A 276,615-nucleotide genomic window follows, 5' to 3' on the forward strand; every position below is an offset into this window, starting at 1 on the left:
CAGACAGTCTGGGTGTCCCAAGCATCTCGTTCCAGGAATGGTGTTAGGGATCCAGGGCAAGATGCCAAGGGCATGTCCCCAGCTGTCTACTCCCCCAGCACAACTCCACAGGAGCTGCTCTGTTTGGGACAGGAGCAAGGACATCGCCATGGATCAGGGGGGTCGTCCCACCCATGAGTCTTCTCCTGGCCCCACACCCCAGAGTCCAATGCAAGCCAAGGTCCTCCGTGGGCGCAGAGCTGCGCACCCAGCTGGGCGCTCCCTGCCCTGTTCCTCCCTGCGCTGCTGGCAGACGGAGCTGCGAGGCTGCATTGCCATCTGGTGACCACCCGAAACGGTGCAGTGGGCTTGGAGCTGCTGCGGGGCTGCGAGGAAAGCAGCTCCCCGCAATGAGCTCCTCACCAGCAGCTCACCGAAGCCATCCCTTACAGTGCTCTGCAGGAGTGCTCACGCAGGGGTGGGCAGATGAGAGCCTTCATGTCTGTACCCATACATAAACGTGTCTCTTCCCCAGGCTGATCAACCCCAACCCTTCCAGCCTGGCCTCACAGCAGAGGGCTTCCAGCCCTCCCAGCATTGCTGTAGCCTCCTCTGGCGCTCCTCCAACAGGTCCCTGTCTGTGCTGAGGACTCCAGAGCTGTGATTCCTGTCCTTGGGCAGCTCATGCCAGTTGCTTTGGCTTGGTGATAGCTTGGGTGAGCAGAGACCCTGCTCAGTGCGACCCTCCTCTTGGGGAATTCTGGACACAACTTCTATGTGTCTGGAAGAAGCAGTGAACCATCCTGTAGGGTTTGTTTTTGGTGCCCAGGGCCTGCTGCACTAATGCTGGCTGGCTGCTCACACCTTCCTGTGTGAAGCTGGCTGCTCAGGCAGCTGTTGCTGATCAAGCTCAGTGAAAGAACCTTCTGTTCTCTCCTAGAAAGGGAAAAGGGCTGGCAGTGGAGGCTGGGGTAGAAGGTTCCTGCAAGGAAACAGAGGACTGGGGATGTCCATGTGTGAGGAAGAAGTTTGGCTGTATGTGAAGAGCAAGACAAGTCTAGATGAGTTTTAAATCTTAAATGAGGTAAGAAGACCTCTTTGACCAAGCAAGGGAGCTTTGACCACTCCAACCCTTGTGCCCCAGACTTACCATTTCCTCCTCATCTTCCAAGTCTGTTTTATGTGCTGTTTAAAGGCTGCTTCTAATCAGCAGAGTGGAGCTCTGCTCCAGAGTACCAGAAGAAATCCAGTACACAGACCAAGCCTCCAGAGGTCAGGGGGACTTAGTTCAGACAGAAGAGAATGGCCCAGTTCCACCCCCACCCTGAATTCACAGAATCACCAAGGCTGGAAGAGACCTCAAAGATCACCAAGTCCAACCTGTCACCACAGTATCACAGTATCACAGTATCACTTAGGTTGGAAAGGACCTCGAGGATCATCGAGTCCAACCTGACACCACAGACCCCATGACTAGACCATGGCACCAAGTGCCACGTCCAATCTCCCCTTGAACGCCTCCAGGGTCGATGACTCAACCACCTCCCTGGGCAACCCATTCCAATGCCGAATGACTCGCTCGGTGAAGAACTTCCTCCTCACCTCGAGTCTGAACCTCCCCTGGCGCAGCTTGAGACTGTGTCCCCTTGTTCTGGTGCTGGTTGCCTGGGAGAAGAGGCCAACTCCCTCCTGGCTACAACCACCCTTCAGGTAGTTGTAGAGGGCAATAAGGTCACCCCTGAGCCTCCTCTTCTCCAGGCTAAACAATCCCAGCTCCCTCAGCCTCTCCTCATAGGGCTTGTGTTCAAGGCCTCTCACCAGCCTTGTTGCCCTTCTCTGGACATGCTCAAGTGTCTCAATGTCCTTCTTAAACTGAGGGGCCCAGAACTGGACACAGTACTCAAGGTGTGGCCTAACCAGTGCAGAGTACAGGGGCACTATGACCTCCCTGCTCCTGCTGGCCACACTATTCCTAATGCAGGCCAGAATGCTATTGGCCCTCCTGGCCACCTGAGCACACTGCTGGCTCATATTCAGGTGGCTGTTGATCAGCACCCCCAGGTCCCTCTCTGTCTGGGAGCTCTCCAGCCACTCCGACCCCAGCCTATACCTCTGCATGGGATTGCCGTAGCCAAAGTGCAGCACTCGGCACTTGGACTTGTTGAAAGCCATCCCATTGGACTCTGCCCATCTTTCCAGTCGGTCGAGGTCCCTCTGCAGAGCCTTTCTACCCTCTAATTGACTAACATCTGCCCCTAACTTTGTGTCATCTGCAAACTTGCTGATGACTGACTCAACCCCTTCATCTAGATCATCAACAAATATGTTGAAGAGTACAGGGCCCAGCACTGATCCCTGGGGGACACCACTGGTGACTGGCCTCCAGCTGGATGCGGCACCGTTCACCACCACTCTCTGGGCCCGGCCCTCCAGCCAGTTCCTAACCCAGCACAGAGTGTAATGGTCCAAGCCACGGGCTGACAGCTTAGTCAGCAGTTTGCTGTGGGGGACGGTGTCAAAGGCCTTGCTGAAGTCTAGGTAGACCACATCCACAGGCCTCCCCACATCCACCAGGCGGGTCACCTGATCATAGAAAGAGATCAGGTTGGAGAGGCAGGATCTGCCCTTCCTGAATCCATGTTGGCACAGACCCCATGACTAAACCATGGCACCAAGTGCCACATCCAATCCCCTCTTGAACACCTCCAGGGATGGTGACTCCACCTCCTCCCTGGGCAGCACATTCCAATTCAACCTCCCAAAGCACTTGCAGTCAGAGGATGAGGAAAGCTTTGTCTCCTTCAGCTTGTGCCTGCTCCTCTGGAGCAGGTGAGTGCTACAGCCCTGCAGAGCAGTGCTGGGCATGCTGCTGTCCCTGCAGCTGCACCTCTTTGACCCAGCTGCTCCCTCCCCAGCTCAGCAGCTTTCTGTCAGGTCAGTATTGAGTAGGGGTGTTAGAGGAATGCCTCTTCAGACATGGAAAGTACCCAGGCATGACTTTGCTGTCGAGAGCTTGGACAAAATGTGACTTACAACAAGGAAAGCTTTAGGCAGTGTGAAGCCTTCAGAGCATGCAGTGTCAGTAAAATCAAACCTGCTCTGAAGCAGTGGATGGCTGTGGAAAAGAATCATATTGAATAAGAACCAAATACTTCACATGAGGTAGTTTCCCAGCTCCCCTATAGCCTAAGCCCTGGCTGGCCTGGCACAGCCACGTTAGCCTGTCCTGGCCACCTGACACCCTTTGTGCAGTGTGGGAAATGTCATGGTGATGTTGGTGACAGAGGAGGCTGTGAGGCAAGAGGCCTTCAGTGCTGTCTGCACTGAAGATGGCAACTAAAGCTCTGCTAATGAGCTGGCCAGTGCACAAGGGCATGGCTACCACCTTTGGAAGGAACTGGAGTTGCTTGGCTCTGTGCAGCAGCCTTAATTGCTGCTCATTAATGGGAGACCCATTTCAGTTTGATGGCTGAGAATTTGTGCCTGTGAAATCAGAGGTCTGATCTCCCATGTTGCCTGTGCTACAAAACTCAAGTCCTTACAGCCCAGGCAGGAATTTCAGTCTCCCACCTGCTTACAGAAGGCTTTGGAATGCGATTGAAGTGTTCCAATGCTGTGATTGAGAGACAGGACTCAGCCTGATGCAGGCCAGGTGTCCACTTTCTTATGCAAACTCCTTCTATAGAAAGCTAATACAGAGCAAAAGCAGTTTACAACAGGAACCAGGGACTCTGTTACATCAATCTGCTGTATGCCTGAAGTCTTACACTCTCAGGTCATAATAACCATTCCTAACCAAATATCTGCCCTCCTCCAACAGCACTGCTGCAGCGTGTTCCATAGTCCACAAGCCATCAAGGCCAACACTGTCTCCTTATCAGTCCAGCAGTGCTTGGAGCTCGGCTCTCCAAGATTTAACCCTTCATTTCAGTGCTGGGCTTGGATTCCCAAAGCTCTGGGTGCTGACAGCAAATCCTTTCAGTCTTTTGCCTCTTAACCTCTTTTCCCCCTGAAAAAAGCATGAGCCAGGCTTGTCTGTACCATGAGCTTGAGGTGGGGAAGCACTGGGGAACTGGGGGCTGTAGTATGACCAAAAGGTTAATAAATAATGCAGAAAGCCCAGGAGAAGGCTCTGGGGATGGCTAGGGGGGTTTAAGTTTGCAGCTGACTCTGTACGGGCAGGGCAGCCTTTTCTGGGTGAGAGTGCACAAAATGCTCATGGCTGGGAAGAAAATATGTGCAAAACAGGCTCTAGGATGTGAAATAATGGAACTGTCATTCAGGGATGGACAAAGGAGCAAGGTGAACCTTGGCTGCTGCTCTGCTGAGCTCCACAGGGCTGGGCTTGCAGTGGCTGTGAGTCACTGCAGTGCCAAGAGCATCTTGTGAAGAAGGTGAGGATGGATGAAACCACCACAAACTCCTCTGCCTGCTGGATCTCTCCTCAGAGATGTCTAAGTGGACAGCCAGAGGTGTTTCTTCTGCTGCCTCTGTGTGTGTCACTCACTCTGCTTGGGAATAGAATAGAATAGAATAGAATAGAATAGAATAGAATAGAATAGAATAGAATAGAATAGACCTCAAAGATCACCAAGTCCAACCTATCACCCAGCACCACCTAATCAACTAAACCATGGCACCAAGCACCCCATCCAGGCTCTTCCTAAACACCTCCAGGGATTTTGACTCCACCACCTCCCTGGGCAGCACATCCCAATGGCCAATCTCTCTCTCTATGAAGAATTTCTGCCTAACCTCCAGTCTAAACCTCCTCTGGCACAGCTTGAGACTGTGTCCTCTTGTTCTGGGGCTGGTTGCCTGGCAGAAGAGACCAACCCCCACCTGGCTACAACCTCCCTTCAGGGAGTTGGAGAGAGCAACAAGGTCTCCCCTGAGCCTCCTCTTCTCCAGGCTAAGCAGTCCCAGCTCCCTCAGCCTCTCCTCACAGGGCTGTGCTCCAGACCCCTCCCCAGCCTTGTTGCCCTTCTCTGGACACCTTCCAGCATCTCAACATCTTTCCTAACCTGAGGGGCCCAGAACTGGACACAGGACTCAAGGTGTGGCCTAACCAGTGCAGTGTACAGGGGCACAATGACTTCCCTGCTCCTGCTGGCCACACTGTTCCTGATGCAGGCCAGGATGACCTTGGCCTTCTTGGCTGCCTGGGCACACTGCAGGCTCATGTTCAGCCTACAATCAAGCAGCACCCCCAGGTCCCTCTCTGCCTGGCTGCTCTCCAGCCACTCTGACCCCAGCCTGTAGCACTGCATGGGGCTGCTGTGGCCAAACCACACACTAAAATCAATCTGCTTGGATGTTAGCTCAGCAGGACACCTGGAAGCTTCATGGGTGCCTGACACATCCCGTTTGCAGGGTGCTGGTTTGACTGGAGCACATTAATAACCCTTTGGGGGCTGGTGTCTAGAGGAACTGGAAATGCTGTGCTCCTACAGCTGCAAGGCAGAGGTTTCCTTCTGGTTTTGAGTACATGTGTAGGAGCTGTGGCCACACATCTGGGGCTCATGCTTGGTGTGCAGAATGCTGCTTTCCAAATGGGCTTCCCAGCAAGTGGCCAAGGGTGATGTGCTGCTGGGTTGTGTAGGTATGAAGCACAAACTAGTGAGCTGGAGAGCTAATCTGGTAGGCTTCAAGTCAGATGTTTGCAGCAGACAGCAGCTGTTTGCTACCCCTCTGGGTTTCCCACTGTGGTGCTGCCTCAGGAGGATGATTTTCTGTATTTAAAAGGTAACAGAAGATGTTTCTGTAGGGAGGAGAGTTGATGTGAGGGAGGGAAGCTGGTGTGAGTGTCCAGCAGGATCAGCAGTGTCGCTGAAGTGGCCTCAGGTGGTGATTTCCTGGAAGGTGGAAAGCATTGGGTGTCTCCATGCCCCACGGTGGGACCCAGCTGGTGACCTGCAGCAGCCAGGCTTGGCAGGAGTTTCCCCTGTATCCCAGCAGCTGCAGGCAGGCTCCTGAGGCAGGAGGGTTCACACTTTTCCCATCAACCCAGACAGAAAACAAGGAGATGGCTTGTGCAGTGCAGTGCAGGATGCTTTGCTTCCTCCTGGGAAAATAAGCTTGTGATGAGGCTGTGCCATGACAGGTGGGTCCCTGCCTCTCCTTGCTGGGTTAGTTGCCCTCAGGAGCTGCAGCTCTGGTTCTGCTGTGCCACAGCAGCCTCTTGCAGGGAGCTGAGGCTGTGGGGAGAGCGATGGCACTCTTGGAAGTGGACTGAATCCACGCTGGTGGTTTTGCTGATGGCGTTTTCACATTGCAGCCTCCCACGAGATGGTGCTGTGGGATAGGAGACGCTGCCAGCAAGGCATGGCTGCAGGCCTTTGTGTCCCGGGCTGGGACAGAGGGTGAACTTGTGGCTTCAGCAGAGGGATGGAAGGGTTGCTCCCAGTGTCTTTGCAAAGGTCTCTTCAGGGAGAACAGATGTGGAGTGAGCAGCCTCGGCTGCAGCTGGGAGAGCTTTTCACCAGCCCTGGATGTGTTTCAAGGTGGTTTGGCTGTGGTGCTTGGGGATATGGTTTAGGGATGAACCTTGTAGAGCAGGGTCAATGGTTGGACTTGGTGCTCCTGAGGGTCTTTTCCAAGCTGAATGTTTCTGTGATTCTGTGAGTCCCCTGAAGAGGAGAGCCCAACAGAAATGGCAGCTTGTGCTGAGCCCCTTTTCACCCAGCAACTAATGCTCCTAATGTTCTGCTCAGAATCTTTCTGGGCAAGGAGGAAGCAGATGTTATGTGTAAGTAAAGCCAAGAACATTGTCACCAGTGTGTACAGGATCTTAACAGGTTAATTAGTACACTCCACTCTGGGGAGACCTCACCTGGATCATTGCATCCAGTTCTGGAGCCTCTAGTGCAGGAAGGATCCAAGCACCCCATCCAGGCTCTTCCTGAACACCTCCAGTGATGGGGACTCCACCACCTCCCTGGGCAGCACATCCCAGTGGCCAATCTCTCTATGAAGAACTACTTCCTAACATCCAGCCTAAACCTCCCCTGATGCAGCTTGAGACTGTGTCTTCTTGTTCTGGTGCTGGTTGCCTGGGAGAAGAGACCAACCCCCACCTGGCTACAACCTCCCTTCAGGGAGTTGTAGAGAGCAATAAGGTCTCCCCTGAGCCTCCACCCAGGTTCTGTCCATGTTCCCACCACATGTTTGTGGGTTTTGTCTGTTTTTCTGCAGGCAAAAGTCTCTCAGATCAGCATGCAGAGAGAAATTGGGTGTGCTGGACAGGGGAGACGGTGGCCCAGATCTCTCTGGCGTGCTTTGTCTGCACATCTAACAGCCTTTGTTTGTTAGTGCTAAGTCGTGATGCCCTTCAGACCCCACAGTTGCAGAGTGGAACAGTTTGGGCTGGAAACTGGGTCAGATGACTAAGGAGGAACAGCAAAGCCTGGTGTGTGAGCCTGGGAGGGGAGAACCAGGAGGCCAAGGCACAGAATGATGAGGGAGCTAGGAAGGATATCGAGGAGAAGCAGCTACTGCACAAGTGGATTAGAAGCAGGAGGAATACAGAATCATTAAGGTTGGAAAAAAGCCTCTAAGATCATCAAGTCCAACCTCCTACCCAGCACCTCTATGGCCACTAGACCACGTCCTGAAGTGCCACATCTACTTGTTTTTTGAACACCTCCAGGGATGCTGACTCCACCACCTCCCTCTCCCAGTGCCTGACCACTCTCGCAGGAAAGACCTTTTCCTAATCTCCAACCTGACCCATCCCTGGTGCAGCTGGAGGCCAGAGCCTCTTGTCCTGTTGTTAGTTACTTGAAGAGGCCCACACTGGCCTCACTCCTACCTCCTTTCAGGTAGCTGTAAAGAGCAATGAGGTCTCATTTCAGCCTCCATTCCTTCAGGTTAAACAACCCCAGCTGCCTCAGTCTCTCCTGGGATAGGTCAGTGCCTGATCAGCAGCTAGTCTGGGTGACAGATCAGCAGCATCACTGGAGGTGTTTAGGAAGAGATTGGATGGGGTGCTTGGTGCCATGGCTTAGTTGATTAGATAGTGTTGGATGATAGGTTGGATTCTTTTCCAACCTGGTTAATTTAATTCTCCCTCCCCTCCCCTCCCCTCCCCCTCCCTCCCCTCCCCTCCCCCCTCCCCTCCCCTCCCCTCCCCCCTCCCCTCCCCTCCCCTCCCCTCCCCCTCCCCTCCCCTCCCCTCCCCCCCTCCCCTCCCCTCCTCCCCTCCCCTCCCCTCCCTCCCCTCCCCTCCCCTCTCCCTCCTCCCCTCCCCTCCCCTCCACCCACTCCACCTCCCCTCCCCTCCCCTCCCCTCCCTCCCTCTCCTCTCCTCCTCCTTCTCCCTCTCCTCTCCTCTCCTCTCCTCTCCTCTCCTCTCTCCTCTCCTCTCCTCTCCTCTCCTCTCCTCTCTCTCCTCTCGCTCTCCTCTCCTCTCCCTCTCCTCTCCTCTCCTCTCCTCTCCTCTCCTCTCCTCTCCTCTCCTCTCCTCTCCTCTCCTCTCCTCTCCTCTCCTCCATTCATATCCTATTCTATTCCTTATTCTATTCCTTATTCTATTCCCTATTCTATTCTATTCTATTCTATTCTATTCTATTCTATTCCCTTTGGCCCAGCACCTCTGTAGCAGTCAGTCAGGAGCCAAGTGACACTATCTACAGAGCACAGCTCTGTATGGTCCTCATTGAAGGAGAGGCTCCAAGAGCAGGAGGGGACACTTGCTTTGCCCCCAAACAACCTCCTCAGTGTTTTTGGGCTGCCTGGTATCTCTCTTCCCAGAGAGAGTTGTTAGCCCACAGAATGTGCTGCCCAGGGTGGTGGTGGAGTCCCCATCCCTGGAGGTGTTCAAGAGAGGATTGGATGTGGCACTTGGTGCCATGGTTTAGTAGTCATGAGGTGTTGGGTGACAGGTTGGACTTGATGATCTTTGAGGTCTCTTCCAACCTCATTGATTCTATGATTCTAACTACCCACCCTGGCTAGTGCTACCTTCCTCCTCGAGCACTCTGATCTCCTCAGAACACCTCCAGCTCACACCTGCCCCTGCCTTTGCACTCCCAGCAGCACTCCTGCTCACACACAGGTTACAGAGCACTTGTAGCTGCAGCTGAGTGTGCCAAAGGATGGCTGAGAGGGGGTCAGATAAAGAACTCTCCAAACCCTGTGCCCAGAGGTTTGCATTTCCAGGATTCCCTTGGGAAAAGACCTTTGATGTAAGCCAGAGGCTTTCCTCATGCCTGGGTCATTCAAGCACACGAGCTGTGGTGACTCATGGCAAAGTATTCATAGCTGCACATCTGCTCAGCCCTGCAAGAATGTGAGCATGGCACAACAGAAGGGAAGAGCAGCAGTGGTGTCTACTACAAACCTGGGAGGCTGTGTGGGGAAGTCTCCCTCCAAAGGAATGAGTAATTAGGTGTTTCCACCATCTGGACACCATGGAGGTGATTCTTCCCCTCTACACTGCTCTTGTGAGAACGCACCTGGACTACCATGTCCAGTTCTGGAACCCCTGTTACAAGATAGGGAAGTGCTGGAACATGTCCAGAGAAGGGCCACAAGGATGAGCAGAGGGCTGGAGCTCATCTTCTATGAGGACAGGCTGAGAGAGTTGGGGTGGTTCAATTTGGAGAAGGCTCCAAGGAGACCTTACTGTGGCATTCCATATCTGAAGGGGGCTACAAGAAAGCTGGGAAGGGACTTTTGAGGGTGTCAGGTAGTGATAGGACTGGGAGAATGGATCCAAGCTGGAGGAGGGGAGATTTACATTAGGAATTAGGAAGAAGCCCTTCACCATGTGTAGAAAGACACTGGCACAGGCTGCCCAGGGAGGTGGTGGAAGCCTCATCCCTGGAGGTTTTTATGCCCAGGCTGGATGCAGCTCTGAGCAACCTAATTTAGTGGAAGGTATCCCTGGCCATGGCAGGGGGGTTGGAACTGGCTGAGCCTTGAGGTCCCTTCCACCCCTGACAATTCTGATTCTGTGCATCAACTCCCACAACCCAAGAGCTGAAGCATTTAATAGAAGTGATGAGAATAGAATAATAGAATAGAATAGAATAGAATAGAATAGAATAGAATAGAATAGAATGGAATAGAATAGAATGGAATAGGTTGGAAGAGACCTTCAAGATCATCAAGTCCAACCTAATCAACTAACCCATGGCACCAAGCACCCCATCAAGTCTCCTGCTGAACACCTCCAATGATGGTGACTCCACCACCTCCCCAGGCAGCCCATTCCAATGGGCAATCACTCTCTGTGTAAAACTTCCTCCTAACCTCCAACCTAAACCTCCCCTGGTGCAGCCTGAGCCTGTGTCCTTTTGTTCTGGTGCTGGCTGCCTGGGAGAAGAGACCAACCTCTGCCTGTCTACAGTCTCCCTTCAGGTAGTTGTAGAGAGCAAGAAGGTCAGCCCTGAGTCTCCTCTTCTCCAGGCTAAACAACCCCAGCTCCCTCAGCCTCTCCTCACAGGGCTCTGTTCCAAGCCCCTCACCAACTTCGTTGCCCTTCTCTGGACCCACTCCAGCAAGTCAACCTCCTTCCTAAACTGAGGGGCCCAGAACTGGACACAGGACTCAAGGTGTGGCCTAGCCAGTGCAGTGTACAGGGGCAGAATGACCTCCCTGCTCCTGCTGGCCACACTGTTCCTAATGCAGGCCAGGATGCCATTGGCCCTCTTGGCTGCCTGGGCACACTGCAGGCTCATGTTCAGCCTACCATCGACCAGCACCCCCAGGTCCCTCTCTGCCTGGCTGCTCTCAGCTACTCTGACCCCAGCCTGTAGCACTGCATGGGGTTGCTGTGGCCAATGTGCAGAACCTGGCACTTGGATGTGTTCAATCTCCTGCCCTTGGACTCTGCCCATCTGTCCAGCCTGTCCAGGTCCCTCTGCAGAGCCTCTCTACCCTCCAGCAGATCAACTCCTGCCCCCAGCTTGGAGTCACCTGCAAATGTACTGATGATGGACTCAATGCCCTCATCCAGATCATCAATAAAGATGTTAAAGAGCAAGAGGCCACAGTCTGGAGCTGCACCAGGGAAAGTTTAGGCTGGAAATGAGGATAAAGTTCTTCCCTGAGAGAGTTGTCAGCCATTGGGATGTGCTGCCCAGGGAGGTGGTGGAGTCCCCATCCCTGGAGGTGTTCAAGAGGGGACTGGACGTGGCACTTGGTGCCATGGTTTATTCATGAGGTCTGTGGTGATGGGTTGGACTTGGTGATCCTTGGGGGGGGTCTCTTCCACCCTTGGTGATTGTGTGTGTGTGTGAGTGTGACTTTACTCCCCTGGGTTTGGTTTGTTGAGGGTTTTTTGGGGGGGGGAAGGGGGAAGAAGGGGAAGGCTGGGTTGGTTGTTTTTGCCCCAAACACCTCACAGACGAGACACAAGCGACCCCGCTACGCCGGTTGGGTTTTTTTGTTTTTCACTTGTTTTATTCTTCACTTTTGGAATCCTTTTACACTTTTCCTGATTATTCAGTGGAAGGTGAAACTAGAACCGTCGAAAAAGACATACACAACTCTAGAACATCAAGAACCAGGTAATTTTTTTTTTGCTTTTTATACTTTTTTGTTTGTTTTCGCTATACTATTCTCACAACCACTTTGTGTGTGTGTGTGTGTGTGTGTGTGTCTGTGTGTGTGTGCTAGGCAAAGAGAACCGTCACAGAAGCAAACTTTAGGCAGAATACTGGTCAGTTAAAAACAAAGCAAGAGAGAAAGAGAAAGAGAAGAAGAAGAGAGAGCTACCAGATATACAGACAGGCTCGGTTCCACATTCACTACTGCGTTGATCAAGCGCCAAGTTATTGAACTGCACGATTTGTTCAGCTGGGAAGAGGGGGAAGGGAAGGGAGGGGAGGGGGGAGAGTTGTAAAATTCAGTGCATGGAATTCTCTTCAGCAGACAGATGGGGACAGACAAACGGAGGGATCCTATCTCTAAGTGGAATGTGAAGGCAAGGGGGGGGGATGATACCGCGAGACTGAAGAGGTGACCGCTCCTCATCTTCTCCACTGCGTTATTCACCCAGCTCTGGTCAGGGTTAACTGAATGGGATGTGGTCGAAAGAGCAGCAGGGGAGGACCTTTGGAGCTCAAATATTACAAGGGGGTAGGCCTGCATTCCAGCACGAGAAATGGGGAAAGCCTGACTATTTGAGCCAGCTCCTGGTACTACTGAAAAACGGCAGAGGAGAGGCGAAGACTTGCAACAGCACCGGCAGCTCTCCAACATCCCCGAGAGAAACCTGCTCTGCAGCAGGTCTCACCCACCCGTGCTGCCATCACCAAAAGAGGATGCATTTGTGGGAGTCCAGAACAGCTTGCATGAAGCTTGAACAGGTGAGAGGGTCGAGGATGAAGAGAGTTCAAGGGGAGGAAAAATTCTACAGGGTGAACTTAAGGCTGGCTGGCTGGGTGGGGGGGGGGTGGATGACTGCAGGGTCAATTCCAAATGGGAACACCATGGAGATTTCGATTCACCTCAGAGCAAAGCAATGCAAAAAGTGGCAGATCCCTTCATGGTATCATCCAAACTAAATAAGGCCATTCAAAAAATTGAATCTTCTCCTACCTCAAGTCCATGGCTGTGAACCAAGAATTGTCACTACTGAAGAATATTCTAAGGTGTAATCAGGGAAGTTATTGCTGCGGGAAGGGGCTTAGGCATGCATGGCGTATGAGCACGAAAGCACTTGGAGAAGTCAAATCCCAGCTACCCGCCAGCGCCAGGGCTTTGGAGACCAAGCTGCTACCTCTCCCACTGCCCTCCTAACCCGACCCAAACCCCACCCCCAAGAAAGACAGGATGGCCAGAAGCGAGCTTTGACCGGACGTGGTGCTGCAGGCTGGGTTCCCTAACGCTGCCAGAGCGCCTGCTGAGCTAATTCAGAGCAGTGCCACTACCTGGGTGCCGCACATCGACCGCTTCCCTTCCGTGCCCCGGTGCCACAACACAACCTCTAGAATCTTCCTGTACAACTTGACAAGAGAATTGTACCTCGACTTCTTTTGTGGTGCCAAATTCAGCTCGCCGGAGTTCAGAACACCTCTCTTGTGTTTATTGGTGATGTTGATTTGTTTGTTTGTGTGTTTGTTTGTTTCCCTACCAAATGAGAAGAGCTTTGTGAAGTCAACTGCGACCACACAAACTCCCCCTGATCACAGTGTTCAGTTTGAAAGAGAAACAGGGGAATGGGAACTGCAATAAAACCTTACCCCCCTCCCCCCCACCCCCAAAAAAAAAACACCCCACCCCAATAAAAACAAACAAAAGAAGGTTGGGAACGGGGGGAGGTGTGTGTGGGGGAAAGTCCGGAATGCCATAGGGATAAGCGACCTTCCCACGTGGCTTACACCAAACACCAGCCCACCCCTTGGACCCCACTGAGGAAAAGTTGTTGCTACGTTGAGGTTGTGAAAGTCGATGTACTATTCTTGTTGCTCGTCGCACAAAGGGATACATGTGGAGGATACAGGGTGACACTGAACACAGAGTGAAGCCTGGCAGCCGTTAGTTCTCTCCCTCCCCGGCGTCCCCCTCGTCTCCCTGGTTTTCCGACGTCCATAGCTGGAAGAAAAAGACCAACCCCACGTTCAGGTGAAAGCAGGCAGCTGGTACAGCAGTGTCATGAGTGAAAACACAACAAACCTTGAACTGACAGCCCCCCAGGGGCTAGGTAGGTCCAGGAGGTGAAGAGTGCGAATGCCTGCAGCTGCCTGCTAGTAGAGCGCGGCTGCCTGTAGCTGCCCACTAGTAGAGAGCGGCTGCCTGCTGGTAGAGCACAACTGCCCGCTAGTAGAGTGTGACTGCCTGCAACTGCCTTCTAGTAGAGCGCGGCTGCCCAGTTGTAGAGCACAGCTGCCCACGACTGCCTGGTAGTAGAGCGCGGCTGCCCGCTGGTAAAGCGTGGCTGCCCGCAACTGCCCGCTGGTACAGCGTGGCTGCCCGCAACTGCCCGGTAGTAGAGCGCGGCTGCCCGCTGGTAAAGCGTGGCTGCCCGCGACTGCCCGCTGGTACAGCGTGGCTGCCCGCGACTGCCCAGTAGTAGAGCGCGGCTGCCCGCTGGTAGAGCACGGCTGCCCGCGACTGCCCGGTAGTAGAGCGTGGCTGCCTGCTGGTAGAGCACGGCTGCCCGCGAGTGCCCGGTAGTAGAGAGTGGCTGCCCGGTAGCAGGGCACGGCTGCCCGCTGGTACAGCGCGGCTGCCCGGTAGTAGAGCATGGCTGCCTGCAACTGCCTGCCAGTAGAGCGTGGCTGCCTGCGGCTGCCCGGTAGCAGAGCGCGGCTGCCCGCTGGTAGAGTGCGGCTGCCCGCGACTGCCTGGTAGTAGAGCGTGGCTGCCCACTGGTAAAGCGTGGCTGCCCGCGATTGCCCACTGGTAAAGCGTGGCTGCCCGCGACTGCCCACTGGTAAAGCGTGGCTGCCCGCGACTGCCCACTGGTAAAGCGTGGCTGCCCGCGACTGCCCCCTGGTAAAGCGCGGCTGCCCGCTGGTAGAGCACGGCTGCCCGCGACTGCCCAGTAGTAGAGCGCGGCTGCCCGCTGGTAGAGCACGGCTGCCCGTGAGTGCCCAGTAGTAGAGCGTGGCTGCCCGGTAGTAGGGCGTGGCTGCCCGCTGGTACACCGCGGCTGCCCTGTAGTAGAGCATGGCTGCCTGCAACTGCCTGCCAGTAGAGCGTGGCTGCCCTCGACTGCCTGCTAGTAGAGCGTGGCTGCCCGTGGGTGCCTTCTAGCAAAGCACGGCTGCCCGCGGCTGCCCGCTAGTAGAGCGCGGCTGCCCACAACTGCCTGCTATTTGAGCGCGGCTGCCCGCTGGTAGAGCACAGCTGCCCACTAGCAGAGTGCAGATTCCTGCTAGTAGAGCGCGGCTGCCCACGGTGGCTGCCCACTAGCAGAGCGCAGATGCCCATGGTGGCTGCCCGCTAGCAGAGTGCGGATGCCTGCTAGCAGAGCACGGATGCCCACGGTGGCTGCCCGCTGGCAGAGCACGGCTGCCCGCCTGCTAGTAATTGTTATAAAGTGTAATTTTTGTTATTTCATTCCCTCCATCTCTATAAAACTGTCTGCAGAGTCACGTTTGCTGAAGGCCATTTTAGAGCATCAGGTAGCAATAGGACTGGGAGTAATGGAGCAAAACCACAAGTGGGTGGATTCAAATTGCATGTTAGGAAGAAGTTCTTCCCCATGAGGGTGGGGAGACCCTGGAACAGGTTGCCCAGGGAGGTTTTGAAGGCCAGGCTGGATGTGGCTGTGAGCAACCTGCTGTAGTGTGAGGTGTCCCTGGCCATGGCAGGGGGGTTGGAAGTAGATGATCTTTGAGGTCCCTTCCAACCCTGACAATTCAAAGATTCCCTCTCTCTCTCCTTCCCAATGCTGCTCCCTTCTTGTGACTGCAGGGGAGTGAGGCCTAGGGAGGCCTTGGCAGGGGCCAGGAACTGGTGAGCTGAATTTTAGGTGTGTCACATGGGTTCAGCACTGGGGGTGTGCAAAGAGACATGGTGGTGGGGAGGGAGCATCTGAGGCCTGGATTTTTGGCCTGGTTTGGTGGAGGCTGGGAAAACTTTAGCTTAATGGGCTTCTGTGTTAAGCCCAGACTATGCATTTTGTCTGCTTTGTGGGCTTTGCACTGTAGCTTGCAGTTTATGAATAGCACTTCCAGTCAAACCTCCAATAATATTCTGTACTTCTATCCTGTGGGGAGTTTTTCTTTAACTACTTTAAGAGAGCCTGTCTAGCTCCTTAAACTGAGACAAACTGTCAGGGAAGACAATGGAATTAGCAGTAGCTGTGCAGCATTCTCAGCTAAGAGCAATGCAGACCTAACCTAACAGTAAAGCTGAAGAATAATGGACTAGACAATATGTTGAGGACAAGCAAAAAGCCAGCACAAGCCTGTAAGCCCAGCAAAAGCTGGCTGTTGAGGGCAGGCAAACTCCACTTCGGGTTACAAATCATCTCAGTTTGTTACAGGGGCTACCAAGTGATTTCTGGTTTAAACATGCAAGTCTGACAGGTCTGGTTACAAAAAGCAGTGCAGTGAGGGCAGACAAAAAAAAGCTTTTAAGGCAGAGAGCTACACAAACCTCCAGATGCCCAGTTTCACTTAAGTGGGGCCCAGCAGCCTAGAGGAAGAGTGAAGAGTGCCCTGAGATACTTACAGTGAGGTTGTCCCTAAGCAGCTGCATGATCAGAGTGCTGTCTTTGTAAGACTCTTCATTCAGCGTGTCCAGCTCTGCTATCGCTTCATCGAATGCCTAAACAGATGCAAGACAAAGCACTGACACTCTGCTCTCTGCATTCCCTCCTGCTTACACACAGCTTACAAACCTCCCACATTACTAACCAAATTCTGTCATAAAAGCCTCCAGCCACTCTTCTTTCCCACCAAAGGAAGGAATGCAAACCAAAGGGGGCAGCTGTTTTAAACCAGATCAGGGTAGATTGAGATTGGATGTTAGAAGGAAGTTCTTTACTGTGAGTGGTGAGACACTGGAACAGGTTGCCCAGAGAGGTTGTGGACACCTCATCCTTGGAAGTGTTCAAGTTCAGGCTTTTAGAAGCCTGATCTAGTGGGGTTGGAATTAGATGATCTCTATGTTCCTTTCCAACTCAAGCCACTCTCTAAAGTGAGCACCAGATTTCTAGACAAACAGCAGGAAAAGGGAAGTCTTTGTTGGGGTCCAGGTTAAAGCCCAGAAGAGGCAAGCACACAAGAGGCAAGCACACTCTGTCTACTGAAGAAAGATTCACACAGCTTGAGGGTGGGCTTAATAACAACAGTTAAAGCAATCCTTCCATTCAAAATGAAGGTCTCATGGGTTTAGACTGGCAGTAAAAGGCAAAGGTATCATTAAGTTGTGACATAGATTGTACAGGGGTAAGCAGTAAAATGGATCAGAAGAGCACCTCTCCTATGAAGACAGGCTGAGAGTTTGGGGTTGTTCAGTCTGGAGAAAAGAAGGCTCCAAGGAGACCTTCTTGTGGCCTTCCAGTATCTGAAGGGGGCTACAAGAAAGTTGGGGAGGGACTTTTTAGGATGTCAGGTAGTGACAGGACTGGGGGGAATGGATCCAAGCTGGAGGAGGGGAGGTTCAGATTGGATGTTAGGAAGAAGTTCTTCCCCATGAGGGTGGTGAGACAGTGGCACAGGTTGCCCAGGGAGGTGGTGAAAGCCTCACCCCTGGAGTTTTTTAAGGCCAGGCTGAATGTGGCTCTGGGTAGCCTGATTTAGTGAAAGGTATCCCTGCCCATGGCAGGAGGGCTGGAGCTCAGTGATCCTTGAGTCCCTTCCAACCCTGACAATTCTGTGATCTGCACTAGCAAATTAGACTTGCTTAAAGCTGGCTAACTTAGCAGCAAGTGTGCCGTGATGACAATCAAGATGACAGCATTTTAAAGGAATTTGACAAGAAAAAGCATAATCATCCACAAGTGCTACTGCAACCATGTGAACTCAAACTCAGGCCCAGTCAAAATGGTTTTATGAAGGGCAGCTCCTGCCTGATGAAGCTGATCTCCTTCTATGACAAGATGATCTGACTGGTGGATGAGGGAAAGGCTGCGATGTTGTCCACCTAGACTTTGGAAAAGCCTTTGCCATTGTTCCCCACAGAATTCTCATGGACAAACTGTCTGCTCATGGCTTGGCTGAGCAAAGCTCTGCTGCATAAAGTACTGGCTGGGCAAATAGGCCCAAAGTGTGGTGGTCAATGGAGTTAAATCCAGCTGGCAGCTGGCCACAGGTGGTGCTCCTCAGGGCTCAGTGTTGGGACCACTTCTGTTTAACATCTTTATTGATGATCTTGATGCAGACATAGCATGTCATCAGTGAGCTTGCAGGTGACACCAAGGTGGGTGGGAGTGCTGACCTGCACAAGGGCAGGGAGGCTCTACAGAGGAGCTTGGATAGATTGGATCCATGGCCAACGTTACCAGGGTGAACTTCAATGAGACCAAGTGCCAGGTCCTGCACTTGGGTCGCAACAGCCCCAAGCAACACTACAGGCTCAGGGCAGTGTGGCTGAAAAGCTGTCTGGCAGAAAGGGACCTGGGGGTGCTCATGGACGAGCAGCTGAATAGGAGCCAACAGTACCCAGGTGGCCAAAGGAATCCTGGCTAGGATCAGCAATGCTGTGTCCAGCAGAAGCAGGGAGGGGATTGTACTCTTGTACTCAGCTCTGGTGAGGACACTGCTCAAGTGTGTCCAGTTATTGACACCTCAATCCAAGAGAGATGTGGAGGTGCTGGAGCCGGGGAAGAAGAGGGCAAGGAAGCTGGGGAAGGGCCTAGAGAATAAATCTGATGAAGAGTGACTGAAAGAGCTGGGGATGGTTAGTCTGGAAAAGAGAAGGCTGAGGGGAGACCTCATTGCTGTCTACAACTACCAGAAAGGAGGCTGTGTAGCGGTTGGTGCTGGTCTCTTCTCACAGGTAATTAGTGATAGAACAACAGGGAATGGCCTCAAGCTGCCACTGGGGAGGTTTAGACTGGACATTAGAAAGAATATTTTCATGGCAAGAGTGGTCAGGGATTGGAATGTGCTGCCCAGGGAGGTGGTGGAATCCCCAAGCCTGGATGTGTTTCAAGGTGGTTTGGCTGTGGTGCTTGGGGCTATGGTTTAGGGGTGAGCCTTGCAGAGCAGGGTCAATGGTTGGACTTGGTGACCCTGAGGGTCTTTTCCAAGCTGAATGTCTGTGTGATGACCTCCTCAGCCCTCACAAAGCTGGTAACAGGAAGGTGCTTACCGTCTTTGCCAGGTTGCAGGCTTTCTCAGGGGAATTTAGTATCTCATAGTAGAAGACAGAGAAGTTCAGGGCCAAGCCCAGTCGGATGGGGTGTGTTGGCTGCATCTCCTTCTTGCTAATTTCAAATGCCTCCTGGTAAGCTTGCTGGGAGTTTGCTACCGTTGCTGCAAGAAGTCATTGTAAGCACATTAATGCACAGTACATCATTGCACTTCAGAGGGGAAGAGATTACATCCCTGGCCTAGGTTATTGTGCCAGCAGAAGCTCATACAAATCCACGTGCAGAGATGCTTCTTTCAGTGCGGTTTTTTTCAGCTGCAAAAGCCTACCACTGGCTGAACCATGAAGGCAGAAACACTTGCTCAGGTAATGCTTTGACAAAGCAATGCAGTGAACATTTTAACATAATACAAATCAATCCCCAGCCCCTCTGAATGCACACAAGCTCTGCCTAAGTCAGAGTGCACTAGGATTAAGCAGTCACTTCCAGCCTAGCTGGAGAAGCTGTATAGAATAAATCCAGCTAAAACCATATGGGGTTTTGGGGTGCCTGTTGAGACTGGAGGGAAGGCTAAGCAGCTAGGTCACCAGCTCTGTATTTAAGTCTGGGGTTTCAGAGGAGACAACAGTTCCTTTCCTGGCTCATGGGTAACAATGAGCTCCAGAATGGTGTCAAACTGAGCCTGCAAGAGGCAGACTACATTGGGCTCTCACCAGGAACTCAGGCACATTTCAGCATTCATTGGCTTAGGACCCAGTAACCCAATATCCCATGTTTGCAGGCAGTGAAGACTTGGGAGTTAAATTCATAGTTTAAAGAAGAGAAGACAGGGACAGAGCATTTTCCATGAGAAAAAAAAAGCCCACATTATCCAGGAAGAGGATTTTACAGTGCCAAATACACTCTAGAATCAGCCCCTCAGGTCAGGGGCTGCAAGCAGAGTCTGACTGGTTCGGTGAGCATCTGGCAGTCACTCCTGTTAATTCCAGTGAAGACTTTCACCTCAACGTGAGGAGAAACTTCTTTGCAGTAAGGGTGATGGAGCAGGCTGCCCAGAGAGGCTGTGGAGTCTCCTGCTCTGGAGACTCTCAAAACCTGTCTGAATGCATTCCTGTGCAACTCTACCCTGGGTGATGATCCTGCTTGTGGCAGGGGGTTGGACTTGATGATCTCTGGAGGTCCCTTCCAACCTCTTATCATTCTATAATCCTTGCCCTGCACCTACCTTTGATACTGCAGAGCAGCAACAGAAAGAAATAAACAACTCACATTAGGGGGGAAGAACAGAAGGGTTTTTTTATACTTTGTTCTGTTAGCCCCCAGCAGGATCAAAGATTTCATCTTTACTTACTTTGCTTATTGTCCCCAGATGCCACCTCTGACAGGTATCTGTAGTAATCACCTTTCATTTTCAGATAGAAGACCTTGCTCTCTGGCTGTGTGGCGTTGACAATAAGGTATTTATCCAGAAGTTCCTGAGAAAGGAAACATCACTTTTATTTGGTTTTTCCCCCACCCCCTCCCAAGTCATAAAAATGATGTCTGGAACAAAGCCTTTGTCACAATGGTAACCACAAACTGTTAAAGCATTAACAGTGACTTATGGACATCACGTGTTGATTGCTTTGCCTACTGCTGTCTCAACTCAGGGAAACAACCAGAGAGCCAAACCTGCTTGTTTGCTGCCCTGAGCTGCCCACAACTCACTCAGAACAAGAGGACACAGTCTCAAGCTGCACCAGGGGAGGTTTAGGCTGGAGGTTAGGAAGAAGTTCTACACAGAGAGCCCATTGGAATGGGCTGCCTGGGGAGGTGGTGGAGTCACCACCATTGAAGGTGTTCAGGAGGAGACTGGATGGGGTGCTTGGTGCCATGGGTTAGTTGATTAGGTGGTGCTGGGTGATAGGTTGGACTGGATGATCTCAAAGGTCTTTTCCAACCCAGTTAATTCAATTCAATGAAATTCTATCCTACCCTATTCTATCCTACCATACCCTATTCTACCCTACCCTATCCTATTCTATTCTACCCTACCCTACCCACTCCTGCAGAACCTAATGGCTACCAGGGCTTAAGACTGCACTGATTTTCCTTGCCATAGACTGATGCCAAGCTGTGCTCACAGCCAAGCCAAGAAAAAGCTGCAGCTTAAGGACAAGCCCTAGTCACTTATGCTGCCACAAGCTTGAATTCTATACAGAGCAGTGAAATGATCCCCACCAAACTGATTCTACCTGCAGCTCCAGCTGAAACATGGCCCAGTCAGCACATGTGCATTCAGAAAGAGATGTAAAGGCTGAAGGTGCTGACAGCAAACTGCTCCAGCCTGATCTGCAGCAAACTGAACAGCAATGAAAAGAATCCCTCTCCTCTAAAGGAAAGAAATAGGGAAACCAGCTGGGGGGTTTTAGTACCCAAAAAGGTACTAAACAAGCTTCAGGACATCAGCACTCATTAATGGAAGAATTTAATGCAGCAGGCCTTTTAGCAGGACTCATAGCAGTGCCCCAGGCTTAGATTTGTTTGCATGGTGACCCCCAGCTGAGGGGCTTCAGCACTGCCTTGCTGGCTTTTTAATACTATAAAAAAGAGAAATAAAATAAACATTCTCTTTTGTAACAAATCCCTGGGGCTTTTTCAGCCTGGAGAAAAGACTGAGAGGGGATCTAACCATGCTTATAAATATCTGAGGGCTGGGTGTCAAGAAGGAAGGGACAGCCTCTGCTCACGTGGGCCCTGTGGGAGGACAAGGGGCAACAGATGGAAACTACAGCACAAGGAAGTTCCACCTCAGCATGAAGGAGGAAATCCTTTACTGTGAGGGTCACAGAGCACTGGAACAGGCTCCCCAGAGAGGTTGTGGAGTCTCCTTCTCTGGAGCCTTTCCATCTCTGTCTGGATATGCTCCTGTGTGACCTGTGCTGGATTCTATGGTCCTGCCCTGGCAGGGGGGATGGACTTGAAGATCTCTAGTGGCACCTTCCAACCTGTAACACCCTGTGAAACAAACTAGATGACACAGCAGCTAGAAGTGGACCCAAGCAAGGGGCTATGCAAAACAATCCCCCTGCTAAGGTGCTGCAGCGTCTCCAGCCCCAGCCAGCCCCCTGAAGGAGGCCGGAGGGCTAACTCCTGTGACTTGCGCGGCTGGATCGTTACCAGCACATCATTGCAGATATCCTGCAGCTCAGCCTCGATCTTCTCACGATACTCTCTCCCCATCTGCTGCTTCTTCTCGTTCCTCTCCGTCTTCTGCTCGATGCTGGAGATGACGCGCCAGGAGGAGCGGCGGGCGCCCACCACGTTCTTGTAGGCGACGGAGAGGAGGTTGCGCTCCTCGTTGGACAGTTCGTGCCCCTGCTCGGTGACAGCCTTCATGGCCGCCGCCATGTCGTCGTAGCGCTCGGCCTGCTCGGCCAGCTTGGCCTTCTGCACCAGCTCGCTTTTATCCATGGCTCTCCTGGAAGCAGCAGGGAAGAGAAGCAGAGAAAAGGCCCCTTGAGCGCCTGTGCTGTGGAAGGCAGTCAGAGAGTTGTCAGGGCTGGAAGGGACCTCAAGGATTTTAAGGCCAGGCTGGATGAGGCTCTGGCCAGGCTGATCTAGTGTGGGGTGTCCCTGCCCACGGCAGGGGGGTTGGAACTAGATGATCCTTGTGGTCCCTTCCAACCCTGACTGATACTATGATCAGCCAGTTCCAACTCCCCTGCCATGGGCAGGGACACCTCACACTACAGCAGGTCACTCAGAGCCACATCCAGCCTGGCCTTAAAAACCTCCAGGGTTGGGGCTTCTACCACCTCCCTGGGCAACCTGTTCCAGTGTCTCTCCACCCTCAGGGGGAAGAACTTCTTCCTAAAATCCAATCTGAATCTACCCATTCCTATTTTTTTTCCATGCCAAAGGGTGAAGCAGAACTCACAGCTGCTAGTTAAGTGGGAAATGCTATCAACTCTCCTATGAGGAGAGGCTGAGGGAGCTGGGGTTGCTTAACCTATAGAAGAGGAGGCTCAGGGGAGACTTTATTGCTGTCTACAACTCCCTGAAGGGAGGTTGTAGCCAGGTAGGGGTTGGTCTCTTCTCCCAGGCAATCAGCACCAGAACAAGAAGACACAGTCTCAAGCTGCGCCAGAGGAGGTTTAGGCTGGATGTTAGGAAGAAGTTCTTCACAGAAAGACTAAGTGGCCATTGGAATGTGCTGCCCAGGGAGGTGGTGGAGTCACCATCACTGGAGGTGTTTAGGAAGAGACTGGATGGGGTGCTTGGTGCCATGGTTTAGTTGATTAGGTGGTGTTGGGTGATAGGTTGGGCTCAATGATCTCAAAGGTCTTTTCCAAACTGGTTAATTCTATTCTATTCTTAAATAGGCACCAACAGTCTCATTAACACTAAGCACAGCAGAACAGAATAGAACAGAATAGAACAGAATAGAACAGAATAGAACAGAATAGAACAGAATAGAACAGAATAGAACAGAATAGAACAGAATAGAACAGAATAGAACAGAATAGAACAGAATAGAACAGAATAGAACAGAATAGAACAGAATAGAACAGAATAGAACAGAATAGAACAGAATAGAACAGAATAGAACAGAATAGAACAGAATAGAACAGAATAGAACAGAATAGAACAGAATAGAACAGAATAGAACAGAATAGAACAGAATAGAACAGAATAGAACAGAATAGAACAGAATAGAACAGAATAGAACAGAATAGAACAGAATAGAACAGAATAGAACAGAATAGAACAGAATAGAACAGAATAGAACAGAATAGAACAGAATAGAACAGAATAGAACAGAATAGAACAGAATAGAACAGAATAGAACAGAATAGAACAGAATAGAACAGAACAGAACAGAACAGAACAGAACAGAACAGAACAGAATAGAACAGAATAGAACAGAACAGGTTGGAAGAGACCTTTCAGATCATTGAATCCAACCTACCACCCAACACCATCTAATCAACTAAACCATGGCACCAAGCACCCCATCCAGTCTCACTAATATATTCCCTATGGACATCTCTCCCCTTTCCTGTACTGGCCACAGCTCAGCCTGGGAGACACTGCAAGCTCTAACCCAGACACCACCACTTTGGGTTGGTTTGGGTTTTGTCTTGGGTTTTGAAGCACTGGACAGCTCCACCTGACAGCTCCCTTCGTACACACTACAGGCCATGTTTCTATGGGTTGAAATAAACCACAGCCAGAAAGCTGCTGCTGTTGGCTACTATGGAAAGCACATCCACACTGTCCTGCCAGAGAACTGCTTTCCACACATGCATCAACCTACCTGTGCTGGCCAAGGCTGCACAGCCTGCAGGGGAGGCTGCAGTCAGCTCAGGCTTTCAAAAGCTTCTTAGTAGCACTGACATTCACAAAGCCCACATGGGACATGGTCACTGCTGCAAAAACTAGTTGTTTATATGGAATCAACTTGTTTAGCATTTCTGATAATGCAGTTTAGCAACAGAAGCCAAGGGGAAAAACAGCATCACATGACCACAAGGCCCCTGAAGAGCTATAGGCACTGCAAAACGAAGCCAGCAAGGAATGCACTGGTGAGGCAGCATGAGTGGTGTTTACTTGTACCAGACAACCTCAGCCACTGGGCTAGCAGCCTCACACTCAAGCACCTAGGGTCAGGTTGACAGGAAAACTTCAGTTTCTTTGCCTTTATCAAGGTGGATCTCAATACCTCACAAGCTCCCAGCCACCCCAAATTCAGCTGCAGGATTTCTCCAGGTGCCTAGCTCCACTTTCAGACAGACTCCAAACTGTTCATCTTGTCAGCACTGAGCAATGATGTTCCTCTCCCACTCCTTAAATCCCAACTCTCATTGTCCAGAGGAGAAGTTTCCAGGCTGAGACCTAACAGCCCAGAGACAGCTTCTAAAAGAACAATCCAAAGCAAAGCAGCAGAGTAAGCTTACAACAGTCTTTCACAGGCTTCTGTTCATTACCCAAGCACCTACAGCCCTGTTAAAGAGCCACCAGGATGACAGCCATTGCTGTAGCCTTTTCCCTGGCTCTGTCCTTTGAAGATCCCACTCTCAAGGGTTCCTGATGAAGAATGGCTCAGACACACTGCTCAGCTTGCATTACAATCCAAGTGGCACCAACCACACCACGCCAGGGAAACCAGGACCCTGTATTGAACCCCTAACCAGGACAATGAGATGCAGACCCAGATCCCCTCATGTGTATGAGCAGTTGGAGCTTCCTCCTGCCCAGGACAGAGTCCTACCTACAAAACCATTTTGGGATGAGTGTATTCAATCCCTTCAGATGGAGATAATCCACTTGATCAAAAACAATCATAATTAAAGAATCACCCAAGATGTGAAGCCAAACATTGCTACTGCACATCAAAGCTCCTCAAGCAAACCCAGCAACCACATGTCCTACCTGCTATCTATTTGCAAGACACCCTCACTCCTGTTTGTCTTTGATCCTACCTAAGAATAGATCCACCCATGGAAGGCCCTCAGCAATGACATGCAATGCTAAAGCCAGGCTCCTGGGAAGAGACCAGACCTGCAAGTAAAGTTGGGCTGCAGCTCAGCTCCATTTCAAATGCTGCATTTCAACCAGTGGATTCTGGCACCTATTAAAAGGTGACACAGACTTCAGATCAAAGCCCTGCAGAAGACAGCCTGTGGGTAGCAGTGTGACAGGTTCCTCTAAGGGATGATTCATTTAGCTCTGTCTTCCTCAAGAGGCTTTCCTATGGGGATATGCTATATTGACATTGGCTTTTACAGACTTATCAAAAGGAGAGCTCCTGAGGATGGAAAGGGATTAGTGGAGTTTGTGATGTGACTTTTCTTCCCCCCCCTCCCTGCTCTGAAGTGTTTCTCAGAAGTGATACCTGCCAAGCCTAATGAAACCATCAGGCTGTTCACCCTTGGCAGAAGCCAGCCCTCTTTGCACTGTCCTGTCTTACCAAGCCTGGTGAGCTCAGCACTGAATTTAGACCACGTGCTTAGTGCAGGAAGTAATTTGTGAGTGGACAAAGTACACCTGAAGAATGCTTTTTATCTTATGAGGGCCAGCTTCACACAACCAGACACCTGAACAAAGCTGCTTCAGAGCAGTTCCAGCTTCCCTCTCGGGCAGTGAAGCTCAACAGAGCCCTGGGCAACCTGATCTAGTTGAGGATGGCTCGGCTCACTGCAGAGAGGGTTGGACTAGATGGCCTTCAGAGGTTCCTTTCAACCCAAACTATTCCATGATTCTATGACACAACAGCTTTGAGAGGCATTTCTATTGCAGCTGCCTTCACAGAATCACAGAGCTGTCAGGGTTGGAAGGGAGCTCAAGGCTCAGCCAGTTCCAACCCCCCTGCCATGGCCAGGGACACCTCACACTGCAGCAGGCTGCTCACAGCCACATCCAGCCTGGCTGCAAACACCTCCAGGCATGAGGCTCCCACCACCTCCCTGGGCAGCCTGTGCCAGTCTCTCACCACCCTCATGGGGAACAACTTCTTCCTGACATCCAATCTGAATCTACCCATTTCTAGTTTTGCTCCATTCCCCCCAGCCCTATCACTACCCAGCATCCTAAAAGTCCCTCCCCAGCTTTCTTGTAGGCCCCCTTCAGATACTGGAAGGCCACAAGAAGCTCTCTTTGGAGCCTTCTCTCTAGACTGCACAACCCCAACTCTCTCAGTCTGTCCTCATAGCAGAGCAGCTCCAGCTCTCTGCTCATCCTTGTGGCCCTTCTCTGGACACCTTCCAGCACCTCCAGATCTTTCTTGCAATAGAAGCTCCTCTTCTCCTCATGGAACCTGACTGCCTGCTGCTTGATGTCCAGAGCTGAGCAGCCCCCAGACAGTTTACATTTTGCCACTGAAAGGTCAGTCTTTTATCTTTGATCTGCACTTTGCCAGCAGTGGTCTCATCCCAGCCCTGCAGAGCTCCGTTTACAAACAGTATGGTTTAGTTTAGAAATGGTGCAGTCTGTTTTATCAAGCTCCCTGACATATTTATCTTCAGAGGCAAGTCATTTCACAGCAGTTGATGGGGTCATATAAGGACACGTGAAGGAAATGGCAGGAGGAACTGCAAAGGCATAAAGACCCAGTGGGTAAAAAAAGAGATCTGGAAACCAGTTTAACAAAGGCACTCTACAGGCAAAACACTGGCACAAAGCATTAGAATGCTGCTTCCCATCACACAACTTTCCTCAGTCATGTAAATGATTTATGCAGATCTTAAATGTAACTCAAGCCAGTTCCTGATGATGGGGTTCCTCAGAACTTCACTGGCTTAAAACACTGAAGCATACAGGAGCCTGGGTTCTTCAATCAGTCTTAACATCTGTACTGAGGCGGGTTTGCTGTGAAACACAAAGCACAACTCAGTGACAGGGGCTGGACAGAACTTCCAATGCAGTAAGGAACATCATTGCCCACCCCGAAGCACCTGCCATCAACAGCAAGCCTACCACCACTTCACTCACTGGGAAGGAAGGCTGAAAATCCTCATTTGATTCTCCACTGCTTACCTTGTGAGAGGCTTGGAGAGAGCTTTGCAGAGCTATGCTGGCTTGAGCTCCAAAGGAGGGAAGTGTTTGCCAGAAGGAAAAAAGATACAAGGAAAGGAGTGATGTTTGAAAAGGCAAAGAAGCAACTATCAGTTATAACTGGTCCCTCCCATAGAGGAGATGAAAGCCGCACTCTAACAATGGATCAGTGTGCCACAGTCTCCAACAAGCAAAGCCTACAGCTAAAAATACTCCTAGGCCACAAACAGAAGCCACCTCACAAAGGTTACCTGCAGCTAGGAGCAACACACAGAGGTGACAAACAGGAGGCCAAGAGGGATGATCTATTCTAGCGCTAATGAAGCCATGCCGCGCCGGCAGCGGGGAGAGGGGGAGGATGGAAAAGAAAGTGGAGAGGTGCAGACCACAGCCATGGAGGGGGCCTGAGAGCTGCCCATTCTAAGCAGAAGAGTCTCTTATTAGGTGTGTTAATGCACTTCAAATTCTTAAGACAATGTCTTCTTAAGAATCTGCCAGACCACAACCCAGCAGCCCTCCGACAGAAGCGGCTGGGCGCTGTTTGCAACGGGGAGTGCCAACCACCAGCCAGCAGTCACAGCCACTGGTACCAGCTGCCAGGAATCTGCACCACCCCAAATCCCACACAGCAAAAGCTGATTTTAAAACCATTTTCACTCTATCCCCACATACAGCCTTAGACATCTTTCAGTCTCTCTCCCCAACACAAACCAGCGTGAATACAGGTACTGGAAGTTACAAGTACCTGCCTCCCCCCCCCCCCCCCGAAAAAAAAGGGCTTTACACCTCTGAGGACAAGACTCAAACATCTTACAAAGCATCAAAAGGGGAGGGCAGAGCCAGCAAGAGGCTCAGTTTGCAACAGCTTTGCTACTTTCAGTAGACACTGCAGTAAAAAGGGGATGGTGCAACCACCCTGGGAACAGCAACTGATCTTTCAGGAGTGGCCGGCCTGGCTCTGAAGGTTTACATCTCAGAAACAGCCAAGGAGTGCAACATTCAGATCATGCTCTTCAGCAGGATGCTGGAGAACTGCATCTTATTGCTCAGCAGTTACTACAGCTGCTTCAGAGCCTCCATGAGATGTTTAGGACAAAGCCAAAACAGATGAAAAGCAGCCGTGTTTGAAGTCTGCAGAAACCAAATGAGAACTGACAATGAAAAAAAACCTCTGGCTTATATAATGTATTGAACTGCCAGGCCAATACCAATAAGCCCACGTTGGTCTGAAGCCTCTCAGTGACCTGCTCCTCTGATGCTAATTAAGGCATTGATTTTTGGGTGCTGTTTTCATAGCAAGCACTGAGAGCCCATCAGACAAATGCTTCCACTTTGGTGAAAAAACCCCACCAAACTGGTGAGCAAGCAGTGTGGTTACTGGTTTGGCACACTGGTGCCTCAGGAGTCAAGCAGGGATGTGGGTTAACAGACTGCACATCACACTGGGAGAGGAGTGTCAGGCCAGATTTGGTGGTAGGGGATGGATGGAATCATCCCACCCGGCCACAAGCTTTCTAAGGTCACTCAACTGCAGCAAGAAAGGCAGCAGAGGGCTACAGAATTTGTAGCTTGACCTTGCAACCTGGGCACCTGGGAACACTCCTTGTCTGATTTCTGGATGGGCAATTCGTTCTGAAATGAAACACTCACCTGAGCCAAGTGAGACTGCAAAGGACATTTGCAGCTGCTTCTGTTCCTAGACCACATGGCAAATCCTCCTCCGGAGCTCAGGCACACGCATGCTGCCTACATGGTGTAGATGGCACCCACAGACACCACTCCCAACAGCCTTTACACAGGAAAGGAATCAACCCTTCAAATGGAGCTCAGGGAAGCTTCCCTGCTTTGTCCTAGAATTTGAATGTCTCAGCTGTGCCTCTCTGGTTTGGTTCCCCCAAGGGCCACACCACTCACTGTTAAATGACTGATTAGAAGATGAACCTGCCTGCTAAGGTCCCAACAGTGAAACCTTCCCCAGCTGCCACCAGCTTGGGTGTAGCAACAGGTTCAGTAAAGCATGCTGCAAGCAATGAGAGGGGAAGAAAAATGACTTCACAGTTGTGATATTCTTGCTGACCTTGTGCAGCACTGCCTCCTCTGCATCTACTGATTTAACAGCATGCCCTGGCCTTCAGCTCAAATCTTTGTGCAAGCATTCAGATAACATTCACACTCTGGAAAGCCACAGCTAAATGGCTTTTAGTCTCCACAGGGGAAGAAAAAATAGATGAAATTGCTCTAAGTACCCCCAGAGCCTGCAGGAACACTGACACTGTCTGGGCAAGCCAAACTTAGTGACAGTAGCCTTGTGCATTCAGACTTAATGGCACTGAAAGAAGGGGGAGCAGGACTGCACTGCCACACACCTCTGGCACTTCACACAGGACAGCTGCAGGTGGAGGCAAGCAGCCCCCAAATAATATACTTACAATATACTTACATGGCAACACCTTTCTGTTCCAAGGAGCAGAACTTTGGCTAGGGTCCAGAAAGGGAATAGGAAGTTATCCCCCCCCCCAAAAAAAAAGTCTTCCCCCAGGCAAAACCTTCATGCCAAACTAAGGGATTCACATGACAGGTAAATCACTTTTGTTAATGATAAACTGATGGTATTTCTATTACAGGGTGGGGCAAAAAGTGTGGCCATACATGTGCACTCACAGCCCACAAAGCCAACCACATCCTGGGCTTGTGGGCAGCAGGTCAAGGGAGGGGATTCTGCCCCTCTGCTGTGCTCTGCTGAGACCCCACCTGCAGTGCTGGGGCAGCTCTGGAGCCCCCAGCACAGAAGGATGTGAAACCGTTGGAGTGGGACCAGAGAAGGTCATGAAGATGATCTGAGGGCTTGGAACACTACCCTGTGAGGACAGGCTGAGAGAGCTGGGTTTCTTCAGGCTGGGGAAGGCTCCAGGGAGAACTTAGAACAGTCTTCCCAGTATTTGAAAGGGGCTACAGGGGAGCTGGAAAGGGACCTCTCCTATGAGGACAGACTGAAGGAGTTGGGGCTGTTCAGTCTGCAGAAGAGAAGGCTCCAAGGTGACCTCACTGTGGCCTTCCAGTATCTGAAGTGGGCTCCAAGAAAGTTGGGGAGGGACTGCTCAGGATCTCAGGGAGTGATAGGACTAGGGGGAATGGAATGAAGCTGGAGGTGGGGAGATTCAGGCTGGAGGTGAGGAGGAAGTTCTTCCTCATGAGAGTGGTGAAGCCCTGGAATGGGTTGTCCAGGGAGGTGGTTGGGGCCCTGTCCCTGGAGGTGTTTAAGCCCAGGCTGGATGAGGCTCTGGCCAGGCTGATCTAGTGTGGGGTGTCCCTGCCCATGGCAGGGGGGTTGGGACTAGCTGATCCTTGAGGTCCTTTCCAACCCTGACTGATACTGTGATACTACTATGACCTTTTACAAAGGCCTGTACTGAGAGGATGAGAGCCAATGGCTTCCAACTGGAAGTTATCTAGATTACACACTAGGAAGAAATTCTTTCCCATGAGGATGGTGAGGCACTGGAACAGGTTGCCCAGAGAAGCTGTGGAAGCTCCAACCTTGCAAGTGCTCAAAGCCAAGTGGAATGGGGCCTTGAGCAACCTGGTCTCATGGAAGGAGCCCCTGCCCATGGCAGGGGGCTGGGACTAGATGATCTTTGATGTCCCTTCCAACCTACTCTATGGCTCTACACAAGAGACACTACTGGAACAATCAGCCTTACTGGGATGTATCAGGACACCAGACAGATTTCAGTACTTATTTCAGTAATTATTTACTGAACTCTCTCTCCTGAGGTCGTTCACATGCAGCACAAAAAACTGCACACCGGCAAAAGCCTGCTTCAAAAAAAAACCAACCCCAAAACACAGCACCAAACAACAACAAACAAAGAAAGAGAGACTCAACATCAAAACAGCAGAGATCAGAACATGAGGCACTGACATAATGAGGCTGAGAAAGCTGCACCAGGCCCATCTGTGCAGCCAGTCTATCGCTGCACTGGTACCCATTTAATAAACAAAATATCACACAGACCACATTTTTGCAGCCCTTGGACACGCAGGCTGACAAAGGCACTCAGATCCTCGTTTTCTGTTCCAGACCAGCTGAGTTCTTTTAAATTAGAAGCCTTTCTTTTCATCAAGTGGTACAAAGACGTCTGTCCTGAGGTGTCCTTACAGGTCTGTCTGCAGGCACAGCTATCCCTGCAGCCACAAAGCCCTACAAACACTGTCAAACTCCCTGCTGTTTATATGGAGGAATTGAGATTTTCCTGGTGCTGCATGAGGTGCAGTTTGGTTTCCCACCACGGGGGAAAAAGAATTGGTTTATCTATTAATAAAGAATTTAGCTGCAAGCGACCCCATGTACATTGTGATGCCTGGATGAGAGGCATTTTCGCTCCCACATGCTAACACAGTGATTCCATGCCACTGACTCCGACCAGCCCGATTATTATCTGCTCACGGATACCTCAAATAAAACCTCTGGTTGCTAGCTTCGGGTTACTGCTCAGCCTTTTAGTAGGCTGCGCCTGGCTTGAAACCACCTCCCTAAACGCACCTCCATTCCCGGATGGACACAAACGATCAGAACTGGAAAATAATGAAGCTATTTTGTTTCCCTTTTCAAACGTTATGCGTTTCCGCGATGGCCTTCGGTCCTACGTGAGCAGCCTCACACCAGCCGGCCCCGGAGCCGCACCTCCCCTCCCCGGCGGCGCGGGCCCGGCCGGTCGGCTGGGCACCGAGCTCCTGCTTTTGTCAAGCGGCGAGGACGCCCCGACCCCTCCCCTGGTTTGGGTGGTGAAGGCAGGAGCCCCGGGGAAGAGGCTGGCCGTGACCGAGAGCGGCCCCGGCGCGGAAGGGATCGCTTCCCTTTCTTCCCCGGCCGCCGCCCGGAGACCCCCACGGCGCGGCCGCTCGGTACAGGTGTGCGCGGCCAGCCTCGCCCTCCGGGGAGCCGGTGACTCACTCAGGGCGGGGCAGGGCCGGGCGCTCGGCGGCGCCGCCCGCTCCGGCTCCGCAGCGGCAGCCGAGGGAGGGTCACACCGTTACTTGGAGCGGGGAAGAAGGAGGCAGGGCCCACGGCACCCCCACCCCCCCCGCGCGGGGACCCTCCCGGAGGCAGCCCCCGCGGCCCAGCGCGGCCTCCAAAGCCCCTCCCCGCCGCAGGGCTGCGCCAGCCCCAAGCCGGCGGGGAGGAGCGGACCCGGCCGGGCGGGGAGGCGTGGGGCAGGCCGGGGAGGCCTCCCCCGCACGCTCCCGCGGGGCCGCAGTGGCGCGGCCCGACCCCGGCGGCCGGGGGAAGACGGAAGGGATATGCGTGAGAAAGGGGTACGAGCCCGGGCGGCGAGTGGCGCCGCGGGGAAGGGCCCGGGACCCTCACCTGGCGGGGGCGGCAGCAGCGCGGCCTGGATCCCGGCGGGCGAGGCGATGGGAGCGCGGCGGCCGCTCGGCGCACGCACACACACCCTGCGGCGCTCCGGCCCCGCTTCCGGCGCCGCGCCACGCCCCTTCCGGCGCCAGGGGGCGCCACCGCCCCTCTCACCTCCCCATTGGGCCGGCAGCGGCGGGCGGCAGCCGGCTCCGGGTTGCTATGGCAACAGGGGGGGCGCGGAGCGTGCCCGCCGCCGTGGCGGGAGCTGGCGCCGCCGTCTTCCCCTGCGCTCAGACAGGGCCCGGCCCGCCGCGCCCCACCCCGCCGGCACAGAGGCGCTCACCGGTGTCCGGGAGAGGGGGCTGGGCTCGGCCGGAGGAAGGGCGGCTCGCCTCAGCGCCGCACTCGGTGCTCCGAGAAGCCGAGGGGCTGTGGGGCCCCCCGCGCAAAGCCAGCCGGAGGAGGGCTGGTTGCCCTGTCGCACCTTGGCACCCTCGGGCTGCCAGCTCTTTGTCTCGGCTGAGCTCGCTTCACGCGCGCGGGGCGGGCCCTGGTCAGCGCCGGCACGCTCGGGAGGTGGGGTGCGCGCGGAGGGGCGAGAGCCGCGCGGGCAGCTCCGCCAGCGCCTAGAAGAGAGCATTGCTGCTTCTCCTGCCATCTGTCACTGCTGTTTGCTGACTGAACCGCACCATAAGGGACATCTCCGCAGATCGCAGTGGGTGCCTTCCTGCTCTGCAGCTCAGATGTAATAAAGTTCCACAAATGCTTTGAATGGCAAGGTCACCTTGGAGCGCTTTCAGCGGTGGCTTCCTCCGTGCAATGTAAACTGCAGGTTCGCACTGGAAGAATCGAGATTCCTGTCAAGGAGATAAGCTTTGTGCAGCTGTCATAAATGACATTTACTGGAGAAATGGCGAGAGAGCATTTCTGAGGCATGAGGAAAAGTCTAGCTCGGTCTCCAAGAGCGACTCCAAGGGAAAGAGAGCTCAGTTTGCTAATGCGTGTAATCCTTTTGGATAAGGAAGGAGTGGACACACAATCCCCACTCCCCCCCACTGCTCCCACACCTCGAGTTTATAGCAGCACACATGTCAACGCTGGAAGTTACAATTACAGTATCCTGGAGTCCAGTTTTCTCTTATGCTTCCAGATACAGTCCTGGTCCTGTCAAAGTCACTGTCAGATTCCTTTTCAGTGATGGAAGGACTTCATGAGTTTCCTGCTTAGTCTCAGTCCAAAGGTTAATTACTTTGGAAAGTCAGAAGGAAAATTGCTTGGCATTCACAAGTTATCTTAAGCTGCAAACACTGTTTCAGCTAGATCAGAGTCATCTCTCTCTTGTTTGGGTTTCTGGTGGGTTTTTTTTTTAGGCAAAACCTGGTTTTACTCTTCATTTTCTCCATAGCTCCTGTTTTCCCATTTTCTATCTGGGCTGCTCCCAGCATTCTGGCCTCCTCAGTTTAAGCAGGACATTGAGACACTTGAAGGTGTCCAGAGAAGGGCAACAAGGCTGGGGAGAGGCCTTGAGCACAGCCCTGTGAGGAGAGGCTGAGGGAGCTGGGGTTGTTTAGCCTGGAGAAGAGGAGGCTCAGGGGTGACCTCATTGCTCTCTACAACTTCCTGAAGGGTGGTTGTAGCTGGGTGGGGGTTGGTCTCTTCTCCGAGGCAATCAGCACCAGAACAAGAGGCACAGTCTCAAGCTGTGCCAGGGGAAGTTTAGGCTGGAGGTGAGGAGGAAGTTCTTCCCAGAGAGAGTTGTTAGCCATTGGAATGTGCTGCCCAGGGAGGTGGTGGAGTCACCGTCCCTGGAGGTGTTCAAGAGGGGATTGGATGTGGCACTTGGAGCCATGGTTTAGTAGTCATGAGGTCTTGGGTGACAGGTTGGACTTGGTGAGCCTTGAAGATTTTTCCAACCTTATTGATTCTATGATTCTATGCTGATCCATGGCAGAATGATGTGTGTTCAACACTCCTCTCGCATACCACTGCATGATACTTGGTTTGTAGAAGTGCACTGTCAACACCTCTTCATTTATTCACCTGCTCTACCCCCTCAACCTTCTCACCTTGCTGCCTGCTCTAGCTCGTCACTGCCCTGTCCATGCTGTCACAGCTCATGCCACCACCTCCCAGTGAGGTGCCCCCAGCTGCCTCCATACTGTGCCTCCAGTTTGACCAGATCAAATTCCAGCTGTCACCTCTGGAGTGCTTGCAATCCTTCTTAGCTGGTATTTTAGTGCCATGCATTCTCCATCACGCTGCCCAGGTAGTGCAGTTCAGCACAGTCCAGTCAGAGAGGAGAAAATAGAATGGAATGGAATAGAATAGAATAGAACAGAATAGAATAGAATTAACCAGGTTAGAAAAGACCTTTGAGATCATTGAGTACAGCCTATCACCCAACACCACCTAATCAACTAAACCATGGCACCAAGCACCCCATCCAGTCTCTTCCTAAACACCTCCAGGGATGGGGACTCCACCACCTCCCCGGGCAGCACATTCCAATAGCTAACAACTCTCTCTGTGAAGAACTTATTCCTCACCTCCAGCCTAATCCTCCCCTGGCACTGCTTGAGACTGTGTCCTCTTGTTCTGTTGGTGGTTGCCTGGGAGAAGAGACCAACCCCCATCTGGCTACAACCTCCCTTCAGGGAGTTGGAGAGAGCAAGAAGGTCTCCCCTGAGCCTCCTCTTCTCCAGGCTAAGCAACCCCAGCTCCCTCAGCCTCTCCTCACAGGGCTGTGCTCCAAACCCCTCCCCAGCTTTGTTGCCCTTCTCTGGACACCTTCCAGCATCTCAACATCTCTGCTAAACTGAGGAGCCCAGAACTGGACACAGGACTCAAGATGTGGCCTAACCAGTGCTGAGCACAGGGCACAATGACTTCCCTGCTCCTGCTGGCCACACTATTCCTGATGCAGGCCAGGATGCCATTGGCCTTCTTGGCCCCCTGGGCACACTGCAGGCTCATGTTCAGCCTACTATCAACCAGCACCCCTAGGTCCCTCTCTGCCTGGCTGCTCTCCAGCCATTCTAACCCCAGCCTCTGCTTGTACAGCATGTGATGCTGCTTCTGCAGCTGGCACCTGTGTGGCCAGAGGCCACTGAGAGGCAAATCTTAATGGTACCAGGGCATTTCTCCTGAGCACTTCTTACCCTGGGGTCTTTCCAGGTGTTGTCTGCCTGTTGCAGTGCAATGCATGCTGCAGTTTCTCCAAGTATGGAGGAAGCACCAGACCTCAGCTCTGGAACATGTAACAGCAGAGAGTTTTTCAAACTTACTATTCAGTCATGGAGTCACAGAATTGTCAGGGTTGGAAGGCACCTCCAGGATCATCCAGTTCCAGCCTCCCTGCTGTGGGCTGGGACACCTCACACTACAGCAGGTTGCTCACAGTCACATCCAGCCTGGCCTTAAAAACCTCCAGGGATGAGGCTTCTACCACCTCCCTGGGCAACCTCTTCCATGGTGAAGAATTTCTTCCTAACATCCAATATGAATCTACCCATTTCTAGGTTTTTTTCCATTCCCCCCAGTCTCATCACTTCCTGACACCCTAAACAGTCCCTGCCCAGCTTTCTTGTAGCCCTCTTCAGATATTGGAAGGCCACAAGAAGGTCTCCTTGGAGCCTTTTCTTCTCCAGACTGAACATCTTGACCACCTTGAGTCCTGTGCCCAGTTCTGGGCCCCTCAGTTTAAGAAAGATGTTGAGTTGCTGGAAGGTGTCCAGAGAAGGGCAACAAAGCTGGGGAGGGGTCTGGAGCACAGCCCTGTGAGGAGAGGCTGAGGGAGCTGGGGTTGCTTAGCCTGCAGAAGAGGAGGCTCAGGGGAGACCTTCTTGCTCTCTCCAACTCCCTGAAGGGAGGTTGTAGCCAGGTGGGGGTTGGTCTCTTCTCCCAGGCAACCAGCCCCAGAACAAGAGGACACAGTCTCAAGCTGTGCCAGGGGAGGTTTAGACTGGAGGTTAGGCAGAAATTCTTCATAGAGAGAGAGATTGGCCATTGGGATGTGCTGCCAGGGAGGTGGTGGAGTCACCATCACTGGAGGTGTTTAGGAAGAGCCTGGATGGGGTGCTTGGTGCCATGGTGTAGTTGATTAGGTGGTGTTGGGTGATAGGTTGGGCTCAATGATCTCAAAGGACTTTTCCAACCTGGTTAATTCTAATCTATTCTATTGTGTCCCCAACTCCCTCAGCCTGTCATCGTAGGAGAGCTGCTCCAGCCCTCTGCTCATCCTCGTGATCTGTCTTTTTGAAGCTGCTTTCACTGCAGAGGAAGGATTCCAGTCTTCAAAATGCTCCTCCAGCAAGCATTAAGTCCACCTAGCATCAATGACAGTTAAAAGAAGGGGAGCGACCTGTCCGTGGAAGATGGCCTGCGGCCGAGCAAGAAGGGTGGCTCCGCTGCGGGTGCGAGCAGCAGCGCTAAGATAGGCTGCTCCCAGCAGATGGCACAAGAGCTGCAGCAGCTGCAATTGCTGCTCTCGGCAGCGAGGGAACCTGCTCTCAGCTGTCTGGTTCCTCGCACATCAAAAGCCAGCCTGTGCAGCAAAATGTTGTATCTCAATCGATCAGTGTTGATCCGGGAATCAAATCCTGATGAGCGGCTCGACGTTCGGCATGGTCCCGGTCGTTCCTGGATGGAAGCAGGCGCTGCCAGATGCTGCGGGTAGCAGAAGCGAGCAGTTGATGGCACTGCATGATCGCTGTCCCCGCAGTTAGTGTCTCCCTGGCTACCCAGCAGGCTTCCTCTCCACGAAGCGGGGAGGTGTTGCACTCTCACGCTGTAGGACCTCTACTCACGAATGTAATCGTTACCTACTAAGTGTGTCTGATTTCTGGCAGCTTCTGTTAGCTGCATTCCCTGACCCCTGCTCTGTATATGCAGATGTGCAGCCTGCATGATTCGGGTCCGCAGCTGGGGGCTCACAGCTCACTACATAATGCATTGGGTGATGGATTCCAAATGGGACTGGTGTGGTGGTTTATGACAGCTGTCACAACTTCCCTGCTGGAACTGGGATGTCCATCAGAAGCCTGCTCCATGCAGGCCATGAGCTTCAACAAGGCCAAATGCCAGGTCCTGCACTTGGGTCACAACAGCCCCTAGCAATGCTCCAGGCACAGGGCAGTGTGGCTAGGAAGCTGCCTGGCAGAAAGGGACCTGGGGGTGCTAATGGACAAGCAGCTGAATAGGAGCCAGAAATGCCCAGGTGGCCAAGAAAGCCAAAGGCCTCCTGGCTGGGATTAGAAATGCTGTGTCCAGCAGGAGCAGGCAGGGGATTGTCCCCTGGGACGGCCACACCTCAAGTACTGACTTCAGTTTTTGGCACCTCCATACAAGAGAGATGTGGAGGTGCTGGAGCCAGTGCAGAGGAGGGCAAAGAAGCTGGAAGGAGAAGGGCCTGGAGAATAAATGAAGAGCAACTGAAGGAGCTGGGGATGGTTAGTTTGCAAAAGAGGAGGCTGAGGGGAGACCTCATTGCTGTCTACAGCTACCTGAAAGGACATTGTGGAGAGGTTGCTTCTGGTCTCTTCTCACAGGTAATTAGTGCTAGAACAAGAGGTAACAGCCTCAAGCTGTGACTGGGGAGGTTTAGACTGGACAGTAGGAAATATTTTTTCATGGAAAGAGTGACCAGACATTGGAATGTGCTGCACAGGGAGGTGGTGGAGTCTCCAATCCTGGTTGTGTTTAAAGGTGGTTTGGCTGTGGTGCTTGGGGCTACGGTTTAGGGCTGACCCTTGCAGAGTAGGGTCAATGGTTGGACTTGGTGATCATGAACCTGAATCTTTCTCTGTGTGGCTCTGTGTGATTAATTCCCTCATTTGTAGTGCTGGTTGTGGTGCTGCTTTGAACTGAACATAATGGAGATCAGAAGGGAGCTTGTGAAGCAGCACAAGAGGAAAACAAGCACGGGTGTTGTTTGGTTGGGGTTTGGTTTTGATTTGGTTGTTTGGGTTGGTTGGTTGGTTGGTTTCCATTAATATTTCTGCACTAGGGAAGAAAAAGAGTCCCAAGGGCTGGGTTTCTACATCTTGTGCATGTCTTGTCTTTTCTCTGCCGTTCCAGACAGCTGTGATGAAGTTAAAACCCAGAATTAACTGAGCTCGAATTAAATTTATGACCAAACTGGGATCAGGTTAAAACCAGAATTAGGTTAGTTAGAACAACATTTGCAACCAAACTGGGCTGAGGGATAAATACCTTGCAGAGGATGGAATTAATATTAATGTTAGCATCATTATTATTATTATTATTAGCTCAAATCAAACCAACACTTAAATCAACCAGCAACAGGTTTCCCTTATGGCCCTGCCAGCTAGATGCTAGACTAAATAACACTTTGGGCATCTTTCAGTCCTTCCCTCTGCCCAAAGAATGCAAGTGGCTTAGCACAGCTTCACTGTTAAATGCAATTTGGACTGAAGTCAAACAGCTCTTTTAACTTGAAGGTGCTTAAAGGTCTGAAGGTGACTTTAGAGAAGGCAATTCAGAGCATAATTGCAGAGCAGCGAAGCGGCAGCGAAGATGTGACTGTGGGAGCACGAAAAATATAGCTGACCTACATAGTGTAAATGAGTGTGATGGGAAATGTGGATAGAACCAAATGTCTTGGATGGGATAGGAATTCAGCTCCAGGAATGCAGTTTTGGCAGCAGCGTCCCAAACAGGGAAGGCTATTTCTGGGCAACTGCACTGAACTCTGGGTCATAAATTCAACTCAGGTAATTTATGTTCAGCTCACAAATGCTGGCAGGGTAAAGAAAAAAGAAGGAGGCAGAAATGGAACAGAAGAGATTGCTGTAAATTTTGGAGCCATTGGGACCTGTAAAGCTGTCCTGCACGTCTGATGCCAGGTAGTGCCTAAAGACAATCCAAGCCAAGGAACAACAGCAAGTCCTTCAAAGCTGCCAGCACCAACGACCTCAAGGAAATCCAGTTTCAAAGCAGCATGTTAAGAGGAGTTTGAAAGCTACCTTCCCAAACCCTGCTCTTTATTTATTAGCTGTTTCTGAGGAGCCCTAAAGAGAGGCAAATGCCTTGATGTTTTTAAATTGCATGGCAAGTGTTCATTTCATAGCAAACTCTGATGGTTAGGAAGCAGTGACACCGCTCCATTTCCTGCCTCCTCATTCTTTCTCTCTTGGTATTTAAGACCAGCCTGCTGTGGAGACCTTCCAAGCCAGCATCAGTTCCGAGGCTGGCTGCCTGGGGCTCGCACAGCTCCAGCTCCCCCACAGCCAGCTATCTTCCAGGTCCCTTTGAAGTCTGATTTCTGCTAGGAAAGTAGCTGTAGACGAAATCCTCCTCCACTTCATCATCAGAGTTAGGTCTGCTCAGATTTTGGTAACGGTCCACTCCTCAGTGGGTGCAGGACTGCTGGACTTCTTCATGGGGAGCTGCAGCCAAAGGAGAAACCTCCAGTTGGCAGGAGGATGGATCCCTTTGGGGTTTGGTGAAATCAACTTAGAAACATAGAATCAATAAGGCTGGAAAAGACCTCAAAGATCATGAAGTCCAACCTATCACCCAACACCTCATGGCTACTAAACCATGGCACCAAGTGCCACATCCAGTCCCCTCTTGAACACCTCCAGGGATGGCGACTCCACCACCTCCCTGGGCAGCACATTCCAATGGCTAACAACTCTCTCTGGGAAGAACTTTCTCCTCACCTCCAGCCTAAGCCTCCCCTGGCACAGCTTGAGACTGTGTCCTCTTGTTCTGGTGCTGGTGGCCTGGGAGAAGAGACCAACCCCCACCTGGCTACAACCTCCCTTCAGGGAGTTGGAGAGAGCAAGAAGGTCTCCCCTGAGCCTCCTCTTCTCCAGGCTAAGCAACCCCAGCTCCCTCAGCATCTCCTCACAGGGCTGTGCTCAAGGCCTCTCCCCAGCTTTGTTGCCCTTCTCTGGACACCTTCCAGCATCTCAACATCTTTCTTAAACTGAGGGGTCCAGAACTGGACACAGGACTCAAGGGGTGGCCTAACCAGTGCAGTGTGCAGGGGCAGAACAACCTCCCTGTTCCTGCTGGCCACACTGTTCCTGATACAGGCCAGGATGCCATTGGCCCTCTTGTTCCAGTGTGTTCCAGAGATCAGGAGATGTCAGTTTCTCCTGTGCAAATGAGTCAAACCCTTCACTTCTCTCAGGGAAGTCAGGGTGAGGAGTCCAGAGCAGCCCAGCTCCAGCTGGATATGTTCTTCATTCTGCTTTGTGTTCAAGGTGTCTTTTTCTTAATAAGCACCTGCCACTGGACCATGAATAGTTTAACAGTCCACAGCTTCCACAGAAATGCTCAGCAGCACTCAGAGTGGGACATAATTCAGGGTGGCCCAGGCCTGATAACAGGATTAGTAAATCACAGCACTGAGAGCTCTGAGTTCACTTTTGCCTGAGATTGAGGATTATTTCATATATTCAATGCTCTTAATTGCTTTTTCTCCCCATAAGTTCCATGTGCAGCTCTAGGATAGGCTTTCTAGAGCTTTCCCAAACAAACTGAATGAGATTTCTTCCACCTGATATTTAAACTCTGCTCTTCAGAGCAGGCTCTTACAGAATACAGAATTAACCAGATTGGAAAAGACATCAGAGATCACCAAGTCCAACCTGTCAACACCATCTCATCAGCTAAACCATGGCACTGAGTGCTTCATCCAGTATCTTTTTGAACACTTCCACTGATGGTGACTTCACCATCTCCATGGGCAGGACATGCCAATGGCCAACCTTTCTTTCTGGGAAGAATTTCTTCCTAACATCCATCCTGACCCTCCTTTTCTCCAGGCTAAGCAACCCCAGCTCCCTCAGCCTCTCCTCATAGGGGTTGAAATGTGACTGTGCCAGGAGAAGAGGAGGCTCAGGGGAGACCTTCTTGCTGTCTACAACTACCTGAAGGGAGGTTGTAGACAGGCAGAGGTTGGTCTCTTCTCCCAGGCAACCAGCACCAGAACAAGAGGACACAGTTTCAAGCTGCACCAGGGGAAGTTTAGGCTTGAGGTGAGGAGAAAGTTCTTCCCAGAAAGAGTAATTGGCCTTTGGAATGTGCTGCCCAGGGAGGTGATAGAGTCATCGTCCCTGGAGGTGTTCAAGAGGGGATTGGATGTAGCACTTGGTGCCATGGTTTAGTTGTCAGGAGGTGTTGGGTGACAGGTTGGACTTGATGATCTCTGAGGTCTTTTCCAACCTTGTTGATTCTATGACACTGACTGGATTGATAAACACAGAGGCTGTGGGGGTTACCCCACCCCACCTTCTGTCCCTTTCACCATGGCAAAAGGAGAGTAATCAGAGTATCACAGTATAACTTAGGTTGGAAAGGACCTCGAGGATCATCAAGTCCAACCTATCAACACAGAGCCCATGACTAGACCATGGCACCAAGTGCCACATCCAATCCCCTCTTGAACACCTCCAGGGACGACGACTCCACCACCTCCCTGGGCAGCCCGTTCCAATGACAAACGACTCGCTTGGTGATGAACTTCCTCCTCACCTCCAGCCTAAACTTCCCCTGGCACAGCTTGAGACTGTGTCCCCTTGTTCTGGTGCTGGTTGCCTGGGAGAAGAGACCAACCCCTTCCTGGCTACAACCAGCTTTCAGGTAGTTGTAGAGGGCAATGAGGTCACCCCTGAACCTCCTCCAGGCTAAACAACCCCAGCTCCCTCAGCCTCTCCTCACAGGGCTGTGCTCAAGGCCTCTCCCCAGCCTTGTTGCCCTTCTCTGGACACCTTCAAGTCTCTCAATGTCCTTCTTAAGCTGAGGGGCCCAGAACTGGACACAAGACTCAAGGTGTGGCCTACCCAAAGCAGAGTACAGGGGCACAATGACTTCCCTGCTCCTGCTGGCCACACTATTCCTAATGCAGGCCAGGATGCCACTGGCCCTCTTGGCCACCTGGGCACACTGCTGGCTCATATTCAGGCGGCTGTCGATCAGCACCCCCAGGTCCCTCCCTGTTTGGGAGCTCTCCAGCCACTCCGACCCCAATGTTGCAGACTGAGCCTGTGAGCAGCTCCAGCCTGGCTCTGCTCTTCCACCTTCTCTTGGAATTGTTCCCTCTATTTCTCTGAAAATGAAAGGCTGTTTCTGCTCCTGCCACCTGCTATTTCCATATGAAAAGGCTGTGTTGTTGGAAGGAAGGTGCTACTTCTCCCAAGGGCAAGCTGAGGACATTTTATCACGCTGCTCTTCCTGAAAATTTCTGGCACCCAAGTCTGTGTTATTACATTTGATCCACTTCTCCCTCCCCAGACCTGAAAAAGCCTTCCAGGGAAATCTGAGTTCTGTCAGTGGGCATTCACAAAACTAAAGGTCTCCTCCCTGCCCAACTGTAAGACAGCCTGCTCTATGTCTTCGTTTAAAGAGCAGACAGATAGAATTTTCCTCCCCTGTAAGAGTGAAATAAAGAGCCTCTTGTTGAATTGGAGAGAAATACAGAAATATATGTGAAAAACATACAGGAAAATGCAGAATACACAAATCCTCAACACCCAATACATATACAGGCTACAGGAAAACCTCCCCAAATCCTTCCCCCAAGCAGGTTAAACCAAAAGCCTCTAGTGCTCCTTTCCATACAGTCATAGAATCATGGAATCAGTAAGGTTGGAAAAGACCTCAGAGATCATCAAGTCCAACCTGTCACCCAAGGACGTCATGACTACTAAACCATGGCTCCAAGTGCCACAGCCAATCCCCTCTTGAACACCTCCAGGGATGGGGACTCCACCACCTCCCTGGGCAGCACATCCCAATGGCTAACAACTCTCTGTGAAAAACTTTCTCCTCACCTCCAGCCTAAACCTCCCTTGGCACAGCTTGAGACTGTGTCCTCTTGTTCTGGTGCTGGTTGTCTGACAGAAGAGACCAACCCCCACCTGGCTACAACCTCCCTTCAGGAAGTTGGAGAGAGCAAGAAGGTCTCCTCTGAGCCTCCTCTTCTCCAGGCTAAGCAACCCCAGCTCCCTCAGCCTCTCCTCACAGGGCTGTGCTCCAGACCCCTCCCCAGCCTTGATGCCCTTCCCTGGACACCTTCAAGTCTCTCAATGTCCTGCTTAAATTGAGGGGCCCAGAACTGTTCTCCCCACCCTTCCCCATTAACTCACTTGTATCAAAATTGCACAGGACAACTCAATCAGGGCTCTGCAGGCCATAAACAGAGATACTGAGATACTCCCCCATGTTACCAGAGGACACCCCCCAGAGAGCCAAAAGGAGGGGGAAAAGAGACAGAAACTAACTTGGCAGCAAGTTTTACAGGGCTGCAGGCATTATGGGAATGAAATACAGAAGATCACACTTTCCAGGGTGTATCTTCTGGGCTCTCTAGTCCTCATGGAAGACTTCTCTATGATTTAAGACCTCCCAGTGCCTTAAACCCAGAACAGTTTGGCAGAACACAGAAGAGAATCCCAAACCCAGGATCCACTATAGCTTTGAGGCTTATCTAGTGACAAGCATCTGGAAATCAGGGTATGACTTCCAAGCACTGCAGACACAAGTGAAGGACACTGTCACAAACAAGTTTCTTTGTGGGGGGCAGTTGGGATGGCCTGAGGTTTGTCTTCTGTGCTAGTCACTTGTGCTTTTGTAAGAAACAATTTAATCTGTCCTTTGGCTCCAGGAGAAATTCTCCAGATGAGTCATCTTTGACACCCACTTTTCAATGGGCCCCTCAACATCATGACTGCTGTTCACCCAACAGTGTGGGTTAGTCCTGCTTTCCAGGAGGAGAGCAAGGAAAAGGTCAGTGGGCTGATCATGGACCCTCTGAGTTCTCTCTGCAAGATTCCTAAGCAAGAATCAGGGGAAATTGATCCTCTTTGTAGCATTTGTACAGATGGCCCCTCAGTTTAGGAAAGATGTTGAGATGCTGGAAGGTGTCCAGAGAAGGGCAACAAAGCTGGGGAGGGGTCTGGAGCACAGCCCTGTGAGGAGAGGCTGAGGGAGCTGGGGTTGCTTAGCCTGGAGAAGAGGAGGCTCAGGGGAGACCTTCTTGCTGTCTACAACTCCCTGAAGGGAGGTTGTAGCCAGGTGGGGGTTGGTCTCTTCTCCCAGGCAACCAGCCCCAGAACAAGAGGACACAGTCTCAAGCAGTGCCAGGGGAGGCTTAGGCTGGATGTTAGGATGTTAGGAAGAAGTTCTTCACAGAAAGAGAAATTGGCCATTGGAATGTGCTGCCCAGGGAGGTGGTAGAGTCACCATCACTGGAGGTGTTTAGGAAGAGACTGGATGGGATGCTTTGGTGCCATGGTTTAGTTGATTAGATGGTGTTGGATGATAGGTTGGACTTGATGATCTCTGAGGTCTTTTCCAACCTGGTTTGTTCTTCTCTTCTCTTCTCTTCTCTTTCTCTTCTCTTCTCTTCTCTTCTCTTCTCTTCTCTTCTCTTCTCTTCTCTTCTCTTCTCTTCTCTTCTCTTCTCTTCTCTTCTCTTCTCTTCTCTTCTCTTCTCTTCTCTTCTCTTCTCTTCTCTTCTCTTCTCTTCTCTTCTCTTCTCTTCTCTTCTCTTCTCTTCTCTTCTCTTCTCTTGGAGGGTGAACTCTGGAGGACACAGGACACTCAGGAGTGGGGACTTGGATGCACTGCAGGGTGCCCATCTGGCTGCCCAAAGGCTTCAGCATGGGTCTGCTGTGGGTCTGCTGCTGGATTTCCAGCTATGCTTCAGGTCATCTTTTCAGAGCAGGACGACACACAAACCTGACATCAGAAAAGATTACCACAGTCAGATAGCTCCTTTCAGTGCTGTATCATTTCTGCTGGTAGCCAGGCATTTTAATGTCCAAGATACATTCTTCCCTCATCCCAGGGCTGATAGGTATCACCAGGGAGAGAAAGGAGCAAGCTGCTCTGAAGGCTGAAGAGAAGATGCAGCTGATTGTTTGCTCAGATTCCCAGAAAGCCACCAGCTGTGTCCAGATCTCTGGTCAGGATGCTGCAGCTGATCTGAGACCATCCAGGTCCCAGAACCACAGGAGGAGTGCTGCCATGTTTGTTTGACACCTTTTAGCTCGTCTTAGGTGAACCCTTCAGGAGTAAGGACTGGAGCCCACAACAGCTGAGGCTCCTCTTTTGGCGTTAAAGATCTGCCTGCTTCTGCAAAACATCTTTGTTTCAGCCTGATTCTAGTGTCAAACCACCCCAGATCAGCCAAAGGCCAGGACACTGCATGGGAAGAAGCTAATATGCCTCCCCTTGGATTGCCAAAAGTGATCTCAAGCTCTGTGTTGAAGCCAGCTGCCTTGGAACACAATGAGCCCTTAATGAAGAAGAGACTCTTGTGAAGAAACCACAAAATGCAAAGGGCAGAAGAGGGCTGCCCCAAGCTGGGGGACTTACAAAAGGGCAACAAAACCATCATCGGTGAATCCTTAAACGTTTTGCAAGCCTAGCTGACTCAAGGCATGAAGTCATCTGCAGCCATAGCCCCAGGAGGGTGGCCAGAGTCTGTCCTTTTGTTTTACATCCACTTTCTGCCAGATTTCTTGCAGGAAGCATTGCACAACTGCATGAGCCTGGGAGCTGCAAGTGCTACCAACCACTAGATGTCCCAGAGCTGCACTCAAACCTGAGACCCAGCGGCTGCGGCAGGGCTGAAGCAAACTCAGCCGTGCAGGAGAGAGCTTTGAGCAAACCGAGCACAAGCCCTGTGACGAGAGGCTGAGGGAGCTGGCGGTGTTTAGCCTGGAGAAGAGGCTCAAGGGAGACCTTCTTGCTGTCGACAACTGCCTGAAGGGAGGTTGTAGCCAGGAGGAAGTTGGTCTCTTCTCCCAGGCCACCAGCACCAGAACAAGAGGACACAGTCCAGGGGAGGTTTAGGCTGGAGGTGAGGAGAAAGTTCTTCCCAGAGAGAGAGATTGGCCATTGGAATGTGCTGCCCAGGGAGGTGGTGGAGTCACCATCCCTGGAGGTGTTCAAGAGGGGATTGGATGTGGCTCTTGAAGCCATGGTTTAATAGTCATGAGGTGTTGGGTGACAGGTTGGACTTGATGATCTCTGAGGTCTTTTCCAACCTTGTTGATTCTATGATCCTATGATCCTCTGAGTGGGCTGGAAAAGAGAGCTGAGCCTTTGGGCACTTTTCCCTTCTTCAGGTTGTGCAGTAGTGTAGCTGTGATGAAGCAAGGAATCTGCATGGGTGGAGCTGAAGAACTTCTGCACCCCAAAGTTGGTCTTGCTTCATGAATTAGTACCTTAAATTAGGATACAGCAACATTACCATGTCAGGAAAGCAAAGTGAGCTGGGCAAGCCAAGATTTCAGCATTAGTGAGCTCCTCAGAAGAACAATATAGAAGAGCAGAAGCCAGACAAGTCTTGCCAGGCCATGTGTGTGGTGGGGCATGTAAAGGTGCAATGCCAAGGTGCTGTTCTTTTCCTGTTCCCCATTTGTGGGCCGATGGCTTTGCTCAGCAAGCTGCAGCGATGCAGGTTCCAGGACACACGTCCACTGTTGTGTGCTCTCTGCTTCTCCCTTGCCTTGTGGTTCATAGAATCATAGGATCAATAAGGTTGGAAAAGACCTCAAAGATTACCAAGTACAACCTGTCACCCAACACCTCATGGCTACTAAACCATGGCACCAAGTGCCACATCCAATCCCCTCTTGAACACCTCCAGGGATGGTGACTCCACCACATCCCTGGGCAGCACATTCCAATGGCCAATTACTCTTTCTGGGTTTGGAGGTAGGAAGGTTGCACAGGGTCATCTGCTCTTCATTCTGGGGCAGAATGGGTGCTGTCATTTGTGTTCAGCAGGCCCTGAGGATGACTGAGAGAGGGCTAATGAGGATGTCAGGAGGAAGTGAATTTTGGAATGCTTCCCATGGTAGGAAAAGCCATCCTGTCCTTCTCCTCTTCCTTCTACCTTACTTACAAGTCAGTGACACTGAGTGACCTTTCTTGGCTTAGTCATTTTATCAAGCCTGTGAGATAAATCACTTCCCAGTGTGGGAAATGAGCTCAGCAACATTTATAATGGTGTGAGATCTCATGAAATCTTAATTTAATGACCTTTGAGTAAGAATAGAGGCAAATCTGAACCGCTGTGAGGGGACAATATCCTCTCCCACTTGGGAAATGGACTCAGACAAATCCCCTCATTTACATCTCTGGCTGTTCTGAGCCTGTACTGCAAATGGACCAGATCTTAAACCATCCTCTCCTTTAGTCTAATGGAAGTGCACAGAGAGCCAAAGCTGCAGACAGAGGGATAAAGCCTTTCCCCAGGGTGCAGGCAGTGATGGCAGGACTGCCAGGCACAGCCTTTCAGCTAGATGCTGTAACTATGTAAAAGGAGGTAGGGAGAGGAGCAGGACAGGCTCTTCTTCTACTCATGCTCTTGTGCAGCTTTTCTGTGACTGTAGGAACCAGAAATCAGCATTAGCAAACCACATTCATCCAACAAAGCTGCTGGTTTGCACCTTGTTCCTAGGGAAGACCCTTAGCAGGCAGGAAGGCAGCCGGGCCTCCACCTAGGCAGGATGTGACAGCCTCCTCACAGTGCCCAGGAACCTCCTGTAGTGCACAGCTGCATAGCCCAGTGGTGGCATTAACAGAGGCAGTAACTGTGACAGACCAGGATAATGTCCTGGGAGCCACAGCCCCAGAGCCAGGCAGTGGCAGGTTCACACTGCAGGTGCCCATCTCTAACAGTGAGCAGGCAGTGAGGATAAATCACAACGTGGGTTTTGAGCTCAGGCTGCCCAGGCTGTTACCCAGCTCTGGTCTCCAGAGGACTGCTCTTTACTGTGCTCCATGAGACCTTCCTTTGATGCAGTATCACAGTATCACAGTATCACAGTATAACTTAGGTTGGAAAGGACCTCGAGGATCATCGAGTCCAACCTATCAACACAGACCTCATGACTAGACCATGGCACCAAGTGCCACATCCAATCCCCTCTTGAACACCTCCAGGGACGACGACTCCACCACCTCCCTGGGCAGCACATCCCAATGACGAATGACTCACTCGGTGAAGAACTTTCTCCTCACCTCAAGCCTAAACTTCCCCTGGCACAGCTTGAGACTGTGTCCTCTTGTTCTGGGGCTGGGTGCCTGGGAGAAGAGACCAACCCCTTCCTGGTTACAACCACCGTTCAGGTAGTTGTAGAGGGCAATGAGGTCTCCCCTGAGCCTCCTCTTCTCCAGGCTAAGCAATCCCAGCTCCCTCAGCCTCTCCTCATAGGGCTGTGCTCAAGGCCTCTCCCCAGCCTTGTTGCCCTTCTCTGGACACCTTCAAGAGTCTCAATGTCCTTCTTAAACTGAAGGGCCCAGAACTGGACACAGGACTCAAGGTGTGGCCTAACCAATGCAGAGTACAGGGCACAATGGCTTCCCTGCTCCTGCTGGCCACACTATTCCTGATGCAGGCCAGGATGCCATTGTCCCTCTTGGCCACCTGGGCACACTGCAGGCTCATATTCAGGTGGCTGTCAGTCAGCACCCCCAGGTCCCTCTCTGTTTGGCAGCTCTCCAGCCACTCTTACCCCAGCCTGTAGCTCTGCATGGGATTGCCATAGCCAAAGTGCAGCCCCTGGCACTTGGACTTGTTGAATGCCATCCCATTGGACTCTGCCCATCTGTCCAGTCAGTCGAGGTCCCTCTGCAGAGCCCTTCTGCCCTCTAACTGACTAACATCTGCTCCTAACTTGGTGTCATCTGCAAACTTGCTGATGCCTGACTCGACCCCCTCATCCAGATCATCAATGAAGATGTTAAAGAGGACAGGGCCCAGCACTGATCCCTGGGGGACGCCACTGGTGCCTGGCTGCCAGCTGGATGTGGCACCATCCACCACCACTCTCTGGGCTTGTCCCTCCAGCCAGTTCCTAACCCAGCACAGAGTGTAGTGGTCCAAGCCACGAGCTGACAGCTTAGCCAGCAGTTTGCTGTGGGGGACGGTGTCAAAGGCCTTGCTGAAGTCCAGGTAATGCACCTTTGTATAGAATCACAGAAGGGTTGCAGCTGGAAAAGACCTTTAACATCACTGATTCTACCAAGTTTGGTGCTAAACCAAGTCCCTCAGCACCAGATCTGTGCCCACTTCTTCTTTGCATGGCCACACCTCTGTGGTCTTCTCTGCACACCCACCTAAATAATGGAGCACTGAAGAAGCTGTGATGCCACCGTTCCCATGATCATTACTTGTCATATCTACCATCAGTGATGGCTTGCTTCAGCTGGGTTGTGTCCAGAATGCTAGGAATAAGATATTCCTCACAGAGGGAACACACAGTGCAGTTCAGAGCATGATGCAGCAGATGGGGGTGGTCCAGACTGGCAGGGGACCATCACTCTCTGTTAGGTTGTGAGGCTTTTGCTGCAGTGGAGGATCACAGAGGCACAGAAACAGTCAGGTTCAGAAAGACCCTCAGGATCACCAAGTCCAGCCCATAACCCTAGTGTACAAGGTCCACCCCTAATCCATAGCCCCAAGCACCACATCCAAACCACCTTGAAACACATCCAGGGTTGCTGACTCCACCACCTCCCTGGGCAGCACATCCCCAAGCCTGACCACGCTTTCCATGGAAAAATGTTTCCTAATGTCCAGTCTAAACTTCCCCAGTTGCAGCTTGAGGCTGTTCCCTCTTGTTCTATCACTAATTACCTGTGAGAAGAGACCTGTGAGATGTCTCTGGCCCTGGGCAGAAGGCACCACCCAACGAGCCTCTTGCCTGTGAGGAAGCAAAGGTGAAATGTTGGATGGCTGTGCCTGGTGCCAGGGAGAGGAGGGAGCCTCAGGAGCAGGGAGCTGGCTGTGCCAGCAAGCTGAACTCCTGGGTGGTGGGACGAGGCTGTCAGGAAGCTCGGCCAAATGTCTCAGGGAGCTTGTGACGTGGCACTGCCTCCCCATCACACACACACCATCTGCCACCAGCCGGCCCCAGGCGCAGGCTGAACGCCGAGCTGCTCTGCAAAGCCAGCCTGCAAATTAGCTCCCCGAGAAGGAGGCCGGCGAGGGAAGGCACCCCACACAGGTGACAGCCTGTGGAGTGAGGCAGGAACACTGCATGGCATCCTGCAAGCACCTCCCGTGGTTGGAGCCAAGGGCTGCTCAGTCTGCCCAGGGCCCAGCGCCCAGCATTTGCACAGCCACCATCTATGTGGGGCAGAGCAGCTTCAGCTTCTGTGGCTTGCTCACTGGTTTGAAGAAACCTCCAGAAAGAGAGGGGGCAGCCAGGGCTGTGCTCCAGACTACAGGGACACCACTAGCTCTGTGCTGCATTGCTGTGGTGAGCGTGTGTGTGTGTGCCACCCCTCACCCCTCGGTTAGCTTGAGCAGCTTTGGAGCACAGCCCTCCTTCCACCAAGGGCTCTGTCGAACTGCTGATTCCCCTGCCGACCCTGTGCACCTTCTGCAGCCCAGACACCCCTGGTGGTCCCAGAAGATGCTTCAGGATTGATTTGGCACATCCACAACATGGCCAGGAAACACACACTGGTCTCTCCCACAGGCTGGTCCTGCTGTTATGTCTTCTGTAGGGCCAGGCTCCCAGTCTGCCTTCTCTCCTGCCCAGTACAGCTGCTAGAGCTAGCAGAATTTGGTGGTTTTAGAGGAAGCAATTAATGAGGAACACTAAGGGTGTCATGGATTTTAGTCTCCCCCACTCTCTCTCCTCTCCCAATTTGCTTGCTGTTGGAGGCAGCCATCTGCTGTGCATGCCCCAGGGCTCAGCCCTCAGGATAATATCTCCGAGCAGTCCTGAGCACAGGGAGCTGAGAGCCAGAGGAGTGTGCAAGCACCAGGGTGAGGAAGCCTCGTGGGATCTGAGTGAGAACATAGCAGGCTCAGCCTGAGATTCCTCTTGGAGCACTCCCATGGCTTGGGAAGCTGAGACCAGCAGCGGAGAGAAGCTGCTCTGGGTTATCGGTGCTGCACACAGGGAAAACCTGTGCCAGGCAGCTTTCTGGATTCCCAGGCTGCTTGGTACCTGTCTGCCACCCAGCTCAGATTCAGAGAATTTGCCAAGGAAGAACAAAGAATGGATGCCAATCGCATGAGCTGCTCACTCCTGTTCCTCCCCAGGAGGGACAGTGCCTTTGTCATGCAGCTCTTTTTCCCTAGCGCTTTGCAGCAATCAGCTGCCGCCCGACCGCACCGGGACAGCTTCAGCAAAGCCCAGAGCCGTGCTGCAGTCGGCAGAAGCTGGGCAGAAGGAGCTGGCAGCTGTAAGATTGCTGCTGGCTTGATCCTCTGCAGGCTGAGGCTCAGGTGCAGCTGCATGCGGCTGATAACATTGCATTGCTTTGTGTGCACAGCACACAGCAGAAGGCACTGAGCCCCAGGGCTCTCCTTAGCAAGAGTCTAGAAGGACAAGTCCAGCCTGGCCAGCAGAGTTGATTCCTTCCTGCTCTAGGGCAGGGTGAGCTTAAAAGGCCCTGCAGCAGTCAAGCAGCACAGGCAGAGGTGGCTTCCCGCAGCACAGGGTTGAGTTCCACCCTCCAGGGCATTTCCCCTCCACCCTCGGGAAGCAGGACTGTGCTCCACTTTTCCTCCCAGAACTTGCTTCTTTCTCCCTGCAGTGCTGCAGGCTCATGAGCCATCCCTGCTCCAGAAACTCTGAGGAAGAAAGCAAACTGTGGCCAGCTTTCTGGGAGGCTCTTACACAGGCTGTCCAATAAAGCACAAGAATAGATCTGCTCTGCTAGAAAGTAGGACTTGTTCCTCCCTCCAGCTCGTCCTTACTGCCGTGGAGCAGGGTGCAGCACGGGGATCCACCCATGCCCAGGAGCCTCAAGGCAGGTGGAGGATCCCCAGCTGCTACAGCAGAGCTCCTGGGGTGCAGACTCGCTGCTACTGCCCTTGCTCGTTGTCTCCTGGTGAGTTTTCAGGCAGTCAGGGCAGACAGGCATTAACTCTGAGTCTCTTACCCTGCTGCCAGGTATCTGCTGTGAGTGCTGGAAGTCACTTCTGTAAGCAACTGGCCTGCAGAAGTTTATAGCAAAGGAGACTGTGATGTGGTATGAGCCACAAGCAGCCTTTCCAAGGGGGACCTGGGAGTTTTCCTAGCAAATAATCCAAGTGAATGGGGTCCTGATGAGGTAGGGATGGAGACAGTGGTGCTGCAGCTCCACACCTGTACAGGCCACTGTGTTGAGCCCAGGAGATCCACCTGGGCTGCCTGTGGAGGACATCTCCATAATCCCATGTTTACAAAATGCCCACCTAGAGCTGGGGCTGGACAGACAGTATCACAGTATCACAGTATCACAGAATCACAGAAGAGACCTCGAAGATCATCGAGACCAACCTGTCACCACAGACCTCATGGCTAGACCATGGCACCAAGTGCCACATCCAATCCCCTCTTGAACACCTCCAGGGATGGGGACTCCACCACCTCCCCGGGCAGCACATTCCAATGACAAACGACTCTCTTGGTGAAGAACTTTCTCCTCACCTCCAGCCTAAACTTCCTCTGGCACAGCTTGAGACTGTGTCCTCTTGTTCTGGTGCTGGTTGCCTGGGAGAAGAGACCAAGCCCTTCCTGGCTACAACCTCCCTTCAGGGAGTTGTAGAGAGCAACAAGGTCTCCCCTAAGCCTCCTCTTCTCCAGGCTAAGCAACCCCAGCTCCCTCAGCCTCTCCTCACAGGGCTGTGCTCCAGACCCCTCCCCAGCCTTGTTGCCCTTCTCTGGACACCTTCAAGAGTCTCAATGTCCTTCTCAAACTGAGGAGCCCAGAACTGGACACAGGACTCAAGGTGTGGCCTAACCAATGCAGAGTACAGGGCACAATGACTTCCCTGCTCCTGCTGGCCAGACTGGGATGCCCTTGCCAGGGCAGGAGGCTGGTGTGGGGTGACAGGCTGCCCATGGACAGGAAATCCAGGAGAACAAAAATCCTGTTCAAATTCCAGAAGACAGTGTGTGGTTACCTGAGCTAGGAGCAGCCAGGACTGCCCAAGTAACACTGCTGTAAGAACAAAGGAGCTGAGAAGCAGGAGGCAGGGAGGGATGGGGGAGGTGGGTACCAAAGAAGCAGCTCCAGAATTTGACTCTTTTTAAGGAAGGCAACAGCACAGTGTCTCTGCCCCTTGCTGGGACTTTGAGAAGTGGTCCCTAGCCACCCCACTGCCCTGCAGAGCTGGGCATCTGCCCAGAGGATGCTGTGGCCCATCTGTTGTACCCCCCCTCACTGCTGTAACCCAGCTACAGCCCCTCAGGCTAGAGTCCACAGGAGCTCCAGTGGCCTCTTTGCTCTGGAAGGCACACAAGGACTTGAGCCCAGATCAGCCCCAGAACCTGGTGAGGAAGATGTAGGTGAACTGCAACAATGCATCACAAAATACTTTGTGGACAGAGCAGGGAGTTGTAGCCTTCAGCTGGTGGAAAGAACCTCCCTTCATGGGAACAGCATGGGGAGGGGCTGTGGTGCTTGCAGAGACCAACCCACAGCAGTGGCAGCCTCACATCCATGACCTTCCTCAGAGCTGGATGGAACCTGCTGAATGCAGGCTTCTCCTAATGCCCTTTCACTCAGTGGCTGGCAGCTTGATGCTGGGCAGATGTGTGCATCAGGACAGTGGCACTGCAGTCCCCTAAACCAGGGTGAAAACCTTTGTGCTGTCTGAGGGAGGTTGTGCTGGATGGAGTCCTTGCTGAGGAGCTTTCTCCAACAGGGCCAAGCCCTCCCAGCTCAGCTTTGTGCCTGTATTGAAAGAATCTGGATGCACACAGGATGAGGATTTGCCATTCTCTAAGGACTCTGCTGGGTTCCCTTGGCTGGCTTGTGGCAGGTCCCCCAGTTTCTGCTGACAGCAGCTTCATTTTTGAAAGGGCAGCAGTTCCATGGCTGGGGAGCTGAACCTAGAAGCATTCCCAGGCACCAGCCTCCTGGAGCTGACCTGAAATGCAATGAGCCTGGTGGGCCCAGATTCTTCATGAAGGAGTTCCTTACCCCACCATGACTCATCCCATGACCCACAGATGCTTTTCTAAAGAGCTCAGTCTACTTGGTGCTGCTGGACCTGATCTACAACATCCTTGTGGAGCTGCTGGCTTTGGCTTTGGCTTTGACATGGGAGGAGAGTCATGGCTGGCAATGCCCAGATCACAGAATCAAAGAATGGTTTGAGTTGGAAGGGACCTCAAACATCATCTAGTTCAAACCCTCTGCCATGGGCAGGGACACCTCCCACTAGACCAAGTTGCTCAAGGCCTCATCCAAACTGACCTTGAACACCTCCAGGGAGAGGGCATCCACAACCTCCCTGGGCAGCCTGTGCCTGTGTCTCACCACCCTCACTGGAAAGAATGTCTTCCTAATCCCCAGTCTAAAGTGGGCAGCCAGCTGGCTTTAGGGGATATATGTTCATGACTATGGAGGTGCTGGAAGGTGTCCAGAGAAGGGCCATGAGGATGAGCAGAGGGCTGGAGCACCTCTCCTGTGAGGACAGACTGAAGGAGTCGGGGCTGATCAGTCTGGAGAAGAGAAGGCTCCCAGGTGACCTCATTGTGGCCTTCCAGGATCTGAAGGGGGCTACAGGAAGGCTGGGGAGGGACTGCTCAGGATCTCAGGTAGTGATAGGAGTAGGGGGAATGGAATGAAACTGGAGGTGAGGAGGAAGTTCTTCCCCATGAGAGTGGTGAATCCCTGGAATGGGTTGTCCAGGGAGGTGGCTGGGGCCCTGTCCCTGGAGGTGTTTAAGCCCAGGCTGGCTGAGGCTCTGGCCAGGCTGATCTAGTGTGGGGTGTCCCTGCCCATGGCAGGGGGGTTGGAACTAGCTGATCCTTGTGGTCCCTTCCAACCCTGACTGATACTATGATACTACTATGATACAATGACTTACTGTCAGCCCTGAACTTTCCTGTCTCCCTTGGGATCTCACAGGTGGTGTGGAACTGATTCCAAGGCCTGGCTGTGTTTCAGTGCCCTCTGGAGTGCTGGGCTATGCAGTTCCCCCAGGGCAGAAGGGAGCAGCAGCCATCACCATCCCTCTTCCCCCTGAATCGCTGCCATCCCATCACACTTCTCAGGAACAAATTCTTTTTCTCCTTAACCACCAGCCCCAAGTTTCAAAGTTAATTGGGGCTGGTGAGGTAAAAATAGCTGCTGGACCAGATGGAAACTCTGTCGTGATTTATAGCTAGCTGAGCCATCACATGTTCCACTTGTGCTCTGAGCAAGGGCACCATCAGTGCTGACACTGCCCGGGCTGGTCGCAAGGGGAGGTTCCGGCGGCCAGAGCCAAGCTGAGGACTGAGGCACGCCCGGACAGCGCCGTGCTGAAGGGAGCCAGGGGCAGGGACGCAGCCTGCAGCAGGGGCACTGTGTGCAGGGAGTTCCTGCAGCGAGCCCCGGGGGAGCAGGAGCTCTGGAGAGCTGCTGCACATGGACACAAGCACCGCAGCTGGTCCTCCACAGTGAACATGAGCCAGCAGTGTGCCCAGGGGGCCAAGAAGGCCAGTGGCATCCTGGCCTGCACCAGGAGCAGTGTGGCCAGCAGGAGCAGGGAAGTCATTCTGCCTGTACTCAGCACTGGTTAGGCCACACCTTGAGTCCTGTGTCCAGTTCTGGGCTCCTCAACTGAGACACTTGGACATGACCAGAGAAGGGCAACGAGGCTGGGGAGGGGTCTGGAGCACAGCCCTGTGAGGAGAGGCTGAGGGAGCTGGGGTTGCTTAGCCTGGAGAAGAGGAGGCTCAGGGGAGACCTCATTGCTGTTTACAACTCCCTGAAGGGAGGTTGTAGCCAGGTGGGGGCTGGTCTCTTCTGCCAGGCAACCAGCCCCAGAACAAGGGGACACAGTCTCAAGCTGTGCCAGGGGAAGTTTAGGCTTGAGGTGAGGAGAAAGTTCTTCCCAGGAAGAGTAATTGGCCACTGGAATGTGCTGCCCAGGGAGGTGGTGGAGTCCCCATCCCTGGAGGTGTTCAAGAGGGGATTGGCTGTGGCACTTGGAGCCATGGTTTAGTTGTCAGATGGTGCTGGGTATTAGGTAATAGGTTGGAGTTGATGATCTCTGAGGTCTTTTCCAACCTGGTTGGTTCTGTGATTCTGTGACTGTGCAATGGCAGCATCCTGCTTTAGCCCAGGCAAGAGGAGATAAAGCCATGAAGAGTACCCAGAAGAGACATCTCACAGTGTCACAGCATCTGAGTACATTAGAGGTTGGAAGGGACCTCAAGAGTCCAACCCCCTGCCTCCTCCATTTGACACCCACCCCTCAGATATTTATACACATTGATGAGATCCCCTCTCAGTCTTCTCCAGACTAAACAGCTCCAGGGATCTCAGTCTCTCTTCATAAGGGAGATGCTCAAGCCTCCTAATCATCCTCATGGTTCACCAGTGGATTCTCTCCAGAGACCTACTGGAGAGCATGCTGAGGCTGTGTTTTCTCCCTCTTCCCCAGCAGCTGCTTTGAGAAGAGCCCACCTTCCAGCCACCCCCTCTCTTGTGCACACAAAACAGGGAATTAGGACTGAGCTTCACACACAAGGTTTCTCTTACAGTGGTTTCTCATCCTAGTGCCTCTGCCTGGGGTCCCATCAATGTACTTCTGGATCATGAAATAGCCCTACAGAGGAAGGAAAAGGCTCCTGCAGGAGACCACGGGAAGGGAGCACTGGGATGAAGTAGCAGCAGATGATGAGGTTCAACAAGATCAAGGGCAGGGTCCTGCATCTGGGTCGAGGCAATCCCAGGCACAAATCCAGGCTGGGCAGTGACTGGCTGGGAAGCAGCCCTGAGGAGAGAGACTTGGGGGTGCTGGGGGAGGAGAAGCTCAACAGGAGCTCTCAGTGTGCACTTGCAGCCCAGAAAGCCAACCAGAGCCTGGGCTGCATCAGGAGAAGTGTGGCCAGCAGCAGGGCAAGGAGGGTGATCCTTGTGGTCCTTTCCAACCCTGACTGATACTATGATACTATGAAGGCCAAGCTCTGACTATGGCTGGCTTCTCCTGCCAGCTGCACAAGGTTGCACAAGCCCTGGGAAGGGAGCAGTGAGTGTTCCTGGGCTGAAGAAGTCTGCACAAACCAAGGTGCTGTGAGCATCCCACCCTACACTCCCCAGCTGTGGCTGGATCAGGACCTTCACCCTGCCATTGCAGAGCACAGGCATCACCATGGGGGCTGCAGTCCAGGCTGAGGACAGTGGGGGAGAGAGACAGTTCCTTAGCAGCCTTGCCAGCAGAAGATAAGGATCAAAGGACTTGCTGGAGGTCATCTGGGAGAGCCTGGCTCTGCACCAGGTCTCCAGAGTTTCAGGCCTCTTTTCATCACAGTCTGTCTCTCCTTGTAGCCCACACTTGAAACATCTACTCAGTTCTCCATTGTGAATTGGGATTTTTGCTAATTACTGTGAGGAAATGAAGCCCAGGGCAAAGAGGGGGTGACTGTTCCCACCTTTCCCCAAGCCCTTGCTGCCTGTGGAAAGCACCCCCCATCGTTTATGCAGCAGTTAGTTCAAGAACAGTCTGCAGGTGTCCCGATTTTCCTGGGAACTGCTGCTCATGTTCAGCTGGCTGGCAAGCAGTAACCCCAGACCTTATTGCTCTCTACAGCTTCATGAAAGGAGGCTGTAGCAAGGTGGGGGCTGGTCTCTTCTCCCAGGCAACCAGCACCAGAACAAGAGGACACAGTCTCAAGCTGCACCAGGGGAAGTTTAGGCTGGAGGTGAGGAGAAAGTTCTTCCCAGAAAGAGAGATTGGCCATTGGGATGTGCTGCCCAGGGAGGTGGTGGAGTCCCCATCCCTGGAGGTGTTCAAAAAAGGGCTTGGATGTGACACATGAAGACATGGTTTAGTTGTTAGGAGGTGTTAGGTATTAGGTAATAGGTTGGACTTGATGATCTGTTAGAGGGTAGAACAGCTCTGCAGAGGGAAAGATGGGCAGAGTCCAACAGGATGGAATTCAAAAAGTCCAAGTGCCAGGGGCTGCACATTGGCCACAACAACCCCAGGCAGTGCTACAGGCTGGGGGCAGAGTGGCTGAGAGCAGCCAGGCAGAGAGGGACCTGGGGGGTAGTGGTTGACAGCAGCTGAACAGGAGCCAGCAGTGTGCCCAGGTGGCCAAGAAGGCCAAGGGCATCCTGGCCTGCATCAAGAATAGAGCAGCCAGCAGGAGCAGGGAAGTCATTGTGCCCTGTGCTCAGCACTGGTTAGGCCACACCTTGAGTCCTGTGTCCAGTTCTGGGACCCTCAGTTTTAGAAGGACATTGAGACACTTGAAGGTGTCCAGAGAAGGGCAACAAGACTGGGGAGGGGTCTGGAGCACAGCCCTGTGAGGAGAGGCTGAGGGAGCTGGGGTTGCTTAGCCTGGAGAAGAGGAGGCTCAGGGGAGACCTTCTTGCTCTCTCCAACTCCCTGAAGGGAGGTTGTAGCCAGGTGGGGATTGGTCTCTTCTCCCAGGCACCCAGCACCAGAACAAGAGGACACAGTCTCAAGCTGCACCAGGGGAGGTTTAGGCTGGAGGTGAGGAGAAAGTTCTTCATAGAGAGAGTAGTTCACCATGGGAATGTGCTGCCCAGGGAGGTGGTGGAGTCCCCATCCCTGGAGGTGTTCAAGAGGGGATTGGATGTGGCACTTGGTGCCATGGTTTAGTAGCCATGAGGTGTTGGGTGACAGGTTGGACTTGATGATCTTTGAGGTCTCTTCCAACCTTATTGATTCTATAATTCTATAATCTCTGAGGTCTTTTCCAACCTGGCTGGTTCTTTGATTCTGTGATTCAGAGGTGAAACAAGAACAGCAGCCACAGGCCTGCTCTCACTGTTAGAAAGCATCAACCTCTTGCACTGCCCACTCTGTGTGGCTTTCAAAACGCAGACAAGTGGCCCCCAGGACTGTCAGATGCTGTCCAGAAGCTTCCTTGGGGACTCTTTGCATCACAGACTGAATGAGATGTGCAGTTCCAGAGCCACAACTTAAGAACTTAAACCCCAGCTGAGGCTGATGGAAGGTATCAGACCTACAAACCATATGTAGGCAGAATTTAATCCTGCAGGACTGCAGTGGCTTGAAGGAAGAGATTGTCTGTGGGATTAAGAGGCAAATTACTGCATGAGCTTTTATTACATCCTTATGTTTCCAGCCCTACCTTGTGATGGCTGCTTTGAGACAGGATCATGGGTTTATGGTAGGCATCAATCCCCACCCCCTTATAGTTTGGTTTCTCTGACACAGGCAGAGCATGAACAAAATGGATTTGGACCTTATCTGGGCTGCTGACTACTTAAAGCTCCCAGAAGAGTGTTTCATTAAGGCCTGTGGCTTTCCAGAAAGCACAAAAAGGAGGCCAAATATAGATATATATAAAATGAAAGAAATATATATCTCATTTCCTTAGTACTCCTAAAACCCCAAGAAGCCCTAAGCATGTACATGCAGCCCTTGCTGGGAGCCCCCTGTCATGCTGGGTAGCCTGAGCATCCCAGTTTTGAACTGATCTCAGTGTTATGGCACCACAGAACCACTGATGGGGGGCAAGCAGCCTGCTTGTGGGGTTAGAGCTGGGGAGAGCCAAGCCCAGCTCCTGCCACGGGGCGCTGGGTGGGCATTGGAATCATAGCATCATAGAATCACAGAATGTTAGAGGTTGGAAGGGGCCTTCAGAGATCAGCAAATCCAACCCCCCTGCCAGAGCAGGGTCACCCAGGGGAGTCTGCACAGGAATGCAGCCAGGCTGGTTTTGAAAGTCTCCAGAGCAGGAGACTCCACAGCCTCTCTGAGCAGCCTGCTCCAGGGCTCCTCACCCTCACTGTCAGGAAGTTTCTCCTCATGTTGAGGTGAAACCTTCTCTATTCAAGTTTGTATCCATTGTTCCTTGTCTTATTCCTGTGCACCACTGAAAAGAGCTTGGTCTCCTCCACTTACACCCACCCCTCAGATATTGATAGACATTGATCAGATCCCCTCTCAACCTTCTCTTCTCCAGACTAAACAGCCCCAGGGCTCTCAGTCTCTCTTCATAGGGGAGATGCTCAAGTCCCCTGATCATCCTCATGGCTCTCTCTTGGACTCTATCCATTAGGTCTCTGCCTCTTTTGAACTGGGGAGCTCCAAACTGCACACAGTAATGCAGGTGTGGTCTCACTAGGGCAGAGCAGAGTGTGCTCTCCAGGGCTCTCTGCCTGTGCCAGGATGGCCACAGGACCAGCTGGACACTTGCAGTGGCTTTGTGGCAGCTGGGAGAAGTGGAAAACAGGAGCTTGGTGGCTGCTGGTGACTCATGCCTACGCTTGTGTCCATCTTTCCCCTGACAAATTAACCCAAACACACTGGCATTAGGTCCTGTGCCCAGTTCTGGGCTCCTCCGTGTAAGAAAGACACTTTGAATGTGTCCAGAGAAGGGCATCGAGGCTGGGGAGGGGTCTGGAGCACAGCCCTGTGAGGAGAGGCTGAGGGAGCTGGGGTTGCTTAGCCTGGAGAAGAGGAGGCTCAGGGGAGACCTTCTTGCTCTCTCCAACTCCCTGAAGGGAGGTTGTAGCCAGGTGGGGGTTGGTCTCTTTCCCCAGGCAAGCAGCAGCAGAACAAGAGGACACAGTCTCAAGCTGTGCCAGGGGAGGTTTAGACTGGAGGTGAGGAAGAAGTTCTTCCCAGAAAGACAGATTGGCCACTGGAATGTGCTGCCCAGGGAGGTGGTGGAGTCACCATCCCTGGAGGTGTTCAGGAAGAGCCTGGATGAGGCACTTGGTGCCATGGTTTAGTTGATCAGATGGTGCTGGGTGATAGGTTGGACTTGATGATCTTGAAGTTCTTTTCAAACCTGGTCTATTCTATTCTATTCTACTCTATTCTATTCTATTCTACTCTACTCTACTCTACTCTACTCTACTCTACTCTACTCTACTCTACTCTACTCTACTCTACTCTACTCTACTCTATTCTATTGGCTTTATGCAGCTGGCAGTTGACTCTGGGACCAGGAGCTGAGCTCAGAGCTGAAAGGAACTGGTTGTCCCCAGCAACAGCACAGCATCTCTCTGCTGTATGCCAGATAATGCTGTGTTATTAGAGCCACACTGCCTGCAAAAACACCTGGGGGAGTAAACTGAGTGTCCCTGGCTTGCTGCAGGCACAGCTGGCTCCTGTGTCCCCATCCAGCAGCTCCCTGAAGCTTGTCCTCAGTGCCAGTCATCCTGGCTGCTCATCTTGTCACCCTGGCTGCTCATGTTCCTGGATGATGTTTGTGTCCCTGTGCTCTGTGAGAAGGGTGGCAAATGCAAGGTGCTTTGAGATCCTCTGTGGGAAATAACTCACTCACCCTGTAGGAAATAACTAACTCATCCTATGGGGAATAACTAACTCACCCTGTAGGGAATAACTAACTCATCCCTAGCAGCAGCCCTGGGCACAGGAGCATCTTCTGTCAGCTGGGAAGGCAGGTCTGTGCCAGGTGCCCCTGGGTACAGATCACACCTCATTAAAGGCTGTGCTGCCACTCAGCCAGACTTAGACAGGCTGAGAGTTGGGCAAGGAGAAATTGAATGAAATTCAGCAAGGGCAAGGGGAGAGTCTTGCACCTGGGAAAGAACAACCCCATGAATCAGAATAGCTTGGGGACTGAGCTGCTGGAGAGCAGGGAAGGGGAAAAGGACCTGGGGGTCCTGGTGAATGGAAGGTTGACCATGAGCCAGCAATGTGCTCTGGTGGCCAGGAAGGCCAGTGGTATCCTGGAGTGGATTAGAAGGGCTGTGCTTGGTAGGTAGTTTCTCCTCCCCCTCTATTCTGCCCTGCTGAGGCTGCATCTGGAATATTGTGTCCAGTTCTGGGGCTCTCAGCTCAAGAAGGACCTCGGGGAAGGACCTCAGGGAACTGCTTGAAAGAGTCCAGCAGAGAGCCACAAAGATGCTGATGGCAGTGGAACATCTTCCTTAGGAGAGCCTGAGGGAGCTGAGGGCTCTGTAGCTTGGAGAGGAGGAGCCTGAGGGTGACCTTATTCATGTTGATAAAGCTGTGCAGGGTGAGTGCCCAGAGGCTGGAGCCAGGCTCTGCTGGGTGCTGCCCAATGCCAGCACAAGGGGCAGTGGGGGAAGCAGAGGCAGAGGAAGTTCCATGCAAACAGGTGGAGATTTTTTTCCCTGTGAGTGTGACAGAGCCCTGGAGCAGGCTGCCCAGGGGGGCTGTGGAGTCTCCCTCTCTGGAGACCTGCCTGGATGTGTTCCTGTGTGATCTTCTCTAGGTGATGCTGCTCTGGTAGGGGGGGTTGGACTGGATGAGCTTTCGAAGTCCCTTCCAGCCTCTGACATTCTGTGACTCTGTGGTATGGACCAGGAGGCTGGGAGTTGGGAGGAGGAAGGAGCAGTACAGAACAGAGAGCAAAACACTGAGCACGCCCCAGGGTGCTTGCAGGTGAGATGCACAGCGTGAGGAACACTGCAGCCTGAGCTGTGAAGAAATACACTTGAGGCCATGCAGGCTCCCCACAAGTGTGGCTGCTGGCTGGGGAGCAAAGCTTCTGCAGAGCTGGTGTGGTGCCTGGTGCTCAGTGTGGTGGTGAGAGGAGGGCTGTGTCTTCATGCCTGATCTGTGCCACCTCCCCGTGGGCACAGCTCCGTGCTGGGGCAGGGCACTGTCACGGCTGACACAGCAGCAGGAGAAGTGATCTGTTCCCTGTCAGCTCTTGCTGCTGTGCTGCTGGCTCACCCACTGCTCCCTAACAGGCCATTCTCCTGCTCCATGGGCTGCTTTGCCCTTTCCATACCAGGGCAGTGGCTTTTTTTCCTGCTGAGAGTCACACTGTCTTAGAAACTGAGTCAGCCTGAGCAACTTCAGCTTGTGCCAGCTCCCAACAAAGCTTCCCCCCTTTGCATTTCCATCACGAGAGGCAGAGGGAAAGCCAAGGCAGCACTGACCTGAGGTAGGTACCAGGGAGCTGAACCTGCTGAGAGCATCACAGGCACCTTGGACACCTCATTACCTGGTGGGTGGTGTGAGAACACCTTGCTAGGAAGGTGCCCTCCTTGTCCTGCCTGTCACCAGGGCTGTGCTCACCTGCTGCTGCAGACTGATCCAGGCAAAGGCTCCTTCCTGTCAGACAGCTTTGCAAACGCTGGCTGCTACTCCTGGGGCAGCCAGGCTTGTCTGCAGCATCCCCCTAGGGCCAGCAGCATCCTCCTGGCCACTGCCCACTGCTCTGCTCTGGCAATGGGTAGGGAAAGACTCAGCTAGTTCAGGGCTGGCTTTCTACTAAAGAGAAGCCAAAGCACTGCTAATTTACGGTGACAGAGGGAACTAATTCTGGTGCCCACACTCTTCTATTAGCCACAGCTTAACCCCTGCTGTGTGGAGTGCTGGCTCTGGACAGAGACAGCTGCTGGTTGAGGCTTCCCATTGGGGAATGGCCCCGTGGATGCTGCAGCCAGATTCTCCCTCAGGACACACTGGGCTCAGTAGCTTACACATCCCTGGGGCTGTCTCCTCAGCACTACAATAAACACTTCCAGAGGATGCAGTTTGGACCCATGCTGCACACCTTGCTGACCCCCCTGTTCTGCATGCTCTTCCAGGAGGGAAATCTGACTGGGCACACTGGGCTTTGCACACAGCTGGTGCCTCAGCACAGGCCTTGCACAAGCCCTGGGGCAAGGAAAGGCAGGCAAGTCCAGCAGGCAAGGAAAAGGGAGGCACCTTCCCTCTAGGACCTTTGCCCAGGCACGGGGCTGCTTCCTGCTCCATGAGCCACCAGCTCCTTCCCCAGTGACCCTGGCTCACTCCCACTGCAGTTGCTGCCATCCTGGGTGATTAATTCACTGTGAGTAATTTTGGAGCAGATGATCTCATTCACGTGGCTCCTGCTATTGCTCCAGCAAAGTGGAAGGGAGAAGGGAGAGGGGAGGGTGTAGAGGAGAGTGTAGAGGAGAGGGAGAGAGGAGAGGAGGAGAGGGAGAGGGAGAGGGAGAGGGAGAGGGAGAGGGAGAGGAAGAGGGAGAGGGAGAGGGAGAGGGAGAGGGAGAGGGAGAGGGAGAGGGAGAGGGAGAGGGAGAGGGAGAGGGAGAGGGAGAGGAGAGGAGAGGAGAGGAGAGGAGAGGAGAGGAGAGGAGAGGAGAGGAGAGGAGAGGAGAGGAGAGGAGAGGAGCACAACATCCATAAGAGCTGTTCCTCCATGCAGGCTCAGGAAGCAAGGCACCAGCCTGCAGAGCACTTGGTGCTACAGACAGAGCAGAAGGAAATGTGCTGGGAAATTGGTTCCTCTCAATAGAGGGCAATTTAATCACTTTGGCTGTAGAGGCCCCATTATGGCTTTGCAACAAGGCCAGTAAGGCCAGTGTTTGGGGCAGCAAGTGGCTGCCATGGCCAAGGGGTAGCTTGGCTTGCTGGCCCCCTGCCAGGATCTGGGAAAGGCTCCCAGCATGGAATGAGGCACTGCATGGCTGGGCCATCGGGGACTGCCAAGCTCTGCCCCTGCCAGGGGTCAGGGAGGCTTTGTGAGGAGCTGCAGGGAGCTGCTGCAGCCCTCCCTGCCTTGCCAGGGGGAATCTCCAGTGGACTTAGCACCATCCAACTGTCTGCTAAGAGAGGCAGGGACCCTGCAGGAATCTGTGGGCCTGTGTTTGGAGGGACAGAGGAGCTGCATGGAGGTGGCTGCCCAATTGGGGGTCCCTGGGTGAGGGGAAGTCATCAGGCAGGACAGCCAGGATGGCAGTGCCACCCTGTCCCAGGCTGCACCACGAGGAAACTGCAGTGAACCCTATGAAATGGGATGAGATTAACAAAGCAGCTGAATTCTTCTAAGCTAATAAATTGCCTGCTCCAGATGGCTCCAGCTATGGATGCTATTAGAGAGAAAAACTCCAGGTGAATTAGGAAATTTGAGGCTAAAGCTTTTAATTTCTGTGCAGAAGATGCTTGGAGGGGGTGGGGAGCAGCCTCCCACTCCCCAGCACCTCCAGGGCAGAGGTTTGGCGCTTCCCTGCAGCCCTGGAGAGAGAAGGATGTGCTCCTTCCCACCAGTTGCTGCTGTCCAGGGTTCAGGGGAGGCAGTGGAGAATGCTGAACAGGGTTCAAGGGAGGCAGTGGGGAATGCTGAAGAGGGTTGAAGGGAGGCAGTGGGGAATGCTGAAGAGGGTTCAGTGGAGGCAGTGGGGAATGCTGGACAGGGTTCAAGGGAGGCAGTGGGGAATGCTGAACAGGGTTCAAGGGAAGCAGTGGGGGAATGCTGAACAGGGTTCAGTGGAGGCAGTGGGGAATGCTGAAGAGGGCTCAAGGGAGGCAGTGGGGAATGCTGGACAGGGTTGAAGGGAGGCAGTGGGGAATGCTGGACAGGGTTGAAGGGAGGCAGTGGGGAATGCTGGACAGGGTTGAAGGGAGGCAGTGGGGAATGCTGAAGAGGGCTCAAGGGAGGCAGTGGGGAATGCTGGACAGGGTTGAAGGGAGGCAGTGGGGAATGCTGAACAGGATTGAAGGGAAGCAGTGGGGAATGCTGAACAGGGCTCAAGGGAGGCAGTGGGGAATGCTGAACAGGATTGAAGGGAAGCAGTGGGGAATGCTGAAGAGGGCTCAAGGGAGGCAGTGGGGAATGCTGAACAGGGCTCAAGGGAGGCAGTGGGGAATGCTGAACAGGATTGAAGGGAAGCAGTGGGGAATGCTGAAGAGGGCTCAAGGGAGGCAGTGGGGAATGCTGGACAGGGTTGAAGGGAGGCAGTGGGGAATGCTGGACAGGGTTCAGTGGAGGCAGTGGGGAATGCTGGACAGGGTTGAAGGGAGGCAGTGGGGAATGCTGAACAGGGTTCAGTGGAGGCAGTGGGGAATGCTGGACAGGGTTCAAGGGAGGCAGTGGGGAATGCTGAAGAGGGTTCAGTGGAGGCAGTGGGGAATGCTGAACAGGGTTCAAGGGAAGCAGTGGGGGAATGCTGAACAGGGTTCAGTAGAGGCAGTGGGGAATGCTGAACAGGGTTCAAGGGAATCAGTGGGGAATGCTGAACAGGATTCAAGGGAGGCAGTGGGGAATGCTGAACAGGGTTCAGTGGAGGCAGTGGGGAATGCTGAAGAGGGCTCAAGGGAGGCAGTGGGGAATGCTGGACAGGGTTGAAGGGAGGCAGTGGGGAATGCTGAACAGGATTGAAGGGAAGCAGTGGGGAATGCTGAAGAGGGCTCAAGGGAGGCAGTGGGGAATGCTGGACAGGGTTGAAGGGAAGCAGTGGGGAATGCTGAAGAGGGCTCAAGGGAGGCAGTGGGGAATGCTGGACAGGGTTGAAGGGAGGCAGTGGGGAATGCTGAACAGGGTTCAGTGGAGGCAGTGGGGAATGCTGAACAAGGTTGAAAGGAGGCAGTGGAGGCAGTGGGGAATGCTGAAGAGGGTTGAAGGGAGGCAGTGGGGAATGCTGAAGAGGGTTGAAGGGAGGCAGTGGGGAATGCTGAACAGGGCTCAAGGGAGGCAGTGGGGAATGCTGGACAGGGTTCAGTGGAGGCAGTGGGGAATGCTGGACAGGGTTCAAGGGAGGCAGTGGGGAATGCCGAAGAGGGTTGAAGGGAGGCAGTGGGGAATGCTGAACAGGGCTCAAGGGAGGCAGTGGGGAATGCTGGACAGAGTTCAGTGGAGGCAGTGGGGAATGCTGGACAGGGTACAAGGGAGGCAGTGGGGAATGCTGAAGAGGGTTGAAGGGAGGCAGTGGGGAATGCTGGACAGGGTTCCGTGCACCTGGGACACCAGGCCATGCAGGGTGGGGGTGCCAGCTCAAGGTGTGGGCTTGACCCCAGCCAGAGCATCTCAGGGCAGGGAAGCAGAGCAGGCTGCACCCAGGAGGTGCTTACAGGCACGGAATTCCTACCCAGCCTGGTGTTTGGCTGAGGATGGACACTTGGAGCTCATTCTTATTCACAGAATCATTGGACCATTTGGGTAGGAGCAGCCCCTTCAGAGCATCCAGTCTAACCATTCTCTAACTCTGCCAAGGCTGGAGCTGAACCACATCCCTCAGCACCACATCTCTGCCTCTTGGGAACACCTCCAGGGATGGGGACTCAGCCACCTCCCTGGGGAGCCTGTGCCAGGCTTTGAGAACCCTTTCAGCAGAGAAGTTCTTCCAGAATGGAGAGGGAGAAACTAGAGCAGGGAGAAGAGAGCTGGTTTTGCCCCACCTGCAGTGACTGGGGCCAGAGCTGAGTGCTGTGTTTACTTTCTTAATTACCCTGATGAGAGTTATGAGCTTGTTATTTGTTTTAATTAATGTGAAGGAAGCTGTCAGAGTGCCAGAAAGTGGCAGGAGAGGAGGAGCAGGGAGGGGAGATGGGGACATGTGGAACTGAAGCATCCTATTAATATCCCCTGCTGTTGTATGAAAGGTCATTAACCAACCAAAGAAAAATGAGTGGGGAGGGAAATGAGCCAACTGAATCCCTCTCTCTGCCTCCCATCACCCGTGGTAGCAATCAGAACACCTACCAAGCACTGCTGCACTCTTGCTGCCCCCTGTCCTGTGCCCTTCTCTGCTGCCTTCCATCTGCTGGGAGGTGGAGCCCTGTTCCCACCGGTGCTGGATGGAGTGGCAGCGTTTGGGGGACGATGACAGCTGCTTCCCCACTGACACTGCACCCAGCTGCTGACACCCACAGCAATGTCTCCTGCCTTTGGTCCAAGACATCACCTGGACACAGCCCTGCACCTGCAGTGCCATGGTGAGCAGCAAGTCTTGGCCTCTGCTGCAAATCTTCTGCTGAAGACATCAAACCCCCAGCCTCGGAGTGATGTTTGGCAGGGAGCGAATAGAATAGAATAGAATAGAATTAACCAGCTTGGAAGAGACCTTTGAGATCATCAAGTCCAGCCTATCACCCAGCACCAGCTAATCAACTAACCCATGGCACCAAGCACCCCATCCAGGCTCTTCCTAAACACCCCCAAGGATGGTGACTCCACCACCTCCCTGGGCAGCACATTCCAATGGCCAATCTCTCTATGAAGAATTTCTTCCTAACATCCAGTCTAAACCTCCCCTGGCACAGCTTGAGACTGTGTCCTCTTGTTCTGGTGCTCATTGCCTGGGAGAAGAGCCCAACCCCCACCTGGCTACAACCTCCCTTCAGGGAGTTGGAGAGAGCAAGAAGGTCTGCCCTGAGCCTCCTCTTCTCCAGGCTAAGCAACCCCAGCTCCCTCAGCCTCTCCTCACAGGGCTTGTGAGGTGCTGCAACAGGCAGTAGGACCTCCCTTGGTGCCTTTCTCTGACCTCCCTTGGTGCATTTCTCTCATCTTCCAGAGGCTGATGTGACCACTGTGGGTCCCCAGCCATGTACTGAGCTGTGCTTGCCCAGGAATTGATTTGCCATGCTTGAGATGGGAGAAAACAGAGATTAAATGTAAGCTATTTGTTCAGTGTCTCAGTTATGCAATTGGATGCTGTAGATTAGGGAAGGTGACCTGCTGTGGCACAGGGTGGGGGGCGGATTTACTGACATGTGCAAGCAAATATTACACTTCCTGGGACCCAGCACAGAGCAGGATGGAGGAGAAAATGGTACCAGCCTGGCTGCTCTGCCTCCCTGCATGGGTGCCTAAACCCAGAGCCACCCAGAGCCTCAGGATCTCCAGAGCAGGGGACAGCCTTGCTTCCTCCAAGAAGGAAAGGGAGAAAAGGAAAGGAAAGAAAGATGAATGGGAGGGGGAGTGGGGAAATTAACCTTTGCAGGATTCTCTGCCACCTACTCAGCACAAGCAGCCCCAGGAGAAGAAGGGCTCTTTTCTGGTCACCATCTTCCACACTCCTGGCTCCTGAGAGCTTTGTGGTAGTAGTGGAGCCAAGGTTTTGGGCTCTCACTTGTTGCAGGCAGGCTCCCAGGGGCCAGGACTAGTCTTGAGAGCTGCAGGGGCAGGCAGAGGAGAGGACACAACTCTAGAGAGCACAGGGAGGTTCTTTAGCTCAGGAGGCCATGAATGGATCAGCAATTCAGAACTGAAATCTGTGTGCTTACAAAAAAGAAGAGCAGAAAGCTGGGCCAGGGCTGGTGCTTGCACTGCACACTGTCACTGTTGGTGAGAAGGCTTTTGACTGACAGCAGCTTGTCACAGGCATCTGATGTCAGAGCTCTGCGCAGGAAGGTGTTGGAGTGACAGCCTGCCAACAGCAACAGCAGCAGCAGCTGCCTCTGGGTAGCTCTCTCCCTCCTCCTCAGCAGGGTTTCAGAGCAGACAAGCAGACTGCCCCGGCACTGACCTGCCCACTGCCTGGGGAGCTTCTGAGTGGAGGAGGAAAGGTGCAGTGTGAATCCCTTGCACGTCTCCAAACCTCACCCAGGGAATTTCCCAACGGTTTTCTCTGGCTTCAGAGAATTCTTGGACGTGCTGAGTGCCAGACTGCAACACCAACCAGCTCCTGGGCCTTCATCCTCTCCCTGCTGGCTTTTGTGCCCCCTCTGAGATGCCCTGGGTGAAGCGAGAGCTCTGCCTGAGCAGAACAGGCAAAGCAGCAGGAGGCTAAAGCAGTTATTGCAGCTTTGGCACTAAACAACCCATTAAATCTGGTGGTGGCAAGGCCAGGGCAGAGCTGAGGACAGAGGAGGCTGGGGTGAAGGCAGAATGAATGGCTCAGGTTTGCTCTCTTGACGTGACACCTTGCACATGGAAATGATTTGCCTGGAGAGCATCTGATCCTCAGGCAGGGGCTGTACCACTGCAGGCATCCTCCAGAGCCATCAGAGGCCCTTTGTGCAAACAAATAGACAACCAAACAGTAGAAGCAGTGGGATTTGGCTGTCTGGGCTTGGACCACCTGAGCTGTCCAGAGTGACTGCCTGGTGGCTGTGGCCAGGAGAGTTTTCTGAGCCCTGAGACACCTGCTTGCTGCTGAAGTGGTTTAGTCCATCTGGCTAATGCTGTGCTAGCTGGGAGATTGTTCCTCTGCTTTGGCTTTAAATGATGAATTGTTGCCTGAAAGATTATCCTTTGTTTATCTCTCCTTGTTCCAGTGATGCCCTTTGCTGCCTGTCCTCTCACCTCTGCTCGGGTGCTGGGGGAGCCAGGGCAGAGGGAGCAGGAGGTGTGATCACACCCAGCCCTCACTGTCAGACAGTTGATCTTTTCTCCAGGCTGTCCTCAGCTGAAACCCTGCCTCTGTCCAGCTCGTGGCTTCTCCAAGGCATAGAACAGGGTCTGGCACTCCTGAGGCTGGAGAGGAGCACATGCAATACACAATAGCTGGAATGAGAAAGGTAGGGAGGAGAAGGACCAACCTTCATGTCTCCCCTTACTTCTTTCATCTCCTGCCTCTAAACTTCTCCACTGCCATGGAAAGAGTTTGGGGCTGCTCTCTGGGCTTGCTTAGGAAGGGCTGTGAGGAGGCATCTCCCTCCTGTTGAGGGCCAGAGGGACATCCTGGGATGGAAGGACACACGGATGCTCCACCCTGGCCTGGCTCAGGTGGACTCTGGTGGAAGGGACATTTTTGCATGCTCAGCTGTTGCTGTTGGGGCCAGACACTGGGTGAGAAGAGCTGGGCCTGGAAGCAGCTGTGAGACCCTGCATGGGCGCTCCCTGCTTCACCCTGAGCCCCAGCACCACGGTACACCTGAAAAGCCCTCAGGGTGAGTCCACCTCTGTGGTCCTCCTCAGCTGATTTCCTCTGTTTTCCCTGTGCCCAGCAGAATGCTCTGGAGGAGGAATTTGCCAGCTTGGTTTGTGCTTTAGGTGATTTCCCTTAGAAAACCCCTGGGCTGTACCTCTCTTAGGAGGGCCAAATATTTTATCTCTGAAATTTGGCCCTGCTCTTGCAGGGGTGAAACTGTTGAACAGCCTAAACCAGCTGGGTCTGCAACCCTAAATCGATAGAAGCAGTGATCCCAAGCCCCAACACCACCTCTGAGATGCTCCCAGTTCCTCTGGGTGCTTCTGAGACCCAGAGCCTGGATTCCTCTCCAGTCCCTGAGGACACGGGCCGACCGCTTGGGAATCAGGCAAGTGGATTCTGGGGAGGAAACAGAGCTGTTACAAAACCTAATTGAATCTTGCTGAGGAAGCTCTGCATTGTGAGCCCAGCTCAGTGCAAGAGCCAGGATAAAGCAATGAAGTGACAGGATGGATTCATCTGTAATTTGGTTAGAGCTGGGGTGGGAAATCTGCAGAAGGTCACCGTGACACTAAACAAGTGTCTGGCATCAAACCCAGCTCGAATTTTCATGTCTCAGTGAAAGAGCTGGAGCATCTATAACTAGTAGCAGGTTATTTTTGGCACCCCAACCTATTTTGTAGCTCCCAGGAGGACTAAACCGCTTCTCTTTGACTTTGCAAAGCCTGGATTTCTTTTTGTGTCTGCAGGATGCTGGGATCTGCATTTCAGTTCTTCTGCCACTGCCTGTCTTAACAGAAGCTCAGGGGTCCAGGCAATGACTGCTCTTGCTTGCACAGAGCCCACAACACGGGAGAGGCTGTATGGTCCAAGCTGCTGCTCAAAATAACAGTGCAAAATGGTACTGCAGCCCTGAAAAGCCTAAAGGCTTGGCAGGAGCAGCAGTCCAAGGGTAACTGTTGTTCACTTCTTACAGGTCACTGGGCCACAGATTTCATAGAGTCATAGATTCATAGAATGGTCTGTGCTGGAAGGGAACCTTAAAGACCATCCAGTTCCACCCCCCCTGCCATGGGCAGCGACACCTCCCACCAGCCCAGGCTGCTCCAGGCCTCATCCAGCCTGGCCTTGAACACCTCCAGGGAGGAGACAGCCACAACCTCCCTGGGAAATCTGTGCTGGTGTCTCCCCACCCTCACTGCAAAGAATTTCTTCCTCATCTCCAGTCCAGACCTGACCTCTTCCAGCTTCAATCCATTCCCTCTCATCCTGTCACAACAAAGTCCCTTCCCAGCTTTCTTGTAAGCTCCTTTCAGGTACTGGAAGGCGACTGTGAGGTCTCCTCAGAGCCTTCTTTTCTCCAGGCTGAACAGCCCCAATTTCTTGAGGTTACTTGGAAAACCAGCAGCAGAGCCAGACCATCAGTGTGGTTTCCATGGACCCATCACCAGCCAGGTTTCCATGGCTCTCCCTCTCGCTTGGCGTGTCCCTTGGCGGGCCGCGGCTGCACCCACACCCAGCTCCCACACTTCCGAAGGCTGTCGGATGGGTGCCAGCTCTCCGGCGCTGCGAGGCGCTGCCTGGCATCTGCTCTGCCTTCCCTCCTTGCTTCTCCCAAATGAAGACAGCCAGAAAAAGCCTGAAGCCAGCATACAGAATACAGAATTAACCAGGATGGAAAAGACCTTCAGGATCATCAAGTCCAACCTGTCACCCAACACCATCTAATCAACTAAACCATGGCACCAAGCACCCCATCCAGTCTCTTCCTAAACACCTCCAGGGATAGTGACTCCACCACCTCCCTGGGCAGCACATTACTATGCCCAATCTCTCTTTCTGGGAAGAACTTCTTCCTAACATCCAGCCTAAACCTCCCCTGGTGCAGCTTGAGACTGTGTCCTCTTGTTCTGGTGCTCATTGCCTGGGAGAAGAGACCAACCCCCACCTGGCTACAACCTCCCTTCAGGGAGTTGGAGAGAGCAAGAAGGTCTCCCCTGAGCCTCCTCTTCTCCAGGCTAAGCAATCCCAGCTCCCTCAGCCTCTCCTCACAGGGCTGTGCTCCAGACCCCTCCCCAGCTTTGTTGCCCTTCTCTGGACACCTTCCAGCATCTCAACATCTTTCTTAAATTGAGGAGCCCAGAACTGGACACAGGACTCAAGGTGTGGCCTAACCAGTGCTGAGCACAGGGCAGAATGACTTCCCTGCTCCTACTGCACTATTCCTGAAGCAGGCCAGGATGTCATTGGCCTTTTGGCCACCTGGGCACACTGCTGGCTCATGTTCAGCCTACTATCAACCAGTACCCCCAGGTACTTTTCTGCCTGGCTGCCCTCCAGCCACTCTGTCCTCAGCCTGTAGCACTGCAGGGGGTTGTTGTGGCCAACCAGGCCACATCAAAATCAAAGCACCTCACAAAACAGAGTCCATTTCACTGGAATTTTTTTTGGGGGTGAAACAAGCACAAAACAAACAAACCAACCCCCTCTCCTTTCAGCCTTTTCAGGAGGAAGAAAACCTCCCTCTTCACAATGAAAAGTTTCCCCCCCCACCCTGCTCAGACTGATTCAGAAAATAGCTAAATCAAGCAGAAATCAAATGGAAGCATTGAAGTCTTTTGGAGATGGATCCAGTTTCCAGATGTTGCTCTGAGTGGCAGCCAATAGGGGCAGTGCCATCTTGGGCATCCCACCTGCTACAGGGCTGGTATGCCCCCCCTGCATCTCTGGCTGCCTGTGTGTGCAGGGAAGGGGCAGCAGAAGAGCAGGGAGGTGACCCAGGGCCAGCTAAATGCAAAATCAGGGGAACCCTGCCATCTGTGAGGAGATGCTCCTCCTTTCATCAGAGACCAACTTCCAGAGCAAAGTTGTGCACTGAAGAGGGACAAAGAGGACTTATGATGTGTCAAGGGTAGATGTCTTAGACGTGTTCAGACAATCCTTGCCTCTGTTTCCAACATGAGGAAGAACTGGGCAGGTTCCTCCATTGCATCAATGCTTCTAATACCCACAATGTGGACCCAGGGCCACTGCTTGTGCCAGGGTCCCATCCCAGCAGGCTGGGGACAATAGCACTGAATGCTGACCCCCACCAGGCTCTAAACTCCTTTCAGGGAGTTGTAGAGAGCAATGAGGTCTCCCCTCAGCCTGAACAACCCCATAGGCTGCACAACCCCAGTTCCCTCAGCTGCTCCTCACCAGCCCTGTTCTCCAGACCCTTCACCAGCTCTGTTGCCCTTCTCTGGACCTGCTCCAGCACCTCAATGTCCTCTTGTAGTGAGAGGCCAAAAAGTGAATGCAGTACTCAAGCTGTGGCCTCACCAGTGCCAAGCTGCACCAGGGGAAGCTCAGGCTGGAGGTGAGGAGAAAGTTCTTCCCAGAGAGAAATGTTAGCCATTGGAATGTGCTGCCCAGGGAGGTGGTGGAGTCCCCATCCCTGGAGGTGTTCAAGAGGGGATTGGATGTGGCACTTGGTGCCATGGTTTAGTCTTGAGGTCTGTGCTGATGGGTTGGACTTGATGATCTTTGAGGTCTCTTCCAACCTTGGTGATTCTCTGACATACAGGAGCATGATGCCTGCCCTGGTCCTGCTGACCACACTATTGCAGTGCATAAGGCCACTCTAACTCTTGCTGGCATTACAGAAAGTGACTTTGATAGGAGCAGAACCCCTGGCACAGGGAAGCTGGGCAGATGCCAGCACAGCCATCAGCTGGAGACTGGGGGAAGTGTGTTTGGAGGGGGCTGGGGGGATGCAGCTCCTCCAGTCCATCCAGGGCTCCAGCACTGGGTGTATTTTCCCTTGAAAAGCAAAAATAAGCAGCTGCTTCCACAAGTGATGTTCCTTGTGCAGTGAGAGCACTGTAAAAACAGATCACTGTTATTGACTTGATTTTTTCACTTTTGCTGCCAGAAAAGTCCGACTATTAAAGTGTTGATCATTATTGCCTGAAAACCTGCTCTTTTTGTTCTGCTTTGGTTTGTTTTGGTTTGGTTTGTTTTGGGTTTTGGTTTGGTTTGGTTTTTCTTTGGTTCTTACCATTCAAGGTTTGATGTCCCCCATTCCCCAGAGGAACTGTGCTCAATCTCCTTAGCTCCCTTGGAAAACCTCTTCAGTTTCCTTCTGACAAAATGGAGTTGCAGCACTGGTTCAGGACTGCTGAATAGCTTGTCCTATGAAAGCAAATATCACAGCCTCACAGTACATCAGAGGTCAGAAGGGACCTCAAGAATCATCAAGTCCAACCCCCCTGCCAGAGCAGGGTCACCCAGGGGAGTCTGCACAGCAAAGCATCCAGGCTGGCTTTGAAAGTCTCCAGAGAAGGAGACTCCACAACCTCTCTGGGCAGCCTGCTCCAGGGCTCTGTCAAGCTCACTGTCAGGAAGTTTCTCCTCATGTTGAGGTGAAACCTTCTATGTTCAAGTTTGTGTCCATTGTTCCTTGTCTTATTCCTGTGCATCACTGAAAAGAGCTTGGCCACATCCCCCTTGACACCCACCCCTCAGATATTGGACTTGATGATATTAAAGGTCCTTTCCAGCCTAAATGATCTCATGAATCTATGATTCTGGTTTTCTCCTTAGAGAATTAAGAGAGGAGTTACAACACTTCGAAGAGCAGCCTGCTGGTGGCATAGAATCATAGAATTGCCAGGGCTGGAAAGGACCTCGAGGATCATCTAGTTCCACCCCCCCTGCCATGGGCAGGGACACCTCACACTACAGCAGGCTGCTCAGAGCCACATCCAGCCTGGTCTTCAAAACTTCAAGGGATGAGGCTTCCACCACCTCCCTGGGCAACCTGTGCCAGTGAGGAGGCGTTCTGAAAGGCAGGGCACATTACTTTTTGGTTTTAGGAATGGAAGGGAATAGCATAGCATAGCATAGCATAGCATAGCATAGCACAGCATAGCATAGCACAGCATAGCACAGCACAACATAGCATGGCATAGCATAGCATAGCATAGAATTAACCAGGTAAGAAGAGACCTTAGAGATCAAGTCCAACCTATCACCCAACACCATCTAATCAACTAAACCATGGCACCATGCACCCCATCCAGTCTCTTCCTAAACACCTCCAGGGATGGTGATTCCACCACCTCCCTGGGCAGCACATTCCAATGGCAAATATCTCTTTATATGAAGAACTTCTTCCTCACCTCAAGCCTAAACTTCCCCTGGCACAGCTTGAGACTGTGTCCTCTTGTTCTGGTGCTGGTTGCCTGGGAGAAGAGACCAACCCCCACCTGGCTACAACCTCCCTTCAGGGAGTTGGAGAGAGCAAGAAGGTCTCCCCTGAGCCTCCTCTTCTCCAGGCTAAGCAACCCCAGCTCCCTCAGCCTCTCCTCACAGGGCTGTGCTCCAGACCCCTCCCCAGCCTTGTTGCCCTTCTCTGGACACCTTCCAGCAAGTCAACATCTTTCCTAAACCAAGGGGAAAGGGGTGAGGACAGGTTATGCCAGAAGACAGCAGAGTTGTGAAGATAAATGTGAGCCTGCTGAAGACTACAGGGACTTATTGAGATCTCTGCTTATTTTCAGCTTGATGCAATGGTTTAGGGCACTGTGATAAAAGTGGCATCATCACTTGGTTGATCATCACTGGTCTTCCCTTCAGTTTGTAGTTGCAGAGCTTGAGTCACAGCCTGGAATTATTTGTCTGGTACAGTCTTCTATTAACAACCTGTTAGGGGCTCCTTATGTAACAGTGTTCCTCTGGAGTTCAGCAAAAAAATGCTGCATCGTGAAAAATGTGCATAATGTACAACAAATTTAGCCCCTTTGGTAGCTGCAGACAAGTGAGGCTGCCTTTGCTTTTGGATCGTGGTTACCACAGCCTGCGGGGAGGAGGGAGGCAAGAGGCAAGGCACACCAACAGAAAGGGTAAAAGCAGCTGGTGTGGCACTGCCACCAAAATGCAAACATGTTTCACCAAATAGTCGCTGCCTTTGGAGATGCAGGTGGCCAAGAAAGCCAAGGGCATCCTGGCCTGCATCAGGAACAGTGTGGCCAGCTGGAGCAGGGAAGTCATTGTGCCCTGTGCTCAGCACTGGTTAGGCCACACCTTGAGTACTGTGTCCAGTTCTGGGCCCCTCAGTTTAAGAAGAACATCGAGACACTTGAAGGTGTCCAGAGAAGGGCAACAAGGTTGGGGAGAGGCCTTGAGCACAGCCCTGTGAGGAGAGGCTGAGGGAGCTGGGGTTGCTTAGCCTGAAGAAGAGGAGGCTCAGTGGAGACCTTCTTGCCCTCTCCAACTCCCTGAAGGGAGGTTGTAGGCAGGTGGGGGTTGGTCTCTTCTCCCAAGCAACCAGCACCAGAACAAGAGGACACAGTCTCAAGCTGTGCCAGGGGAGGTTTAGGCTGGAGATGAGGAGAAAGTTCTTCCCAGAAAGAGGAATTTGCCATTGGAATGTGCTGCCCAGGGAGGTGGTGGAGTCACTGTCCCTGGAGGTGTTCAGGAGGGGATTGGATGTGGCACTTGGTGCCATGGTTTAGTTGTCAGGAGGTGTTGGGTGACAGATTGGACTTGATGACCTCTGAGGTCTTTTCCAACCTTGATTCTGTGAAATCTTCCCCTTTCTCCATGAGCTTCTAGGGTTTTGCCCTGCACAAGCTGGCAACACATTTGAAGTGTACTCAAGTGCTTGCAGAGCTTTCTCCTTCCAAGATGCAGCTTTGCTGTGGCTGCTCTGTGCATCGCCTCACCTTCTATAAACCTGCCAATGTCTACCCAGGCTCAGAGCAAATCCATTTGCTGCAGCTTTAACAGCTGCTAAGGCCTGACCCTAGGAAGCCATGCACAGGGTTGTTTCTGTCCTTTTCTTATTACAGGCTCAGCAGACTGTGCTCTGGTGAGACCTCACCTGGAGTGCTGTGTGCAGGTCTGGAGCCTTCAATACAGGAAGGACATGGACCTGATGGAGAGGGTCCAGAGGAGGGCCCCCAAAATGATCATGATGCTGGAGCACCTCTGCTATGAGGGAGCTGGGGGTGTTCAGCCTGGAGGAGGATCTGGGGAGAACTAATAGCAGCCTTCCTGTACATGAAGGTGGGGCTACAGGAAGGATGGAAAGAGACTGTCTGCAAAGGCCTGCAGCAACAGGACAACAGGGGTGATGGCTTTGAGCTGGAGAAGAGCAGATTTAGATTAGATGTTAGGAACAAGTTCTTTACTGTCAGGGTGGTGGAACACTAGAACAGGTTGCCCAGGGAGGTGGTTCAGGTCCCCTCCCTGGAGATATTCAAGGTGAGGCTCAGGAGGGCTCTGGGCAGTCTGATCTAGTTGGGGATGTCCCTGCTGACTGCAGAGGGGGTTGGACTGGGTGACCTTTGGAGGTCCCTTCTGGCCTGGACCATTCTATGATTGTATGAAAGGAGCTGTTTGACAGAGCCATTGCCTCCCAGGCTGAGAATGTGTGTGCAAGGCAGACAGTGACCAAAGGACACGAACTTAGGCAGCACTAACGATGCCAATGTGCTGCTGCTGTGGGGAGCAGAGATGCTGCACGTGGCTGCATGTTTTGGCAACTGAAGGACTCAAATGCTGAGATGAGGAACATTTCCTCCACATGGCTGTATGTTTTGGCAACTGAAGGACTCAAATGCTAACATTAAATCTAAATGAAATCACCATTCACTGAGCTGCTGAGAGGTATCTGCCCTGAGAGAGGGTTTGTGCCACAGACTGCAGCACAAAACCAGACACATAAATGTGAGGGATATGGTTTAGCACCAGATTTGGTACAGTTAGATAATGTCTGGACTTGATGATCTTAAAGGCCTTTTCCAACCCAAACAATTCTATGATCCCACAAAAACCCAAAGGAGCTCAGCTCTCAGTTGCCTCAAGTGCCAGAAGCAGCCCAGTTGCTGCAGCACAGAGGTCTCATGCCCTTATTTGCTGGGTTTCTGGGCCTCTCAAGGAGGGTCTGAGCTGCCCAAGCACTGGAAAGCTGGCTTGGTGCCTTGGGACTTGCCCAGGGCATGGACTGCTCCCCACTGTGGGGTGCTTCCTGGGCTGGCTGGGAGATGCTCTGCACTGAGGGCTGCAAATGATATAGCACGTGGCAACCCCTCATGAACACAACCTGAGCTAAAAAGCTGGCTTCATGCTTTCAAACTCAAAGCTAATACCAGCTAGATGTCTGTCTTCTGTATTCCTTCCAGGAAACATGCAGTCACACAGGTAAGAGAACTGCCCAGCCTTGGCACTGAACCCTGATGTTCCAACAGTGTTTAACTCTCCTCTCACACACACAGACATCTTCCTCTGTGTGTGCACAGGGCAATCAGGTGCAGACAGTCCATTGGATGTCAGTGAGAGAAGCAAGCCTGAGTCTCTCTAGGCACAGCCTGGGATGGGTTCTGTGCTATTGCTGTGCCATTGGGCTGGATGGTTCCTGAGCCATAGAATCATAGAATCAGCCAGGTTGGGAAAGACCTCAGAGATCATCAACTCCAACCTATTACCTAATACCTAACATCTCCTGACAACTAAACCATGGCTCCAAGTGCCACATCCAATCCTTTTTTGAGCACCTCCAGGGATGGGGACTCCACCACCTCCCTGGGCAGCACATTCCCATGGCCAATTACTCTTTCTGGGAAGAACTTTCTCCTCACCTCCAGCCTAAACTTCCCCTGGCACAGCTTAAGTCTGTGCCCTCTTGTTCTGGTGCTGGTTGCCCTGGAGAAGAGACCAACCCCCACCTGGCTACAACCTCTCTTCAGGGAGTTGTGGAGAGCAAGAAGGTCTCCCCTGAGCCTCCTCTTCTTCAGGCTAAGCAACCCCAGCTCCCTCAGCCTCTCCTCACAGGGCTGTGCTCCACACCCCTCCCCAGCCTCATTGCCCTTCTCTGGACACCTTCAGGAGTCTCAATGTTCTTCTTAAACTGAGGAGCCCAGAACTGGACACAGGACTCAAGATGTGGCCTACCCAGTGCTGAGCACAGGGCACAATGACTTCCCTGCTCCTGCTGGCCACACTATTTCTGATGCAGGTCAGGATGCCATTGGCCTTGTTGGCCACCTGGGCACACTGCAGGCTCATGTTCAGCCAGCTGTCAACCAGAACTCCCAGGTTCCTTTCTGCCTGGTTGCTCTCCAGCCACTCTGCCCCCAGCCTGTATCACTGCATGGGGTTGCTGTGGCCAAAGTGCAGCACCCAGCAGATGGACTTGTTGAATGCCATCCTGTTGGACTCTGCCCATCTGTCCAGCCTGGCAAGGTCCCTCTGCAAGGTCCATCTTTACTGCTTCAGCCATCGTTCCTCTGCCTGGTTATCATTCATCCATTTCTCTTCGCTGGTTTGCTTGGAGGACAGAGGTTGGAAACGTTCAGCCTGAGTGGATGAGTCTACAGTTTTGGCACTGGAGCTGAACTGCCCACCAGTTGAAGCATCATTGTGTTTTACAATAATTGCTGATTAAAATTCAAATGCACTGAATCCCTCCTGTCACTCCCAGCGTCGCCTCCGCTTGTGACACTGCCAAGGCCACGAGTGGGCCTGAAGGGAAGGACTGAAGGAAGTGGTTTGTCATTCAGCCACAATCTGCTAAACCTTCCTCTCCCAAACCCTGGGGGTATGGTATTTTCCATTAAATGTCTGCTCTGCAGGATGCTTCTGTAGAATGAAGATGCTGTGGCTCAGGTTGTCAAAAGCAGTCTCTCGGCTTTCACATCCATGTAGGACAGCCAGCCCCTGCCGGAGCTGCAGCCCTCTGTCAGCTGTGGCAGTCAGCCTGCTGCTTTGACACTCAGATATTTGTAACTGCTGACTGAGTTTCCAGATGGGAGTTTCTCTTAGGAAGCTTTTAAAAAGACCTAGATGGGCTCTTCACTTACATGAGCTCCTAGTCAGTGTCTCCGTTTTGCTCCTGGCCATGGCATGTGTCCTGTGTTGATTTCTCCAGTTCTCTTGAACTTGCCTATGGCTGCAAAACTTCTTTGCCTGATTAAACTGCCCAGTCCCTTCCTTCTCCTTTTGTGCACCCTCTAGGATTTTTGAGCTCCTTCTTGCTTTTGCTCTTCCACCCTCTTTTCCCCAGAACTCTCTTTTCCTCACTGTACTCAGCAATTCCCAGCCTGGAATGCTGGGGAATAGCAACTGGGCACGTGAGTCAGCATCTCTCAGCATCATCCCAGGCCTGGAGGAGCATCATCAGAGGGCTGGAGCACCTCTCCTATGAGGACAGACTGAAGGAGTTGGGGCTGATCAGTCTGGAGAAGAGAAGGCTCCCAGGTGACCTCATTGTGGCCTTCCAGTGTCTGAAGGGGGCCTACAAGAAGGCTGGGGAGGGACTGCTCAGGATCTCAGGGAGTGATAGGACTAGGGGGAATGGAATGAAGCTGGAGGTGGGGAGATTCAGGCTAGATGTGAGGAGGAAGTTCTTCCCCATGAGAGTGGTGAAGCCCTGGAATGGGTTGTCCAGGGAGGTGGTTGGGGCCCTGTCCCTGGAGGTGTTTAACCCCAGGCTGGATGAGGCTCTGGGCAGGCTGATCTAGTGTGGGGTGTCCCTGCCCATGGCAGGGGGGTTGGAACTAGCTGATCCTTGTGGTCCCTTCCAACCCTGATTGATTCTATGATTCTATGATCCCATAGTGGTGCAATGCCACCAGAGGGAGAGCAGAGCAGAGCAGAGGTGGCAATGCCCAGCCGCTCTGCAGTGTTCATTCACTGGTTATGTGTATCCATGCCCAGCACGTTTCACCTCCTGCCCTCCAGCCTGTCCAGAAAGATCAGTCAGAGCCCTGGGGAGCAGGGATGATCAGGTTTGTGTTTAGGAGCTGGAGAATGTTTCCTACTACCAGCTATGAACTACCTGGCTCCAGCACCACCTCTGTCCTGGGGAAGGAAGGGGTGGTACAAGACAAGGAGCATCTCAACCCTCCTTCCCCTCAGGGATGCTGTATTTACTCTGAGTAGATTCATGCATGAGATGCTTTCTCCCTAGCAGGGTTTGCTGGTCTGCTGCATTTGAACTCCCAGCATGTGGACTCTTTTTCAAGCAAGCAGTGGCCAAACAGGGCAGAGAGAGCAACACACACAAGCCAGGGAGTTTGGGGTTGTTTCCAAGCAGGCACACAAAGAACTGGAGAGGAGTACAAGAGGGAGAACAAGAGTGCATACTCCAGTATGTAACAACTACCTTCCTAGGCTGACCCAGGCACCCAAGATTCAAGGCAAAAAATACAAGCTACGTGACTAGTGGCAAGAGAAAGAAAGAGCCAGCAGGAAAAATCTATCAAAGCTTTCCATGGTTCAATCAGTCAGAGTCTGCTTCACTGGGGAAACAATCAATTAACCACTTCCACGGGAGCAGCCACAGACCTGCTGCTCTGGAGGTGGTAAATCTTTGAGTTTATTTGTTCTTGGTTGCACTCCTGCTTATTTACATCATCACAGGAATCATCCTCCTTGCTTGTCCTCGCTTCTCTACGATCCTCCCAAGGACGTTTCTGTCTGTGACGGGGAGTGAAGAAGAACACCTAGGGACCAACAGTTTCCAGCTTCACTGCAAATCCTTATTTCCTTTCCACAGGCAGCCAAACCAAACTGCTTCCTCCAGGCATCTGGAAGGCATTACACCTTTAACTTCCCATCTGATTTCCAGATGTCAGTGTGTTTTGTCTCACAGATGGGTTTGGTTTAGATGTTTTGGCCCAACCAGTAATCAGAGAGCCCTGCGGTACACAAGTGAGGCAGATCCCTGCCCTGCGGCGCAAAATGTAGCAGGCAAAGGAGGGGTAGATGAAACCAAAGCTAAAAGATGATGCTGAGAACACTCAGCCCAAGCCCCTCAGTGGCAGAAGGGTGCAGGAAAGAACTCCAGCATGGCTGGTCCCTTAGGAAGAAGTTCTTCAGCAAGAGGGTGGTGAGACACTGTTGCCCAGGGAGGTGGTGGAAGCCTTATCCCTGGATGTTTTTAAGGCCAGGCTGGATGTGGCTCTGAGCAACCTGCTGTAGTGTGAGGTGTCCCTGGCCATGGCAGGGGGGTTGGAACTAGATGATCCTTGAAGTCTTTTCTAACCCTAACAATTCTATGATTCTATTGTCCCAGTGGTATGGTAAAGAAGGAGGTGTGAGACACCTTGGAACACAGTCTCAAGCTGCACCAGGGGAGGTTTAGGCTTGAGGTGAGGAGAAAGTTCTTCCCAGAAAGAATAATTGGCCATTGGAATGTGCTGCCCAGGGAGGTGGTGGAGTCAACATCCCTGGAGGTGTTCAAAAAAGGATTGGATGTGGCACTTGAAGCCATGGTTTAGTTAGTCATGAGATGTTGGGTGACAGGTTGGAGTTGATGACCTCTGAGGTCTTTTCCAACCTTATTGATTCTCTGATTCTATGAAAATGCACAAAAGCAGCATTGAGGAGACTTGAGTAAGTGGTACTGAGAAGCTGTGCAGAGGCAAGGGGTACAGACTGCACCTGCAGTGGGAGGGAAAGATGGCAGATGGATGGAGTGCGGTGAAAGATGCAAGTGGTAATGTGGGTGATGGTGATAGTCTTCCTCAGCACCTCATAGGTTAAGTCTCAAAGCACTCAAAGCCTTCAGCCCTGGTGCACCACCAGTGAAGAAAGCACAGGCCAGAGAAGTAGCCTGGAGGGGCTATCCAAGAGGAGAGTATCATAGTATCATAGTATCATAGTATCATTCAGGGTTGGAAGGGACCACAAGGATCATCTAGTTCCAACCCCCCTGCCATGGGCAGGGACACCCCACACTAGATCAGCCTGGCCAGAGCCTCATCCAGCCTGGGCTTAAACACCTCCAGGGACAGGGCCTCAACCACCTCCCTGGACAACCCATTCCAGGGCTTCACCACTCTCATGGGGAAGAACTTCCTCCTCACATCTAGCCTGAATCTCCCCACCTCCAGCTTCATTCCATTCCCCCTAGTCCTATCACTACCTGAGATCCTGAGAAGTCCTTCCCCAGCCTTCCTGTAGCCCCCTTCAGATCCTGGAAGGCCACAATGAGGTCACCTGGGAGCCTTCTCTTCTCCAGACTGAACAGCCCCATCTCCTTCAGTCTGTCCTCATAGGAGAGGTGCTCCAGCCCTCTGATCATCCTTGTGGCCCTTGTCTGGACATGTTCCAGCACCTCCACATCCCTCTTGTAATAGGGGCTCCAGAACTGGACACAGTACTCCAGGTGGGGTCTCACCAGAGCTGAGTAGAGGGGGAGGATCACCTCCCTTGCCCTGCTGGCCACACTTCTCCTGATGCAGCCCAGGATCTGATTGGCTTTCTGGGCTGCAAGTGCACACTGAGAGCTCCTGTTGAGCTTCTTGTCCACCAGCACCCCCAAGTCTTTCTCCTCAAGGCTGCTTTCCTATCCAAGCTGCAGGCATGCACTGTCCACTAGGCACTGGCACCTCTGCCATCACTGTGCTTTCAAAATGTAGTGAGACATTTAGATCACCACAGCATGAGGCTGAGATCAAATGTCTATTCCCCCATTTATATTTCACCTCACACGCTTTGAATGAATTAGAAAGCAGCTCTCAGCACTTCTAGGATGCTCCTGTGCCTGGGAACCTGGAAGCACATTTTTGATTCACAGATGCCTCTTGCTTCCCTGATCAAATGTGCTGCCAGGATGGGGTAGACAGGAGCTGTCTTAACATTTTTAATGCACTTGGATTTGTCCTTACAGCTGCTGCTAATGCCTTGATTGGTGCTATTGAAATCTCTTCTTAAACATATGGTAATACATTCCTCACTGAAGTCCCTGCCTTTCAAAGCTCAGACCTGGAGTCACCATTGTCTGTAATAAGTTCATTCTGTTCCTTCTGCTTTACTGCCTGCCCAGCCTGGCTTTGATGAAAGAATTCATGTAACTCACTGACTCCAGAGCAGATCCTGATTAGTTTTGGAATTAAAAAACGTATTTTCTACTGAGAAGCTCTGCAAGCTCAGCTTGGCATCTGGCATTCAAACGACCTCTGCTAATTTGGATGCATCACCAGTAAGGAAGATTCTGGCCATGAGGACCGGGAGTGCACTAATTGGCCTTAATTGCCCTGAGGAGCCTCACCTGGGGCTCAGTTCACCCTCTCTGTCAGGAGCTCTATTTAATCTCCAGGCCCCAGGGCTTTCTGTTCTTGTCTCAGCTATGTTGTGGGTGAGTGTGGTGTTTCTTGATTGATCTTGGAGCTTGTGTGTTGATAGGACCCATTGCTATCACTACTCTTGTCTACCCACTATAGCATGGGGCTGTGCATGATGGTGGGGTTACTCCTGGCTCTCCTTCCTGACACTGGAAGGCAAAAACACACCACAGCTCTGGAAGAGTTTCTGCTATGTGGAAGATTCTTAATGGACTGATTTATTTATTTATTTGAGCCAGCAGTGTGCCCAGGTGGCCAAAAATGGCAATGGCATCCTGGCCTGCATGAGGAAGAGTGTGGTGGCCAGCAGGAGCAGGGAAGTCATTGTGCCCTGTGCTCAGCACTGGTTAGGCCACACCTTGAGTCCTGTGTCCAGTTCTGGGTTCCTCAGTTTGAGAAAGATGTTCAAATGCTCAAATGTGTCCAGAGAAGGGCAACAAAGCTGGGGAGGGGTCTGGAGCACAGCCCTGTGAGGAGAGGCAGAGGGAGCTGGGGTTGCTTAGCCTGGAGAAGAGGAGGCTCAGGGGAGACCTTTTTGCTCTCTACAGCTACCTGAAAGCCAGGTGGGGGTTGGTCTCTTCTCCCAGGCAACCAGAACAAGAGGACACAGTCTCAAGCTGTGCCCAGGGGAGGTTTAGGCTGGATGTTAGGAAGAAATTCTTCATAGAAGGAGAGATTTGCCATTGCAAAGGGCTGCCCAGGGAGGTGGTGGAGTCACCACCCCTGGAAGTGTTTAACAAAAGACTGGATGAGGCACTTGGTGCCATGGTTTAGTTGATTAGATGGTGTTGAGAGATAGGTTGGACTTGATGATCTCAAGGGTTTGTTTTCCAACCTGGTTAACGATATGATTCTGTGATTAACAGTTTGAGAGAAAAAAGAGTACAGGTAATATTATGGACTCTAATTCTTACATTGCTTACTGTGCATGGAAATTAACCCCAAAGCAGTGTTTCTAAGCATGAGGTCTCCAGCCCTATCACAGCTTTAACACTCAAGTAGGGTTGAGCCAAATGCTGGGAATGACTGACCCCAGGATGCCCCCAGGGTTTCTGGTCATCTGTTTGTCTGGCTGTCTGTAGCTGGGCTCCAGCACTGGAGGAGGAAAGCACTTGTTCACTTCAGGCTGCTGTTCTGCAGCATTCAGTGTGTAGTAGTTTTTGCCACACTCTTCCTTGTGGAAACAGCGGGCTCCAAGCTGTGTTCTTTGGAGCAGCACAAAGCCTGTCACTTCATGTGCCCAGTGAGATGGTGTTTGGTTATCAGGACAGGTGGACAGATGAAGAACATCTTCCTAGGTGACCTAAGGAGACAGCATTCTTGCTAGGGAGGCCAAGCTGCTGTCAGCAAACATGCACTGCCTCATTCCATCGTAGGGTTTGCTTTGCAGTGAGTAAGTGAGGAGATGCTGGGTTTCCTTCCCCACAGCAGGAAGGGGTGGAAGAGGTGTCTATGCCATAGACAGCAGCAGTGGACAGTTGGTACTTCTGAGCCAGTAATTCTCTTTCAGGCTTGTCAGAAAGGGAATACAACAAGCTAGCCTTTGGGAAGTATCTACAATTCTCTGTCTTCACTGAGAGAGAGGCTTCCACCAGCACCTATCCAAGGGTGTGCTGCTGAACTGGTTTAAGTGCTGAGACAGAACAGGCAGATTGATTCTGATTCAGGGGCAAGAAGGTTGCCCTTCTGCTAGGGTGGTGATGATAATGCCCCTGGGAATATGGGGGTGCAGGAAAGGGCAGAAAGTTGGAAGCACAGAATTGACTGCTGTCGTGGCTGGGTTGTCTCCGGGTCGACAAAAGGCCTTCTGATGGGCAGCAGCTGAAGCATCCCTCAGGAGCGGGAGGGTTGGATGCACAAATTGCTGCTGGCACCACACGTGTCTGAGCCCCCTCTGACCCTGTGTCCGTCTCAGGGCAACGTCTGCCCCCGAGGCGGCTGTTTGTGGGGCTGGGGAGCCCGAAGGTTCTTTACATGATCTCAGCGCCGGTTATCTTCCCCTTTTGGAATAACACCACCCACCCCCCCGCAAGTCTCAAGGTCATTTTTGCAATGCATACAGGCCCGGGGGGGTACGAGGCTCCCACCACCGCGGAGGACCCGTCCCGCTTCCTCAGCCCCCAGCAGGCCGACAGCCGCGGGGGTGAGGACCCGCTTCCCCCGGGCCCCCTCCCATCGGCGGGCCCGTCCCGCTCGCCGGCTGCGGGCGGCGATTGGCGGCGGCGCCGGGCGTGGGGCGGGGCGGCGCCCAGAGCGCCGGGCGGCAGCAGGTGGCTGCGCTCCGCACCGCTCGGTTCCGTGCTGCGCTCCCTCCTCGCCCTGCTTCACATCGTCCTGCCGCCTCACCGCGGCCCCCGCTGCAGCCAAGACGCCGCGGGCCGTGCTCCGAGTGAAGAATGGGGCGGCGAAGCTGGCCAAGCCGCCGGCGGCGGCGGCGGGCGAGGCCCCCGGCGGCGCCCCCGGATCCGGGCTCTTCATGGAGCGTTCGCAGAGCCGTCTCAGCCTCTCCGCCTCCTTCGAGGCCCTGGCCATCTACTTCCCCTGCATGAACAGCTTCGACGAGGAGGACGCGGGTACGGGGGGCAGCGGGTCTCGGTCACGGGTGGCGGTTGGGGTGTAGAAGGGGAAGGCGGGGGTGCTTGGAGTGCGGAGGGAGCCTCAGAGCAAGGGGGAGACCCAGGGGTGTCGGTGGGGCCGGGGTCAGGCTCTGCTTCCCGCTGGGTGTGGGTTCACCCACGGGTGCTGTGGGAGCAGTCGGGGGTCCAGGCTTGGGTGGTGTGGTGGGTGCGGGCAGCAGAAGGTGGGTCTGGGTTGTCGGGGGTCCCACTCTGCTGGCCGGTGGGTTCCCAGTGTGGGGTTTATGTAGGGCAGCGTGCCGGGTGCTGGAGGGTTTGTGCAGGGAAGCGAGAGCCTGCGGAGATAGAAGGGGGGAATTTATCCCTGACAAGGAGCCCCGCTCCTGGTCGGTGGCAGACCCGGGCTGTTTGCTGTGGCTCACGCTCCCATCCTGCGCTGGTGCCGAGCTGAGTAGGGTGGTGAAGGGCAGCACTCGGAGATGGTGCTGTTTTGCTGGGCGTTGTGTCCAGTCTGCCGCTGGCTTATCCACGGTGAGCTCTCAGGCTGATTGTTCCGTGGGGTTGTTAGCACCATGCTGCTTTCAGGCAGGGGGAAAAAAAGGGGTTCCATTGAGATGAGGGTGAAGTATGGCACAAAATACATACAAAAGCCTCTCAAGATGAGTGCCCACTGCATAAAGACCTCAGAGTGGTCATAAAATAAAACCAGGCGCCAAGAAGAGGGCTACTGGCAAGGAAAAGTAGGAAAGAAATGGGGTTGAATGGGAAAGGAAGGATGCTGGGTGCTGGAGAAGGTGCTGGGAGTAGAGGGCAGCACAGCAGCTGCGTGGGTAGGGAGGATGGGTGAGGAGTGGATGGTGAGCGGGGGACAGGCACTTGGTTCCCAGCAGCTCAGCCGTAGATGGGAGATGTCGTTCACAGTGCTAGGTGGGAGACGTTGTTCACGGTGCACCCTGTGCCGGGTACTGAACCTGTAGTGAACCTCCCGAGCGGCAGAGGAGGGGAGCTGGTACCTAGGGTGTGTTTCAGCACGGGCTGTCATGGTTGCATCCCTCAAAATGCCGGCATGCTCCTTTGTCTGGCAGCTCTTCCCAAGCTGTGGAGCTGCCAGCAGGAATCCATGGGTAAATCAGCCCGCTGCTGCTACACCTGCGATGTTGTTGTTGTTAAAGGCGTTGACGTAAGAAAAAATTCATCATCTGTGTGATTAACCGGGGGTTGTCATCAGCCTTGTGCAGGGGTGTCGGGCTGCAGCTTGTGTCCTCCACCACATGCATTTATCTCAGCTTGGTTCTCAAACGCTCGCCGATGATTTATTTGCACTTGGTGTTTGTCTGGAACGCTGGGAAGCATGCAGGGCAGCGACGGGAGCTTTGGGAAGTCTCGGCGCTGTTGCTTCAGGGATGATTGATGGCGAGACGCGCTGAGTAGAGAGCCCGACACAATGCCCAGAGCGGCGTTTCCTCGCCCGCTGCCCCGATCCCCGTTCTCTGAGCCAGGGGGATTTTTATTTCTAAGTGAATGCTTCCTCTTGCAGCCCTTTGAAAAGTGTTTTCTGCGCTGAGCTGGGTTTATTCACACTTCTGAATGCTCAGGCATGAATGTTAATAGGCTGCTCTTAATACGGTGCAAACACTTGTCTCTGAATTAAATCTATTATTAAGACCTCTTTCTCCAGCAGCTTATTAGTGGATCTTGCCTGCCTGAGTTACTCTCCTTAGTAAAGCTGCCTGGGGTAGCACTCGGGAGCTTGGGGACGTTGCAGCATTGCTCCTTGTTTTGTGCCTAAGAGTGTTCAGGCACGTATGAGGAAACAACAAGAACAAATGTGTACGGCTTGGCATCTTTGTGTTGAAACTACAAGTGTGTAATTTTCCCAAGAAAATCCTTTTTCATGAAAGAGAAGCAATAAAGGAAAGGCAGAAACTGTGCTGGACAAGGCTCTGTGCCGTTCAGACCCATGCATGCTCCTGAAATGGAGTGAGGCTCTGGCGGGTTTGGGTTGCAGTGTGATTCCTGTCGAAAAAATAGATCTTGATAGCTCATTCAGGGAGATGAATGCCGCACTTGTCCAAATGTTCTCCGCAGGAGATGGCAGAAAGAAGCCCGGAATTGATCCCAGGAGCGCTGACAAAGTAAACAATCCTGCTTCAAACAGACACATCATCCATTTTGTCTGAAGCGGAGAGCCACGTCTTTAAGAGAATAGTCGTCCTCTGGAGAAAAGAGGAGCTGAGACACGGCCAGGCTTGAAGGAAACAATGGTTTCCTCTGAAAAGAAAAAAGAGCCTCAGGAGAACTCAGATCTACAGACAGGAAAGGTTCTTGAGGGGTTTCATTGAGGTTTTTCATTTAGCTTACTGCAGAGGAGCGTAAAAGGAAATTTGCAGGAGTGCCTGTGCTAAGAGCTGTGGTGATGGTGACACTCAGCTAGCCACGTCTGGCTGATGCTAGCCTCTGGCTTCCAGCATTTCCCACTTTTCACTCTTGAAAAATGCTTTTACTTACAGAATACTTCCTTTATACTTCCTCTCTTGCTGTGGCTCTTTTGGCTTTTGCCATCCACCTTCTGGATGTTAAGTGAGAAGACTCTTACCTGCTGTGCCAGGAGAGGCTTAGGCTGGATGTTAGGAAGAAGTTCTTCATAGAAAGAGATTGGCCATTGGAATGTGCTGCCCAGGGAGGGGATGGAGTCACCATCACTGGAGGTGTTTAGGAAGATGGGGTGCTAGGTGCTATGGTTTAGTTGATCAGATGGTGTTGGATGATAGGTTGGACTCGATCTCAAAGGTCTTTTCCAACCTGGTTAATTCTATTCTACCTTCCACAGCTCTTCTACCTACCACACCAAGTGTGTTTGGGCTGGGTTCTTGGCTGTGAAGTGGATGCAGCTGATGCTGGCTTGAATCTTGGTGTGCAGAGGCAGGAGGCTGGTGTAGGCAGGGCAGTGATAGGACTTGGAGCAAGAAGCTGGATCTCTGTTGAATGTTTCTAGAAGTAGTGATCCCATAGTGAGGGTGACTGAGCTTCAGATGTGTTCTCTGGCAAATAAACCCACATGCCTGTCTCTCTAAAGCGGTGGTTGTGGATTTGCATTCCCTCCTCTGTTGTAATGCCCTTCACATCCCCCCAGCTGTGTGTGCAGAGAGGATACCCTGAGCAAATGCTGAGCTCTGCTCCCCCAGTAAGCTGCAGTGGGGCTTTGAAAGAAATTGCTCTCTGGCCTCAGTGGTGTGAGCACTCTGGGTTAATGGCTCTCTTGTTCTGGGTATGGTAACGCTGCTGCCCTTCCTGCTGGCTCAGTGCCTCTAGCTTTGCTCCACTGAGGTCCCCAGCACTGTCAGTGAAGTGAAGGATTTTTAAGCTGTGGTTATCATGATAACTGTTGGTTAAGCTTATGCAAATATCTGTCCTGAGCTCTTGATAATATTTCAGTTACTGAGAAGCAGACTAGCAAGAGGTGGGAGCCAGTCATGCATGTTTCTAGCAGTGTGAGTCTTCAGTCAGTGCCTGTTTTGAGTGGTGTGAGCACAAATCTTGGCTGTCCCAAGGCTCTGCTGTGTGCTCATCTTGGCTGGAATCAGCCCTTTGATGTAGTCATGTTTGCCAAGGACAAAAGCATGTGGGTTAATCATAGGGTGTGGAGGATCCATGGTGGCTGTGGGGATGTGCCTTGCAGGCAGCTTGTGAGTCCTGGGTGCAGTCCCAAACTAAAACTGTGGGATTGTGGAGTTGGGGTATGTGAAATCCACCTTGGAGTGACAGCAGCCTTGGCAGCGCCTTGCCCACTCCAGGGTGAGGGACATTCTTAAGGTGAAAGTGGATGTGTTTGCTGGCATGGAGGAGCACCAGCTCCCTCCACATGTGGAGTATAGGCTTTGGGGAAGTGGCTAAAGCAGAACAGGAGGTGAGGGTTTGGTAAGAGAGAACAGCAAATGAACTGTGTGCTAAACCCAGCAAGCTTTGGGCAAGAGAGAAGAGCTTGTTTTAGTAGCAGGGACAGTCATTTAATGGTGGTGGGCCTGAGGGGAGGTCTGAGCTGAGGACTGCTTCTGGTGCTGGCCTGAAGAGGTAAGAGTTTCCAGATAGGGGTACTACAGAGGAGAAAGACTGCCCTTAGAGCTAGACAGGTAGGGAAATGCTAAACATTGCTGAAGAGAATGGGATTTGCTTAAGCCTCTGTGCCTAAATGGTGGAATCCAGGAGCACTTCTCAGGCTTGAGTGTGTGCTCCAGCTGCCCTGTGGCTTCAGTGGGTGCGATGCAGTGATGCACCAGCTCCTTTCTGTTCATCCTGCCTCCTGCTTTTCTCGGGCAGAACGCTTGCACTGGCAGAGGGCATCTGGCCAGGATGCAGATTTGAATGCCTGGGAGAGGATAGCTGTGGGTCATATTGCAAAGGCAGCTACCCTGAAGTCCAGGTACAACTTAAGCATCTGTCTGTCAGGAACCTTATACCCATGCTGGTGTGGGGAGCAGGGATGCTTTGATCAGGAAGCTGGAATAAGGTACAGCGTAGCTGAGGGGCACGCAAGGGCTCGGTGGGTCAGAACACCAGCACAGGTGCTGTCCAGCTTGACAGACCTCTGCCCTGGCTGCAAGACAGCAGAATCAAACCATGTGTCAGCCAGCTGGAACCAAGTGTCTGGCAGAGAGAAAATGGTTTCCAAAGTCAAAATGTCTCCTGGATACTGACAGTCAGCCTTCCTCGTGTCAGCTGCTCGTTCAGAAGAGAGTTAGAGACAAAATCCAGCCTGGGCTGCTGCTTTCACACTCCCTCAAGTGCTGGCAGGTGCACTGTGTGACGATGGTCAATGGCTCAGATGAGAAGCTGAGTGAAATGTGCATTTAAATGGTTCTACCACTCCATTTAAAAGCTGGGCTGGAAGAATGTGCTGCGGACAGGCAGTTTAGTTTGGGAGACTCTTTTGCCTGGGTTTTCTCTCTTTTACTCCTCTGTAATTTAAAACATTAAACTTCTCTGGCATTTTAACCATTAAGGCATCACCAAGTTAGGCAGCCCCTCTGTGTGTGTTCATGCTTCTGTGGATATTTCTCAGTTGCAGCACTGTAGTGGGGTGGGGTGCAGAGGACTTCTGAAGGAAATGATGATCCTAATCTTTTTAACTGGTCCCTCTGTGTAGTTTTCAGGTGTATATGTATCACACATGTTAAGTCCCTTGGTGTCTGGTCTGGTTTTGCTTCATCCAGAGTTCCCTTTGAAGGTTTTTAAAGGCTTTGGCCAGCTCTGTTAGCTGTTTCTGGGGTAGGTGCCTGTGCTCAGGTGGCACACAGAGGACAAGGGAAATGATTCGTGCACCTAGAATGTGAATTATTTGTGATATTAGTCTTTTTCAAATGAAATGATAGTGCCTCCCTGTAACCCTGCAGAGAGAGAGACTCTAGGGCTCATCTGGCAATGTGTTACCCTAGGGATGCTGCAGGACCAATCTGAGTCTGGCTTGGCATCTACAAGGAGGTACAGAGTTTGCCTGTGGCCTGATCCCTGCTGTGCACCCTGCCAGCTCCCTTGGCTGCTGTGGGAGGCAGTGACAGCCATGGCTTTGCTGCCTCCTTGCACAGAAAGAGGTGCATCCTAGGCTGTGGGTAATCCTAGTGATTGTAAGAAATGCCTCTCTCCCTGCTGGGCACATTCTAGTTCCAGGTGAGTGAGTGTGTGGTTCATGGAGGGATTAACATGAAGTAACAAATGAGAACAGTTTTAGAAGGGCCGCTCTCAGTGTTTAATCAGAGGAAAGTGTATGAAACAGACCAATATCTAGACCAAGGTGCCTTGGGTGAGACCTGCAGAGGTTGGTGATCTCCCAGTCAGGAGTTAATCCAGACCATAAAGGTCTTATTCTTACACAGTGGATGCAGGGCAGAGCTGAATGAGCTGCACTGTTCCTTGTGTCCCCTGTGTGCTGAAGGCAGCTTTCTGCTCTCTGGATCTGTTGCCTGCATGTGGGATCAACAGACTTGCAGTTGTAGAGGACAGGTTTTGCCTTCTCCTGTGGCTGTGAGAGAGCAGAGCAGGAGCCCTCTGAATGAGTCAGCACTAGGAGCAAGGGATTTGAAAGCTCATCCTCATTCGTGCCGCTCTTGGTGTTGCAGCCGCATGTGAGAGCCGTGGTCCTCGGCCAGGGTCCTGCTGTGCCTGTTGAAATGCGCAGCAGAATGGCAGTCTCTGGCCCAGGGAGCTTGCAGTTTGTGGCAAAACCTGGCAGATGGGTAGGGTTGGACAGGTGGGAGAGCGCAGGGAAGGCTGACGTGGTATCGGTCAGCGCTCAGCATGGTGCTCAGCCTTCCTGGGGCACCAGCTGCCGCTCCTGTCTCCCATGGGGCACCTTGGCAGTTCTCCAGCATGTCCCAACCTGGAGCATCCACTTGTGCCTTGTGCTGGCTGTAGGCTAAGGAATGGGTTTAAATGGTGTGGGATGGGTTAGGAGAGAAGTAGCAGCTAGCCCTGGGGTCTCAAGTGCTGCGCTATAGTCACAGAACCAACCAGGTTGGAAAAGACCTCAGAGACCTGCTGTGGCCAGCAGGAGCAGGGAGGTCATTCTGCCCCTGTGCTCAGCACTGGTTGAGCTACACCTTGAGTCCTGTGTCCAGTTCTGGGCCCCTCAGTTTAGGAAACATGTTGAGTTTCTGGAACGTGTGCAGAGAAGGGCAAGAAAGCTGGGGAGGGGTCTGGAGCACAGCCCTGTGAGGAGAGGCTGAGGGAGCTGGGGTTGCTTAGCCTGGAGAAGAGGAGGCTCAGGGGAGACCTTCTTGCTCTCTACAACTACTTGAAGGGAGGTTGTAGCCAGGTGGGGGTTGGTCTCTTCTCCCAGGCAGTCAGCACCAGAACAAGAGGACACAGTCTCAAGCTGCACCAGGGGGGGTTTAGATGGGCTGTTAGGAAGAAATTTTTCCCAGGAAGAGAGATTGGCCATTGGAATGTGCTGCCCAGGGAGGTAGTGGAATCACCATCACTGGAGGTGTTTAGGAAGAGCCTGGATGGGGTGCTTGGTGCCATGGTTTAGTTGATTAGATGGTGTCGGGTGATAGGTTGGACTTGATGGTCTTCAAGGTCTTTTCCAACCCGGTTTATTCTATCAAGTCCAACCTACTGCCTATTACCTAACACCTCATGACAACTCAACTTGGTGATCATCTGGGTGTGGATTTACAAGGGAGTGGTCCATGGTATCTCCGTGGCACAGTGCTGTGCCCCCAGCACTGCTTATTGCAGCACATGCTCCGAGTCATGGCAAAGCACAATATTGGCTCCTTCCCTGAAAGGTGGCTGCATCTGGCCTGGTTGTAGGTGTTCAGAGGATGATGTGATGTGCCAGCCATGCATACAGGAGCTGCAGAGGGCTGGTTAGACATGACCCCTGCCAGCCACAGGGCAAAGACTCTCTTCTTTTGCTGTCAGCTGACTTCCACATAAGAGAGCCTGTCCCTGGAAAGCTTTCTGTCGAGGAGAGGCTGCATCTATTTCATGTGAAGTTAATTCACATGCAAGATTTATTAATTCAAAAGCACTCTGCTCTCCAGGCTAAAAAAAAAAAAATGATAATATTATCTTTACTCTGTCAGATTCCTGTGTCAGGAGAAGTTGTGAAACGCTGTAACTACTTTGCTTTAGCATTTCTGTTTGACAGAACATGTGTATCTGCTTTGTGGAGGGGAGAATTAAGTTTGATTGGAGTAGTGGTTTTGAGCAATAATTTATCTGTGCCATTATTTTCTGCAGCCCTCTCTGCTCACATCTGAGTGCCTCTGGTTAAGATGATAAATGTGGATCTTTTAATTTAGGAAGTGGTCTGCAGGTTGCTGATGTGTTTGTGTGGGGCAGGCAGGCCTGGCGTGTGTAGGCTTCTCGGCTCTGCCATCTCCTCTTCCTCACAGACAGCTGTCATGAAGTGCTGCTAATGCATTTGAATAAGAGTCTCTGGACTCCTGCAGAACTGCTCAGTACCATTTGCATATCACAGGATTAACCAGGTTGGAAAAGACCTTTGAGATCATCAAGTCCAACCTATCACTCAGCACCATCTAATCAACTAAACCATGGCACCGAGTGCCTCAGCCAGCCTTTTGTTAAATGCTTCCAGGGACAGTGACTCCACCACCTCCCCAGGCAGCCCCTTCCAATGGCAAATCTTTCTTTCTGGGAAGAATTTCTTCCTAACATCCAGTCTAAACCTCCCCTGGTGCAGCTTGAGACTGTGTCCTCTTGTTCTGGTGCTGGGAGCCTGGGAGAAGAGAATAGAATAGAATTAACCAGGTTGGAAGAGACCTTTGAGATCAAGTCCAACCTATCACCCAACACCACCTAATCAACTAAACCATGGCACCAAGTGCCTCATCCAGTTTCTTCCTAAACCAATCTCCACCTGGCTACAACCTCCCTTCAGGTAGTGATCCTGCCCAGCCTGGCAGCTCCCCTTGCTGAAGTGCACAAGGAAGCTTTTAACAGACAGGGTTCCATAAATCACCCTGACTCAACACGTGCTGTCTGCCAGCCTGAGCACCAGCCTGCACGCCTGCTTTCACCACTGCCTGCCCTGCTTTCCAGGGCACAGTTTGCAATGCTCCTTCACACAATCAGCCAGGTTGGAGCAGACCTCCGAGCTCACCGAGTCCAACCAATCACCTAACCCTAACTAATCGACTAGACCATGGCACCAAGTGCCTCATCCAGGCTCTTTAAAACGCCTCCAGGGGCCTTGACCCCACCACCTCCCTGGGCAGCACATTCCCATGGCCAGTCTCTTTCTGGGAAGAGCTTCTTGCTAAGATCAAGCCCAAACTTCCCCCTGCACATTTTGAGACTGAGTCCTCTTGTTCTGGTGCTGGCTGCCTGGGAGAAGAGACCAATCCCCACCTGGCTACAACCTCCCTTCAGGGAGTTGTAGAGAGCTAGAAGGTCTCCCCTGAGTCTCCTTTTCTCCAAGCTAAGCAACCCCAGCTCCCTCAGCCTCTCCTCACAGGGCTGTGCTCCAAACCCCTCACAGCTTTGTTGCCCTTCTCTGGACACCTTCCAGCATCTCAACATCTTTCCTAAACTGAGGAGCCCAGAACTGGACACAGGAGTCAAGGTGTGGCCTAACCAGTGCTGAGCACAGGGCACAATGACTTCCCTGCTCCTGCTGGCCACACTGTTCCTGATGCAGGCCAGGATGGCATTGGCCTTCTTGACCACCTGGGCACACTGCTGCCTCATGTTCAGCTGCTGTCAAGCAGTACCTCCAGGTCTCTTTCTGCCTTGCTACTCTCCAGCCATTCTGACCCCAGCCTGTAGCACTGCCTGGGGTTGTTGTGGCCTAAATGCAGAACCTGGCACTTAGATGTGTTAAATCTCATGCCCTTGGGCTCTGCCCATCTGTCCAGCCTGTCAAGGTCCCTGTGCAGAGCTCTTCTGCCCTCTAACAGATCAACTCCTGCCCCCAGCTTGGTGTCATCTTCAGATTTACTGATGATGGCCTCAATCTCTTTTTCCAGATTATCAATAAAGATATTGAACAGGATGGGGCCCAACCCTGATCCCTGGGGGACACCACTAGTTTGTCATAAAATTTAGTTTAAATCTTCATGGAAATTAAGCAGCTTACTCTTGTCTTGCTCCGAGCAATGTGGGGAAACAAGTGATGGCTGCTGTCCTCAAGGCAGCTCCTCCCGTCACAGAACTGCTCCCCAGGGAGCAGCCACAATCACAACATTCGTGTCTCTCTCCTTTTCTTTTCTGGACCAAAGAAACCTGATTGCACCTTTTGCACAGAGCAGTTTTCCAGGCATCAGGTTGGCCTCAGGATCTTGCAGGAGGAGTTGTGTGGACGGTGCTGTGGCTGCTGCCTGCCATGCTGCTGTACCGAGGGACAGCTCCTTGCGAGAGTCTCCCCACTCCTGGCTGGCATTCAGGGTGTGATCTGTGCCAAGTTCCAGATCATTCTCTGCTGCCTGGCTACTTGTTCCCTGTCTGACAATTGTGCATGGAATGTTTTCAGCCCTCTGCAGTTCCTGTTTCCCACACGTGCCTGTATTGAATTGCGCTGTATTGATCCGCCGGGAGGAGCTGCTTTGTCCCGTTGTGATCGGTCTCACTTCTCTCTGCTGTTTAGCAAGACCTGTGCTGCTGGGATGTTTGTGGGAATGAGAGGTGGGCTGAATGACCCTGGTGAGGTGCTTCATCCTCTGGCTTCCAGGAATCCTGCAGCATTTTGGGGATGAATTTGGCAGTAGGAGATGCTCTGTATCTGAGGGTCCAAGGGTGAAGTGCAGTGTCCTTGAAAACCTTTGCTTCCAGTGCAGCTGCAGTGACCTGGTTTTTTTGTGCTTTTTTTTTTTTTCTTATCCCAGGCAGCTTCTTATTGCCTCATTTTGCAATAGAATAGAATTAACCAGGTTGGAAAAGACCTCAGAGATCATAGAATCCAGCCTACCACCCAACACCATCTAATCAACTAAACCATGGCACCAAGCACCCCATCCAGTCTTTTCCTAAACACTTCCAGTGGTGGTCACTCCACCACCTCCCTGGGCAGCACATTCCAATGGCCAATCTCTCTCTCTGGGAAGAACTTCTTCCTAACATCCAGCCTGAGGCTCCCCTGGTGCAGCTTGAGACTGTGTCCTCTTGTTCTGGTGCTGGGTGCCTGGGAGAAGAGACCAACCCCCACCTGGCTACAACCTCCCTTCAGGGAGTTGGAGAGAGCAAGAAGGTCTCCCCTGAGCCTCCTCTTCTGCAGGCTAAGCAACCCCAGCTCCCTCAGCCTCTCCTCACAGGGCTGTGCTCCAGACCCCTCCCCAGCTTTGTTGCCCTTCTCTGGACACCTTCAAGAGTCTCAATGTCTTTCTTAAACTGAGAGGCCCAGAACTGGACACAGGACTCAAGGTGTGTCCTAACCAGTGCTGAGCACAGGGCACAATGACTTCCCTGCTCCTGCTGGCCACGCTGTTCCTGATGCATTCCAGGATGCCATTGGTCTTCTTGGCCACCTGGGCACACTGCAGGCTCATGTTCAGCTGCTGTCAAGCAGTACCCCCAGGTCCCTTTCTGCCTGGCTGCTCTCCAGCCGCTCTGCCCCCAGCTTGTAGCACTGCATGGGGCTATTGTGGCCAATGCTCAGTTCCAGGGACTGCTGAGGTGTCGCTCCCAGTCAGTAGCCAGAATAAGGATAATTGAGGTTAACAATGCTGCATGTTGGTGACAGACTGGCTTTAAGAGGCTCTGGTCAGCCTCCTTAAGGAACACATGATTATGGCCCTGCCTGGAGCTTGGGTCCAGCAGATGAGCTCTTGGTGGGGTCAGGCCTGCAGCATGCCCCTCCTTGGCAAGGCAGCAGCAGTGTCACTGGGGGCCAGGGGTGTGTGGGCACAGCCTGCCCCTCGCGCGGCCCCACAGGCGCCGCGGACCAGCCTGACGTTTCCCAGGGGTGTTGGACTTGTGCCAGCTGCCCACCAGCACGCTGTGTATTTACAGCTAGCAGGGGAATGTATCCTGCCACGTGGATGGAAAACATGTTAACTGTGCTGCAGCCAAGATGTCTAAGAAGGCTCTTTCTGGTTTTTTTTTTTTTGTGGAAATCCAGCTCCTCGTTTAGCACTTCTCAGCATCCTGGAAAGAGTGTGTGGGTGGGTGGCTTTTTCCTTTCTTTCTACTATTTACCTTGCCTTTCTTGTAGTTGCTGTGTGACATCACAGCCCTGGTGGAGTCAGGGAGAACTACTTGATTCAGGATTTTAAGGTTGCTGCTTCCTGCCCGTGTTTGGAGCTCCATCAGATCAAGAAGGCTTTTCCCTCCTTCCTGATGCCTGTGAAGGCTTCAGCTGCTGTAGTCAGTTCAGTTTTGGATGGTGGTGTCATGGCAGAGCAGACCCAGCAGCTTCCTTTGTCTCTTGGGTTCAGTTCCTGGTGTCACCCCTCTGGCTGAAGCCCTGCTACCTGCTGTAAAACCTCCCTGGTGGCCCATGGGGCCGCAGCAGCTGCTCTGCAGCAGTTCTGCAGAGCCTTTTCACCTTTCTTTCTTGGGCTCCTCAATTTAAGAAGGACATTGGGACTCTTGAACATATCCAGAGAAGGGCAACGAGGCTGGGGAGAGGCCTTGAGCACAGCCCTATGAGGAGAGGCTGAGGGAGCTGGGGTTGTTTAGCCTGGAGAAGAGGAGGCTCAGGGGAGATCTCATTGGTGTCTACAACTCCCTGAAGGGAGGTTGTAGCCAGGTGGGGGTTGGTCTCTTCTCACAGGCAACCAGCACCAGAACAAGAGGACACAGTCTCAAGCTGCACCAGAGGAAGTTTAGGCTTGAGGTGATGAGAGAGTTCTTCACAGAGAGAGTTGTTAGCTGTTGGAATGTGCTGCCCAGAGAGGTGGTGGAGTCACCATCCCTGGAGGTGTTCAAGAGGGGATTGGATGTGGCACTTGGAGCCATGGTTTAGTAGTCATGAGGTGTTGGGTGATAGGTTGTACTTGATAATCTTTGAGGTCTTTTCCAACCTTATTGATTCTGTGATTCTAGTAGTTTAAATTTATGGTGAAGGTAGATGGTGGCTGAGACAACTTCTGAGGCTTTTTCCTCTTGCCCCATTTCCCCCCAAACCAGGAAGAAAGGCAGGAATTGCTGTTACAACTCAGAATCACAGAAACATTCAGGTTGGAAAAGACCCTCAGGATCACCAAGTCCAACCATTGACCCTGCTCTTCAAGGTTCACCCCTAAACCATATCTCCAAGCACCGCATCCAAGCCAGCTTTAAGCACATCCAGGGTTGGTGACTCCACCACCTCCCTGAGCAGCACATCCCAATGTCTGGTCACTCTTTCCATGGAAAAGTGTTTCTTAATGTCCAGTCTAAACTTCCCCAGTTGCAGCTTGAGGCTGTTCCCCCTTGTTCTATCACTAGTTACCTGTGAGAAGAGACCTGTGAGATGTCCCTGGTCATGGGCAGAAGGCACCACCCAACGAGCCTCTTGCCTGTGAGGAAGCAAAGGTGAAATATTGGATGGCTGTGCCTGGTGCCAGGGAGAGGAGGGAGCCTCAGAAGCAGGGAGCTTCCTTAACCCTACTCTACAAGGCTCACCCCTAAACCATATTCCCAAGTACCACATCCCAACCACCTTTAAACACATCCAGGGTTGGTGACTCCACCACCTCCCTGGGCAGCACATCCCAATCCCTGACCACTTGTGCTGTGAAATGATTTTTCCTAATGCCCAGTCCATGCATGTTTCAGTGGTGATTTTGATATATCCTGTTCAAACCTTACACCACTTAGTGTGGCTTGGTCCCTGTACATCTGCCTCTGTGGATCATGTGGTCCATAGTCAGGTCCCCTCCACATCTGGGATTTTTGTTTCAGTGCAAGAAAATGTGAGCAGGTTAGATGGTGATCCTTGATGTGCCCTGAGGTAAAAACAAGCTTTCTGCAAGGAACATGGCTTTGACAAGAGTCTGTGTGTGTTCTGAGTATTGGATATGCCAAGTTGGGCATTTTTAAAATGCTTGAGAGTTTTCAGTCTCTTTTGTTTGAAAGTGAGTGGCTGCCTTCAGTAGTTCAGAACGTTGCCCTGCAGGTGTGGGGCTGAGACTCTGCTGCACTGCTCATGCAGAGCCAGCTGGAGCAGGCTGGCCTTTGGGTTCTGTAGTTCAGGTAAGCCAGATTGGGGTTGTTTAGCCTGCAGAAGAGGAGACTCAGGGGAGACCTTATTGCTCTCTACAACTACCTGAAGGGAGGTTGTAGCCAGGTGGGGGTCGGTCTCTTCTCCCAGGCAGCCAACACCAGAACAAGAGGACACAGTCTCAAGGTGTGCAGGGGGAAGTTTGGGCTTGATCTTAGCAAGAAGCTCTTCCCAGAAAGAGACTGGCCATGGGAATGTGCTGCCCAGGGAGGTGGTGGGGTCAAGGCCCCTGGAGGTGTTTAAAAAAGCCTGGATGAGGCACTTGGTTCCATGGTCTAGTTGATTAGTTAGGGTTAGGTGATTGGTTGGACTCGATGAGCTCGGAGGTCTGCTCCAACCTGGCTGATTGTGTGAAGGAGCATTGCAAACTGTGCCCTGGAATGCAGGGCAGGCAGTGGGGAAAGCAGGCGTGCAGGCTGGTGCTCAGGCTGGCAGAGAGCACGTGTTGAGTCAGGGTGATTTATGGAACCCTGTCTGTTAAAAGCTTCCTTGTGCACTTCAGCAAGGGGAGCTGCCAGGCTGGGCAGGATCCAGTGCCCAGGCAGCCTGAACTGGCCACGACTGCAGCCATAGCCACGGCCAGAGGCTCGCTGCCGCTTGGAGAGCGGTGTCGAAGCGTTGGGCAGTGTGAGGACATTGCCATGACAACGTCAGCACCCCATGGCACCTTCCTGAGCTGTGGTGTCACTGCCTGCTGCTGCTGTACTTCCTCCATCTGGGCCTCGGCATGCCGTGGTGCTGATCCATATGGATCTCTTCTGTGACTGTGCCTAGATACGTGGCTGAGGGTGGGAGAGATGCTCTGGGCTTTTTTGGGTGCCTTAAAGAAGGCCAAGTATTCCTTCTCTTAGCACAGCAGCTCTTGTAGTCCAGCCCCAGAGCTCCTGGGTTTGCTTTGTGCTGTGCTGCAGAGGCAGCTTTCCCTCCAAGCTGGGACAGCTCAGTGCCATGGCTGCACCTGCATTCCACCACACAGCTCTTTGCCAGGTGGCTCTCCCATGGCTTGGCTCATGGAGACACTTCAGCCTTGTTCTGGGTCCCACCCTTTCAGCCTGGGGGAGGCTCATTGCTGATGTCTACCTGCCTCTTGGCAGTGATCTACTTCCTCCTCCTCCTCCCCCCTCCTTTCATAGTTTCATAGCATCAGTCAGGGTTGGAAGGGAACACAAGGATCAGCTAGTTCCAACCCCCCTGCCATGGGCAGGGACACCCCACACTAGATCAGCCTGGCCAGAGTCTCAGCCAGCCTGGGCTTAAACACCTCCAGGCATGGGGCCTCAACCACCTCCCTGGACAACCCATTCCAGGGTCTCACCACTCTCATGGTGAAGAACCTCCTCCTCACATCCAGCCTGAATCTCCCCACCTCCAGCTTCAATCCATTCCCCCTAGTCCTATCACTACCTGAGATCCTGAGAAGTCCTTCCCCAGCCTTCCTGTAGCCCCCTTCAGATACTGGAAGGCCACAATTAGGTCAACTCAGAGCCTTCTCTTCTCCAGACTGAACAGCCCCAACTCCTTCAGTCTGTCCTCATAGGAGAGGTGCTCCAGCCCTCTCATCATCCTCGTGTCTCTTCTCTGGACACCTTCCAGCACCTCCACATCCCTCTTGTAATAGGGGCTCCAGAACTGGAGGCAGTACTCCAGGTGGGGTCTCACCAGGGCTGAGTAGAGGGGGAGGATCACCTCCCTCGACCTACTAGCCACACTTCTCCTGATGCAGCCCAGGATCTGATTGGCTTTGTGGGCTGCAAGTGCACATTGCAGCCCACAAAGAGTTGCAAGAGTTGTTGGCTGCTCCAGACACTGCAGAGCATGGGGCTGGTTTGGGACAGCAGTCTGAGGTCTGTGGGTAGAGTTTCATCCACAGCTGACTCCTGGTTTCATTTCTGACTCCATCAGTGGTTTTGGTCTGCTTGTAAATATTTCAGTTCCTGCTGTCATCTCTGCAGTAACAAGGTCCCACTAGGATTTTCAGTGCTCTCCCTGTGGTGGTTCCCCCCCCTCCCTCCTTCTCTTTCTGTATTTCTGTGTTTCTACCAGGTGACATACTCCAAAATTAGCATCATGTTTTTTTTTCTCACTGTACAGCCAACACATGTTTATTGACTCCTTTCCCTTGGCATAGAGAAAGCTGTTCTCAGTATTTTCTTGATGAACTAGAGCTTTGACAAATAATAATGAAGAGGTTTTCTGTACAGCCCTTCCACCAGTGCACATTTTTCACTTCTGCTTGGTGCTTCGTAAGAGCAGCAGTAGAGATCTTGGTTTAGTTATCACATGTGAGTAGGTTATGAGAACTGCATGGTAGAGGGACAGCCACTTTAACTAGGCAGGCAGGTCATTCTGCCCCTGTACTCGGCACTGGTTAGGCCATACCTTGAGTCCTGTGTCCAGTTCTGGGCCCTTCAGTTTAGGAAGGAGGTTGACTTGCTGGAAAGTGTCCAGAGAAGGGCAACGAAGTTGGTGAGGGGTCTGGAGCACAGCCCTGTGAGGAGAGGCTGAGGGAGCTGGGGTTGCTTAGCCTGGAGAAGAGGAGGCTCAGGGGAGACCTTCTTGCTCTCTCCAGCTCCCTGAAGGGAGGTTGTAGCCAGGTGGGGGTTGATCTCTTCTCCCAGGCAACCAGCACCAGAACAAGAGGACACAGTCTCAAGCTGCGCCAGGGGAGGTTCAGACTGGATGTTAGGAAGAAATTCTAAACAGAGAGAGTGATTGTCCGTTGGAAGGGGCTGCCCTGGTGGAGTCACCATCATTGGAGGTGTTTAGGAGGAGACTGGATTGGGTGCTTGGTTGCATGGTTTAGTTGATTAGGTGGTGTTGGATGATAGGTTGGACGTGATGATCTCAAAGGTCTTTTCCAGCCTGGTTTGGTCTATTCTATTCTACCTAGTGTGCACAAGCAACCCAGGCATGTGTGTGCAGCAGTGCTGTAGTGGAAAGGGATCATAGTGGCCAGCCCTGGTGCTTGTGCTTTTCAACATCTGGCCTAAAGCATTTTGCTTGAAGGGACTACAAGGCTAAATGTGAGGCTTGAGAAAGTGCAGGCTGAAGCTAGGGGAAGGAGTAGAGCTTGGCTTTTGGTTGTACCTGCTCCTCAGGATCCATTTCTGGACTGTTTCACAGAGTCACCAAGGTAGGAAGAGACCTCAAAGATGATCAAGTCCAACCTGTCACCACAGACCTCATGACGAAACCATGGCACCAAGTGCCACATCCAATCCCCTCTTGAGCCCCTCACAACAGTAATTTTCACCTTTCCTCCCCTTTTGCCCAGGGCTCTGCTTTGAACCATGCCAGAGCCATCTTTCTATAAAAACCTGGTTTTCATCTGTTTCCACTGAATTCCTGACTTATGCCTAGGAACAGAAGCAGACCTGTCTGCTCTGTCTCTGCAGCAACACTTTTACTGCTCCTGGACAGGAGGCAGCTACTTCATCCTAAACTCAGTTTTCCCCCCAGGCTCAACCCAAGCCAAGTGCCTCTAAACCTGGCCTTGTGTCAGCCCTGTCACAATGTTTTTCTGTTCCTGCCTGCATTCCTGCTAGAGAGCTCTAAGGAATGGTCAGCTGAGGCAAAATTTGGCTTGCTGCTCCGTGAATAATACCAGGCACGTTCTCCACAGTCCCTTCTAGTTGGTGAATTGGACTCTGCTTGTACAGCCTGTTCACTGCAGCCATCTGCTGCAGAGCGACAGCGAGCTTGTGGGACGGATTGACTGGGAACATCAGGAAGTCTTATTTCAGGCCATGCATTTTGTTTCACTTCCTGACAGCCAGAAAACTTGTTTATTTCCTAAACCACCTTTCCTCCTACAGCCTGAAGTCTGGGATTTCAAAGATCACCTGTGCAGGGTACTAGTCAGATGAGAAATGCTTTGGGTGGGGGGAGTGAATTGTGAAACAGTGACAGCAGAACGACCTGGAACGTTCAAAGTACTCATTCATCATGCTAAAAACATTCACTGGTCGTTCCCCAGGCTTCTGGCAGTTTTGTGAAGAATGTGCTTTTATGTAGGAGCTGCCCAATGCAAAAGTGCTCTGCAGGTGTCAGTAACACAGATTAAAGCAGCATTTGGCCTCTGATAGTTAGTAAATGGCTTGGAAACAGAGTTCCTCCTGCTCTGATGCTGAACTGTTCTGTCAGGAGAGTGTCTCTGTGATGCTGTGAGAAGGCTGAGAATTTCAGGTGGGAAAAAACCCTCAGGATCACCAAGTCCAACCAATGGCCCTACTCTACATGGTTCACCCTAAACCCTATCCCCAAGCACCACATCCAAACCAGCTGGAGCAGAGGAGCAGACTGACCTTTGGGTTCTGTAGTTCAGGTAACCCAAGCTGGGGTTGTTTAGCCTGGAGAAGAGGAGGCTCAGGGGAGACCTTCTTGCCCTCTCCAACTCCCTGAAGGGAGGTTGTAGCCAGGTGGGGGTTGGTCTCTTCTCCCAGGCAACCAGCACCAGAACAAGAGGACACAGCCTCAAGCTGCACCAGGGGAGGTTCAGGCTGGATGTTAGGAAGTAGTTCTTCATAGAGAGATTGGCCATTGGAATGTGCTGCCCAGGGAGGTGGTGGAGTCCCCATCACTGGAAGTGTTTAAGAAGAGACTGCATGAGGCCCTTGGTGCCATGGTTGACTTGATTAGATGGTGTTGGGTGATGGGTTGGACTTGATGATCTCTGAGGTCTTTTCCAACCTGGCTAATTCTGTATTCTGACCTTATCATTATTTTCCCTTTACATCCAATGGTAATTTATTTACATTCTTCCACTTTTACTCAAAATCTGTGGAAAATTTCCTGGGCATCACTCTGAAACTGCCACACCTGCACTTTCCAGCTCTTGCAGTCATCAGGTTGGAGAGGAAACTGCAGTCCAAAGCAAACCTTCTCACACTGACTGATGGAAGTGATCCGATAGTCAACCTGTTCTCCCTGGGATGTTCCTGCCTGGAGATAGTTCTTCAGGCCTGCAGGTGTTCAGTCCACTGAGGCTGTGGTGCAGAAAGGGGGAAAGAGCTGGCAAAACTAGGGCAGACTTGGTTTATATTTAACAGTGTTCTATTTTGACTTGACAACCAAGCTATCGAACACCTACAAGTTTGCAACTGTGATTCACTCGGAAGCTTGCATGGCTGATGTCACGTTGTATTAATAGCTGCAGGATTGTAGCTGCTTTTAGCGGGGGCGGGGTTCATTACCAGCCTTTACAGACACACTGCCAAGAGCTTGGAAACCTGAAAAGATGAGGTGTGTGTGTAACAAGGGGGTTGTGTGTGGAGGAACCTCCCCCTGCTGCCAAATGTGCTTGCAAGGCAGTCCTTGTGGGTTTGATGCATAAAGTCTCAGAGAATCACAGGATCTTAGGGGCTGGAAGGGACCTTGAAAGATCCTCCAGTCCAACCCCCCTGCCAGAGCAGGGTCACCTGTACCAGGTCACACAGGAATGTATCACCGAATCACCAAGGTTGGAGGAGACCTCAAAGATCATCAAGTCCAACCTGTCACCACAGACCTCATGACTAAGCCATGGCACCAAGTGCCACATCCAAGCCCCTCATGAACACCTCCAGGGATGGGGACTCCACCACCTCCCTGGGCAGCCCATTCCAATGGCTAACAACTCTCTCAGTGAAGAACTTCCTCCTCACCTCCAGCCTAAACTTCCCCTGGTGCAGCCTGAGACTGTGTCCTCTTGTTCTGGTGCTGGTTGCCTGGGAGAAGAGACCAACCCCCTCCTGGCCACAACCTCCCTTCAGGTAGTTGTACAGACCAATGAGGTCTTCCCTGAGCCTCTTCTTCTCCAGGCTGAGCAATCCCAGCTCCCTCAGCTTCTCGTAGGGCTTGTGCTCGAGGCCTCTCCTCAGCCTCATTGTCCTTCTCTGGACACATTCAAGTATCCAGGCAGGTTTTGAATATCTCCAGAGAGGGAGACTCCCCCACCACCCTGGGCAGCCTGTTCCAGGTCTCTGTCACCCTCACAGGGGAAAAAAAATTCCTTCTGTTTCCATGGAACTTCCTCTGCCTTGACTTCCACCACTGCCCCTTGTGCTGGCATTGGGCAGCACCCAGCAGAGCCTGGCTCCAGCCTCTGGGCACATAAACATTATAAACATTAATGCGTTCGCTCCTCAATGTCCTTCTCTCCAAGCTAAAGAGCTTTCAGCTCCTGCAGTCTCCCCTCCTAAGGAAGATGTTTCTCTCCCCTAATCATTTTTGTGGCTCTGTGCTGGACTCTTCCAAGCAGTTCCCTGAGGTCCTTCTTGAGCTGAGGGGCCCAGAACTGGACACAATACTCCAGATGTGGCCTCACCAGGGCAGGGTAGAGGGGGAGGAGGACCTACTAACCACAGCCCTTCTAATCCACCCCAGGATGGCATTGGCCTTCATGGCCCCAAGAGCATGTTCTTCATTGCTTTCACTACATCTTGCTGACAGCACTGACCCACACTCCAAGTCAATTAGGAGCTGCAGTTCTGATGGGGTGTTACAGTTTTAAGACTGACTTCTTAATTGTAAATAAAGTTTTCCAGGGGATTTGAGTCTAGAGATGGGCAGCCTTAGGGGCTGGAAGCAGAACAATGCAAGATGAATTTATCTCATCCCATTGCACTGCTGAATATCTTCTATTCTGCAGCACAAACTTCTTTGCCCTCTCTCTGGGGCAGCTGCTGCTGCTGCTTGGCTTCTTGCTTTGCTGTTCTGCATCTGACCTTGCATGCTGCCTGACTAATCCTCTTGTTTGGGCTAAGGTACAGCAGGGTAGAGATAGCTGGCTGCCTATACACTGCCCTCTGGACCTTTGGATTCCAGAGTGGGGTGAGAGAGCTGATTTATACTACAGGAGGGGATTATGTTGGTGTTGAACTCTAAGGTTGTGTGAGTATATTTTTGTGTCTGTTTATTGCCTTTTCTACTTTTATGTTTAGTCTGCTTTTGTAAATGGAATTTCACTTCACTTCCCAAACTCTGAGTGGGGTAAATTTGCTCCTTGGGCTAAGTGGAGTCCCCATCACTGGAGGTGTTTAGGAAGAGCCTGGATGGGGTGCTGGGTGCCATGGTTTAGCTGATTAGATGGTGTTGGGTGATAGGTTGGACTTGATGGTCTCAAAGGTCTTTTCCAACCTGGTTTATTCTATTCTAAGTTTCCAAATTATTGGGGTGCATTGTGTGTGTGTGTGTCCAATCCTAACCTATGACATGAGTTTCTTTGGGAGTTACTGTGGGCACAGCAGTTTCCTTGGTAAGGAGAAGCTACCCAACCAGTTCCTGCCTGGTGCTGATGCTGTTCAAGAAGGTGTTTGGGCCTTCATTTTGCTTGAACATTTTGGCTTATCAGGCAGTGTTGTTGTGACAAACCATGCTGGGATGGTACTCTGAGCTGCACCAAGTGTGTGAAGGTCAGCTCCCCTTTGAGCCTTGCACTCTGCTCAGGGTGGGCTGGTAGTCAGTGCCAAGGAGGTTGGCATGGATGAGGTGGAAGTGAGCTGTGGAGTTGGACTTGTGGCTGGGAGTAAATCTGTGGATGTTTGGGCTGAGATTTCTAATGCTCCAGGTCCTTCTGGGTGCTCATCCCTCTCTCCTTACAGCAGCCAGTCATCTACTTCCCTCAGGTTCTTTTTTCCCTTCTTTCTCCAGAACTGGATGCAGTACTCCAGGTGGGGTCTCACCAGAGCTCCCCCTTTACTCAGCTCTGGTGAGACCCAACCTGGAGTGCTGCCTCCAGTTCTGGAGCCCCTATTACAAGTGGGATCTGGAGGTGCTGGAAGGTGTCCAGAGAAGAGACACGAGGATGAGCAGAGGGCTGGAGCACCTCTCCTGTGAGGACAGACTGAAGGAGTTGGGGCTGTTCAGTCTGCAGAAGAGAAGGCTCCCAGGTGACCTCATTGTGGCCTTCCAGTATCTGAACGGGGCTACAGGAAGGCTGGGGAGGGACTGCTCAGGATCTTAGGTAGTGATAGGACTAGGGGGAATGGAATGAAGCTGGAGGTGGGGAGATTGAGGCTGGAGGTGAGGAGGAAGTTCTTCCCCATGAGAGTGGTGAAGCCCTGGAATGGGTTGTCCAGGGAGGTGGTTGAGGCCCCATCCCTGGAGGTGTTTAAGCCCAGGCTGGCTGAGGCTCTGGCCAGGCTGATCTAGTGTGGGGTGTCCCTGCCCATGGCAGGGGGGTTGGAACTAGCTGATCCTTGTGGTCCCTTCCAACCCTGACTGATACTATGATATAGCAGTACCTTTTCTCTGCCTTTTGGCCATGAATAATGCAGCTGTGTTCAAGTTTTGAGGTGGTGTCTGCTCTGCCTCACTCATTTATCACCCATTTTTGGTGCCTGCCATGTGCATGTGAGGTTGCTTATGCTAACCTGTGACTCTCAGGCTGGTCTCGCGTGCTGGCTTCTGGAGACACAAAGCCTCCTGAGACCAGCAGGAGTGGCTGGCTCAGGATTCACTAAAGCTGCAAATAACAGTCCTTTTGAAAACAGCCCTGCCCAGAAAGGCAGCAGGATTCCTGCTTTTGAGAAGGTGCCAGTCCCAGGCAGTTTCCCCATTCTCATTGCTCTCTTTTAGAAGGGCAGCTGTTGTTTTGAGGTACGCCATGAAATGGTCTTTCACCCTTCCTCCCCTAAGGTTATAAGTAGCTGTCCAGCTAATGAAGTGCAGTTGATCATCTTCCAGGAACAATGTTTGTCCTTTAATTGTTGCCAATAGCAAAGGACTTCTTGGGCACATCACACACCCCTGGCTCAGCACCCCTGTGGTGGGACAGCCCCTGGCAGCAGAGGAGTGCAAGGAGCAGGAGAGTGGGGTTGAAAAAAGAGGTGAAAGTAAGTGGAAGGATTTGAAAAGGATTAGGAGAGGAAACCACAAAGTGGTAGTTAAATGGTGCATGATTAATGAGTACAGGAGGAAAAGGTTGACTGAATGTCCTGGCTGTGCTGGCTGCCTATCAGTACTAGAAAAGGTTTTCCAGGAGGCTCCAGAAGGGGACTGACATCAGCACTGCAGCTGGCAGGTTTGGACACCTTCCTTAGGGTTGGCTTAGAGCAAGGTGAGCATCCCCAGAGTTGCATTCCTGGTTGATTTGGGGACCTGAGATTGGTCTGCCATCTTTAATATTAGTGATCAGCATCAAAATATTGGTCACCCAATACTGACAAGCTGTGAGAGGATGTGTTCCTCTTCTGAACCTTGGTGCAGATGGGGGTGTCACAGCTGTCTGAAGCCCCCCTGGCAGTTCATGGCTCTTTGGAGCTGAAGGAAATGATATCTGTACTAGAACTGTTAGTGCTCTGAATGTGGCTGGTGTATGCAAAAAGAGTCTGAAGAAGCTGCACCTTCCACAGTGCTTAGAGGGGTAAGTAGGAGCTGCTCTTGGTAACGTCAAATTGTTCTGTGTCACTCTGGCTCAATACCAACTTTGTCCTGTATTATTTAACCTGGGATGGACTTTTCCCCCTCTCTTTCTTTGTTTAGTTGGTTTTTTATCACTGCATCTTACAATTCTGATTTTCAAGAAGGTCCTGAATTCCCCCTTGTGTTTAGCATATCTGCTGGTGAGGGCTTGGAGCACAGGCTGGGTCTTCTGTCTGTTGTATCTGTGTCTCTTTAGGATCAGTGTTTGCATCATTCCAAGCCATGCTTTACCTTTGGTCCGGGTTTACAGCCATTCTCACACCTGCTTTCTTGTGTCTTAGAGGAAACTAAGTCCTATGCTGTGTTTTAAAGTTCAAGGTTTAAAAATGTTATCAGTATGAAACATTCTGTCACTGTGGGGCACATCAGAGAATTGTCAGGGTTGGAAGGAACCTCAAGGCTCAGCTAGTTCCAACCCCTCTGCCATGGGCAGGGACACCTCACACCACATCAGGTTGCTCACAGCCACATCCAGCCTGGCCTTAACCTCCAGGGATGAGGTTTCCACCATCTCCCTGGGCAACCTGTGCCAGTCTCTTACTGCCCTCATGGTGGAGAACTTCTTCCTAACATCCAATCTGAATCTCCCCATTTCTAGTTTTGCTTCATTCCCCCCCCAGCCCTATCACTCCCTGACACCCTAAAAAGTCCCTCCCCAGCTTTCTTGTAGACCTCCTTAAGATCCTGGAAGGCCACAGTTAGGTCTCCTCCTTCTCCTCTCCAGACTGAACAGCCCCAACTCTCTCAGGCTGTCTCTGTAGGAGAGGTGCTCCAGCCCTCTGATCATCCCTGTGGGCCTGAGAAGTGGATTTATGTTGTACACTGCTTTACAACTTGGATCTCTGCAAGTAGTTCTGTGTTTGGCCACAAATGTAGAAGCAGAAAAGACTTTCTTTAATGCAACTGCTGTTTTATTTATAATGCATTCAATGTGAGAATCTTACCCCTGCAATGTAGCAGCCTGTGGAGGGTGCTTTGGATTTTCAGCAGGTTGGATTTGGAAGAATTCAGTTCTCTCCTGGATGTCTGTGCCCAGGCTGCACTGAAGTGGGTGCTAACGGGAACAGCCAGCTGTGAAAGGAGAAGAGTAGGTCCCAAGGACTGGCTCATGTGCAGGACATTTCAGCTGACTCATATGCAGGGCTTGTCATATAATTTGAGTCTGGGTGGAGGAGAGATCAGTAAGTGGCTTACTGTCATCTGCTGGGCGTCAGGAGTTGATCAGCCAGGGATGGCCAGAAGACCAGTGAGAGTCCTCCAGTGAGACTTGTGAGTTATTACTAGTTTTATCTTCTTGTGCCCTGCCTTGCCTACAGAGGAGGTGACAGAGTGTTAATAGGCTTTTAATCCTCATGTGGAGAATGCTTCCTGCTGATCTGGGATGTTCTAGGAAGTGGACAGCATAGAGATGAGCAGGCAGGACCACAATCTACCACCCTCAGGAGAAGGAGCTCCAACCTCCTGAGCTGAAATATTGGATGTTAAGTAGAGCAATGCCACAACTGCCCTGCTGGGGCTGAGTGTTGGGGCAATGGCACCACTGCCTTGGCAAGGACAAGGGCGATGCAGCTCTGCAGCCCCCTAACGCTAGCCCAGCGTGGGTGACTGCTTGGTAACTCCTGGCTCCGGTGGGTGGAGATGGGGAAATGATTGTACAGAAGTGTCAAAGTGATTGCAGAGGGCCAGCACCTCATTGAGATGATTGCTGCCACTGCTTGTGTGTTTTTAAGGAGGGGATGAGGTGGTGCTTCCTCTTCCAGGCTTCCACTGGCCTGACAGTGAAAGTGCCACAAGGGGAATTGGGCTCTGTGTTCAGCAGCTCCCAGCTTCTAGAATTTAGTTTGTCTCTGAGCACTGAATTGCTTTGAGTTCAATAATTCATCTCCCTCCAACTGCTTTATTGTCATTTGATTTGTTAATGAGTTGGCTGGGACAGCTGTCCTGATGCTGCACCACAGCAAAGAGACTCCAAGGCTGATGTGAGCACAGCCTGCCCAGGCTGGCAGGCTGTGTGTGAGTGGTGTCCCTGTGGCTGGCCCCGGTGGGGACAGTGTGCAGAGCAGATGGGGTGTGCCAGAACTGCAAACTCTAGCTGTGGTCTGGCCACCACTATCCCTTTCAAACACTCATCTTGTGTCTCTCTTGCTGGAGAAGAACTTCAGATCATGCTTTTTCAGAGTCCAGAAGTGGACTCTGGTGGTTGGGGCAATCCCAAGCACTCATACAGGCTGAGCAGGGACTGGTTTGAGAGCAGCCCTGAAGTAAAGGACTTGGGGATGCTGGTGGATGAGAAGCTCAACAGGAGCCAGCAGTGAGCACCTGCAGCCCAGAAAGCCAAGAAGAGCCTGGGCTGCAGCAAGAGAAGGAGGGCCAGCAGGTTGAGGGAGTGAATCTCCCCTTCTGCTCTGGTGAGACCCCACCTGGAGCACTGTGTCCAGTTCTGTTCTCTATTACAGAAAGGATCTGGAGGTGCTGGAACATATCCAGAGCAGGGCCATGAAGAGGAGCAGAGGGCTGGAGCTGCTCTGCTATAGAGACAGACTGAGGGAGTTGGGGTTGTGCAGTCTGGAGAAGAGAAGGCTCTGAGGAGACCTTCTTGTGGCCTTCCAGGATCTGAAGGGGGCTCCAAGAAAGCTGGGGAGGGACTTTGGAGGGTGTCAGGGAGTGATAGGACTGGGGGGGTGGGGGGTGGAACAAAACTAGAAATAGGTAGATTCAGGTTGGATGTTAGGAAGAAGTTGTTGCCCATGAGGGTGGTGAGAGCCTGGCACAGGTTGCCCAGGGAGGTAGTGGAAGCCTCAACCCTGGAGGTGTTTGCAGCCAGGCTGGATGTGGCTGTGAGCAACCTGCTGTAGTGTGAGGTGTCCCTGGCCATGGCAGGGGGGTTGGAGCTGGATGATCCTTGAGGTCCCTTCCAACCCTGACAATTCTGTGGTTCTATGAGTTGGGTAATTGCAGAGCAGCATGCCAAAGGTCACTGTCCTCTCTGGTATTATTAGAGCTGGAGGAGGACTGCCAGAAGGTATTGATTACTTGGTGAAAATAAACCCTTCCAGCTTCTTTGGTCCTTATTCATTATTGCTTTTTATCTCTGCATCCTGCAAACATTTCAGAGGGTGGATTTGTTTGCTGGAAGATCAAAACAAAATGTTGACAGCTACTGGTGCCAATTTGTATCCTCCTGTGTGGGCGACATCAGAGGAGTTTGTGCAGTGCTCTGGAAAGTCTTTCTGAGCCTGGAACTGTTGTGTGAGTAAAGCATCCAAGTGACCAGGTAGAGATAGCACACTGAGCATCAAAGATGTGGGGAGAATTTCTTTGAGGCTTATATAGAATACTAGAGTGGTTTGGGTTGGAAGGGACCTTAAAGATCCTCCAGTTCCAACCCCCCTGCTGTGGGCAGGGACACCTCTCGCTAGACCAGGCTGCTCAATGCTGCATCCAGCCTGGCTTTGAACACCTCCAGTGTTGGAGTTTCACCTCCAGCAGCTTTTATGTACTTCCTAAAGTTGTATTTTAGCTTTGTTTAGTGAAGAGTTGAGTTGAGTACAAGCAGAGTCTTGCAGGGTGTGGTGGGTGCTGTTGAGAGAACTGGGGCTGGCTGGTGGGAAGGGCTTGCTGCCCTTTCTAGTTCACCTCACAGTGATGGTTTACAGCCTCTCTTATACCTCACTGTGGAAAACAAATTACCACACTTTGCATTCATTTAAGTATCTGTGTAAAGGAGGGGGGGCTGCTGAGAGGGAAAGCTGTGTTATGCAGCAGCAAAGTACAGGAGGAAGTCACTTAGCTGTCGCAGAACATACAGGGAGACAACTGTTGTGTAATGTTCAGAACGACCAAGCCTGGCTTGGTAAAGTGATATTTGGGGAGAAGAGGTACAGCAGGAGGACACTGAAGTGTGGCTTACAGGAAAGCAGAAAGAGGTACTAGTTATTTGTGCATCCAGAGGACAAAACTTCAGTGGTGACTTGCCAGATCAAGTGTGGCTTTAGGGTTCGCTCTGAGATGTGCAGTCCTAGCAGAAGCAAAAGATGTCATCTTTCTCCAAATAGGCCAAGGCACAGACCTCCAAACATCTGCAGATGTGACTTGGAAACTGCTTCAGCAGTGGGACTAAAGACAGGTTTTGTGGGACTGCAAAGTGCATTCTGCGTGTGTCAGGCTCGCAAATGGATTCACTTTGGTTGTCACAAGTCCTCATCCTCTTCATTTCCAACCTTGAGGTTTCCCCAGATGAGGGTTTGGGTAAATGGGGAGTTTTGAAGCAAATGCTGGTGACTGCACTTGGAATTCTGTGGTGCTGTGGGGACTGGCATGTCATGGAGCAAAGGGCACATCTTGTCAGAGCTGTACAGCAGTGCCTAAATACCGAGCTGCTTGCTCAGGGCCAGGGAACCTTCTGGGTGTGCTGGCCAGTGTTGGTCCTTGGTCATCCTGAGCAGGGACCAGCTTCTTCCAACACCTGGGACAATGAATGAGCAAAGGAAGAACAAGAACTAGCCACAGATGCTATAAATTCCTTTCCTGGTGCTAGTTGCTTAGGTTTCTTCTAGAAGTAGCAAGGGTGTGAGCAAGTCTTCTTGGTGCCTGCTGCACAAAGTATGGGTGAAGCAGGTTAAAAAGGGAAAAGCAAACAATGGAATTGGTGTGCAGCTGCCTGGGCACAATCCCAGCAAAGGGGGAAAATGGTGCCAGATGTGGCAAAGAGGTTTCTTTTATTATTCAGACATATTGTAACCTGGAGGTGGAAGAAGAGCTGTGGGACATGAGGCAGTAAAGCCCTGACAGTACAGGTTTAATATTCTTCCCATGGAGCAACTGCTGGTTGCTCTTTCTGCTTGCAGAAACCACTGTGCATTGGTTCTAATGATGGTGCTGCCAGGTGAGCTCTGATATGGGCACTGCAGCATCATCTCTGATGGTCCAGGCATGTGTGGAGTTAGGAGCATGTTGAGCAAGAGGAGAGAAGTGGATGCTCTATGGGTGGGAGAGGAACTGCTGTGATGGCCTTGGTACATTGGGAAGCAGGGGACACCATGTGGGACATCCATTAAACATTGCACAAGCTGTGGAGGGTGGGAACTTGGAAGCAGCTTAGGAAGTGAACAGAAGGCTACTGCTGTCTGAGGGCTGTGTCCTCACTTCTGTGTTGTGGAAGGAGGGAGAGGTTTTCATGTCTGCTAGGCATCTGGAGAAGGTCAGAGATGGTGAAAGAGGGCACCATGGAGGAAAGCCATGAGGGAGCTGAGTGCTGGGGCAAGGCATCAGCCTGACCTCCTAGCCTCCAGCAGTGTGTGTTTACCACCCTGGCTGTGGTCTCAGATAGCTGAATGGGAGGTGGTGAAAGCTGAAAGCAGGAGCATGGCTGCTTCCCAGAGAGCCCCACTCCCACCACTGTCAGTCTGGCCTCTTTCATTGCTTCCTCATAACCCAGCCAGTGGCAGCTGCCAGCATTTATTGCAATGCTTCTTCAGGAAGCTGGCCCAGCCTCCGCTGACCTATGGCTTAGGGACTCTCTATGCTCCTGACTTTGGTTCTCATCATTAGTTTTTTGCCCAGTTGCTTTTTGAACCCTTCTTAATGTCTGGCAGCACTGGAGAGTCCTTCAGTGAGGAGATACCTGCTCCTTGGCAGGCAGCAGTGTCCACTGCTCCTCTCACCTCATTAAGGTGTCTTCTAAATTGCTGGCAGGATGAATTCTTGGCTGTGGGTTGCCAGAGAGCTGTGATGGGGCAGACCCTAATTTTAGCACATTACACTGGTTTAATGACTGTAATAGAAAGTCAATTTATAGCCAAGAACAAATTGCCTTTTTACATGGCAAGGAGGATAATTCCTCCCATGTGCTACATTATTAAATTTGTAATCTTCATTCTTTTAATGCTTCTCAAAAGTGAATATTAGCAGAATCTAAAATACAGATCTTCAATTGATGAGCTTCAGTACAGGTCATCTTGAGTGCAATCACACAGCACTTGCAGGATGGCCAAGGGATCAGGCCCAGCCAACATGGATTTAGGAAGGGCAGCTCCTGCCTGACCAACCTGATCTACTTCTATGATCAGGTGACTGCCTGGTGGATGTGGGGCAGGCTGTGGATGTGGTCTACCTGGACCTCAGCAAGGCCTTTGACACCGTCCCCCACAGCAAACTCCTGGCCAAGCTGTCAGCTCATGGCTTGGATGGGAGCACACTGCACTGGGTTAGGAACTGGCTGGAGGCTGAGCCTAGAGAGTGGTGGTGAATGGTGCCACAGCCAGCTGGCAGCCAGGCACCAGTGGTGTGCCCCAAGGATCAGTGCTGGGCCCCATGCTCTTTAACATCTTTATTGATGATCTGGATGAGGGCATTGAGTCCATCAGCAGTACATTTGTGGGTGACACCAAGCTGGGGGCAGGAGTTGATCTGCTGGAGGGTAGAGAGGCTCTGCAGAGGGACCTCGACAGATGGGCAGAGTCCAAGGGCATGAGATTGAACACATCCAAGTGCCAGGTTCTGCACATTGGCCACAACAACCCCATGCAGTGCTACAGGCTGGGGTCAGAGTGGCTGAGAGCAGCCAGGCAGAGAGGGACCTGGCGGTGCTGGTTGATGGTAGGCTGAACACGAGCCTGCAGTGTGCCCAGGCAGCCAAGAGGGCCAATGGCATCCTGGCCTGCATCAGGAACAGTGTGGCCAGCAGGAGCAGGGAGGTCATTCTGCCCCTGTACACTGCACTGGTTAGGCCACACCTTGAGTCCTGTGTCCAGTTCTGGGCCCCTCAGTTTAGGAAGGAGGTTGACTTGCTGGAACGAGTCCAGAGAAGAGCAACAAAGTTGGTGAGGGGCTTGGAACACAGCCCTGTGAGGAGAGGCTGAGGGAGCTGGGGTTGCTTAGCCTGGAGAAGAGGAGACTCAGGGGTGACCTTATTGCTTTCTACAGCTACTTAAGGGAGGTTGTAGACAGGCAGAGGTTGGTCTCTTCTCCCAGGCAGCCAGCACCAGAACAAGAGGACACAGTCTCAGGCTGTGCCAGGGGAAGTTTAGGCTGGATGTTAGGAAGAAGTTCTACACAGAGAGAGTGATTGCCCATTGGAATGGGCTGCCTGGGGAGGTGGTGGAGTCACCATCATTGGAGGTGTTCAGCAGGAGACTTGATGGGGTGCTTGGTGCCATGGGTTAGTTGTTTGGGTGGGTTGGATTGGTTGATGGGTTGGACACGATGATCTTGAAGGTCTCTTCCAACCTATTCTATTCTATTTTTTTTCTCCCCTCGGATCCCTCAAGCTCTATAATTGAAAGGTGAACTTCAGCAGGGTGCCTTTTTTTTTTTACTGGTGTTTTGGTTTTTCAACTCAAATTCAGATCCCTTACTCAGTACCTGTCTCTGGGCAAGCTTCAAGGCTCCAAAGACACTTGCATTTTAAATAGCTGTAATGGGTATCTATTTCCATCTTTGCTGAGTGGTGAGTTCTGAGTTCAGGCTTATTCCCTAGTGATAAAGACACTTGAAGAGGGGAAAAAAAAGTGACACATTTTTGCATGCCATTTGCTAGCAAGGAGGCTGTTGTGATGCTCTCTTTTGTTGCCAAGGAAACAGAGCCCTGGGCAGGAGGAGGAGGAAAGGACGGCTGGTGCTTCACTCCTGAGCTCACTTTCCAGCTCTGACTCATGACTGGGAATGGTGAATGGGTTGGGACTTGAGGGTCTGTCTCTGAAGTTGACTTTCAGGATTGTATGTCCTGCCTCCTTAGCTTTGTTTCTGTGTTAGTTCAAGTAAATGTGAAGGCTGCAGCTTGGTAGCACAGCTCCACCCTGGGACTGCTGAGGTGGGACTGGTGCCTGTACCACTACCACAAGTGCTGTACCCAGTGGAGCGAAACAAAGCGCTCAGGGAGGAGATTCTACTGCTCCAGCCTTGCCAGTGCCACCTTCAGAAACCCTGAGGCCTCCTGTCAGCCCAGGGTAAGTCTGAGGTCAGAACTGCTCAAAGTTAACCACAGGTGTGAGGAGGAAGCAAGTTCAGCAAGCACTTCAAAACCAAACCTCGTGCACGGTGTCCTCTGCTGACCTTCTTCCATCACTGCTGGTCAGTCATGGCTTGCACATCTTGTGAAGAGCTTCCCATCCCAGGGTTTTTGTGTCAGTGCTGTTAAAAATACTTTTTCACTCCTCAATAAAGATGCACACTGCTCTGCAATGCACCTTTGATCCTCCTGCATGGGCAGTGTTGTCTGCAGGCCTGACACTGGCTGCGTCACAAGTCCCTTCTTTTAGTCCTTCATCTGTTCTCTTTCCTGCTCCCATTGTAGAGAGCAATCAGCAAGGTGCTCTAAAGCCTTTTCACAGAATCACAGAAACATTCAGGATCGAAAAAAGCCTCAGGATCACCAAGTCCAGCCATTGACCCTGCTCTACAAGGGTCACCCCTAAACCATATCCCCAGGCACCACATCCAAACCACTTGGAAACACATCCAGGGTTGGTGACTCCACCACCTCCCTGGGCAGCACATTCCAATCCCTGATCACTCTTGCTGTGGAAAAATGTTTCCTAATGTCTAGTCTAAACCTCCCCAGTGGCAGCTTGAGGCCATTCCCTCTTGTTCTATCACCTGTGAGAAGAGACCACCACCAGCCTCTCCACAACCTCCTTTCAGGTACTTGTAGACAGCAATGAGGTCTCCCGTGCTCCTTCTAAAAAGTGTATTTGGAAATATTGGGCACAAGTCAGAGGATTTTGGTGAACTTGCTGCTGTGCTACAAATGGCCACCCATTTCCTGGGCAGCTACTGGCACCTTGCACTGTGATTAACACAGACTTCATTCAGAGCAGTATTTAGAATCACAGAATGGTCCAGGCCGGAAGGGACCTCCAAAGGTCACCCAGTCCAAGCCCCTCTGCAGTCAGCAGGGACATCCCCAACTAGATCAGGCTGCTCAGGGCCTCATTGAGCCCTACCTTGAATATCTCTGGGGAAGGAGCCTCAACCACCTCCCTGGGCAGCCTGTTCCAGCGTTCCATCACCCTCATAGTGAAGAACCTGTTTCTAACATCCAATCTAAATCTGCCCTTCTCTAGTTGGAAGCCATGGTCCGTCATCCTTTGCAAACAGTCTTTCCCCATCCTTCCTGTAGCTCCCTTCAGGTACTGGCAGGCTGCTATTAGGTCTCCCTGGAGCCTTCTCTTCTCCAAGATGAACAGCCCCAGCTCCCTCAGCCTGGCCTCATAGCAGAGGTGCCCCACCCCCTGGTCGTTTTCATGGCCCTTCTCTCGACCTTCTCCATCAGGTCCATGTCCTTCCTATACTGAGGGCTCCAGACATCACTGTCTGTCTCTTCCTCACAAAGGACTGGTTCTTCCTGCTGGGAATTGAGAAGACTGGGGCTTGGTGTCATCCCTAAAACACATTCATCTGCTGCACTGGTAGCTTTGTCCTCTGATCCTCAGGAATCATCAGGCAGCCAGAAGGTTTCTCTCAGCAGCAATGAAGACATGATGGCTATTTCCCAGCTCTGGCCAAAAGACTTTTCCCCCCCCACTACTGGAAGCTCCAGACTCTGCTCAGACAAACTGTGTACTGGACTTCAAATAATTTGGGGTGGTTTTGTGCTTGAGCACTGCTTTTATGCATGCAGAAAACAGGAGTGGGAGGCAGTTCTGTGTCTGCCATGTTGTCTGTGGGAGTCTGTCACTTGGATGCAAGTCTGCATGCAGCTCTTCAGGGTTTGGGCTGGGGACAGTTTGCCTAAATGTTTCTTTCTTAAGAGGCTGCAAGTTGAATTTCAGTGCCTCTGGTTTTGGTACTGGGTGCTGGTTTCCATGTTTAAGAGCTTGACTTGTCACTGGTTGAAGATGTTTATGATGTGTGACTGGCAGGGCTCCTTGCTTTGAAATGAAACCCAATGCTTTGACTACTTATATTTCTTAGTCACCATGAGTCACTTTACTGCTGCTCCTGTCCTGCTTCAGGGTATCACAGCCTGACCCTGTCTTCCAGCTGACCAGATAAGTCTTCAGCCAAATTACCCAGACCACAAAGGGCAGGGTGCTTACCTTTCTCTGTACTCATGCACAACCAGACACTTGGACTGTATGAAAGTGATTCTGGATGCTGCAAAGGGTGAGGGAACCAGTGTGAGAGCAGCAGATCCATTTGCAAGAGCAGAGCAGTTCATAGAATCTTAGACTTGTTAGGGTTGGAAGGGACTTCAAGGATTGTTTAGTTCCAGTCCCCTGCCACGGACACCTCACACTACAGCAGGTTGCTCACAGCCACATCCAGCCTGGCTGCAAAAACCTCCAGGGATGAGGCTTCCACCACCTCCCTGGGCAACCTGTGCCAGTCTCTCACCACCCTCATGGGGAAGAACTTCTTCCTAACATCCAAGCTGAATCTCCCCATTTCTAGTTTTGCTCCATTCCCCCCAATCCTATCACTCCCTGACACCCTCAAAAGTCCCTCCCCAGCTTTCTTGTAGCCCCCTTCAGCTACTGAAAGGCCATAATAAGGTCTCCTTGGAGTCTTCTCTTCTCCAGACTGATCAGCCCCCAGCTCTCTCAGTCTGTCTTGGGTTGGAGGAGCTGGCGAGCAAGTTGGGCTGCTGCTGTGCTCAAACCTCTCTCCACCTGCCAGGAAGCTCTGGGCTCTTCCCCAGGCACCTGCTGTGCACATTGCTTCAGTGTGCCATGGGTGCTTCAAGTGGAGGGCATTGCTCTGTTCTCTGCACTGCCTGGGAGGCTCCAGTTAGTGCCCCTCAGTTTAGGAAGGAGGTTGACTTGCTGGAACGAGTCCAGAGAAGGGCAATGAAGTTGGTGAGGGGTTTGGAACACAGCCCTGTGAGGAGAGGCTGAGGGAGCTGGGGTTGCTCAGCCTGGAGAGGAGGAGACTCAGGGGTGACCTTATTGCTCTCTACAACTGCTTGAAGGAGACAGGCAGAGGTTGGTCTCTTCTCCCAGGCAGCCAGCACCAGAACAAGAGGACACAGTCTCAGGCTGCGCCAGGGGAGGTTTAGGCTGGATGTTAGGAAGAAGTTCTACACAGATAGAGTGATTGCCCATTGGAATGGGCTGCCTGGGGAGGTGGTGGAGTCACTATCATTGGAGGTGTTCAGGAGGAGACTTGATGGGGTGCTTGGTGCCATGGGTTAGCTGTTTGGGTGGGTTGGATTGGTTGATAGGTTGCACACGATGATCTTGAAGGTCTCTTCCAACCTAGTTTATTCTATTCTAAATCTCTGCTGGGATGTGGTAGAGGCCTGGCATGGTGGGCACTGCACAGCCTTGGGTTTATCACTGGATGTCTCTGCGTGAGTTGAAGCAGTGTGTAGAATTAGGGGGGGAAATGTAGTGGCTTGGGTGCTTGCTTCAGCATTTGCAGCAGGTATTGCCTGTGAGCACCTCTGGTGCAGCCCGGCACGGGCAGTTGTGTCCTCTGGGGAAGCTGCCTGGAATTAGGAGCTGGATGCCTGGAATTGTCTGTCTTGTCTGGAGCCAGACCATCATCTCTCCTTCTCTGCTTCCACAGTGGACCAAATAATGGCTTCCAAATGGACGCAAATTATTAAGCAGTGTGTGTAATTAAAGCCAACTCCTTGTGAATGTGATCCTTCATTTCCTTAAGGGAAAAATATGATGAAGTAATTACAAGCCGAGCTAAACACAAATCAAACTCTATTCTAAAGCGTGACTCTGCACCGTGATTCTGGCTTATGAATGACTCCAGGGTGCTGTGGCTTCATGGCTGTGAAAGAACTGTGGCTGTGTTCTTAATTGTGTTTATAACAAATGAACAAAAGGTTGCATGAGTCACTCCCCGTGCCGAGGGTGGCTCGCTCTGAGCTCGCACACGCGCCGGCTTGCCAGAGCCGCTCGCTCCTGAAAGAGCAGCAGTGGGGCTGAAGAAAAGGTAAAAAACCCTGTTAACAAATCTGGCCCTGTCAGCTCTTTCCCCTCTGAATTTGGCCTGTGTCACAACTGAATTTGAGAGAGGCAATTATTTCCTCAGTACTTAAGCCAGAGCCCTGTCCTCACCCCCAACCCCCTCTCTCCCTCGTTCCGATGTGGCAGTTTCAGCCGAATTTGGTAGAGAAGTGGAAGATCTGCAGAGTCTACAAATGCTGTGGGAAGGTGGCTCTGGGGACAGAGAAAGATCCCAACTAGCACCCCCAGAAGAAAAGGTTGGAATAGAATAGAATTAACCAGGTTGGAAAAGACCTTTGAGATCTTCAAGTCCAGCCTTTCACCCAACACCACCTAATCAACTAAACCATGGCACTGAGTGCTTCATCCAGGAGGGGACTTGGTAGGGTGCTTGGTGCCATGGTTTAGTTGATTAGGTGGTGTTGGATGATGGGTTGGACTCGATGATCTTGAAGGTCTCTTCCAACCTGGTCCATTCCATTCCTAAACACCTTCAGTGATGGTGACTCCACCACCTCCCTGGGCAGCACATTCCAATGGCCAATCTCTCTTGCTGGGAAGAACTTCTTCCTAACATCCAGCCTAAACCTCTCCTGGTGCAGCTTGAGACTGTGTCCTCATTTCCTGGTGCTGGTTGCCTGGGAGAAGAGACCAACCCCCACCTGGCTACAACCTCCCTTCAGGTAGTTGTAGAGAGCAAGAAGGTCTCCCCTGAGTCTCCTCTTCTCCAGGCTAAGCAACCCCAGCTCCCTCAGCCTCTCCTCACAGGGCTGTGCTCCAAACCCCTCCCCAGCTTTGTTGCCCTTCTCTGGACACCTTCCAGCATCTCAACATCTTTCCTAAACTGAGGGTCCCAGAACTGGACACAGGACTCAAGGTGTGGCCTAACCAGTGCTGAGCACAGGTCTACTGTTGTGTCATCTTGGTTTACAAGGAACATCCTGAGTGAAAGCAAAAGCTGGAGCTGAGCATTAGCAATGCCCCGGATGGAAAGGTGTCAGCTCCACGGAGAGGCTTCAGTGGCTTCTTTAAATGGTGAGGAGCAAGAAGTAGTAGGTCAGGAGTTGGCTTGATGTGCTGTATGGATCTGGGCACAGGTGTGGTGAGGAAAGGCAGGGCTGAATGTGAGGGAAAGCTTTCTTTGTGTCCCAGGAGTAGTGGGATGTGTTGATGACTACACTCTGGGTGGGAGCTCAAAGGAGGTGTCTCCAGGGGCTGCTCTGAGCTGGGGTCTGGGGCTGTCACAGCAGTACAGGTGGTTGCCAATTTTACTGTTTTCTGCCTCACCCAAGAAGAGTTGGCTGACTTTGGTGATTTTCCCCCAGCCCTGTGGATGTACTTCATTTGCACAGCATTAACATTTTCAAATAGAATTAGTAGCTTGTTTTTTTTCATCCCACACAATATTTGCTGCTTCATTTGGCAAAGAAAGGTGCAATTTCATTAGTGTCTGAAGCCAGGACGAGGGGAGCCAAGCAAACAGCCTGATTAGTGCCCCTGCTTACCCCTGCCACCTCCTGTCACTTCTGGTGGGTTCTCAGGCTGTGCTGGTAGCCTGGCACGTTCTGAGCCATGGCACAAAGGGCCTCTCCTGAGGTGCTCATAATTCACACTCCATTAGGATGTCGATGTAGGGAATACTTGGCAGGATGTCAGGGCTTGCCAGGCAGGAGGAGATTGAGTTCATCTCCTTAAACAGCGTGCTGAAGTGACAAGCCAGGAGTTCTTTATATATTTATTTATTCCCTCAGCAGCAGCAGCATCCCCTTGGGACAGCAGCATGGCTTGTTCCCAGCACAGATAGGATTGCAGAAGGGCCCTTGATGCCCACCCCAACAACCACTTCACACAGCAAGTGCCAGGCTGGCACAGGTGCTGGATATTCATGCAAGGCTGTGGGCAGACTTGGCCTTTTTTTTTCCCCTTCCCCTTTGAAGCCAAGCAGTGAGATGCTTTTCTTCGTATCAGGACTGATTTGTGGCATAGAGATGTGAGTGCATGTCTGCAGGGACTCAGCATCTGATGAAACAGAAAACAATCTTTTATTTTTAAACCCATTAGGAACAACAACAGGTTGACAGGGCTGGGAGCAGAGGAGTTTTGGCTCTTTTCTCAGAAGAGCTGAAAATAACAAGTAGGTAAAATGGTCTGACAGGCTGCTGAGCTGAGACCTCCACTGCTGCTTGCTGTCCCACTGAAGATCACCTTCTTCCAAATCTCAGCAGATGAGAATGGCCAGATGAGTGCTTGATGGTTTTCCCTTCTTCATTTTGAGCCCTGAACTGAGGTTTATCATCTTATCTCTGGGGCAGATCTTCATGGAGAAGAAAAAGAATCATCTCTGGTTTTGACCTTGAGATTGAAGTGTTTGGCTGTGGGAAACAAATAGAACAGAATTAAGCAGGTTGGAAAAGACCTTCAAGGTCATCAAGCCCAACCTGTCACCTAACACCATCTAATCAACTAAACCATGGCACCAAGTGCCTCATCGAGGCTCTTCCTAAACACCTCCTGGGATGGTGACTCCACCACCTCCCTGGGCAGCACATTCCAATGGCCAATCTCTCTTTCTGTGAAGAATTTCTTCCTAACATCCAGCCTAAACCTCCCCTGGTACAGCTTGAGACTGTGTCCTCTTGTTCTGGTGCTGGTTGACTGGGAGAAGAAACCAACCCCACCTGGCTACAACCTCCCTTCAGGTAGTTATAGACAGCAAGAAGGTCTCCCCTGAGCCTCCTCTTCTCCAGGCTAAGCTACCCCAGCTCCCTCAGCCTGTGCTCCAGACCCCTCACAGCTTTGTTGCCCTTCTCTGGACACCTTCCAGCATCTCAACATCTTTCCTAAACTGAGGGGCCCAGAACTGGACACAGGACTCAAGGTGTGGCCTAACCAGTGCTGAGCACAGGGCAGAATGACTTCCCTGCTCCTGCTGGCCACACTCTTCCTGATGCAGGGTTTGCAAGACTGTGTCTGAGCCAAGGACAGAGCAAGCAGATTTGGTATCAACTGCTGCAAGGCTCAGGGCACATCTCCTTGGCAGACACTCAAGTCCTGTCCCATCCAGCCACAAACCCTGCTTCCCCTGCATGCTGGCTGCAAGTGCACTCTGCCGCCACAGACATTCATCACCCTCATCTCTGCTTACAGGTGGTCTGTGGCGTGCTCCAAATGGAGCACTGGCTCTGTCAGATGGCTTTCTCTCTGTTTCCCTGCTGGGGTTGTCAGCTCTCTATGCTTTCTGAGTGTGGATTTGTACCTGGGCCTCGTTTTGGAGCTAAGCAGATAATTCAGGTGCTGAGGAAGCCAGGTGTGAAGCCAGAGAGCAGCGTGTCCTCAGGTCAATACCCTGCAGCATGGATGGCTGGGTGCAAATCGATGCTTGCTGCTTGGCTGGGATGAGAACAGCAGTGGAAATGCTGCCTCTGTGCTCAGGCTTAGACTAATTTTTCCTGGAAAATACTGACTGTTATTTTGTCCAAAGCTTTGCAGAAAGAACAAATGTGCCCTCAAACAGCCATTCAACTGATCACAGAATCACAGGATGTTAGGGGCTGGAAGGGACCTCAAAAGCTCATCCAGTCCAACCCCCCTGCCAGAGCAGTGTCACCTAGAGCAGATCACATAGGAACACATCCAGGCAGGTCTTGAATATCTCCAGAGAGGGAGACTCCACAACCCCCCTGGGCAGCCTGTGCCAGGGCTCTGTCACCCTCAAAGGGAAAAAAATATTCCCTCCTGTTTCCATGGAACTTGCTATGCCTCAACTTCCACTCTGGACCCTTGTGCTGGCATTGGGCGTCACCCAGCAGAGCCTGGCTCCAGCCTCTGGGCACTCACCCTGCACAGCTTTATAAACATTAATGTGCTTACCCCTTGTAGTGGGTTGAGAGAGAAGGCCTAGTTTTCCCTCCCCCACTAAGGAGGAAGAAAAAAAAGCCACAGCTAACTCAGCCAGAGAAGCAAAGGGATGTAGCTATATTTACCAGCAATGGGAAAATGCAAGATATGTACACAATATATACAGTATTTACGATATATATACAGAAATATACAGCCAAGACAGATACAAGAACAAGACCCCCACCTCCAGACAGAGGAGGGTTCCCCCCCTGTACCTCCTTCTCTCCCCCTACCTCCCTTTTTTCCCAAAGAGGGTTAGAGAGAGAAAAAGGTAGTTATTAAGAAAGAAGAATTTTAGTAGGCCTATTAGTACAGGATTAGTGCTTATCTTTATCTAAGGCTGCTCTGGCTAGGAGCCCAGAAGCAGGTAAGCTGGAAGGGAGAGGGAAAGGAAGGAACTGAGAAAAAATTCCAGCTGCACTAAAACTTAAAACTGTGTTCTACCAATCTGCCGATGGAATTCCTTATTATTCCAAAACACTCAGCCAGAGTGTCCCAGCACTGTCCCTTTCCTAAAGGCACAGCCTCAAACAGTCACACCCCTCAATATCCTCCTCTCCAAGCTAAAGAGCTCTCAGCTCCCTCAGTCTGTCCTCTTAAGGAAGATGTTCCACTCCCTCAATAACTTTTGTGGCTCTATGCTGTCATCTGAGATCCTTCTTGAGCTGAGGAGCCCAGAACTGGACACAATATTCCATATGCATCCTCAGCAGGGCAGAGTAGAGGGGGAGGAGAACCTCTCTCCACCTACTAACTGCAGCCCTTCTAATCCACCCCAGGATGCCATTGGCCTTCTTGGCCACCAGAGCACATTGCTGGCTCATGGTCAACCTTCCAGCCACTAGGACCCCCAGGTTCTTTTCCCCTTCCCTGCTCTCCAGCAGGTCAGTCCCCAGGCTATACTGATCCATGGGGTTGTTCTTTCCCAGGTGCAAGGCTTTCCCCTTGTCCTTGTTGAATTTCATTCCATTTCTCCCTGCCCAGCTCTCCAGCCTGAGTCTCACTGAATGGCAGCACAACCTCCTGGCCCTTCCTTTCCAGCTTGCACTCCAAGGTAAAGTTAGGGAAGGAAGGAAGATTGTTTTGCTGGACCTTTGGTGTATATTGGGTGGCCTGTGTTGGTGATGTTGGCCATGTGCTTTGGGTACCCCTGTGTTCTGTGTTTGGAAGCAGTTGGTTCATTTAGGAGCAAAGCTGATTGAGTTGAAATTCAATCAATTCCTAATCCCAGGTTTAAATCGATATCAATTAGTTCTAAAGCATGGGAGGGTCCACAGCACATGCATCATGCTGGCTTCTTTTTGTGTTGGGAGCACTCAGGAAAGTGAGCAGTCATGGAGGAGAAAATTGGAAACAAAAAGAGAAAGGAGGGTAGCAGGTACCTGGGGGGAGGGAAAAGAAGCAACAGGAGAGGAGGGAGTGTAAGGGTACCTGTGGAAGGGACATGCTGTGTCCCTCAGAAAACATCTGTTGTGGAGTAATTCCATGTAGAAGCAATAATTGTATAATCATGACCTCGAGATGAGCTATTGCAAAACTCAGAGGGATTTTTCGAGACCTGATGGCCTCTGAGCATGGAGAGACCTGGCAGCAGCAGAGAGGAAGGGCTTTGAAGAGTCCTGCAGTAGCCTGACTTAGAAGAGGACATGAGATATGGTGATTCCTTCCTTAAGGGATTGGAAGGTTGTAGCCAGGTGGGGGTTGGTCTCTTCTCCCAGGCACCCAGCACCAGAACAAGAGGACACAGTCTCAAGCTGCACCAGGGGAAGTTTAGACTGGAGGTGAGGAGAAAGCTCTTCACAGAGAGAGTTGTTAGCCATTGGAATGTGCTGCCCAGGGAGGTGGTGGAGTCCCCATCCCTGGAGATGTTCAAGAGGGGATTGGATGTGGCACTTGGTGCCATGGTCTAGTCATGAGGTCTCTTCCTACCTTGGTGATTCTGTGATTCTGAGAGAACCTGAAAGCTGGGGCAAGGTTAAGGGGACAACACCCTCAAACACCAGCAATGCCTCCACTGCAGCAAAACAGCTAGGGGGGACAGAGCCTCCAAGTTCAGTCATCAGACACCTGAGGCTGGTCTGCAGTATAGTTACAGGCAGTGGTCGCTGCACTGGACATGGTGAAGCAAGGCAGAAGTTCTTCCCAGAAAGAGAGATTGGCCATTGGGATGTGCTGCCCAGGGAGGTGGTGGAGTCACCATCACTGGAGGCGTTTAGGAGGAGACTGGATGAGGCACTTGGTGCCATGGTTTAGTTGATAAGGTGGTGTTGGGTGATAGGTTGGACTTGATGATCTCTGAGGTCCTTTCCACCCTGTCCTATCCTACCCTGTCCTGTCCTACCCTGCCCTACCCTACCCTACCCTATCCTTTGTGGTTTGAAGGGACAATACTGCTCTTATTTTTCCCAGCCCTAAGGTGTAAGGCAAATACAGCTTTTGGTGGCAGGCAGCTCTGCCACAGGAGTGGCCTCATCCTGGAAAAGAGCTGCCTCTGGCTGTGACCGACAGCTGAAAACACACTCAAGGAAGGGAAGCAGCCAAAGGATGCTCTGCAGGGCACCTGCATGGTTACCCTACTGCTCTCCATGCATTACTGGATTGTCTGGAGGGAGCTTTTGGTTAGTTGGTCTCATGTCACTCACAGACAGAATTAAGTGAGACATGATAATGAGAGGCAATTAACAAAGAACAAAATGATGGAATATAATTAATCCTAGTCAAGAAGGATTTAGGGAAAATGGGTCTTGTTAAGTCTTTCCCTCTCCCCCCCCCCAAGCTTTAGTAGAAGAAATTACCTGGGTAAGTGTGATGAGGGTTTGTCCTAGAACAACATGACCCTGAAAGATGTGATAAATAGAGTAACATCTTGCATCACATTTCAAAAAGCAGTGGTCAAAGAAAAGCCTCAAAGGCAAGAGGCTCTTTTGAAGGCCTGGTGCTCTTCAGTGTTTTCATTTGCTTTGGAGCAAGGCTGAGTTTAACCCTCGCTGAACTCACAGCTGTTGTGCACATTAGGAGGACAGTAAATAGTGCTGAGCATGGGAGCTGGCTGCAAACAGAATAGAATAGACCAGACCAGGTTGGAAGAGACCTTCAGGATCATCATGTCCAACCTATCAACCAATCCAACACCACCTAATCAACTAACCCATGGCACCAAGCACCCCATCAAGTCTCCTCCTGAACACCTCCAGTGATGGTGACTCCACCACCTCCCTGGGCAGCCCGTTCCAATGGGCAATCACTCTCTCTGTGTAGAACTTCTTCCTAACATCCAGCCTAAGCCTCCCCTGGTGCAGCCTGAGACTGTGTCCTCTTGTTCTGGTGCTGGCTGCCTGGGAGAAGAAACCAACCTCTGCCTGTCTACAGCCTCCCTTCAGGGAGTTGGAGAGAGCAAGGAGGTCACCCCTGAGCCTCCTCTTCTCCAGGCTAAGCAACCCCAGCTCCCTCAGCCTCTCCTCACAGGGCTGTGCTCCAGACCCCTCACAGCTTTGTTGCCCTTCTCTGGACTCGCTCCAGCAAGTCAACCTCCTTCCTAAACTGAGGAGCCCAGAACTGGACACAGGGCTTGAGGTGTGGCCTAACCAGTGCTGAATACAGGGCACAATGACCTCCCTGCTCCTGCTGGCCACACTGTTGCTGATGCAGGCCAGGATGCCATTGGCACTTCATGCCCTCTTCTCTCTTCCAATAAAATGTGTTTTCTTACATATTTCTTGATGCAGCGTTCTGCAAGGTCATGCTGGCAGCATCCAGGTGGGGTGTGACTAAGAGCTTCCTGTGATCTTGGGAGATGCAAGCAAGAAGCAGTGGAGATGGGAGCAGAAGCTGCTTTCTGCCTTTGTAGGCATTTCTGCACTAGAAGATGAGCTGCAGTTCTGCTGTGTGTGTTCTCAAGAGGGTAGGGAAAAAACCTGGGGAGGTCAGGAGAAAGATTCAAGGGCGGGGAGCGGGGAGGGAGTGGGGGGAAAGCCAGAGCATGAGAAACATAAAGACCTCAGTCTGTTGAACTTGTCAGAAAAGATGGAGAGATGACTTGATTACACTGCAGAAAGATCTTTATAGCAAGGACACAAAGCAGCCCTCACAGCAGAGGAGGGCATAAAAACCCTGATGGGTGAAGGCTGAAAGCAGGCAAACTGAAGTCAGGTCTCAGAATGTCAGGTAGTAAAAATAAACTGCACAGACAAATGGCAGATTCCTCATCTCAGTATCTTCCAATCCAGAGTGGACAGCTTTCCAGAAGATAGTCTTTAGCCAAACATAAATTGTTTGGCTGAGCAGAGCAAAATCTAAGGGCCTGTCAACACAGAACTTGGCAAGGTGCCTGCTGGTCCCTTCTGGCTCTTGGCGCTGCGAGGTGCTGCGTGTCTGCATCCTGCATATTGGAGGAAGAAAGCTGCTCTTCCCAAGGTCACTCTGAAGCAGATTCTGCTCCTCAGCTGCATGTGGTGCTGCAGCTTTGACTGGTTGCTTAACCTTTGTTGTTTGCTGCTTAATTGGAAACGGTGCAGAGAATAAATCTGGTGGTGCTGCAGAGAACATCGATACCGCTCCGGCTTGTGCCAGGGACTGCTAACAGCTAGATGAAGATAAATGGGTTTGCCAGGCAGCACCCACACACACATGGAGCATTTGCCTTGGTTTGCAAAGGTGGTGAAGCACCTTCAGGTAAGGGAAGAGGCACAGCCCCTCTGCAGGGCTCCACACTGGGCAGAGAGGGCTGCTAGCTGTTGCTTTGGGATGCTTTTGGCCTGTGGAGGAGCAGTAAAGCTTTGTCTGTCTCTCTTCCCATTCTACACTGACTCTTTTCAGGAGGGCTGCTCCTGACCTGCCCTTTTCTCTCACCAGACAGAGCTGAAACACCACATTTTTGCCGCATGCTGACTGCAGGTAAAGCTTGTCTAAAAGGCTGTGTGGGTAGGTGGGGGTCCTGTGTCCCATTTCTTGCCCAAAAGATGTTGAAAGACAAGTGCTTGGAGGGAGGGATGGGCACAGATGGATGTAGATGGTGAAAAGGTTATGGAGGAGAGAGAGAGAGAGACAAATTAAATGGACCATCAAGTCTGCCCACAAGGCTGTGGGATGAAAGGAGCCTAAAACCCCATCAGAAGATCCAGCCAGCTGTACAAGGCTTGAGGAAAGTGCATCAAAGGGAACTGTTGTGCAGTGGTCAGGGATGTTAGGCAAGGCTGTTTCACGAGGCTTTGCTTTTGTTGCTGCCTCTATTGTTGCTCTTGCCTGAAGGTTTGGATTTTCAAAGCACACTCAAAATATGTTTTACGTTTGTCTGACTTCCTGATTTTTTTTCAGTGTGCTTCACACATTGCTTCAGGCACACAAACAGTGCAGACTGCAGCTAATGGTAACCCAGAACATGCAGATTCCATTCCCTCAGCCCACAGGGACACACATGCACATGCTGCACCATATGTGGGCACAGCAGCTGGTGCAGAGCCCTGGGGCCAGCATATTTACCCACTTGGAAAACTCATGATACCAGAGGAAAAGGGACTGGAGCACTGCCTTATGAGGAAAGGCTGAGAGCCCTGGGGCTTTTTAGTCTGGAGAGGAGAAAACTGAGAGGGGATTTAATAAATGTTTATAAATATCTAAGGGCTGGGAAGGAAGGGACAGCCTCTGTTCACTTGTGCCCTGTGACAGGACAGGAGGCAATGGATGGAAGCTTCCACCTCAACATGAGGAAGAACTTCTTCACTGTGAGGGTCACAGAGCACTGGAGCAGGCTGCCCAGAGAGGTTGTGGAGTCTCCTTCTCTGGAGCCTTTCCAGCCCTGTCTGGATGTGTTCCTGAGTGACCTGTGCTGGATTCTGTGGTCCTGCTCTGTCAGGGACTCTAAGGTCTTCCCAGGTGCCTTCCCACCCCTAACATCCTGTGAGCCTGTGAAAAAAGGAACTTTGTAGCTATATTTATAGGAGAATTTCTGTCCTTGCGTTTCAGTGTAACCATAATATGAGAAGTGGGATAGGAAGGATCTCTGATACCTTACTGGTGGTTCTATTTTAAACATACTTGTTCACACCAAGATCTAAAGAAAAGTGTTTTGGGTCAAGCAGCTTGCTGCACAAATAACCACCTTCTGGGTGTTTCAGATGGGTTCTTACAGGTACCCTCAGGTTTCTAAAGCAAGCTGGGAAAGGTTTGTTTTCTTTAATACTTGGGGATCCTGAGTTCTGTAGACTTGGTAACTGGGTCATTCCTTCTCCAGGGTGGTACTCAAACAGCAGGTGGGTTTCTGAGAGCCCCATGACTCCGAGGTTCGTTACCTGGTCGAGGTTTACAGGTGGACCTCTTTAAAGGACATAGTTAATTCTGCTTTGCTCAGAAGACTTTGCAGCAGATGTGTCTCAGGATGAGTGCTGTATGTGGGATGGAATCTGGAGCTCCCTGACACCAGCTAAAGCAATTAATAGTAATGGTGTTCATTACATATTCATTACATAACGTGGTTTGTTCTGAGAAGCAGACTGCTGGAGATGGAGGATGAAAATAGCAGCTGTTAATTTCAGAGGGCTCTGCCTCTGAAGACTGCACCCAGGAGGAACCAGAACCTACTTAATTCCCATTGTGCTGTGGCTGAGGGCATGTACAAAGGGGAATAGTTCTCTCCAGGGTTTTCCACTGGTGGTGACATTCCAGGTGCCACCAGGGAAGGTTTTGGCTGTGCCCAGCTATTCCTGTGGCTGGTCCAAGGGAGTTCTTACCTTCACAGCACCTCTGCTGCTACTTGGCCTTTTCATCCTGTCTTCTCCCTTGATGCTCACCTGTGCCTCTTTTTGTCCTGTCTTCTCCCTTGATGCTCACCTGTGTCTCTTTTTGTCCTGTCTTCTCCCTTGATGCTCACCTGTGTCTCTTTGCTGCTGCACTCAAGCTGAAGCAGCAGGATAGGATTTAGGAGATGTTTGGAGGCAGGGTCAGACTGTACAGCTCAGCTCTGCCCGTGGCTGCTGTTGCTGTGCTCCCAGAGTAGGCAGCCCCACATATGGCCAGCCTGTGCCAGCCTGTGTTCAGAGCATGGTTAATGGGTGCAAATGGCTGGAGCAGGGAGGGTGCTGGTGATGGTTCTGGGCCCTGGCTGGCTGGAGCAGGGAGGGTGCTGGTGATGGTGCTGGGCCCTGGCTGGCTGGAGCACTGGACTTGTTCCAGACGACTGGGAGCAGCTGTTGAAGCAGGGCTGAGGATTGAAATGCTGCCTGAGAGCAAAGTTGTGCCTGGCTGCCAGATGCCAGGCTGAGCTTCTGAAAGGCCACCTCTGCCTCTCCATGCCTCTGTTGCTGGGGAAGGCTCTGGAAACAGAGGCTGACTGCCTGTCTCCCCTTTTGTTCCTAGATGGGGATGGTCGGAGACTGAAAGGAGCCATCCAGAGGAGCACAGAAACTGGGCTGGCTGTGGAGATGCCCAGCAGGACCGTCCGGCAGGCCAGCCACGAGTCCATCGAGGACAGCATGAACAGCTACGGATCCGAGGGGAAGTAAGTCACCCAGGGGGAGCTGGGCGCTCACCTGTGGCAGGCACTGTCCTCAGACCTACTCCTTTCTCTCCAGCATGGCAGATGCTGTCTTTTTCTGACTTGCCTGTGCTGCAGGTGTCCTGCCTGTTCCATCAGAGCAGAGCAGACCTCTGTGCCTGTGTAGCTGGCACCCACTCCATCTGCTGATTGGCTTTGTTTAGTGCCCTCATTACTCTAGCTGAAGCAGATACCCCTTACTTTTAACCATTTGCCCTCAGAAGATTAATTGCTGAGAGTCCTCACTGGTCATAAATCAGAAGCTGTTAGTTTTTCATGTTGCACATGGAAACAACAGTTGTTTATCTCCCCTGTTCCAAATAGCCTTTTGGTTGGGAGGGCGTGTGGCAGAGGGCCAAGGTGGTGAAAAGGATGCAAGAAGCAAAGTAATCACTCTGATACTAAAAACACATCTTGACAAGTGTGTGTGTGTGGTGTTGGTACCAAACCTGTTTGGGTTTGTTTCATCTGAGTTATTGTTTTGTAAAAGAATGTGTTTTAGAAAAGGCTTTGGACCCCAAGGACAGCTCTGGTTTTACAGTTACAGGCTGGGCAGTGACTGGCTGGGAAGCAGCCCTGAGGAGAGAGACTTGGAGGTGCTGGTGGAGGAGAAGCTCAACAGGAGCTCTCAGTGTGCACTTGCAGCCCAGAAAGCCAATCAGATCCTGGGCTGCATCAGGAGAAGTGTGGCCAGCAGGGCAAGGGAGGTGATTCTCCCCCTCTGCTCAGCTCTGGTGAGACCCCACCTGGAGTACTGCCTCCAGTTCTGGAGCCCCTATTACAAGAGGGATGTGGAGGTGCTGGAAGGTGTCCAGAGAAGGGCCAGGAGGATGAGCAGAGGGCTGGAGCACCTCTCCTATGAGGACAGACTGAAGGAGTTGGGGCTGTTCAGTCTGCAGAAGAGAAGGCTCCCAGGTGACCTCATTGTGGCCTTCCAGGATCTGAAGGGGGCCTACAGGAAGGCTGGGGAGGGACTGCTCAGGATCTCAGGTAGTGATAGGAGTAGGGGGAATGGAATGAAGCTGGAGGTGGGGAGATTCAGGCTAGATGTGAGGAGGAGGTTCTTCCCCATGAGAGTGGTGAAGCCCTGGAATGGGTTGTCCAGGGAGGTGGTTGAGGCCCCATCCCTGGAGGTGTTTAAGCCCAGGCTGGATGAGGCTCTGGCCAGGCTGATCTAGTGTGGGGTGTCCCTGCCCATGGCAGGGGGGTTGGGACTAGCTGATCCTTGTGGTCCCTTCCAACCCTGACTGATACTATGATACTCTGGAATGCAAAGCAGGGATCCTTAGGCCAGTCCTTGGGTGCTGACTTGTCTCCAGTTCGGGTTTTTTGTATTTCCATTATTTGAAGCCATATATGGAGATGATTATGATTTCTTAAGGTGACCATTCATGGGAATCTTTGAAGGCAAAACCCTTCCAGTGTTGACAGAAGGGGGAAATATGTGCCATCAGATTTCGTGCTTCTAGGTGTGAGGCCAGAATGTTTGTGTACCTCAAACGTGCTCTGTTTAAGCCAAGCACCAGACTTGGCACCGCGGCACACAGGACTCTCTCCACTCCTGCGTGATGTTCCAAGTGCACTGTGCTGCTACAGTGCTGGGATGGTCCAAAGGCACACTCAATTAATGTGGTTCTGGTGTTAAATAAGTAACAGGCTGTAAATTAAGAGAGGCTTTCTTTAGCTGTAGAAGTAGGCTAATCCTGGAAAGGCATCATAGATCTGTGCTGAGGGTTGGAAATAGTAATGAGGCACAGGCTGCGATAGCAATCTTGTCACTCCGAAGCTGTGATGTACTTTATCTCTTCTCTGAGCTGCTGTCTCCAGGGAAATATTCCTGCTACATGAGCACAGTCCTGTGGCTTGGAGATCTGCCTCTGCTACAGCGTGCAGGGGATTAGCGATTAAGTTCAGTCCCTTGGCAGTGTGGGGCAGGACTCTGCTTTCATGCAGAGCAGAATTCTTTCCTGTTTGTATTTGCATAGCTTACCTTCCTGGGTGGAGGTACAGTCCTCTGGAGAAGAGAGAAGAGAAGAGAAGAGAAGAGAAGAGAAGAGAAAAGAGAAGAGAAGAGAAGAGAGAAGAGAAATTAACCAGATTAGAAAAGACCTCAAAGATCATTGAGTCCAACCTATCACCCAACACCATCTAATCAACTAAATCGTGGCACCAAGTGCCTCATCCAGTCTCTTCCTAAATGCCTCCAGTGATGGTGACTCCTCCAGTGATGGTGACTCCACCACCTCCCTGGGCAGCACATTCCAATGGCCAATCTCTCTTTCTGGGAAGAATTTCTTCCTAACATCCAGCCTGAACCTCCCCTGGTGCAGCTTGAGACTGTGTCCTCTTGTTCTGGTGCTGGTTGCCTGGGAGAAGAGACCAACCCCCACCTGGCTACAACTTCCCTTCAGGGAGTTGGAGAGAGCCATAAGGTCTCCCCTGAGCCTCCTCTTCTCCAGGCTAAGCAACCCCAGCTCCCTCAGCATCTCCTCACAGGGCCCCAGCTTTGTTGCCCTTCTCTGGACACCTTCCAGCATCTCAACATCTTTCCTAAACTGAGGGGCCCAGAACTGGACAAAGGACTCAAGGTGTGGCCTAACCAGTGCTGAGCACAGGGCACAATGACTTCCCTGCTCCTGCTAGCCACACTGTTCCTGATGTAGACCAGGATGCCCTTGGCCTTCTTGGCCACCTGGGCACACTTCTGGCTCATGTTCAGCCTCCTATCAACCAGTGAAGGTTCTGTGTCCTACCATTGCATGCACTGACTGCTTTGATTTGGCTTTCCTGGAGAGGAAATGTTTCTGCCAACAAAACCTTGCAGCCACAGCAGTGCTGCTTTGCCCGGCAGGCAGGTGGCGTGCTGCTAGGGGCCCGACAAAGCCAAGCCCACCCTGCCAGCCTTTATTAGAGCATGCCTAACATTCAGTGCTCCAGCCTCAAACCTTGCCAGAACATCCTCACCAGCCCCTCTGCCAGGCTCTGGACGCTTCCTCCTCTGAACAGGGTGATGTAAGTGGTTCCTGGATGCTTTGTTCCTAGATGGGATAATTGATGTCCTCTGGAAAGCCGGTGGGAATTGCAGCTATCTGTCTGAGTGATAAGCAAACAGGGCTGAGAGCACAAAGAGCTGAAAGGGCTCTATTCTCTTGAAACATGGTGGAAGGGGAGTTCCTCTGCTTTCTTTTCCTGTGACAAAGAAACGAATCATCTGGGCAATAGCTTTGAGGGGCAGAAATGTACTCTCCTAAATCAGTTTTCTCCTGACCTCCCACGTTTGTTGTGGCTGTGTTCCCATGGAGGCAGAATGGAAGATTCCTAAGACTGTGATAACTGTAGCAAGTTCAATTTCTGTTTAATGCTGGGCTTCTGTCTGATGCAGACACTCCTGGGCCAGAGACAGTGTTCAACAGTGACTCTCAGAAACCCAGCTTGCAGCAAGATGAGGCTGACCCAGTTCTTCCTGCTTGTGCTTCTCTTTGCTGTGTTTGCACAGCAGAAAATGGATTCCAAGCCTCAGCTTCCAAGAGGGGCTGTTTGGATTCCAAACCTCAGCTTCCACGAGGGGCTGTTTGGATTCCAAACCTCAGCTTCCACGAGGGGCTGTTTGGATTCCAAACCTCAGCTTCTAAGAGGGGCTGTTTGGATTCCAAACCTCAGCTTCCAAGAGGGGCTGTTTGGATTCCAAGCCTCAGCCTCCCAGAGGGGCTGTTTGGATTCCAAGCCTCAGCCTCCCAGAGGGGCTGTTTGGATTCCAAGCCTCAGCCTCCCAGAGGGGCTGTTTGGATTCCAAGCCTCAGCCTCCCAGAGGGGCTGTTTGGATTCCAAGCCTCAGCCTCCCAGAGGGGCTGTTTGGATTCCAAGCCTCAGCTTGCAAGAGGGGCTGTTTTCAACTGCCAGGTGTTTTTATAATCTTTTCAGTGTAAGGACTAAAAAGACAACCTCCAAAGGTGGCACACAGAAATGGTCACAGGTTTGGTTACAGCTCTGCAGAAGGCTGATGGGCTGCTTTCCACTTTCTGCTGGTGAGCTGGTGGCAGCTGGCTGCAGCTGCTCTGTGCTGGTGCAGAGTATCACAGTCAAAGAACTTTCTGTAGCTGGGTTTTTGATGGGAGAGACCTGTGATGATAGAATCATAGAATGGTCTGGGTCATAGAATGGTCACTCAGTCCAATCCCCTCTGCAGGACATCCTCAACTAGATCAGGCTGCTCACAGCCCTGTCCAGCCTCACCTTAAATATCTCCAGGGAAGGGACCTCAACCACCTCCCTGGACAACCTGTTCCAGTGTTCCATTACCCTTGGGGTGCAGAACTTGTTCCTAACATCCAATCTAAGTCTGCTCTTCTCTAGTTTGAAACCATTGCCCCTTGTCCTATCACTACAGGCCTATGCAGACAGTCTCTCTCCATCCTTCCTGTAGCTCCCTTCAGGTACTGGCAGGCTGCTATTAAGTCTCCCTGGAGCCTTCTCTTCTCCAGGCTGAACATCCCCAGCTCCCTCAGCCTGTCCTCGTAGCAGAGCTGCTCCAACCCCCTGATCATTTTTGTGGCCCTCCTCTGGACCCTCTCCATCAGGTCCATGTCCTTTCTGCATTGAAGGCACCAGACCTAGTCACAGCACTCCAGGTGAGGTTTCACCAAAGCAGAACAAAGTGGCAGAATCACCTCTCTGGCTCTGCTGGCAACACCTCTTTGGATGCAGCCCAGGATGCAATTGGCCTTCTGGACTTCAAGCTCACACTGCCTGCTCATGTCCAGCTCTTCATCCATCAGCACCCCCAAGTATGTCGGGCCATACTGCCCCTCATGTATGCTAGGCCCTCCTTCAGCAGAATATTCCTTTTAGGGCTTTACCTGGAGATGAAGTACAGTGAAGATGAGTTGGTCTGAAAGATGCCTCCCCTGGAGTTCAAGCTCACACAGCACACCAGTCAGTGCTGACAGCGACAGCTCGCTTTGTGCCATAGGGAAGGTCCCACAGCCACATTACCCAGCTTTTTGAGCACTAGTGTAGGAAATTAATATAACAAAACTCCCTGTGAGTCTTTCTAGAAGGGAAAGGTGGTATTTGTTCTAACAGACCCATTTTCACTTGTTCACACTTGGAGGTTTCACTCCTGCCCTCACCACCCCATGCAAGCGCCAAGCTTCCTGCAACCAGGTGCCGTAGCCAGGCCTGGTTGTGTGCTGCAGGGGGGACCAAGGACACCATCTGTCAAGCCTTGGCTACGTCTTCTGAGTCGTTCTTCACTACAGACTGTTTCTTGGACTGCTTCTTACACTTTCTAGGACTTGCCTGTTCTTGTGGAGTGATCTTTCATGTTTGGGGCTTGTGCTCTTCAGCCTCCCTAGGTCTTTAAGCTGTGCTGCTACCTTCTCGTTTTCCTTGTCTGGGGAATATTTATGGCTACAGCCTGCCTCCAGGCAGGCTGTGGAAGCGAGATGTTCTCTCATCTTGTTGCTCTCCTGTCACTGGAGGGCTGGTGCTGACAGGTTGGTTGTGCTTTTGCACACACAGACGTTTCCATTCATAGACCGTTCAGACCACCCTTCGCGTGGGTCACAGATCTCTGCAGCACTTAGCATTTCCTTCTGTGTACTGCAACATCTGCAGGAGAGGACAGTTGTCCACTGTAGTAAGTGCCTGCCAGGTAGTCTCAGGACACCAAGATTACTGCAAGGTGAAAATTCTAAAGATGGAAATAACTCTTAAACAAAGCCCTTGCACTCCAACAGAGACCTGCAGCTCCATCCTGGCTCTCGCACAACCTACATCTTGTTTTGGCTGGGGTTTGGCTGCACAAGACCATGTACAGCATGAAGAAAGCAGTAGATTCTGGACTTGAGTGTAATTTATTCCTGACAACCACTTTTCTTACTGAAAATGGAGCAGAAAGACAAAAATGGACCTTGAGCAAAGGACTGTTGGCTGCCATAGTCCCTAGGAAGTGCTGCTTAGTGCTTTTTAGTTGTTGTTGTTCTTGCCTGGCTACTGCCAAGATGGTAGAATAGAATAGAATAGACCAGACCAGGTTGGAAGAGACCTTCAAGATCATCGTGTCCAACCTACCATCCAACACCACCTAATCAACTAACCCATGGCACCAAGCACCCCATCAAGTCTCCTCCTGAACACCTCCAGTGATGGTGACTCCACCACCTCCCCAGGCAGCCCATTCCAATGGCCAGTCACTCTCTCTGTGTAGAACTTCTTCCTAACATCCAGCCTAAACCTCCCCTGGCGCAGCCTGAGACTGTGTCCTCTTGTTCTGGTGCTGGCTGCCTGGGAGAAGAGACCAACCTCTGCCTGTCTACAACCTCCCTTAAATAGTTGTAGAGAGTAATAAGGTCACCCCTGAGTCTCCCCTTCTCCAGGCTAAGCAACCCCAGCTCCCTCAGCCTCTCCTCACAGGGCTGTGTTCCAAGCCCCTCACCAACTTCGTTGCCCTTCTCTGGACACACTCCAGCAAGTCAACCTCCTTCCTAACCTGAGGGGCCCAGAACTGGACACAGGACTCAAGGTGTGGCCTCACCAGTGCAGTGTACAGGGGCAGAATGACCTCCATGCTCCTGCTGGCCACACTGTTCCTGATGCAGGTCAGGATGCCATTGGCCCTCTTGGCTGCCTGGGCACACTGCAGGCTCATGTTCAGCCTACCATCGACCAGCACCCCCAGGTCCCTCTCTGCCTGGCAGCTCTGCAGACACTCTGACCCCAGCCTGTAGCACTGCATGGGGTTGCTGTGGCCAATGTGCAGAACCTGGCACTTGGATGTGTTCAGTCTCCTACCCTTGGACTCTGCCCATCTGTCCAGCCTGTCCAGGTCCCTCTGCAGAGCCTCTCAACCCTCCAGCAGATGAACTTCTGCCCCCAGCCTGGTGTCACCTGCAAATGTGCTGATGATGGACTCAATGTCCTCATCCAGATCATCTGTAAAGATGTTAATGAGGATGGGGCCCAGCACTGATCCTTGGGGCACACCACTGGTGCCTGGCTGCCAGCTGGCTGTGGCACCATTCACCACCACTCTCTGGGCTCAGCCTCCAGCCAGTTCCTAACCCAGTGCAGTGTGCTCCCATCCAAGCCTTGAGCTGACAGCTTGGCCAGGAGTTTGCTGTGGGGGACAGTGTCAAAGGCCTTGCTGAGGTCCAGGTAGACTACATCCACAGGCCTCCCCACATCCTGATCATAGAAGTAGATCAGGTTGGTCAGGCAGGACCTGCCCTTCCTAAATCCATGCTGGTTGGGCCTGATCCCTTGGCCATCCTGTAAGTGCTGTGTGATTGCACTCAGGATGCCCTGTTCCATGATCTTGCCTGGCACTGAGGTCAGGCAGACAGGCCTGTAATTCCCTGGCTCATCCAACCAGCCCTGCTTGTGGATGGGCACCACGCTGGCCAGCTTCCAGTCCTCTGGGACATCTCCAGTGAGCCAGGACAGGATCAAGTTCTGGAGAGCTGAGGTGATTTTTACTTTAGAAAAGCATAGCAGGTGATAGCTAGCAAAGACTTAGAGAATTATTCTTGTGTTGTCTGAGATGAGTCTGCCCCTCCAGCAAGGAAACATCTTGTTACCCATGTAATTTCTTCTCTCATCTTTAAGGGAGCAGCAGCTTGAGCTCTGCCTGAAGCCACTGTTGTGATGAGGGCAGGATGCAGACTGGCTTGTGTGCTGCTGGCATGGGCATCTTGCACCTCTCAGCTCTGTTCTCTCTCATGCTGCTTCTGCAAGCTCCAGCCTGTACCAGTTCTCTGTGCCCTGTGTCCAGGGCTGATGTGAGCCAGTACTGGGACTTGGGCTGGGAGAGCTGCCTGTCCTTCTCTGTTTCCCTATGGATCAAGAACTAAAGAGTGGCTGGAGACCTAGCTTGGGCAAATTCATTTCCCTTCACCAAGAATTATCCATCACCAACTGAGAACTGCCAAAAGACTTGATTGCTAAACACACCCTTCAGGAGCTTGGGTCATAGCCATGCACTGAATGTCTCATGTTTGCTCTCCAAAGCCAGGGGCTCTCCTCTCATCCAAGTCCTTTAACAAAACACAGTGAGGTATGTTGTTACTCAGTTCAGGCTGGGAGAAATGCAGGCCTTTCAAGGAGGAGAGTGGGAAAGGCATGGAGATTGTGATCCTGCTTTGTCAGAGGGCTTGGACCTCCAGAGCTCCCTTCCAACTCTTACCACTCTATGATTGTTCCTGTAATACACCAAGAAATTAGTTAGCCTGCTCAGCCACAGCACATCCTTTTGTCCTGTTAAGTGTGACCAAGCCCAGCTCAAAAGGATGCCAACTTGAGAGCTGTAAACACAGAGAATCCAACCCTTGGGTGCAGGTGGAATTGCTCTGCAGAGGCTTTCCTTGGATGTGTCTGAAATGGCTAAAGATGGAGGAAGGTGGGGAGGGGAATAGGGGAGGTCTTTGCGCATAATTCACTGCCTAGGCTGGTAGCAATGTTTGGGTGGCAGAAGAGGTACAGCAGAAGGCAGTGATGCATGAGCAGAGCACAGTGTGCTACACATGCATGTCACAGGGGAGAAAATGGTCCAGAGGGTGCAGTGGCCAGGAGAGAAGCAGAACTTGTTGAGAGGCAGGGATGGGGATAGCTCCTGGCAGAGGTGGGGTTGGGTTTGGGTCCTGCAGGGGTGGATGCTGACTAGAGGGCTTCTCCATCCACAGTGAAGACTCCTGCAGCATCCACATCAACCTTCTCAGTGTAAGGAGCAGTGTCCAATGCCCTGGCAATGCAGGCAGATCTGTATTGCATTAATAATTCCCTATGTGCACCATCAATATTTGAAAGTGGACATTAAATTAGCAAGTTCTGCCTTCCTCCTTAGCTGATGGATATCTACTTGGCTTCTGCCTGTAAGAAGTGATTTAAAAGTCCTTAACATGCAATATGGATGAGTGTGATTGTTACACAGTGTGTTACTGCTGCCTGAAATTGGAGTTCTGATGGGGTTTTTTTAATGCTCAAATGAAATAACCATCAAATATCTTACTGGTCTCAGAGGAGACTTCCCCCTCCTCTGCTCTTTCAGGTGGAGGAAGTATGTGTTGCTCTCTGTCTTTTAAAGCAGAGGTGGATAACTGAGCTATGCCTTAGGTCACAGGATCACAAGATGTTAGGGGTTGACAGGGTCCCCTGGAGACTTTAGGGTCCAACCCCCCTGCCAGAGCAGGACCACAGAATCCAGCACAGGAACACATGGATGTGGCTCAGTTGGTAGTGCTTAAGACCCTTAATGGGAAGGTCATGAGTTCAAGCCTGCAGTGGGCAGTAGTGTCCTCCCTACTCTAGTCATGAGGTCTGTGGTGACAGGTTGGACTCGATGATCTGTGAGGTCTCTTCCAACCTTAGTAATACTGAATACATCCAGATGGGTCTTGAAAGTCTCCAGAGGAGACTCCACAACCTCTCTGGGCAGCCTGTTCCAGTGCTCTGTGACCCTTACAGTAAAGGAGTTCTTCCTTATGTTGAGGTGGATTGGGACTGTTCAGTCTGGAGAGAAGGGTACAAGGAGACCTTATTGTGACCTTGCAGTGTCTGAAGGGGGCTACAATAAAGCTGGGGAGGGACTTTTTAGGATGCCAGGTAGTGATATGACTGGGGGGAATGGATCCAAGCTAGAGGAGGGGAGATTTAGATTAGGCATTAGAAAGAAGCTCTTCCCCATGAGGGTGGTGAGAGCCTGGCACAGGTTGCCCAGGGAGGTGGTGGAAGCCTCCTGCCTGGAGGTTTTTGCAGCCAGGCTGGATGTGGCTGTGAGCAACCTGCTGTAGTGTGAGGTGTCCCTGGCCATGGCAGGGGGGTTGGAACTGGCTGATCCTTGAGGTTCCTTCCAACCCTGATAATTCTATGATTCTATGAAGATTGGTGTGCAGAAGGATAGATTGAGGAAATATTTGGAAGGAAAAGCAAAGTAAAGCAATACATTCCCTCAGGAGGGATTTTGAGAAGAGGTTAGACAAGCAGCTGTCAGCAGTGATGTAAGCAAGACTGCTCTGACCTTGGGAGCTGGGTGTGGAGTGGGTGACCTGTGGAGATGCCTCCTCACCAGATTTCCTGTTGAGTTTTGCAAGGTTTTGACAAGCTGATTCTGCAGATGCTTGCAGCAGCATGATGGTACACCTGGCACAGAGAGTCCCAAAGGCAATTTAAAAACAGCTTTAGAAAAGAGGTCAGACAAACTCTGCATGGACAGGAAAAGAAATTACTGATACATTGTCCCTCACTGTGTCTGTGCTGTTGCACACTCTGCATGCTAATGTGCAGGGAACAAGGGCTGAGGGTGTGGAGGAGGCTGAGCAGAGCCACATTGAGTGCTCTGGGAGGGATCATACTGCAATCAATATTGACCAGCTAGGCATTTAAATCCTGGTCAGTTTGCAGGCTGGCTTTGAAAAACCAGTTCTGCATCCAAATACCTGTGAAGAGCAGCAGCCTGGACGTGAGGAAACCAACTGCATGTGGGGAGGAAGGACACAGATCGTTAGAGTGGGTAGGGCAGGAAATGCTGCGGCCTTGAGAGAGCAGAGAAGCAGGCAGCTGGCAAAGAGCCTTTAGAGACTACTACAGAGGAGAGATTTCAGCCTTCAGAGGCTGCAGCAGAGATTTCCTAAATAATCAGGATTATGAGTGCTGTGTTTAAAACTGGAGCATGCAGGCAATCTCAGCCCCAGTTTGAGCACATGGTGCCCAGGGCTCAGTTCTGTGCTGCACGGAAAGGTGTCCCAAAATGCACCAAGAGTCTGTGCTGTCACCCTTTTCAGAGTCAAGAACAGTGCCCGGGGGATGTCTGTGGGCACCGCCTGGAGCTGGGCTCTGCCTGCCCCCCTCAGCCTCACCAGCTCCTGTCTGCGTGGTCTTGTCTCCCTCTCGTGGGTGTCCACACGACTGCAAGGACAGCAGCTGTCCCCTGCTGTCCCTGAGGTGTGGCTGTGCTGCCGTGCCCTCAGCCTGGCTTGGAGGCAGCTGTGCAGCTTCTCTTCAGGTCTCTTTCATCTCAGTGTCTGGGGCAGGTTTGCAGCCGGCGCTGAGCCTCGGCGTGGAGCTGCTGCCTGTGCGAGCAAAAGGAACGTTCATGTGGGCTGCTGCTGCTGCTTCACCCTGCTGGGCTCAAGGACCCCAGGGTCAGTAGCCTCCAGAGTATCATCCTGCTGCTGCCCCTGCTCTGCCTCCTTACCTGCAGCTGAGGGCCATGTTCTGTGGGGCCTCCAGCAAAGTGTCCTTCATTTGTCCTTGGCACCCTGGAGGTGTCACTGGCCTCCCTGTGCCCTCCCTGTGCAGTCAGGTCCTATTTACAAGCAATTCCACAGCCAATCATAATCTTTACCTTCATTAAAATCCTTCACGTTCAGCTGTGGCAAAGCAGAGCCTGTGAATCATGATCAGTGAAAGCAGAGGCCAAAGGAGAGGGAATTCATTTGTCTTCCCCACTCAGCAGGCTTGGCTGCCCTCACTCAGTGGAGGATTTGTGCCCTGCAGGCTCTGAAGGGTGACAAGTGTCACCTGTTAATCTTCTCCGTGTGTGGCTCTTTGTCACCACTGGGTGGTCCTGTCACAGCCCTGGTCCCCAGGCACCTCCTGGTTATGACAGCTGCTCTTTGCAAGTCGGCTGCAGAGCACCCTCCTCCCCCCTTTATTCCTCCAGCTATTTTTAGCTCTTCTTTTGAGAGGGAAATAAAACCAAGACATCTCCTGTTAGTTAGCAGCAGGTTGTAGTGATGGGATGGGAGAGGCATGTTTGGTGATGGGGTGGGAAGAGCTTTCCAGGTTTGCTGCCGTGCCTGTGAAACTCATCTGCTGGCTGCCACCCAAGGCAGAGCCACCGCTGCCACCTGCAGCACATCCAGTGTGTGATGGCTCAGCTGGAGGGCTGGCTGCTGAATCGAGGGCAGGTTAGACTAGACTAGACTAGACTAGAATAGAATAGACCAGGTTAGAAAAGACCTTTGAGATCATTGAGTCCAACCTGTCACCCAACACCATCTAATCAACTGAACCATGGCACCAAGTGCCTCATCCAGGCTCTTCCTAAACACCTCCAGGGATGGGGACTCCACCACCTCCCTGGGCAGCACATCCCAATGGCCAATCTGTCTTTCTCTGAAGAATTTCTTCCTCACATCCAGTCTAACCCTCCCCAGGCACAGCTTGAGACTGTGTCCTCTTGTTCTGGTGCCGATTGCCTGGGAGAAGAGACCAACCCCCACCTGGCTACAACCTCCCTTCAGGGAGTTGGAGAGAGCAAGAAGGTCTCCCCTGAGCCTCCTCTTCTCCAGGCTAAGCAACCCCAGCTCCCTCAGCCTCTCCTCACAGGGCTGTGTTCCAAACCACTCTCTAGCTTTGTTGCCCTTCTCTGGACACCTTCCAGCATCTCAACATCTTTCCTAAACTGAGGGGCCCAGAACTGGACACAGGACTCAAGCTGTGACCTAACCAGTACTGAGTACAGGGTGAGACACAGCTTGGTGGCAGCAGAGTGGCAGGACAAGGCTTCTTGGGAGCAGCAGGGCTGTGTTTAAAGAGCTGTAAGAAGTCATGGTGGTCCTTGGAGCTCTTCTCCTGCAGGAAAAGCAAGTGAGTGAATGGGGAAGGTCTGTCCTGCTGACCTCAGTCACACTGTATGCAGCCCCCCTCACCCCTCCGTCCCAGCTGCTGTGAGCACTTCACAGAGCTCACTGGGCTGCATTTGAGCATCCTCATTGTAGCCAAGGCAGCTCCTCTCAGGGGAGAAGCAGTGACTTTCTTGGAGGTAGCTTATGATTTTCCCAGACAGAAATTGTTTCCATTCCAGTGTTATTGGCAATATCCAAATATATGTCCAGCAACCCGTGGTAGCCAAGGAGCCTGGTTTAAAGCTTCTGCTTCTAATGTCCAATAAAGCCAAAGGTCAGCCTCTGTGCAGGGTAGCAGCCAGTCACCACCAGCTCATGGCTTAACCTGTTAAAGAATGAATTCCTTCCATCCTCCCTTCCCAGTCAGACAAAACAATGGGGAACATTCACTGCCTGACTAACACTGAGTTCCACACAGAGCTAGTAAACCTTAGCTGAGGCTCTTGCCCAAACTGTCTTGACCTTGGCCTGTGCTTTTAAGGGGGCTTTTGCCATTCCCCTGGAGATCAGCCTCAGTGCTACAAAGCAGCAGCGTGACTGCTCTCTTTGTGAGGGTCCTTGCCTGTGGCACAGCCCTGCTGTCCCTTGCAGCACTGTCCTGCCCTCTCACTGTGACTTGCACTGAGAAGCATGCATTGTTTGGAGGTCACCCTGAGCCCTCTGGCTCCTTAATCAGTGTGGAGATAACAGCAACATTTGCTTTGCTGTAAACACTTCCAGGTGCTGTTGATTCACCTTTAACCCAACAGCTCTTCTTCTGGTGCTTCCTCCAGCTGGTTTTGACACTGGAATGTCATTGATGGAAGCTGCAGCACTGGCTGCTCTGTTAGCAGGTGTTTGCATTTGCTCCTGAGATGCCCCAGCTGCTGGACAGAGCCTTCAGAAGGACCAGTGCTGCTCAGAGGCGGAGTGAGCTGGGGTGAGAGGGCACAAGTGGTTTCCTTCCAGACACGCACCAAGCCAGACAAAGTTCTGGCATCAGCCTTCACCATGCTTCTCCTGCCAGCAGGTAAAGGGAAATGGTCTTCTGTGGCAGCTTTCCTGAATCATGTTGAGCATTCAGGAGCCAGAAGGGTCTCTTTGCTGTCACCCAGTGAGTGGGGTTGGTAGGGATTGTCTTTTCCTAGCTTTGTGTCCCCCACTGCAGTAATGTGGCCAGACTTTACCTAGGAGAGGGGTGTCTCTGAGGCTCAGTCACAGCACTGGTCTTTGCTCAGCCCTGGGCTTCCCCCCTGCTGCCCTGGTTCTCAGCCTCTTGTTAATGAGCCCAAGCCTCTGCTGGGAGCTTGCAGTGCACATTCTCCTGAAGGGCTGTGAGTTGTCTTGCCAGCTTGTGATTTACATGCTGGTTTGGGTCATGTACTCCCAGGGTAGGAGTGAGACCCAGGCTTGGCTCATTCATCTTCCATAAGTTGAGGAGAGTAAAGAAAACATTTACTTTCTGGCTGATGGTCCATTCATCTCCTGCTGAACCTTATGTCTTCCTTTGTCAGGCCTCCTTTTTCTTGCACTATTTTGGGTTCTCTAAGCACCACTTTTCATCCTTTTTTGACTGTCTGTGTGCAGCTCAAAAAGCCTGAGCCAGCAGGCTCGAGGAGTCTCGCTGGTCCCCATGTGCCCCAGGACTTGCTTCTTCCTCCTTGTATGGGCAAATCTTGAGCCTGATAAAGCCTGCTGGCTCCAGTCTCTCTTTTCCCCTTTCCTCATCACATGTCCCTGTCCCTGCAGATTAACCAGCCCTGGGGATGGCTCTGTGCACAGCCTGTCCTCAGGAGCCTGGCTGCAAATCCAGCATCTCTGCCCTGGTCCTGTGCTCAGGACGCTGCTCTCTGGAGGGGGCAGCCCCAGCGGGGCTGGCAGAGGCTGGCTGGGTGTTGGGGCAGGAGCTGTGTACCCACAGGGGGCTGAGCACAGCCCCATGTCACCTCTACCCCTGGGATGGGTGACAGCCCTGGGGATGTGCCTTGAGCCTCTGAGGAGCTGGTGACACTGAAAAATGAGCAGAATCTGAAAACTTCTCCTCAGCTAATGGCAATTATTGGTCCTGCTGCTTCTGCTGTATCTCAACACATGGATGAAGGGTGAAAAACCACCAGACTGGGGGAAACCCATCCCTTGCAGAGCCCCTCCCAAGCCTGTCTTCCAAGGGGTTAGAGCAGCCTCCTCCCTTTTCACAAAGGTGACACCTGTGAAGAGCTCAAGGGCAGGTCTTTGTGCTCTGCTGGCTCAGCAGCTCCCTGCCAGCAGCAATAAGCAGGTTTCTCAAAGAGCCAGGTCAGCCAGGAGGGGAGGTGCAGTGCTCCCTGGAAAACTCTGCCTGTTGAGTTCAGTGCCCTCATCACAGTGAGCTGAACCTGTCATGAGGCCATGTGCTGGTCCTCTTCAAGGCCTGTGTGTGTGAGATGCTGAGCTGTGTGTGCTGCCTTCCTCCTCTGAATAAATAAATATTCCTATGCTCTGACCCCAGGCCTGCAAATAGCTAAGGAGAGCTGAAATCCCAACCTGGAATTAAACTCTCCTGGCTGAATGGGGTTTAAAAAAATACCCTGTTTTGAACTCTCTTTTAAATGGAGCTGGCTTGCAGGGGGAGCTGATGAATCTTTGTGGCTGACTCAGGCTCCAGCAGAGCCAGTAGGTAGTCCCCAGCCCACCCTGCAGGCAGGGTTCCTCTCCTACTTTGTGTGCTGAGCATGCAGCCTCCTCATGGCATCCTTCCTCAGAAATGAGTCTGGGGAGGCAGGGACCTGTGTCGTGAGGTTGGTAACTGTCCTCCAGCCAGGGGCCTTTGGAGGGTCATGGCTGTGCCTTGCTTGGCACAGCAGCTTTCCCGGAGGCAGGGAGCGTGGGTACCCTGGCACAAAGCTCCTGGCACAGCTGTGTCATGGTTTGGCAGATGCCTGCAGGACAAATGTAGGTGTCAAACGCTGGCCTCCAGCCTCCTCCTTACCATTCACAGCAAGTTTTCTCACAGCCTTGGAGGCAGCTGCCTAAATCAGGGTGCAGCTGGGTATTTGTATCAGTGTGCCACGGGATTTGACCCCTTCTGTCTTGCTTCACCATGTCCAGTGCAGTGACCAGTGCCTGTAACTATACTGCAGACCAGCCTCAGGTGTCTGGTGACTGAATTTGGAGGCTCTGTTCCCCCTAGCTGTTTTGCTGCAGTGGAGGCATTGCTGGTGTTTGAGGGTGTTGTCCCCTTAACCTTGCCCTAGCTTTCAGGTTGTCTCAGAACCACAGAATCACCAAGGTAGGAAGAGACCTCAAAGATCATCAAGTCCAACCTGTCACCACAGACCTCATGACTAAACCATGGCACCAAGTGCCACATCCAATCCCTTCTTGAACACCTCCAGGGATGGTGACTCCACCACCTCCCTGGGCAGCACATTCCAACAGCTAACAAGTCTCTCTGTGAAGAACTTTCTCCTCACCTCCAGCCTAAACTTCCCCTGGCGCAGCTTGAGACTGTGTCCTCTTGTTCTGGTGCTGGTGGCCTGGGAGAAGAGACCAACCCCCTCTCCTTGCAAACATTTCAGGCCTGGTCACAGAAGCATGTTTGAAAACCCACCCAGTGAATGTGATGGTTGGTTCTGGTGTGGAGCAGCAGGAAATAGGTCCTCTGGTCAAGGAGATGCATTGTGCTGTGAGTGACAAATCAACATGGCACTGAGTCCCAATGGGATTCATGCCAGCACCCTCATCCCACTTCTAATTACTGCTCTAGGTGTTTTATTTCTGACCCAGAAATGAGGACTGGCAAGGGACATCTACCAAGAGACATACTTTGAGCAATCTCATGTGGGGTGTCCCTGCCCATGGCGGGGGGGTTGGAACTAGATGATCCTTGTGGTCCCTTCCAACCCTGACTGATACTATGATACTATGAATGCTAGGAAGTCATTTAGATCCTAGTGGTGCCTGGAAGAGGTGAGAGGCTTTACATGAGCCTGAGGTGGCAGGAATTTGCCTGACAGAGAGTTAAGGCTAACCAGGCATTAACTATCTGGGGGCTGCAGCCATTACTGGGGTTTGTACAAGGAAAGGGAGTTAAATGGATTCCATGTAACTGGAAATCAGTGAGTTTTGCAGGGGGAAAAGGCTTGGAATCAGAGAATTGTTTTGGTTGCAAGAGACCTTTAAGATCATGAAATCCAACCATTCTCTAACTGCTGTAGCCTGGTGCTAAGCCACGTCCCTCAGTACCTCCTCTGTGCTCCTGTGGCTGTCATTCCTTTCACAGACATATTAAATCTGCTCCTTCAGTTACTGGATTGCTGTAAAATGCAAATTAACCACTTGCCAAAATCCATTTCTTTTTCAGCTTGAATTTCAGTGGAGTCCATCTGGCATCTGCTGGGCAGTTCAGTGACTTCCTGGGGAGCATGGGCCCTGCACAATTTGTTGGGCGTCAGACCTTGGCCACCACCTCGATGGGTAAGGAACACAAAGATGTTAGGCAGCTTTAATTTAATCTTGAACAGACTGCTCCTGCAAGCCATCTAATAATGTGTCCAGCAGCTGCTGATTTACCACTCTCCTGCTCTGTTAAATCGAGTAAGCTTGGCTGAAAGGTTTTGCTGATTGCTGCAAATGAGGCATTAAGCAGGAGGGCCCCAGCTTTGTGCCTTCCTCCCTCGAATCTGAGAGGCACAGGGACATGGAACCTAGCTAAAGTCCTGAAAATGCATCCTGTGCATCTTCCATCTTTTCTTGCTGTCTGAGGCCCACCAAGCTCTGTAAAGATTTTTCTTATGGTCCACCATAATTGTGTTTTCCAGAGCAGCCTGCAGCTTCAGCCACTCCAGTTTGGGAGGGCTGGCTGCCCTGAGCAGGGTGAGGCTGAGTCACCAAAGCCAGGGTAGAGGCTGACAGTAGGGATTGCTTTGGGAAATGTGAGCTTGAGTCACTTCAGAGCTGCTGCAGGAGGAGAACTTGAGTGAGTCCTGCACTCGGGGCCTACTGTTCCTGCAGCTTGTAGCACTGGTGACACATGGGTTTGATGGGTGGAGCACTGAATGGATAAGGAACTGGCTTGATGGCCGCACCCAAAGAGTGGCTGTCAATGGCTCCATGTCCCAGTGGAGACCAGGGACAAGCAGAGTCCCTCAGGGATCAGTCCTGGGACCAGGCTTGTTCAACATCTTTGTGGATGCCATGGACAGTGGCATTGAGTGCACCCTCAGCAGGTTTGCTGATGACACCAAGCTGTGTGGTGCAGCAGACAGCTGGAGGGAAGGGAGGCCATCCAGAGGGACCTTGACAGGCTGGAGAGGTGGGCACAAGCCAACCTCATGAAGTTCAATAAGAGCAAGTGCAGGGTCCTGCATCTGGGTCAAGGCAATCCCAGGCACAAATACAGACTAGGCAGTGACTGGCTGGAAAGTAGCCCTGAGGAGAGAGACTTGGGGGTGCTGGTGGACAAGAAGCTCAACAGGAGCTCTCAGTGTGCACTTGCAGCCCACAAAGCCAATCAGATCCTGGGCTGCATCAGGAGAAGTGTGGCCAGCAGCAGGTCGAGGTAGGTGATCCTCCCCCTCTACTCAGCCCTGGTGAGACCCCACCTGGAGTACTGCCTCCAGTTCTGGAGCCCCTATTACAAGAGGGATGTGGAGGTGCTGGAGCGTGTCCAGAGAAAGGCCACAAGGATGATCAGAGGGCTGGAGCACCATTCCTTTGAGGACAGACTGAAGGAGCTGGGGCTGTTCAGTCTGCAGAAGAGAAGGCTCTGAGGGGACCTAATTGTGGCCTTCCAGTATCTGAAGAGGGCTTCAGGAAGGCTGGGGAAGGACTTCTCAGGATCTCGAGTAGTGATAGGACTAGGGGGAATGGAATGAAGCTGGAGGTGGGGAGATTGAGGCTGGAGGTGAGGAGGAAGTTCTTCCCCATGAGAGTGGTGAAGCCCTGGAATGGGTTGTCCAGGGAGGTGGTTGAGGCCCCATCCCTGGAGGTGTTTAAGGCCAGGCTGGCTGAGGCCCTGGCCAGCCTGATCTAGTGTGGGGTGTCCCTGCCCATGGCAGGGGGGTTGGAACTAGATGCTCCTTGTGGTCCCTTCCAACCCTGACTGATACTATGATACTATGATACAGATGGGACATGAAGATTGTTGGGGTTTCACATTTTAGTAACCCACAGGTGCATTTTATTTTTCCCTTTTTTAAGTCTTGTCTGTTGTGACATTTTGGTCTAGGGGATGTGGAAATTGGCTTGCAAGAGCGAAATGGGCAGCTAGAAGTGGATATCATTCAGGCTCGGGGACTGACACCGAAACCCGGCTCCAAAACACTGCCAGGTAATAAGCTTTGACCTCCTGAAGTAATTTGGTGAGCCCCTGTGATGCTTGTCAGAGAATTAATTAGGGAAAGAATTAACTAGGAAAAGAATTAATTTTGCTTGGCTTCTGCAGGAGCAAGCAGCCTGCATGTGGCGCTGAAAGTAAGCCTGGCTGAGCAAATCTTTTCAGTGCTGGAGGTGCCTTCTTTAGAAATACCCAAGACATGGCACTCTGCCTTTCCTGAAAGGAGCATGGAGACTTTTTTGGTACCTTTTCTCCATATTTCTTCTCTTCCAGCTGCTTACATCAAAGCTTACCTGCTGGAGAACGGTGTCTGCATTGCCAAAAAGAAGACAAAAGTGGCTCGCAAGTCCCTGGACCCTTTGTACAATCAGGTGTTGCTGTTTGCTGAGAGCCCCCAGGGCAAAGTATTACAGGTAAGAGAGGAAGTCTCAAGCCTGCCCAGCTCTCTTTTCCATCTCTGCTGGAAGATCTTGAGTCTGGCCAGGGGTCTGGATAATTAAGGCAGATGAGAAAAAGGCAATGTTTTCAGTGACCCAAATGCACTCAGTCTGAGTGCAACACATGGAAAGGAAAGCCTCTGTGTCCTACTCACGCTGGGGATTGCTTGCCACCCCTCAGGTAACACAAGTGCCTGCCAGGAAAAGGTTGGGTTTTGTTGGTTTGGGTTTTCTTAACTTCATTATGAGTCAGGTAGCACCCAGAGATGCTAAGCAATCTCGCAGCATAGTTGTCTTCTGTGTTTGTGTGCGTTCTGAGCACTCTGCTTTGGCCATCACCTGGTCACAGGCCCTGCCTTTGTCTGCCTCCTTACTGCCAGATGTTCTCTGTTTTCAGTTCTGCACCTGTGTTCCCACAGCAAGGAGGGAGGTGCATTGTTAATTCCTCCCTAAAGCATCTCCATCAGTAAGGCCTGGCTAAAATCCACTCTAACACTGATGTCATTGATCCCTGAGATTCTGTTGTTCCCCTCCGCTGGCATATGGGTTGCTGGCTGACCTGCTGGATTGTAATGAGATGAAGGAGCTCTTCCTCACCTGCCTTGACTGGGAATGTTTTCCCCTCTTGCCAAGGAGACTGCACATGGGGTGGGACCTGGCTTGCTCTGCACTTGCTTCTAGGACTTCCCTTGCCTTGCTGCCAGGAAGGGCTCTTACTCCAGGAGAACAAAATGAGCAGCTTGGCTCATGCCAAGCTGCCATGCCACCAAACCAGCTTTCTGCAGTGGCTTGCTCCATCTCATGCTGACCTAGAGCATTGGCTTTTGCCTTCTAATTGATGTTCATTGTCTCTCCTACCTCATTTTACAGAAGATTGTAACGTTGTGGTTGTTGGAGCCTAGGGAAAGAGGCTGTCAGGATTAGCCAGAGGTCACTAGTCACCATCATCCTCACCCATCATCCTCATCCTCTCTCCAAAACACGGACTCACTCTGGAGTCAGTCGTCACCTTTGTCCTGAGCCATCCAGGGCCACTTGGTTACCAGCATGCCCAAGCCCATGACCCCTCCCTGCATCTGTTGTTCTCCACCACCTCGTAAGTGTGATTCAGCCTTCCCTGCTCGCCTGCCACCCTCCTCCATCAGCTCTGTGCCCACAAGCCTTTCTCAGCAGCCTTTTCTCCTTCCCCTGTGTGCCACTGCCTGTGTGCCCCTTGCATCACCAGCCCCGCTTGCCAGTGCTGGGCTCCTGCCCTTTCTGCAGGTGGGCAGCTGTTCCTGGTCTCCCTCTGCCCTGTGTCCCAAGCTGAGATGTGCTCTTTTCCACAGCTTCTTCACCTTCAGACTCAAGCTACTGCCCAGCTTTTCCTGTTGGCTTATTTCTCCAGATCAGGAGCTCTTGCTGCCCATTTTCCCCTTTTTATTGTCTCCAAAACCTGTTACTGCTGTCTACAACTCCCTGAAGGGAGGTTGGAGCCAGGTGGGGGGTGGTCTCTTCCCCCAGGCAACGAGCACCAGAACAAGAGGACACAGTCTCAAGCTGTGCCAGGGGAGGGTTAGACTGGATGTGAAGAAGAAATTCTTCAGAGAAAGCGAGATTGGCCATTGGAATGTGCAGCCCAGGGAGGTGGTGGAGTCACCATCACTGGAAGAGTTTAGGAATAGACTGGATGGGGTGTTTGGTGCCATGGTTGAGTTGATTAGATGGTGTTGGATGATAGGTTGGACTTGATGGTCTCAAAGGTCTTTTCCAACCTTGTCTGGTCTGGTCTGGTTTGGTCTATTCTACTCTACTCTACTCTACGCTACTCTACGCTACTCTATTCTATTCTGCCGTGCCAGGACCAGGATTAGCTGCAGGTGTTGTAGCTGCAGCTCCAGGGGTGTTTTGTGCTCATGTGGTCCCTGCTCAGCAGGTAGAGCAGCAGAATGGTGCCACGTTCACCCCTTCTTCCATGGGGGGAAAAAGCAGTCTGATGACATTAGGGTTTGCAAACCTGTGCTTAAAAGAAAAGAAGTGAAAGTCAGCCAGAGCTTCCCATCACCTGCTGCTGGTGTGAACCTTTCTGGGAAGCTGGCTGAGTAGGAAGAGGGATTGGTCAGCTTGGTGCTTCCCAAGCAGGTGTGCAAGGTGTGGGATTAATGTGCTGCCCTCTCTTGTTCCGAAGGTGATAGTCTGGGGCAACTACGGACGCATGGAGCGCAAGCACTTCATGGGAGTCGCCAGGGTCCTCCTGGAGGAACTGGATCTGTCAACTTTAGCAATTGGCTGGTACAAGCTCTTCCCAACCTCCTCGATGGTAGATCCCACTACGGGCCCGCTCCTGCGCCAGTCCTCACAGCTTTCCCTGGAGAGCACAGTGGGACCCTGCTGTGACAGGTCTTAGTGAGTAAGGAAGGGGGAACTGCTTTTGTTTTTTAAACATGCTGTCAAGGTTTTGTTTGCTGGAACTCTGACCTCAAGTGCAATGCATGTTCAGTCAGTTCTTGTGGAGCTGGAAGAGGAGGATAAACCAGTGACCTTAGACAGAAGACGAGGGGGAGGGCGCTGTGCCCTCTCCACCCGAGGAGGAGGTGCCGTGGGGCATGAGTCCTAGTTGTCAAATTAGACATACACCTCTTGTTTCACTTCTCTCACTGTCATTCTTGGACTCTTGTTTCAGACCAGTATTAACCCTGGAAAGTTGGCAGCCTTTGGAAGAATGTGGGGGAAGGAGTTTTCCTTTAACTGTGTGTCTTTAGAAATTTCTAATACAGATTCTGTCACGAGAAGGTACCTGGGAAATTCCGAGGCCAGTTTTGTGACCTGAAGTGAGCAGGAGCAGAAAGGTTAAGAGGGTTTTGGTTTGTTTGTTTGGGCTTTTTTTTTTTTTAATGACATGTTTCTTCTTGAAAGAAAGAAAAAGAAAGAGACCTGCAACTCTTTCTTTAGAGTCAGTTCCCTGCCACCGAGTCACGTTCACTGTACCGCTGGCATCGCTGTTTCCAGACTGTGCCAAATTACCAGCAAGTGTCTTTGCTGCATCCCTTGTCTGACCCTGCTGCTGGAGTAAACAGCACCTGCTTAGACCAGGCAGTTCCAACAGAGTTTGACTTGAGCAGGCTAATTAACTGCAGTTTTGCTCAAAAAAAAAACAACAACCAACCAACCACCCCAAAAAAAAGCAACCAGCCAACCCTAGAAGTGGGAGCTGAACATCAGACTTGCAGCTTGAGATATGTTTTGTATTGTCAGCTACACAACGTTCTGCAGTTTGCTGAACTCCCTTACTGTTGCTGTGTGTCCTGCAGTCTCCATGTCTTCTATTCTCCTGCTTTCCTCCCGTCTCCTTTGTACTGGTACATATCTGCTGGAGATGCTGCCCTTCCTGTTGTGCTGTGGACTGACCTGAAACAGGACTGGTTTGTTCTGCCACGGGAGAGGAGAGTGAGGTTTCTGGGGGTGCAGAAGAAAGAAACCTCGGTTTGTCGCCTGACAAGAAGGTTCCGGAGAGCGTGTAACCTTCCCTGTGCAGAGAGGGGTGCTTCAGGCAGTCTCGGTAGTACATGCCTTGTCAAGTGGTCCTGCAAGAGGAGATGCAGTCCCCAAAGCGTGGAGAGGTGGCAGACTGAGGAACCTGAAGACACAGTGGTCCCAGCCTGTGTGTTTCGTTAATGGAAGCGCAGCGCTTAGCGTAGATGAAGCCCGTGAAGCACAGCAGCTGCTGTCAGCAGAGTCACCTGCTGGAGTCTGTGCTAGGTCCTTCAGACAATTACCAACTTAGTATCCAAAATCACAGAGAATCTCCAAAGATTTCCTGTTGGTAGACCTGTTGCTGGCTGGGCTTTGTCTTAGTTTCTAATGAGGATTTGGTGCCTGTTGCCTCAGATAAGCTTTTGGAGATGTTTTACTCGGTGATTTCAAAGCAAAGGTCCCGTGTCACCTTTAGGAAGGAGCAGGTTCCTGACCTGCCTGAACATTTATTTCTGCATGTGGACCACAGCTTTGTTAGAATAAAAGTGTGAGTGTTGAATGGGTGCTGAAAGCTTTTGGTCCTAGTTTGCCTGTGGCATTTGGAATGATGTTGAGGTAAGTGACAGGCTATAAGATGGGCCTTACACTAATCTGTGTAAAAAGCAGTGTAAAGGAGAGGGAAGGAGGATGAGGGACACAGAACGAGCGGTTTTGTGAGTCTTCAGGGGCAAAAGCCTCAACATTTCAGATCAATCTCTTACTTTCCTTGATCAAATGTCTCTGGCCTCTCACTGATGGTTCTTTCTGGTCGTATTAGACAATTTCTCTGTATTAGCTGAGGAAAGTTTGTTGCATGCTGGTCAAACTCTGTTGTGGCTCTCTTCAGTTTTAGTTTTTAAGAAAAGCACATTTACTGTAATTCCAGTCAGCATCTTTTCCTCTTGGTATGTAGTGAGCACTAGGCAATATTGTACAATACGTGTATGAACTAGACTAGATTAGGTAAATTTAGTGGCTTGTAGCACTGGAACTTTTAATAACTCTGTCTTTAAAAGGACTGTGGGGAGCTCTGGGTGCCCGCCAGGCAGCTGTGAGCGACAGGGCTTCTCCTGTAGGTTATGCTGAAGGCTTTACATGGGTACCTAGTTTGGACATTGTCTACAGTACTAGCTAGTTAATCGTGGGTTTCCTGTGTCCAACGAGATGAATGCAACGTTTGTGCAGTCTTTAGGGGGAGTAGGAGTCTGTACACACCAAAAAAAAAGTATTCCCCCAGAAAACTTTGTCTGATGACTGTCTCTTGCACAGCTCAGTTCCTGTAGTCCTGTCTCTTACAAGCCCACCCCTCGGAAAGCTCTGCAGGCTCCGTGATGATCAGTCTGGTTACCCTGGGATTATGAACACTGAGGACTACCTTCCATATGTCTTTAATTGCTCTAAAAGGTCACTGTCAGGTGTTATTTCTGTAACATCTCTGATTCTGACATTTGGAGGCAGTTTTCAGTCTGCTCCCTCCTGTTTGTCCTCTACCCTTCCCCCGTGGTCGATCCCAGTCCAGTGGCTCTCGCTTTTGTTTCTGCTCCCTTCCATGTCCTGTTTCTCCCTGGGAAGTGAACGTTGCAAGCCCTGGCTGCCACGGGCAGCAAAGTCACACAGTCTGGCAGGTGCAGATCATCTTCCTTTGTAAAGCAGACTCACAGGAGCCCCTTTGAGAGTGCCCAAGGCTGGCTGAGTGAGGCCAGGAGGGTTACATGGTACCCTAGTCTAAATCCTGCCCATGAGTCCTGCCCATGGTGTATTATAGTTATAAAGACGTCCTCTAGTTGTCCATCAATTTAAAGACTCCCAGTGTAGCATCCAAGGCAAGTCTCAGGCTTGGAAGAGCTTATTTTTATAAAGCCTAATGTTTTTTACCCACCCCCCCCACCCCCAAATTTGACTTGCCAGTTTCTGTCTGAGGTGATGTGATGTGACAGTTGGGGTTACCAGTGTGGTCGTGTGAAAAGCAGCAGCTTGCTGGAGTGATGAGTGGCTCAGAACTAAACTTTGGTCCTCTTTGCAACTCCTGATGGAGTTTTTCCTGTGCCTGAGTCTGGCTGTTAGTTCTAGTCAGGGAGGGAAGAGAGGGGAAGAGCAGGAGCCTATTTTTGTCTGTGAGCAGTGCTGAGGGGTGAGGCTGAGGAGGGATCAGTTCCCGCCCAGCTCAGGGCCGATTCCCGGTTTGTTGTGCATGAAGCACAACATTTTAATAGTAATGGGAGGATTAAAAGATGGAGATCCAGTCTCAAAATGGTCCCTGCATTGCTATTACCATGGAAACCAGGGATCCTGGTGCTAAAGAGCATCCCTGAGAGCAGACTGGTCTCTCCCCAGTGGGAATCGCCTCGCAGAGGGGAGCAGCCTCGCACGTAGCTCTGTCCTCTTCGTGGTCTGAGCTAAAAGGGGCCTTGACCACACTTAGTCCTGGTTTGTTCAGGCAATAGTTGTGGTATTTCCCCAGTCTCTTGGTGTTGCTTTCCCTTTGCCCCAGCACAGCTGGGATGCTATAGAACTCACACAAGGTCCTCGCTCTTCCCTCCAATCCGTGGGTCCTCCAACCCTGCAGCCACAGCCAGGCTGGGGCATCCTTTGTCCTCAGGCAGGGTAAGGGCCAGATGACTTTATTTGTTTAGCCAAGTGTATCACCCCACTTCTTGGCCATGGATTGTTCCAAAGGACATTGCAGAATTGTTTGCTTTGGAAGAAAAGAGATATTTTATTGTTTCTAGCTACCAGATCCTTTATCAATGTACTGTTCTAAATTGGCAGGTCTGCTGGAGGGGGAATATCACACGTTCCTGCAAGGGAGCAGCAGGTTTTAAGGTGTTGAGGCAGTTAACAGAATCTCAACCTGAGCATGTTTAGGAACGGTTGGACAGCAAGACAACTTTTTTATGAAGCTCATTTTAAGTTAGTTTATTACATGCTGTTGGTAATATTTTCAAACAGGGAGAAAAACCAAAACCAAACCAAACAGAACAATATTTTTCTTTAAAGACAAAAGGATGTATGTTTTTTAACAGAGAACATGGTTCAGTGTTTTCCAAGGCCTTTCAACGTTCTTGCTATGAGGTTTATCCATCCCTTTTGGTTTCTGTGTCCCTTTGTTATTATAGACTTTGATCAGCTTTCCTCCAAAAGAAGAGGCATGATGTAAATACACACCAGAAAGGTGTGCTCTGCTCAAACGGGCCATAAACCGATTGGTAGATCTTTGCTGTAGTTCATTAACTCTTCAGCTGCTCTTCAGGCCTTTGCTGAGAGAATTGATGTTGTATTTTCAAGGTGAGAACTACTTAGCTAGTTTTGTCCTAATCCTGTTCTCTGTATAAAGCTCTTTTTATAAAGAAAGTCTAATAGGCTATCAAGCAATAATCTGTTCCATTCGGTGTGCACAGGTGGCGACTGGCAGGCTGGAGTGCATATTGTTGATACAGTTCCTAATTGTCTTCAATCTCAGTGATATCACTTTTTGGGGGGGGGGGGAAGTCCACATTAACTTTGTGACAGAAAGGAAGGCCAGGGCTGTTGCTGTTGCCCTGTGAGATGCAGTCATGCTATAGACTTCTCTCTGTGTGTGCCCATCCAGGTGAAACCCCCTAGGCGACGAACGAAACAGCTGTGAGCGACTTCATACTACAGAGGTAGTAAAGAGTAGTTTCAGTATAAACTTCATGACTGTTTTTCTTAGGCTCTCTAGTATTTGTAACTCGGTAAGAATGGTTCCCACTGCCACTGTAGCCCTGATAAAAGCAAAAAAAAACAAAAAGCCTTTGCACCCTGGGGCCACACGAGCTCTGCCTGACCGCTGCCTGTTTCCCTCGAGATACCAGAGGCAAGCTAAAGGGAGAGGTGTTTTATTTTCAGAGCAGCAGATCGAGCTGCTCCTCCTGAAAGGCTTTGTGGGTTATTCTGTCCATTTCACAAGGTGGTATTTGTCACATTTTGTTAAAGAATTCCACCCAAGGCAGACTGGACCTTTGCAGAGCTGCCCTGTCAAACAGGACCAGGCTCTTCTGGGCTGTTCCTCCAAAGTCAGCTCTAACTCTGGGCCCAGCTCAAGATCTTTCCAAAGTGGCAGGATTGGGATATTAAGTCCTCTCTATCATTGATGCAGTGCATAAACCAAACCAGCTTCCAAACAGCACCCAGCCCATTGGATTTCTGGCAGCATTTCCCATAGGAAAAACCTTGATGTTGTCCTCAGCATGGACGGTGGAGTGGGCAGTACCCGGTGATGATGGGGGCCCCATGAATGGAGAAATAGCTCCTGGAGTTTTGTGCAATGCTCTGAGAGCTGTGTAAATGCAAAGTGTTGGCAGCAGAGAAGTCCAGGGCATATTGAAATCTGGAGTGAGCATCTAAAATGAAATTGCAGCTGCCAGATGCGAGCCAAACTCCTAGAGAAGAGGCTGATGAATGAAAGCCTTCCCACATCCCCCCCAGCACACCCTGCCAAGGCCTGGCTGTCCATAGGGGTGTGTCTGCATGAATTGATACAGGCACAGAGCAGAGCAACACCTGGGAAAGTGTCAGGTTCCCTCAGGGAGGCTGAATCTCTTGGCAGGAGCTGGCTGTTTGTGCAGTCAGTGTCTCATTCCCTTGTGTGAGCCCTTTGCCCACACCAGACCCAGCAGCCGAGTCCGTGGGACAGTGATAACATTTGATGTGGCAGAGCCCCAGGTTCCTGCTGTGCCCAGCGTGTCTGCCAGCCCACCTGGCTCCAGCATGTGTCTGTGAGGGTGGCAGCTGCCTGAGTGCTTTGCAAGTGATTTGGTGTTGCCAAAACGTGGCTGAGTCTTAAAACCAAGCTGCCAGGCTCCTCTCTGCTCATTGGCCAGTGTCCCAGTGACCACGCAGCGCTAGTCCCAGCTGCTCACCCACCACAGCAGCATCAGACTTCCCCTGAGGAGCCCTGAGCTCTTCTTATGGTGCCCACCTTTCCCTGTGGTAGCTGCTCTCATCTCAGTGCAGGAGAGGAACTGGGGAGAGTTTCTTGCAGCATTTGGTTCGTCACACTTTAGTGGCTGAAAGCAAGAGAGAGCCAGCAGCAGCAGCAGCCCTTGCGGAGCACCAGCAGAGGCTGCCACCCAGCCATGCTCCCTTCATGACTTCAGTAGCTGAAATGGCAACCAAAGCTGTGTTGTTAAACCCTGCTCTGCCAGGTCAGTAGGCAGCCTTTGCATTTACACACTGGGCACCTCGTGTGGGCTGGAGATGCCAGCAGGAGAGGTCCTGTGGGCACAGGCAGCACCTGGGCGCAGTGAGCTCTGTGTGCTCTGTGGGGTTGTGTGGCAGAAGTGACAGAAGCAACCCGAGGAAGAACTGAGGCACAGCTGCTGCTGAAGCCATGCCCAAGAGCTTTTCAGGAGCTAAGTTTTTGTACTTGCTTGGGCACCATAGATTGGGATAGCTGCCCACTGGGGCTCCAGATCCCCATGAACACCATCCTGGAACTTTAAATCCTGCAGCAATTTTTGTTTTGGGGCTATTCCTCTTTACCCAGTGCTGCTCACTGGCCTCAAATGATTCCATCTTCTTGGCCTGGAGCTGGTTTTGGCTTTGTTTGGAGCAAAGAGTAGTGAGGTTTGGAGAGCAAATCCAAGGCAAGTTCCACCAGCCTCACCATGCTGGGCTTGCCTTCCCTCCAGTGAGCTGCAGACTGCTCCCTGTGCCAGGTGGAAAGGGCATCCCAGAGCTGCAGTGCCTCACCCGAGACCCCCACACAGCACTGCCATGGCCTGCCACCCTCCTGGGGTGCCAGTGTGCTGCCCACCTTTTGTGGCAGTCCTGAGTTCAGACCACAGGGGGTCCTTCCTTTCCTGTCCTTGGTAGGAGCTAGAGGTCTTCTGCAGAGGCTCCAGAGGTGTGCTGGGCCACGCTGACAGCCAGGAGAAGGCAGGACAGGGAAGGAGCTGCCTCTGTGCTGGCCGGGGAGAAGGGGAGCTCCCAGCGAGCTTCCCTCCTGGTTCCCTTTGCTGTCCCCTGTGCCCGCTGCTCCTGCATGTGTTCTCCCTTCCCTCTCCACACGAGGCCTTACTCCAGCCCGAGGGGACTGAGGCTGCCCGCAGCATCTCTTTGCACTGAAGCGTCCATCCCACGCTGCCCGCAGGGAGCCCCGGGGCAGTGCTGCAGAGCTGGCCTCTGCTCAGGGATGGAGCCACCACCCCACCATCCATGCTGTCCCTCCCCAGTGCCCGGTGCTCTGCCTTCTTCCCCACTGCCAGGGGCCTGATCACGGTAGGGAAATCTGCAACCTTTCCACTTCATCGACTGCTCCACAAAGACCAAAAGCTTTGCAGGGGCATGGCTGCGACCCCTCCCCTTGCCTTTCTGTAGGAGCGGGGGCAGCTGATCTGCTCTTTCTTTGGCCTCTGTAACCCTCTCCAAAGCTGTCTGGAGGTTTTTAACATCAGCTGGTGAGATGCAGTCTCCCTGGAGCCGGTGGGAGCACGGGCCAGGTGGGGAGCGGCTTGCAAGGTGCTCGGGCTGCCTTGGGTGGAAGGTGGGACACGGTCCCAGCAGCTGGCCTGGAGTCAGGAGAGGACTCTGCTCGACTTTTTTCCTGTCTGTAGGTTTTATTCAGACACTATGTATTGATTGAGTGATTTACAATTCAGTGTTAATCTAATGACAACGTTGATAATGGTGGTAATAAAACCTTTTTTCCTACGGTGTGTTGGAGGTGTTCTTTGTGGGAATGTCTCTGCCCTTGCTGTTGCCACTCTTATCATCAGCCTGAGATTTCAGCTGGCCTGTCCCTTCTCCTTGTGTCTATAGGCAATGAGAGCAGCTCAGTCTGGCATATCCCAGTGCAGCTCATGGAAGGGCCCTCTTTGAATCAGCCCCAGCTTCACCCTTGCATTTCTCTGGGCCATTACCAGATGCAATTTGGCCATGGGCATCTCCAGGCATAAAGCTAAGCTGGCTCCCAGGCTGTACTCTGCTACCTCAACCAGAAGCCTTCTGTTCCCTCTGTTCTTTTCCCAAGTCCCTTTGTGCTCTGCACCAGCCCTTCAAGGTTGACTGTGAGACCTTGAGGATGAAAATAACTGCTGGCAGAAAATCCTACCCCTGCCCAGGCTGTTGGGAATACCAAGAGGCAGTGTTGGGTATAGAGGCATCTGGGTGTCCCTGGGTGTGCAGCTACTGCCTAGCTCTGGATGGCCTTGACTTGCAAGCTGTCAAATGGGAAGTATCTGGGGGCTCTGATGTGGCTCCTGCCTTGGGAGGAGATGGTGAGGACAGGCAGTGTTCTCCAGGGACCTGCTCCAAGCCCTTGTCCAGTGAGAATTACAAAGCATTACAAAGTCTCAGGTCACTGAGAATTTCTGCAGGTTTTCTCATGCCTCCAAGTCCCTCTGCAGGTCATCAGGGCAGCTCCACACCCTGCTACCACCTGTGCCTGCTACAGCCCCTGGGGAAGCAGTGGCAGAAGAAGGAGGAGGAAGGTTTCTCCACCAGTACAAGTGCCTGGGAGGTTGGGGCAGCCCAGCATGGCAGCTGGAAAAGAGCAGCATCTGCCACCCTCAGACCATCATCAGCTTCCAAAAGCAGGACAGGCCTCAGGCAGGCACTAAGCCTGAGCTCCCCAGAAGCAGTGCCTGGCAGCTTGGCCTGCACAAAAGCAGCAAGAAACCCAAGCAGGTTCCCCTGGCCCAGCAGCCCCCATGGTGCAGATGTCTCACCACCAGCCCTGGTGCCTCTGCCAGCTTTGCCTCGTGGCACAGCAGGTCTGTGGCATGAGCAAAGAGCCACTGAGCATTGGCAGAGCTGAATCCAGAGGGGCTGTGTGAGGCTGGCTAAGCCTCCAGATTGGGCTGCTTGTCCTTCCAGCTCCAGAAGAGGTGGGTTTTACCAGGGCAATGCCATGTGGGCTCTGGCTTGTGCAGGATCTGAAGGGCTGCTTCATTCCGTGCAGGCAGATGGAAGGTGAGAGGTGCTGGCTCCATCCTGGCCCCTCAGAGGGTGTTCCAGGTGCAGCATAGAAAGGGAAAGAGATCTCCATCTGTTGCACAGCTCTGGTGGCAAGGGCTGACAGGCCTGGAGAGGCTGGGCAGGGGGAGAGATGGGAGATGGCAACCAAGAGGCTGGGCTGGTGGGATCAGCATGAAATCACGAGGGAGGAGCTGAGGAAGCACTGACAGGCGGATTGTGAAGCTCACAGCTTGCTCTCTCCCCCGCCTCCTCTCCCTGTGCTATTTAAACCAGGGCTTACACAGCTGCTCCAGGTCTGAGATCACTGCTCCTGATTTGGGGCCATGGGTGCAAAGTGTTGCAGCTGCTGAGCAAGGTGGGGAACTGCAGTCCTGGGCATTTTGGGGGGTGGGAGGCTCTCCACCCCCCTGCCCTCCTGCCTGTGAGCTGCCACACACCTCAAAGGGCCTGTGGGAGCATCCAGGTGAAGATCTTTCAAACCAGCCCTTCATGCCAGCCCAGGGGTGCCTGCACTACCCTCCCTGCCTGTGTGCTCCAGGCTGTGCAGCCCAGGGCCATGCTCCTGGCTCATTGTCCCTTCCCTGCCCACACATGGGACAAAGGGACAGGCTGGGGCTAGAAGGGGCTGAGAATCTTGCATGGTGTCCTGTTGCCCATGAGCAGGAAGAACTGCTGTGACCCAAGAATGGATGTGAAGTCCTATCACTGCCTCCAGTGTGGTGTAGAACTTGGCAGGGAGCAGGCTGCCATGCCAGAGAGCATGCCCCAAAGAGAGGCACCAGGTGAGGAACCCTCTCAGCCCCCCAGCAGCCCTGCCTGGCCCAGCACTGCTCTGCTGCCAGCCATTCCCAGCAGCGAGGCTGCTGCTCAGCCCTGGCCTTGCCTGCTTGGCCATCACTGTCTCAGGGACCAGATCCCAGACATTTTAAGACTGGCACAAGACATCCCCAGTCAGAACAAGCCTGTGCAGATTTGAGGTGACATCAAAGCCCAAAGCTGCCTCCAGGCAAGCCTGAGCACCAAGAAAGGTTGTCAGTGTGAAGGTCATTGGCCAGGGTGGGTGAAGGAGCCCAGGGCATCCCCATGCTGGGTGGGCAATGCCACCATCCCACAGTGTGCACCAAGACCCAGCTGCTTCCCAGCTCTGGGACAGTCACTCCGCCTCCTTCTAACGCCCAGCAAATATCCCCAGGGATAATACCCCTGGGTATAAACACTGCCCACACCCTGTGGAAGGGAGCCAGCCCTGGCATACCCCTGCAGCAGGCAGGGCTGGGGGCACATCCCTCTGCTCCCCCTTGTGACAAAGAACCAACCACCAGCGCTGGATTCACCTTTTATTAAACTGCCAAGAACGAACAGAGGAGAGAGCAAAGCCTGCCCTGGGGCCTTCCCAATGCTGGTGCTCCACATGCCTTCCCCACCAGGAAAAAGGGAAAAAGCCCCTCAGAGAGTATTTGGGATGGAACTAAGAGTGAAAATGCCTGTTATTAGGGGGAGGAGGGGGAAGGTGAAGTGGAGTTCCTACAGATCTGCTTTCTTGGAGACAATGCAGGATGGACATGGGCCATGTTGGGGAGCACAGGTGAAAGAGTCTCCCAGGTGGGGCTGTGTGTCACCCACATCCCAGCCAGGAATGCACACCAAGATGGGGTCACCTGCCTCTGGTCACCCCAGCAGCCATGACCACAAGCCCATGGACTCCTGGGGACTGGAAAGAGGTGAGGAGCAGGCATGCTTGCTGGGTGGGCAGAAGGAGGAAAGGTAGTGAAGGAAAGGGTGATTTTAGGTGATGACCACCAGGGCCAAGCTTCTTCAGGTGGCTCTCCCTGGAGCTGTGCTCTTGGCACAGTCTAGGCTTAGCAAAGAGCAGGGTTGTGGTGGGGCTGGAGGAGTTCAGCTTCCCCTGCAAATGGGACTGCATCCCACCAGCCAGCTCAGCCTGGAGAAGCTACCAGTAGTGAGGTAAGGTGTGCAGATGGGTAAGGGGCTGAGCACGTCCAGCTTCCAGAAGTACTGCACCAGCCACAAACCTGAGCTGAGACCTGGGGGGGGTTGGCCATGGGAGGTGCAGTGCCATGAAGCTGTCCCCAATATCCTGAGCAGCAGGACCTCAGCCTGTCCCCTCCTGCCCACCCACCAACTGCAAACCTGCTGTGTGGCACCAACTTACCTGCACCCAGGGTCAGGGGACAACTTAAAGCTCCCCAGCCCTGCTGGGCTCACTAACATGGGCTTGGCTTTCAGTGTCCTCTCAGCAAGCGCAGCCCAGCCTGTGCCTCAAGGGGCACACAGCCAAGGCTGGGCAGAGTGGGAGGGCAGCAATGTCTCCATTTGGGGAGCAGAGGGAGGTGGGAAAGCAAACCTAGAGGCTGCTGGACTTCACAGTGGGGAACCTCTTGCCAGACCCAGACGCTTGAACCTGCATGGGAGGAAAAAGCAAACAGAAACTAAAGATGCCATTCGGTGCGGCTGAAAGGAGGGAGGGTTTCTCAGCAGGGTTTAAACGCTCCTGCTGGACCCTGCTTGGGGCTGGCTGCCAGCTGAAAGGGGGGGGAAGGGGAGCAGTAAGAAGGAGCTGACATTCTGTTCTTCATTCCTCATCGTGGTTAAGAGTTGAGCGTCCTCCTAGATGGATTTCCTGCGCAGCCGGGCGTGGTGCCGGCAGCGGGGGCTGCCGGAGGACAAGGTGCTGCCGGGGGAGGAGCCGGTGGGCCCCCGCGTGCTCAGGGACACCTCGTCGATTTTGTAGGAAATGGAGTTGTAGTACACGGGGTTGGTGTGGCAGCTGAGGGTCTCGGGGTGGGAGGGCACGGGGCTGCCGCAGAGCTGCGGCCGGTAGCACAGGCACGTGCAGAAGGAGGGCACGGCGGCCGCCGCGTGGGCCGACTGGCGCCGCTGCCGCTCCTCCAGGATCAGAGGGATGAGGTTCATCTGGCTGGTCCTGTCCTCGCTGGGCAGGAAAATGGCGTTGGGGGCGCGGCCGTCCCCGGCGGGCCGGGGCTGGAGGTTGCCGCGGGCTCTCCTCAGCGAGGCGCGCTCCTCGGCGTCCCGCCGCTCGTCCTCCGAGTTCATCGTCAGGAAGCGCAGCACCACCAGGTTGAGGAAGGCGCCGATGACCGTCAGCCCCACCAGGATGTACATGAAGCTGAAGGCCACGTACGGGGGCTTCTTCTGCAGCGCCTCGTTCTTCTGCAGGGCCACGAAGTCGCCGAAGCCGATGGTGGTCAAGGTGATGAAGCAGTAGTAATAGGCGTGGAAGAAAGTCCAGCCCTCAAAATAAGAGAAGGCTGCGGCGCCGATGCACAAGGTCCCCATGCAGGACAGAAAGCCAACCAGGACCATGTTCTCCATGGAGACATTGGTTGTCCTCATGCCCAGACACTTCTTGATCTTCTTGAGCAGCAGCCTCACGACGGTGTTCATGCGCTCCCCCAGGCTCTGGAACATGACCAGTGTCAGGGGGATGCCCAGGATGGCGTAGAACATGCAGAAAACCTTGCCGGCATCCGTGCCTGGGGCGGCGTGCCCGTAGCCTGCCAAAGGAAGAGGGAGGACAGGCAGGTGTCAGGGTCTCACTGGGGTTTCCAGCGAGACTGACCTGGGACCAAGAGGAGCAGTGGAATAAGGGGAAAATGGGGAATGAATTGGTAACAGATCTGCAGGGGCACAGGGTGGCAATGGTAGGTTGCATGCAGGCAGGACCTCGTTTGGCCTTTAAGGAGAGCAGGTCCTCTCCTGACAGCCCTAGGGCTGGATTGAGTGATCCCCACAGCAAGGGAGGACAGAGGGTCCATGGGACACTCAAACCAGCAGTGGCAAGTCACCCTGTGGGAAGGGATGCTGCCAGCCACTGCTAACCAAAACTGCCCTTGCAGGGCCATCATCGCCTCCCCCTGGCACCTGCTCTGGCCCCTCCAGTGCCATGTGCCTCTTTGGGCTATATGATCACTCACTGCACAGACTGCTACAAGCAGGAGCTATAGGGCCCCTGTGCTATAGGGTGAGTTCCCACAGGAGCAGCTAAGCCTGGGAGGACTTCTGCAGAGCAACTTCAGCTTTGCTCCAGTGTTACTCAGGCCATGAAGCAATGCTGGACCACTGGGGGAGAGGGGCTGTGCTGTTTTAGATGCAGGGAAGTACTTACGCCAGCGCAGCCCTGTCAGCCCTCGTCCCAGGGACGAGGCTCTCCTTGAATGCCTTCTGTGATTTAATTTCCCCACTTTGCTCCACATTTCAGAGCTGTGACTCAGGGACACACACAATTACACCCTGAGTGGGGATGAGGTGTTCACCGGGACATGCCAGGCTTCCGCAGTGGCTCAGCGCCCACCTCACCTCATTACAGACACTGAACAGGCACCAGTGGCCTCTGACCCAAGAGGATGAGTAAGGAAGTGGGTGCCAGGAAGGCAGGCAGGCAGCATGGGGAGTAACAGCATCCAAGGGCATCCCAGCCTTGCTTTTCAGTTTCTGTAAGAAACTTCCTGTCTGAGGCTGGCTGCAGAGCTGTGCTCTAGCATGGCCTGTGGCAAACACCTCTTTGTCTGGTCCCTTCTTGCCTGTGAATTTTGCAGGAAGAAATGGGGGGAAAGCCCCTTTTTGGGGTTTTTTATTCTTTTTGTTTCCTAGTCCTGCTCACAGCTGTGGCTTGGCTTCCCTCAGTCTCTGCTGCCAGTGGATTTCCAGGACTTTGTAGGGAAGCTGTTAGTATGCAGCAGTGGGAAGCCCAGAGGATGATAACCAAGTTGTCCCGAGCTCCTGCTCCAGGAAAGTCCTGCAATGGGACACGGCTGGGAGGCTGAGGACAGTGTTGCACTCCACCACGCTGTGCTCTGAGATGCAAGGGGGCAGGGAGGGGCCAGTTCCTAGTTGCTGTTTCTAAAACCACACAATCAAAAGCTGCTAAACTTCCAGCCTACAATGACACATTTCACACAACGCAGAGCAGGCGGGAGGCTGCAGTGGCCATAAAACCCCCACTCAGATCCAGGCTTAACAACCCGGTGCAATTATCAAGCGCAGGGCTGCCAGATAATCCAGTGACAGCCGTGAGGAGGTAAATACAACGACCCACAAGAGCAGTAAGCTGAAAAACAGTAGTTGTACCCGGAGAGACTGCTGAAAGAGCATTTGAGTGATGCTTTGGAAGTGACAAAGGGAATTAGAAAGAGTAAACGCAGCCACATTAACCTCGGACCGGATCTGGAGCAGGGCCTGACGGAAAGAGACCTGAGCTGCCAGCGTTTGGGAAATACGGGCCCCAGGCTGGAATTCTTTATGGCAGGGGCGTGTGATAAGTGCAGCAATTGTTTGTCGCTGTCACCAGAACAATGATGGAAATGAAGCTGCAGCCTGTCAGGAGATGATGGAGATCCTCCCTGAAACCATCCATCCTACCCTCCCGCTGGGGCTCATCGCTAACCCTGTGCTGAGCCCCTCTCTCTTTGCTGGCCATGTGCGTTGCCAGTTGCACAAACCTCACCTCGCATCTTGTGGGGGCACATGGAGCACCGCCAGGGCAGGCCCTGTGGGGTAGCTGTCCCTCTGCCACCTCTCACCCCCTGGGAATACAGTACAGCTGATCCCACCAGCCTTTCTCCTGAGGGAGGATGCTTTCAGCTACCAGCTATGTTTCAGCCATCCCAAGGCCCTTGGTAAGGCTGAGCACTGTCCCATGGATGAGGAGGGAGCTGTTGGCTGGGGAAGGGCAGGTTCAGCCTTAGGGTTCCTGCCTCCAAACCATGTTTGCAGACTGAAATCCCAGCACCAGCAATGATCTGAGCCCAGAATCCCATGCCTGTCTACTCCCACAGGATGCTCAGGGTGCAGGGATTAATAGAAGTGCATTAATTAAACAATGCTCAACTCCCATGTGGCCAAGCTCACCTGGCACTAAGGCAATCCTCAGCTGATGTGCCTTCATTCTCTTGCAGAACTGAAGTGGGCAGACAAAGGCACAGGGCTCTGGTTTGGGTAACTGTCTACATGGGGGGGGTTTAATACCACTCATTTTGCCCCAGGCCAGCTGACCCTCATCTCTCTGCAGGTTCCCCTGCAGGCTGAGCCAGATTCAGTGCCTGGTGGCTGTCCTGGCTCCCTGAAGCCAGGTCTCAAGCAGCCAAACAGGCAAGAGTTCTGAGCTGGCAGAGAAGCCAGCAGTTCTTGCCCAGCTCATCAGCATGTCTTGCTGGCTACAACCCTGCACAGAGAGCAGGGCAGGGCTCCCACCTCAGTCTTCCTGCACCCCCATCAACTTCTGCCGCTGCCTTCCACAAAGACGCCTGCAAGAAGCTCTGTGTCCTGCCATCTCTGGGATAACGTGCATGGACCATCGCAGCACCCCTGGTATTCCCTAGCCTGCCCAGGGATCACCTCTCGACTGCTGGGCACTGGGGGTCCCACAGGGTCAGCTCCGGGGAATGGCCTGAAGGGATATCCCAGCCTTGCGAGGGTGAGATCTGCCTCTCCTATGCAGGCAGCACGCCCCTCACCCTCTCCCCACGGCTGTGCCGGGGCACCCAGAGGTGGTGGAGGTGTGGGAGGGTTTGGAGGTGCAGAGGTATGGGGATGGAGGGAAGTTGGGATGAGGAGGTGTGGGGATGGAGAAGTGCTGGGATAGACGGATGGAGGGATAGGGACATGAGGTGGTAGTACAGGGAGATAGGGATGGAGAGGTGCCGGGATATGGAGTCACAGGCATGTGGAGATGGTGTGGTACAGGAACGTGAGGGTGGAGAGGTGCCGGGATATGAGGTCGGAGAGATACGGGGATGGAGAGGTGCCGGGATGTGGGAGCCGAGGGGCACAGGACGCAGCCCGGGGGCCAGCACTCACCGATGGTGGTGATGACCGTGATGGCGAAGTAGAAGGAGCCGGCGAACTTCCACTGGCGCCCGGCGCGGTGCGGCTCGGCCTGCAGCACCAGGCGCTCCAGCTCCCGGTAGTCGTCCGCGGAGAAGCGATACTTCCTCCGCAGCTCCCCGCGCTTCTGCTCCAGCAGCCGCTTGCGGCCGCTCTCCGCCTCCGACTCCAGCGCATCGAAGACGGCGGCTCCCACCAGCAGGTAGGAGAAGATGCAGAGGATGAGCGCGGCCGTGCGCAGGTTCTGCCGCTTCATGGCGAGGGGCGGCCGCCGGCGCCTCAGCCCGGGCTCCGCATGGCCCCGCGCCCGCCGCCGCCCCCCGCCGCGCAGCCCCCGCGCACCGCCCCCTGCGCGCCCGCGCAGCGAGTCCCGGGCACCGCGCACCGCCCCCGGCACGGAGAGGGTCCAGGGCACCGCGCACCGCCCCCCGCCACGCAGAGGGTCCAGGCACCGCGCACCCAGTCCTGGGGCACCGCAAACCTTCTCCTGCGGGCAGCGGGCACCACCTGCTCCAGGCACTGAATCCCCGGGCACTGCACACCGCTTTCTTTGAGTACTGGCTCTCCAGGCTGCTGTGGGCACCGGTGTCAGCTCCCATTCGCCTTAGTACCTGCACACCCTGCCCCCACCCTGCCCGGCAGCCCTGGGCTGGAGCGGGCAGTCCCAGGCTGCAGGTGAGCCCACACCAGGCCGTGCTCCATCCCATGCTGCTGACATTAGTAATGATCCCTTTCCCCAGAGGTACAACCAGCTGCATGCTCCTAGGCTGGAGGAGCTTTGTGTGCCAGTACCCTCTCTGCCTGCCCTGCTCAAAAGCAGAGACTTTTGGAGGGGTGGGAGGGTATGCTGCCCCTGCTCCCACAGTCCCATGGTGCTATCCCTGTGTGGGGAGCCCTCACCCCACTCTTCCCCTGGGCTCTGGACACAGAGGTGCCACATCACCCCCATGGCAGTGAGGGACACGCTACGGTGTTGTGTGTCCTCTCTGCTTTGTCCAGCCTGGCCTGGCCTGGCCTGTTGTGTCCAGTGCTGCTTTGGGAGAGCAGAAAGGGACAAAACCACCAGGCTCAGTATTTCTGCTGATTTCTGTGACACGATGCTGCAGGGATGGGAGGACATGAGGCCACCAGCCTGGTGCTGGCATGGGGTCAGTGAGTGGGACCTCCCTACACTGATGCACTGTGGACAGCCCAGGTGGGCTCAGGTGAGCAGGAAAATGACCCCTTGGAGGAGGCAGAGCCCACAAAGAGAAGACCCTGCTTCTCATTACTGGGTTTCTGAGCTTTTGTGTAACCCTCCTGTTTCACTTTTAAATATAGAAAGATACTTCTTGGAGTTGGGTGCTGCAGGAGATGGTGTCTCCAAGAAACAAGCTCTCCTTTTGACTTGGAATAAAACAAAAAAGGAAAACAAGGCAGCAAGCAGGCTGGCATCCTTCTGCTCCCAGCTCGTCTCTCTCTGCAGAAGATGAGATGCTCAGGGCTGTAATTGCAGCCATGGAGCCTTGAATTGGGCATAGGGAAAACTTCCCAACCTTAAAGACAGCGAAACACCGGTATGGTTTGGGAAGATTGTGTCAGCCCCATCCCTGGAGGGGTTTGCAAACGAGATGAGCAAATGTCCAGGTGTCTGCTGGCAGTGCTCTGGGTACAGCCAATGCTCTCCTGGAGCAGGGGATGGCTCAGTGCCCTCTGGAGCCCCTTCAGCCCTGTCCTCTGCCCTTCCATGGCCAGCACAGGGGACACAGTGCCCTTTCTTGCTGTAAGCATGAACTCTTTTTCACCCTGGACACTTGCCACTTCCCTCCTCCCTGCTGAGCCTCTGTTCCAAGCACCATTAGTGAGAGTTGTTATTGAAGAAAAAGCAGAGGCTCCAGCAGCAGCAGCACAAGCTGTCGGTGGGTTGCTGCTCAACATCGTAGCACTTGTGGCCTCTTAAATCACTCTGCAAAGCCTTTGCTGGAGGAATGTGTCTGCTTTATGTTCTTTGTGTTGTCACTTCAGCCCTGGGATGCTGTCAGACCTCCAGACCCAGAGCAAGGTGTGGGCTGCCTGCTAGAGAAGATAGACTTCACCTGCTGCCAAGCAGCTGCTGGCAGTTTTTTCCACGGGTCAGCAATGACATCCCACCCCCACCTTGGAGACAGAACTGAGCTCCTGCTGGTTCCATTAAAGAGGAAGGAGATCTTATGGGGATCACCTCACCATGTGCCTATCACATCACTGGGGATTCCACTGCCCCACAGGTGAAATGTTGGGGTCCCCAGGTAATATTTGGAGCATCTACCCAAGGCCAGATGGTCTGTGCAGATGCTGGGCCAACATGCCAGTGCAGGTTCAAGCATGCAAATCCCTGAGAGAGACTCTCCAGCCATAGGTGAAGAGAGGCACAAGGAACTTGCACAGTTCCCTTTAGCAGCAGCATCAATCTTAGATGTTCACAGGCTTCCTACATCCTCCACAGTTTGTTTCCAAAAGCATCTCTGCAGTGACAGCCAGCAGTGCTTGGGCAGGGATGACAGAGAACAGCCTTCTCAAAACACTGCTTGCACAGGGAGGAGGTATGGGAGATATGGGCATGGAATCTCACCCTGCCTGTGCCTGGGGCCACTTTCACCCCTGCAGTATGAACAGCTCTCAGTGCTTCCTTGAAGTGGATCCTGCTAGCCCTGTTCTCTTTGGGTCTTGTGCTGGCTTGACCTCGTTTGCCCCTAAGGTCTTCTTCTGGTCCCAGAAGAAATCTTCACCTGGCAGTATCTTGTGGCACGGGTCTATGCTTGGCACAGGCTTTCACTGCTCCTCAGAGGGTCAGAGATTCAGGCAAGACCTTTTTCTGGAAACAAAGGTGCTGTCTGTAGAGCAGCACTGGAAGAGGCTCTCATTCTGCACAGGCACGATGCAACAGCTGCTGATCATTGAATCATTGAATCAGTCAGGTTGGAAAAGACCTCAGAGATCATCAAGTCCAACCTATTACCTAACACCTAACACCTCCTGACAACTAAACCATGGCTCCAAGTGCCACATCCAAGCCTTTCCTGAACACCTCCAGGGATGGTGACTCCACCACCTCCCTGGGCAGCACATTCCAGTGGACAATCTCTATGGGAAGAACTTTCTCTTCACCTCCAGTCTAAGCCTGCCCTGGCACAGCTTGAGACTTTGTCCTCTTGTTCTGGTTGCCTGGAAGAAGAGACCATCTCACAGGGGCTTGGCACATCTCTAGTTTCTCCTTTTGGGGTTTGCTTTGGCAGGTCACAGGATCTTGAGGAATAACAGAACAAGGGGACAGAGTCTCAAGCTGTGCCAGGGGAGGTTTAGACTCGAGGTGAGGAGAAAGTTCTTCACTGAGAGAGTCATTCGTCATTGGAGTGTGCTGCCCAGGGAGGTGGTGGAGTCACCGTCCCTGGAGGTGTTCCAGAGGGGATTGGATGTGGCACTTGGTGCCATGGTCTAGTCATGAGGTCTGTGGTGACAGGTTGGACTCGATGATCCTCGAGGTCTCTTCCAACCTTAGTTATACTGTGATACTGTGAAATTCTGCTCCAGTGGAATGAGTGTAGCAGGATCCATTTCCTAATGAGACACACACACCCCCAGTAACAAATCCAGCAGTGATGGAACCAGGAGCATGTGGCAGTGACACACAGAGCCCTCTTCTGAACAGGGCTCCCGAGTTCAGATGGTGCCGGCATCAGCTCTGTGTCCCTACTGCTCACACGCTGCTGCTTCCTGCACACAGGGAGCATGAGTGAGACCAAACAGTGTCACATCATTGTGGTGCAGGGCAGCCTCTCTGGAGCAGGAGAAGGAAAGTCTCACCCTTTCCATCGGGAAGCTGCCTCAGTTCAACCCTTGCCTTCCCCTCTCCCCCTGACTGGAGAAAGGTCAGGCTGGAGCCGCAGGATCAGGCCAGCAGGGTAATGTGCTTTATCATTGATTTCCAGTGAGGAGCTGCGTTATGAGATTAAATGTCTCATTTTTATTGCATGGGAGGGCAGGGAGGGAGAGAGAGAGCAAAAATAAAACAGAAGTCGAGGTGATGATGTCTTTGTGTGTAAGGTTCTTCTGACTGGGAGCCAACGTGCCTTGTTTGTTTGGTCATTTGGAGGTGAACTTTGAGAAGCTGCTTCCTTCCCAGGGTGATAAACAAAGTCAAGCCTCATCTGTGTTTAAACCAGGGCCTAATTAATCTGTTTAATTGGCTCACATCTACTAATTCCAGGCTGGCAGGGAATTTATGAAAAAGCTTTTCTAGTTTGAATGGATTGAAATAAGCAAAGCTGCTTAACCCTCTCAGGTGAAAGATGCTAAGTAAGGGGTGGCTTCCCCAGCAGTGTGGGTCTGTGTGAGCTGGTCCCACAGCCCAGTGGAAGAGGGGAGTGATGGGAGACCCCCAGCAGCTTTGCTCAAGCTGCTTCAGGCATGGGTGCTGCCTTGGGCTGCACAGACAGATCCTGGTCCCCAGGTGAAGGGGTCTGTGTCAGTGGGACCTGCAGTCCCAGCACCAACCACGCTGCCCACGCAGGGATGGCTGATGGCCAAGGATGGACTCTGACAGGCACCAACCCCCTCCTTGGGTTTTGGATGTGAGGTGCTCCAGTTCTCCAGGGGCTTGAGGACCATCCTGGGGTGCTCTGCTGCTCTGAGGTTTTTTTTAAGACCAAATTGATGTTTTTCTCCTGCCTTAGCAGAAGCCTTGGCTGCTGTGGCTGTAATGCCATTTAAGCCCCAGATTACAGCCTCCCAGTGCCACAGGGTATTTTTAAAGCAATGGATTAGTTCATTTCTGAAAAGGATTAGATACTGAGATACCAGCTGCAGCTGCCCAGATGACAGTGGGATCCCAGGCACTGCTTGGCTCTCCCAGGGCCGGTGGCACTGGGAGCTGGGCACTGGGACCCATCCCTTCTTTCCATGCCAGGGATAAAGGTGACATCTTCTTCTGTTGATAGAGTCCCTGATCACATCCAAGCTGGATTTAGCAGCATTTGCTCCATAGATCTTACTGTAAAACACTCTCCTGCTAGCCAGGGCTGCCTTGTCTCTGTCCTGCAGGCCATGCTTGGGGCTGCTGGAGGCTCAGGAACCTCATGGCTTTCTGCTCTGGGATTTCCCTGCTGCCTCCCTCTCTGACTCTCTTTAGCTCAGATGGCTGCAGGCACTTTGCTGTGTTGTAATCTGGAAGCCCAGCAAGGGAGTTAATGAAGTGTTGGGTATAAACTGGTTGCAAATGCAGCTTGCCTCCACATGGTCACCATGGATGTGGCTTGGAGGTTTCAAACCCCAGGGCAGGTGAACACAGCTCCACATACGAATGTCTTCAACCTTCTTGCCTAGTACCAGCCATGCTAAACCTCAGCTGTGCCTCCTCCTGCTACCTCACAGCCCACTTGTGGCCCTCCCCCACATACCCCTCCTACCCAAAACAGGTCCTTCAAAGGGCTGCACAGCCTCGTCCTCCCCAGCAGCCCGATCTTGCTGGTGCTCGTACACAAAGCAGACCTGGGCTGGGAATGCTGACAGAGCTCTTGACAGCTTATGGTCACAAACTCTATTTTCAGCCTAATAAGTTTTTTATTTGCTTGGAAAGTTGTCAGCTGAACAGCAGCCAGGCACAAAGTACCTGCCATAAAGTGCCTGGACCACAACCAACCGGGAAAGGTGCCGCTCCGCTTTAGCAAGTTCTTGATCTCAGCCGCTTTGGTTGGTTCATTTATTTGATGTGAGGATCTTGGCTTTAAGAGTAAAATAATAGCATAAACTAATAATGCCCCTGCTTAATAGTTTGTGGAAATATTTGCTGAGAGCCTGTTCAGTCAGAACTGGCAACCAATTTGGGTGGGAGCTCAGAGGTGGGGAGGCTCCACCCTGATGCTGGGGTGGGCTAGTCCCTGTGAGGATTCACTGGACCCCAAGGCTTTGGGAACATGTCTGGAGAAGGGTCCCATTCTCTGGGAAGGTTAACCTGGAGATGAGCTGCCACAGCCTCAGACTCACCACATCAACACATCAAACCCTTGGCCAAGTGGAGAGGAGGGCTTGACCCTGAGTGTGCCTCTGCCGCAACCACAGTGATGCCGTGGCGCTATAAATGACTCTCCTGCATCACAGCCCGCGGGGCTGCCAGGAAGGTCAAGGGCAGGAGCAGGGAAAGGGTCTGGGAATGAATTACAAATATGTGAGCCTCTTTCAGAGGGTGCCCTGATGACAGCTTCACCCCTGTCCTGCAAGGCAGTCCCTTGCTGCAGGGACAGGAATGGTCCTGAAGCACTGTAGTGTTCCTGTTCCTGTTAGTCAGCCTGTGGTGAGCCATGGGCTCTGGCACGCTGGGTGGCACATCGTAACCCTCGTAGCACCCACTGAGCTCTGCAGCACTTCTGAGAGCTCTGTAGCTAGCTTCAGTGGCAAAGGCATCTACCTTCATTAACTGGGTCCCCAGGACCCGTGGCACTGCAGGACAGCAGGTCCCACTGCCGGGCATCCCAGGCTGGCTGGGGCAGGAGGCAGCTACAGCCAGCTCCCTCATCCCAGCTCTGGCTCCTGCCTACCTGGGGCTGCTTGATGGAGAGATGGTGGTGGCTCCCATCCCGCTGCTGAGCTGAGCCACCACCACCAGAGGGGTTAGATTTGGACATGCCAGCGCCTGGGGGCATGGCCTGGTGGTGTGGGAGCTGTGACAGCCTCGTCTGCCGCCCCAGGGCTTTGCTTCCCAGCCAGACAGTTTACAGCAAATGGTTTGTTTTGATGCTAAAAATAACTCGGTAGGAAATAAATTGGCCCCAGCACTTCAGCTGCTGAAAAGTGCATTTATCAGGAAAACTTAAGATGTCCTTTCCTGTCCTGTCTCTGAAACTCAGGGAACCGGCGCTGAGATGCTGACTGAGCTTCCCAGCCAGGCTCCAGCTCATTTTGGTGCAGTGTTTGATTCCACCAAGCTGCGTTTGCCTTTCCCTGCTAGCAGTGCTCCACGGGCTGGCCCCAGGCCCCAGGCTCCACTGCCCACAAGTGGCTGCAGCTTTGGGGCCAGGAGCGACTTCCCAGCCGAGGGAGCTGTGAATTACCCTGTGAACGTTCTCCCAGCTGTGCCATTCCTGGAGCACAGCAGGTTCCCGGTGGGAAACGAAGATAACACAAGGAAAATATTTGTTTTCTCTCCTGGTGAAAGCACCCTGCTGGGGACATATTTCTTCCTCCACCTCCAAACTGCAGATTACACTAAGTCTCGTTTCTATGCAAAGATTTTTCCAGCTGCTTCTCTCCAGGCTTTGCTCTGCACGGATTAATTTGGGACATGAGATATAGCCTCTCCAATTGCAAAAGCAAAGCTGTGTGTGCCCGGCCCAGCTGTTTGCCCAGCCCTGGCACCTTCTTTCCAGCCCTGCTCTGGGACACAGCAAAGGGCAGCACAGCTGTTCTGGGCATCAGGATGCCAAATCAGTCCGTTGCAGGGAATCAGATTAACACCAGGCTCAGCTGCAGGCAGGCAAACCACCTGAGCTGCATGAGGAAACAAACTGGAGGGTTCTCTGGGGGCTCAAATGATTCCCCACCTTTTAGGACTCTCTTGGTGTGGGAGTGGAGGTGCTGAGCAGTGACAGGAGACGATGACCATCTGGGTACCCCCACCAGGGCACCTCCACACAGGGTCAGCTCACAGACTCTGGGCATGGCCATATTGGGAGTTCTGTCTTGGGAACTGCTTACCAAGGGTCCCCTATATGTAGAAAGAGCTGTGAGCTGTCCCCCAGTCCGGGACCTGCAGGTGCTGAAGTGACCATGAGTCCATCACTCCTTCCTGCACTGTGTCTCTGGTAGAGGCTGCTGCTCAGGTTTGTCCATAAACCACCCTCTGTTCCTCACCCCTGTGGCACTGGGAAAGGAAAATAAACCTCCCTTTTGCCTTCTGGGTTTGCATCCATGGGGCTACACAGAGCTACTGACAGTGAATCTGGGGATGAGGAGTTATGAAACAGAGACCTGGCAGGCAGGAAGAAGGGGCACTCACCCACTCAGAGATTGGTTCCACCAGCTGTGGTCACAAAATCCAGCCCCAGAGAGATGGGCCATGCTCGATCCCCATGGGCAGATGGATTAAACCCCAGACTTCTCCCTAACAGTTCAGCTCTTGGAGCCCCTCTCCTTCACTGTGCAGCTTGTGCTGTTGGTGTATCTGTTCTGCAGCTGGCCCTGGGGCAAACCTGCCAGAGTTCTTCCCCACCTCCCAGCACAATGGGGTAGTGGCTCTGGCAATGGGACTGAGAGTTCTCCCCCACCTCTGCTGAGCAGCATTTCTGCATCAGAGCAAAGGCAACCAGGACACTGTTAATCTGTTTCCTGTCCTTGTGTGTCCTCTGCACGGCTGGAAGCAGCCTCTCCGAGGAGGAGCTGTGCTGCTAATGAGAGGCCTGGGAGCTTTCTGATGCTCCTTGGGGTAAACTTTGTACCCATCAGCCCAAACAAGCAGAAGAATTTCATGCTGGCTGGGCTGTGCCCTGGCATGAAGGGCTCTTCAGGGAGTCAGATCCGACCTGAGCATCTCTTGGTCAGGGCAGAGTGGAGATGTCTGGTGGAATTGAAGCTATGATCTGCTCCCAGGCTGCTGAGAAGGCAGCTCAGGTCGTGGTGCAGGGAGCAGCTCCCGGGGGGTTCTCACTGTGCCGCTCTCTGTTCTGACTCCTGCCTTGAGCAGCACTGACTGGTGGCAAAGGGCACAGAGGGCTTGCTGCTGGGGAATGTTTAGAGGGATGATCTGAAGAATGGCACATCTCTATCAAGGCTGAGCTCACCAAGCCCTCCAGGCCAGATCCCTGCCCGTGGGCTGCAGCCGCAGTCGCTTTGAGGCACATCCAAATGCGGCTCACAGCTGCAGTCTGCGCAGGGCTGAGCTGCAAGTGCATTCCCCAGCTCTGGCTCTGCCCGGGCCCCACGCTGCACAGCAGCTCCTATTTATAACTGCATGCACTGCAGGCATAATATTAGACTGATGGCCTCACACAGTCGTGCTAAATGTTATTCTATTTCTGTGATTTGCTCTTCTTCGCAAGCTGTGAGTCCCCCAGATGCCAAAACACTCTGCACAGCATAGGCACTGTCTCACATATTTCTCTTTGAGAAACATCTTCACCAGTGTCACCCAGTCCCAGGAGTATTTGTCTTCCCACCCCCCACCCCTCCCCGGGTCACCTGCAGTAACTGCACCTACCCTTCTTGTGCCTGCCTGCTCGCTGTCCTTGGTTAATAAGATAACCTCTCAGGTCTGCTGGCCTGCTAGCCGAGGGTGCTTTAGCAATGCAATTATTTAGCTGAAGAAATGAATGCCTCTCGCTGAATGTGAGGATGCTGTGACCTTTTGTTTGTGACCCCAGTGACTCATCCCTTTGGTGTGCACACTGCACCCCCACCCCACTCCCCCCGGCCCCTTCCGCGCTGCCAAAGCTGCCCTGGGGAGCCAAGACCTGTGGCAGCCTCCTGCTCACATTGCATGCTGGTCACAGCCTGGGCATGGGGGCTCTAGCGCTGTGGAGATGCCACATCTGCATGGTAGGGACCCCGGGGTGCAGTGTCCCAGGGCTGGATTGGGCTTTTGACCCTTTGCACAGTCTCAGTCCCACAGTGATGTCCCCAGCACCCCCAGCCGCTGTGCAAGCAGCAGCTTCCACTCTCCCAGGCTGTGTAAATCTCTGTCAAGGTGACAAATGCCTAAATCCATGTTTTTAACCCACTCTTGCTTAGCAAGCAGAGCTGTATTGGCCATGCTAACCCCCCAGAGTGGGGTGGGCAGCTCATCCAGAGCCTTGTTTCAGGCTGTGTATCACCCACCCTGCACCCTGTGTGCACCAACAGGGGGCAAGTCCTCCTGCTCCAGTGGGTTAATTTCTTGTACCTCTGCAGCCAGCAGCTGCTAAACAGGGCCCGGCAATGACTTTGCTGAACTCAGAGAGTCTCTGCAGCTCCTGCAGCGCTCCCAGCTCGCTCCTGCTCCCTGCTGCTTTGCTGGGGGCCTCTGGAAGCACAAAGACCCTGGCAACACACCCTACTTTTCGAGACCTGTGCAAGGTGAAACAAAGAAGGAAGCCCTCGAGCCCTCTCCCTTTAGCTGCTGCTGACACTGGCATTTTCTTCTCGCAGAGCATTTTGCATGCCAGGAAAAACAGTTCTGCATTTTAGGGAAAGAAGGTGGCTGTGCATCTGTGTGTCTGTCCCTGTGCCTGTTGCTGCCCGAGTGGCTTCCCAGAGCTGTCAGCTCAGAAGCTCCCTTTATCGCAACGGATCTCCACTGTGTTTGCTACAAATCCTCTACCACGAGGGGTTTATTTAATGAAGCAAGGAATGCTGCCAATTTTCCAGGCTTGATCCCAGTCCCATTAATGTCAGCAGGAGAGTTCCCACCATGTTTGGTTTGTTGGCTGGGTCGAATCTGAGTAAGGGAGTTAGAAGTCTGCGCCGAGGTTGGATTTGCAGACGAGTTCCTCGCTCCGCTTTGCTGTGCCAGAGAGTCTGTGGGAAAAGCAGACAGTACAGGTGGGATCCTTCTCCTCTGGTTTTAGGCATCTTCAATTCCAGCAACAGATAGCCAAGGGAGGGGAAGAGGAACATTCAGATCATCATAAGCTAGGAGCCCAAATGAGGTGAAATGAATTTATTCCTTCCTACAGAGCCACCTCAGCCCATGATGATGTGCAGCTTGTGTAAAAGGGGAAAGGAGCTCACTCAAAACCTTCCCCTGAGTAGGTGGATGCTGACTCAGACACTACTGAAGGTCTTCTACTCAGGTCTTCTGCCTGTGTTTGTGCCAGCCAGGAATCAAGGCTGATGCTTGGCTCAGGATGCAGCCGCAGCACAGGAGCTCTGGTGGGCACTGACCACTCTCCTGCCAGCAGCAAACACTTGTGCATGGTCCTACTGACAGCTGGAAATGGGGAATATGGCAGTTCCCACCTTCCCTGTCCCCTCACCCACTGCCAAATGATGCCTTACATCCTCCTCTCCCCATGCCATGAGTATTCCCATGCTGGTTACTTCAAGGACAATCCCGCCTCTCCTGTCCCAGGGTATAAAAGAGCACTGAGGAGGTTTGGAGGGGGTCAGCAGTGCCCACAGGTTTTGGGCAGATCCTCAGTAGTGGCCATGCACCAACATTGTCCCACAGAGGCAGTGACTGCTCTTTGCCTTAGAATCATAGAATCAATAAGGTTGGAAAACACCTCAAAGATCATCAAGTCCAGCCTGTCACCCAAGACCTCATAACTACTAAACCATGGCACCAAGTGCCACGTCCAATCCCCTCTTGAACACCTTCAGGGACGGTGACTCCACCACCTCCTCATGCAGCACATTCCAATGGCCAATCTCTCTCTCTGTGAAGAATTTCTTCCTAACTTCCAGTCTGAACCTCCCCTGGTGCAGCTTGAGACTGTGTCCTCTTGTTCTGGTGCAGATTGCCTGGGAGAAGAGACCAACCCCTGCCTGTCTACAACCTCCCTTCAGGTAGCTGTAGAGAGCAAGAAGGTCTCCCCTGAGCCTCCTCTTCTCCAGGCTAAGCAACCCCAGCTCCCTCAGCTTCTCTTCATAGGGCTTGCATTCCAAACCCCTTGCCAACTTTGCTGCTTCACCACCTCATGGCTCACGTGCCAGCAGCTGGCCCTTAATTACTCACCCAGCTAATAAAGGGAAGGAGCTCAGCCCTTCCATTCACAGCATTATCTGAGGAGCAAAAGGACTGCAAGGCAAGAGCTTAAAAAAAACCAAATGCCACCCCAATATCTCAGGGGCATCAGCCCAGTACACAGATCCTTAATGGCTTTTGCTGATTTGACAGCTGCAGGACAGTGAAAAATGAGCAGATTTATGGCTGCAGCCATCCCTGGGGCTGCGAGGTGCTTCTCGGGATACAGATCTTTAAATCACCATTAACAGTGATGTGAGGGGGCACTGGAGGAGACAGAGGTGGGCACAGCGATGCAGGGGTGAGAACAGAGGTTGCTGGCACTTCCCACACAGTGCTGCCTCCCCGGGGGACAGGGATGCCTCACTTCAATCCATCACTCACCAAGTGGGTGCAAGTGATGGGGTGCTGCAGATCCCGAGGGCTGTGGGGAGCCGAGGGTGCTTCTGTGGGGAGCTGCAGCATCTTGGATGGGATCCATGTGTGAGCATAAAGGTCTGGGCAGCTTGTGGATGCCTGGGGATCCTTCAGGAAATGAGGAGGAGCTCTGGAGAAACCCAGATCTGAGGAGTGTGTGTGAGCAGCTGAGGCCAGACCTGCTCCTAATGCCCCAGAGATTTCACCTACTGCAGAGACAGACCAACAACTCGTCTGGGAGTTTAAGCTTTGCCTTCTGGCTTCCTCTGGGTGAGGTGGGAGCTGAAAGTTTCAGGGTTTCTCTGGACCTCTGCCTGGTGCTGAGCAGACTCTGGGGACCTACCTCAGAGCCTGCCTGGCCCAGCACTGCTCTTGGCTGGGTGCCTGCAGTCTCACCGCCCAGGCTCGCCTGGCAGTTCCCCGTCTGCAGAGCCCTGGGAAACTTGTCCCAGCGGCCGGCAGCGGCGGGCCCTTGCTGCAGCCCCGCAGGCCAGCTGGCCCCTGCGCTCCTGCGAAGCTCTCAAAGAAGCCAGGCAGCTCCCGACTTAAAGCATTTGGTGTTTATTCACACTTTAAACATATTAACTCCATCCGAAGACAGCGGTGGTTCCCTCTGAGCAGCAGCAGAGGTGGGTCCATGCAAGGACAAATGACTGTGATAAGGACTGGGCTCTGGTCCAAAGAGCACAACGGCTGTGGGTCAGCACTTTCCCAGAACGAGCCGATTTGAACTCAAGAGTTCTCTTCCTCCAGCGGAGCTGCGAGGTCTGCTGATGCAAATCACATCACTCCTTCCACAAAGACTGAAACATTCAAGCTGCTCGTGGCAGGGAATGCCAAGAGCAAAACCCAAAATGCTGCATGAGAGCTTCTGCTCCCCACCCCCTTCCCTCATCCCCACCCCCAAGCAGAGATCCCCACAGCCCCCCACCAAAGACCACCGATGGACTACCCTCAGCATCACGTCTTGCCTTCACTGCCTTCAGACCAGCATTGCTTCTCTTCTTTTGTGTGTCTGATTGTTAACAGATGAGTCTAATCCCCTCACAAGGCTGGATGCAAGAGTAAGAGGCAACCACCCACCTGAAGATCTCAGAACCCTCCTGGGATTTGCCTGCTGACAGCAGTGGTTCAGGCTACTGCAGTTATTTGAATGCCTGGCAAAGAAACCCAACAACCAGCAGCCTCCAGGAGTTCTGCAATGCCAGTCTGGTGTTGTCTGCTGCATGCTCTTCCCAAAGTGAGTGAGTAATGCTGATAGCCTGTTTTTTTTTCCCCTTCTGCAGAGGTGGGCACATATCCTGCAGCAGCTCAGGCATCTGGGAGCAGCTAACCCAGGAACTGGCACAGCTTAGTCACCTGTTTAAACCTGGTATTCTGGGGGGGGGGGGGGGGGGGGGGGGGGCGTTTCCATTTCCACAGCACTTCCCCTTCCCTGCACAGGTAGTTCATTACTGATGCTCCATCCTTAGCAGAAAGAGGGAATCCTGTCTTGAACACATATCCAGTGGGGGAGAGGAGATGCAGTGGTGGGGACAAGGCATCATTCATCCCCATCCCTCACTCCCTGAGGAGCTCCACGAGCAGCCAGAGAGCCTGGGAGATGTTAACCAGCTCCGACCACTGCCCTGGAGGCTGGACTGGGAAACGCTTCAGGACTGGAGTAAAGGCAGTGCTCTTCTCTTTCCACCTTCAGGCATTCTGGAAGCAAAAGGGTTGGGTTGAGTAGGTTTGTTCTAAAAGTCAGTCCCAGTTGGCTCCTGATGTTTTTGTCTATCCCTTGTGTGGGAGTGGAGCCAGTGGTGCTGCAGTCACCATCTCTCTGCAAACCAGGCATCAAGGTGGAGGGGGCTGCTCCCGAGAAGGGGCCAAGCACAAACTGAGAGGTGGTGCAGCCTTTGGGTACCTCAGAGCTCCTCAGAAGCCTCTTCCTCGTGAATAATGATGGTCATCTTCTTCTCATCCCCCTGGTGAGAGGTTTTCCTCCTGAAGGAGGACCCAAGGCTCTGGCTGGCTGTTTCACGGATGGTCCTCATACACGACACGCAGTCCTCGACGGTCGCCAGGTAGAGCAGGGGGTTGAGGGCACTGTTGAAGCTGGCCAGGCCCCGGGTCACCTGGTAGGAGATGTAGATGTTCTTGGAAGCCTGTGTGCAGGACCCCTGCAGATGCCAGCCCCGAGACAACAAGTTGAGGTTTCTGAAGATGTGGTAGGGGAGGAAGCAGACAGAGAAGAGGACCATGACAAGAATCACCAATCTGATGCTTCTCCTCCTGAGGCCGATGTCCACGGTGTTGTTCCTGCAGAGCACCACCACCACGTGGCAGTAGCACCCGAGGATGAGGAGGAAGGGGATGGTGAAGCCAGTGATGGTGACAGCCATGGTGTACGGCAGGTAAAGGCCCAGGCTCTCGGCTTCCGTCGTGTCGTGGCACCGCGTCCCCTCGGCATCCATCTTGCTGAAGGCAAAGTCTGGAGCTACCTGCACCACCACCCACAGCCAGAGCACGCCGCTGAGCCACGCCGAGGAGGTGACCGCCTGGCACCTGCCCCGCGCCCTCAGCGGGTGCACGATGCCCAGGTAACGCTGGACGCTGATGCAGGTGAGGAAGGCGATGCTGGCGTAGAGGTTGAGGTGGAAAAGGCCCCGGGTGAGCCGGCACCAGCTGTGCCCAAAGAGCCACACTCGGTCCCGCAGGTAGTAGCTGACGAGGAAGGGCAGAGTGCTGACGTACAGCAGGTCGGCCAGGCCCAGGTTGCCCACCAGCAGCCCCAGGGGGTGGCGGGCGCCACGCCGAGTGCCGAGGCAGAGGTGGTACAGCCCCAGCATGTTCCCCAGCAGCCCCACGGGGATCACCACCAGGTAGACGGTGGGCAAGAAGCGCTGGGCAAAGGCGGCGTCCACAGAGCACGGGGGCCCGCTGCTGTTTCCAGGCTGTGGGGCCAGAGCCTCCGTGGCCATGGGGCACCGTGGCAGCCCTGCCTGCAGCTGGCTGGCTGTTCCTAGGCTGCTGCTGGTCGTGGTAGACCTTGAAGTGCCGGTGGCTGGTGAAGCGGTGCCAGGGGTGGGGTGGCGCTGGCAGCACCACGCCCAGAGCTGGCACTACTGCGTTCCCTAGCACAGGCTGCGGCTGCCTTCACCTCCCCTCTTCTGATGGGGTTTAGGGTGCAGAGCTTTGTCCGGAACAATGGGAGGATGTGGTGAGGCTGCTGCAAGCAGAGCCTCGCAGTCTGGTTCTTCCGCTACTCCCTCAGCGCTTGTTCCAGCCCACTTGAGATATTTTGAGGCGGGAACCAGAGCCCTGCAGGCCCTTGGTTGCTTTGTGTGTGCCTGGGGAGAGCAGGGAGGTGGGAGAGGGGCTCTGCCTTGGAGCGGGTGGGAGATGTCTGAGGATGAGGGCCAAAGCTTTCAGCCTGCTTCTGTTCTGTCTCACTCAGGGTGAGGCTCCCTCATCCCTCCAGACCAGGGGCTGGAAGCCTGCACCCCATGAGCCCCCTTCACTTCCACTCCTGATGGCCTTTCTGCTGCCCCTGCTGCTCAGACCATGCTGTCCATCCAGAGATGCCAGGAGCTGGGGTAAGGTGGCAGCTTTCCCTGCGGCATGGGCAGTGCCAGCAGGCAGAACTGGGCCAGTGCCGGTCCCCAGTGCAGGCAGCAGCAAGCCCCAGCCCCTGCCGATCCACTGCACCTTGCCTACAGCACACAGCACCAAACCTGCTCTTGCTGCCTACTGCTACACCCCACCCCATGTATGAAAGTCCTCCCCCACCCCCATTCTGAGCAGTTTTGACCCATTGAGGGAGGCAGTGAGAGGCAAGCTGAAGCTGTGACCTCCTTCTCCTGCCATCCCTGTTGCTGTGAATGTCACCCAGATACTGAGAGGCTGGGGCAAGAGCTAAACCCAGCAGCCCCAGAGAGGACCCACAAAGGAAGCCAGCCCCTGTGTGCAGTGCTGAGCAGCTGCTACTGCTCAAAGGACACCAGAAACAGCTTTGCCTCTGACCCAGGAGCAGACAGAGCAGCAGTCAGAAGGAAGGTTTGCCCTGGAAAGCCTCAAGGAAATGACCTTTGCAAAACAGTTTCAGGTGAAGGGCTGGGTCCAGGAAGGACCAGGGCCACCTGCTCTCCCGGAACTTCGTCTAGGGCAGCAGGTGGGAAGTGGCTGATACCTGCCTGCGGGGAAGGAGGGGCTGAGTCCTGCCAAGCTGTCCTTTCAAATGTTTTAACTCAGAATCACAGAATCAGCCAAGTTGGAAAAGACCTTCATGATCATCAAGTCCAACCGATCACCTAATCCTATCTCATCAACTAGGCACTAAGTGCCTCATCCAGGCTCTTCTTAAACACCTTCAGAGACGTGGACCCCACCACCTCCCTGGGCAGCACATTACAATAGGCCATCTCTCTTTCTGTGAAGAACTTCTTTCTAAGATCAAGCCTAAACTTCCCCTTGCACACCCTTGAGACTGTGTCCTCTTGTTCTGGTGCTGGTTGCCTGGGAGAAGAGACCAACCCCCACCTGGCTACAACCTCCCTTCAGGGAGCTGTAGAGCAAGAGGTCTCCCCTGAGCCTCCTCTTCTCCAGGCTAAACACCCCCAGTTCACTCCTGATAGCCCTTCCCTCCTGGGGAGCAGCTGGACGTCTCTGCTGGCTTCTGCTCAAGCATGGCAGGTCAGGGCCAGCACAGGGAAGCCTGAGACACGGGGTGGTGGTGGTGGTGTGAGCATCAGCGTGCTGACTCCAAAAAGTGCCTGCTGGAGCAGATAACACCAAGGACTGTGTCATTTCCTGCCTACGTGATAACATCAGGCTCCCACAGTTGTGCTCAGAGATGTGAAGCTCAATAGCTGTTGCCATGGGGTGAGGACAGGGCTTTTCTGAGGCTTGCTCTGGTGAGTTTGTGTTCCCAGAGAAAGCAGCAGCTGAAGAGGGGGTCCATGGGTGTTCCCCCCTCAGGAAAGCAGTCCTCCATCCTGCCCTGTGCCTGCCTCCTTTACCTCCATGCTTTCCAGCTGCTGCTGCAGCTGGATGTTGGGGTGGCACTTGCAGAGCAATTTTATAGAGGTGCAGAAATGCAGTGAGATGAGTGGAACATGAGATGTCCCACAGCAGCAGCCAGTGGGGAAACTCAGGCAGAGGCCACAGCTGGCCAGGAGGACTGCTGTAGCATAGAATCAATAAGGTTGGAAAAGACCTCAAAGATCATCAAACCCAACCTGTCACCACAGACCTTATGACTACTAAACCATGGCACCAAGTGCCACAGCCAATCCCCTCTTGAACACCTCCAGGGATGGTGACTCCACCACCTCCCTGGGCAGCACATTCCAAGGGCCAACAACTCTCTCAGTGAAGAACTTTCTCCTCACCTCCAGCCTAAACTTCCCCTGGCGCAGTTTCAGATTGTGTCCTCTTGTTCTGGTGCTGGTTGCCTGGGAGAAGAGACCAACCCCCTCCTGGCTACAACCTCCCTTCAGGTAGCTGTAGAGAGCAATAAGGTCTCCCCTGAACCTCCTCTTCTCCAGGCTAAACAACCCCAGCTCCCTCAGCCTCTCCTCACAGGGCTGTGCTTGCAGCCTCTCCCCAGCCTCGTTGCCCTTCTCTGGACATGTTCAGGTGTCTCAATGTCCTTCAAACCGCTCTCAGCAGTGTAGGCAAAACTCCCTCCATTCCCAAAATGAAGGGAATGCCATGGGAAGAGAGGAGAAGGGCCAGGCAGGGGGAGCACTGCCTGTGCCCAGCTGCAGCCTTGTCCCCCCATCACCGCTTCCTCCCTGGAGCAGGTGGAGGCACAACACAGCAGCACAGCTCCTCTCTCATGTGTGTTTAAGATGTTCCCCTGACCCCTGATTTCCCTTGCAATAGGGGTGCTACTGCCTGACCCCTGATTTCCCTTGCAATAGAGGTGCTACTGCCCAAACAGCCTATGTTGGGCTGCTCCCCTCTGGTGCCCAGCTCTGGCACGTGGCAGCAATGCTGCTGTCAGCACATCCAGGGCAGTGCAAGGACTCAGGGTTGGGAGAGCTCCTGCAGGCAGCAAGCACATAACCTCTGTGATGGGCTTTCAGGCAGCCAATTCAAGGCTCTTTTTTAACAGGGGGAAAAAAAAGAGAAAGAGCCTTGATCTACATTTTTCCTGAGCATTGCTCTTGTGCTCAGGGCTGTATTTGAATCATAGAATTATAGAATCAATAAGGTTGGAAAAGACCTCAAAGACCAGCAAGTCCAACCTGTCACCCCAGACCTCCTGACTACTAAACCATGGCACCAAGTGCCAGGACTGTAGAAATAAACCCAACCATTTGAAGACATTTAGCTGTGATGAGAGGCTCCTCCAGCCCTTTCCCAGACAACTCCCTGCTTTTACAAATCATCAATCATGGGAACAGCTTGGGGGGAATAATAAATTGGGTGCATGTTGTGTGCTCCTGGATCACCACAGCTCCTCCATCAGCTGCTGTGTGTGGTCACACTGCAACGAGCTGTGATCTGTTGCTCACCACTGCTCTGGCAAAAGGGCTGTCAAACCACGTGCCACGTGTGCGTGCGTGCAGCTGTGCCAGCGTGCCGTGAGGACAGGGCTGAGTTGTCTTCTGGGTTGGGGGTGTTGTGCTCTTTACAGGTGCCCAGAATCCTCTGCAGAGAGCAGGCTGTTCATCTGCTGCCCCACAAGAGAAGGCAAAGCCCAGACGCTGTAATAAACACGTTCCTCGCTCAACCCCAGGTTTCCAGGGCAGCAGAGCTTCAGGGAGAGCAGCAAAACATCGTGGTGAGGCTGGCAATCAGATGGCAAGAGCTGATTTCCCTTTTATTCTTTGATTTATTTGGCTTCATTAATTTATTATTTAGATGCCTTCTGCACAGTGAATCAGGGAGCAATGACATTTCACAGGGGAGGAAAGAAAACCAAAAAGGAGGAAATTATAGCAGGGGTGTGTTGAGTCATCTCTTGTTTGAGGTGAGAATTGCAGGTTGTTGTTTTCAAAGTGGCCTTTGGGTTGCTTTTTGGTTTGGGTTGGGTTTTTTTAACCATTACCCAGAGGTGGCTTGGGAAGAATAAGAGCCCCAGCACCACTCCTTAGCAGCAGCTCACCCAAGCAGCTCAAACAAGCAGCTTAAAAGCAGGATTTTCAGTACTTGGAGCATGTCTTACCCCTGTCACAGGGCTCTGAAAGTCTACATGAGCCTCATGTCATCCCCTTTTTTTGGCATGGCCATTGCAGAGGTAAAAAAGCCAACATGAGCTGCAGATGGGGCCACGTTCATCCCATGCTGTGCTGCCTGCCAGAGGTTTGCCACATCCCCCATATCAAGCTGCACTAACGATTTGTGCTCAGGCAGAGCACCAGATGATCACACTAAATAATTCTCTTTGTAAGCAATGCTTTACTGCATGAGCAGTGTGAATCACAGAATCCCAGCATGGTGGAGGCTGGAAGGGACCTCTGGGGATCATCCAGTCCAACACCCCTGCTAAGGCAGGGTCAGCCACAGCAGTTCGCCTGGGATCGCAATTGTCCAGGTGGGTTTGGAATCTCTCCAGAGAAGGAGACTCCACAACCCCTCTGGGCAACCTGCTCTAGGGCTCCAGCACCTTCACACCAAAGAATTTTCTCCTTCTGTTCAGATGGGTTCCAGTTCCTGGGTTCCAGTGTGTGCCCATTGCCTCTTGTCCTGTCACTGAACACTACTGAGAAAAGTCTGGCCCCATCCTCTTGCCCCCCACCCTTGAGCATTGATCAGATCCCCTCTCAGGCTGATCTTCTCCAGGCTCAGCAGCCCCACGCCTCTCAGCCTTTCCTCCTCACACAGATGCTCCAGGCTCTTAAGCATGTTTGTAGCCTTCACTGTACTCTTTTCAGTAGTTCCCTGTCTCTCTTGCACTGGGGACCCCAGAACTGGACCCAGTACTCCATATGTGTCCTCATTAAGGCAGAGTTAGAGGAGCAGGAGAACCTAAGTGAGATTTATTATTCTTTTTCCAACAGATAGCTGAAAAACATCCTTGGCTTTCATTTTCTCTTCAGTCCTCACAGGGGCTGGGGGAACAGGCCCTGCTGCCTTCTCTGCTGCTTGTCAGAAGGTTTTGCCCAGAGCAGGAGAGGGGATTGCACCCCCAAATGCACCTGGCAAGGTGCTCCTGCACCCCTAAATCTGACCCAGTATTGTGTTGTCCTGGATCAGGACGACAGTCAGCTGGTGATGGTGATGAAATGATGCTGGGGAAATCCTGGTCTGGGGTGGGTGGAGTAGGTGGGGGAGTGGTGGGAGGAGGGATGAGTTACAGGGGGAGAATTTGGGCTTTGGTTTTTGGGAGGCTGAGAAGAGCCTGGTCTGTGGGGCTGCAGACCCAGCAGTATTGCAGCCAGTGCCATGCCATGCTGTCCTGCACAGCCTGGGCACCTCTATGGCCAGGGTCAGCCCCAACAGCAGAGCAGATGGAGCTTAGAGCTGGGTAAAAGTGAAGGGGCAGCACTTAATCCAGGATATAATATTCTGTGATGTATAACATGCTGTAATCATGGTTTTCAGTGCTTTTTTTTTTCCCCCATTTTTTTTTCTTTGATACCTCTAAGCAGCCTGAATGGAGAAGCCTCCAAGCACCCTGTCCTGGGTCAGGCCCTTCCTGCAGCAGCCAAGCTGCCCGTGAGCATCAGGGCTCCCCAGGGCTCCCACGGACCCAGGCAAGCTTCACACCTCGAGGGGGCACATCTTTATTTGCTGTTCCACAAAGGCACACCTGAACTGTCCCTCACCTGCACACGTCATCCAAACCGCTGCTCCTTGCCCGTGGTCCTTGCCCCGCCGCGGGATGCGGGTCCACGCCGCCGTGTGCCAGGCCGTTAGAGGGCATCCGGGTCTCGTTTTTCAGGATTTTTCTCATCGCTGCGAGGAAGTAAAGGCGGAGCTGGAAGAGCTCTGCCGAGCCGACAGCGCTGGAGCAGCTCCAGCCCGTCGGGAGCCGGCCCGGCTCGTCTTTGCGCTTCCTTTCCTCCGTTTCCCGGCTCCCCGGCGGGCGTTGCTTGGCCGGCGGGCGGCATGTCGGCAGCGCTGAGGTCCCCAGCCCGGCCAAACCGCCAGCGCCTTGCCCGGGAGGAGGAGCGGCAGGGTTCGTGTTTGTTCTGGAGACATGCAGGGAAGGTGAATCAGAGCTGCCATCGAGGAGGATGTCTCTGCCCAAGCCCAGCCAGGTGGCTGCTGGATTGCGGGGTGGATGTCGTGGGATGGCTGTGCACGGTCGATCTGCTCAGCCCGGCACGGTGGTGACCTGTGGCGTGCAGCCCGATGTGCCTGCTCCTTCCCCACGGACCGGGGCTGGGGGTTCCCTCTGGGGATCCGCTCTTCCAGATGGTTTCTCTCACAGCCCCCCCACAATGCATGTGTGATGTGGTGGAGGAGCAGCATCACCTGTCCTAAAGCCCCATCGATCCAGGGAAGGACCAATTCCTGGTTTCTCGAGTGGGCTCACATTTGGGGCAGAATTTCTTCATTTTCCATTTCACTCAGCCTAGGAAATTCTGGGATGCTGTCTAGTAACCCCACCCAAGGCAGCAGAGTGCACAGAGCAGGCAGGTGCTGGGTGACACAGGGATCCTGTTCTCTATTTCCACTCTCCTCTGCAGCTGAAGTCCATCAGTTCTTCCTCACTTTCCTCAGGAACACATCCTCCATCTCCACTGAAACCACAGTGCCATGGGCTAGTGCCAGACTCTTTGCTAGGATGAGGCATTGGCAGTGGGATGTGGCTGAGGTGGGCATGGCTACAAACGATCTCCTCTTCCTCTCTGGGAAGGCAGAGCAGAGAGTGAGTTTCAGGACATGGCTTCTGTGTCCCTGAGAGGTGCTCACCTCATGGCTGGTGAAGGGGTGATAGGGTGCCCACAGGTAACCGGGGCTTGTGTTGGCTGGCATTTCCCTTTCTTGGCCACACTAGTTGCCAGAGGGGCACCAGCTTCACCGAGGCCCTCACTTACCACTGGGAATGCTGCGGGCAGAGCCGGGCAGGGTCTGGCCATGCAGAGCCGCCTCTGAGTCTCCAGCCTGCAGTACCGGTTCTGGTTGGAGACCCGGGTGGAGAAGCCCATGCCACAGGTGACGGAGCAGGCACTCCACTCTGTGCTCCACTCCTGGCAGGGGTACGGCAGCAGCGAGGATGGTGCCCCGGGGGCTGGGTGAAAAGAGATGAGGGGAGAAGCAGTGTTTGGAGGCAGGCGCTGCGCAGCGCGCCCTGCACGGCACAGAACCGGGCAGTGAAGTTTCTCCTGGTGATGTTCGTGAGCTGGGGTGGAGGAACCATCCCCAGAGACCAGTGTAGGCATGTCCTGCATCTTACCTGCCACGGCATCCCGGCGGAGATGCTGGTCCCGGGCTTCACAGATCCACTCGGGGCAGCACTTGCCTGGGATCTCCACACGCCGCGGGTAGGGGCAGTCAGGGGTGGGCAGCCGGACGTCCTCCTGGCAGAGCGGGACGCAGGTGAAGCCCCCGTCCAGGCAGCGGCACTGCAGCTTGCAGCTGGGCTGGAAAACCTCCCCGTCTCTATAGACCCGGCCGTTCACCTCACAGCCCTCCTCGCTGTCTTCGACTGCAAACGGCAGGGACCCCGTTAGGGAAAAAGTGACGGAAAGAGGTGGATGGCAGAGGGGACTGCTTGGGAAAGCCATGGGGCTGGGATGAAGGGGCTGGTATGAAGGGGCTCTTTAACAAGGGAGCAAGAGAAGTGACTGAGAGGTTGTGTGGGGCAGACAAGGGTTTGCAGCAGCATGTGCCTCACCCAACCTCTTCCTGCCTCCTCACCCAGTCCTTCTATATTTTTCCAAGCAGCAGCTCAGCAGTTGGTGAGAAACACACTGCCCCTCAGCCCTGACCCTGCCTGGTCAGGTGTTGAGGCTAGAAAAAGTTCCTCTGAAATTTCTCTGCAGGACCCCCAGGTGGCAGCCCCATCAGGGTGACTGCAGCAGCTCTGGCACCTCCATGTCCATCTCCACCCTGAATCCCCAGCTGGTAAATGGGATGAGAGCTGGCTGGAGCTGCAGCAAAGTTCCAGCGCCAAGCTGTGTGCACCAGCCTCAGAAAATCTGCTCCTGAGCTTCACTTCCCTGAAAGCACTGAAGTGTGCCTGGCACTGCCCGGGGCCCTGGCTGGAGCTGCCTGGGGACAGGGAGGAGGCACCCCAGGGGCAGAGGGCAGCCCCATGCTCACAGTTGCAGGTGGCTCCTGTCCCCGCAGATGCTGTGCTGTAGTCACAGATGAGGCCCTGGCTCTGGTCGCAGACGTGGAGGAAGTCACAGGGTTCTCCCAGGCGCCGGGCACAGATCTTACAGCAGCCACAACCATCCAGGACCAGGGGAGACCCACGGGGGCAGCGGGGCGGCACCCAGGGGCAGTAGCATGGTCTGCGGCACAGCTGGGCACACACCTGCGGAGGCAAAGCCTTCACTGAGTCCAGGCAGGTTGCGGTCTGGCTAATGGCTGTTATTCCACTGGGACAACCATCCAACCTCCTCTCACTCGTGGGGGCAGGGTTTGGTGGAGGGAGGCTCTGCAGATCCATGAGGATACAAGGAAGCAGACTGGAAAGCTACTGTCACCTTAGGGCACAGTGTGATGGGTACCTGTGGAAAGCCAGGGAGGATCAAGGATACTCAACACCCTGTAAAATGGGAACTTAAACACAGCACTGCCCTGACTACATAGGAGGAGGATGGATCTGCGAGGTGTATATCCTATGCAGCTGCAGTCAGTTAACAGGGCTGGCAGCCCTGGAGGCAGCCACACACTGCTCTCAGCAGCTGGGAAGGAGGGAAAGACAGCAGTCTGCCACATGCCAGCCACCAAGGCAACAGGTTGTGTCCAGCTGGAGACGTGGCTTTGCAGGGGCTGAATGCACGTGACGAGGGCACAGCAGCTTGCTCTGAACAAGCTTTATAGCTCTCATTGCTGACAAGAAACAGGGCACCACATGGGCAGTGGGGGGGCTAAAGCCAAGCAAACCTCATGGCTGTGCTCCATCAGGCATTGGAAGAGGCTGCCCAGGAAGGTGGTGGAGTCACTGTCCCTGGAGGTGTTCAAAAGATGTGCAGACGTGGCACCTGGGGATGTGGTTTAGGTGTTAGGTTGAAGGTTGGACTCCATGATCTTAGAGGTCCTTTCCAGCTGAAATAATTTTTATGATTCTCCCTGATCCAGCTGCCTTTGCCTGTCCCTGGTGTGGCATCCTCTGCCTGGCCTGGGTCAGGAGCCCTGAGAGGGACATGGTTTGGAGGACTGGGAGCTACATTTCCCCTCCCAGCTAGACAGAGCAATCACTTTGGCAGGGCTGTGCACCACGGCTGGCCCCGGCAGGGAGGTGTTGTACCCACAGCTCCTTCTGCTTGCACAACTACCCTGGCAGTGCTTGTGCTCCTGCCATGTTGTACCTGACAGGGCTGCTGTACATGGGCCCTGAAGCCAAGAGATTTGGCTCTGTGGTTTGGAAGTGAATGCTCTGCCTGTGCTGGCCTGGCAGTGTGTGCTCACACGTGAGCCTCACACAGCAGCTCTGAGCAGCTCTCCAGCAGCCCAGCTGTGCAGCCAGCACATGCAACACAGGCAACACTTCATCAAATGTGCAACCAGAGCATTCAGCCCTGTGCTGGTCCCACACTCTGGTGTCTCTGCTGAGGCTACTGAGAGATCAATAGGTTCAGATGGACCATGTGCATTTCAGATACCACTTCTCCTTCTCTCTTAGTTTCTTCCAGTGACATCAGGGCTGACATGACCAGTTAGAGAAGGCAGGTACTGGTGTCCTATCCATTCCCCATTTACAGCAGTTTGGGTGGTATTTATGGGCCTGTAGAAAGAGCAGTGCCAGAAGATAAAATTCATCCAAAATGTGCTAGGCAATCTGGATCTTGTTCTGGTTTTATCAATGAGCAGCATTGCAAGTGGGACAGAAACCAGAGAGAGATGCATGGCAGGGACTGAAGGACTGGCCATGGTGGCCAGGTTTGGACTGGAGGCACAGGGACCCTTGGTGATTCTCATGAGTGCCTGGGTCAGGAGGAATTTCCCTGCTACAGCTTACTCAGGCAGCCAAGGGCATTTTTCATCTTTCAGGAGGCTGCTATTACAAATCAATGTTTTAGCCAAGCCAACTCCATTAATCCATTTCCCTCTGCTCCTTGTAATTAACTTGTCTTTAGATGACAGTGTGCCTCCTCTCAGAGATCTTAGCTCTCTGGGAAAGGAGTCAAAGAGGCACGACACTGCCACCATGTCCCTGGTTCTGCCTTGGGATCCAAGCAGCAATCACAAGAACTTGGAGCTGAGACACCCCACACTTTTCACCTTCCCTGTTCTCTGCACAGGCAGCTCTTTTCACACAGGATTCAGGAGCTGAACAAATAATCAGTACAACGCCCCAAATCCTGCTGGCAGTATTTGCTTTGTACGAGCATCCCGGCGAGAGGCAGAGCTGAGTAATGCCGGGGCCGATGCTCGCTGCTTGGACGCCTGCCTCGGGAGCCTGGGCAGGGACCAAGGAGTGCGCAGGAGCCGCTACCGCCGGGCTGCTGCTCGCTCGCAGGGGAGAGCCTCAGGGACAGGGAGAGCAGGCAGAGCGTGTCACTGTCACTCCTGCCTGCCTGCTCCGTGGAGTCGTGCCACGGGTGTCTTTGGTCCATGGAGATGAGGACCCTGCCGCTTAGTGGCAAAGGTCTCTCTCCCAAGCGCAGCTCTGCCCCGTGGCAGCCAGCGTTAGCCACCGGGCTCCTAACACCCCAAGTCCTCCCTGCGCTGGACTTCGCAAGAGCCGGGACCTTCCCTGAGCAAGGTGAAAGCCACCCCAGGGCCACATTTCTCTTACCTTGCAGAAAACACAGAGAAGGGAGAGGAAGAGGAGCTGCTTCTCCAGCTGGAGCCTCATGCTGCTCTCCCCTTGTCTCTTCAGCACATCTCCCCCCGGGCAGTTCGCAGGCAGCGGCGTGTGCGCAGGTTTCAAAACGCCGAGCAGGTCCTGCTGGTGTTTATACTCTCCCTGCTCTGATGTCACTCACGGGCTCCAATATAAACATGAGTAGGTTTGGACAAGCCTCAAGATTTTCTTTTTTGTTTTCTTTCCTCTCTTTTCTTTGCCAGCCCACATTCCAGCTGCCATTCCCACTCTGCTAAGGTGAGAATGTGCTGTCCATCGAGACAGCGAGGGGAAGGGAAGGGAAGGGAAGGGAAGGGAAGGGAAGGGAAGGGAAGGGAAGGGAAGGGAAGGGGAAGGGAAGGGAAGGGGAAGGGAAGGGAAGGGAAGGGAAGGGAAGGGAAGGGAAGGGAAGGGAAGGGAAGGGAAGGGAAGGGAAGGGAAGGGAAGGGAAGGGAAGGGAAGGGAAGGGAAGGGAAGGGAGGGGAAGGGAAGGGAGGGGAGGGGAAGGGAGGGGAGGGGAAGGGAAGGGAGGGGAAGGGAAGGGAAGGGAAGGGAAGGGAAGGGAAGGGAAGGGAAGGGAAGGGAAGGGAAGGGAAGGGAAGGGAAGGGAAGGGAAGGGAAGGGAAGGGAAGGGAAGGGAAGGGAAGGGAAGGGAAGGGAAGGGAAGGGAAGGGAAGGGAAGGGAAGGGAAGGGAAGGGAAGGGAAGGGAAGGGAGGGGAGGGGAAGGGAGGGGAGGGGAAGGGAGGGGAAGGGAAGGGAGGGGAAGGGAAGGGAGGGGAAGGGAAGGGAAGGGAAGGGAAGGGAAGGGAAGGGAAGGGAAGGGAAGGGAAGGGAAGGGAAGGGAAGGGAAGGGAAGGGAAGGGAAGGGAAGGGAAGGGAAGGGAAGGGAAGGGAAGGGAAGGGAAGGGAAGGGAAGGGAAGGGAAGGGAGGGGAGGGGAAGGGAGGGGAGGGGAAGGGAAGGGAGGGGAAGGGAAGGGAGGGGAAGGGAAGGGAAGGGAAGGGAAGGGAAGGGAAGGGAAGGGAAGGGAAGGGAAGGGAAGGGAAGGGAAGGGAAGGGAAGGGAAGGGAAGGGAAGGGAAGGGAAGGGAAGGGAAGGGAAGGGAAGGGAAGGGAAGGGAAGGGAAGGGAAGGGAAGGGAAGGGAAGGGAAGGGAAGGGAAGGGAAGGGAAGGGAAGGGAAGGGAAGGGAAGGGAAGGGAAGGGAAGGGAAGGGAAGGGATGCCCTCTTGGGAGAGGGGCTGAACCTGCTCATTGCTGCTAGCTGCAGCTCAGAAGGAAGGTCTGTGCCTCTTCCTACTGATCAAGGTCTGCCCAGACATGAGCCAGTTTCTTTCTGTGCTTTGAAGGGTTTGGCAGGGCTGCCCCTGCCACCGTCTGCTCTGGAACACTGAGCAGGAGCAGGGGATCCATCTCTACATTTTAAGCTGAGCATGCTGCGTGGCAGGCTGCAGAAGAGGAGCCAGCTGTCCATGCTGTACAGAGCCCTGATGTCAAGGGCAAGATCCTGGCCATCCATTGGTGGGGACAGTGTGTGACTTGCTTTTGATTGCCAGCCACTCAAGGTGCAGCAGTTTGCCAGACAAGCTCTCCAGACAGCCCAGGTGTGCTTCCCTCTCACATCCTCCATCAGAATAAGAGCAGGAAAGGGATTTGCTGTGGTGGTGGTGCTCCATTCCCATCCTACATGGGGCCATGGCTGCCAGGGAGGCTGCTGAGGCCAGGGGTGTTGCATTGCTCCAGGTACATGATGTAGAGAGGACTGCAGCCTGGCTCTGGCAGAAGCACTGCTGATTTCAGACCCTGTAAACCCCAAATCAGCTCCTGGAAAATTATGACCATCTTAAGCAATCATAAGAGTTTAAAATCCAGCTTTGGGGAAGACAAGTCAAAGCTCAGGATTTGCCTCCCAATGCTTTGCTGCTTTTTACTGCCCTTTGCAAGCCTTCCTCACAGCCCCTGGGGCTGGGAATTCTAGGCTGTGTGTTTGGAAAGAGAAAACCCAAACATCTCAAGACCTTCAGGAAACTGAACCCCTTCCCCATATTCTTATCCCTAGATCTTATCAAAAGATGTAAGAAGAGGAATTTGTGAGTTCAGAGCTCAAAGGAAAGGCCTTGAGTCTCACACAGGGATGTGGGATGCCCTGCAGATCTCCCCATTCCTTTCCTGTACCTCCCTTGCCTGCAGGATATGGTCTTCTGGCTGGGCCTTCTGCTGCTGCCCTGGCTCAAGGGATGGATCCTGGCAGCTGTGCACCAGCTCTCCGTGTCTGGCAGTGTGGTGAGAAGTGGTGCTGCACAGCATGGATTGTGTGGAACAAAATTATGCAACAAGGAGTGATGCTCCATCCCTCCCTCCAGGCTGCTGCTTCTTCCTGGTGCTTTTGCCTTTGGAAAACAGGAACTCACTCCCCTCACTCCTAACCTCAGCTCCACTGCTTGCCACAGCCTGGAAGCCAGGGCACAGAGCAGGAAAGGCACAACTCAGCAGGGAGGAGAGTGCAGTCAGAGCTCTCCCATTACTGCTCCAATTCCCCACTTTGGTTTTGCTTCATTAGCTGCAATCAGTCTGCTAATGAGGTCATGGCAGCTTGTGACAGTGCCAGGCCACTTTCCAAAGGCTGCTGTCACTTATCCCAGCACTGGAGTCCCTGCTTCTCGTGTTGGAGCCCCAGCTCCCTGCATCACCCAAGCCATGCTTGTAGGTCCAGAGATCTGCACTGAATGTGGCACTTGGTGCCATGGTTTAGTGGTCATGAGGTCTGTGATGACAGGTTGGACTTGAGGATCTTTGAGGTCTCTTCCAACCTTGGTGATTCTGTGATTCTGTGACTTTACCTGCTGCTGACAGGAGAAAGCACAGCAGCTGCAGCAGCACAAAGGCCACAAGCGGAGTGTGAGCCCTGCCTGCTGAGGGCTTTGTTTGTCTGAGGGCATCCAGAAGCTTCCTCAGTGGAAGCCACAGGGGTCATGCATCCAGCACATGGCTCACCAGAAACCAGCCCACTAGTGAAAGCCTTCTTGTTTGGGACAGGGAGGGAACAGCAGCATCTCTGTCTGCCCAGGGACCTACTTGGGGAGATTCTGTGACTCCACCTTCCTGAGGGGGTTTTCCCATGAATAGAATAGAATAAACCAGGTTGGAAGAGACCTTCAAGATCATCAAGTCCAACCTATCATCCAACACCACCTAATTAACTAACCCATGGCACCAAGCACCCTATCGAGTCTCCTCCAGGGATGGTGACTCCACCACCTCCCCAGGCAGCCCATTCCAATGGGCAATCACTCTCTCTGTGTAGAACTTCTTCCTAACATCCAACCTAAACCTCTCCTGGTGCAGCCTGAGACTGTGTCCTCTTGTTCTGCTGCTGGGTGCCTGGGAGAAGAGACCAACCTCTGCCTGTCTACAACCCCCTTTAAGGTAGTTGTAGAGAGCAATAAGGTCACCCCTGAGTCTCCTCCTCTCCAGGCTAAGCAACCCCAGCTCCCTCAGCCTCTCCTCACAGGGCTGTGTTCCAAGCCCCTCACCAATTTCGTTGCCCTTCTCTGGACTTATTCCAGCAAGTCAACCTCCTTCCTAAACTGAGGGGCCCAGAACTGGACACAGGACTCAAGGTGTGGCCTAACCAGTGCAGTGTACAGGGGCAGAATGACCTCCCTGCTCCTGCTGGCCACACTGTTCCTGATGCAGGCCAGGATGCCATTGGCCCTCCTGGCTGCCTGGGCACACTGCAGGCTCATGTTCAGCCTACCATCAACCAGCACCCCCAGGTCCCTCTCTGCCTGGCCACTCTCCAGCCACTCTGACCCCAGCCTGTAGCTCTGCAGAGCCTCTCTACCCTCCAGCAGATCAACTCCTGTCCCCAGCTTGGTGTCACCTGCAAATTTATTGATGATGGACTCAATGCCCTCATCCAGATCATCAGTAACGATGTTAAAGAGCATGGGGCCCAGCACTGATCCTTGGGGCACACCACTGGTGCCTGGCTGCCAGCTGGCTGTGGCACCATTCACCACCACTCTCTGGGCTCAGCCTCCAGCCAGTTCCTAACCCATCACAGTGTGCTCCCATCCAATCCATGGGCTGACAGCCTGGCCAGGAGTTTGCTGTGGGGGATGGTGTCAAAGGCCTTGCTGAGGTCCAGGTAGACCACATCCACAGTGACACAAGCTTGAGCCTCCCTTCTGCCAGCTCTCCGGGTCCCAGGTGCTGGCAGTGCAGAGGCTGCAGGCAGAGCCCAGCGAAGCCCCACAGCCCTAGCACAGGTTCTGGGGCTGTGAGGCCAGAGCAGAGCAGCACATTAGCAGCTCCCTTTAGAAGTGCTCAGTTACAGCCCTTCCCCTGTGGAGCATGCACCCCAAATGTGCTCTGCACCACACGGGGGGGGGGGGTTTCAGAGCTGGTGATTCAGTCTGCTTGTTGTGCTCTGCAGTTTCCATGGTGTTGCTGTCAGGGTTGGGTTTTTTTTTGTTCAGAGGGTGTGTGTGTGTAATTTTTATTTATTTTAGGGTTTTTTTTTGTGGTCAGTTGTGCAAGAAAATAGTTGATACAGGGATCTGAAGACATCTCCTTTGAGTTAGCTGCTGGCAGGCTCTGCTGTTTCTATAGGAATGAAGGAATTCTCCCTGTCAGTTCCCATTGCAGGCAGCTGGGTGTTTTCATCTCTGTGCCATGCTGCATACCACTGCAAAGCTCTCACTTGTGCACCCTGCTCAGCTGAAATCTCGTCTGGCTGTGGTGGGTGTCGGCCACCATCTCCCTCTGTCCCTTCCCTCTGCTTGGGACTTTCCCCTTCTTCATGCTGGGTTCAACCCTGGCCCTAGAGCTGGCTGAACTCAGACCGGGGTCTGGATGTCCGTTTCTGCCAGGGAACAACCCAGGCTGTGCTGTGTCCTTGCTGGGTCTGTTCCTCTTTGTATCAGCAGTGAATTCCTGGGTTCAGGGCAAGCCCAGCTCCAGAGCCTGGTGGGGAGGACATTCCCTTTGCCTCTGGGTACTTCTGGCTCACATCCCTGCTGCAGGGAAGCAGGGCTGTCCGTGGAGGGTGGACAGTACTGGTGGGAAAGCTGGACAGATGGCACACAGCTTGGACAAGCCAAGAGCCCTCAACCAAAAAGGAGATGTCTCAGGTCTCCCTCAGCTGTTGGAGGCTTTGGGGTGGCTGCTGGCTGTTTTTCATGAGACTTCTGGAAACAGCCCAGCTTTGGGAAACTTTGAAATACCTTCATTTTTTTGGCAGGATGGGAAAGTTGTTTCCTACCAGAATGAAGCTGGCTCTGGTTTCAAACAGCAAGAGCTGAGGAGGTGGTGATGGGCATTGCCATGCCTGTCTGGTCATTTTTATTCCCTCTGGTTCTCACACCTTAACTGGGGAGTGGAGCCAGGCTGGGAGGACTGACCATCCTGAGGAATGGGCCAAGCAATCTTTTATCTTGAGGTCACTGCTTCCACCCCAGACCAGGGCTAGGAAAGACTGAAAGTATTTACCACTGGTGCCTGTCCAAGTGACTTGCCAGAAAAGAATTCAGGGCTGCCATCCAGATTCTGATGGTCAGGCAACTACATCAGAAAACTTGGGCAGCATCTGGGACCACCTGACCCCTCCAAGCTCCCAGCCACCATGGCAAGGCCAGCAAGGGAGTGAGCATCAGCCAGGCATTGCCCTGTCCAAAAGACAAAGGGACTTTTGGATAGGGAAGCTGATCCTTCACCATTTTCCAGGCATTTTGAAGTAGGACTCATGGGAAAGAAGCACTGACAAATGGGACTCGGTGCTGGTCCTGGTCTCAAAGTCTGACACTGCCAAGAGGAAGGAGCTGACTGATTACATGGGGAACAGATGGACTATCACAACCAAGAAAGGCCTTGCTTAGCCCAAGGTCTCATCACTCAGGCTGAAGGGCTTCTCATGAGCACAGCACAGCCCTGCATCAGCTGTTGTGGAAGAGCCATGCTTTTCTCTTAGCAGACATCAAACCCTGGGCAGCAGCTCTGGGGGATTTTTTATGTTCTTCTTTCCTTCCCTGCAGTCCAGACAAGAGCAATCCATAACTGTCCCCCTAAATTAAACACTCTGATAACCCAAAGAATAAGGCTTTTGTCAAGCAGAGCCTGGAGTCTCCAGCCAGCTGAGCCTTGCCATTGAGATTTGGAAAGCAGTGTCAGAAACCATCTCCTATCAAACACTGTGATCCCCTGGGAGTTTATTTCTGGTGTTGAGCATCACCAAACATGAACTTCTTTGGAACAAACAAATAAATGAATAAATCAGCAGAAGTTTTGTCTTTCAGACAAGATCCAAACCCCAGACCCTGGCCTTCTGTGGTTACTGACAGGCCCCTGGTATTCTCCATGGAGCTGCACGGCAAACTGAGGTCTCCTGATCGTGTTGCTCATTCATTTCTTTCCTATCTCTGTTTTTCTTGTGGTTTCAGGCTAAACCCAGTGGTTTTTCCTCCAGTTCCTGTCTTGCTCAGGGGTGCTGTGTGTTCTCAAGCAGCTGCCATGTCCCTCGCAGCATCACATAGGCTGCAAACTGAGGCGTTCACTAAGGGGCAGCCGGTGAGGCTTTGGAGGTCTGGCCAAACTCACCTTGTCTGCAGCCAGCTCTGCTTCACTGAGAGAGCTGTTGGCCACTGGAATGTGCTGCCCAGGGAGGTGGTGGAGTCACCATCCCTGGAGGTGTTCAAGAGGGGATTGGATGTGGCACTTGGAGCCATGGTTTATTCATGAGGTCTGTGGTGATAGGCTGGACTCAATGATCTTTGAGGTCTCTTCCAACCTTGGTGATTCTGTGAGCTTAGGTGATGGCTGTGTTTCCTTCCAGCCCTGTGACTCTGGGAAGAGCTTTCATAGTATCATAGTATCATAGTATCATTCAGGGTTGGAAGGGACCACAAGGATCATCTAGTTCCAACCCCCCTGCCATGGGCAGGGACACCCCACACTAGATCAGCCTGGCCACAGCCTCAGCCAGCCTGGGCTTAAACACCCCCAGGGATGGGGCCCCAACCACCTCCCTGGACAACCCATTCCAGGGTTTCACCACTCTCATGGTGAAGAACCTTCTCCTCACATCCAGTCTGAATCTCCCCACCTCCAGCTTCATTCCATTCCCCCTAGTCCTATCACTACCTATCACTTTGATGATGGAAGCACTGCACCCATGCAGCCTGTATCTGGGAGAGGTTTGGGTGACACAGATCAAATGTCACAGCTCTTCACTCACCCAGGTCTGGCCTTGGCTTCCCATCAGCAGGATCAGCTCAGGGCTCTGGTGGGTTCCAGATGCTGTGACTGTGTGCAGGGAAGGGAGGGTGATGGCGTGGGCTCATCATGGTGCTGGGAAGGGACAGTGACCTGTGGCAAAGATCACCCTCCTCAGCTGGCATCTCCCCACTGGATGCCCTTCACAGCTTCCTCACAGACTCCTGGTTGTTGCTGACACCTTCCCAAAGATTATGTGCAGCAGGCACTTGTTAGCACCCATGGTGATGAGACACCTGGCTGCTGCAGGGAAGGGGCTTTCAGCTTAGATGTGGGGCACCTTAGCAAGGTTCAGCGTGGTTGGCTCCTCTGGGGAGGGCAGGAGGGCTGCCAGTTCACCTGTCTTGCACCAGCACTTTGTTCACAACTAGCACTTAAAAACCCCAATGGCTGGTCACTACCCAAAAGCAGCTGGCAAGGGGACCTGCTGCTACTCCCCAGTAAGTGGATGACACTTCCTACCTCCAGCCCAGGCAATAAGGCAAGGGCTGGGCTTGCTCTCCAGCTCCTGAGCAAGACTGGAAAGGCTGAGACCAGCAATTCCTCTATGGGCAGAAGGGTCACAGACCCCCAGCCCTCCCCTTTTCCCCTTCCTGATGCCAGAGACATCTGGAGGCATCTCCCAAGCATGCACTTCACATAAACCACCTCCTCCTGTCCACAGCCCCAGCCAAGTCAATAAAGACAGGGCTGAAACCTCCAGGGGAAGGTGTGGGATCCAGTGGGGAAGAGCAAACCTCTGGGTCTCACTGTGGTTCTGCAAGCAGCAATGCCACCTGGGAAGGATGTGCCAGGGAGCAGAGAGAGCTGCTGGGGGAGAGGGGTGAGCAGAGGAGCTGGGCACCAGCTCTAAATGTGACTCCAAATCAGCGGAAATTACTTCTGATGAATGCAGTTACTGTGGCTCCAGCCCTGATCAATATGAGGAGCTGAAACGCTCATAAACTGCCGGAGAATGTGAGCTATGCAGGATGATTTGTACGAGGTGCTTGGCTGGCTGCGTGCTTGCCCTGCTGCCAGGCTGCCCACGGGCAGGATGACCTGCTGCTGGGGGAGGTGGGACAGCAGGGACTTGCTAATTGCAAACTGGTGGCCATGAAACCAGAGTCCCACCCCCTCCCCCTCCTCCCCCCCCCCCCCCCCCCCCCCCCCGGAAGGAACTGGGGGGTGGTTGCCTCACACGTGTCCTGAGGCTAATGAAAAGCAACAGGGCTGCTTGGCTGGGCTTGCTTTTTGCTCTAGCCTCACAGCAAGTGCTGATACTGCCCCTTTACAACCCTGCTGGCTTGTGCTGGTGCCCACGGTGGCACCCAGCACAGCCTGGACAGTGGGGGTCTGCATGGGCACTGGAAGGGGGCTAGACATCTGCAGGACCACAGGGACAGAGCTGGAGGGGATGTGCTGTCCTCAGACTTGATGCAGGTTGAGCCCCAGCTGTGTCAAACCTGGTGTCAATCTACATAGGGGAGATGTTTCCTCCTCAAGAGCATGGGAAGGCCTTGGAGAACTGCACCCAGAGAGGAGGAAACAGCCTGGGAGATTCCCTGCAGCAAGTCCCTGCAAAGTTGGTGCCTGTGGCCATCTGGAGATTGCAGGAATTCCCTCCTGAGAAAGAGAGCAGAGGCTGGGGCATGGTGTCCTGGGCCATGGGGGTCTCCCATAAAGTGGTAGTTCCCTGCTGTGCTGAGGAAGGGGCAGGAGAAGGACTGACATTCTCATTTTTGTTCCTCTGCTCCCCAGAGAGGCTGGAAAACCTCACCAGAAGGTCTCCTACCACCCAGACTTCTCAGGAGTGCATCCCCAGAAATACAGTGGCAGAGAGGAGAAGATGAGCAGAGCCCCTGGCTGGGAGCTCCCCGGGGCCTGGCACGGCAGGGCAGGAGGAGACGGAGTGGGGAGCGCTTCACTTCCTCACCTGAGCTGCTCTGCAGGCTCTGAACTGCAGCTGCCCCCCGAAGAAGGCAGTGTCTCCATCTTGCACGGTGGCAGCTCTGCCTTTACCTGGCAGAGTGAGGCTGTGGGCTGCAGCCACCTCACTCCCAGGAGATGTTGGAGTAGCAGCTGCAGGAAAACTCCTGGACTCTTATTTGAATGGGTGGCCACTGGCTTCCTGACTGCAAAGGGGCTCTGCAGCTGCAGCCCTCCTGGCCATGGGAAAGGAGACTCTTCTAGAAGTTTCTCCTGTTCTGACTAAAGTTTTATGATTCCATTCTAATTCCTTCTTAATTTTTATTTTTTTAAGGGGAAAAAAAAAGAAGAGAAAACATTGAAAATAGGCAGCCCATGACTCGTGACTCACTTGGCTGTGTCGGGCTCTGGATTAGCCTCTGCTCCTCCTGGGCTGGTCCCCTCCACCACGGAGCCTTTTCCACTTGCATAACTGGTCCAGTTCTGTTTCTGGCACAGAGATTGACACCTCCCTGGCTCCGACCACTGTGAGTGGCTCCTCCGAGGAGCTGCTGGTGAGCTCCCTTTGAGGGCTCGGACAAACCCGAGGGAGAGGAGCCTGCCGAGCATCACGGAGCGTTGCTGCCCTGCTGAGCTGGCTGCAGACCCTCGGGGCCACCTGCAGACACCTCGGCGAGGTGGGCAGGGCAGCGTTGTGAAAGCTGTGTGTGCCTTGAGCTCAGCCCAGATGCCTGCGGCCCCAGCTCCTGCCGAGGGTCACCGGGGCAAGGCTCCCACCCACGGCCATTGCCTCCACCCTGGGACAAAGCCCAGCATCTCATGGCAGCGCTGGAGCAGGATTGCTTCCTGCCCTCAGACAGGATAAGCTGGGCTGTACTGGGAATTGCAGGGTAGCCTTTGCATCAAACCCCTTTGTGGTTGGATTTCCACCTGCTGCAGGACTTTGGAGAGGGAAATGTAGAGAGGGAGTGCCTGACCCACGGGACTGTTCCCACCTGGTTGCCCAGGGATGGCAGTGGCAGCCTGACTGCAGCTCAGCTTGTCCTGGCAAAGCTTCCCTCTCTGGTTTGCAGTCAGCCAGAGCCATCATCTCCCAAAGCAGCTCCTCTCATGGACCAGACTCCAGAAAGGGAAATGGAGCTCAGAAGCCCTGGAACTATGGCTGGGGCAGACTTCTGCTCTCCCTGCTCTAGTTGAGCCCAGTGAAGGACAATATGTCCCACAGGTACTGCCAGAGCAGGAGCTTGGAGCGTGGAGAGCTGTGGGTGCATGGGCAGCAGCCAGGATGCTCTTCAGCCCTTGGTAACAGTCCAGGCTGGAGGGGATGTTTTGAGGTGCTTTTGGCTGCTGTGCATGCTGTCTGTGCCACTTTTCTGACATGATCTCCCTCTCCTTCCTGGAGCAAGGAGCTCCCTAGGCTGCATGGAGAAACCCTGGTCTCCCTGTGCTGTAATTTTGCTGGAAACCACATCTAGCAGAGCACAGTTAGAGCCACGAGCTCTGTTTCCCCAGTGGCTGGCTGTGTTCACCACCACCAGAAGCTGCCCACATTCACAGCCCTGATCTCTTGACATCCCCCAGTCCTGCTGAGATGTGGTCTGCCTCCTGTGCAGAAGCAGCCACTCTGCTGGCCTGCCACCCAGAAAACATGCTCAGAGTGGCTTCTGTGAGAGCCCCACACAATCACTTTGCAAACCGCAATCCCCAAGAGCTGTCAGAGCAAGGGGAAGGTCCCCAGCTGTGCAGGAGAGGCAGGCAGAGATAATGTCAGAAACGTGGCACAGAGAGCATGCAGGGCAGCCAGAAGTACCTCAGGACATCTCCTCCAGCCTGTCACAGCAGAGAAGTGACAGTGCAGAGGCTGTGACTCCAGGGGACATCAACTGCCCTGGCTTTGGGATCTCCCTTTGCTTCTGCTGCTGTTCCCCAGTCTCATGGATGATGCCCATCACAGAGGTGGTGCTGGACATGAGAGGAGACCAGTGGTGCAGTCTCTGTGGCAGGCCAGCCCCTTGTCCAACAGCTCAGCCCAGGGAAGCTCTGCTCAGCCCAAGGTCTCTGTGGCACACCAGCCCCTTGTCCGACAGCTTGGCCCAGGGATGCTCTGCTCAGCCCAAGGTCTCTGTGGCAGACCAGCCCCTTGTCCGACAGCTTGGCCCAGGGATGCCCTGCTCAGCCCAAGGTCTCTGTGGCAGATCAGCCCCTTGTCCAACAGCTCAGCCCAGGGAAGCTCTGCTCAGCCCAAGGTCTCTGTGGCACACCAGCCCCTTGTCCAACAGCTCGGCCCAGGGATGCTCTGCTCAGCCCAAGGTCTCTGTGGCAGGCCAGCCCCTTGTCCGACAGCTTGGCCCAGGGATGCTCTGCTCAGCCCAAGGTCTCTGTGGCAGATCAGCCCCTTGTCCAACAGCTCAGCCCAGGGAAGCTCTGCTCAGCCCAAGGTCTCTGTGGCACACCAGCCCCTTGTCCAACAGCTCGGCCCAGGGATGCTCTGCTCAGCCCAAGGTCTCTGTGGCAGACCAGCCCCTTGTCCGGCAGCTCGGCCCAGGAATGCCCTGCTCAGCTCAAGGTCTCTGCAGCAGGGCAGAGCTGTGCCTCCAGCTTCTCTCCCAAAACCCATGCTTGTGACATTACATTCACCCTTATACAACCTCTGATGCCACCAAAGGAGCTACAACTCACAGACAGGCAGCTTGAAAGCTCTACAGTGATGTGCCCCCTCTGCCTGGACCTGGGCACATCCTCCACAGCCTGGTTGTCTTCTCTGTCCCCACACAGGGCCACAGGCACCTACTTCAAGCCAGCTTTCCTCTCCCAGGACCTTCCCCTCCCTGGGCTGCTCTGTGGGGTGAGAGCCCAACCTTGCTTCTCCTGCCTCTGAGCCCTGGCCCCTGAAAACATCTGCAAGGAAATAGCTGAAGGTATTGAAAGGGGAGGCAGGAAACGCTCTGAATTTTTATGTTTTTCCCCTAAATATAATGACAGTAATGTTGTTTGCAGTGTTAAAAATAGCAGCCCAGGGAACCTGCCTTTTTCCTGTTTGCGTTCAGCTCTCACTTTTCTGCCTGTCCCTGCCTTCTGGGAATCTCTGTGAAAATAAACCCACCAAGAGAGAAAAAGAAAGGTCTCAGCAGCTAGCAAAGCAAAGCCAGATGGGTTTGACCAAGCCCTCCCGTGCAGTGCAGGGAACTTGGGGCTGTGAACTCCCTGCCTCAGGCAGCTGTCCCCCCCACCCCCACCCCGCGGCCCTGTGCTGTGGTGGGGCCATCTGCCGATCCTGCTGCTGCAGCCCTGGCCACTTTCTGAGTGTCTCTGGGAGCGTGGCCATCCTCCTGCACCCCATGTCCTGGCTCTGGTCACTCTCCAGACTTTCCTAAGTGCCTCAGTGCAGCAAGTCAGCTCTGGGCTGCATTGCTGCTTGTGGCAAAACTCTTCCTCTTGTGGCTGGCAGAGCTATGCTTGCACCTGGGCTGGATCTGCCTGTGTGCTATCACAGGAGCCCCAGGGGAAATACCCCCATGCCCACCTCTCCCACCAGAGATGTTTCTCCAGAGGCCTGTGGCTGGGCAGAAGCTCATCCCTCCATGACTCCCTGCATGTGCCTGTTGCCAGGACTCCCTTCCAGTCTCCATCCTGTGCACTGGGAGAATTTTGCTGCCTGTCTCTTACCAGCCCAATAGAGAGCAATGGCCACAGTCAGCCACTGCATCACTGAAGCCTCTGATAGCTTCAAACTCACTTTGGAGACATTAAGCCAGGCCAGGGCACCCAGAGCTTGAGGGATGAGGATGCAGGAGCCAACTGCCTGCCCTGTTTGGGGAAGAGAAAAATGCTGGAGTGCAGCAAACCGGCCAGGGAGACAGTGTCTGACCAGCAGTGTGCTTTTCCTTCAGGAGACAGCACTGCAGCCCGGGGCAGCGCGGGATGAAAGGGCAGGAACTCCTCCCTCGGCAGAGCACGGTGGGGTGCGCCTGTCTTGGATGGAGGCTGCTGCCTGATTTATGAGAGGCTCAGCCCTAGGTGCCTCGGGAGGGGGAGCGCTGGCAGAGGATGAGAGGCAGGCGTGTGGAGCGCAGCGCACAGAGCGCTGCTCTGGAGCAAGGCTGCCTGGATCGCGCCGCAAGCAGGCGTGGGGAGGATGAATGAGTCCTCCGGCCCCGTTTGCATTCCTCTGTCCTCCCCGTTCCCTTCTCAAGTCGGTAAATAGGGCAGGCAGCCCTGGGCTCTCAGTTTTCTTCTCGGAAAGCCACGAGGAAGACAAGTTGTGGCCAGGCATTGACCTGGCAGAGCGTGCAGGACACGCTGGCAGTGCCAGGAACCGGCTCTGTTGTGCCCCAGGTGCCACCCTCTGTGCAGCATGCCCCCAGGGCTGGTTTTTGCAAGGAGTGGCTTTCCAGAGGGTGGTACTGTACTGAGCTGACTTCAGGTCTTCTTTCAACAGTCTTAAGTTAGGTGGAAATGTGCTGTTTCAGATGTCACTGAGCTGTCACAAATCACTGTCTGGGCCACATTTGCACCACAGAGCCAACTTTTCTGTGTGTCACTGTGTGACAGCATCCATGGAAAAAGCCCACACTTCAGCCTGGCACGATGGGAGTCTGAAAGCACCTCCATGGGGAGCTTCCCTATGCCTCCTCTCTCCTTTCTATACAGAAAGAGTGATTGTGCTATGGAATGTGCTGCCCGGGGAGGTGGTGGAGTCGCCGTCATTGAAGGTGTTCAGGAGGAGACTCGATGGGGTACTTGGTGCCATGGGTTAGCTGTTTGGGTGGGTTGGATTGGTTGATGGGTTGGACACGATGATCTTGAAGGTCTCTTCCAACCTGGTTTGGTTTATTCTAATAAAGTTTATTCCTCTATCTGCTTTCCTGGCCCTGGCCCCTCGTAGCCAACACATCTCTACTGCAGCTTTTCATCTGCCTCTTCCCTGCCAGGTGTGGTTGCAGGGTGTGACAATGTCCCAGGCTGCTGGAGCATGCCACCTGCCAACAAGCCATTGCTGCTGATGGGAGTTCATCAGGGGCTCACTAACCATGCTTTTTTGGGGCCCATTCAGGCATCAAACCCACGATGGGAATGGGGTCCTGATCCCATCTGGTGCTAATCAGTTATCATGGTGCTAACTGGGACCAAACTGGAAGCACCAATATAGCATGGACATACAGCCATAGAGACTGACAGCTCATCCCTACAAGCTCCTCCCCTGCCCTCTGGAAGGCACACTGGGAGGACTGCCCCTGATTGATAGACGGCAGCTGAACTGCAGGGACTTCCCGGGCTCGGTCCTGCCTCTGGCCTGCAGGATATACCATCCACAACTGATGTCTTTGATGTGAATGGGGAGTGGCACACGGCCTTGGCATGTGGGCTGGCACCAGAGGAGAAAATAGCCCTTCATAAGGTCTTGAGCCATGAGCAGACGCTCATCTTCTTTTCCCCAGCCCGGCCAGCAGATGAACCGAAGGTGCCGGGGTGGTGGGCAGCGATCTCACTTGGGGACCACTGGAGCAGGCTGATATCCTACAGCGTATGTTCTCTTCTGCCGAATCGGGGCCCATAGCCCCGCAACGCCCCTGCTCCAGTGGGGCTGGAGCCGCTGTCTGGGGAGGCGCAGGCAGTGGTGGTCCCGCAGACCCGGCCCCGCAGCGCGACCCGGCCCCGCAGCATCCCCATCCGCCGCAGCACACGGGCTCTGCCTCCCTCTCGTGGCCGCTCTGCTCGGGCTCTGGGCCGCACACCGGGCCCCGCACCTTCCTTTAGCGTCCCTGTTCCGGACTTCCCGACTGGCCTGTACCCGAGCACCCCCCTGTCCTGCCCCCCAGCGTCTCCGCCCCGCACCCCGCGGCGCCACCCCAAAGCCTCTCGGCTGGGTGCCCGCATGGTTTGCTGTAACGCTGTGCCCGCGGGTGCTGGAGCTGTGGGCAAGCCCAGCCGGCTGCAGGCAGAGCCTGTTGGCTCTCTGCTCAGCACCGTTCCTGGATATTCACCTTCTGCTGCTAAGTGGCTGCCGCTGGGGAAAAACTTTTTATAGCCAGCCTTGCATCATGCCTGGGGAATGACTGGAACCAAAGCCAACCTCACCAGAGACAGCTGTCTAAAAGCTGAGGCGGTTTTCTTCCCAAGAGTCTGTTTTCAATTTCTGCTGCAGCCCTCAAAGCCAAGAACCGAACAAAACAAGAGCTCCAGGAGATCCTATAGAATAGTCATCGGGTCCAGGCCCTGGAACAGATCAATTAAAGTGTCTCCAAAAAATTTCCAGCTCACCACAGTGAAGATTGGTTTCTCTTCAAACATATTTTGCTGGAGCAGGAGGGCTGTGTCCAGTCTGCCCCAGGGGGGTGCAACCACCTTTCTTTGGGCCAGCAGACAGGCAGCCCCCTGGTATGTCCCAGCAGCATCATCCCTACTGGGAGCTGGCACTGGGGAGATGGGTAGGAGAGCCTGGCTGCTCTGCTTCTTCCCCCCTTCACCTGCCTTTCTCCCCCTCTCTGCTATTTCTCCTTTCAACAGCACTGAGTGCAATAGCTCCTCACCTTGATACTGCTGTTGTTGGTCTGCAAGCCGAGTTTGAGAGATCATTTCTGGGGGCCAGAACCACATGTGAGTGCTGTGACCCTCAGTTTGGGGTCAGCCAGACCCTAGCTGGCATTGCAGACTGGGCAATCTGGGCATCCTGGGATGGCAACCTTGAGCTGGGACAGGGAAGACAACATTACTGCTCTGCTCTCCAGATGGCAAACCTGCACTTCAAAATTGCTCCTGTGTCACCCAAACCCACCTACAGGCAGAGCTGAGCAGCGGCAGAGCTGAGCAGCAGCAGGGATGGAGCAGTGCCAGGATCAGCTCCACTGTCTGACAGGTCTGAGGGCCCCACAGGTCTTACTGTGCCCTGCATCAGGGTGGCAGAGAAATGGAGACAACCCCCTAGCTTTGCTTTGCTTTGCAGGATGTGACACTGCAAATGTCAGAGCCCTGAGAGCACTAATGGCCTTTATTGGTCCTGACCAGCTCACCTGGCCCCACACCCGTGGGCTCAGGTGCTCTGTTTAAACTCAGGCCAGGGCTTCTTGAGCTGCATTGGAGGAGTGCTGAGCTCTGGTGCATTCGTGGCAGTGCCTGACCCTGGGGACTTTGGTCCTGACCTCAACCTGCTAATCATCTTTTTGGCTGATGAGGCATCAGCCCTGCCTCATCCTTGTGGACCTACCTGGTGCTCCTGAATCCTAGCCCTGATGAGCACACTGACTTCCTGCCTCAACCTGGGACCTGCCTCATCCTTGTGGACCTACCTGGTGCTCCTGAATCCTAGCCCTGATGAGCAGACTGGCTTCCTGCCTCAACCTGGGACCTGCCTCATCCTTGTGGACCTACCTGGTGCTCCTGGATCCTAGCCCTGATGAGCAGACTGACTTCCTGCCTCAACCTGGGACCTGCTTCATTGCTTTGCTGCTGCCTTATGATCTGTGGTCTTGGTCGGTCCTGGCTGCCACCTCTAGGTCTGTGCTGCTCCTCTTGCTGGCCCAGCACTGGAGTTTGGGCACAGATCCAGATCGTTGGCCTGGCCTGAAGATGAAGTTATGGGATGACAATGGACTCTTTAGCTCTGGTGTATTAGTACTGCTTGAGACATTCAGCTCTGGCTCTGCTGCACTACAGCCTGAGCAAGCTGACTTGGTCGGAGCCTGTACAAGTGGAACAACCCAGCACCAGGTCCTTGACGTTGTGAGGGGGCCGTCGGGACTGTCTTGCTGTGAGCCAAGGCTGCGATATTGGAAAGAGTCTGACGGGGGCAATGTTCTCCTGCTGTTCTCTGCTGCTGCTCAGCCCCAGGCAGAGCCTCTCCAAGGTCAGGTTTGGCAGAAGCTTTCTCCCTTTCTTTCTCCTTTTGCTATTGAAGACGAGGTGGACGAGGCTGACCTGCAGTACCGCAGCCCTTGTGAGAAACGATGCCATCAGTTCCTCCCTGTCCTTCGGTGTCCCGGGTGGCAGTGTCTGGTCAAGCACTTGTAATCTGATTACCTGCTTATGCTGGGGGCTGGAAGGCAGCTCAGCCCTCACTGCAACACGTGCAGCTACAGCCCAGGCAAGCAGAGTCTCCTGTGGGGCTGGAGAAGCTTGTTCCTGCTGGTCCCAACTGCCAGGTGTGCATACAGCACTCTGACCAGAGGATTTGCCTGGGATCTTCCTCACTCTGCCCCAGTGCAGTGACTCTGCAACTTTTAGACAGCACTTGGCTATGGGGACCAGGTATGAAATCTGATCCAGCTGCTTCATGGCTGGAGTGGCCTGTGAGCATGGAAATCTGCTCCTGACAGCCCTGGGTAACAGGAGGAAGAGCTGGGAAAGCAGCAGAGGTTTGAGGCTGCAGAGCTTTGCATACATGTGAAATTGCACCAGCCTTGGCTCCCCGAGCCCTGCTTTGCAGACAGAAACCCAGAGGTGCCAGCCCTGGTGTCTCCTGGTCCTCCTTCAAGGAGTTGGTTTGAATAGAGACATTCACCAGCCACACCTGGGCTCATGCTGAGCCTCAGGAGCTGTGTCTGCCCTGCTCTTCGACCCTCCTGCCTGGAGCAGGGCAGCCTGACCCATGTGGAATTTCCTTGAGAGAAGAGCTGCAGGAAGGGGTGTGTGGGGTGTTGCTCTGGAGAAGCTTGGAATGCTTCCCTCTGCTCCTCCCTGTCAGGTCCCAGTGCCATGACCTGCACCACTGACTCCAGATGCTCTGAGCCAGGCCCAGAGCTAGTTCTGCTCTGCAGGAGAAGTCACATAGGTCTGAGGGGGTCACTGAGATCATGTTTCAGCCCCAGCTTGAACCCTGTGCTGCTGCCTCTGTGCAGGTTTGGATCTGCAGGTGAGCTGTGCCTTTGGAATGGGGTTTCAACCCCTCAAGAGAAGCATATTGAACTCTGCTGGGCTGAAGCTGGGGGCAGAGCTTGGTCTCTGTTGGTGCATGGTGTCTACAGGGAGGACAGTGACAGCACCAAAGCAAGAAGGACCTGGTCCCCTCTGTTCTCACAGCCTGGTTCCTTCTCCTGCAGAACACTGTAGGTGGCTCTGCCCTGCCTTTCCCCTTGGCTCCTCTGAGTCTTGCTGGGAGGCTTTGCTCAGGGCGCCAGAGCACTGGTGCTGAGCTTCAGCCCTGTCCCACCCAGTGCCTTGATTAGAGGATGTGTTTATTTAAGGAACAAATGTAACAGAGGAAAGTGTCCCCACCTCTTTACTGCTGGGCACTGGAGCTGGGACCTGCTGGAGCATGCCTGGCTCCCATCCTGCTCTTGTCTCTGGGTTTCCTCTGTGAAAATCAGGGCCAGGGCAGGAAGGGACTGGTGTGTGCCTGGACTGGGCTCCCCTGGCATGCAGGCATTGAGAGGGTCTCATGTCCCACATGGTGGAGGTTTCTGGGCACTGATCCAGGCAGCAGGGCAGGTGAGGGGATCTCTCATCATCCCAACCAGCTTCTGGTGGGAAGTTGGCTCTGATCATGCAAATTAGCATCAGGTTCAGTAAGTCCCTGGCAGGAAAACCTTCCTCCTATTCATCATCCATTGTGGTGAAGGTGGTGAGCTTCTTCCAGTGCACTTGGCCAGGGAAGGCACTCCTTTGTCCACTCCTTTATCTCCTTGCTTCCCTCAAGATGATTTTGGCTGATAATATTGTCAGCCTTAACCTGGGAAGAGATCAGAACTCAGTGAGGTTTCTGTCCTAACTGCTGTGGCTGGTTCAGGTTTCTCTCAGCTCCTCTTAGCAGTGCTGGCAGAAGTGGGACAGGAATACATCTTTCCACAGGATAGAGTCAGCTCCTCTTTACTCACAGGAAAAATCCAAGGGCAGTCAGAAGCCAAGGGCTCAGGAGGAGAGGAGCAAGGTGAACCTTGCTATCACCTTTGTCTCACACTTGCTTGATTTTAATGCTGTGGAGCAGGTTGACAAAGCAGGTAGGGCAGCAAACTGCCTCATGCTGTGAAGACTGTGCTCCTTTCACCTGCAGGCACCAGGTTCACCTGCAGGCACCAGGTCCATCTGCACTCTGTGATCTGAAGGGCTGAGTGAGGGCAGGTGGCACTTATCCTTGGCTAATCCACAGCTTCCAGGGTGGGCCTCAGGAGCATTTCTAGATCTGAAGTACTGCCAGACCATGGTTCTCCTCCACAGCCCAAAGCACTGGCACTGTTTCTCCACCCCTTCTTTGCTGTCTCACCTTTAAAGCTGTGTTACACCCATGTCCTGTGGGCTCTGGAGCAGCTGAATTTCCTCATAGCTCAGTTCAAGCATCCCTTCTGGTGCAGGAGATGCTCAGAATAGGCTGGAATATGTTAGCAGAGCCTGGTGCTTGGGGCAAATTGGCCTCCATGTAACAACCCTAATCCAGTTAGGGGATCAGTGTGGTTGGTGTGCAGCAGCCCACATGGCTTTGCCAGCAGCTGTATCCCAGGATGTGCCCATACCCCTGGGTGTCTGTCCTGGGCATGTTGTCGCCATCCATGTGTGCATCTCTGTGCTGCTCAAAAACGTCCCCAAATGGGGAAGTGCAACCAGTGTACAAAAGAGTCTTCTCTGCACCCTAGGGTACATCTTGAGGGGTTTCCACTGTGGAGATTAAAAGGTCTTTCTGTTTTCAGGCTGGTATTGCATCTAGTGGGGTGAGGGGTGTGATTTCCTTGGGAGCAGCACCAGGCAGAGCTCTGCCCAGAAGTGGCTCTTGGAAATGTACCCAGGTAGCAATCAGCCTTCTGCAGAGCTGCTCAGTGGGACTCTGTAGCTGCCCCACAGCTCTTGGGGCTGCAGTCGTGTGAATATCCATCACCCACTCCCTGCTGAGGGAGAGCTGGAGGACAACTTGCCTGGGATCATGGTGTGGTGCAGGACCTGCTTCTGCTTTTGGAGGGTAGTGTTGGCTCTGCTTCCAGCAGCTCCTTGGAGTGCAAAGGGGAAATAAAGTCCCTTTGGGGAGCAGGGTGCCTCCTTCAGCTGAGTTTTTGGCCTTTCCTATTCAAGGTCCTGTGATCCCCAGCAGGAACTGAGCGGGTCACAGCTGAGTTCCCACCAGTGACTCCAAGCATGGGGACTGGGGACAGCTTGCCCTGGGGCAGAGTTTGTCCCTGCCCTGTGGGGGGAAGCTGCAGAAGTTAAATGGGAACTGCTGAGACAAGTTAAGGCTTTGTCTCAAACGCAAACATTTTGCAGAAGCAAGGGATGGTTGGGCTGGGAGTCTCTGCTCTTGTGAAAGCAACCAGTACAGCAGCAGGTCAGGTTTAGACATGACAGCAGCACTTCTGATATCACACTGCTACAATTAATTAGTCTAAATACTTCTTTCTCCCTTAGCCATGTGGAACAAGATGCAGTGTGGCACTCTGTGGTACCTTTGGCTTAAAAAAAAAACCCAAACAAACCAACAATAAACCAAACCCAAACCAAACCAGGAAAGTGTGTGGGTCGTTCTCTTGTGTGGTTTTGGTTTGCTTGGAAGTTTGTTGGTTGGTTGGTTGGTGTTGGGGTTTTGTTTGTGTCTGTGTGTTCCATTTTGGCCTTTAAAAACCTCTCAGCCCAGTTATAAGCACATTTTTCTTTTGGAAAGATGATTGCAGGTGCCAGCAGCCCTGACACACAGCTGGTATTAACCTGCAGGGTCAAGAGAAAAGGGAGCAGATTTAAATATAGCTCCTGGGAAATAAGCACTGGAATAGTTTCCCAGATCAGTTTTACCCTTTCTGTGCTGCCTGGGATTTTCCTAAAAATACAAAAGATAAACAGCAGCAGAGCCCAGAGCCATGGGCAGGCTGTGCAGATGAGCAGTTGCTTCCCCCAGGGATGGCCCCAGAGCATCCTCATGTGGTGCCTTCTACTTGACCCGGTCGCCCAAAGCATGAGATGTGTCCCTGTCCCTCTTACCAGCCCTGCTAGCCTGTGGTGGCTTCCACATGTGGTAATGCAGCCTGGAGTGCCTCTTGCATTCCTCAGTCCTGTTTGTGTGTGCTCTGATCCCTCACCCTCACTCTAGCAGCCCTGGAGAGGCAGCAGAGCTGGTGCTCCTGCAGCTGCCCAGATGTGCACCCTCCTGCCTGGGTGCCTGGGACTGACTGTTTGCAGGGCTCAGGAGAGGCTTCTAGTTGAGGGCAGTGATGTGAACTGAGTAAGCAAGATCACACTGGGGCCCCTTCATAACTCTGTTTTCCTCCTGAGTTGTTGTTTGCTTCTTATTCCTAACAGCAAGGCTCTGGGGTTCATCTCTCACGCTGAAGGGACAGAGGGGTTTGGTCTCTTCCCTTCAAAAGCATCGTTCCTTGAAGCTGAGCACAGCCTGGGGCCAGCTGCCTTTACAAGTGATTCAAAGGCATGACCAGAATGAAAGGGAAGGCAAATGAGGTCTGAAGTGTTGGGCTGACACAAATATCCAAGCAAGGGTTTGGGTGGAACAGAGGTCCTCGTCTGTGCCCCCCTGGCTTCCCAGGTGGGAAGTCACCACCAGCTATTAAATAACACATTTCCTCTTGAGCCTCCTGGCTGCAGGAAGATGAGGTGCTCTCTGTAGGGAAACATCCATCTGACACCAAGAGCACCAGAGTCCTTGCAGCCACCTGGTTAAGCCGGTGGTAAAGATGGATCAAGAGGATCAGGGTCAGGTCAATTAAAATCAGCCCAAGGCTTATTTCTGAGGCTCTGCAGCTCGGTTGTGTGCAGCGAGTGTGCTGTGCGGTTCTGCTGTTGACTCCCCTGGAAAGAGCTGAGTCTGCAGTGGATGTTTGTTTGCTAAGCAGAAAAAAAACCCACATCAAAACCCCTTACTGCACCATTCCCAGTCAATGGGGCCAGTTCAGCTCCCTTTACCTCTTTCTGACCTTTGCTAATAACCCTTCTCTTGATAGAAAATTACTCACAGTGCTATTTTTTTTTTAACTCTGTAACTTCCTTTGTTCTCAAATAAAGGTTGTAAGTGACCTCTGTCCTCCCGGTGTAGATAATGCATCAGTCAAGGCTGTGCCCATAAAAGGCCATTAGAAAGCAGCAGGTATTCATCCCGGGACCATTTATGCTACAGATGCTTTCAACTAGAAGCCTGACCTCAAATATGTGATGCTGTAGGACATTCTCCAGGCAAAAAGAGAGTTGTTGGTTTTTTTTTCAAGTGGCTGCTAAAGAAGCCTGTGGTGTGGACAAGTTGGGAGTGGATGTTGGTCAATTAGAGGACAGAAGGGCTCTGCAGAGGGACCTCGACCGGCTGGACAGATAGGCGGAGTCCAACAGGATGGCATTCAACAAATCCAAGTGCCAGGTGCTGCACTTTGGCCACAAAAACCCCAGGCAGAGCTACAGGCTGGGGTCAGAGTGGCTGGAGAGCTGCCAAACAGAGAGGGACCTGGGGGTGCTGATTGACAGCTGCCTAAACATGAGCCAGCAGTGTGCCCAGGTGGCTAAGAGGGCCAATGGCATCCTGGCCTGCATTAGGAAGAGTGTGGCCAGCAGGAGCAGGGAAGTCATTGTGCTCCTGGACTCTGCATTGGTTAGGCCACACCTTGAGTCCTGTGTCCAGTTCTGGGCCCTTCAGTTTAGGAAGGACATCGAAACACTTGAAGGTGTCCAGAGAGAGGCAACAAGGCTGGGGAGAGGCCTTGAGCACAGCCCTGTGAGGAGAGGCTGAGGGAGCTGGGATTGTTTAGCCTGGAGAAGAGGAGGCTCAGGGGTGACCTCATTGCTCTCTACAACTACCTGAAACGTGGTTGTAGTGAGGAAGAGGTTGGTCTCTTCTCTCTAGCAATCAGCACTAGAACAAGAGAACACAGTCTCAAGCTGCGCCAGGGGAGGTTTAGGCTGGAGGTGAGGAGAAAGTTCTTCCCAGAGAGAGTCATTCGTCATTGGGATGTGCTGCCCAGGGAGGTGATGGAGTCATCATCCCTGGAGGTGTTCAAGAGGAGATTGGACGTGGCACTTGGTGCCATGGTCAAGTCATGAGGTCTGTGGTGACAGGTTGGACTTGATGATCTTTGAGGTCTCTTCCTACCTTGGTGATACTGTGACATGAAATGCTCCATGTGAGCCATGTGCCCAGGAACAGCTTCACACCCAGCTGCTAATCTGCATGGTCACTGCATTTTATTTCTGCCCATACCCTCTGTGCATCCCTAGGAGAGTTTTACCCACATTCAGTGCTTGCAAAGCTTGGGGAGCCTCCAAATCTCACCTTTTGGTGGCTCCAGAAATCCCTGGGGCTAGTGTAGAAAACACCTGCTGGCTTCCCATGAGCCTGGTGTCTCCCTGCTCCATCCCACAGAAAGCCCTGAGTGGTGCTTGGCACCTCACAGTTACTGTCCCCTGCCAGTCCCTGGTTTGTAAAGGATATTTTTGCCAGTTTGCTGTGGCTAACTGGCTTTCACCTCTGCAGTATGGATGCAATCAGGGCTTCTCTGAAAGATGGGAACCTAATAAATGAGATGATGTTAATGAACTTTTCCCAGCCAGGCTCTGTGCTTTTGCCATGGGCTCTGCTGCAGTGCATACACTTCAGACTTTGGGATCTGAGCTGAGAAACTGCCTGCTTTGGGGCAGGAGCTCCATCACTGCTCTCATGGCAAAGCTGGGGAGGACTGACAAAGGATGCTGGTGACATTTCCCCGTGGAGCAATGAGCCCATAGCACGTCCCACCCTCGCTAAGCAGTGCCTAGCACCACTTTGTAACTTCCAGGGCTGCTCACTTTCCTGGGCTGTACAATGTCACCTTGCTGGGGTGGCAGCATGGGGCTGGAGAAGCGCCCAGCCCTCCCCACCAGCAGGGCTGTGGTATAGCTAATTCCCTGCTTCCAGCTTCCACAAACACTAGTGTAAACACATCTGGGGAAGGAGATGAGGAAGCTGTATTTGTCAGCTATTTGCAGTAGTGTTCATGCCTGCAGCCTCAAGTGCTTCCTCTGCTCCCTCACCAGCACAAGTGACCAGAATATTTTGCACTGATTCAGAGATTTCCATCCCCAAGGCTCCTCACAGAAAGGGCCTGTGGTATGGGGACAGCCTCACCTGGGGAGGTGAACTCCAGTTGTGCAAAACTAAGCTGTGGTCCCTGTCTCTGGTGTGATTCTGGAAACATCACCTGCGTGCTCAGCACCTTCCAGGCAGCTGGGATCTCATTTCACCCAGGGCTGTGCCAGGACACAAGGGATGCTCCTCAAAAGGCCAGACTGGGGAGTGGCTCCATGCTGCAGATTTGCCTTGAACGAAATGGTGTGATTTTGTGGATACTTCAAGACAGGAGGGGCTGCAAGCTCTGCTTTCTGCACAGCAGCCGTGCTCAGCAGGGAGGAGCTGGACTCCCAAAGTCCTTCAGTGATGCGGGCTGCCATGTGCATCACCTATGGGAGAGGAAGGCAGGAGGCAGAGAAGCAGAGTAAACCATGACCAGATCACTCAAAATGCAGAATGAAAAGCTGAGCGTGAGTTTGCAGGTGCTGAAGGCTGGTGCACGATGGACCAAACTGGTGCGAACGGCCATGCAGGTGAGCCCCCGGGCGGTAGCTCTGTGAGCAGGAGAGGGGGCGAGGGACGCGCGTTCCTAAACTGAACAATTAAGTCCTTTTTAGGTTAAACAAAAATAAATAAACTCGTTGCGTTGGCTGAAGAGTGGATCCGGGCCAGAGATCGCATCCCACTTCTGCGAGCTGAGCCGCCGGTTTAGCGTGCGGCGCTCGCCTCCGCTGCTCCCGAAGGAGGAGAAGCGGCTCCGCCGGGCCCCCGGCTCCCGGAGGGAACTGCTGGGGGAAGTATTACCGGGCCCCACGGGGTCCAGCACGGCCAGGGCCAGCCCCAGCCCTTCCCGCCGGGGTGCCGCGGGGCGGGGCCGGCAGGGGCGGGGCGGAGCGCGGCGGGACCGGAGCTGCGGGCGCCGGGCGGCGGGAGCGGAGCGGCAGAGGCAGCATGGAGCGGGGGCTCTCCGTCTTCGGGGACCCCAAGGTAAGGTCTGGGCTGCGAACGGGACTTGCACGGGGGGCGGGCACCGCTGGTGAGATGCTGTGCACCGGGGCTGGGAACGGGAGCATGCGCCGGCGGTGGGGACCGCGTTGCCTATAGGAGCCGAAGCGCCCCACACGCCCTAGGGGTGAGCGCCGGGGCGTGCTCCGGTGGCCGAGCAGCGGGGTGAGAGCCGGGACACGCTGCGGGGCACCGCGGCCGAGCCCTCCGTTGATACCCTGCGATGTCGCTTGGCGGTACCAGGCGGGGTCTGCTCTGCCCCGGGCCGGTGCTCCCGCTGGGACACCCACGCAGGCGCTGCCCCAGGTGTCGCGGCCAGGCCGGCTCCTCTCAGCGGGGGCGTCCCGGTGCCCAGCCTGGGTCACTGCACCCCGGACTGCAGATGTGCCGGCTGGGGCACGGCAGGGGAAGAGGCAAGCCCTGACGGGTTCAGTGCCCCAACCGGTGTCGTGGTCTGAAACACGTTTTGTCTCGTTCGTGTTTAGTTTTGGGGGTTGGTAGTGTGTTTTGTGGGTGGGTTCGTTTCGGAGTTTCTGCGTGGCCGTTTTTCACCCCTCTTAAACATGTGGTTTAGTTACTCCTTAGATACCTGAGATACCGTCTTGGTGACTGCTGCCAGAGGGTGCTCCAACCTTTCTCTCTCACCATGTGCTGTAGAAACACACCTCAAGTAGGATCATAGAGTAACCAGTTTAGTAATCAGATTATAAAGAAGCTGAGAAGGGGGAAGCTGGAGCAGATGTGGCTAGCAGTAACCCTCTGTCTCCTAGGAAAGCGCTGTCTGTGGTGCAGGCCAGCTCAGCTCTCACGTTGTGCTCTGGGGGAGCTGCTGTTAGGAGCAGGTTTGCCCTGCACACCCTTGGGCTCTGGTGCTGACTGCCAGGCGGGGTTGGGCTGTTGACGGGCAGCAAGGAGCTGGAGCAGAAGTGACCAAGAAGAGTGATGTGATGGTTGTGGTGGTCCCACTCTGAGAGAACCTGAGTGACATTAATGAATGCAGTTTTCCTAAGGCAGAAGATTGCTTCCAAACCCCCAAAAGTTGAGGTTTTTTTGGCTGCTGTTTGCATCTCCTGCCACTCCCAAACCACTTATCTCTCCGTTTGAGCTCAAACCACAAAAGTCTGGCTGGTGTGCACAGCTCAGGTTCATGCTTCATCCCATCACTCTGTGAGGTTTCCCTCTTGGGGTTGGCGACCTGGGTGATAGCAGGCAAACCTTGATACTGAAATCCAAGGACTGCTGACATCCGGTCACCACGGTTAAAGCCTTTTTCAGTTGACTTCGACTTGGGGAGATGTTGGCCTTTCATCAGCTCCACTGGAAAACAAAAGCTGTTGGCTCACCCCGCTGATTTTAAACTTCTGGCTGAGAGAAGCAAGCTAAGGTCTTCTTCCACATTCCCAGCGTGTGGGCGAGTGGGATGTCGAAGGGGGAGACCTGGTTAAAGCTGCAGGGTTTGAGCACTAGATTCAGGCTGCTGTTGCCTGCTTTTCCTGAGTCAGGCAGTCCCTTTCAGTCCTGCGAACCTGCTAAGTCAGGCTTGGGGGGAAAAAATGGGTCTGGAGTCAGTTAATGAGCCCTATTCATTGCCCTGGACCCCCTGCCATTTGGAACCATCAGCTCTGCGTTTTGCAGATGCTTCTGGTAACTGGAGCAGGTTCGAGCCTCAGCTGAATGCGGGGCCAGGGCTGCCTCCATGTTTTTCAGGAACTCTCTGACTCCCAGTGGCTGCAGGGGATGGACAGGGAGCCGCTGGGGCTGCTGAAGGGTGACTTTGAACCCTGCTTATCACAGACCATAAAGGAGCAGAAAAGACTTCCCTTCCTTTTCCTTTCCTTGACACCCACCCTCAGCCTCTCCCTTACTGCCCCACAACCAGAGCAGAGACCATGTCCTTGCTGGCTGCTGGCTCCTCTCCCCACAGGCCAGCCCCAGCTCGAGGCTTTGGGACTTGTGGCTCCCTGTGGCTTTCATGCTTCTTGAGCTATGTTGCAGTGAGCAGGATGGGAGTGAGCTGGGGTCACCCTCCCAGGCACTGGTGTAGCTTTACTGCTGGATGCTTGTTCCCAAAATAAGGGCAGGGATTCCCACAAGCCCTCCTGCTGTGTGTCACAGCACCTGGGGGGGTCTGTCCCTGTCCAAAGGGAGGCAGCTCTCTCCAATGTGCCTTTTGTACCTGGGAACTGGAAGAGATAGCCAGAGCTGACTGTGCCCTGTCAGTGGTTGGGGCAGCACCTGGTGACTGAATCTGAATGGCACTGAAGGTGCCCACTTTGCTCTGTCTTGGGTACAAAACTTAACTTTAAATATATATATATATATTTCAATTACTTTCTTGTGGGGAGTGCAGGTGCACAAGGATGAGCCAAGGATGACATTTACCTCAGCTCAGTCACTTCTTGCACACAACCTGCCAGCTGGGCGTGGGTCAAGGCCTGGTGCTGCCGAGGCTGCAGCAGGCTCAGCTGTACCTTAGGCAGCAGCGTGTGCTCTCATCCCCTCACTGATGCTCTGCAGACACTCTCCTAGGTAGTGGATCCACCCTTGTGGGTAGTGGCTCCATCGTTGACCAGGTCTGGTGGCAGTGAATGGCTGGCTTGGTGCTGCTCCAAATCATTGCCTTGTTCCAGCCATGTGTGGTGTGAGGTCTGTGGGGGCTTGAGGAGGGATGTTGCCCTGCCACCCCGTGGCAGCTGTCCCTGAAGGAGAGTGGCACACACAGGCGCTGTCACCAGAAGTCTTGTACTGAGGTCAGTGGAGGTTGAGTAAGTGGTGTCAGGAGGGGTGGTATTAAAGGAACATGGAGCATCCTCCTCCTCCTCAGCCAGCAAACCCAGGTGTGGTGTGAATGCTTCTCTGGAAAGCAAGTTTCATGCCACGGGGCAAGGTCTTGCAGCCTCCCACCTTTCTCTTTTAAAGGCTTAAGCCTTGAAGAGTATGGCAGATCCACCTCCAAAACAGGTTTTGGTTTGAGGATTGCACTGTGCCTCTTCCACTTCAAACCCCTCTCTATCCATTCTTTATTAGAATAAACCTTTATTAGAATAAACCAAACCAGGTTGGAAGAGACCTTCAAGATCATCGTGTCCAACCCATCAACCAATCCAACCCACCCAAACAGCTAACCCATGGCACCAAGCCCCCCATCAAGTCTCCTTCTGAACACCTTCAATGACGGCGACTCCACCACCTCCCCGGGCAGCCCATTCCAATGGGCAATCACTCTTTCTGTATAGAACTTCTTCCTAACATCCAACCTGAACCTCCCCTGGCGCAGCCTGAGACTGTGTCCTCTTGTTCTGGTACTGGGTGCCTGGGAGAGGAGACCATCATCAGCCTGTCTACAACCTCCCTTCAGGTAGTTGTAGAGAGTGATAAGGTCACCCCTGAGTCTCCTCTTCTCCAGGCTAAGCAATCCCAGCTCCCTCAGCCTCTCCTCACAGGGCTGTGTTCCAAACCCCTCACCAACTTTGTTGCTCTTCTCTGGACACACTCCAGCAAGTCAACCTCCTTCCTAAACTGAGGGGCCCAGAACTGGACACAGGACTCGAGGTGTGGCCTAACCAGTGCAGTGTACAGGGGCAGAATGACCTCCCTGCTCCTGCTGGCCACACTGTTCTTGATGCAGGCCAGGATGCCATTGGCCCTCTTGGCTGCCTGGGCACACTGCAGGCTCATGTTCAGCCTACCATCAACCAGCACCCCCAGGTCCCTCTCTGCCTGGCTGCTCTCTAGCCACTCTGACCCCAGCCTGTAGCACTGCATGGGGTTGCTGTGGCCAATGTGCAGAACCTGGCACTTGGATGTGTTAAATCTCATGCCGTTGGATTCTGCCCATCTCTCCAGCCTGTCCAGGTCCCTCTGCAGAGCCTCTCAACCCTCCAGCAGATCAACTCTTGCCCCCAGCTTGGTGTCGTCAGCAAATTTACTGATGATGGACTCAATGCCCTCATCCAGATCATCAGTAAAGATGTTAAAGAGCACAGGGCCCAGCACTGATCTCACCTCTTGCTTCTAATGAGCTGATGGTGAGCAGAGCTTTGCTGCTCTCAGCAGGCTTTCATAAACCCTAGCTGATAACCCCAGCTCCTTCTCCTGGCAGTGGCTGGCATTCCCTTTACCTTGTGTTGAGTCTTGCTCTCTAGTAATGTTTTCCTGCCATGTGTATCTATCAGCTGGCAAATGGCAGCTGTAAAATACTCTGGTTTTCTAGCTATTGACACACAGTGAACTTTAAATTATCACCTTTTAATGTGCTGATAAACAATCCTGGGCAAAGTCGCTGCTAGGGGCTTTAAAATGATGCAACTCTAGCAGGTGCCTGGGTTATCTATTAACATCTGCTGGAAGCCACCTCGGGAAGAGGTGATGTTGGTGCTGCTTTGGCTGTGATGTCAGGGCTGATGTTGCTCATATTTAGCAAAAGATCCTAAACCCACCTGGTTCAGTGATCCTCTCCAGTGCCTCAGCTCAGATGGCACTTTCTATGCCACTGGGGAGGGTCTCTTTAGGCTGTCAGGTCATGATGGGACTAGGGGGAATGGGACAAAACTCGAAATGGGTAGATTCAGGTTGGATGTTAGGAAGCTCTTCCCCATGAGGGTGGTGAGAGACTGGCACAGGTTGCCCAGGGAGGTGGTGGAAGCCTCATGGTTCAGGTTTTGAAGGCCAGGCTGGATGTGGCTGTGAGCAACCTGCTGTAGTGTGAGGTGTCCCTGCCCATGGCAGGGGTGCTGGAACTGGCTGATTCTTGAGGCCCCTTCCAGCCCTAACAATTCAGTGATTCTTAGAATAGGCAAAGTGAGCATTTAACTGCTCTGCCATGGTCTGCTGAGTAACAACTACAGAGGCAGAGAAACCTGACCGTAGCTGGGAGTACTTTGGATGTTTGGTTAACTTTTTCCTCTCAATTTCACTAAATGGCCCTAATCCCACCTGCCCCTCCAGCGGAACACGCTTGCTTGAAGTACCTCCCTTTGTGTTTGGATTTGTTTGTGGAGCTTCTAAAGTTCCAAGGAAAGCATTGCAGGATGCTCAGGGGAGGAAAGCCAAGCCCCAGCCCTTAGAGCTTCTCCTTTTCTCAAGGCTGGAGCGGTTTGCTGATGCCTGCACCCCGAGGCACGTGCCCTGCTCGGGCTGACACTTTTCTTTGCATGAAAATGGAAATTGCTGGGTCTGCCCCAGCAGCCCTGCTGGGGGCTGTGTGCTGAGCACGCAGAGTTTGTGGCCAGTTGTGTCTTTCTGAACTCACCCCTCTGGCTTCTGGCCAAGCTGCGGAGAAACTCGGAGGTGTTGCTGAACTGAGCTGGGGTTTTGTGATGCCCTGGCTGGCGGCCAGAGAACTTGCCTTCAGCTGCCCTGCTGAGGAGGTGCAGAAGAAAGGGCTGAAGGGTGACTGCACTGAGGTGGTCCTGAGGATCCTCGCAGCAGCTGGAGGTAGAGAAGAGCTTCTGCTCCAGGAAAGTGTTTGAGAGCTTTGCTGCTTTCTTGTTCTTCATCAGAATCAGTTGCCATATCCAGGTCTGCTGTGAGCAAGGCAGGCATGGCTGGACCTGGAATGGTTGAAAGCCTCTCTCCAGGGCTGGTGCAGCTTGTGGTGCTGTTCAGGTCCTGGGCTAAGTGTCAAGATCCTTGTTTGAGCTGTGTGTGCAGGCATCCTCTCCAAATACACCAAAGGGCTCAGGGTGGGAGACCACATTGTGTTGGACCTCTGTGTGCAGGTCCTTGGAAAAGAAGTTGGGCTCTTGGGTTCACCTTATTTCTGCTTGCTCAGGCATCATCCCCGCAGAGCCAGAGTGCAGGCAAAAACTCTTTCATCTTTGCCTGTGTACTTTCCTTGACTTAAAGCAAGGTCACGTCACCCATTTGTATCTGGAAAAGTCTTGTGCTTTGTTTACCCCAAACAAACAGGCAGGAAGAGGGCTGGCCTGTAATCTGCAGCCAGCAGCCTCCCACGGACCTGGAAACCTGCAGGGTTTGGGAGCAGGGTGCCTGGGGAGCTGAGATGCTGGGCTGTGCCTCTGCTGATTGCATCCTTATCTAGGATGACTCTTTGTAGGGCTGGCTCTTGGTGGAGTCCCTCGTAGACACACATTTACTTCTCCACCTGTATGTCCCTTGATCATCTGGGTAGCCTAGATTAGCTCTCAGCTGCAGAGAGCAACACCCTAAGCCCTGATCTTGAGGAGCAAACTTTTGGGCTGAGCACTATTGCACAAGGCTTCCTAGCATTTGGCTTAGGTCCCTCCAAGCCCCAAAGAATACTTGGCAGTGGAGAAAGAGTCTGTTGCTGTTGTTGGAGGGAAACCTTGCTGCTTTACAAGGCAGAAGGAGGTGGCTTGCATGGACAAGAGACACCACTGACTTTGCTTTCTCACTGATGGAAGTGACACCTTGGGATGTTCTTGCAGGAAATGTGCAAGATGATGTCTGTAGTGAGGAGACCCCAAGAAGCTTTGTGTTGCTTGGATTTTACATTCAGCATGAGTTCCAGCCTGTAACTCCATCAGAAGGTCACAAGGGCTGTTGAAAGCCTTGAGGAATGGAGCTCACATGCTTTTGAAGTAGGAATCAGAGCTCAAGAGTGGAAAATATGCCAGGTGTCCACATCTGGCAGTGCAGATCGTGTCCATGGGCTGTTATTTTATCTGCTGTCTCTCAGGACATTTAGTCCCCATGAGCAGGATTGTGTAACTTCATCCCTGCAGATCCAGATCATGTCTTAAGGGTAGGGGAAGGGACAGGGCTATCTTTTTACAACCTGCTAGCAGGGATGTCAGTGGGCATGTTCATGACCACTGGGCCAGCAGATTGCAATGCTGCAGGATGGGGAGCTGCCCTGAGCCTGCCCACCTGCATTTTGCATCTCACCCCTGCACATTTCAGTGGCAGCTTCATGGCCATCCTGGGCAGGGGGCCTGGACTTGAGCACTGTCCCACCCCAGCAGTGGTGGCCTCTTGCAGCAGAAGTGGTTATGAGCTGGGAGATGGGAGCTGGGAGCTGCCTGCATGGCAGCATGCGGGAAGAGGTGGGGATGGGGTGAGCTCTTGGACACCAGTGCTTGTCCCAGGGATGGGCACTGCCAGCCCTGCTCTGGAAGCCAGGCACAGTGCTGAGCTCACATCAGCTGCTCATGGACACTGCAGAGGGGAGTGAAAGGCTCTGGAGGTGGACAGCTGCTCATTGCCCTGCTCACAGGTACTACCTCCTCCTTTTTCCCAGCTGCTGATAGTTACTGCTGGATGCATACCTGAAGCCTTGTGGGTTCTAATCAGTAACCCTGGGTGGATTCTGTCACCCATGCAAATCCAGTCCTCCTCCGAATCCTCCTCAGTCCTTGCACTCAGCATCCTGCAACAGTCATCTACAGAAGGCAAAGCTGCCCTATCTGTAACTGACAAGAGCTTGGTGTGTTTTTGAGGCTGTTCCATTGCTGGACAAAACAAACCTAAACAAAAGCCAGTTCTGGAAACACGAAGATGGAGCTGAGACCTTTTGCAGCTAATATTTTCCTTCTCAGTTCCAACTTCCAAATTACATTGGCCATATTCCTCCAAAAGCTCCAGCTGCCTAATGGAAAAAAAGCTTGCCCTTGCTCTTCTGGGACTCCTTCTCCAAAATCCATTGCTGCAGCAGTCAGGAATTGGGGGTTCAGAGGGAGGCTTGTCTGAGTCAAAATCCAAGCAGTTGGTCTTGAAAGCAGCTTGTTTGCTCTGCAAGGGCAACTCTTGTTCTTCTGAGAGCACCTTGTACCATGGGACTGACCCCAGGGGCAGGGTTAGATACCCTCTGTGCTCTGATAATAGCAGGAGCTGACTTGGAAGGGAAGTCAAAGTTCCTGGGTGATGACTGCAAATGAATTGGTGTTTGGCTACCTGTGAACGCTGATGGAGCAAGATAGAAAGTGAAGGTGTTTGGGGTTAGGGTTTTTCCCCTCTTCCCAGAATTCAAACCATGCAGGCTGACTAAGGATGGGGCAGTTCCTGAAGATTACTGAAAGCAGAATGAACTTCTAAAGGTCCTCTGAGTGTGTGAGCTGCAGCAGATACTGAAAAATGAACGTTGCAAGGATGGTGTTTTAAAGCTTTATGAGGAGAGACTGAGGGAGCTGGGGTTGCTTAGCCTGGAGAGGAGGAGGCTCAGGGGTGACTTTATTGCTCTCTACAACTACCTGAAGGGAGGTTGTAGACAGGTGGATGTTGGTCTCTTCTCCCAGGCAGCCAGCACCTGAACAAGAGGACACAGTCTCAGGCTGTGCCAGGGGAGGTTTAGGCTGGAGGTTAGGAAGGAGTTCTACACAGAGAGAGTGATTGCCCATTGGAATGGACTGCCCAGTGTGGTGGGGTCACCATCATTGGAGGTGTTCAGGAGGAGACTTGATGGATGGGGTGCTTGGTGCCATGGGTTAGTTGATTAGGTGGTGTTGGATTGGTTGATGGGTTGGACACAATGATCTTGAAGGTCTCTTCCAACCTGGTGTGGTCTATTCTATTCTATAAGGTTTTTGTGCTTCCTCAGTGAGACTTTGTCCCTGGGCTGGCTGCATTTGTGCCTGTACCAGCCCCAGCTGCTTGGCTCTCAACTTGTGCTGCAGCTTTGGCAGTACCTCACCACTTTCTCTCTATCTCGCTGCAGGTTGAGCTTCACGTCCACCTGGATGGAGCCATTAGACCAGAAACTATCTTGCACTATGGCAGGTGAGTTGCAGGAGCAAGAGAGCTCTGGGAGATGCACTTCAAAAGCATCATCCCTTGACAGAAGAGCTTCTTCTGGCAGCTTGGGGAAGCTCCCTTCCTGCTGTGCAGGCAGCAGACCTGGCTGGTGCTGCTCTCACCTCTGCACAGGTGAGTGTCCTCTGGCTGCACAGGGAGAGGACGTGGAGAGCATCCCAAAGGGCAGTGCTGCAGTGGGGCTGCTGTGGTGGCAGCAGCATGAGCGTGGTGGCCATCAGTTCTGCGAGCTGGGCAAGCTGAGAGGAGCCACCCTGAGAGAGGTGCTGAAGGTGTCTGCCGAGGTGCAGCCACACAGAGTCAGTCCAGTCTCTCCTTTGTGTTCCCCCCACGTTCCTAATTGCTAAAGCAAGTGAAAGGAAAGCAGGCTGGGAGTGTCACCTTGGTGGTGGTGGTGCCACAGTCTTGGGAGCAGAACTCAGCTTGGGTGCTCCTCCCTGCCCAGGTGCTGCGTGCTGCTGAACCCCAAGGAGCTGCCTTCTGGGAGGGTGCCTAGGAGAGCCCTTGGCAGTGGCTGGAGGAGAGGCTCTTTCCTTGACACATGCATCTTCTGGCTTCAGCCATTGTGTGGGAAGCACCAGGGTGAATGATTAACTGCTGGGAGGCCCTGGCTCCAGAGCTGTGAGCAAAGTAACCTGAAGGCTGCTTCCAGGTGTCACTATTCAACTGGGTGGTCTCAAAGGTCTTTTCCAACCTGGTCTACCCTACCCTACCCCCTCCTCCCTACCCCCTCCTCCCTACCCCCCTCCTCCCTACCCCTTACCCTACCCCTTACCCTACCCCTTACCCTACCCCCTACCCTACCCTACCCCCTACCCTACCCCCTACCCTACCCCCTACCCTACCCCCTACCCTACCCCCTACCCTACCCCCTCCTGAAAGCTAATGGAGACCAGCAGATACCCTCAGGTTGAGACAGTAGCAAGGTTTCAGGAAGCAGCTCTTAAGCACAACTCCAGTGTTTCTGGGAGGATATCCGTGCTGAGGAGGATGAGAAGTGGTTCTGGCATCCTGTGAGCCAAGCAGGCTCCAAGGCACAGGGATGCTAGGAGGGAATATTCCTGCTGAAGCAGCTTCTCTGCAGAGAGTGGCTGTAGGTTTTGCAGTACAGAGTAAGGGAGGTGGATCAGGGATGCCCATCTCATTCCTTGTAGGACACCAGCATGGTGAGCAGAGTCAGGGTGCCTGCTACCTGCTCATGCTGCTGGTGGGCTGCAGGGCTGAAATGCTAGTCCCCATGGACAGAGGAGTCAGTCATGGCTCCCTGGGGCTCTGCTGGGTCCCTCTGCCAGCAAAGGACAAGTTCTGCTGTCCCCAGAAGAGGTGTAAAAGCCCTGAGGCCCAGGAGGCATCAGCCATCTGAGGATCTCAAGCCTCTTTCTTAGGACAGGAATGTTCACTGCCCAAGTGTGTGCCAAGTTCCCTCTTATTTTTACACAGCCCTGCCATCCCCCAGGGCTGCCAGCCCTCGGATGCCACCTTGGCTGGGCTGGAGCAAGGCTGTGCTATTCCTGGGCTCCAAAATCAGTGCTCACACCAATGTCAAAGCAACAGGGCAGTGCAGGAGGCTGCAGGGGACCACCTTAAGAACCTCACCCTGGGCACAGAAAGCAGCTTGGGCTATTTTTAAAGGTAAAGAGATGGAAATAACTTTGCCAGGTGGTGACTGTGCACAAAGAGCCCGAAGCTGCTGGGGTGCACAAGGCCCTGGAGGCAGAGGCTGAACTCTTCTGCTTTTAGAAACTTTGGTTCCAGTTCTGTCAGGTCTGAGGCAGGCTTTGCATTTCCCCTGCCCAGCCAAAGGGTTTTGAGTGGTGACAGACTCCTGATGGGACTGGGTGTCCCCAGGAGAGGTGCTGTGTCCACAGTGGGATGGTGTATGTGGTGCTGTTTGTGAGCAGGATCCTGAGGTGCTGGTGGGCACAAGCATGTTCTCCAGGGAAGAAGGCTCCTAGCTGCCCAGGCAGGTTAGGTGCAGCAGCAGCAGCTCCCAGACCAATGCTGATAAGGTCCACCAGACCCCCCCCAGCCAGAGAGCTGACTCCAGCATCTCTGCTCTGCAAGTCATCCTACAGTGCTGTTGCTGCTGGCTGAGCAGAGGCAGTCCTTTGGGAAGCAGAGGAAAGAGGTCAGGGAAGTGGCTGTGCTGTGGGAAACTCTCTGGGCAGGTGGAGGAAGATGTAGGTGGGTGCCTGGAGCAGACAGCCGCGTGTCAGTGCCATGGAAAGGGCAAGGCAGGGAGGAAAACCGATGCCTTGGCAGCGAGGAACGTCCCCTGCTGGGTGCCAGCAACCTAATCCATGTGGATTGCATCTGAAGGCTGAGCACGGGGCTGGTTTCCTTCCTGCCTGAGCAGGGAGTGAGCAATGTTCACTGAACCCAAGAGTGGGGTCCTCTGGGCTGCTCCCCAGAGGGTTGCTCATTGGGATGGCTGCTGGCACTGGCACCCTGAAGCTGTGGGTGGTGTTTTGTCTCCACTGGCAGAGAGATCCCTCAATCAGCTGTCAGTCATTGCAGGAGGAGAGAGGATTCCAAGCAAATTGTCTGGTTATTATCCCTAATTTAGGTTGGCATGTGCAGGGTACCAGAGAGGAGGGTGGTGGTGGCAAAGCCTGCCAGGGAAGCAGGCAGCATCCTTGGCTGGAGCCCCCTCTTGCCCAGCTGTCATCCCACCACAGATATCTCCCCCCTGCTGAGGTCCTCAGGGGAAAAATGGCCTCTTGGCAGTGTTCAGATGGGGTTTGCCACCTCCATCCCTCTGCTGAGAGCAGTTATTGGGACTGCAGCCTGCTCCTGCCTGCGAGGTGTCCCCGTCACAGAAGATGCTACCATGATGCTGGGTTTGGGAACCAGCCCTCTTGCAGGAGCTGCTGGCATTGAACCCATGAGCTATGAGACCTCTGCCTATGTGATCTTGGGCCTGGGGAGCATCTCCACGATGTTCAGCCCTTGGAACCTGCATAAGTGGGCATTCACTTCCCTAAAAGAATGTTAGCATTTGTGCCACCAGGGCTAGGAGGTGCTAAGAAATGACCCAGAGCCCCTTTGGGTGAACTCCTCCTTAAGCCCCTCTGGGTGAATTCCTCCTTAAGCTTCAAATGTGCCCTGGCTGTGTTGCTGCTGGGTCAGTCTGGGCTCGTCTTTGGCTGTGTTTGTGCTTGGCCGGTGCTTTGGGTTGCCTTCCTCCCCGCTGAGGCTCGGGGCTGCAGGAGCTGCTGGAAGGACAGCGTGTGCCGTGTCCTTGCCCTGAAGAAACGGAGGGGAGCGCTGCCAGCCTGGGCCTCAGCCGCTGCGTGGGCTGCACTGAGCTTCCCCCTTCAGTAACCTGTGCCTTCATTTCCAGGAAAAGAGGGGTTCCTCTCCCTGGCAACACTGTGGATGACCTCCTGAAGCACGTCAGTTATAAAACCCCCCTGACATTCACCAAGTTTCTGGAGAAGTTCAATCATTACATGCCTGCCATTGCGTGAGTTCCCTGCTTTGCTGCTGCTGCCCCCTCAGCCCTTGGCAGAACCCCTGGGCTAGCCTTGATCAACCTTGGCGCGGGGGGTTGGGTCCCCTTGCCCGCCCCAGCGTGCCCTGAGCGGGTGGCACGGGTGTCCCGGCAGGGGTGACCGCGAGGCGGTGCGCAGGATCGCCTACGAGCTGGTGGAGACCAAGGCCAAGGAAGGCGTCGTCTACGTGGAGGTCCGGTACAGCCCTCACCTCCTGGCCAACTGCCGCGTGGATCCCATCCCCTGGGGCCAAGCTGAGTGAGTGAGCCCCACGCTGAGCAGCTGCTGCTTGCCCCCTTGGGCGCAGAGAAGGGCTGGCCCAGCTGGGCAGAGCTGGGCGGGTTCAAAGGCTGGTGTGACCAAACCTCCTCTCTGGTCCAGTGCAGTGAGGACCAGCATGCTTCCACTTCTCAGGGTGGTTCCTCTGCTAGTGCCCCTGTGTGACTCTGTTTTAATGTCCCTGCCCTGCATGTGCAGCAAGTTGTGCTTGAATTTCTGGATGCAGCTGTTCTGTGTGAGGGGAAGCAGCGCTCAGACAGGGGCCTGCCTGCCTGTGAAGCATGAACTGCAGCTGGCAGAGACAGTGGGCAGTGCTGGAGGGGGCTGGATATCCCATCCCTTCCTTACCCATCACCCCCTCTGTGATGTGTGCCTCCCATTAAATCACTGCTGGGCTCTGTGTCCCCTTGCAAGTTGGGATGGGATGGGTGCTGAGCCCCAGCTCTTGTCCCTGCCCTGCTGCAGGCAGTTGTGTGCCCTGGCAAAGAGCAGGTTCCTCTGCTCAGGCAGGACTGGTACCCAATCCTTGCTCTCATCTGTGCATGCTTTTGTGCCCCACGTGGCCAGGGCGTGGGTGTGAGAGGTGCTCCTCAGCTCTGGGTGGTCTGGTTGGGCTCCTCTGGATGGTCAGGTGAGTGGGTTTTGTGTGGGGTGTCTTCTGCGGGTGCTGGGCTGGACCTGCAGTTCCTGCCACCTCCCTGGCAAGTGTCCACCTCTTCCTGATGGCTTTTCTTCCCTGCAGGGGAGACCTCACTCCAGATGAAGTGGTTAACCTTGTAAATCAGGGCCTGCAGGATGGAGAAAGGGATTTCCACATCAAAGCCAGGTCTATTCTATGCTGCATGCGCCATATGCCAAGTAATGTATTGCAGCTGCCCTGCTGCTCTGCTCCCCTTCCCTCACCTGGGGTGGGGGGGATGGCCCCTGGGTTCAGGTCCCAGGGAGAGCCCTGGTCCTGTGGCCCTGGGTCTGATGTGTGACCAGGCAGTGCTGAGCAGGGGTAGGCTTTTGGTTTTTAACTCTTCTGAGGGTCTTCTGCTGCCTTTCCTGTGGGGAAAGGCTCTGCTGGATGCAGTAGAATAGAATAGACCAGGTTGGAAGAGACCTTTGAGATCATCGAGTCCAACCTATCACCCAACACCATCTAATCAACTAACACATGGCACCAAGCACCCCATCCAGTCTCTTCCTAAACACCTCCAGTGAGAGTGACTCCACACCTCCCCGGGCAGCCCATTGGGGTATGACCAGGATCTGAAGGCTCTTGCCAGGGAGGCAAAGCAGCCTCACAGTATCACTAAGGTTGGAAGAGACCTCGAGGATCATCTAGTCCAACCTGTCACCACAGGCCTCATGACTAAACCATGGCACCAAGTGCCACATCCAATCCCCTCTTGAACACCTCCAGGGATGGGGACTCCACCACCTCCTTGGGCAGCACATTCCAATGATTAATGACTCTCTCAGGGAAGAATTTTCTCCTCACCTCCAGCCTAAACCTCCCCTGGCACAGCTTGAGACTGTGTCCTCTTGTTCTGGTGCTGGTTGCCTGGGAGAAGAGGCAAACCCCCTCCTGGCTACAACCTCCCTTCAGGGAGTTGTAGGGAGCAAGAAGGTCTCCCCTGAGCCTCCTCTTCTCCAGGCTAAGCAGCCCCAGCTCCCTCAGCCTCTCCTCACAGGGCTGTGCTCAAGGCCTCTCCCCAGCCTTGTTGCCCTTCTCTGGACACCTTCAAGTGTCTCAATGTCCTTCCTAAACTGAGGGGCCCAGAACTGGACTCAGGACTCAAGGTGTGGCCTAACCAATGCAGAATATGGGGGCAGAATGACCTCCCTGCTCCTGCTGGCCACACTATTCCTAATGCAGGCCAGGATGCCATTGGCCCTCTTGGCCACCCGGGCACACTGCTGGCTCATGTTTAGGCAGCTGTCAATCAGCAATCAGCTCTTCTGTCCTGGCATGGGAAGGTGTGATTTCTGCTCCTACCCCACACCTTGCCCAAAGGCTGGAGCTCTCCTCAGCCCAGCTGAAGCCATTGCCACAGCAAGTGCTTGTATCTGCCATGACCATCTGGTGGTTTTGAGAGCCAGTGATTACAGGAGGAGGACCAGGCGTGAGACCTGGCATAGGTGATCCTGTGAGACCTGGTGATCCTGCTCTGGCAGAGGGGTTGGGCAGGATGATCTTTTGAGGTCCCTTCCAGCCCCACAGGTGTTGTGGTCTCACACTTCACCTGCTCATGGGCATGGTGCTGCAGCAGCATGATCCTTCTTTGGCCGTGGTCTTTCATGGGTCAGCCAGAGAATCCCCCTGACTGCAGGCTCTGGTGATTGAAGCTGTGAAATATACCAAAGTCACCCATAGAAAATGTTCTTTATGAGGTCAGCAGCTCTCAACTCTGTCAGTAACGTCTCCTGGGGCCCAGAATGAGAAGAAACCCCTCCCTGTTTCCAGTGTTCATTGTGCTGCTGAGTTCTCTCAGCACCTTCCTCCAGGGAAGGATGCAGTTGGGGAGAGGCTGCGTGGCAGTGGCTGTTCTGTGCAGACTTTGCTTCACATCCCACCACGGTTTTATGCAGGCTTAGGAGGGGAGATGGTGAAAAGACTTTTTTTTTTTGCTCATGTGCTCATTTGTGTCAAGAAATGTGAAAAATGATATTCTTGGAAACTGGGAGGTGGGAGGGTGGGGCCTTTCCTGCCTGCAGAACCAACCCCCAACAGCACATTAAAAACTTGGCACTTCAATGGCTGTTTTCTTTGGGAAAAACAAAACCAAACCATTTTTCTTTGTAGCAGCTGGAAAGCTGTAAGGCAGTGTCATACTCCCAGGCAGAGAGGGACCTGGGGGTGCTGGTCGATGGTAGGCTGAACATGAGCCTGCAGTGTGCCCAGGCGGCCAAGAGGGCCAATGGCATCCTGGCCTGCATCAGGAACAGTGTAGCCAGCAGGAGCAGGGAGGTCATTCTGCCCCTGTACACTGCACTGGTCAGGCCACACCTTGAGTCCTGTGTCCAGTTCTGGGCCCCTCAGTTTAGTAAAGATGTTGAGATGCTGGAAGGTGTCCAGAGAAGGGCAACAAGACTGAATCCATAAACCCAGTCTGCCTACCCAGGGAGCAGGGCTGCTGACCCTCAGGCTGCCAAAGTGCTCTGACCTGGCAAGAGGAGAGAGGAGAAAAGGGGCTGCATCAGAAACAGTGTGGCCAGCAGGAACAGGGAGGTCTTTCTGCCCCTGTACTCAGCATTGGTTAGGCCACACCTTGAGTCCTGTGTCCAGTTCTGGGCTTTTCAATTTAAGAAGGACATTGAGACACTTGAAGGTGTCCAGAGAAGGGCAACAAGGCTGGGGAGGGGTCTGGAGCACAGCCCTGTGAGGAGAGGCTGAGGGAGCTGGGGTTGCTTAGCCTGGAGAAGAGGAGGCTCAGGGGAGACCTTATGGTTGTCTACGACTTCCTGAAGGGAAGTTGTGGCCAGGTGGGGGTTGGTCTCTTCTCCCAGGCACCCAGCACCAGAACAAGAGGAGGTGTTGGAGTCACCATCCCTGGAGGTGTTCAGGAGACTTGATGGGGTGCTTGGTTGCATGGTTTAGTTGATTAGGTGGTGTTGGATGAGGGGTTGGACTTGATGATCTTGAAGATCTCTTCCAACCTGGTTTATTCTATTCTATTCTACTTGTCTGGAGTTGTAGTCCCTGATGGGGCACAAATGGGAAAGGCAGAAGGAGCACCCCAGGGCTTGTAGAACAGGAGGGGTTGCTCCTGTGTTCTCATGTCCAGGCACCAGCTCTTACTTAGAGCCAGTGCTGTGCTTGATGCAAGAGCCTTCAGTGCTGTGCTTGGGCCGTGCTGCTCGGGGAGAAGCCAGCCTGTACCGCAGGAGCTGCTGAGAGGAGAGCAGAGGTGCCAGCCAGAACTGCCTCACAATAATCTGGACAGTAAAAGAATGTCTCAAAACCATCAGCTGGGAGCTGATAGAAGAGAAGGTGAAATTGCACCTGGGTTTGTGTCCCCTGGGGGTTGGATGCTTATGTTCTTGACACTGCTGTTTGTCCCTCTGTGCCAACGGTAGGTGCTGAAGGAGCTGGTAGGTGCATGTCCTTCCTCTGTCCTGATCAGAGACAGCTCTGTCAGCCACTTGTCACTCACTGATTCCAAATAGATAAAACCTTCTGAGTGTTGAGGGTCACCTTCCAGGGGGCTGGCCAGCCCCTCCCCACCAGCAGCAGCCTTCATCATCTTCTCTGGGGGAGCCAAGGATGGGCAGGGCAGGGCTGACTGTCACACAGGGGCGCCCCCCAGAGGGCCCTTCCAAACTCTGTGACACAGCACAGCTGACAGGCTGGCTCTTCCCTTGCCCAGCCTAGGATAGGGTGGAAGCTCAGGACTGGCTTGAGGGGTTTCTTTCTCTGCCCTCCACCCACTGTTACAGCAGCTGGGCTGTGCATTCCAGCTTACCTTGGGCCAGCATGTTTGGGGGGGCGGGGGGGGGTCTGTGTTTGAGGGGGTTTTATGCTCAAAAATGTGCAGAAAACCACAATGAGAGCAGGTTCAGAGCTGGCAAATACCTCTGATTCCCTTTTAGTTGGCAGCTTTTGTTAGCCTGAAGGTGGCAGACCTTCGTAGCAGCCTTTCACCTTCCTTTCTGAGCATCAGACCTGAGCAAAGAGCAAAGGAAACCCCTCTGGCTTTCTAGTTATGGGAGCAGGGTTGGTTCAGAAAAGTGCTGGAGCTGTGACCCTTAGCAGTGCCTTCTCCTGAACCCTGGCATTGCCTGTTCCAGGCTGGTCTCCAGAGGTGGTGGAGCTCTGCAAGAAGTATCAAAACAACTCTGTGGTGGCCATCGACCTGGCTGGGGATGAGTGCCTGAAGGTGGAGAACATCTCTGAGCACAAGGCAGCCTATGAGGTGGGTTTGAACAGTCTGGAGGGGGATGATTCAGATTGGATGGGGAGGATAATTGGATGTTAGGAAGAAGTTCTTCCCTATGAGGGTGGTGGGAACAAGTTGCCCAGGGAGGTGGTGGAAGCCTCATGCCTGGAGGTGTTTGCAGCCAGGCTGGATGTGGCTGTGAGCAGCCTGCTGCAGTGTGAGGTGTCCCTGGCCATGGCAGGGGGTTGGAGCTGGCTGAGCCTTGAGGTCCCTTCCAACCCTGACAGCTCTGTGATTCTGTGAGCGTGGGGGGACACATGGAATGTTAGTGAGGCTGCAGACAGCTGGGACAGCTTAGGCATTTGTTCCAGCTAGGAGAAATATTTTGTTAAATAGGAGCAATGTTTGTTTACATTTGCCAAATGATTAATGGCAGGCATCATTGCTTAAGCAAGGCCTTGGAGCTGGAGCTTGGCACGCTGCCCCTAGCACTGAGTGTGACACCAGGGATGTGGAGCCTGTGTCCCACTGGACAGGCACTGGACTGCTGGGGGTCTTGTCCCGGGGCTGGCTGGATCCATGACCAAAGGTGGAGGAGACTGGCCCTTCCAGTCTGGCAGGAATCACCCATAGGGCAGAGAAGAAGCTGCAGGTTTGAAGTGCTTTTATCTGATCATCTCACAGGCAAAGGCTGGAAAAGCTTCAGGAGCCTGGTCCCAGGCTCTTACTAGACCCTGGCCCTTTGCACCAGCTGGAAGGGGAAGCTCCACGCCTCGCCTCTCTGTGCTGGCAGGAGTTTGGGGTTGCTGGTCCCCTGCAGCAGTGGGAGGGAGCCTGTGCACCCCTGCTGCCAGAAGGGACAGGGTGGTTTGCCAACAGTGCTCAGAGCTGAAATGGGGCTTTCTGGGGGTGCTTTGCCCCTGTCAGCAGCAGCAGGTCCATCTTTGCTGTTGTGCTGGATGAACTGAGGGGGTATCAAGTGAAGCATGGGCACAGGGGGTTATTAACCACTGGGCAGGGGCATCTCATCCTGCTCTGTCTGAAGGTTAGGTCTTGCCCCAGTGCTGGGAGTTCACTCGGGCTCTAAGACTGTTGAAGCAAACCCTGCTCCTGTCAGCCCCTTCTGGCCAGCATGGCAGGGAAGTGACCCCCTCCATAAACACTGCTGCTGTGTTCCCTGGGGCACCTGCTGCATCCAGGGAAACCTGGGACACTCCTGGTGTCCTTTGAGCAAGCACCTTCTGCCTGGCAGACCTCAGGGCTGCTCATGGAGAAAAACTCAACTGCAGCTGCTGGCTGCAGAGGGGCAGTAGGAGCTGCAGGGCCAAGCATCCTAGAACCACCATGTCCAAGGATGATTGCAGGGGGAGCCACAGGAAGCACTGTGTATCGGAGCCAAAGGGGTTGGAGAAGGGGTTAAAGGACTCCAGAGAAGATAGGCCCATGGATGGATGTTAGACAGAAGCTCCCTCCTGGATGGAGGGTCTCAGACTTTGGTAGCCAGGAAGGTTAGTGGGGAAGGATTCCATTGCATGTGCTCAGCCCCTCTGCCCCTGCCGCCCCTCGGCCCCTCTGCCCCTGCTGCTGCCCCTTGCCCCCCCTGCCTGTACCCCAGCTCCTGCTGAGGTCCTTAGGGATGCCTCTTTGTAGTGGAGGGGTGAGAGTTCCAGGTTTCTCCTCATCCTGTGTAGGGACAAGTGGGGAATCTCTGTGCTGCTGTGAGTCTGTCTCTCCTCTTGGTCAGCCAGAGGAATTTTGGTACTTAATATCCTGTCAAAAATTAGCTGTTTGGGGCAAATCAGGACTGCCTTCCCTGCAGGGAGCACAGAGAGCCCTGCAGGTCGCTGCACAGAGAGCTTTTCTCTACAGAGCCTGACCTTTGCTGGGCCTGGGTGTGCAGCACATGAGGAGCTGAAAATAAAGTAACTGAACAAAATCCCCAGCAGTCCTGAGTGAAAAGCCCTGAAGGGCAGCCTGGGAAGTGTGCCTGTGCAGGCTGGGGCTTGCAGCCTGCCTGCTGCTGCTGGCTGGGTGGCCCTTCTCCAGCAAGGCTCCTCTCCAGCCTGCATGGCTCCCCGAGGCTCAGGTGGTCTGTGGCTGCCCTGGCAAGGAGTTTTTTGGGATGACCATGAGGAGCATCTCAAAGTGCCCCCCAGAGCTGCACCCACAGAGCCCTCCTGGCTGGGCTGCCTGTCCCCAGCCCCTTAAAGCAGGGAGGTGTTTGGAGTGTGAGGATCACATCAGCTCTGTCTTTGGGGTTTTTGAAGTCTCCCACTTGGCTGCAGCCCAAGAGGTAAAAGTTTCAAAGGCAGGAACTGCTGCAAGGTTCATGCAGAAGGGCAACAGCAGGGAGCAAAGAGAGCCTTGAGCTTGTTGCTCTCTGCAGTGGGGACAGTGGTGAGCTCAGCCTGCACTAGAGAGTCTGTGGGCTGGGCACCAAGGAAGGTACCAGGCCCTCTGAGCTCCTTTTCATGGGCACTGCCAAGCTCTCCTCCAGCAGTCAGCATGCAGCTCTCGGGGTGAAGGGCTCATGCTTTGGGGGCTCTTCATGCAGAGCCCTGTTGCTTGTTATGCCCCAAGAATGGTGCCCACCCAGGTGCTTGCTGCCCTTGCTGGGGGTGATGAGGGCACAGGGGTGTGGGTGAGGGCACAGGAGCACAAGTGATGGCACAGGAGATGGCACAGGGGCATGGGTGATTGCCCAGGTGATGGCACAGGGGCATGGGTGATGGCACAGGGGCATGGGTGATGGCCCAGGAGCGTGGGTGATTGCCCAGGTGATGGCACAGGGGCATGGGTGATGGCACAGGGGCATGGGTGATGGCCCAGGAGCATGGGTGATTGCCTAGGTGATGGCACAGGGGCATGGGTGATGGCCCAGGAGCGTGGGTGATTGCCCAGGTGATGGCCCAGGAGTGTGGGTGATGGCCCAGGGGTGTGGGTGGTGGCCCAGGTGGTAGCCCAGGAGCATGGGTGGTGGCCCAGGGGCGTGGATGGTGGCCCAGGAGTGTGGATGGTGGCCCAGGAGCGTGGGTGGTGACCCAGGGGCGTGGGTGGTGGCTCAGGAGCGTGGGTGGTGGCCCAGGGGCGTGGGTGGTGGCCCAGGAGCGTGGGTGGTGGCCCAGGAGCGTGTCCCCCCTTGCCTTGCAGGAAGCTGAAAGATGTGGGGTTCATCGCACCGTCCACGCAGGGGAGGTCGGCCCGCCTGCCAGGATCAAGGAGGTATGAGGAGCTCCTGTCTTGGAGCAGGGCCTGGCAGGGACTGGGGCATCCCAGGGCAGAGAGAGGGGCAGGGGTGGGAAGTGCCCTCCTGAACCAGGGAGCCCGTGTCCTCTCTGTACTCAGGGCAGCACCAATGTCGGGCACCCAGGTGGAGGTCTGGATCCAGTGGCTCAGATCAGGACCTCTCCAGAGCTGGCTCAGTGGTGCAGGCTGCACCCATGGTGGGGCAGGGGTCTCTGGGCAGGCAGGGGCTGAGCTGGTGCTTGGAAGCTGCATGTGGTTTTCCTCTGCTCTGCAGGCAGTTTATCTGCTGAAGGCTGAGCGCATTGGCCATGGCTACCATGTCCTGGAGGACCTGGAGCTCTACAAGGAGCTGTTGAAAGCTAAGATGCATTTTGAGGTAAGGATGGGTGATGGGTGGGTGACAGCCAGGTAGCTGCTGTCTGAGTGGAAAATCAGCCCTTGCAGCTTGGGGTCTTTGCTGTGAGGAGCGCTGGGGCACCCAGCACCTTGCAGGAGGTGTGTGGCAGAGAGAAATGGATCCTGGTCTGGCTGAGGATAACTTCTGGAGGACTTGTTCATGCACACCTCCAGCCTGCAGGCTTCTCCTCCCACAAACTGGGCTGCTGCAGCAGAGCCTGTCTGGGTGGAGGGTGGAAGTGCCTGGGAGTCACAGTGTGTGGGCAAATGTCCTTGGCTTTTTCCCCTGCAAGTGCCTCCAGCTGGTCCACGCAGTAGATGTGTGCAAGCTTAGTGTCAGTGGTTTGTGAGCTGAGGCTGACACAAGGCTGCTGGCTGATTGGCCTCGGGTTCCTGCCGCTATCCCATGGGCAGTGGACTCTTTACATCCCTATCCTGGGACTTGCAGGAGTCCTGGGGTGTGCAGTGCCAAGGGGCAGCTGTGAACAAGGCTCTGGATCTGCCTTTACCAGCTTCAGCCTACGCCTCTGGGGCTCTGAGCCACGGGGCTGATCTGGGCTTTGTGTTTAATTCCCCCCAACAGGTCTGCCCCTGGTCCAGTTATCTCACTGGAGCATGCCTTCCAGACTTCAGGAAACACCCAGCAGTGCAGTAAGACTTCTCAGCTCTGTGCAATGGATCTGGGATGGTGGGAGCTGCTCTGTGGCTTTACAAAGGCGATGCACATCCGACCAGAGCAGGATGTGGGACAGCCTCGTCCTTGGGCACAGAGGGGCCTGCTGCAGCTGGAGGGGGTGCAGGGGTCCCCTTGGGAGGCTGGCCTGTCCCTCCTGTGCTGTGTCCAATGCTTTACCCATCAGTTCCACCCAATTTCTTTGCAGGTTTAAGAAGGATCAAGCTAACTTTTCTATAAACACAGATGACCCCCTCATCTTCAACTCCACCATTGACAAGGATTACAGCATAGTGAAGGACTACATGGGCTTCACTGAGGAGGAGTTCAAGAGAGTGGTAAGTCAGCCCCAGCTGGATGCCCTGCAGATGTCCTGCTGCAGCCCAGAGCAGCCTGCTGCCTTCCCTTATAAGCTGCAAGGGTCTCAGGGGAAATGCAAAGCTCTTGCAGTAAGCAGGAGCCTGCAGGTGGCTGCTGAGCTGGCTGGAGGCTGTGGGGAGCAGGGGTGGGCTCTGCAGGGGCTTCACCTCTTGGCTGACAGCTTTGGGCTTTATGGAAAACAGGTCAGAGTGGAAATTGTCCACTGAGGTCCTTGTAGCAGGGAGGACTTAGCAGGGAGGTGCTTTTGTCTTTCTGGCTTGGGAACTGCAGGCAGGGAGTTTCAGGTTCTGGCCCAGAAGACAGCAGAGTTCAGCAGGTAGGAAAGTGCTGGCAGTTTTCCATGGACAGCATGAGGATGCAACAGCTGAGCTGGAAACAAAGTGCCTGCTGGCTTCTGGATTCTCTTTGGGCACACACAGTCCTTGTGTGTGCCTGACGACACCCTTGGTTAGTTACCCCGGACAGAAAGACAGCGTAGCTGTTGGTAGCTGTGATAGCTGCTGGCAGTTTGGCTCACTGCCTGCTAGGGGAAGCAGCTTTCCTGGTTTGCATCTACCATCATGCTCAGCACTTTCACCCAGGTGCCTCCTGAGGTACTTGCTTGGACTGGGAAGGCCAGGGTGATCTTTACAAGAAAGCATCACTCCTGCTTCCAGCTCTGGCTGCAGGAGCAAGTCCCTTTCTCCTACAGACATCACTGCCTGGGGCTGGGAGGGGAAACAGTTCTGATCTCTGGGTTCCTGCATCCAAAGCTGTCCTGCTGCCAGCTGTCCTCTCCTGCTCTTGCAAAAGCCAGGTTGTTTCTGTGCAATGAAAGCAAGGTCCCTGCAGGTGAGCAGGTAACACTGCACAGCCAGGCTGTGTCCCAGCAGTGGCACATCAGGCTGCCACCACTGCCTTGCTCTGGTCCAAAAGGGAGCTGGGAGCGTAGGAGTGTGTTTAAAGTGCATGTCCTAAAAACTCCCAAGGTATTTGAAGACCTTAGTTTTGTGCCTGCCTCATCCCTCTTGGGACTGTTGCTAGTGATGGGCCAGAGCAGTTGCCTGTAAAATGAGACTGTAGTAATGAATCTGAGAGTGGAAACCTTGTGCTGCCCCTTGCCCCTTGCTGCTCAGAGCCAGATGTTGGCTTGTGCACAGCCATGCATTCCTGTCTGACACATCTTGTGTTCCCCCTCTACCTCTCCAGAACCTCAATGCAGCTCGGTCCAGCTTCTTGCCTGAGAAGGAAAAGCAGGAGCTGCTCAACACACTGTATGAAGCCTATGGGATGGCCCCCAACACATCCTGACCCATCCCCAGCAGCCAGCATGGAGCAGTGGCCCCTCTGCATGTGGGTGACTCTCCTCTGTGCTATGGGAGCACCAGAAGAAGAAGGTGCCCAGACTTGGTCTCTCTTCCTGGCAGCCCTGCATTACCCCTTACAGTGCTGAGCAGAATCAGGCTGTCACATACACCTACCTGTCAATCACCCCCCTCAAACTCTCTCCCAAATGCACCTCCAGCTTCCTATCTTGCTGTGGTGCAAACAGACTGCAGCTGCCTCCTGGCCTGGCTCCCTTCTCCATCTGCCAGTCTTTCTGTACTGCAAATGAGGATAGAACAGAAGAACCTCTCCTGCTTCTTCTCACTCTCTTCCCTGGTTTTATCTGTCCTGCCTCACTGACCTGCCTTGTCTGCAGTGCAGAAATAACCACCTCTAACCATGACTGTGGCCCATGTTCATCTCCTCCTTCCTCCTTTGTGTGAGTGCTGACAGGGGCTGAGCAGGCACCTCACAAACGGAGCCTTTATTCCCGTCCCTGGCCTAGGAGGTTTTGGCCACAGCTGTATTTACCCAGGGTTAGTCTTGTACTAACATGCCTGGAACAAGAACAGGCTGGCAGCTGGTGCCCTGCCCGTGCACAGCTCTGAAGGGCAGCTTCAGGCAGCCTTTTTTGACCTCCTTTCTTGGACAAGGACTCTGGGTGTCAGCCCCCCCAGCGTCACCGCCGCAGCAGCGCACACCCTGGGCTTGGGCTCCAGCTGTGCTCACAGCTGCCCATGCCCCTGCTGACAAACTGCATAGGAAGCTGCAAGAGATCTTTACCATTTGGGGCCAAAATCTGCCTTCTGGGGCTTTTCCTGGTTTGGTCATCATCCTGGAGAATTGCTGTGATCTGCAGTGTGCTCTTCCTCTGTCTCTGTTCAGGGCTTGGGGAGCCCAGGATCAGTTGCTGTTTGAACCACTCTGCCCTCTGCCTGCCTTGAGGCAATCTTTAGGCCCCATGAGAACTGAGGAGAGAGATTGATCAGCTAGAGCCCAGTGTCACATACTGACTCAGGGCCTATCTGAATGGCTTCTCCCACTCAAGCACAGCACTGGCTGGAAGTCAGATCTTCAGTCTGGAGAGCTGCTGAAGCGTTCACCAAATTTCCTGAGTGATTTGGTGCTTTGTCCTGGTTTTCCTTTCCCTGCCACAGAGCTGTGCAGCCAGAGCAGAGACCTTCCCTTCCTTAAGGTGAGTGTGTGTGGTGTGCTTTAGCATCCCAGGTGTCTGCCAAGTTGCTTCCTCCAAAGATACTGTACCAAAAAAGTTGCCTTTGCCCAAGGGGCTGTGGTCAGCATCTCCACAGCTGGGCCAGCCTCAGCCAGGGACTGTGCCCTGGCAGCTTTTCCATTCTCCCTGGGCTTCCATATTTGTCTCTGATGCTCATCTCTGGAGCACCAGGTGCACACACACACACACACAGAGCTAGCAGGTGGATGTGAGAGGTTGATTTTTCTTACTTTTATAAAGCAAATGCTAAAGCAGCACTTTTAAGATGATTGCAGTTAAGAACCAGGCCCTTTTTTTTGGGGGGGGGGGGCTGTGGGGGGTGTGTGATTTCTCTCCCCCCCCAAAAAAAATTTGTTTGATGAAGAAGAGTTGCTTTGTTTGGATTCTGGACAGTTGATTGTTAATCCTGTTTAATAAAGTGACAAGTTTCTATTAAAAGGTAAAGCCCTTGGCCCTTCTGTTCAAGGATGACTGCTGGGACCCAGGGGATCCACAGCCTGAGCCACTGTACCCCTGCTGGAGCACAGGAGTGGCTCAGTAGGTGTGAGGGAGTGTTCAAGAAGAGACTGGATGGGCTGCTTGGTGCCATGGTTTAGTTGATCAGATGGTGTTGGGTGATAGGTTGGACTTGATGATCTCAAAGGTCTTTTCCAACCTGGTTAATTCTATTCTACTGCATTCTATTCTACTCCATTCATAGAATCCATAAGGTTGGAAAAGACCTCAGAGATCATCAAGTCCAACCTATCACCCAGCACCTCCTGACTCACTAAACCATGGCAACGAGTGCCATAGCCAATCCCCTTTTGAACACCTCCAGGGACAGTGACTCCACCACCTCCCTGGGCAGCACATTCCAGTGGCCAGTTATTCTTTCTGGGAAGAACTTTCTCCTCACCTTGAGTGTAAACTTCCCCTGGCACAGCTTGAGACTGTGTCCTCTTGTTCTGGTGGTGGTTGCTAGAGAGAAGAGACCAACCCCCACCTGGCCACAACCTCCCTTCAGGAAGTCGTAGACAGCCATAAGGTCTCCCCTGAGCCTCCTCTTCTCCAGGCTAAGCAACCCCAGCTCCCTCAGCCTCTCCTCACAGGGCTGTGCTCCAGACCCCTCCCCAGCCTCATTGCCCTTCTCTGGACACCTTCAAGTGTCTCAATGTCCTTCTTAAATTGAAAAGCCCAGAACTGGACACAGGACTCAAGGTGTGGCCTAACCAGTGCTGAGTACAGGGGCAGAAAGACCTCCCTGTTCCTGCTGGCCACGCTGTTCCTGATGCAGCCCCTTTCCTCCTCTCTCCTCTTGCCAGGTCAGAGCACTTTGGCAGCCTGAGGGTCAGCAGCCCTGCTCCCTGGCTAGGCAGCTTGGGTTTATGGATTCAGGTGGTTCCAGCCTCAGGTGTCCTTTCCCCTTGGCTAGGTGAGGGATGCTCAGCACTGCTGGAAGCAGCTCCAGCACTGTGTGCTGACTTTTTCTGGTGTGTACCAGGAGTGGCTGCCTGGCTGTTGGGCTGCAGTGCCAGCTGGAGCAGGGGATGGTCTGCTGACAGACTTTGTGGTCACTCTGGGCTCAGGTAGAGTTTCAGGAGGTCTGGCATGCCCCTGTGCTCAACTGGAATGAAGGGTTGAGAGCAGCTCTGTGCTCAGCAGCTTTGCAGGTCAGGCTGTGGCTGGGTGAAGCCTATGTCCTTGGTCTTTCAGCACCACTGGCACCAGCAGCTGAGCTGCTTCTTTCACTTGCAGAGGGAACCTGATGCCTCTTGCCTGTCCTCTGGGGAGAGCCAGCCAACAGGTCCCTAATGATCTGCCTAAATATAATTCTGGAACAGATACTTTCTGACCAGGGAGACCTAAGATTAGCCCCTGGATTGACTGCTGCTGTCTTGTGTGGTGCACAGTCCCCCTGCACTGCCTTTCCACTTTGTGTGTGTCAGGATGAGCCAGTGGCAGTGAGGAGAGCTGAAGTGGGGCTTAGAGTCCCAACTGTGTGGTCAGCCAAGGCCTGGGGCTGCCTGCTGCTTTGCCCACAAGCACAAGGAAATGGGAGCAGGCTCTTGGCTGCTGTCCGGGCACAGAGCTGCAATGGAACTGGGGCAGCTCTGGGAGCTGAGCTGCTCTGCAGCTGCCAAAGAGCAACTGCAGCCACTGCCTGCCTGCCAAATCATCTTTTCCTGTGGGGGCTGGAGCCCTGGACACCTCCATGCTGTCCCCACAGCCATCACTTCTCAGAGGCCCACAGACAATTCTGCCTCTGTCTGGCAGCCACTTCTCTGCTTATTGGTGGCCTTGTGTCTCTGCTCAAGCTCAAGCTTGGGATGCTCAGCTCTTCCCTAGGCTATCAGGGTGATGCTTGCCCTTGGGTTACCAGTGGAGAGCATTTCTCAGGCCATCTCTGCCTTGTCCCCATGCCAGCTGTGGATCCGAGCCAGGCTGTAGCTGCCTCCCACGGCTCCATCTCTCCTGGGGCTGGGTGAAACTCCAGTGATGGCCTCACAGATCTGTGCTGCAGAGGGAAAATGCTTGCCCCTGGCACCTCTTCTGCTGGTGTCTGAGACACTCCACTGAGTCCCAAGCCAGACTTGTGCTTGACTTCTTGGGCAGAAGTGTAGAGGGGAGCAGGGCTCCCAGGGTGGGTGAAACATCCCTGGGATAAGTTGTGCTGGGCAGCAAAGCCAGGGAAGTGGGGACAGGCTTTCAGCATTCTCTGTGCCAACTACACCAGCTCCCTCCTGAGTGGGGTTTGAGAGACCTAAGCAGACAGCAGTCTTGTAATACAGCTCCATGTCTACCTGTTAGGGGAAGCTGTTGTAAGCCCCCAGCAGCTCAACCCAGTTACAAGGCAAAAGAGAGGAAGAAGAAGCATCCAGGCAGGAAGAAGAACCCTTCAGTACTTGAAGGCTGGGTTATTTATTCCAACATCTTATATAGTTCTATCAAACCATCTTTTAACACAAAACATGTCTCCTGAAAGACAGAATGGTGTGAGATCATCTCAGCTAACAGCTTGCAGAGCTAAGCCTGAATTGCAACAGTCAAACCAGCAAAATGTTTCTCTCCTCCCCAAATCAAGGTCTTAAAATGCTAAAAACCTCAAAGACAAGGACACCTGGGGCTGGGGCTGCTGGGGCTGCAGGTGGAGCTCATCCACACAGAGCTGTGCTTTGGTCCTTTCCTCATGCTAAGTGGCAGCAGCACAGGTGAGTGGTGCTTGATTTGAAGGCAGCAGGACTGGCCAGGTCCCTTCCCCACTGCCCACCCTGACAAGGGGCTGTACAGACAGTCCAGAGGCCAGGTCAGGTCTAAGGTGTAGATGAGGGTGAGGCTTAGAAAAAAAACCAACCAAGAATCTAAATTTCTAACCTATGGCAACAGAATAAATAATAGTCTAAAGTTGCAGAGGAGAAAGGTACCTTGGGCAGGAGAGTCTGATGTGTCTTTTATTACTGAAACTTTCTTCCCCGAGGGGAAGGCTGCAGCTAAGGCATCTGGAGAATGGCTCATGCCAGAGCCATGGCAGTGCTGCTCTGAACCCTTAGGGATGGCAGCAGATGTCTTTTGGTGGTGCCAGTCCTTGCACAGCATCCTGTGGCTCTCTCAACAGGAAAGGTTGCAGCAGAGGCATTTGACAGTTTGCTCTTCTGGCTTGGCTTTTGTCCACAGGTTCAAGAGCAAATTCCTGCCGGATGCTCACAGCGAGGCAATCCTCCTGCCCACCCCACTCCCTGGGCACCCTCATGGGGAAGGGCTCTTCTCCTGCCCCTTTGGTCTTGCTCCAGGGTCCTTCTCTGAAGAAGTGGCATCTCTTTGGCTTTCTGCAGAAGGGAGGATTGGGAAGAAAGGTTGGTTACACCCTGCTGAGGGCACAGACCGCAGCAGTGGCTGCAGCTGATTTTATTCTGATTGCCACCTGAAGACTTATCATGACCCTCTGTGACCAGGTCCTTGGCTTAAGAGTATCAGGGTGCTCCTTATAGTATCAGTCAGGGTTGGAAGGGACCACAAGGATCATCTAGTCCCAACCCCCCTGCCATGGGCAGGGACACCCCACACTAGATCAGCCTGGCCAGAGCCTCATCCAGCCTGGGCTTAAACACCTCCAGGGACGAGGCCCCAACCACCTCCCTGGACAACCCATTCCAGGGCTTCACCACTCTCATGGGGAAGAACTTCCTCCTCACCTCCAGCCTCAATCTCCCCACCTCCAGCTTCATTCCATTCCCCCTAGTCCTATCACTGCCTGAGATCCTGAGCAGTCCCTCCACAGCCTTCCTGTAGGCCCCTGCAGATCCTGGAAGGCCACAATGAGGTCACCTGGGAGCCTTCTCTTCTCCAGACTGAACAGCCCCAACTCCTTCAGTCTGTCCTCACAGGAGAGGTGCTCCAGCCCTCTGATCCTCCTCCTGGCCCTCCTTCTGCTCCTGGAGCACAAACACTTCTCAGCATATCTGTTGCTGCTGGGGGGAGCCTGGGGGCAAGGCTGTACTGCCCTTATCTGACCTGCAGTGGCCATTTGCTCCAGCCTGGCAGCTCCCTCAGCTGCTCTTTGTCACAGGAGCTCTAATTTGTGCTCGTTGTGGCCTGGTGGATGGACTTGTGCAAGTATGAGCACATTGAAAGAGGTACACTTGGGGTAAAACGTTTTCAAGTGGTTTTATAGTTAGAGATTGTAGGCTGGAGAAGCAAAAGAGCAAGGGAAAAGCTGAGTGTGTTCCCTGCAGTGGTGCTGTGTGGTTGGTGGCCTGTCAGATGGGGGAGGCTGGCTTGCTTGTGCTCTGAACAGAGGTTTCATGCTTCACATAGCCACAGAATCCCAGCATGGGTTGGGTTGGAAGGGACCTTGAAGATCATCCAGTCCCAACACCCCTGCCATGGGTGGGGATACCTCCCACTAGATTTGGCTGCTCAAGGCCCCATGCAGCCTGCCCTTGAACACTTCAAGGGTCGGAGCCTCCACAGCTTCTCTGGGCAACCTGTTCCAGTGTCTCACAGGGAGGAATTTCTTCCTAATGTGTAATCTGAATCAAACTTCTTCCAGATGGAAGACATCATCCCTTGTCCTGTCACTGCCTTTGTAGAAAGTCCCTCTCCAGCTCTCCTGTGGCCCCCTTCAAATACTGGAAGGATGCTCTAAGGTCTCTCTGGAGCCTTCTCTTCTCCAGGCTGAACAGCCCCAGCTGTCTCAGCTTGTCCTCACAGCAGAGTTGCTCCAGCCTCTTTGTGGCCTCCTCTGGACCTGCTCTAACCATTCTAGTCAGCCAGCATATGTGGAGCAGGGTGATGCTGCTGCTGTGATTGGGCTGCAGGAGAAGATCATTTCAGTTGTTATTTCAAATACCTGGGGAACTGTCTGGAGGCTGATTAAGAACCAAAACCAAACCACCACCTGCCCCACAGCTGGGTTTTTCACAAAGCCTGAGGCACCTCTGCTGTGTAAGTTGCCCTGGCAAGGCTCTTGGTCAGTCCGTGTACCCCTCAGCTGACTCAGTTGGTAGCACATCAGACCCTTAATGGGAAGGTTGTGAATTCAAGCCTACCCTAGTCATGAGGTCTGGGGTGACAGGTTGGACTCTATGATCTCTGAGGTCTCTTCCAACCTTAGGAATACTGAATGTCTCATTTAAGCAGCAGTGGCTCGACAGAGCAGCCAAGCAAAGGGCCTTGGCTGGAGAGTGCAGTGCTCATGTGGCAGGAGCCTTGGGACTTTCCCACTCACTGCAAGAGCCTCTTGGGCTGGGCAGCCTCCTACTAGCTGAGTGCCCAGCGAGCCGAAGGCACTGACAGCAGCCAGGAGCAGGATGTGCCTCCTAAGCGTCTGCGGAGTGAGCCAGGAGCCAGGGTCCCGGGTGCCAGGAGCCAGGGTCCCTGGTGCCTGCAGCAGCTCACCTGCTGCTCCCACAGCGAGGTCCCCCAGGTCCTGGGTCAGCTGGCGCATGCTGATGGCGCTGGCCTCCTGCTGGATGTCGTGCACGGCGTTCCTCCGGCCCGCCCGGTCGCAGGAGATGAAGTCTGTGTAGGTGCTGGACTCGACCTCCATCTCATCTCCACACACCTGCGAGGCGCTGCGGGGGGAAAGGGCTGTGAGGCTGGGGTGCTCAGCGAGCCTCCACCTGTCACACACACACACTCCAGGTTGGGTTACTCTGTGGGGTTAAGTTACAGCACCAGAAAATAGTCCCTGCAGCCCTGCTCCAGCTCCTCCGGCAGCAGCCACTGAAATCTCAGGTATCAACCCTGTCACCCGGGGCCACCAGCCCGGGGCCACCATGCTGCCTCACCCACTGGGCCAGGTCACCCACCATGCTGGACCACCCACCATTCCAGGTGGCCTGCCATGCTGAATGAGGGCAGGTGGGCAGGAAGGATCCATCCCAGCTGCCTCCCTGGGCCTTGTTCTGCCTTCTGAATGCACACAAAGGCAAACGAGGCATTGGCCATCGTCTCCTCTTGGGTTCCTGCCCTTCTTCTTTAGAAGCTTTTTCTACAGCCTCCTTCCTCCTCAAGTGAAGCTTTGAATAGAGGACAGATTTGGCTCTCTGCACTGGGGGTGGGGGATGGAGTGCTGATCCAGCCTGGATGTGTAATGGGAACTAAACAGGGTCCCAGTGGATACAGCCGGGAAGCCTGGGGAGCAAGGCAGTGTTGTACAGAGGCTTGGCCAGTACTGGCCTCCACTGGCTGTTGGATGTAACTGAAGAAGTGCAGGGCTGGACTGCTCTGAGATAAGCACTTCAGCATCTGCAAACCAGACCTTCTGTGAGACCTTTGGCTCCCTGCACTCCAGGCTTGTGTCTGTGCCAAGCCAGAGCACGAAGAAAGGCTCGGAGCGGCCACTCGTCACCCGTGAGCTCCGCTGCCAGGCAGCTCTCAGCTCAGCCTCATGAATCCTTGAGTGGTTTGGGTTCCTGGCTGAGGGTTTCCCTGGCCAGTATTTGTGCAGCAGGCAGAGCCCAGGGGCCTCAGCAGCTCAGGGAACATCGTGTGCATCTCGGCACAGAGCTAGTCGCCACCTCTGCTCTGCCAACCTTCCTGCTCGGGGTTCCTCCCCCCGCTGCTCACTGGCTTTGGCACTTGGTTTGTTTTTCTGGGAGGAAGTCTGCGATCAATCATTGCCTTATCAGTGATCCTGCTCCCTGTACAAATGCCTTTAGCCTTGTTGATGGTGGTGGTGCTTGGAAAAGGTCCTGAGAGAAACACTCACAAGCAGTGAGCAAAAAATTCCACTTCTTGTCCTGTTGTGTCTTGGGGCTAATGACCCACTGAGAAATCTGCTTAGCCTCCTGCACAAATCCTGCTTAACACTGAGCTTCCTTCCAGGGAGCTCTGCTGGCAGACCACCAGCCTTGGCAGGAATTGCTCTCCTCACTCTGTAAGCCTTGCTGTTAGGGCAGTAGAAAGAAGCTGCTGGTGAAGGTGCAATAACCAGGGTAAAAGAGGCCAGAGTCTCCTTCCCAAGACTGAGCAGGGTGCACTAACCTCAAACCTGCACAAACCCACAACACTTCAGGAGCCCCAAGGACTCCTCTCTTGGTGCTGTTGCCAGCCCAGGGAACACTGGCACCAGGTCACTGGTGGGACCTCCCAGGAGAACCTGCCTCCAAATCCAGCAAAGAATAGAATAGAATAGAATAGAATAGAATAGAATAGAATAGAATAGAATAGAATAGAATAGAATAGAATAGAATAGACCAGGTTGGAAGAGGCCTTTGAGATCATCGAGTCCAACTATCACCCAACATCATCTAATCAGCTAAACCATGGCACCAAGCACCCCATCCAGTCTCCTCCTAAACACCTCCAGTGATGGTGACTCCACCACCCCCCTGGGCAGCACATTCCAATGGGCAATCTCTCTCTCTATGAAGAACTTCTTCTTAACATCCAGCCTAAACCTCCCCTGGAACAGCTTGAGACTGTGTCCTCTTGTTCTGGTGCTGATTGCCTGGGAGAGGAGACCAACCCCCACCTGGCTACAACCTCCCTTCAGGTAGTTGTAGAGAGCAATAAGGTCTCCCCTGAGCCTCCTCTTCTCCAGACAAATCTGTGCAAACAGCTGCCTACTCCAGGGCCTGGCATCCATCTGGGCCCTGTTAAATGAGCCTTGGGAAGATCTGCATCCCTTGTCCCAGGAAGAGATCCCAGCTGCTGTTGTTCCTCTCTTCCCTCCTTCCTTTGCAGGTGTTCCCTTCCCAGAGGAGGTGCCTGCTCTGGGTGCAGCAGCCTGGCTGAGCTCAGTGAGGGAAGTGCCTTTTCCCCAGGACAGGACAAGCATTCAGCATTCCCAGACGAGTCCTGCTGGCAGCTCAGCAGAGCCCAGAGGCTGCTGACCTTCTATAGCTGCCAGAGGGACGTCACAAGGACTTGGGACACTTCCCCAAAAGCAGTTCACACAAGCCTGGGTTCATCCCCACGTCAGTGAGGCCAGTCCAGAGCTGATGTGCTTAGGGATCTTGCTCTGCACCATGGGCTAGCCCACTTGGTTTGCAGGGTGGACTCCTCAAAGTGAGGAGCAGGGACAGGACAGCCCCTGGGATGCAGCATTTTCACACAACCATGGAAAAATGAATACAGTGTGGTGGGAAGGGGCCTTTAAAAGTCATCCAGTCCAACCTGCAGTCAGTAGGGACATCTGCAACTAGAGCAGGTTGCTCAGAGCCCCAGATAACCTGACCTGGAACTCCCAACCTGGAACTCTCTGGGCAACCTGGGCCAGAGTTTCACCACCCTCAGCATGAAAAATGTCTCTATTCTCTTCAGTCAAAGTCTCCCTCGTTTCGTTTCAAACCATCACCCCTTGTCCTGTCACAATAGGCCCTGCTAAAAAGTCTGTCCCCAGCTTTCTGATCAGTCTCTTGAAGTACTGAAAGGTCACTGTAAGGTCTCCCAGAGCCTTCTCTTCTCCCAGCGCCTTCTCTTCTCCCAGCTGAACATCCCCGATTTTCCTGGGGTGCCTTGGTGCAGCTGCCCGGGGCAGATGTGCTCAGCTGCGGCAGTGCCGTGCCAAGGTATTAAACGCCCCATCCCGTGGGAAGAGGCTGAGATGTGGATTGAAAGGAGGGCAGAGGAAAAGGGGGATGCCGGCGTGCAGGATCAGTGCCGGGTGCCGGCTGGGAGGCCGGGAGGTGGCGTCTGTGATTCATCTCTGTGCCAGGGCTGCAGCGTCCCTGCCTCCCGCTCCCCAGGCAGGGAGCCGGAGCGGGGCGGCTCTCTTTTGCGCCCTTCCTCCAGGACTTTCAAGCTGGGCGGCTCTCAAAAGGCTCCCTCAAGCCTTGTGAGCAGATCCCTCCCTGCTGGCAGAGACTTCTGCCTCCGGGAAGGACCAAGGAGGTGATTGGAGCAGTACCCTCCGGCTTTGACAGGAAAAATCTGATGATTTTTCAAGAGGGTTTCCACATTTCCAGGCAGAGGCAAAACAGCTCAGCGGGTTTCTAGTCAGTGGAAACATCTTTTAACATCTGTCAGAGACAAGAAAGGAATCACCTTCCCTCTTGCCCGCATAGTTCAACCTGAAACTGTCACCACGGGCAGTCCCGCAGGGGTGGCAGCGGGGCGGTGCTCACACTGCCGTGGGCTGGCAGAAGGGGAGGAGGTGCCAGCTGCTGCCAGCGCTGCAGGGATGAGCCCACAGCACACAGATGCACTGCGGGGGGGTTGTTATGATTCAGCTGTCCCCAGAGGAGCGCTGCCCTTCCTGCTGCCCCTCCCTGCTGCCCCTCCCTCTGCTGATGGTTACAGAAATGATCCCTGTGTCCTCAGCACAGCCCACTGGGATATACAGAATACAGAGTTAACCAGGTTGGAGATCACCAAGTCACACCATCTAATCAACTAAACCATGGCACAGTGAAGAAGACCATAAGCAGGGGGCCAAGGCTTGCTGCCCGTGCCTCCAAACCTTTTCTGTGCTGCCTGGAGAGAGGCTGTGCCCCCTCTCCCGTGGGGATGTGGTGCTGCCTGTCCCAGAGCAGCTGGCCCCAAGTGAAGCAGCCCCTCACAAGCTGCCACAGACACCAGATACTTCCCCAGAGCCACCTCTGTCCCTTGCCCCCCAAAATAACCTGGCTCTGCCAAACCTGCCATGTGGCCTAGGCTGATTTTTTTTCCATGGTGCCTCATGAGGACTCAAAACTTTGCTAGCTGGGACTTGGCTTCCGGAGCTGAGCCTGCAGCTGGGCTTGCCAGCATGTTCCTGGGAAGTCCCCCAGCAGCTGAGGGAGCAGCTGGCTCTGCTCTGGGGGACTGCAGTTAAGCCATTTACACTGGGGCTGAATTGTACCCATTTAGAAGCTGAATGCTCAGAAATTAAAGGCTTAAATGTTTCTCCTGCCTTTTGGTAGAAGAATCTGTGGCAACAGGCAGCCCAGGGAAGTGGTAAGAGTCACCATCCCTGGGAGTGGTCCAAAAATGTGTACACATGGCACCTGGGGAGATGGTTTAATGGGCATGGTGGTGTTGGTTTGGTGGTTGGACACCATGGCCTTAGAGAGCTTTACCAACCTTAATGGTTCTATGGTTTCTTTTGTCCCAGCTCAGTACCCCTCAGTCCAGCTGACAAGCCAGCATTTCATTCCTATTTTCCCCTTGCCTGCTTCTCCACAGCACAGATCCCAGGGACTAGGAGCAAACAGTTACTGCAAACAATGTGAGAGTAGAGGCAAGTGGCCTGGAAATGCTGTGGGCAGGTTAAACCAAAGAGCAGGGCTGGGCACCTGCAGAGCAAACACAGCCCCTGTGATCAGAGCCAGTGGCTGGGCTCTGACTCCAAGGCGTGGGAGACATGGGATGGGATGGGATGGGATGGGATGGGATGGGATGGGATGGGATGGGATGGGATGGGATGGATGCTGCAGTCACACCCAGCCCCAGACTCCAGTTTCAAGCAACCCCTTCACACCATACTGCATCTGTCCCTCACCATGCCTGGGAAGGGTCAGATTTGGTCCCAGCAGTGCTGCTGGCTATCAGCAGCTTCCCTCCCATGCTTTGCTTCTCCTTTCTGCTCTGCTTTTCTTACCTCTTGCCTTCTTCAGTATTTTCCTCTCCATCTAACCTGCTTTTGGAGCAAGCACCAAGTGCTCCTCGGTCACAGGAGGTCCTGTTGAGCTCTGCGCAGCTGCAATGCTCCTGGGCACAGCGAGGCTGAGCCCCCTGCTCAGCCATCTCTGTCCCTCAGGACAGCCAGCACAGCACCCAAGGCTGAGGAGGTTGAGAGGTTAACCACAGGAGAGGATTTCCCTGCTGGTCAGAGCCTGCATCATGCCTGCTCTCGTCCTGCTTTCCTGTGGAGGCCTCCTTGCTCCTGAGACTTGAGCTGGGACAGCTGCCCTGTCTACCATGCCGTACCCTGGGACACCCAAGGAGGGGAGTCCTGCACCTTGGCCTTCTCTGCAGCCCTGGAAGGCAGCCCCAAGGGCAGGGTCTGGGACCCTAAGGTCCCTGGGGGTGGGAGCTGCAGCAAACTCACATCCCAGGGTGCTGCTGCGTGGCCTTGGCCCTCAGCTGCCAGTGGCAGTTGGGACCAACAGCTGCAGGTGCCTGTTGGAGATGGCTCCCTCCTGCCACAGCCCAGCCAGGAGCTGGCTCTCCTGCCTGCCTGGTGCCACCTCACAGGATCTAGCAGTCTCTTTTGGCCCCCAGACCATCCCTGAAGGTGTTCAAGAAAGGACTGGACATGGCATTGGCCATGTCCAAAAAAGGATTGGCCATGGTTTAGTTGTCAGGAGGTGTTAGGTATTAGATAATAGGTTGGGCTTGATGATCTCTGAGGTCTTTTCCAACCTGGTTGATTCTATGACCTCTGGAATCATAAAGCCATGGAGCCAAGCTGAACCTTGATGTATTTTGGGGGTGAAATTCCAAAGTTCTTCCAACCAGGGAGCAAGGATATGATCCCTTTTGCTGCTCAAGGATGTGATCCCTTTTGCTGCTCAAGGACATGATCCCTTTTGTTGCTCAAGGACATGATCCCGTTTGCTGCTCAAGGATATGATCCCTTTTGTTGCTCAAGGACATGATCCCTTTTGTTGCTCAAGGATATGATCCCTTTTGCTGCTCAAGGACATGGTCCCTTTTGCTGCTCAAGGACATGGTCCCTTTTGCTGCTCAAGGATGTGATCCCTTTTGCTGCTCACTCATCACATCCCACCTCTCTCCACTCCATCACCAACTCACAGGGACCATGGCATGAAGCAGCAGGGTCACCTTGAGCTCTCTCTTCTGCAGTGGTCCTTGCCCTTCCATTCCAGGCTCTGGGAAGTATTGTTAGCCCTTCCTGCTGGGATCCATAACAACAGCAATGCACAGCCCAGGGCTCTGCTGGGCCTCTGGAATATGGACAGTGTGAGGTGGTTCAGAGCAGAGGGGGCCTGGCAGAGCACAGGGTGGGGAGCCCCAGGATTTCTCTGCTCCCTGAGGGTCTGCTGTGAGGCTTCCTGCTGCCTGAGTCGCATCCTGACAGGAGGAAAAAGAGTCCCATAGGGCTGAAGCCAGCATCTGAGGTCAGGGGGTTTCCACCAACTGTCTGACAACTTCCAGCTGGAATTTCAGCAAAGTTTCCACTGGCTCTGTTCTGGGAACATGCACAAGGGGTTGCACATCAAAGCAGGAGGGCTGGGTGCCGGTGCTCTGGGGGTCAGAGTATTTTTAGGCCTGTGCTCACGCCTCAAAGGCCTTGCTATGGCTCCCCTGTGCCCTAGAGCTCAGGTCCACAGCCAGAAGCTGAGCTGAAAATGCAGCCTTAGAGTCAGACATGCATCTGGTGGGAAAAGCCCTTCAGATGCAGCCATAACCCTACCTCTCCCTGCACACAGCTGTCAGACCGTGTCCCTGAGCACCTCATCCAAGTGGCTTTTAATCCCCGCCAGGGACGGCGACTCTGCCACTCCCCTGGGCTGCCTGTGCCATGCCCAGTGACTCTTGCAACCCAGATCTAATCTAAACCTCCCCTGGTGCAACATGATGCCATCCCATCCTGCTGGGAGCCCAGCCTGGTAGCAGCTAGCTATGCAGCAGGCGTTGGTAAGGATGGTGACAGGGTCTGTGCCAGGCACAGAGCTCCCCTGCTGGCTCTGTGCTCTGCCAAACAGGGAGCAGCCTGAGCTCCTGCTGGGGCACACATGTCCATCTCATGTGCTGAGCAGCTTCTTTATAGGCACACAGAGAGCAGAAAATCCTCACCATCCTTCAGTGGTGAAGAGATGTCAAGGCTGGGCATGGCCCATTGGTATTTTTGGAAGGCTTTTGCTGTGTGGTTCCTTGTAATAACTCTGCACCCTCTGGCTTTGACACTAAACACAGCACAGATACAGCTTTTCCAGGCACTTTGGCAGGAACAGAGCTCCTAGGCCTCTTTAGGATTGAGTGGAAAGTTGTAATTTATACAGGAGGAGAGCAGACACAAGAGGAGGACTGAGACTTAGTGTCCATAAACAGATCCCTTCCTTTGCTCTAGCCTGGCTTTACAATCTAAAGATCAGTTAATGCCTGTAGAGCTGGCAACAAATTGCTTAGCCCCAGGTTTAAGATGAGGCTTAGGCTGATTCCTCTACAACATCTTAAACCTTGCATTTAGTTCTACTGAGCTCTCCAAACTCCTTCCTTTCTCTGCTGACCTCTAGCACACCCCCAGAAACTCCCACTGCAGTATCTCTGCTGTCTCAGGTATGTTCCTGCTGCCCTACATCCTCCCAGCCACTGCCTGCCTCCCAGTTGAGGGAAGAGATGCTCCAGCCAGACTCCAAAATCCCAGCCAACCCTGGCATCAGCGTAGGGAGAGTTCTTATGTGCACTGCTATGGTTCCCAGGGGAGAGGGGAAGGCTCAGAGAGGAGGAGGCAGGCAGGTGGGATTGTGGGGCCCCATCAGCATCTTCTTAGCATCAGGACACATGGGTGGTGGCAGGAGGGAGTCATCTGTCTGTCCAGCCCTCCGCCTGTCAGGAGAGCAGCCAGGTGCCCAGCTCTGGCCACACAGCATTGCCAATCTGCATCCCCATGCCCGGAGCAGGCAGCACCCCTCTGCCAGTCCCCATGGGGCAGGGGAGCTGCACGTCTGCTCAGGAAGCCCTCTGCCGCGGGAGGCACCGCAGCTAGCCTTGGCAGCTGGGATTGATGGAGCTCTGCTCCTCCCCCCCGCCCCAGCACTGAGCCCCGGCTGCAGCCTGAGCCTCTTCTGCAGCTTCTCACTAAGTTGATTAATGGCGATAATTGGTCTCTTGTGCATCTGGAGACAGTTGCCGTGACAGCAGCTGTATGTTTGTTTTGTTCCCGGGTCGAGCTTGTTTTTCACATCCCACAGCTTTGAGGTGCTAATAAATCAGGGCGCTCTGGTTCCCCCCTTGCACCCCTGACAGACACACAGCCCTCTGAGGGATGGGGTGGCAGACCTGGAGGAGGCATGCCGGCCCTGCCAGCCCTTGAGACATGGCAGGTTGGCACCTACCTCCTCCCCATTTTTCACTCCTTCAAGCCAAGCTGGCAGAGGGTGGCCACGGCTCTCTGACTTCTGCACAGCAGAGAGCAGTGAGCTGAAGCCCTCACCTTCACCCAGCACAACCGTGAGCACCCATCACCTTGTGAGACAGCACCCACAGCTCTCCCTGTTCCCTGCAGAGACCCTTCCAGAGCTCCAAGGAACATGAGGCTATGCCTCTCTTCCCCATTGTTTTTATTTTCTCCCAGCTTCCTCTTTAGCTGCTTGTATTTGTCAGCTTATTTTCACAGGAGCAACAGCAGTGGCTGGCTGGTGGGGAAGATCTGCTGCTACCTGAACATGCAAAGCAGGTGAACCACAGACCAGGCACTTTAAACCTTCAGCTGCAAAAGCCCCACAGCTGCCGTTGCAGGCACGTTACAGGGAGACTCATGCATTGGCCCTGCATGTCAGAGTGTCTTCTTCATCACACCTTTGCCATGGGCTGGATTCCTCTGCCACGGGAATCCCCTTCACATCTGGAGTCCTGCACTTCCCTCACATCACTCAGGCAGAAAAGCCCCTGCTGAATTTCACCTCAAAGGCTGGAAACTCCCCAGTGGTCCCACAGCTCTTCTGACCACACCAAGGCACCAGCCTCTCAGTGAGCTTCACCTACTCAAACCCCACTTGAATTCCTGGCCCAGGGATGCTCACCCCAAGCACAACCTCCCCAGCACCTTGTAGGCTTCGCCAGGCAAGGAGGAGCCAAACAAGTGCAGAGGAGATGCAGCTGAGGCTATTTTCTGGCACAGCTGCTCTTGTCACTTATAAAAGGAAAGGGAAGGCACAGTAGGTTTTGATGGGATATCTCTGTTTAGGGGTGGAGGAAGGTCTTTCTACAAGGGCAGAGGTAAGCAAGGATGGGTTTTCATTAGAAAGCCCTGTTTTTGACTGGCTTTGCTTTGTGCTCTGAGGAGCTGAGCTCTGTTGCTGTGTGAAAGTGGGGCTGGCATGACTGGGATAGGAGAGCTTAGCTTAGAAGAGGTGTTGTGCAGGCTGTCCCTGCAGTTTGAGCTGCTGCTAGTTGAGGAGGTTTGACTAGCACAAGGTGCATGAAGCTGAGAGCTGCCTGCTTTGGCTCTCCCTCATTAGGGCTTGCACAGGAGCTCCCATCCAGCATCCAGAGTCCTCCTGACTTGGTGTGCTCTAAGGGGCTGAACGAGAAGCTGTGAAACCTCCTGAGGGGCAAGGGCTCTGGCAGCTCCCAGTGGTGCCTAAAAATAACCAGGGCAACTCTTCAGGGTGTCAGCATGGAATGAGGCTGATTAGCAAAACCAGGCTTAGCTCTGCTCCCTGGAGCTGGCTGCCCTGTCCTTCCACCCCACTGCACAGGAGAAAGCCAACAAAAACACTCCCAGCCCAGGGCAGGGGCAAACCTTGCCTGGGAAGATGGGGACAGGGGAAAGATATGGTTTTGGGAGCCATGAGAAGGATTAGGTGGCTGGGGTGGTGCTATTGGTGCTTCCCATACAATAGCAAAGGAAATAGTAGGAGTTCAAAACAGGCTGGCAGTGAGAGGTGGCCAAGCTAAGCCCTTCCGGGTGGCTTCACAGCTTCTGTTACGCACCAGAATCAGCAGCCCCTTTGGCTGTGCTGCCTTACTGGTGCCTTACCTGGGCAGAACAGCCCTCCTGGCCTACAAACCCTTTTCTCTGGAGTGTTCTGTGATGGATGGAGAAGTTTTGTACATCTGTGTCAGGTGACAGCAGCTTCTGAGCCTTTCTGCAGGCAGGGTGGCTTTGTCTGCCTGTGACACCTGGACATGAGTCGAAGCGGTGCTCGAGGCATGCCTGTGACGTTACACTGGGGATGCTCAGAGATCACTGCAAGTTAGAGCCTCAGGAAATGGAAAGCTGTTAATGAAATTAATTGCCAGCTCTTTTTGAGGTCCACTGGAATGCAGCCTAGGTGTGGAAGGACGTGGGGTGTCTGTGGTGTAGACGGGAAAGGTGCTGGGTACAAGAGATGAACTGCTCTGGGAGACCTTCAGGAGGAATGGCTGCAGAGTCCCAAGAGCTGCTGTTGCCAGATCTGCAAATGAGGCCACCATAGCAGCTCTGTGCAAGGGAAAGCTCAGTGCAAAGACATGAGAAAGCAGCAAGCTGATCTGAAGAGTGAGCAGATACTCCAAGCACAGGAGCCATAGGAGTGAAACCAGGGCAGGGACTGTCTGAGCTGGTGGATCTGCTGCTTCCACAAGCCCCACAAAAGGTTAGGTTCTGGGCATTCCCTGGCTCTGGCTGGGCTCACTCCACCTGCAGAGTCCAACTCCCCTGGGTGGTCATGCACAGCAAACAATGTTCTCATTGGGCAGGCTGTGTGCAGGGTCTGCACACAACATCCCTGTCCCTGTGCAGCATGGCTTGGGCTGGGAGCTGCCCTCGGGGCCAGCGCTGGAACATGGCTGAGGCAGGGAAAATACAGCAGGACTGTTGATGTGTTGTCCCTCTCAGCAGTTTTCTAGCATCTAGCAATTCAGAATCCAGGCACAAGTCCAATGACTTTACAAAAGTGGAATGGAAAGACCTAGTCTCCTTCTCTGGAGGCTTTCAAAACCTGCCTGGATGTGTTCCTGTGCAACCTCATATAGGCAAACCTGCGTTAGCAGTGGGGTTGGACTCCATCTCCAGAGGTCCCTTCCAACCCCTACTACGCTGTGATTCCTGTGTGGGTGATCTCTCCCTGTCAACAAAAGTTGTATCAGTCCATGCTGTGAATCCCTACCTGCTTTAGTTGACTTTCCTTCTGGGCATGACTTCAAACAAGGTTCACATGCAGCAGGACAGTGGCTTCTGGGGAAGGAAAAGAAAACAGAAGAAAATATTATCTGTGCTCCTGGTGGGAAGTGTAGAGCTCAGCTTCTCCCACTGGCTATGCTCAGGGCAGCACAGGGGATGTGGGGTCTGGCAGGGCTTTGCCCAGCAGGTTTTGCCAGCACCTAGTTTGGTGATCATGGAAATATCAAGTGAAGGGCTGTGGGATGATAGTGTTCATCTGGGACCTTCTCAGGGGGGTTACAGAGACTGGGCCTGCTGTGCCTAAGAGCAGGGGATGTCCAGGCATGGCCCTGCCTTCACAGAGAAGTTTGTGTTGGTTCTGCTTCTCCTTTTGTTAAGGTCAGGTGGGTGTGCTGGGGAGAACTAAAGCAACTTGTGTCTCCTGACCTGCACCACAGAGAGACCAGTGGCTACCTCAGGATTATAAATGCATATTGGTTTGCAGCTTCACTGCCCTTTAAAGAAGTGAAAGCCTCATGTCAGCCTCCCTGAGGCAAAAGGGGATGTTAGAAACTGTACTTTCAGCCTCCTGCTCCTCGGGTTTCTCTGCTGTGTGCGCACAGCTGTGCCTCCTCCTGTCCCCGAGCCCACTCAAAGACATTTCCTTTGTGGCCTTAGCATCTGTGGGTGCATTGCAATCTTCTGACCTGCAGAGCCCAGCCAACAAAACACTTGCTTATTTTAGCAGCTGTTTCAGCTTTCAGACTTTTTGGAACACCATGGACTGTTTTTTCACTTTGTCCCAGGCACAAATATTAGCAGGACAGAAAGCAAGGCATGAACCATTTAACCGTGTCAGCAGCAGCAGCTCATCCATTCAGCCCTCTCTGACCCATCTGGGCTGAGCAGCACCCTGCCTGGAACTACTCCCCATCATTTTTCAAGCTGGGGCAGGATCTACAGCCTTTCTCTTTTATTTGTTTGACCCACTTTTAAAGCTCCCCGAGTTGTGGGAGCTCTGGCCCCGCTTCAAGGACAGGGCACTTGTCGCTCCTGTGGGCAGTTCCCCATCTGTTAAGTGGAGCTATTAATACAAGCACCCCTCACTGGATGCTTCAGATGTTTGTGAAGCACTTCCAGATCTGCAGGTGACAGGCTTGCAGAAGTGGAAAATACCGATTCTGATCATGACAGAAGCCACACAAAGAGAGGGGCACTTAACAATACTCAGTTGTTGGTGTTTACCCTGTTTACAGCGGAGTGCCTGCTGGAAGCACTGGACCGGAAAAGAAACGGCATTCCCACAGCTCTGGGAATATGCATCACCCTTTAGGGGCACCAAGGAGGCAAACAAAAGCAGGAAGGAAGAAAGCCAGCTTTGGAAATCCACGAGGCTTTCTTTTCTTCCTTGGCCTTCCTGCCTCTCTTCAGCTCGTGTGCTCTGCAGCACCAATGGTTAAACCTCCAGCACCTCACATGTGTTGCAAAACGTCTCAAAATCCATGGCCCTCTGCCAAGACAGGCTTAAAGCTAATTGGAGCAATGATGCCCCAAAGTAGAAGTTATCACTGAGCAGCCCTGTTCCTGATGAGAGAAGGAAGTCTGTTTTCTCTCTCTTGAGAAAACTGATATTGGAGACAAACTCTTTAATAACTGGTATTGGCTTGCCAAGCCTGCAGCCCTGGCTCGGGCTGGATGCTTCTGCCCATGCTTGGGGATCTGGAGTCTGCAGGTCTGAAGCTTGGCCCCATCCTCCATTCTCTTCTGGCTCATCCAGTGCTGCTACCCCCAGGGCAATGAGCAGAGCCCCTTGTGCAAAGGCAAGGCAGTATCCCACCTGGGGAGTTTGGGAATAGCAGGATGGTGAGGTGGATTAGTCCATGCACTGTGACTGAGGAGGGGCTACAGAATCTTGTTAAAGAACACACTATATTTCCTAACCTAGTCCTATAAGCCATCAAGGTACCACAGATGACTTTTGGGGCCCCATGGAGATGCTGCCCATTCATAGCCCATGAGGAATGGATTGCAAGGGCATCAGTGTGATGTATGCCTGAGGTTCAGATTCCCTCCATGCTTGTCAGCTGTTACCTGAAGGAATGAAGACACAAAACTAACTTTGTGCTGTCAGCACTGCTTCCAAGGGAAGAGATTGTGCCAGACAAACCCAGAATGGGCTTTGGCAGAATCCAGCATTGCTCTTCACAACAGCTGTTATGGTGCTGCTCTTGATCCAGAGAGGAAATCCTTTCTGGTTTCAGGCAAGGTGATGGCAGCAGAGAGAAGGTTCACAGTATAACTCAGGTTGGAAAGGACCTTGAGGATCATAAAGTCCAACCTATCAACACAGACCCCATGACTAGACCATGGCACCAAGTGCCACATCCAATCCCCTCTTGAATGCCTCCAGGGATGGCAACTCAATCACCTCCCTGGGCAGCACATTCCAATGATGAATGACTCGCTCGGTGAAGAACTTTCTCCTCACCTCGAGTCTAAACCTCCCCTGGCACAGCTTGAGACTGTGTCCTCTTGTTCTTGTGCTGGGTGCCTGGGAGAAGAGACCAACCCCTTCCTGGCTACATCTACCTTTCAGGTTGTTCTTGTGTCTCTTGACTCCTGGGTAAATAACAAGCTGGAGACATCTCAGGTGGGAGCAGGAGCCTGCGACTCATCCAGAGGCCTGGCCCCAGCAGCAGCTGGCATCCTCAGCCTCTGAGGTGCAAGAGAACTGGTCATTGTAGTGGAATGTTTCCATCAGCTCCTAATTACCCTGAACCAGGAGGGTTTATAACCCTTAAAATGCAATATCCTCTTAATCATGGCCAGGATTGTTTTGTCACCGAGATAACAACCCAACACCAACCCCAGCAGCCACTGAGCTTTGCTCCAGCGGTGTCCCGTGGCAGGCAGCACCACAGATTAATTACACCTTGTGGAAACAGTAATTCCAGTCAAGCTGATGATGCTCTGGTGGGGTTATGTTTGGCTTATTACATCACTGCAAGAACCAACAAAAGTTGGCATTTCAGTCCTCGCCAGGCGGTTCCTGAGGCAGCAGCTTGTGACCAGCACTGTGCCGGCTGCGTGGGAGCCATGAAAAGAGCACCAAGGGCTGAGCTGGGGCAGGAGTGTTGGGGAACCTGCTGTGCAGACCAGAAGTGGGTGGTGTAAAATACACATCCCTGCAGGCTTGAAGGGAGCCAAGCCTGAAAAAGGGGGGTTCATAGTCCAGCTGCCTTTCCTGCTTGTGTTGCAGGTGCCTGCTGGGACCTGGATTGCTGTCTCGGCCTCTCTAACTGCCGCAGTGAGGAGCTGGGAACAAAGTCCACGCAACAGCTCAGCCTCCCCTTCTCACTGCCTGGTGCTGGCAAGCCTTGGGAGCAGCTCCCATTATGACTTGGCTTTTTCTAGTCATGGGCTAGAGACCACTGGAAGTGTCCTGGATACTGTGCTGGAAAATGTTTCTGGATCAGTCCATACACACAGCTTGAGTGATGCTAAGCAAACCTTTAGGAGAGTGGAGAAACAGTCAAACCAGGGCTTTGAATGTGGAAATGGGAGAGTTCAGGACAGGGTGGCATAGAAAGACAAAGAAAAAGCTGAACTGAGGCTTCTGTTGTTCCTTATGGACTTGTAGATTCATCTCTGATTGTGCCACAGACCCTGCTGAGCCCAGGAAAGTCACTTGCTTTGTGTAGCCCACGTAGCACAGAAATAAAGCTGGTGTTTGTTTGCCAGGCAGGCTGGAGGGGTTAATGCAGAGCAGTGTGCTGTGGGAACTGGCTCTGAAATGTGGGAGATCAGGAAATGTTAGCAACTTGGAAAACGTCTCCCGTCGTTGTACTGGGGGGCAGGGTTGTGTGCCTCTGGGGGATCAACAGTAGGTTTACTTTTCTTTGGAAGAAGAGGATAAAGGAGAAAGGCAAAACTCTGCCTCCTGCCTCCTGCCTCCCTGTGTACCTCCTCAGAGTCAGCCACCAGGAGCAGGAATACCAGGTGGCTGGGAATGCATGGCTGTGAGCACTGAGGTTTCATCTCTCCACGACCAAACTGCCTGCACTTGGGGCCCTGTGCACTGTGTTTAATGGTTTCCCACTCTTTGGGGCATCTGAGCCTTCACTTTCTGGGAAGCATCCCTGAAAATGATGGCATGGGAGGCTCGTGTGTCCCTGTGGAGCTCAGGCTGAAGGACTCAATGCTCTACCCTGTTGGAGGTGTATGAAGCACTGCTGGTGCCTCCACGTCTGTAAATGGGCACTGAACTGAACGTCTGCAGCCACTGAGGAGCTCCTTGTGCATCCTTCTTTCCTGAACACCATCTCTCACAAGAGCAGAAATGTGACAGCTGCTCGGTTGGGTGCTTGCACAGTAGCCTGGGGACCCTTTCTACCTAAGAGCCTCAGAAGCCAAGGTGTGCCCCACAGCTACCCACACCTCACTGCAAGCAAACAGCCCAGAGCCTGAGGGGCTCACACCATCTGATGGTCTCTGCCACCTGGTCAAACCATCTCCTCTTAGCCTTGCACTGCCACAGCATCCCCACTGCAGCTGCCTCTTGCTCATTTGACCTGGGCATATCTTCCTCCTAGTTCAAGTCACCAGCCCAGCCACCCAGGGCATTGCTTCTGGGTTCACAGCTCCATTTGGCTCTTCTGCAGAACCACCCACCCCTTCCAAGCAAAGGGAAATGTTTCCCAAACTCCCCTTTGGGGCCAAGGCATTGCACACACGTGATGGCTCACACCACGGCTCGCTACCAGCTGCTTAGGGGAATCCAGAGAGAGAAGAGAACAGAGACACAGCTCCGAGGGATTTGTGGAGCCTCCTGACAACACCGCCACACAGCAGTTCTTTTTTTATCCCAAGGCTCTGCCTTTTAAAACATTTGTTTGGCTAGCTGGATGCCAGGGAGCCTCTCAGCCCCCTTCTGCCACCACGCTCTCCGAAGCCCTCGGTTCAAAGGGGAGCCTCGGGCAGCCCTGCAGCTCCCAAGAGCCCTAAGGATGGATTCATCCCACAGCCCTGCGCAGATGGCACGCAGGGTGCCTGTCCCGCGGGCTGGCATCTGTTCCCACACCAGCACAGAGCCACCCTGGTGCTGCACGGGATTCCCTCCAGCGAGTCGCTCAAAATAAATGGATGCATGTCAGAAACGAGGCCAGAAATCCCCACGGGGGTCACTGTTCCACGGTCCTTTGTGATTTCTGACCGCCGAGGCTGCTCTCCCTGCCGGTCCTGCACAGCAAGTACTGAGCTGCATTATTTTCCGAGTGAAACGGCAGCCACCTTCCTGCCATCAGCCTCCGAACAGCTTCTCCCAACAGCAGAAAAACAGGGATGCAGCTCATTTTTCAGCCCACGGTTTGCGGGCAGCAAAAAGCCGGCTGTTCCGTCGGTTAGGTAAAGTTAGCCGCGTCGAGCCAGATCAGCCCATTGCAGCTCTGGCTCCCGTGCTGGGGGCGGCAGGAGAGCAGCCCCTCCGCCGTGCTGCCCAGCAGGTCTCCTGGCCACGAACCATCCCAGCCCATCGCTTGCCCCACGCACCCGCAGTATAGCCCCACTTACAGCCGCCTCGGCTCCCGCTGCTGCTCGCCTCCCCAGCTGCGCGGTGCCGCCGCGGCGGAGGCAGCCGGCGCTGGGCTCTGCGCTCCCGGCGTCTCTGCCCCCTGTGGCCGGCAGCCAAGCCGGGCGCGGAGCCGCTGCCAGTTTCAGACTTGCAGTTTCCTTGTGCTGGGAGCTGCTAAATGAAGTTGCACTTCTGGGGCCGAGGGGCGTGTTCTCCTCCCTCCCGAGTTAGTCCCTGCCTGCTGTAATCCAATGCTCATCCCGATGATGTCAAGCAGCTACTGCTCGGCTCCTGCTTTACCGTCGGCAGGAGGGATCCGTGTCCTTCTCGCCGCGATCTTTGTTCAGGTTCGCCATGTAACCCCATCTCCCAGCAGCTGCCTGTGCCCGAACACCTCCCCTGCGATGCTGGGTGCTGTGGTTTTGCTGCAGGATGCTTCCTCCTGCCCATCACTCCCTCAGGCTCCTCTGGCATGCACGTCCCAGCTGCATGCTACTATCCATCCTTGCCAGCGTGCCTGGCCAAAGGCACCATCACACCACATGCAGCCTGAGCTGTTTTACCAGATGTAGTCCTGGAGAAGTGCCTCCCAAGAGGAAAAAATAGTTTTGTGTCTTTAGAGCACCTGTTGATCCACTGACACCCACAGGGGAAAATCTTTTGGCTCATCTGTCCCTGGCTGCCAGCCTTATTTGTGGGTGAAATGAAAAGCTGGTGACAGCACCCAGATTTAAAGGTGCTTAGGGCAAAGCAAGACCTAACACCAAGCTCATGTCTTTGTATCCATCCTGCTGTGAAGCACAGCCTGGGAGCTCTCAGCAAGCTTGAGGCCTCTCCAGGAGAAGAGAAAGTTCTGGCTACTCCTGGTCCCAAGAGCATCCCTCTGGGGGATGCCACATCAGCGTTGGAGACAGCTCTGGGTGGCTGAAGCCAAATGGTGGTTGTAGTGCCAGCTCTCCAGCTGTCCTCCTGGCCCGTCCTCCTGGCCCATGCTCCTGCCCAGCTCTACCAGCAGGGTGGGGAAGGTGTGTGAGCACACATGAGTTTGTGCTCCTGCCTGAACACCCATACTGGAACAGAGCTCCTTAGAGCTGGTTGCTTTGCTAAGAGAAAGACTCTCTCCATCCCTGCTGTAAGTACACTCAGGTCCTTAGCCTTGTAAGGAGGGGAAGTGACACAACTCAATTGAAGTGCACAAAAGGTTTTTGCCAAGGACCAGATCCAGTCTCCACTTGAGTCAGACAAGCTGTGAGCAGGGTGAGCCAGGAGGACTTGGCTCTCCCAAACTGCCATCTTGCAGACAGCCACACAAGCATCATCTCTGCCATCCTGCAGTTCTTCCATGACAGATGGAACCCCAGAGCAGTTTGGTGCCAGTGAGGATCACCAGCCTCTCCTCTTGCCCTGGCATGAGCTATCCAGCCAAGCCTCCTCCACCTCTGCTGGTCTCACCACCTCTAGCCAGAATCTGTTTGTGCCTGCCTGAAAACATGCTGTTTGCTGTGACAGATACCCACACCCCTGCCACTGCTTGCAGGAAGAGATAAAAACACCAACAAAAGCAGCAGGCAGTGCAGGAAACACCCTGATGACAATATTGAGGCACAGAGCAAGGGGAATGAACCTCAGTAGAGCAGAACATCCCCACACTCAGTGCATCCTCAAACTCACCTCATGGAGCTCTGCCTCTGGATTCAATTCAGGTTTATTTCAAAACCAGCCTCAGGGAGCCAGTTTGCTTTCCTGAGATGTATCCCTGGACTGAAGCTCCTCTCTTTCCCGTGCTTTTGAGTCATGCTTTGCCATTTACACAGAAGTAGCAGTGAGGGCCTGACCAGAGAGCCCTGCCTGTCCTCATGAGGTGCAGCAGAGCGAGGAGGGCTCTGCCAGGCTCTGCTGAGGGACACTGCTCTGTTGGCCTGACCAAGGCTGCAGTTCTCTCTTCACTCCAGGCCCTCTCTGAAAGTGATCCAGAAGCTACAGCTTTACACTACCACTTGGGCTGCAGGGTTTGAAGGCCAAATCTGGTAAGGATGCAAGTGCCACAGCAGTAACCTAGGCAAAGTTTTCTTGGCAGCCCTTGGCCAGCTTCAGTGCCATGCAGGCAATATACTGCAAAGCAACAAGAAAGCACTTGGGGAAGCCAGGAGCACAGCAAATGCCTAAGATGTGCCTTGGCTTACTCAAACCTCCCAGCCCTGTCTGTCTGGTCCTGGGAATGAGCCCCTGAAAACATCCATCAAGGAGTCTGTCCTTTCCTGCCCTTAGAGTGCTGAGTCCTCACAGTGACCTCCTCAGCCAGGATTAGCCCCTACAAGGACTGGTCAAACATTTTCCATCGAAACTCTTGAGTAGAAAAAATGCAATTTGGTGTTTTCTACAGAACTTTTCTTTTTCACAAGGGAAGGGAAAATAACTAAATAAATAAGTAAATATCTTGAGATGCCAGACAGTTTCCTTGAGCTCCTACCATGCTAGGACAGAAATGAAGAGCTTTTCATGTGTTCAGCCTTCCTATTCTTAACCAAAAGTTGACACTTTTCTCTGGAAATCCACCCAAACTTGGAGCTGATCCTCAGGTCCATCACCTCTTGTCCTCTTGCTTCGTATGCTGCTCACCCAGATGGGTGGACTGTGAGTAAATGCAGCTCCCACCTCCCCATGTTGAGGAGATGTTCCAGCTACTGCCCAGGATGGAGGCTCACAGTATCACAGTATCGCTAAGGTTAGAAGAGACCTCAAAGATCATCAAGTCCAATCTGTCAACACAGACCTCCTGACTAGACCATGGCACCAAGTGCCACATCCAATCCCCTCTTGAACACCTCCAGGGATGGTGAATCCACCACCTCCCCAGGACGCCCATTCCAATGGCTAATGACTCTCTCTGGGAAGAACTTTCTCCTCACCTCCAGCCTAAACTTCCCCTGGCACAGTTTGAGACTATGTCCTCTTGTTCTGGTGCTGGTTGCCTGGGAGAAGAGACCAACCCCCACCTGGCTACAACCTCCCTTCAGGTAGTTGTAGAGAGCAATGAGGTCACCCCTGAGCCTCCTCTTCTCCAGGCTAAACAATCCCAGCTCCCTCAGCCTCTCCTCATAGGGCTTGTGTTCAAGGCCTCTCCCCAGCCTTGTTGCTCTTCTCTGGACACCTTCAAGTGTTTCGATGTCCTCCTTAAACTGAGGGCCCCAGAACTAGACACAGGACTCAAGGTGTGGCCTAACCAAAGCAGAGTACAGGGGCACAATGACTTCCCTGCTCCTGCTGGCCACACTATTCCTAATGCAGGCCAGGATGCCATTGGCCCTCCTGGCCACCTGGGCACACTGCTGGCTCATATTCAGGCAGCTGTCAATCAGCACCCCCAGGTCCCTCTCTGTTTAGCAGCTCTCCAGCCACTCTGACCCCAGCCTGTAGCTCTGCATGGGATTGCCGTGGCCAAAGTGCAGCACCTGGCACTTGGACTTGTTGAATGCCATCCCATTGGACTCTGCCCATCTGTCCAGCTGGTCGAGGTCCCTCTGCAGAGCCTTTCTACCCTCTAACTGACTAACATCTGCTCCTAAGCTCCTGCAGGCTTGAGCTCCCTGCCTCAGCCACCTTCAGCTCCTTCAGCTTCTGCTTCATGCCTGCCTTTGTGCTGTGGGTTTCTGCCTGTTGCAGCCCTTCGCTTTGTGCTGTGCTCTCCTGCGTGCTCTCGGATCGGTGTTGGTGGCATTGCGGTCTGGACATCAGGAGGCTTGGCTCTGCTCTCTTGGCTGCTGCTGTTGACTGTGCAGTTGGGTCTGCAGAGAGTTGCAGTGATTGGGTTTTTTTTCAGCTCTGCATCACAGGGTGGGGTGCAGAGAGCAGCAGCTCAGGGAAGGACAGGCCTACAATGCCCTGCAGCCTTCCTGCTCTGGTGCAGTACAGCATGAAACAGTTCAGCCAGGGAAGAGCAAGAAGCTGTCCCACGGGTTGACTGCCAGCCCGTAGCTGGAGGAAGTACAAAGCCAGAGCAATCTTGTAGGACAGGTGTCAAAATGAGGTGAGAGTATTCCCAAGGCTACACCCTAATGAAACCCACCCCCAGAGCTGTGCTGCGATGCCAGATTGCACTGCTTGCTCCAGCGAGAAAAGCCACCAGCACAAAGGGCCCTCCAGGAGGCTCTGAAGCCCAAGGAGAAAAACTGTCACTTCAGAAGGACCTGACCTGCCTCTGACCTGAATGTTTTCACAGCCTGAGCCTCGCTTCCCCCAGGAGCTGCTGCCAGGGTTGGAGTGGTGCTGCTGTAGCCCTGATGCAGCATGGAGCCTCCTCACGTAAGAGCAGCTTCCCACTGCATTTCCCAGGCACTGAGCAATCCCTGGCACTTGATGTCATCAAGATTGCAAGGAAATGTGGAATAAGATATGCATGGAAAAAATGTGACAACCTGCCTTTTTTTTTTGTTCCCCCCCCCCCCATCCCCAGACTTCCTCCCCCAAAATAAACACTTGAAACAAACTCTGGCTCAAACCCCCACAGAACATATTTCAGTGGCCTGCTCGGCTCCCTAAGGAAAGCACAGATGTCTGAAGCCATCACACAGCAGCCTGCACTCTGGAGGCTCAGGAGAAGAGGAGAAAGTGACAGGTAAGAGCAGCTTTGGTGAGAAGCCACATTTTGCTGTCAAAGGCAGGCCAGGGTTTGCCGTGGCTTAGGGAACAGAGTGGGTGTTGGAACGTCTGACTGCGTCACTCGCGCTCAGCCCCACTTTGGTTTCCAGGAGTTGTTCATCCAGAGAGGTTCAGCAACAAGTGAAATGCAAAGCAAAGCTGTAATGAGGCTGAACTCATTAGTGCACCCCCTCCAGGGTCACCCCTAGCAGCGGGCAGGGTCCAAGAGCGGAGCCTGTGGTGGGGAGCCCCTGGGCACTGGGACAGCCAGGACGTGCTCAGCTAACTGTTTACTTTGAGCTGTGGCTATTTTTAGCTGCAGTAATCTGGGCAGCGATGATAAAGCTTTTTCACTGCAAAGTGAGTGGCTGTGCTTTGCTTCTGGGCAATTTCACTCCCACAAGCTCGTCCCTTCCCCCTTCCCAGCCACAACTCCACAGGGACCTTATCTTCTCTGTGGAGCCAAACACCTCCAGAAGGTTTGTCCTGCAAAGATAGTTTGGTATCTCAGCCCACACTTACTTTTTGGTTTTTTTCCATTTTCCCTAGGGAAAATTTTCAGTTTGGAAAAGAAAGGAAGTGGTCTGGTTTGGTTTTTGGGGCTTTTTAATAGTCTCCAAAGTGTGGTCTAAAGCCTTTGCTGAAAGCCCATTGTGGACGTGCGCCCTACAAAGCTTCATTTGCGCAGAAGTCCTGCAGCCCAAAGGCTTCACTGGGCTGTTGCCTCTTTGCAGCTGCCACAAACACAAGCAAGACTCAGCTCTCATGACAAGCCAGGGTGGTCAGTCAGTGACAGCATGGCCCTGTGCCACGTTCTACCCAAAGGGTCCCGAAGCCCACTGCAAACTCCCTTCCACACCCTGTATCAGAAGGGCAGAGAAGGGCAATGAGGCTGGGGAGAGGCCTCAAGCATAAGCCCTATGAGGAGAGGCTGAGGGAGCTGGGATTGCTTAGCCTGGAGAGGAGGAGGCTCAAGGGAGACCTTCTTGCTCTCTCCAACTCCCTGAAGGGAGGTTGTGGCCAGGAGGGAGTTGGTCTCTTCTCCCAGGCAATCAGCACCAGAACAAGAGGACAGAGTCTCAAGCTGCACCAGGGGAGGTTTAGGCTGGATGTTAGGAAGAAATTCTTCATAGAGAGAGTGATTGCCCATTGGAATGTGCTGCCCAGTATCACAGAATCACCAAGGTTGGAAGAGACCTCAAGGATCATTGAGTCCAACCTATCAACACAGACCTCAGGACTAAGCCATGGCACCAAGTGCCACGTCCACTCCCCTCTTGAACACCTCCAGGGACGGTGACTCCACCACCTCCCTGGGCAGCACATTCCAATGCCTAACAACTCTCTCAGTGAAGAACTTTCTCCTCACCTCAGAGGTGGTGGAGTCACCATCCCTGGAGGTGTTCAAGAAGGGATTGGACGTGGCACTTGGTGCCATGGTTTAGTCATGAGGTCTGTGGTGACAGGTTGGACTTGATGATCTTTGAGGTCTCTTCCAACCTTGGTGATTCTGTGATCCTGTGACTTTACCTGCTGCTGACAGGAGAAAGCACAGCAGCTGCAGCAGCACAAAGGCCACAAGCAGAGCGTGAGCCCTGCCTGCTGAGGGCTTTGTTTGTCTGAGGGCATCCAGAAGCTTCCTCAGTGGAAGCCACAGGGGTCATGCATCCAGCACATGGCTCACCAGAAACCAGCCCACTAGTGAAAGCCTTCTTGTTCGGGACAGGG

The 276,615-nt window shown here is 53.3% G+C and overlaps 7 protein-coding genes across 11 annotated transcripts; 2 read left to right on the top strand and 5 right to left on the bottom strand.

Annotated features, from left to right (window-relative positions):
- Positions 1–11,345: 11,345 nt before the first annotated feature.
- YWHAB (tyrosine 3-monooxygenase/tryptophan 5-monooxygenase activation protein beta) lies at positions 11,346–32,705 on the bottom strand. Of its 2 annotated transcripts, none has more exons than XM_068149776.1 (6): positions 32,601–32,705; positions 21,857–22,157; positions 20,049–20,172; positions 18,697–18,860; positions 16,111–16,206; positions 11,346–13,521 (listed from the first exon to the last, which is right to left on the bottom strand). In XM_068149776.1, exons 2-6 carry the CDS (start codon positions 22,148–22,150, stop codon positions 13,465–13,467), a joined length of 735 nt encoding a protein of 244 aa, XP_068005877.1. In that variant the 5' UTR covers positions 22,151–22,157; positions 32,601–32,705; the 3' UTR covers positions 11,346–13,464. The 2 variants fall into 2 exon arrangements, with proteins under 2 accessions (XP_068005877.1, XP_068005876.1); XM_068149775.1 differs by lacking the exon at positions 32,601–32,705 and adding an exon at positions 27,215–27,315.
- A 54,766-nt stretch (positions 32,706–87,471) lies between these two features.
- Positions 87,472–163,650, top strand: RIMS4 (regulating synaptic membrane exocytosis 4). The gene is made up of 6 exons (XM_068149780.1): positions 87,472–87,732; positions 133,954–134,095; positions 151,076–151,188; positions 152,942–153,043; positions 153,323–153,462; positions 155,654–163,650. The coding sequence occupies exons 1-6, from the start codon at positions 87,636–87,638 to the stop codon at positions 155,870–155,872; spliced, it is 813 nt and encodes a 270-aa protein (XP_068005881.1). The 5' UTR covers positions 87,472–87,635; the 3' UTR covers positions 155,873–163,650.
- Positions 163,651–166,240: 2,590 nt separating this feature from the next.
- KCNK15 (potassium two pore domain channel subfamily K member 15) lies at positions 166,241–172,045 on the bottom strand. Of its 2 annotated transcripts, XM_068149781.1 has the most exons (3): positions 171,754–172,040; positions 167,500–168,452; positions 166,241–167,338 (listed from the first exon to the last, which is right to left on the bottom strand). In XM_068149781.1, the coding sequence occupies exons 1-2, from the start codon at positions 172,034–172,036 to the stop codon at positions 167,545–167,547; spliced, it is 1,191 nt and encodes a 396-aa protein (XP_068005882.1). In that variant the 5' UTR covers positions 172,037–172,040; the 3' UTR covers positions 166,241–167,338; positions 167,500–167,544. The 2 variants fall into 2 exon arrangements, with proteins under 2 accessions (XP_068005882.1, XP_068005883.1); XM_068149782.1 differs by having other exon boundaries at positions 166,241–168,452; positions 171,754–172,045.
- A 10,100-nt stretch (positions 172,046–182,145) lies between these two features.
- Positions 182,146–198,037, bottom strand: CCN5 (cellular communication network factor 5). 2 transcript variants are annotated; one of them, XR_010988717.1, is made up of 6 exons: positions 197,718–198,037; positions 195,071–195,287; positions 194,202–194,453; positions 193,843–194,036; positions 192,625–193,653; positions 182,146–182,280 (listed from the first exon to the last, which is right to left on the bottom strand). XR_010988717.1 is itself a non-coding variant. In XM_068149785.1 (5 exons), the coding sequence occupies exons 1-5, from the start codon at positions 197,775–197,777 to the stop codon at positions 193,630–193,632; spliced, it is 747 nt and encodes a 248-aa protein (XP_068005886.1). In that variant the 5' UTR covers positions 197,778–198,037; the 3' UTR covers positions 190,006–193,629. The 2 variants fall into 2 exon arrangements, 1 of the variants encoding a protein (XP_068005886.1); XM_068149785.1 differs by lacking the exon at positions 182,146–182,280 and having other exon boundaries at positions 190,006–193,653.
- Positions 185,278–186,868, bottom strand: LOC137446812 (P2Y purinoceptor 1-like). Its single transcript, XM_068149783.1, has one exon. The coding sequence runs from the start codon at positions 186,826–186,828 to the stop codon at positions 185,773–185,775; it is 1,056 nt and encodes a 351-aa protein (XP_068005884.1). The 5' UTR covers positions 186,829–186,868; the 3' UTR covers positions 185,278–185,772.
- A 24,740-nt stretch (positions 198,038–222,777) lies between the features above and the next one.
- On the top strand, positions 222,778–247,939 carry ADA (adenosine deaminase). The gene is made up of 11 exons (XM_068149786.1): positions 222,778–222,880; positions 231,534–231,595; positions 234,972–235,094; positions 235,237–235,380; positions 236,144–236,259; positions 240,178–240,302; positions 243,417–243,488; positions 243,787–243,888; positions 244,492–244,559; positions 244,790–244,919; positions 246,151–247,939. Exons 1-11 carry the CDS (start codon positions 222,845–222,847, stop codon positions 246,250–246,252), a joined length of 1,080 nt encoding a protein of 359 aa, XP_068005887.1. The 5' UTR covers positions 222,778–222,844; the 3' UTR covers positions 246,253–247,939.
- A 2,418-nt stretch (positions 247,940–250,357) lies between these two features.
- On the bottom strand, positions 250,358–270,456 carry PKIG (cAMP-dependent protein kinase inhibitor gamma). Of its 2 annotated transcripts, XM_068149787.1 has the most exons (4): positions 270,249–270,449; positions 264,688–264,755; positions 253,379–253,554; positions 250,358–251,307 (listed from the first exon to the last, which is right to left on the bottom strand). In XM_068149787.1, exons 3-4 carry the CDS (start codon positions 253,527–253,529, stop codon positions 251,228–251,230), a joined length of 231 nt encoding a protein of 76 aa, XP_068005888.1. In that variant the 5' UTR covers positions 253,530–253,554; positions 264,688–264,755; positions 270,249–270,449; the 3' UTR covers positions 250,358–251,227. The 2 variants fall into 2 exon arrangements, with proteins under 2 accessions (XP_068005888.1, XP_068005889.1); XM_068149788.1 differs by lacking the exon at positions 264,688–264,755 and having other exon boundaries at positions 270,249–270,456.
- Positions 270,457–276,615: the final 6,159 nt, after the last annotated feature.

This window comes from Melanerpes formicivorus, unplaced genomic scaffold, assembly GCF_026170545.1.
Source record: "Melanerpes formicivorus ecotype bairdi unplaced genomic scaffold, bMelFor1.0.p_v2 SCAF_19, whole genome shotgun sequence".
Classification (NCBI taxonomy): Eukaryota; Metazoa; Chordata; class Aves; order Piciformes; family Picidae; genus Melanerpes; species Melanerpes formicivorus.

Excerpts from the sequence above, each read along its gene's own strand:
- YWHAB (XM_068149776.1), bottom strand. The coding sequence starts at position 22,150 with ATGGATAAAAGCGAGCTGGTGCAGAAGGCCAAGCTGGCCGAGCAGGCC. Across the intron at positions 18,861-20,048 it reads ATCTGGGGACAATAAGCAAA|CAACGGTAGCAAACTCCCAG; the intron begins GTAAGTAAAGAT and ends GACTTCTTGCAG. Across the intron at positions 16,207-18,696 it reads CCTGCAACCTGGCAAAGACG|GCATTCGATGAAGCGATAGC; the intron begins GTAAGCACCTTC and ends GCATCTGTTTAG.
- RIMS4 (XM_068149780.1), top strand. The coding sequence starts at position 87,636 with ATGGAGCGTTCGCAGAGCCGTCTCAGCCTCTCCGCCTCCTTCGAGGCC. Across the intron at positions 134,096-151,075 it reads AGCTACGGATCCGAGGGGAA|CTTGAATTTCAGTGGAGTCC; the intron begins GTAAGTCACCCA and ends TTTCTTTTTCAG. Across the intron at positions 153,463-155,653 it reads CCCAGGGCAAAGTATTACAG|GTGATAGTCTGGGGCAACTA; the intron begins GTAAGAGAGGAA and ends CTTGTTCCGAAG.
- KCNK15 (XM_068149782.1), bottom strand. The coding sequence starts at position 172,036 with ATGAAGCGGCAGAACCTGCGCACGGCCGCGCTCATCCTCTGCATCTTC. Across the intron at positions 168,453-171,753 it reads CACGGTCATCACCACCATCG|GCTACGGGCACGCCGCCCCA; the intron begins GTGAGTGCTGGC and ends TTCCTTTGGCAG.
- LOC137446812 (XM_068149783.1), bottom strand. The coding sequence starts at position 186,828 with ATGGCCACGGAGGCTCTGGCCCCACAGCCTGGAAACAGCAGCGGGCCC.
- CCN5 (XM_068149785.1), bottom strand. The coding sequence starts at position 197,777 with ATGAGGCTCCAGCTGGAGAAGCAGCTCCTCTTCCTCTCCCTTCTCTGT. Across the intron at positions 195,288-197,717 it reads TTCTCTGTGTTTTCTGCAAG|GTGTGTGCCCAGCTGTGCCG; the intron begins GTAAGAGAAATG and ends TTGCCTCCGCAG. Across the intron at positions 194,454-195,070 it reads GACAGGAGCCACCTGCAACT|TCGAAGACAGCGAGGAGGGC; the intron begins GTGAGCATGGGG and ends TGCCGTTTGCAG.
- ADA (XM_068149786.1), top strand. The coding sequence starts at position 222,845 with ATGGAGCGGGGGCTCTCCGTCTTCGGGGACCCCAAG. Across the intron at positions 231,596-234,971 it reads ACTATCTTGCACTATGGCAG|GAAAAGAGGGGTTCCTCTCC; the intron begins GTGAGTTGCAGG and ends CTTCATTTCCAG. Across the intron at positions 235,381-236,143 it reads ATCCCCTGGGGCCAAGCTGA|GGGAGACCTCACTCCAGATG; the intron begins GTGAGTGAGCCC and ends TCTTCCCTGCAG.
- PKIG (XM_068149788.1), bottom strand. The coding sequence starts at position 253,529 with ATGGAGGTCGAGTCCAGCACCTACACAGACTTCATCTCCTGCGACCGG. Across the intron at positions 251,308-253,378 it reads CCTCGCTGTGGGAGCAGCAG|AAAGCCAAAGAGATGCCACT; the intron begins GTGAGCTGCTGC and ends TCCCTTCTGCAG.